Source organism: Glandiceps talaboti, chromosome 13, assembly GCF_964340395.1.
Source record: "Glandiceps talaboti chromosome 13, keGlaTala1.1, whole genome shotgun sequence".
NCBI lineage: Eukaryota > Metazoa > Hemichordata > Enteropneusta > Spengelidae > Glandiceps > Glandiceps talaboti.
Window position 1 is genome coordinate 19,151,740 of NC_135561.1, and position 217,500 is coordinate 19,369,239.

The window sequence follows — 217,500 nt, forward strand, 5'->3', positions numbered from 1 at the left end:
AGTACTTAAGCAAATGTTTTGCAATTTACTATGTGGCATTGTCGGGCTGTAACTTAGCGCTGATTCGATTTTGGTGGGCGTGGCTTGCATAATTAATGATACTTTCTATAATTAATGACACATAGTGAAGCCCTTTTAATAGTAGGCACCCAGTCAGGCCTAATCAGTGATTTGTATCTCACTTGTAATTGATCTTGAGACAGACTTTGGACTTGAAGGAAATGACACCATGTGTGTGTAGATCCAGTGAGCAAGTCAACTACTTATTTTTTCCCTCCGTAAGGAATACTCGACACAAGTATACATGTCTCGAGTAGTGCTCAGTACAAACCTGTAATGGAGGGTTGTATGATGCCACCAGGTGACAGGGTGGGAGAGGACAATCACGTGTGGGGTCTTGCCACGTCAGAAGATTCCATTAAACTATTTCTTGAGTGAACGGAGAAAATTGCTTCTCTGTATGTTATTTGTATTTTCCTCAAGATTTGCCATCCATCCTACATTATATAACAACTCTCTACTTCTTTCACAGGTACGTTTAGACATTATCTATAGTACGTGTTTATTGTGTAGTATTTTGAACTAGAACTTGATCGTGTGAATTGCCTCCAAAAGCATGAAAAGTTAGCGACGTCATGCAGTTCTTACATGTGTTCTATTTATAGCCGTTACACGCGTCAACTGATGCATATTGTAGTTTGAGACACTTTGTACTTGTAACTTTAGCGATAGTTTCCAAATGATGATTACGAGTTTCTATTTCACTGCCATGAGTACTTTTGAAGAGTCTGTTGTATTTTTGCATAGATTTTCATGTCAGTTTTGCCAAAGTACATTGCCTAGTACCCAGACTGTTGTGAATCATTGTACTGTTATACCGCCACCGAGAGGCGAGTCGATTATATAAGTTTGGGACCATTACTTGTATCTTAATTTAGCATATCTGTACTTATAAGATGAATCAAGTTTATTTTGAGAGAGATTTATTATGTAAAGTCTATATATATATATATATGTCTATTGTATATTTTATTTTAAGCAGATTCCATTTCTTGAGTGAACGGAGAAACTTGCTATTCGGCGGCCATGTTGAATCGTTTGACAACTTTAAAATGTGTGTATTTTGCTTTTTGAAAAGAGAAATATAATCGAAGAGACAAATCCATCAGGTCAATTTGTAGAACAAAGCCAGGTAGGTTCAACTTGCATTCATTGACGTATATATATAGAGATCTCATGTAGCAAGCCACATTAGCCCCTAACTCGGGCAAATGCCAATGTTTTTGTTTTAACATGATTGTCCATTTTTGTAACGGCCAGCCTCATCCTATCAATTTATAGCAATTTTGAACCTAATATGCCAATTAGACCATGTGTAAATATTAATATTGATGCATTGGCATGTCAATCTATAGCGTTAATCATTTAACATATTCTCTCAGCAAATGCAAATATTCTTTAGTTAGCTAACCGACGCAAGCGTTGATACATCATCCCACTAATGTATTTTCTCTTCATAGATTGGTGAGTTGGCAGCATTTCTGTGTTCTCCTGCAGCTGATCAGATGACTGGTACAACTATTCCCATTGACGCAGGTTTCACTGCACAGTGATAGATTAAAACATCATTCAAAAATTGTATGCACACTTGAGATGTTGTCGTTCATCTATATTTGGATGATTTGATTTCACACACACACACACACACACACACACACACACACACACACACACACAACTTCGTTCATTATCTGTTCATGTTTTGATATTTCAATCAATGCTAATGGATAGATCTAGAATTAAGAGTTTTTCTTTAGTTTCTCCTCACAGTGATCGTTTAGTCATTATTCAGAAATATTAATAAATACTACCTTCCTGATAACTGATCTGTTGTTTTCCCTAATTTAGATTTTCATGATTTATTTGTTAATTACTTTCATACGTTTAACACACTTGCGAAAGGATATTGTTTAGCGAACTTTAACCCTTAAAATCTGGATACTTTACATTTAGGATGTAACCACAGTTTTGTGAATGACATAGCGCACCGGTAGAATACTCTTTGAAAGTGTTCAGATGCAATAATATGTGCAGTCTTCATGGTAGACATGTTATTTAGTAAGAATTCACTATTATTCAAATGTATGTGTAATATATTTTAAGTTTATAAAAAAAATAGATGACCGATTCGAAACACAGATATGAAGTCGTAATTGAGATTAGTGTATTGATATTTGACTACTGATAAATGTAACCTGCAAACTTTCGGTATCTGTACTCCTTATTGCGTTTTGTGACAAGTCCCTCTCTTCTCGCGGCTGCGCCGCTCGGCATACATAAACAGATTAGGGACGATAGTCACGAGTCTGGCAGCGAGACTCGTGTAGTGACAGCTTCACATAAAAGCTGCACTGAGCCGCAACACGGGACGGTTATTAAAACTATTTTGTTAGTTATAGTAGTTTACTCGCAATATCGAACACCTTGACTGTATTGAATCACGTGTGGGTAAATGTGTGTGTGTGTGTGTGTGTGTGTGTGTGTGTGTGTCGCAGTACACATACTATGGTGCACTATATCCCATCAAATTGATTTTGGGGTCCCCACCCAAGTATCCGCCACCCCGGTGAACAACGATTTCAACATAGTATAATTAAGCAATAAACCACCCCCTGGGGATGGTATACCAAGAGGTTTTGACCAGTGAACGAAATATATGCACGAGCGATAGCGAGTGCATATATTGAGTTCACTGGTCAAAACCGAGTGGTATACCTTCCCCAGGGAGTGGTTTATCGCTATTATATTATACCAGTATATTGAAAATATCGGAAACAAGATAAGAACTAACGTTTTCTCGTTTCATATGCGCCTCTGTGTCTAATTTGCATAACAATACACTACTTTTCAAGACAGCTGATCTTGGCCTCAATGTGAACGTCGTGCAGCGACTGGATTTATTTATCTGCTCGTCGTTTCTAGGGATAATCTGTTCATTGATCGGCTCATTAAAAGTGCACAGTGATGAATAAACAACCTGTTTGACTCAAGGTATAAACTTGAAGTGGTTTATTGAATACAGCGTGCTTCGATCGTTCCCGGCCGAATTGGCGACTCAGTGAAATGATAGACAGGTTGATATTTACAATGTATTTATATTACTGGAAGTTACATCAGTAGATTTTCGGGTTTGAGGATTTCCCTCTCGGATTGATGACTGATAATCTAGGACAGGATCCCAGACAAATTTCTATTTAGATTAATGGTAAGTCGGCCAGTGTAACCTCTTTCACTTGCTTCATTTTTATGACAGGACAGGACAGCTCACCAATGTTTCCACTCCAGCCGCGCCGAGGCTGGGACGTGCATGCCTAGCGCCTTGACCTTAGTACATGTAGTAGGCGATGATTTGAACAAATACGCGATGACTGGGTTGCTTTCGAAATTTCCTTCATAATTTCTCATAAAATATTGTCTCATTGAGAGAAAATCCTCCTCTGACAATTCGAAGAGTTCACTATCAGTATCACGGCGGACTACAACTCAACGCTCGTGCAGACGAACAAAATTTGGACGCGTGCCAGCAGTGCATTATCGTACCAGCAGTGCATTATCACTCGTTTTAGACGCGCTAGTTCGATGTCTAGACCAATCAGATCCCTCGATTTCCACCATCAATATACTGGTATAATATAATACTACTTATAGATGAAATAGACCTCTAATTGACATATACAATGTCTAACCATTGGCATTTTAACAACGTTATAGTTAATACGCGGTTGGTCATGATCGGTGAATGATACGCCAGTTATTAGCGGAGTTTAATACACGATACATATACTGTTTAAACAAATAGTCAATATACATATATATATATATATCGCTATATGATTTATTACCAAAGTTCGGATCACAAATGGGACATAAATGTTATATATTCGTGTATTCTGTTGATTATTCTATAAGAATTCTTGAAAAGTAGTGGCAATCTGAGAGTTCTTAACACAATTGTATGGACTGTTAACAATTTCCAACTAATGGAAATAGTAGAAATTAAGTTATTCTTCACACCTAGGGTTGAAATGTGTTCTTTAAAAAGTTAAACATCATTATGGTAAAGGTCAGCACATCTGATGGTTGTACCATTGAGAGTTGGAGAGTTTCTTTACTTTAAGAGTCTGTTTAAGGCAATTTCTAGACTATCCTTCTACTACACAGGAAAAATGTACGGCGTCTAGAAATGAAATGGCGAAATACACAGCTTGAGATAGATCGACAAATTTTCATCTCCATGCGATCTGATTACTTTCGTCGTTGTGATCACGTGAAATCTAGTTACCATCGACGTCGTATCCAAGAGGCTGACTCTAGGAAACTTTTTAACATCGTTGGTGAACTTTCCAATGCGAATGCAAGTAATGGCAAAGCCTTGCCAAATAATATCCCTCTCACGGACTTGCCATCAGAATTTCTCACCTACTTCGAGTCCAAGGTAGCCATGCTTCGAAACGGACTTGTCGTTCAACAGGATGACTCCCACGATACCCTACCACCCCATGTATTCACTGACTTCAATCCGGTTATAGCCGATCAGGTTAAAACAATCGTGAAACAATCCTCCGCGAAGTCTTGCGACCTCGATGTCTTACCATCGGACATTATCAAGAAGTCTGTCAACACCCTCACACCTTTCTTGGTTGACTTTTTTAATTGTTCGCTCATGACAGGCATTGTCCCATCTCACTTCAAATCCGCCATTATTCGGCCACTCCTGAAAAAACCGGACCTTGACAAGAATATGCTGAAGAGTTATAGACCAGTGTCAAATCTTCCATTTCTTTCAAAAGTTCTTGAAAGAATTGTTGCACAACAACTACATAGCCATCTTACCAGGTTTAATCTATTCGCAAAGCGCCAAAGTGCATATCGTCCTAATCACAGCACCGAAACAGCCCTATTACGGGTGCATAATGACATCATGCGTGCCCTAAACGATAAAATGGACGTCGTTCTCATCATGTTGGATTTGTCGGCTGCGTTCGATACGATCGATCATGACATTCTATTAAACAGACTGCAATCAAGATTCGGCATAACTGGCACCGTTCTGTCCTGGTTCCGATCATATCTGTCAGATCGCAATCAGTGTGTCAAAGTCGGCAATGTAACATCGGCCAGTTCGACAATGAAGTACGGTGTTCCACAGGGATCGGTACTTGGGCCAATCCTTTTCACACTATATACATCACCTTTGGAGGATATCATCGAAGGTCATGGTCTGGATTGTATGATGTATGCCGACGACTCCGAAGTCTATGTTGTTTGTAGGCAACCAGATGATGTACGTACCTCTCTCGAGGAATGTATCGACGATGTACGTGGCTGGATGAAGTCAAATCTACTCATTCTGAACGATGACAAAACGGAAGTTGTCCATTTCTCGTCAAGCTTGAAACCTGATGCAACAGAACTGTCTAGCCTAAGGATCGGTGACATTGATATCATCCCTTCGAACTCGGTCCGTAATCTTGGCATGATTTTAAATAGGAATGGTGCTATGTCCGATCACATAAACCAAGTTTGTAGAAAAGCCCACTACTCATTATACAGAATTGGCAAGATCCGTAAACTTCTCGATCAGGACACTACCGAGACATTGATCCACGCATTTGTAACAACTCAGTTAGATTATTGTAATAGTCTCTTGTATGGAATTAACAAAGATCAGCTTCACCGTTTGCAATCTCTTCAAAACGCTGCAGCACGTTTAGTTAGTCGTTCCCGTAAATTTGACCATATTACACATGTATTAGTTGATTTACATTGGCTGCCAGTAGAAGCACGTATTAAGTTCAAGGTTATGTTAATTACTTTTAAAGTAATCAGAGGCTTTGCACCAGTGTATTTGACAGAGCTGATAGAGCAGTATGTTCCTTCTAGAGATCTCCGCTCTGCAGACAAGTTACGTCTGATTCCACCCCGCGGTACATTCAGTAAGACATACGGCCAGAGAGCCTTTTCAGTTTGCGCGCCATCACTGTGGAATAAGTTACCTGTAGAGATTCGTACTGCAAGGAATGTTGAGTCTTTTAAACGCGGTTTGAAAACCTATCTTTTTAATATGTATTATCAGTGATTCGTTTTTTGGTTTGCTGTACATTTATTTCACCGCAGGACTGTGTGTTCTTTACCCTACCACTTGCAATGTGTATTTTTAAATTTTGCATATTCTTTTTAGAGTTTCTGTACATCGCACTGTGACGTATGTGTAGTGCGTTTTCTAAGAAATTAAAATAATAATAATAATAATAATATCCTGGCAATAATTTCACATTTCCAAACGACAGTACATCTAAAATTAGCCATTAGTTTTTAAGAAAAAATTAATACCATTATGACAGTAAACAAATGGTGCATCTGATTGTTGGGTGACTGCATGAGTGACCTCTAGAGAGAGGTAGTCCTAGCAGGTACCTAACAGATCTGAAGATGTTTTGGCTCTATTAGGGCAATTTTAGGTTATTCATAGCCTTTGCATGTAAGATAACGTTTCACACCTTCGAAAAGCTTAAGTTAATGTAAGTTGTAAATGAGTTTTGCATGACATATAAAATGGGCCAGATAGTGTCCATAACATTGGTATAGCGGCATTACTGTTGCAAATATAGTAAACTCACTGGTGCATGTATGTTAGGGAATGTAAGGTCCTCTTACCTACTACATGTATTATAATACAAACTGGAATCTGATGAGATGTGGTAATGTGTAGTGTCAATAACATATAGTGTCCGAAATAGAAAGCATATACTGAGTATTAATCCCTTCATACTGAAAAGTAGAACAATTTGGATTAACTTCTTTAAATTTATAAACTATCTATATACCATTACGGAACTTTCAACTTTTGCCCCAAAGTGCAATATGTTATGGATATTCGCCATTGATTGTAAAATACCCAAGTCCAAGTATTTACATGACATATGTTCTGTAACAAGTATGGTAGGTACTACATTGTATATGCATATGTACAGTTATGTTTGAGCGTCACTTCAGGTGAAGTAATATTTAAAAAAAGTCCACAGTTCAGACAAGGTCACGCCACTATAGATTCATTCAAAACAGGATGACCCCTATATCCCAAATTTTCAAAACAGGATGAACACCCCCCGCCAATTTCGAAAACAAGGTGACCCCCTACTAATCCCCCCCCCCCCAAAAAAAAAACAACAACAACAACAACAACAAAAAACAACAACAACAAATGTCCGGTCTCTAATATTACCTTTGCCTTACTGCATTTGTGCAAAAGTCACCTCAGCGAAACCCCATTCCAAAGTTCAACTTAGCGATACCTTATTGCAGAGATCACCTCGGTTAAACCAGACTGTGTTTATAACCCTTCATTCTCGCCTTATTTAAAACGTGTTTGAAATGTCTTTCTCAAGAATCAGCAGGGGTTCGAGAAACTTGCTGTCAGAGGCCTAACCAGTGAGACGGTAAGATATATAACAATTAACGGTACTTTATAAATGACAGACTCCCACCCCATTGTTCACGGTGCACTTTTACATTTTTTATGTTGTTCGGTAATAGCGATTGTAACCATGTTTTAAGAGATTCAGTGTTAGGGAGCCTTCAGTATTTACAGGGGTCATTTTACAAACCTGTTCTTGGGGAAGGGTCATATTTTGCATTACAATGTTTGGGGGAGGATCTCATTTTACAATCCGTAGTTTTGTGACTATTTACACCAATGTTATATGGTACAAAAAGAGAAAGCAAAATGAAGTATAAATTATCTGTTATCTCCCTTTTAAAACACAACCGTTTAGTACATTATTACAGGGATGAACTGCTCTTCTTGATTGGTGCATTGTATTGTCAATATTGATATACAAAAACAAACAAACAAACAAACAAACAAACAAAAATATAATTCGATCGATAGATCGATAAATAGTGATAGGTCGGTTGATCGATAGCGATAGATAGATAGATAGACAGACAGACAGACAGGTAGGTAGGTATAGATAGACAGATAGATAGTTAGACAGACAGACAGACAGACAGACAGACAGAAAGACAGACAGATAGACATACAGGGACAGAGACAAACAGACAGACAGACAGACAAATAGACAGACAGACAGACAGACAGACAGACAGACAGACAGACAGACAGACAGATAGATAGATAGATAGATAGATAGATAGATAGATAGATAGATAGATAGATAGATAGATAGATAGATAAATTGGTTGATTAAATAAAATACAAGGGAGTGTTATACTTTGTGAGTGAATCATGAATTTCGATGTAGTACACATGTATAACATTTTACTTGATTATTCAGTACATTTGTTTTACAACATTATTCTGTGACATTTCTTTTCAGACAATATGAAATATCATCTAGTTACATTCCAGCTGATCTTACTGATTTAACTTCGATCAAGAATCTCTATGAAGAAGTAAAAGACATTCATTGCGATGGTGTGGATATTCTTGTCAATAATGCAGGTACATAATTGGCTTCATACAAATATGATGTATATAAGGGACCGGTCAGTGTCTTTGGCCTGGGGGTCCCGGTAGATTGGTGGGGGGGGTGTTTTTTAAATTTGCAGGGGGGTCATGCTGTTTTGAAAATTGTGGATGGGGGTCATTGTGTTTTGGATCGTGACGGAAGAAAAAAAAACTTTTCTACAATGGCATATAGTTTGTTTTGTTCCGAGCGATCGTCGCCTTCATTCGGAACAAAACAAACGACACAAAACTATGGAGATACAGGTAAATAAAGCATTTATTTAGCCACTTTCACCACATCGGATTTTAATCAGATTGGCTCTTCCCCTACCTCTTACTGACAAGATGCTATCAAACTGTATTTCAAAAATATTTCAACCCTATGTAAATGCTTTTTACATGTTGGTGCTGTCTTGTAAAGCTTGGAAATTAAATTATTTTTACCTCCAGGGTTACATGGAGATATACATTTCTTTGTAAAGACGCATGTTTATTTTTTAATTTGGATAAATTCTCTGGAGGTTGAAGTAAATCTTCGATGGTGACGTATACCTTATCCAAGTATCTGGTTTTACCATTTTTAAGAAATGCTGGAATGGATGAGATGATGCCAAACCATCTGAACTTGTGTATCAATGATACAATATCGTTGGAAATTTTCTCCCATGGAACTAGTTTGTCTCCCGAAAACAAGACGGAAACACTATTTATACCATTATTGCTAAAATCATCGTAGTAAAATGAATATCCTCCGATCAAAATATACTTATTGTTCCAAATTATTTGATCCCTGTTGTTATGTTGTTCTTTTGTAAACTCAGACCATATATCAAAACATTCTGTCATAAAATCAGTGAACTTGACAGGTAGACATTTTGTATTAAAATTACATTTGAATAAGATACTGCCTTCAACTTTTTGTAACTTACTATCCACAAAATATTTCCACAACCTGAGGCAGCTGGATCCAATAGGTTTTTAACCAGAGAAATCCTGTTTGCTTCTTGATAACTCGGGCATTTTTATCCCTCCTTGGCACACACCTCCTATCATAGTTCTTCTTACCACTTTGTCTCTACCGTTCCAAAGAAAATTGTAAATAGTTCGGTGAACCCACTGAATAATAACTTTAGAGATTACAATATTTTGTAGAAGATATGAAAATTGTGATATAGCTAGAATTTTAATAATTTGAACTTTACCCAATAGGGTCAAGCTCCTACTCTTCCAAGAGTACAACATTTTTTTCATATTATCCATTGCTTTAGAGACGTTTTTCTTTATGGCATCCTGTCTGTTGTATGAAAAGCAAATTCCTACAATCTTAATAGAAGACGTGGACCATTTAACAGGTTATCCTGTTTCAACCTCCATTTTCCAATCCATGCAGCCTCTGCCTTATCAACATTGATTTTTAGCCAAATGAGCAGCTTAAAAAGAACTTCAACTGAATTAATACTGGTCAAAAAACAAGTCATGGCATCTGCAAATGAAGACTCTTTGGTTTCAATTCCTGAGATTTTGATTCCATTGATGTTTGTGTTTGCTCTTATAGACAAGAAGAGGGTTTCAAGCACTAAAATAAACAACAATTGCGACATGGGGTCACCTTGTCTAACACCCCTTTGTAATTTGAATGTCCTGTGCAGTAGCCATTATTCATAACACAGCTTTCTATGTTGTTATACAGACCCTTAATCCATTTTCGAAATGACTCGCCAATGACTGGTACAAGTATTCCCATTGATGCAGGTTTCACTACAAAGTGATTGGTTAAAAGTCATCGTTTATTTTGAAGAAGAAAACAATTGTTTAAAATACATTCAAAACTTGTTTACACACAACTGAGATTGTCTTTACAAAGCGGTCATAATAACGTTCATCTATACTATTGATTGCTTTAATTTCACACATTTTATACATATCATAACTATATAGTTTCATATTTTGTACTAATGGATAGAATTATCAATACTTTCTCCTATCAGTTGTCATAGTAATCTAACTTCATAAATAACACATTTAATAACACATTTTAAAATGACCGAGCGTACCTTTCACCAGTATAAATACACTTTTGAAAGTGTCCAGATGTACTTTCTGTACTCTGCTACTTTTGAAAGTACAACCAGGTGTACCATTGACGTGTACTTTACTATTTTTGAAAGTAAACAGGTGTATCAATGTCACGTAATTTAGTTCTTCTGAAATTGTCCCCGTGTACATTGTCCAGTAGTTCTAACATTTTTTAAAGTGGTGTACATTTGACTAGTATTTAAACGCTTTTCGAAAGCAAGTTGGTTTATCTATGGCATATACTTTAGTTCCTGTCAAAGAGTCCAGGTGTACCTTTGGCAAGTACTTTATTATGAAAGTGACGAGGTGTACCATTGCCTTGGATTTTAGTACCCAAAGGGGGAACACTACTCAGGGAAATAAAAACATTTTCATAAACAATGGGTTCAGGAGTATCATCATATGTTTTTACATCACCTGCAATTACTTGTGATTTCAGAGAAACATCAAGTTGATATTTTGCCTTTAAGGGTATCTTTACTGTGGGCCACATGGCCTCATGGGAGTCAGCAGAAATGATTATTAATGTAGAAAAAATGAATATTCATGACTCCTGAGGGCGTATTCCCTTCAGTACAGGACATCTCTCATGAGCAAAGCATGGCAGATCATGTCGTAAATCATAACTGTCACAAAAAGTGGGCCTTGTAGGAGTCCATAAACAAATAAATCAACAATTGTACAAAAATAAACTCAAATGTGGATAATTCTCTGCACTGTAGTACAGGACTGTTTATTTGATGCGTTCATTGACCTCACAGTAATAGCAATAAATTAACCCTTGCAACGTCACGCCCCTGTTTTAAACAGTGAACTTCATATAAATAATCACTAACGCATTGCATATATATATATATATATATATATATATATATATATATATATATATATATATATATATATTGTTATCTTATTAATACCTCAGGGTATACCATCTCAAGGGTAGTTTACTGAATAGCTTTAATTACCACTTATGAATACCACATTCTTATATGATATATATATACAGTAGGAACACACAGTCATTCTATTTCCTTGTTGCTGGGCATGTATTTGTGGGTATGCTGTCATTGCTATGGTCTAGGAGCAATCATCAGAACACTTGTTTTATCAGAAGTGGTGAACATATTGTCTAAACTCTTCTCCTTATATATCAAAATGTTTTGAAGTTATTGCAGTAAAAATTGGCAAATTCATAGGAAATATATATCCAAAGCGAAATGTGATGCTGATGTGGTCAAAAAGTCATGATTTATGTAGTTACCATCTCTGCAAACAGTGTCAATAGTTGTTGACTATTGTCAGTTCTGGCAACGTGTAATATTTTACTTTAAAATGTTAACATTTTCGTATTCAGCTATATTAACAAATGAATTATTACTTCATTAATATACACAATTTGGAGAGGGGCACTTCGAAAACTTTAAAAATTAAACTTTATTTCAAGGGTATGTGAAATATTTAACACAATATCTTCTTCAGATTGACATACACTTATGAATCCTACACATTATTTTAGACCATATTTGGCATTGATCAAGTCACGACATTCTACGATAATATATCATGAGGGGTACATAAAGTTTTACTATATTCTATCTGGGTTTTTTCTGTTTTTTCAGGCATTACAGTGAGTTCTCATTGGCATGTTGTCTCCTTCACTGTAATGCATATAATTCTCATTCAAATTCCACACCAGGAACGTTTCTGGGCGTTCAAATAGGCGTATCCACAGTAACAAGCCACAATGAACGTCAAAATCACCAAATGTATGCATTTTGGTTAACATTTCCATCTTAATCCTCATAGTACCAAAAGAACACTGAAGCCCAAGATATAAATAAATATGGCAACATTAGATAAAAATTCAAAGAGGAGTGTTCTCTAGAAATTGGTGCATTGGGAGTAAAAAAAATGATGGTTTATCATCTGACCGCGGTGTGTCATTTCTGAGCACATTTTGTATCACAAGCAGAGATGAACTGAAAATACCTCCGTATGAGGGGAAATGTTGTTAATATGCTTACTGAGACTTTGAAATGTATTTCTGTACTGTCGTACCTTTGTGTAATCAATATCTGTAGCAAGTTGACTTGAATTTAGTACAGTCCTAGCTATATATTTCCTATTGCAAAAGTTCATCAAATATGCAAATTAGCAATTGAATCGATACCATCATATCTTTGCTCAGTCAATATCTCTAGCAAGTTTCATCAAATTTGGTGCAGTCTTTCTTGGAATAGGCCCTAATTGCCAAAGTTCGTTAATTATGCAAATTAGCAATTGACACCACTAAATTTCATTGTATGCCTTTCCCATATCTTTGAAAATGATCAGATCAAATACATGCGAGATACAAAGACTGATTACAACCTGGCTGGGTGTCTACTATTGAAAGGGCTTCACTATGTGCCATTAATTATACAAATTATCATTAATTATACAAGACTCGCCCACCAAAAACTAATCAGTGCTAAGTTACAGCCTGACAATGCCACAGACACACAGACATTGCCACGACATTACCTCCCATATGGGAGCTAAAAAATTCGTACCTGTGTGATTTATGTATGTAAATGCCATGGGTCGACAGAAATTTCAATTTTGTATGTACAGATTGCACATGCTGTGCATAAGGAGAACAATGGGAGGCACAACTGAGCAATCCCACTGTATACGGCTGCTGCCAGGACTTTGTACTATCTCAAACTACTCAACAATTGACTGTGATGACATTAATTCTTTCACTATTACATAGTATAATTTAAAATTAAAGTGGTCATATGGATGAGCATTGGGTACTTATTTTGGATTATTATTGATAAAGCAATGTTATCATGGCATCCTACTTTAAAAATCAATGTGAAATAAAAATTTTATTAGACAAAGTCTTTGTTTGTAACTCAATAAATTGCAAAAGACTGATAATGTTTGTTATTGACCATGCAATAACAAAATGTTTACTCATTTTTGAGCATTTTGCAATGTATTGAGTTACAAAGACAGATTTGATATATGTTATTTTACATTCATTTTTCAAGAAGGAAGCCATGATAAAATTGCATTATAATTTAAAAATCCAAACTAAATATCCAATCGTCATTTATATGGCCACTTTAATGAATGTCAAATACGTAATGTATTTTAGTTCAAACTTATTAATAATCTGATAAATCATCATCAGCCTCTCTTAACCAGGTGAAGAAAGAATCAACTGATCTAAGGGCAACTTCTTTTCCTAGCTGTTCATTCGGATCATTACTTGACTTCCATGCCCACAAAGCTTCCTCTGATATCAAATCTTCGTCATACAGCTTATCAAAAAATATACGTAATAGACCTGTATGGAGAGGAAGGTTCTAATCATTAGACAAGCACTTTATAACAGAATCAAAATATTTCTTGAAAGCAAATCCCAAATTTTCGCTGATGTCTATTCAGCATCATCAGGGGTGTACTACACTTTGGAATTCACTTCCAAGAAATATTTTGACTCTGCGAGTAACATTTTATTACTAAGAATGACCCAGAGGTCATGAACATTCATTTTCGCAGTTTATGACATCCTTATCATGTTTAATAATAATAATAATAATAATCTTCATTCTTCTAAATAAATTTGGTAATTTGTTGAATGGCCACCATTTCAGAGCACCCTAGTGTCTCAGTGCTGAAAGTATTCATCACTTACTATTGAACACCAAGAAGTAAAGTTAATTCTAAATCATTATTAAACAAGGAATTTATTTATAATCACATGCAACAGATCATCAATTTATCTGACTAATTTTGTGCAATATAACTTGTTGTAAACTATGAATCCTTGAAGTCAATATGAAGCACAACATAAGATACATTACTCTTTGCATTGCCTGCCCCTCTGCAGACTAAACAAATTCAGTAAAGCCAGAGGATTGTGTGTGAGTCTAAAGTTCACAGATACAAATGCAAATTCCTACTCATCATCTGTGTACCTGTCTTGCCCTATACATATAACATCAGGTTATTGCAGTACAGCCTGCTTCCAAAAACTGTTTGGACTCTCTAGATATTGTCATTTGTAAGTATTTACTTACTTGGTGGACTACCCAGTTTATAATTCAATGCCTGTAATGCATACAAAGCTTGAAGTTCTAGCTCATCATCATTATGAAGGTATTTCTGTAGTAGTGATGCTCTGTTCTTGACTTCATTGATATTACAGCGGCTGTCACCTCCTTCACCTGTAAAAACAATTAATAATACATCTGTTTAACTATGATAGCTCAGCTTGATAAATGTGGCAATGCATGAGACTATTTACAGTGTATCATGAAATGTGTACGATACTGCAATTATACAATTTGTAGTTTAAACTTGTACTTGGATCCTACAATAAAAGTTTACATAGATTGTTGCATTGTTCTGAAGTTACTGGGTTTCACAAGATGGAGGGAGACAAACACTGTACCATCCAGGTCATGACTTTGTACTATATAGTCAAGGCTGAGGCTCAATTTCGAACACATAACAGCCCTTCTTCCTATATTTTACAAGGACAAAAAGAATTAAATTAAATTAAATTTCAAAATATGGAAGAAAAAACGCTTTTCATCACATTTCATTTGAGAAAGATTTTCAGTACAATTAGATATACACTAGCCTGTTTACATCACAGTTCGTGTTTTTGCTTCACCATCACAGACACCACACACAACGATCAATTTAGTTGCGTCCCTAATGGCAGTTATCAGCATTCCTATTTGTAGATATTTACATACTATTCGCTATATGTCAATTATGTCGCTTTGTGCTATCATCTCAATGACAGCACACTTACATATTGACTTCATTTTGATATGGTCAATTTAATGCTAGCAATACAGCTGTTTGTGAGACAGCGAAGCAAAAACAGATGGTGATAAAACCATGATAGATATACTGAGATAACCAACCTGACACTGCACCTTTACACACTGCTGTCATTAATGCACGGATGAAGTCACTCTCATTTCTCCTTTCCATGGAAACGTTTGTCTGAAAATAAGGACATTTTAAGTACTATCAATTCAGAGACTGTTAAATTATAAATATAGCATGGAAGTTTTGTAATATATATATACAAAGGTTCTCTTGAAAGTACAATTAATGGAATAGATAAAGCTGGGTATGATTTGAAGCACTCTTATACATTAGTCAACAGCTGTAGAAAAGGAGACCACGATATAAAGGTTGTTTTGAGAAGGATTTAATCCTAAGAACTTACAGAGGCTACATGGATTTTATGGTTCCCAGGAGTGGAGCAAGCACAGAGAGGGTTGTTATGTGGGGATATCTGTGCCATACATTATAATATCTGTGCCATGCAGTATAATTGTACTGTGCATGTTAATGCTGGGCTATCTGTGCAGTGCATTATAATTGTACAGTGCATGTTAATGCCAGGATATCTGTGCCATACATTATAATATCTGTGCCATGCATTATAATTCTACTGTGCCTGTTAATGCTATGATATATGATCTGTATCACATCTTATTATTGTACTATCTGTGCCTGTGTTTAAATGTAAGTAAGATAGTAGTAAGATAGCCATTACGGTATATAACACATACACACATTCCTATATTAACTTGTCATATATCTAGTAAGATAGCCATTACGGCATAAAACACATACACACATTCTTACATTAACTTATCATATGTCTAGTAAGATAGCCATTACGGTATATAACACATACACACATTCCTACATTAACTTATCATATGTCTAGACATTTTTGTTGAAAATATTAAATATTAATCTTGGTGAAAGTTTTAATGTAATCAATATTCCTGTTACACTATATTATAAATTTACTCAATCTCTCTCTACCTCTATCCAGTGGATTATCTGCACATTAGATGCTTTTTCTCTGAGAATTAATTGTTCTAGATGTTCTTGCCATGGATATAAAGGGTGCTGTTGATAATATTGTTGTTGTTGTACTTCTTGTGCTCTCTTACGAATTTGTTCATCAGACCCTATGCGCTTCGCAAGTCTTCTGGTGACCCAGATGCTCTGTTGAGAAGAGTTGATTCATGATTCATTACGTTCTTGCAAACAAACACAATTGCATTCAACAATCTGCTAACCAACTGAGTTAATGCTAGAAGTTCTCATACAATGGCCTTACAGTCTAAACATTACTACTCTAGGTCTATTTTTGTACAAGTTATTTCTATATGTTCTCATACAATAGCCTTACAGTCTAAACATTACTACTCTAGGTCTATTTTTGTACAAGTTATTTCTATATGTTCTCATACAATAGCCTTACAGTCTAAACATTACTACTCTAGGTCTATTTTTGTACAAGTTATTTCTATATGTTCTCATACAATGGCCTTACAGTCTAAACATTACTACTCTTGGTCTATTTTTGTACAAGTTATTTCTATATGTTCCATTACAATGACCTTACAGTCTAAACATTACTACTCTAGGTCTATTGTTGTACAAGTTATTTCTATATGTTTTCATACAATGACCTTACAGTCTAAACATTACTACCCTAGGTCTATTTTTGTACAAGTTATTTCTATATGTTTTCATACAATGACCTTACAGTCTAAACATTACTACTCTAGGTCTATTGTTGTACAAGTTATTTCTATATGTTCTATTTAATTACAATGACATTACAGTCTAAACATTACTAATCTAGGTCTATTTTTGTACAAGTTATTCTATATGTTCCATTACAATGACCTTACAGTCTAAACATTACTACTCTTGGTCTATTTTTGTACAAGTTATTTCTATATGTTCCATTACAATGACCTTACAGTCTAAACATTACTACTCTAGGTCTATTTTTGTACAAGTTATTTCTATATGTTCTATTACAATGACCTTACAGTCTAAACATTACTAATCTAGGTCTATTTTTGTACAAGTTATTTCTATATGTTCTATTACAATGACCTTACAGTCTAAACATTACTACTCTAGGTCTATTTTTGTACAAGTTATTTCTATATGTTCTATTACAATGACCTTACAGTCTAAACATTACTACTCTAGGTCTATTTTCGTACAAGTTATTTCTATATGTTCTCATACAATGACCTTACAGTCTAAACATTACTACTCTAGGTCTATTTTTGTACAAGTTATTTCTATATGTTCTATTACAATGACCTTACAGTCTAAACATTACTAATCTAGGTCTATTTTTGTACAAGTTATTTCTATATGTTCTCATACAATGGCCTTACAGTCTAAACATTACTACTCTAGGTCTATTTTTGTACAAGTTATTTCTATATGTTCTATTACAATGACCTTACAGTCTAAACATTACTACTCTAGGTCTATTTTTGTACAAGTTATTTCTATATGTTCTATTACAATGACCTTACAGTCTAAACATTACTACTCTAGGTCTATTTTTGTACAAGTTATTTCTATATGTTCCATTACAATGGCCTTACAGTCTAAACATTACTACTCTAGGTCTATTTTTGTACAAGTTATTTCTATATGTTCCATTACAATGACCTTACAGTCTAAACATTACTACTCTAGGTCTATTTTTGTACAAGTTATTTCTATATGTTCTATTACAATGACCTTACAGTCTAAACATTACTAATCTAGGTCTATTTCTGTACAAGTTATTTCTATATGTTATAAGTGCAGCATAAAATAATAACTATCTTTGCAGGTTATTGCACATCATAGTGGAAACTGGTGCTTTATAAATTCACTGATTGATTAATTAATGGTTAAATATCACTGATAAAGCATGTAATACATAGATACATGTAATTGAAAAAAACAAAATCACTGCTTACATGTGTCAACATTGCAAATGTAAGGTAGATGTTAAATATGTAAAACTCAACTCAATATCACACATATTTTGGGCAACAAAATAAATCTCATTTTTAAACCCAAAATATGTGCTACAGATATACACATAATAGGTTGTTTCAAAAACTTCATTTCAACATTACTTCCTGAGAAATACAATTGTCCTCCATAAAATTTCAAACTAATCTGTCATTTAAATTACTTTTTGAGTTTAAATTTCTTTATCAAAACATACATGATCAATGCTGTGTTTTCTTGTCTGAGTGAAATCTAAATTTAAACAAGTTGAAGTCCAATTCTCTGATCAATTTGTGAAGTATTTTCCAAATCTACAAACAAGATGCCATTAGTAATTAACATTCAATGATGATGAAGATCCAGTGTAATAAGCCACATTCCTATTATCAGAAAGACAAAAGGTTGTCAATGTTGGCCACTTGGGGTGTTGATTGACAGCAGCTATTGGACTGAAATTTGATTGGGTTTAAAAAATCAGCATTAGTGTTCAATACTATTAAAAGTTGAATACATTTTCAACCAGAAACAACATTCTACTAACTTTGTTTCCTGGGACATAATTTCTACTAGTAGGTATTCAAGAATTTTCAAGCAACATTTTGTTGACTACTTCATGTACTGTCATCTCTAGGCCCTCACTCTTCCTAATATGGAGATCCCTCTTGTGACACTTCTATCCAAAATGACCATAAGATGGGGGATCAGAATATGGTGTATTAATAAATGTGTTGTTTCACCTACCCTCAACTTTATTATCATTCCAATTTCATACTGTAGTCCCATGGACAATGCATTTGTCTTAAGCATTTCATTGAGAGAATGAAAATACTTGTCAACTTGTTTCTGTAGATAAAAATACATTGTAAATAGAACTTACAAATTATGGTACTGGGTTTGAAATAAAATTATGAAATTTTCAATCAAATTATAAAGCTACAGCAGGCTACATAGTGTTTTCATGAAGTGAATGCACATATTTTGGTTCTAACTTCATTTATCTAAACTTATTTCTGAAATTATTATTTACAAAATAATCAGCCTGAATATGAAGTCCCTTTCATTGATAAATTCCCACACGATATGAAGACGTTGCATGACATTGCATATTTATAGTCTGACACATATGCATGACATGATGTTATAGACATCTTGTAAATGTGCACACAACTAAATTGTCTTGCCATATTTAAGTATTTATTTACTTCATATTTATTTTTTTCTGTATACAAAATATTTACACATTAGGCGTTAAAAAAAACACAACTGTGTGGTTCCGATTACATTCAATTTTAAAATAGGTGGGGTAGGTAGATTTTTTATTATATTTTATTACATATTTTTTTTCATGTGTGAGTGTCTAGTTCAGGTTTTCCATTGTTTTCAAAATCGTCTCTGTGTTGTTTATGTATTTCTTCCTATCAGATGTACAGCCATTACAGATTGGAAGAATTGTTTTATATTGTCTTTTTAAGTTGATGTCAGTTTCCGCACCCACTATTTCTTGCAAGACTTCATGATTTTCGCGATTTTATTCTAATTATTTTTCTCAAATACATAAAAAAAGTTTAGGGTCGGCATGAAAAATTAGGTGGGGTCGGGTAACTGGAACCAAACAACTTTTTTTATTTAGCCTTTATATTGCAAAATATTCACTGATGGGAGACAAGAGAGAGCTCCCACTGGACTAGTTACTTTATGTATACTTTACCTTTGTATTTCCTTGATCCAAACTTTCACCTACCGCTGTTAGCAACTTAATGGCCCACTTGATAGCGGCCACACTTAGACTGCTAAATAATTTTGTCAGCAGTTCTGTTACAAATCTCACTTCTGATTTTGCATTGGAATTCATTGATTCTGTTCCCATGCTTTGCAATTCCTACAAATGAATAGTCCATTATGTTAAAGGTACAAATAATGGCTGACATCAAAGCACTGACAAGCAGAACCTGTTGAAAACAGGGAAAGTAAACAATTGAATTGGATAAATAACACTTAGCACAGAATGTTGGCAGTAAAGAGACTTAGTGTTACCTTCCATCATTTGATAAGACCAGTTGTATAGCATCTTTAAATAACAGTTCATGTTCACAAACAAATTTGAAGTTCCCCTGGCAATTCATTTATGTAAAGAGGCCATAAAACAGTTCTTATCAAACCATGGTGTGTAATACAAGTCTCTGCTGTTCCAACATGTGTTATTAATCCAATTCATTTGTTTACTTTCCCTCTTTATAACAGGTTCCGTTTGTCATTGCTTCAATGTCAGTTGTATGATAAAGTATGTGTGTTGGGGAGGGGGGGTAGTCATCATGGTGGGGCACAAAACACCAGTATACGTTCCAAATTAAAAATAGACAAAGTATGGGGGGTGCATTCATCTTATGGTCAGTCTGAAACCTTACATCCTTGATAGATTATCAATCAAAATGACCTTCATTTCAGCATAGTGATGTATGAGAAGATCGCCATATAATTACAGTCCCTCTATATCAGTCATTCACCACATGTCAAGCAGTAAATTCTTACCTCATCCCTATCGCCAGTTGGTTCTCTTCCCTCTCTAGGTTCTCTAAATTCACTTGTTACCTTATCTTCAAAGACATCACTGAACTTTACTGTCTTTCCAAAGTCATGTGAGGTTGGTACCTCAACCTAGGTAAGAAAAGACCACACTAAATTTTAATCTAAATTTGTTTAAATTAAAAATTTCCATACTGTATATTATATCAGTCAAATTACACCTAAAATATAGCTTTTAAGTCATTAACTCAAACCTTTGAAAGTAACAGTTTAAACATAAAATATTTACAATCTGCTGTAATTTCCCAGAGGCTGTTTAGGTAATAAAATATATAATGACATTTTTCTTTGCCCTGTTCTGATGCCTGATCTTCACTTGTATTGCTCAGCAACTAGTTTGATATACATTTAGAGATGCATGCAAGTTCAGAAGTTTTAGGATGCACAACAAGCCAACAGTTCCAATTTGATAGCACCCAAATAACAGATGTTGATAGAATATTTACATAATGATGATCTCATCTAAATCAACCTATACTAAGACATTGATGGCACAAAGTCTTTATCTCCAAATATGCTTTCACATGTAATACTCATGTACAATGATTTTATGGTATATACCACAATCACTTTACTTGCGGAAAATTCCAGGCAGGACCATATTCTCTGTGAGGTTGTTAATTCTGCTGCAGTTACATACTATTTTCATGTGCTATTTTCATACTTTACATCCTTTTCAACCAAATGTACTTGTATATGGACCCCAGCACTAACAGCAAAGGATGAATATATGTCATCAATGACTGACTTAGCCATCACCATTGATACTTACTGAAGACATAACTATACAAATTTCTGCATAAACAGATATCTCTTTGGTATCTTCAACACAGACAGCTTTATCATAGACCATGTTCACCACTTCTTTGAGTCCTTCTTCAGTGTGCAGTGGCAGATTCAATAGTTCCTTAACCTTTACAGCTGTAATTGTGGTCCTGCTGTCCAATATCATTTCTGCCTTCTCAAGCAATGTCTGAAGATAGAATACAGAATGAGAATATGAAAAAATGGAAAACCATAGAAATCATTGTGCCAGCTTCAAACATGTCAAGGATCTGTGAAGTGAAATGAAAATAATGGTAAAATTTCATCCCAATGATGAATTCTATACACTTGATTTTCGTCCCATCAATATTACAATGCTGACAAACTATTGGAAATATCTCATTGCAGATAACTGCAGAGAGTAGGTATGACAGACCACGGATAATTAAATAAGGCTATAAGTATGAGGGGCTGTAAAGAATACCAAAGTAACCTTGGCCACAACAATAATAAAAAGTATGACTGCTCACAGATAGTAAGTATAACCGGCCACCAACAGGATGCATGGCTTACATGGACGCATAAATGATAAATATGACTAGCCATAAATAGCAAGTGTAACTATAGAAACAGATAGCAAGTATGACTAGCCACAGATGATCAAGTATGACTAGCCACAGATAGCAAATATGACTTGACACGGATAGCAATTATGACTAGCCACAGATAGCAAGTATGACTAGCCACATATGATAAAAGTATGACTAGCCACAGATGGCAAATATATAACTAGCCACAGATGGCAATATGACTAGCCACAGATGGCAAGCATGACTAGCCACAGATGGCAATATGACTAGCCACAGATGGCAAGTATGACTAGCCACAGATGGCAATATGACTAGCCACAGATGGCAAGCATGACTAGCCACAGATGGAAATATGACTAGCCACAGATGGCAAGTATGACTAGCCACAGATGGCAATATGACTAGCCACAGATGGCAAGTATGACTAGCCATAGATAGCAAGTATATGACTAGCCATAGATAGCAAGTATGTGACTAGCCACAGATGGCAAATATATAACTAGCCACAGATGCCAAATATATAACTAGCCACACATGGCAAGTATGACTAGCCATAGATAGCAAGTATGACTAGCCATAGATAGCAAATATATAACTAGCCACAGATGGCAAATATATAACTAGCCACAGATGGCAAGTATGACTAGCCACAGATAGCAAGTATGACTAGCCACAGATAGCAAGTAAATAACTAGCCACAGATGGCAAATATATAACTAGCCACAGATGGCAAGTATGACTAGCCATAAATAGCAAGTATGACTAGCCATAGATAGCAAATATATAACTAGCCACAGATGGCAATATGACTAGCCACAGATGGCAAGTATGACTAGCCACAGATGGCAAGTATGACTAGCCACAGATGGCAAGCATGACTAGCCACAGATGGCAATATGATTAGCCACAGATGGCAAGTATATGACTAGCCATTGATAGCAAGTACGTGACTAGCCACAGATGGCAAATATATAACTAGCCACACATGGCAAGTATGACTAGCCATAGATAGCAAGTATGACTAGCCATAGATAGCAAATATATAACTAGACACAGATGGCAAACATATAACTAGCCACAGATGGCAAGTATGACTAGCCACAGATAGCAAGTATGACTAGCCACAGATAACAAGTGAATAACTAGCCACAGATGGCAAGTAAATAACTAGCCACAGATGGCAAGTATGACTAGCCATAAATAGCAAGTATGACTAGCCATAGATAGCAAGTATGACTAGCCATATATAACAAGTATGACTAGCCACAGATAGCAAGTATGACTAGCCACAGATGGCAAATATATAACTAGTCACAGATGGCAAGTATGACTAGTCACAGATGGCAAATATATAACTAGTCACAGATGGCAAGTATGACTAGCCACAGATAGCAAGTATGACTAGCCACAGAGAGCAAGTATATAACTAGCCACAGATGGCAAGTGTGACTAGCCATAGATAGCAAGTATATGACTAGCCATAGATAGCAAGTATATAACTAGCCACAGATGCAGATAAAAAGTATATGACTAGCCACAGGTGGCAAGTTTGACAAGCCACAGATGGCAAGTATGACTAGCCACAGATAGCAAGTATGACTAGCCACAGATAGCAAGTATGACTAGCCACAGATAGCAAGTATGACTAGCCATAGATGGCAAGTATGACTAGCCACAGATGGCAATATGACTAGCCACAGATGGCAATATGACTAGCCACAGAGAGCAAGTATATAACTAGCCACAGATGGCAAATATATAACTAGCCACAGATGGCAAGTATATGACTAGCCACAGAGAGCAAGTATGACTAGCCACAGATAGCAAGTATGACTAGCCACAGATAGCAAGTATGACTAGCCACAGATGGCAAGTATGACTAGCCACAGAGAGCAAGTATATAACTAGCCACAGATGGCAAATATATAACTAGCCACAGATGGCAAGTATATGACTAGCCACAGAGAGCAAGTATGACTAGCCACAGATAGCAAGTATGACTAGCCACAGATAGCAAGTATGACTAGCCACAGATAGCAAATATGACTTGACACGGATAGCAATTATGACTAGCCACAGATAGCAAGTATGACTAGCCACATATGATAAAAGTATGACTAGCCACAGATGGCAAATATATAACTAGCCACAGATGGCAATATGACTAGCCACAGATGGCAAGCATGACTAGCCACAGATGGCAATATGACTAGCCACAGATGGCAAGTATGACTAGCCACAGATGGCAATATGACTAGCCACAGATGGCAAGCATGACTAGCCACAGATGGAAATATGACTAGCCACAGATGGCAAGTATGACTAGCCACAGATGGCAATATGACTAGCCACAGATGGCAAGTATGACTAGCCATAGATAGCAAGTATATGACTAGCCATAGATAGCAAGTACGTGACTAGCCACAGATGGCAAATATATAACTAGCCACAGATGCCAAATATATAACTAGCCACACATGGCAAGTATGACTAGCCATAGATAGCAAGTATGACTAGCCATAGATAGCAAATATATAACTAGCCACAGATGGCAAATATATAACTAGCCACAGATGGCAAGTATGACTAGCCACAGATAGCAAGTATGACTAGCCACAGATAGCAAGTAAATAACTAGCCACAGATGGCAAATATATAACTAGCCACAGATGGCAAGTATGACTAGCCATAGATAGCAAATATATAACTAGCCACAGATGGCAATATGACTAGCCACAGATGGCAAGTATGACTAGCCACAGATGGCAAGTATGACTAGCCACAGATGGCAAGCATGACTAGCCACAGATGGCAATATGATTAGCCACAGATGGCAAGTATATGACTAGCCATTGATAGCAAGTACGTGACTAGCCACAGATGGCAAATATATAACTAGCCACACATGGCAAGTATGACTAGCCATAGATAGCAAGTATGACTAGCCATAGATAGCAAATATATAACTAGACACAGATGGCAAACATATAACTAGCCACAGATGGCAAGTATGACTAGCCACAGATAGCAAGTATGACTAGCCACAGATAACAAGTGAATAACTAGCCACAGATGGCAAGTAAATAACTAGCCACAGATGGCAAGTATGACTAGCCATAAATAGCAAGTATGACTAGCCATAGATAGCAAGTATGACTAGCCATATATAACAAGTATGACTAGCCACAGATAGCAAGTATGACTAGCCACAGATGGCAAATATATAACTAGTCACAGATGGCAAGTATGACTAGTCACAGATGGCAAATATATAACTAGTCACAGATGGCAAGTATGACTAGCCACAGATAGCAAGTATGACTAGCCACAGAGAGCAAGTATATAACTAGCCACAGATGGCAAGTGTGACTAGCCATAGATAGCAAGTATATGACTAGCCATAGATAGCAAGTATATAACTAGCCACAGATGCAGATAAAAAGTATATGACTAGCCACAGGTGGCAAGTTTGACAAGCCACAGATGGCAAGTATGACTAGCCACAGATAGCAAGTATGACTAGCCACAGATAGCAAGTATGACTAGCCACAGATAGCAAGTATGACTAGCCACAGATGGCAAGTATGACTAGCCACAGATGGCAATATGACTAGCCACAGATGGCAATATGACTAGCCACAGAGAGCAAGTATATAACTAGCCACAGATGGCAAATATATAACTAGCCACAGATGGCAAGTATATGACTAGCCACAGAGAGCAAGTATGACTAGCCACAGATAGCAAGTATGACTAGCCACAGATAGCAAGTATGACTAGCCACAGATGGCAAGTATGACTAGCCACAGAGAGCAAGTATATAACTAGCCACAGATGGCAAATATATAACTAGCCACAGATGGCAAGTATATGACTAGCCACAGAGAGCAAGTATGACTAGCCACAGATAGCAAGTATGACTAGCCACAGATAGCAAGTATGACTAGCCACACATGGCAAGTATGACTAGCCACAGAGTATAAGCAATTGACTAGCCACAAACAGTAAATATGACTGGACACAGATAGTATAACAGTACTCGGGCATTAGCTTTCTTAGGCATATAGCGTCCTTCCTTGTATCAAGGAAGAAACATAGCAGAGATCACACAGGTGTAGATTAAAATGAATATAATTAAAGAAAACATGTGATAGGACTCCATTGGTGTGAAAAAATGGAACAAAGTTAGCATGTGTTAAAAAAAGTGGAAAGTTTGAAGAGAAATTTATCATACATACAAAATGTCGCCATCGATAGTATTAGTAAGAATCAAATCTTTTATAGACCAAGAAGTTTCTTTGTTTTTGAAAATGTGTTAAACAGGAATCGAGGCATGGGTTTGTAAATTTTAAAGTATCTAATACTTACATCAACTAATATTGCCTTAGCTGCAGCTGGTAGTCCCTCTGGTCTCTTTAAACTCAGTGGTTTAAATTGTAGTTTCAATAAAGACTCCCTGTCAAACTATCAGTGATTAATGAAATGAAAAAGAAAAAGAATTATAGCCAGAAGATATTAATGTTTTACTAGTAGTGATAACAACTGCAAAATGGATGTGGAATCTAAGAAATATTCCCTCTGCACTGTAACATTACTGAATATACAGTTAAATCCAAAACTCGGTTTTGCAGTATACTAATATATATGTTGCATGATATAATCACCTATTTTATCATATTTTTACTACATGCTTAAAATTCTTTACCTTTCTCTGGTGATGTGAACCATAACAGTTCATCATAAAAGGAGACCCTCTGACTGGTTGCCCACACACTTTGATATCTAATTTATAAACCCCTTTTTCTTCTGTTGTTAACTTAATGGTACTCGGACTCGCAGTTGTGACGATTTGGCTAACATCTCCACTTGGTGAAAATAGCATTGCTGTAATAGTACCAGTGTCTAGTGTTCCCGGCTTCCCATTCCTGTCTTTAGAGTGTACTTTCACTGTCAGCGTATCACCAACTTGAACATCGTCCTCAATACCACTAACACTAGTCTGGAAACCGACAGCTGCCGTTGTTGTAACTTTGCCAAATTTCTCAACTGTAGAACTACCAGTTACAACGAAGTCAAGATGACTATTTTCTTCAGGATATGTGTTAACATCAGCAGACAATACATCACTTATAGAACGTTGCATGTCATCCTCCAGAACCAAAAACTGAGCTGGGCTTGCCAAATTGACTTGTAACTCTGCAAATTCCTTGGTATTTATTAAAGACTGTTCGGTAGTAGTCAGGGCACTTAGTTGTTTCTGTAGAACTTTCTGTTTGACTGAAAATGCCTGCTGGTGACTTTCTCTAGCTTCCTTCTGCATTCTCTGAGCATTTTGCATTAGTTTGTTCGCATGTTTGTTTATGGCTGCTTCACCCAATTTGTATTGTTTCTCAAGTTCACACAATTCGGCCTGGACATCTTTTTGTGCACCTGCTACTTTCTTTCTTTTACTGTTTAACTTCTCGATCTGTTTCTGGAAACGTTCTTTCACTTCACACGCAGCGTCTTCCAGTGATATATATCGATGTTTAGGGTTTGGGTGTTGTGACAGAGCACATTTCAGACACATGATGATTTCACAAGTTTTACAGTACAGCTCAACCTGAGTGTCGGGATGTTTTTCGCAATACGCATGTGATTTTTCTATCATCGGATTTGTCCTCTTTTCTGACTCGAAGTCCTCAAGGGCCATTACGTTGTGCAGTTTTGTAAGTTTGCCTTTGCTGTGGACGTTGTTGCATCGTCCACACATATATTGTTCACATTCGACACATCTTTTCTTAGCAGCTCGGCTTGTACACGTGTCGCAGGGCACACTCCCCGCCTTCAAGTTTTCTTTGGGTCGCTCGAGGTGTTCCAAGAGCCCACGAAGTGTCGTATTCGACGCCAAACCCTTCACTCCCCCAACTGGCAATGCCACTTGTTTACGGCAACACGGGCAGACAAGACGTCCATAATTTGTGTCGACCCACCGTTGCAAACAACCCTCACAGAAGCTGTGTTGACAGCTCAACACTTTCGGCGACGTATACACTTCGAAACATAATTGGCACGTTAGTAAATCGTCCTTCAGAGATTTACGAACGCCGTCGTCATCAGATTCGTCAGAAGACGCCATTTCTGTATTTACCCTGCCGAACAACGCTGTACATTTCTGGGAATTCCGTGACTATTTGTCACGTGATTAGCTGACGACATTATGAGAGAACCATTTATATTAGGGTAGAGCAGCACAGGAACGCGTAATATTACGTTGCCTGGATCATGAGGATTTGTCCGGACAGATACGATTGAACTGTCCTATAATGTTGCTACGACTAAATAAGCGTATTCTCCATACACTATCCTCGCTTGATACAAAGAAAAATGAGCAAGTACCTCATAACTCCTATCGCGAATTTCTATACATCACATGATTGAACGTAACATACATTGACCCTATGTTTTTTTCTGTTTCTCCGAGCAGCTACCCAGTGGAACAGTGCCATCTCTGGTAAGAATAAGCAAGTGTCTGGACTACATGACGGCGGCGGTGGTGGCGCCAACACTTGTTCACGAACAGAGCATTTTTTTCATGGCGGAAGTTATTCAAGTAGGCGGCTGAGAACATATTATTTAATTTCTGTAGAAGCCGGGAAAAGGGGTTGTTACCAAGAATCCAATAAAAACAAGATATAGAGGAGGAAAGGAGAGGCAGAGAAACATGAAGATGATTTTTTATTTTGCTTTACTTTCTATTTAGATCGACCGACATACCCATAGTTGCTAAGAAAAAAGTAATGAAAGCATTTTTTTTACAAATAGTGTCACCTTACCCTTACCAACTTTTCATAGAAAGTGGAATCCATCCTAACATTAATGGCTTCCTAAGGAAAAAGCTAAAACACTGTAAAAACTTACGGAAAAAACGAATACATCCCTCCCGTCAGATCAACATTCACTTAATCAATTATCATGATTATATACAAAATATAACAGTAAGGGAGCAATCAGTGTTTACGATCGGGGGGGCACCGGCTTAATTTGGGACTCAAAGAAGGGGGTCATCATTTTTACAAAGTGAATAGGGGGGGGTCACCTTATTTTCAACAACTATACGAAATCATGAACCACCCTGCTGTACTTAAATTTCCATACAACAAATGTATGTGCATACAATAAACCATAAACACATAAGAAATGAAATACCTTGAAATTTACTGGATGGTCTGACTCTCAGGCTAACATCTGTGCCTCCATTGACCTGAACATGTTGATTTGCACACAAACATAGCCAATAGAGACACTCTTTCAAATAATTTAATGAATTTGTATCTCTAAATGGCAACTGACATCCACTGTGCATGTTTTCCCCAAATTTTCTCACTTTCTACTTGTTTTATTATCATTTGATATGACTTGAAATGATTTAAACTTTTGAAACCCTAACATTACTGACTCTTTTACGATATAACTAAGTTGTGTTTTACTTCTGAATGGTGCTCTAATGGCCTTCAAATGGTGTTCATTTTTCAAAAAGCTCTTACCGTGGGAGGGGGACACCCAACCTCCCCCCCCCCCGTGCTTGTATAGCAGGCGCACATGCGTAAAGCGTGCACTTCTCCCCATACTGTTTCCTGTTCTCTCCCTACTTTGAAACTTACTGAAACCCCTAGGTTTACAATTATATTAACTCCATTTCTAATATTGTACTTTACAATTAGCTGAATTAATTTATAATGGTAATAGCACTCTCTAAATCCATCTTTGAAGCAAAATTACGCATCCCTATGCTAGCTGGTGCTTGTGAAGTAGCTATATCTGAGATCTACGCGAGTGAGGTCGTCAAGCCCGAAAGAGTTCCCCCGGCACTCCGTCAGGACGTACGAACACAGTGCTTCATCCGGCCGAGGAGCGTGGTACAGAGGTACTCTGTATCATCTAATTCGCTATTCGACCTGACAGCCTCACTCGCGTACGTGTACGTACACCACTAGAACGAGCGCCTGTGGTCTATACTTCACCCTAGCTATACAAAAATGCGAAAAAAAAGAAACAAAATGCAGTATTATGTGTATAGATGGAGTAAGTTGGTATATAGATGAAGTAAGATGTTGAAATGGGTAAGGAAACGAAAAGAAAATAATCAATGGACGACCCTACGGGTTTGATGCTCATTTGTTCACCATGCAAGTAGTCAAAATAGCGTCCTGTAGTATTTGGAAGGTAAAAGTTGAAAATGGGGTAATCTTGGGTATATTTGGACAAAACTTCGTCCAAAGCGCCATGAGTCAGATAAAGTTTCGTCCATTGACTGATATATATGTGGCTTTATTGTCAACGATCGTTTATTTATTTACACAAATACACCGACAGTCACACTCAAACAAGGTCACATTGATCCGTTGTCAGTGGCAACGTGGTTTACTATTACGTGTATGTGGTAAAAATAACTTTTGATAATAGGGTTTTGAAAATAATGATAATTATCCATATTTATTATATAATCAGAGTCCCTATAGACATATGCAGAACTAACAATGACAACGAATTCGAAGTGGTAGGCACAATTTATCAGATGTACTTTGTGGGTCAAAAGTTAGGTCGACGGACGGTGGTGGGTTTAATTTTAATCACTCAAAAACAAGTTCGTGACATAGGTAGCGTAGCGCTCTCTACATCACATCACATGCTCTATCTTGAATCAAGTGAAGAAATACAAAGCAGCAGTCGAGACGAGGTACAAATATAGAGACTACGTTTACGTAGAACTGGTAAGTAAAGGAATCAGTCCGTAGATCTGTTGTTTTACTACATGTATTGTACCAAAGGTCAAAAAGCCTTACTTCTGCTATTAGTACAATGGTAACCATGGCAACACAGTGATTTATTTCGGTAAATACTTAACACTCATTTTTCTCTCGTTCACATTAACTTCATTTGAGATCATCAGCTTTATTTGTCATCATGATATGTTTTTTAGGACATTTCTTCACATTATGCTCGTCATATATTATACGGTGAATTGTGTACAAGCAACCTGATTTCACCTTTGTACCCATGTCAATATTATCGGTAACTGAAGTGTTGTATTTGAATACAATGCCTGTCATCAAATACGTCATAAGTGACGAATCGTTGACATTTCTGATGATAGAAATCAGAGTAAAAGGTCTCACACGTCAATTATCATAGTTTTATTCGCCTATAAACTATGTGTTCTTCTGGTTATTGTTTGCTATTAATATATTTTCTTTATAATATATTTGTTTCTTTGTTTGTTCATATAGGAGTGACCCTATTTTTCAGTGAAGTCATCACAACCGGAACCATGGAACACATTGCACCCGGTGTGTATTTAAGCAATAAACCACCCCTGGGGATGGTATACCAAGAGGTTTTGACCACGGTGAACGAAATATATGCACGAGCGATAGCGAGTGCATATATTGAGTTCACTGGTCAAAACCGAGTGGTATATCTTCCCCAGGGGGTGGTTTATCGCTATTATATTATACTAGTATATTGAAAATATCGAAAACAAAATAAGAACTAACGTTTTCTCGTTTCATATGCGCCTCTGTGACTAATTTGCATAACAATAACGCTGCTTTCAAGACAGCTGATCTTGGCCTCAACGTGAACGTCGTGCAGCGACTGGATTTATTTTATCTGCTCGTCGTTTGTAGGGATAATCTGTACATTGATCGGCTTATTAAAAGTGCACAGTGATGAATAAACAACCTGTTTGACTCAAGGTATAAACTTCAAGTGGTTTATTGAATACATCGTGCTTCGATCGTTCCCGGCCGAATTCGCGATTCGGTGAAGTGATAGACAGGTTGATATTTTACAATGTATTTATATTACTGGAAGTTACGTCAGTAGATCAAGTTTCGGGTTTGAGGATTTCCCTCTCGGATTGATGACTGATACTCTAGGACAGGATCCCAGACAAATTTCTATTTAGATTAATGGTAAGTCGGCCAGTGTAAGCTCTTTCACTTGCTTCATTTTTATGACATGACAGGACAGGACAGGACAGGACAGCTCGCCATCCAGCCGTGCAGAGCTAGAGCTAGCGAGGCTGGGACCGATCTCGTGCATGCCTTGACCTTAGTACATGTAGGACAGTAGGAGGCGATGATTTGGACAATACGCGATGACTTGGTTGCTTCGAAATTTCCTTCATAATTTCTCATAAAATGTTGTCTCATTGAGAGAAAATCCTCCTCTGACACATTCGAAGAGTTCACTATCAGTATCACGGCGGACTACAACTCAACGCTCGTAGACGAACAAAATTTGGACGCGTGCCAGCCGTGCATTATCGCTCGTTTTAGACGCGCTAGTACGATGTCTAGACCAATCAGATCTCTCGATTTGCGCCATCAATATACTGGTATAATATAATTAAGCAATAAACCACCCCTGGGGATGGTATACCAAGAGGTTTTGACCACGGTGAACGAAATATATGCACGAGCGATAGCGAGTGCATATATTGAGTTCACTGGTCAAAACCGAGTGGTATATCTTCCCCAGGGGGTGGTTTATCGCTATTATATTATACTAGTATATTGAAAATATCGAAAACAAAATAAGAACTAACGTTTTCTCGTTTCATATGCGCCTCTGTGACTAATTTGCATAACAATAACGCTGCTTTCAAGACAGCTGATCTTGGCCTCAACGTGAACGTCGTGCAGCGACTGGATTTATTTTATCTGCTCGTCGTTTGTAGGGATAATCTGTACATTGATCGGCTTATTAAAAGTGCACAGTGATGAATAAACAACCTGTTTGACTCAAGGTATAAACTTCAAGTGGTTTATTGAATACATCGTGCTTCGATCGTTCCCGGCCGAATTCGCGATTCGGTGAAGTGATAGACAGGTTGATATTTTACAATGTATTTATATTACTGGAAGTTACGTCAGTAGATCAAGTTTCGGGTTTGAGGATTTCCCTCTCGGATTGATGACTGATACTCTAGGACAGGATCCCAGACAAATTTCTATTTAGATTAATGGTAAGTCGGCCAGTGTAAGCTCTTTCACTTGCTTCATTTTTATGACATGACAGGACAGGACAGGACAGGACAGCTCGCCATCCAGCCGTGCAGAGCTAGAGCTAGCGAGGCTGGGACCGATCTCGTGCATGCCTTGACCTTAGTACATGTAGGACAGTAGGAGGCGATGATTTGGACAATACGCGATGACTTGGTTGCTTCGAAATTTCCTTCATAATTTCTCATAAAATGTTGTCTCATTGAGAGAAAATCCTCCTCTGACACATTCGAAGAGTTCACTATCAGTATCACGGCGGACTACAACTCAACGCTCGTAGACGAACAAAATTTGGACGCGTGCCAGCCGTGCATTATCGCTCGTTTTAGACGCGCTAGTACGATGTCTAGACCAATCAGATCTCTCGATTTGCGCCATCAATATACTGGTATAATATAATTAAGCAATAAACCACCCCTGGGGATGGTATACCAAGAGGTTTTGACCACGGTGAACGAAATATATGCACGAGCGACAGCGAGTGCATATATTGAGTTCACTGGTCAAAACCGAACATTTTACAATTTTACAATGTATTTATATTACTGGAAGTTACGTCAGTAGATCAAGTTTCGGGTTTGAGGATTTCCCTCTCGGATTGATGACTGATACTCTAGGACAGGATCCCAGACAAATTTCTATTTAGATTAATGGTAAGTCGGCCAGTGTAAGCTCTTTCACTTGCTTCATTTTTATGACATGACAGGACAGGACAGGACAGGACAGCTCGCCATCCAGCCGTGCAGAGCTAGAGCTAGCGAGGCTGGGACCGATCTCGTGCATGCCTTGACCTTAGTACATGTAGGACAGTAGGAGGCGATGATTTGGACAATACGCGATGACTTGGTTGCTTCGAAATTTCCTTCATAATTTCTCATAAAATGTTGTCTCATTGAGAGAAAATCCTCCTCTGACACATTCGAAGAGTTCACTATCAGTATCACGGCGGACTACAACTCAACGCTCGTAGACGAACAAAATTTGGACGCGTGCCAGCCGTGCATTATCGCTCGTTTTAGACGCGCTAGTACGATGTCTAGACCAATCAGATCTCTCGATTTGCGCCATCAATATACTGGTATAATATAATTAAGCAATAAACCACCCCTGGGGATGGTATACCAAGAGGTTTTGACCACGGTGAACGAAATATATGCTCGAGCGATAGCCAGCCGTGCATTATCGCTCGTTTTAGACGCGCTAGTACGATGTCTAGACCAATCAGATCTCTCGATTTGCGCCATCAATATACTGGTATAATATAATATTATTTTTATTATTATTATTATTTATGGTTTTAACACTGAGTATTTGTGACACAGACAGACGGACGGACATGGGACGGACGAAGAGAAGAGAAGAGAAGAGAAGAGAAGAGAAGAGAAGAGAAGAGAAGAGAAGAGAAGAGAAGAGAAGAGAAGAGAAGAGAAGAGAAGGGGAGGGGGAGGGGAGGGGAGGGGAGGAGAGGAGAGGAGAGGAGAGGAGAGGGGAGAGAAGAGATGAGATGAGATGAGATGAGATGAGATGAGATGAGGGGGGAGGGGAGGGGAGATGAGAGGAGAGAAGAGAGAGGATAGGACAGATAAATGTACCGAAACAGGCATTATCTAGAATCCCATACATACAAAGACGCATGGGCGAAACAGCCACTGTGACAACGTGATGGCGGCGGTAAACGGAGAGTTCGAAACTCCTCTATTAAACCAAAACTGAAAAAAAAATGAAACGTGACTCTTTATTGATTTACTAATTCTATACATTTTTTTATTTGATTCACCAGATGATGGAGTGAATATCGCTGGAAATATCACGTCAGTCCTGACGGATAGTGATAAAGTATCCGAAGACCACAACGTGACACCCGTACATAAACAGAGTGCCATTACCGGAGAGTCGTCACAAACAAGTGACTCCTTCCACAACATGCTATCTACAGTGTTAAACTGTTTGACTTTGCTGTTGGTATATTTAGTAGTATCTGTTTGCATAGCGAAGATAATTTTGGAAAAGATTATTGAGACATCTGCAACAATTGTTCAGCCCATACTGGATGTCCTTGACAGGGCTTGGCAAAAATCTCAACCTTACCACTCGACGGCGTATTACACAATAATGTTTTTAATAGAATTAGGAATCACCACATTACTTGGCATATTCATGGTTTTGCTGACGGCATGTCATACCATATATAAAGGGTTCGAGTTTGCTATCCGGGGTGAATTGGGAAAATCATAAATAACAACGAAATAAATTATTGATTAACTTCACTATTATATGTGATAAAACAATCAACATATTGCAAAAAGACACGTAATATATGTTGCCCGGATTGACGTAGATTTACACCAACGACGAATACGAACAGTCGAATAATGTTGCTACGAATAACTGTATTCCCCATGATACACTATATATGTTTGCTCGCTTGATGGATACAACGATCTTCTATCGAATGTAGCTCTAAGTCTGTCTCAAGCTGTGCTAAAACTACCTACTAACAGCAAGTTTCTCTACTGATCACAAGTGTAATCTTTCACTCCCTGCTGTTTAATTGTAAACAAATTGTTGATAAGGACAAGGCTGGCTTGTCCACTACACATATGACATGACACACATACACCCAGGCAGTACTTGAAGTGTCTAATGCATACATTAAATACTATTACAAGTGTGTCATGTAATCTGTGAGTCCACCACCCAGCCTTGTCCTTATCAACAATTTGTTTACAATTAAACACCAGTACGTACAGGGAGTGAAAGATTACACTTGTGATCAATAAGAAAAACTCACTGTTAGTAGATAGTTTTAGCACAGCTTGAGACGGGCTTAGAGCTACATTCGTTAATTTTGTTGTACTTGATACTGGAAGTATAATTGCTGATGTTCTTTTGTAACCATCCATACACACAAGATTACGAGTCCCTATGGAACATTGCATTAACGGAGAACTGGCTATGAGTATTCATATCATACCTTTAGTTGCTATTGAACAAACATACCATAATATGCTCTCAAAATTGTACCTATTCATAATAATATATATTGTGAAAATTTCAATGACATTAAAAATTTAATTAGTTGATTTTACATTTAATTTACCTACATGCATTTCAGATGTTTTCACTTTTGGGCGATTTAATCAATTTTGTATTCTGGATGAAAAAATTGTTTTTCTCTTTGCATTATAAATTAAAGATTACTAGTTACACATTTGAGAATACAAAGTCATCTTTTCAATAATAGCTGATAGCTCCTGAAATTAAGGTACAATATTGAATAAGTATGAAACTTCGAAAGTATAAAAAAAAATTTAAAGGAGTACACAGTCGTTGCCATCCGAAACATCAAACAATATCAAACAATTAAACAGCCATATATACTGTGACCATTGAGGTATTCGTGATTGATGTACACACGATAGATTCATGATGTGACGGTAAGTTAAGAGTAAAACTACTAATTTGAACACACACACGCACACACACACACACACACACACACATATATATATATGCATGTACACATACATACATACATACATACATACATACACACACACATACATACATACATACATACATACATACATACAGAGGCAGTCACAGAGACATAGACAGACAGACAGAGACAGAGCTAGAGACAGACAGACAGACTGACGTCTGACTTCAATATTTCCTTGCTGTCTTAAATATGAACATATTAGCTGTGTGTGTGTGTGTGTGTGTGTGTGTGTGTGTGTGTGTGTGTGTGTGTGTGTGTGTGTGAACGAGTTGCTCCTCATTACCAGAACAAATAAGCTTTTGATGGCTACACGAAACAACTTTCAGGCACGATGAACTTTAAGATTCTCAAAGAAGTAAACAACAAAATTGATTGTCGTTTTTTTTAAAAAAAATACTTTAAACATACGACCTATAAACAATAATAAAAATGTCATCTGATGATGAGAACCCAAACTACAAGATCAGAGAAAAAAATCAATCTATTAAATCTTACTTCCTCATTCACCTCAACGTTTTTGTTGTTGTACCAAATATGAAGTATGACCCACATGTAAGCTTATATATATTGAAAAGAGTGTAAGCAAAGACAGGGCATGCAAAGCATTTTCTGATAATAAACAGGTAAAAGGACATGACCCAAAGAACGCAAGACAATGACAAAGCAAAGTAGCTAGATCTTGGGTTTCATCCCTCCCCGTATATAAATGCCTAGGTCCTAGCTTTATGACGTAAGTAGGTCATGTCAACGAGCTGTTTACAAAATGGCGACTTCGACAACATCGGACAGCGTCGAACTCTCAGAGAGAGTGAAAATACAAACAGTGAAGCATAAAATTGTGTTGTTCTCAAAGCTACAGTCGTATAATGTGGCTGAGGAAAAGGTACAGCATTTGTTAGAGGAGGCAGTACTTGATGACAATTATATGCGGGAATGCGTCATCGAAAAATACAGCGAGAAACCCGTATATAGCGATACGTTGCTCTTTACGACAGTAACAGCAGTTGTGGTGATCGATGCGAGACAGAGTCGAACGCTGGTGACACCGCAGAGAAGAGATAAAAATGTCGATCACTGGGACGAATTAGATATGCTTAATTGTAGCATTACAAAGCCAAACGGTGAGATCATACAGTCTTACTTTTACTGCGTTGTGGTATTTCCGAATGTTGTCACACCCTGTTGCATGCATGCATACACATTACAGGCGGAAGTGTAAAAAAGGACATTTTGCTCGCCCTTCGTGTGATGTCACCGAGGTCACCCATATATCCAAAAACAACATGTAAATGAAAGAAACTAAAGTAGATTATGTGCACAGATGTACACAGCTATTGTTTGCTAAACAGATATTCATATAATATATCCATAATATTTCCATAAAATATCTCGCAAGAGTGATTTTCAGACAGCGAGATAAGTTTATTATAATTATATTAAATGTGTATGTGTATGAAGTCCCTTACTCCAATGGTTAGTTTTATATACGGACCATTTGAGGTAACTGCAATAATTAATATATATATATATATATATATATATATATATATATATATATATAACTCGGTGAGTATCAATCTGCTAAGACAGTGCTCTTCGCAGTGGCAGAGCGCAATACATGTAGTTTTGGTAGTACTGGAACTCTTTCTTGGTTGTAACTCAGAGGGTTTGCACTCCGAGTTACAACCAATAAAGAGTCCAGTACTACCAAAACTATATATATATATATATATATATATATATATATATATATATATATATATATATATATAACACATATTGCCTGGCCATGAGGGCTATACACCCGAGGGACTGTGAATTACCAGAATCACATGCTATTTCCCGAGGCCGAAGGCCAAGGGATATAGCATGTGATTCTGGTAACTCACAGTCACGAGGGGGTAATGAACGAGTGCTATAGCCGAATATTGGCCAGGCAATATGTGTTTTATAATATACCTCATGCTGTGAACTCGCGGTGGCAGACAACATCGTCAGAAGCTGCCATTTTGACCTGCTGTAAATTCGCGGTGGTCACGTGACCATGTAATTGTTGATGGAACTATTTCCCTAGGGAAATAGTCATTCTATTTTCCAATCACATGACTGTTTCTAGCGAATCAAGGCACAGCATTATCACTAGGTATATTATAAATATATATATATATATATATATTAGCTTTGTGTTGTCCATGGTTTGCACATTATTTTTTAGTGCAAACCCCAGAACAATAAATCTCAAAAGCAAAAGGTATTAATAGTATATTACAATTATTGCATTTAATTCATTTCTATTTTATGTTTTCTACTTTCATATTAGGATCCCTTTTCATTGTAATTTATGGAGACGAACAATCAAAAACCCTCGACAGAAATAAAACCTTTGCTGACTACTGGTCTAGAGAATGGAGATTTGAGGACGAAAATGCTTCACAATTAGCACAGACTGGGAGAGTATTTACTATTTGGGAAAAGTTTAACAAGTTGCAAAAAGACACAATTCTACATTTTCTTCGAGTTCAACCACTTCTTCCAAACCTTGATGGGCACGTCAGTACACTTGTATTTGGAGACACAAGCTCATTGAGTGTTCTGAATCCATACCTAAAATCCCACCCCTTACTAATGAACCAGAAATCCCGAAAACATGGAAGGCTCATCGAAGCTTTGTATGATTATCCACACTTCAAGAAGAATTTGGATGTCACGTTTACAAAGTTGTCATCATCATCATCATCATCAACAACAAAGTGCTCAATACGAGTGTGGTATTCAGATATAGGCTCAATTCAGGTTTGTGGAGAAGAATGCGAGAATGACTACAAATCAAATTTTCACATCTCAGCAAACAATCTAAGGTTACATGAAATCGAAGACAAGTTGGAGATTTGCTGCCTTTCCTTTAGGAATTTCTTTTCAAGGAAACTGCCAGAGTTTAACAATATCATACTGGTATGCCACTGTGAAAAGTGTTATGTGGAAGTTAACAAGAATCTGGAATGGACCACAGACCACCTAAAGACTGAATTAGGTAGGTGTTATTTTAACTCTTCATTAAAGTGGCTACATATATAGATGAGGTTTGGGTGTTTATTTTGGATTTTTAATTAGAAACAATTTCATAATGGCTTCCTACTTGGAAAATCAATGTGGAACAACATATGCAAAGCCGTTGTTTGTAACTCAATAAATTGCAGAAGATTAATAAATGTGTAAAAAGTTTTTAGCATTTTTGCAAAGTATTGAGTTACAAACACAGACTTCGCATGTGTAGTTTTTTTATTGATTGTTCAAGTAGAAAGCCATGATAAAAAAATTTAAACTTTAAATACACAGTAGATGCTCAATCTGATATGGCCACATTTATAGACAGTTGTGAACATATGCACAGCTCTCAAGACTTGTGCTAACGTTACTATCTCAAGAAGGTCTCCAAACGAAACCAATGCTTAAAATTACCATCGGAAGCACAAAAATCAGTTCTGAATTTGAAGTTAATACCAACAGCTTTGCAAAATTTAGGCAGATTTCAGATATGGTTATATTATATGTTTACATATCAGATCCACATAGATTAGCATAGCTGTTGGTAATTTCAAATTCAAACCTTTGCTTGGTGTGGAGAGCGTCTTGCAATAGTAATGCATTGAAAAGGTTCTGGGCTAGCATACACATAAATAATGAACATCATGTTATTTTCTGCGTATAAAAGTTTTCTGATTATTACATACTTACACTAGTGAATGCGCATAATAGTGGTATTTTCACTGAAAACATTATTGCATATGATAGTTGCATGCAAATGATACAAAAATGAGGATGCAATCATTCACTACACACAAAATCATGTGACCGCTCTGCTCATGAAAGTATTGGCACAGAAAACACAGCAAGTACTCATGCAAATACCCTGCATACACCACACTTGCACTCGTGCATCATGGGGTTCTGTTATATAACTCTCTATTAAAGAAAAGTCATTCATTTCACAAATTTTGGTTAAACAGTGATATCATTATTAGGTAATATTACATCCCCAATGTTTGACCCGAAAAGATTTCATAACATATTGGATTATTTTCATTTGTTCATTATGTGATTTATATAACAATGGACACACTATGTCAAAAGATCACTCATTTTTGTCAGTGATTGCCTAGTTTAGATTGTAAGTGTATACATGTACTAACATTTCCCTTATTTGGTCTTTCATAGAAACTGTTGGCGTGGTTGTAACAGGTGATATTGTACCCATTGTCCAGGAGGAACACTGGAGATGTATAGAAGTTATTGACAAGGCAAGGGAGACGATTACCAGTCTTGCAAAGAGAGAGGATGGTGCACTATCCGGATATAAAGAAGATAAATTGGAACGTGAAAAACCAGAATCAGTTCTTAAACTTCTAGCATGGTATGCCTGCCAGACTTCATCTCGTTTGCAAGTAAGAAGTTTCCTGCCATTCAGCCAAAGCCTTGCATTTAAATTGTTCATTCCAAAGTATCTTGAAAGTGCGTGGGACAGTACCAAGGAACTTTGGTATCGTTATGTGTGGCGAGAGGTTCGCAGACGTTCACGCGGGCCTCTCCACCAACCACTCCTTGATGACAGCTCAATCATAGAAATTTAAAGACATTTACACAGAGAGGACATTTACTATTGTCTACCTACTAAATCAAAATATACCTAAGAGTATGCAATATAGAGTTGTGTGAGTATATTCGTCTAGTGTTAATGAGAGTGACATTGATTTTAAACTTTTTGTTCTGTATTACTTACAATGTATGGTCCCCACAATAGAGGAATGAGGACTTTGCTAAGGGATGATCACACAATGTCACACAAGCTCAATAAATAAACTTTGTTCATTTTAGGGGGAGGGGCTCTGGCATCAATGTGATTGCTGAACTTTGTTTTGCACTTCTAACCAAACTTTCACACCTACAGTTATAATAGATTGTGTATTTACTACTGAGATTTTGAGCTTCAATTTACAGCTAATGTAATACTGTGCTGGGTTTCTGAGTAGAACTTTAATATGCTAACCATGTTTTTACATTGTATACATACCAATTGTAATGGTGTGTGACTGCTCCAATTTTCACTATGGTTTACGAAACATTATCTTCAATTTCACAGTTGTGAGATTAGGGGAATTGAGGGGGTTACCTAAACAAACAAAGTTCACTTTTTGAGATTGTGTGACATTGGGTGATCTTCCCTAAGGAAATGGTGAATTTTACCAAACAGTAAATGAATACAAAACAAAGTAAACCTTCCAAGAACATCACCAGGGATATTTTGCATCATTATGTGTGGCAAGAGGGGCAGAGACTAAAAATATAAGGTGCATGTAAATCTGCAACCACTACTGACGTTGATATTATGTCTCCTGTACTTGCAGTAACAGGCATTTTCAACTATCATACTTTTTAGCACAAGTGAACTGATAAGGTTCAGTAGCGTTATAGCCATGACAAAGTGTCTGTCTGTCTCTGTCTGTGTGTGTGTGTGTGTGTGTGTGTGTAAACAACTTGAAGTCAAAATCTGCTGGACCGATTGCTTCGATATTTGCTGGTCATGTTACTTCTGGTGTCGAGTTGGGAAATTGTTAAAATTAAAATGATTGCATCAGAGATGTTGGTTTTGGGTCAAAAAATGTTATTTTTGGTCAAAAAAATTAAACTTCAAAACTACTGGGCAGATTGGCATGAAATTTGGTGGGAACATTCTTAGGGATGAGTAAATTATGATTTGTTCATGACATGATGATTCCCTTAGTAATATGCAAAATAGGGCTAAAATGTGTCTTTTTGGTCAAAAACCTATAATTCCAAAACTACTCAGCAGATTGGGCTGAAATTTAATAGGGATGCATCTGTGGGTGTATAGATGAAGAAGTATTGAGCATACAATGTTTGCATCAGTAATATGCAAATTAGGTGTAAAAATGTTAATTTTGTCAATGAGACTGAAACTTGTGAGATGTTTCTCGAGGTGTTATTCTGCAGATTTTCTTCAAAATATTTTGACACAATTGGCCCTAGCAACCATGACCACGTCCTTAGCAACAGTCAAATGGCAGTATATTTTGGTCAAATAACAACATCATCTGGCAGGCAAGTTAGTAAACATTCAAAAAATGTATGCAAATGTCCCTCGCAACCATGACCATGCCCATAGCAACAGCCAAACAGTCATGTATTTCATAAAGATAACGATAGGGATTAATAGACAATTGAATAAACATTCAAAAAAATGTATGCAAATGTGCCTAGCAACAAGACCATACCCATAGCAACAGCCAAATGATCATATATATTGCGAAGATAACGGGGATTAATAGACAGTTGAATAAACATTCCAAAAATGTATGTAAATTTGCCTAGCAACAAGACCACGCCCATAGCAACAGCTAAATGATCATGTATGTTGCAAAGATAATATCAGGAATTCATACACAAGTGAATAAAAAAATTTTAAAATGTATGTAAATATATCTAGCAACATGACCACGCCCATAGCAACAGCCAAATGGTAGCATATATCGTAAAGATAGCAACATGGTTGGATAGGCAACTGGATAGTCATTCAGCAAATGAACACCAATTGTTAGCATGGACTAGCATATGGATAAACATTTTTTTAAACAGTATAGTTGTGCTACAACGCCATTGGCAGTATTTTTTGAGTTGGGAAATTCGTTGTTTGAATAGATTGCTGCCCCATAAGAGAGAAGAAAAAGGTTTTGTTAAATTCATTACTTTAAACAAACAAGCTAGATATGAGAATCTCATTTACATATTCATTGCATATTTTACATTGGCCTATCAATAATGAATAACTTTGAATATGAAAAAAATCAGTAAAGTACTTACATCATTTACACTATTCTTTTAAAATGCTTCAAGTTTACTTATTCCGTATAGAGATATGTATTGGACATTGTTCTTGTGTGAGTGTTTTAATTTTTTTACGTAAACAGCAAACTTGAAAAAGATATTTAAGTGGAATCTATCAAGGTAATATAAAATTATTTGTATTTAATGGTCACTTTTTGTAAATAAGGGTTTCTGTCATATTTACAAACTGACTTTTTAAACTGAGGGTTTATTTGCTATGCAGGTGTATGATATTGTCTTGAAATACTGAATTAAAAGTATATTATTATATTTTGTAGAATCACAGCACTGCATGGCGTCAGTTTCAAAATTTGAAAATATTTCACTTTTCGGAGGCTATAACTCTTTACATTTTTAATGTTATATGCAAAATGGTTTGATAGAAATAAATATTAATATGATTTATAGAGTACAATGGATGTGTATCATTGTGATTTCTTTGCCAATCTGTGCAGAAAACTGCCTCAAATAGTCCATCTTTCTACCTATGCTTTACAGAAGTAAGTTTTCAAGTCAGACACTAGTTCTTGATTTAATTTTGACCTTTATCGATAATTTTGGAGGTTTTAAACCTAGAGATGTCCATTGTTGTGTACCACCCCATCGTCGCAATCCATGGCCTGTTTTACAGCAACTTTCTTAATGAGCCTCCCACAGGAAATTCTTTCGAAATTTATTTCGAAATGTAGTTGTAGAAATAATAACTCTAGTTTGTGAGAATGGCACCACCCATATGTCAGAGATAAAAGCATAAAATTTTCTATTGTGATTGTGTTCTTGTTGCTAGGCATATTCTCATACATTTCTGAAGTTATTCACATGCCTCCCCATCCATGGTGTTATAGCTGCAATATACACCATCGTTTAACTGTTGCGATGGGTGTGGTCTTGTTGCTAGAATGCAAATGTCCTTAGCAACAAGAACACACCCATAGCAACTGGTAAACGATGACATATAATGGCAATATAACTCTAGTGAATTGAAGGCAAATGAATAAACATTCCAAAAATGTATGCAGATATGCCTAGCAACAAGACCACACCCATAGCCATCTTCGTCACTTCAATCACCACGGTCATTGTAACCATTGCAGATCTAATATTCTAACATACATCTACCATTAGCACATTTAGGAAATTCTTTCTATTAGTTATACTCCTTTCCGACTCTTCCCCATTGTTTCAACAGTGCTCGTAATTTCATTTAGCCACTGACAAGTAACACGTGTTACTTTTCTGTGATTTAGCAGACACTTTATCAGTTAACGGGACACTTTTACTCAAAGAAAGTGTCTGCATACTATTATTAATCCATGAAAGGGACTGTCCGCTAACACTTTAAACTCATGAACGAAAGTGTCTGCAGCTTGTTAATCATTTCCATGGCACTGTCCCCACCTTGTCACTGTTACAACACAATCAACATGTGCTACAGCACATAATTCTGCAACTGCATATGTAATTTTTTTCATTGATTCGCTAATGCGTATATGTGCACAGGGTTAATAACAGAACTAGGGATGGATAAAACGGAAATACTGCTCGATTTCGGGCAGTCATTTCGTTACAGAACGAGTCCTTGCCAGGTTCGTGGATTTCACACTAACACAAACTTTGGAGGAAAACATCAGATTATTTGGTGCGGGGTGGGATTTCTATAGCGAATTTTGTAATTAACATGACTATGGGTAAGAGATTATAACAGAGCTGTAGATAACAAGGTTGACTTTCTGGTAGAAAACCTGAAAAGTCGTCGAATTCGAAGTATAACTTCGTTATAATGCACGTCCTCGAAGATTTATTCTTTTTGTTAGGACTGTTTTGGTTAACCCATCAGTTATTTTGTCCGAGGACAAAATAACAGACGGTTAACCAAAACATTTCTAATAAAAACAGTAAATGTCCTCTGACATGTACAAAAACTATCAGTAACTCATGACCAATATAAACAAGTACTCCTTTTGTTGTTATCCATATGCCCACTTTTCTTGATACCATACAACAAATGTTCTCACTGAATGAATGTAAGTAAGTAAGTAAGTAAGTAAGTAAGTAAGTAAGTTAAGTAATTTTATTATAGTGACATGAGGTAATAAAATACCTCCCAGCCCATCGGGCTTATAAGTCACATTGAACAAAAAAGGATACATTGACAATATAGAGGGGTTATAGTGATAAAAAGGAAGTACATACAGTGTGAGAATTTTTTTTTAAACTAACATACAGTATTTCATTCCGTCTTAAAAAGGCAGCTTCAATGAATTTTGCTATATTCCTAACTTTAAAATGATCATTATTGTTATTTTAAGGTCCTACTACATGTAACTGCCTATGATATAGATTACTTTTATATAAAATATAAAATAAATTTACTGTGCAATAGATATGAAACTATGATTTATTTGGCAAAGTAAACACCTATTAAACCAATTATTTATATTTATATTTAGGTCGTGATATTTGCATATCACGACCTAGACAATAAAACCCTACCTTTGCAGATTGGTGGATCACTGTTTGCAGGAGTGAAGATTCTAGCAATTATGTTACCATATGGTGTAACACATGCACATATTCCATGTGAACACTGCATGCTACCAAAACGTCCGTCTTTATGACATTTAACATCCACGCCAGAATATATAGTCCACTTCTTCAGCGCGTACAGATTCTAACATTGCCCGACGTAACTCATGACAATGTCGTGGTACCTCGTCTTTGCCAATAGTATTGCCTATCAAAAGGAACAAAGTAAAGTTCACGTATTAATAGATAGCAGAATAGTTATTAGGTATTCCAGTAGACGCAGTGATTTTGTATCGTTCATTGCAGCTTCTCGGTTGACAGTGTCTGTCAGCTCTCTTAACTTGGACTGCATGACTCATTCTATCTGTCTTGCTATTGCTTTGTTACATAAAAGTATATAACCCTACCTACTGTTGGCATGGGGGAGACCACAGAGGGCATAAATTATAACCACACTAAACCACCACAACATAATGGTTTTCGTGGATTTAGTAGTTGTCAGAGCCTACTTTGGAATCTGTTTACAGCAGTATTTATCTGTTCATTCAATTTCCTTTTCGTTAATTTGCTTAATTGCTGAAGTATTCGAATTTAAGAATACTTCAGAGATTTCCCCAAATTAAAATTTTTTCCGTAATTTTATTTTTAAACAACAGTCATTTCCAGCCTGATTAAAAAGAAAATAACAGAGTTAAATAGATTCAATACGACTATTAGAGAGACGCAAGTTTGAGAGCAGTTCGATGTGACTGAGAGTGAGAACAGAGTCAGAGCCTCATCGAACTAGTGTGCCATAGTAATGCTAGTTTGGAAATAGGGAGCTCTTGCGCTAGGCCTAGCTACCCTGGAAGTCAGTGTACGATCAGTGCTCACAGCTAAATTCAGTGCCAATTATTTGAGCATTCCGGAACTTTTGTTTGTTGTAGAAACAACCACTTTCACACTATTTATTTACTTTCTTTACTAATATATGTTTACTTTATATCATAATAACTTCAAATTTCATGTAATTTAGTACATATATCAACCATAAAAATGTGCACATGTCCTGTGCATTTTTTAAACATAACTTCTACTTTAATGAGTAATTTGCATAATTCGGTAATTAAGCCTTATAATCAATAATTGATTTTATCTTTGTTATGTTTACTGTATTTACCAAATTAAATTGAATTTTAAACTTGCATCTTAATATATAGCCTAAATAAATAAATACAAATTAATCATTAAAACTAAAAACTATGCCAACATGTTTTATAGGATATGTGTGCTTAGTTATGGTTGATGTATGTTCAAAATTGAATTAAAATTTGAAGTTTGAAATCTTATGATATAGCCTAATTACTAAAAACTATAAATCATGAGGATGACTCATTAATCTTCTGTGGATGTTTCCCAAAATATATCAGTTCTTGTCTTCATCATACAGAAGATATATAGCAAGTGTGCCATAGTGTTTGAGATATCATGTTCACGGACAGACAGACAGACAGACAGACAGACAGACAGACACAGACACACACACACTACCACACATACATACACACACACATAACATTACCTCCCCTTACGGAAAGTAAAAATGGTATATTGGTTGTAAGATGTACCTTAACAACAGCTTCTGGCCCTGGTAAGATTAAACCTTGATGGGACGATCAGTTGCAGGAAAAGTTTCCTATTTATAAATTAATGGATAAGCCAGTCGATAAACAGCAAATTAGTAGACACATATATGCCTAGCATCAAGTCAACGTCCATGGCAGCAGCCTATAATAATGCAATCCAGCAACTAAGATCCTCCAATGGCAACATTGAAATTGTACTGCATATTACAGCTTAAGATGTATGTACATTAAAAAATTTAACACGTATATGCATAGCAAATAAACCCTCAGGAACAGCCTCCTGTTAAACCCACTGAAAATTACATATCAACCTTTGACCAAATGTTCCAGTTGTGCTGCAACACAATTGGCGAAATTTTTTAATTGTTGCAGTTATTGGGTTGCGAACATGGAGTTTGCCTGTGCTGTTTATAATTTTGAGAATGAATACAAGGTTAATAGTTATAAACTGTTCTATTTCTAGTAAAAAAGAATACACATTTTCGCTGATGTCTCGTCAGCATCGTAAGGGTGTACATGTACTTCTGACACACTTGATAATATCCCATTAATTTTGTAGCATACCATTGTGGATGCTTGCAAGACAGTGACATTGTGGGATTTATTTTCAAGAAATAATTTGAAAAATGTACTGTAGTTGTTTTATAAATTTATAATCTACAAAGAAATATTAATTTATCATCCTGTTTTGGGGATGAGAAGTGAATGAGCCACTATGGTATAGTCAAATAGTCACACTCAATGTATTTAACTATGTCATTTCCTTTTTAATCAAGCTGGAAATGAAGCTCGTTTAAAAAACAAATTTCGGATATTACTTTTTTTAATTTAGCTGAAGTATGATTAATTACTATTATGATTAATTTCGAAATTAAGCAAATTAAGCGACAAAAGGAAATTGAATGAACAGATAAAATACTGAGGTAAACAGATTCTAAAGTCATTTCAAATTTGGCTCTGACAACTACTAAATCCAGGAAAATGGTTATAGTGTGGTGGTTTAGTGTGGTTATTATTTATGCCTTCTGTGGTCTCTCCCATGCCAACAGTATAGGTGAGTTATATACTTTTATGTGACAAAGTAATAGCAAGACAGATAGAATGAGTCACGCAATCCAAATTAAGAAAGATGACAGACACTGTCAACTGAGAAGCTGCAATGAATGATACAAAATCACTATCTACTAGAATACCTAATAACTATTCTGCTATCTATTAACACATGAACCATTCTTTGTTCCTTTTGATAGGCAATACTATTGGCAAAGACGAAGTTCCACGACATTGCCATGAGTTACGGGCAATGATAGAATCTGTACGCAATGAAGAGAATGGATACATATTCGCTGGCGTGGATGTTAAATGTCATAAAGACGGACGTATTGAAAGCATGCAATGTTCACATGGAATATGTGCATGTGTTACACCATATGGTAACATAATTGCGAGAACCCTCACTCCTGTAAACAGAGATCCACCAATCTGCAAAGGTAGGGTTTTATTGTCTGGGTCGTGATATGCAAAGAGTTGGTTTAAGAGATGTTTACTTTGCCAAATAAATCACAGTTTCATATCTGTTACACAGTAAATTTATTTTTATAATATTTCCCCACAAGTAATCTCTATCATAGATAGTTACAGGTAGTAGTACCTTAAAATAATAATTATAATAAATGAATTGTGTCATTTATAAAGCCATTGGACAGACTGATAGCCAGCCAGACAGACAGACAGACAGACAGACAGACAGACAGACAGACAGACAGACAGACAGACAGACAGACAGACAGACAGACAGACATGTGGCCAGATAGCCTGCTAGCCAGCCAGCCAGCCAGCCAGCCAGACAGACAGACAGACAGACAGACAGACAGACAGACAGACAGACAGACAGACAGACAGACAGACAGACAGACAGAGAAGAAAACGGGAGTTATAACGTTATAGCTGAAACAAAATTTGTTACTGTTCCACTACATACTATGTGTTTTTACATCGATTAGGCAACCAACATCCCAATTTTATGGTAATGTATGTAATTTATCCCCATGTAGGTTTAAAGCCAGGGCAGTGTCCATGGAGCAGATCTGTTGATTCATGTAACATCAAGTGTATAAGTGATGCCGAGTGTCCTTCTGATCATAAATGCTGTGATACAGACTGTGGAAAGACATGTGTAGCACCCGTACAAGGTAGATACATGTTTATATTAGTAAGTGTTTCCATGACTTTCACATACTGAGAACGTAAGAGTATATTTAATTGACTCTTATTCAGCTGAAACAATATTTTCCAAAATAAATAAGTGAAAATGATAACTAGTAAACAAAGCAACTACATAAATGAATTATTTCAAAAGTATTGTGAATGTATGCACACTATCAAGTATTTTTTCTGCAAACATCTTGTTCGCCAAAGATGTCTTTACAGTATGTTGTCACATTTAACAACCATAATACGATTTTAAATACTGCGCTAAAATGAACACACAAGAAAATATAATTTGCGAATAACTAATTTCAAATGACAGAAGAAACACTAAAGTGTGACTGGTAAGATAACTGTTGTTGCTACAGGCAAGAATTTCGATAGTTGAAATGATGATAAAGAGAAGACATTATGCAAATGTAATATAAATGAGATGTAAATTTTATGTCCACTATAATTATGGCAAATAATTATCATCAATTACATTTTAAACATAACAAATGTTGCAATTATTTGTAATTATTTTCATCTATGCTAATAGACATTGGTAATTGCTAAATTATTTTCAGAATGTTATCCATCAGAATTTGCCTGTTCTGATGGATTGACTTGTGTTCCCGAGTTTCACATATGTGATGGATTTCCTGATTGCCCTAATGGTGAAGATGAACTTACTTGCAGTAAGTCTCACCCAATTTGTCGTTCATGTCAGAATATGTGAAACTAATAATGAACCTAGTTATGTAAGAATACGTCTAAGTAGCTAATTTACTTGAAAATCAAGGATATACATTTTTTGAAAAAAATGCCATACGGGAACTAGTTCTGAATTCATAATAATAAAAATAATAATAAGTTTGGTGCCTATCATTAAGTATAAGGCTGGGGATGTCACTGATAAGGGTAACTATAGACCTATTGCCCTTTCATCTGTCATTTCAAAAATGCTTGAACATGTTCTACTTAACTATATCGAGTCACATTTGTATATATTTCTGACAATCGATTTGGCTTCAAGGCTAAACACTCTACTGACCAATGTATATATCTCCTGAAGGAAGTTATCCAATCAAGTCTCATAAGAGTCCAATGTTTTTATGTTTTACGGATGCTTCTAAAGCATTCGATCGAGTTAATCACTTGTCATTTTTAAAAAGCTTTTACTGAGAGGAGTTCCTGTAATTTTTTGTTCGTTAGATAGTATTTTGGTATAGATCTCAGCTAGTGTGTGTTGTATGGGGAGCTGAATTCTCCTCTACCTATACTGTTCATAATGGCGTTCGCCAAGGGGGGGGGGTTATCTCCACGTTTTTCTAACGTTTATATTGATGAGCTGAGCCATCGTTTGTCTTCTCATAAGGTTTGATGTCTGATTAGTAGTAGACTTTTGAATTACGTTTGATATGCCGATGATTTAAGTTTCTTCAGCCCCTCTAGCAAGGGCTTACAAAGGCTTATTCATATTTGCGAGATTTACGGTATCGAACATGATATTATCTGTAATCAGAAAACAAACAGTTTGTATGGTTGTGATGCCCAAAAACGTTAAGCTTTTAAACACCCCTGTTATTTCTTTGAATGATAATAAGTTTTGTTTTGTTGACTTGTACAAATATCTGGGTGTATTCGTTCTCAGTAGCTTCATGGATGATGATGATATTACTAGACAAATGCGATACTTTACGTACGTGGTAACTTTCTATGCAGGAATGTTGTATTTTATTCTAATCAAGTAAAGGTTAGGTTGCTCAAGTCTTTTTGTTCAAATTTATACTGTTGTCATTTGTGGTCTACTTTTAAGTTGAAAACATACAACAAAGTTCGAGTTACGTATAATAATCACTTTAGAAAAAACTTTAATTTGTCCAGGCGGTGTAGTATAAGTTCTATGTTTGTTTGTTACTCAGTTTTGTCCTTTGGTGAACTTGTCCGGAAAAGTGTTGCTAAGAGAGTTTTAGATAGTAGTAATATTTATGTACAGTGTGTTTACTCATGTATGTACCATGACTCCCTCGAGTGCAGGCACTGGAAAGATATTCTTTATTGATTTATATCACTATTTGCTTTTTTTGTATTAGTTTGGTTTTTGAGGATTTTTATATGTATTTTCTTGACGATTCTTGGTGTATTTCTTTTATATGAGCCTTGAGCCTGTTTCATGTGTGTGTTGATATTTTTGCACGATACAGTACAGCAGCTGTGATTAAAAATTAATTTTAACCAAATCAATATATAATACATAAACGTTCTATTTCAGCTGAACCTCGCTTTGAATGTGAATTTGGACGAATGATACCAATGTCGAATAAATGTGATGGTTATCCCCAGTGTCTAAACAAGGCTGACGAGGGAAACTGTGAGGACCATGAAGAAAGTACATGTGAGTGATAGTAAAAGATGGTTATATAGAGTGTAATCATTGTGTCAGGATGATAGATAGATATGTAGTTGTGTAATCTATGTACCATAGCTTAGGCTGGAGTACTCTTAAGTCAAACTGTTTACTGTTGTCTTTCATTTCACTTTTTGTTGTAGCTTTTTTTGGTTCTATTTTTAACTTTCCCCTTATTCTTGTATTGTTTGTCGTCAGTTTTCATTATTTGACTGTACATCTTGCACAACAGGGATCATTGTAAGAACAATGCTTTTGCACTGCAATGCCCGGTCTGTATAGTAGCATAAAATGTGACCCTCCCCCAAGTCCGTTGTACTAAAAATTACCCGCCCTCAAAAGCCTTTCTCTAGAACAGGACCCTCCCCCTGTTCAAATATTTCAATAAAAAATCATATGTCAAAACCTCCTCCCATAGCCCTGTGGCGTATACATACAGGATGCCCTAGGTTCGAATCCCCCTACAAACAGGGAATTTTCCACACCACGTTGATACTTTTTAAAAGCGTTCATTGTTTCCCTGTATTACCACCACATTGACTTTGTGTTTGTATTAAATCAATGCGTGTGTTTGGATCGATGTCATTGGTTGAGTTGAATGTCAGAACTCCCAAAGACTAGATTAGATTATCGCACAACTGACAATCTCAGGACATACTAGGGTTCACATCTCCACTCCACCACATTATCCCCAATATCTCACCACACTGTTCTTTCTTTAGTACTGTGAGACGTGCTCCTCTCCTCACACCACAACTAACAGTTAATTCACTACATTTCACTAATATTATTATCATAATATCACCATAACAACCCCATCAATTCGACTGCTCTTTTTAATCGACCAGCCTCGGATCGGAGTCTTAAAGATAAAATTATAATTCTTGCATTTCGACCCCCCCCCCCTCACACCCTTGTAGTTAGTGAAGGCTTCCTCGATCCTAATCAGGATGTGAGAAGAACCAGACACATTTAGCATAATAGAACGTGTTTCTCATATGGTAGTTTATCATTCCGGAAAGCAATTATATTATGTGTAGCTTTAAGGAAGTTTAGTCTGCTCACTGTTCTGCGATTTACAGGACGAAGTTAGTGTCGTTTCCTTCCTATATCAGAAACATTGGTATCCCTTGAATAATTTCCAATGACAAATCAAGCTGCTTAAATAAACACATACCAGAAGACAATAATAATTAAAAGTAACTATTTCTTTTAGTTGAGTGTCCTGGACAAATAACAGTACCCAAATCTTACGTTTGTGATGGATATGCAGATTGTACAGATGGCAGTGATGAAATGGATTGTGGTAAGCGTTTTCATTTAGTTACTAATTACAAATTTTAACATTAATTATGTACTATACGACTTTTATCCCAAAACATTCAGTCATAACATTTGTTGAATGGCATCTAGAAACTTGGACACATGGATAAACAAAAGGTATTAGGTGTACGTTGTTAAACATTTTCAAAAAGTGTTCCAGCTGCAGCTTTGCGCAAAGATAAATACTAGACTCTATCATTATTATTATTATTATTATTATTAGACTTTATTTAAACTCGATAGACTGTTGAGCCAAAGGCTCTTCTCACACAGTGTCGAGATAAAAATATACAATATATACATTAAAAATACAAAACCATTAAAACAAATACAAGGGTGAGTAAAATGGCAAAAGCCAGAAGAACAGCCAGGCGACTACTAAACTAACTGTTTTCTAAAAGATGACATTTACATTTACGTTTAAAAGACTGAAGAGTGGAGCATGATTTGATATCAATACTTAAATCATTCCAGGTTTTAACACCATTATATAAAAAACTCTTCCTAAAAAACTGCGTTCTATGTTTTGGGATGTAAAGTTCATCTCTATCTGCTGCACGTGTGTTACGAGTGTGCACTTCTCGAATGCCTCTAAAATCATGCAGATAATTTGGAGCCAGGCTATTCTGGACTTTGTACATTAAAACAGCTTCATTGTAAATGATACGTTTTCTGAAAGGAAGCCATAGAAGAGATTCAAATAAAACAGCACTAGGTGTATTAAAATTAGTGTCTAAAAGCACTCTTGCAACAGCTTTCTGAAGTCCTTCAATGCGGAGTAAAAGCGCGTTTGAACAATGGCCCCATATGTTAGAACAGTAGTCAAAGTGGGGTAGTATAAAACATTTAATATTTAGCATAAATTATCCATAAGATAATTAAGATCAGCGTTTTCCCTTGTAATTCAAGTATAGCTTCTCAATAATAATTCATTTAATTCATTGTTTGCCCTCTTAAAGCCTGTGATAAACCAATGCAAAGTAAATGTGCTAATGGTAGATGTACGTGGGAACATAGTATCTGTGACGGTTACAACAACTGTGGTGACTGGAGTGATGAAGATGGCTGTGGTGAGTTTATGAGAAGAAGAAAAAAACTGTTTTAAAGAAAAGTGTCAAACTTATTTCTGTCCAATACAAGTTGTACTGACTACGACTATATTATCAACTTGCATAATTATGCTTTATCATTGTTGGTGATAAAATGGTACCTCAGTAATGTGTGTGTATGTGTGTGTGACAGTATATGTTTGTGTATTTCATAGCAATTATTTTCTAACAGCCATTCTGTTGTTAATCTGAACTCTTGATGCAAAGTCAAATGTGCAACTGTTAATTAAATTTAGTTTGATGTTACAGTATTAATACCCTGTGACAATGGAGTTTTGATAACAGAGAAAGATCTTTGTAATGGGGGTAATGATTGTGGAGATAACTCAGATGAAGTTGACTGTGACAGAGGTAAGTATGACATTACAGTACGTCCTTGCTCGTGATGACGTTGGTACTTTCAAAACACAACCATGGTGTGTATTATATAATTGATATAATTATGTACACATAGTGCTACAAGGAATGGCACATACGCCAAAATGTTCTAACCGTAAGATGCGATATCATTGTTTTGGGTCTTTTTGGCACCTTGATATCAATCAAATGCTTATTCTCTATTATAGACTTCCTATCACTCTTGTTCAATGAAAAGTCCTCGTCATTTGGCCGTTGTTATAGGCGAGGTCCTAGTTGGCAGACATTTATGTTTGTCCTTCGAATACATATATACTCGGCGATGGTTCACTGCTTTCATTATACATTCGGTTTGCTATGGGAGAGGGATCAGTATCGTAAGCGTTTGGAATACTCAGTCAGATGTATCCCGTTGCCATTGTTAGATGAATTACACTAACTCACAGTTGTTGCTAAGGTGGTGCTATTGGTTGCTATATTTGTTTGTTAACATTTAAGATGACTTCACTACATCAGTTGCTAAGGGTATGATGTTGTTATGCTGTCAGTTTTAGAAATTGACAGTTATCAATACTTGTATATTAAAAGATACACACAATACTGTTTGACGTGTAGCAAAAGGGATTGTTTTGAATGTCTTTAGTTTTGGAATAAATGCTACACTTGACTACTCCATCACTGCTGTTCATATTTCGAAAGTTCATGCACACAACTTGTTATATTTGTGAAATGCATTATAAATATTAATTACATCTGTTAAGGGCTTGGTCATAATTACTCGCGATAGTTGTGTTTATTTTATGGAAGTTATTTTCTTTACAGCTAATATATAATTCGTTTGTTCCTAAGGGCATGGTTATATATGCAATACCACGTGACCAATCGAAACTTGTTTGCAAATGTCAATTATTTACTCATAGTCTAAGAAGTGACGTGACTGGCATTTCAATTCCAAGTCAATCTGAGGGTTTATTATCAGTTAGGGGCAATCTTGTCTTTTAAACATCAAGATTAATATATACATACATATATATATATATATATATATATATATATATATATATATATATATATATATATATCGTATATCGTGGCAGATATCGTATGTTACTCCGATATTCGGCCGCACAAACTTGAATTTCTATCACTTTCCATCACTCCATGATCCATACGAGAACTTTAGTACGCTGTTCGTTGTTCACACTACATTCACAGTCTTTAGATATTTCTGACGGAGATCTTCCTTCCAGGATAGCAGTCTTGACCACTCAGTTCTTCAACAATCTCTGCCAATATCTCGAAGTGTATCCTTTTATATGGCAACTTGACACCTGACCAAAACATTAGTAATAATATTGACTTACAATCCACGAACGTTAATTTCCACCTGGGCTAACGAAGGCGCTCTCAAATGTGACCTGCATCGCGTGTAACAATGTCCGTATCGATTTAAGTATGTACGTCCGCTCGACCAAGTCCTCTCTCTCGACCAAGCGCATCAAACTAATTATAAATTATTAAATTTACAAAATATTGGAATCATAACTATATATATATATATATATATATATATATATATATATATATATATATATATATATATATATATATATATATATATATATGTATGTATGTATAATTATGTATATTAATTGTTATTACTGGGAAACATTTACTACATTATCGGGTTGATTCGTTATTGATTGGTTATTCTGTGATCGGTTGTAGCAGCTAGGACAACTGGTTTTAAAATTGCTTTTATTTAATAAACATTTTCATCTTTTGTCAAAGAGGGCGGTGTGCACAACATTCATACGATTTGTTACAGTCTTTTTATATAGAAAGTTTTCAATTTACATTTCTTTATATGTTTCTTTTAGAAAATGTACACTGTCAGGATACCGTCACAGCACGATGCGATAGTGGAGAATGCATTAGTTTGTTTGACTTCTGTAATAACCACAATGACTGTGCTGATGAAAGTGATGAAGAAAACTGCCGTGAGTGCATATATTGTGTTTACAATTTATTTTTCAAAGCTTCACTTTCTATTTTCCTGCTAAAGCCATGATGAAGCGCACGGTCGTCCAGGTCACCTGTGCATGCCAGGGAGTACCACTCCAAGAAATGTTTACAAGAAATAATGGACAGAAAGATGAGCAAATTGAATTTTAGTGTCCAACTCATATTTGTAAATACCCCAAACGCATGTGCAGCAGAATAGGCACAGTAAACAACGCCTGTGGTTTAACAGCTTGGTGGTTTGGCATTCATGATCATTTAATGACGTAACGTACTATTAGGTATATGCAAATAGCATCGGAATTCGCCAATATGGGCTAATATTCACCAATATTCAAAACATCAACTGTACAGAATACCATTGCCATGTATTTGTGGGTCTAATAAACACACTTAAGATGAGACAAAATTCATTTGCACTTCATAATATAGCCATAGCGAATAGCTTATAGAAAAGATAATTGCCTGTAGTTGTCCATAGATACCAGCATATTGCTGTGTTTTATATAAACTATACTACTTTATCAACGACATTAAATGTATTGTAATGATGTGTTAAACAAGTGTTTGTATAGGAAAGTGACAGGGCTTGGCTTAGATATGTTTTGATGATCGTCTTTATTTTTCAAATTTCTGATTAAAGCTTGTGAACTTGATTGTGGTGATGGATCATGTGTACCTGCTTGGTCACGTTGTGATGGCTACCCTCAATGTGAAAATGGAGCTGATGAATTGGACTGTCGTAAGTGATTATTCATCTAAACTGCTGTACACTGTAATTATAACTTTGGATATTTGCTTAATAGTAAACTTACATACCGTTAAAATATATTCTCACTCTAACTGTATTCAGTTTATTCAGCTGAAAATAAAATGATGGTACCAGCTACAAAATGAACTCTCTTTCACTAGCAAATTCAGAAGAACTACATGAATTGAAGCCAGATTTTCAAATATGTCAGAATACATTAGAAATTATCTTTCAGCTAAAACCTTTGAGTACCAAAATGTATTACGTTTGAAACCAGGCTTTACTATATTAAGCTGTTTAAAATATGTTTATATTGATGTATACTACTCTTCCTGTTGTCCCCTTTGTTCACACCATGCCTTTTATCGATAATAGGACACCGTGTGATGTATTTCAGTGAACAGGGCGGTTTTAACACAATCAAAATGTTGCTAGCCATCTCAATGGAATAGTACATCAATTAGTAAACCACTTCTGAATAGTACATCCACACGTGCTGCCATGCATGTCTAAGGCTTTGATTTTAGTTTAGCGTATCAGTATGACTATGTCTATTGCATTTCAAGGCCTCTGTCCCCTTTGCAAGGACTTACACTTCAAAATTTACAAATAAATAAGAACTTAAAGGTTAATATAAGTTACAGAGAATTTCTTTTCGTGTCTGAAAAGCTTTATAATGTAAATTACATAGTTTTCGTAAAGTACTTTCTTCTGTGGAACATAATAAACGCTGAAATTTACATAAGTTTGGATGTATAAAAATATCTTCAGAAATATACATAGATCTAATAATAATAAGCGGGACATTCTAAAAGAAAATGAAACAAGTAGCATCTCTACTTTCCTTTCCATTGATATCTTACTAGCTTGTGAGGAACCAAGGGTTGATTGTGGTGATGGCCATTGCGTTAATGAATATTCTCGTTGCGATGGTTACAAAGATTGTGAAAGTGGGACCGACGAAATGAACTGTCGTAAGTTAATGATCTTCTTTTCATTAATTCTTGCGAACTTTGTAAATAGTATTGAGCCAGAAAAAATCAAAAGTAATAGTTAACCAGAGGTCTTGGTATTGACTTTGTTTAGAGGAGATAATTCAATTGATTTCTTTGGGAATAACTATAGCAGTAAATTATTTGATAGGTAAATGACGCCATTATTACAAGTGAACAATTAATTTTGAATTCCTATAAGGTATACGATATGTTACACCTTTATTTTGACGATTTATTTGAATGTCTAGCTTGTAATGAAGAAGACGGGAAATTCATATGTGACAATGGAGTTTGTATCGGTGATTATTATAAGTGTGATATCGAAGATAATTGTGGTGATATGAGCGATGAAAACAATTGTGGTAAGTGACATTAGTAAATTTTCACATGTCAATTGATAAGCCCTCATTTTGAATTTCAAAACGCATTTCAATTAACATAGTGTACTTTGTTCAAGATTAATCAAACCATTACCCGTTAAAGTCAAGACAAATTACCTTCAATATTAACTCTACAAAATATTGATGTCAGGAGTCATAATAATTTCTCTAATAAGCCAATAATACTTGTTTATACTCTGTTGGAAACAAAACATTGGAAACAAGCCCCTGAATCCCCAAAGATCCTTTACCATTTTTAAACGACCAGAAGAGAACTTTTAAATGGCAAGTTTCGAGACATTTGTGTACTTTGATTTTCTAAGTGCATTCTGGAAAATAGAGCCGTATTACTGAAAAATGAATAGCTCTTCTATAATATTTGACTTAACAACATGCATACATTAAGAAATGAACTTAGGGAGTTTTTTGTTTTCATCACCATAGATCATTTTGTTTGTGACAATGGGCAGCTAACCTATGGTAGCTATCGCTGCGATGGTGGCAATGATTGCGATGATGGAAGCGATGAAAAGGACTGCCGTAAGTGTTGTTTTAAAATCAACCTCACAAGTATTTATCACAATGCAAAATTAGTTCTATTACGATTGATGCAAAACCACCCCTGGATCAACGAAAATCTTATCAACATTACTGCATTTTGCCATTTGACAAGACAGAATTTGGAGTACAATTGCTACATTTTAATGCATTGACATTTCTTTAGAGGTTCTACTTTCACAATGTACATAACGTAGAGACGATCCGTTAAGAAATATCAGCTTAAGATTAGAAAATGTAACAATGTTGCCAAGATTCTTTTCATTACTAGACAATAAAATAAAGTTGTGTTGATGAGACATTTTATCGAGTCAGGCAACTTTCGTGAAGTCAACCTGTTTCAATTGTATATTAGAAACCTATAAAGAAAGGGTCATAAATTGAGCAAATGTACAGCAATTCTCTTGTATGGGGTGGGGTTCTGAAGTGTGTTCTCTATATGTGTATGTATATATATGTGTGTGTGTGTGTGTGTGTGTGTGTGTGTGTGTGTGTGTGTGTCACATAAACTATAAAAAAAAAACAGCAGGCGCAGTGTGTTCAGATGTTGCAGAGGTCAAATCATGCACATTATTGAATATGAATTGGTTTGATTTTACTTGATTAGATATTTTTGCGGTTGAATAAAACTTATTCTTCTGTACTTCTTTCCTGGCTAGTCTTCAATCCCAATTAATATTCTTTCTTCGTTAATTGTCCCTTTTTCTATTCATACCTGTATCTACTTGAACACATGTCTCAACTTATAACTACCAATGTCTAAGTTACAGTTATCCTTTTGTTTTCGTCGGAACTTTTGGAAGATAATCACACCAAATAAGACACAATAGTATACTGGTTTAGAGATAAAGTCAGTTTTATTCAAATCAAAATCTTCTATAACATGTTTGCTCGCCCTGTGGGAATTAATATTGAACAAGACCAGATGAACTCATTAAATAATCAAGTGAATTATCAACATGTAATTTCGAATATAACTAAAATTGGACTATTTTCTCGAATAATGTGTGTGTGTGTGTGTGTGTGTGTGCGTGTGTGTGCGTGTGTGTGTGTGTGTGTGTGTGTGTGTGTGTGTGTGTGTGTGTGTGTGTGTGTGTGTGTGTGGTGCTTTCTTAGGGATTACTAAACGATTGTTATAAACAGCACAGTTTGCATACGTACCCTTGTCCTTGCACCCTTATTTCAAACTCTTGATTATGCACGACATGTGAAGTGTTTCAAAATTTGTCTCTATGGAATGGAACTGATTTTTTTGTAATTTGGTTCAATATTGCAGCATGCGATCGTTATGAATTTGAATGTGGTGATGGAACCTGTATTGGTAGTTACTATCGTTGTGATGGTAGTAATGACTGTGAAGATGGCTCGGATGAAGACACAAACTTATGTGGTGAGTTTGAGGAAACTAAAAATACCTTGTAATACATATTTCACAGGTGAATTTGGAGCAGTTCCCAGTTCTTTAAATTCATGAAGTTGTTTCTGAGTTAATATTTCGTTTTCTTTAAATATTCACTTTGCTATATTGACCACCATCACCACCACCACCACCACCATCATCATCACCACCACCACCAACAATAATATTTCTACACAATTAGCAATCATTTATCATGCTTTGAGGACAGAAAGGACGTTTACAACGATCCTACATTGCACGACCTCTCTTAAATAGAATTGTTTAGAAGAGGCCTGTTGTACATTGGGTCAATGCATTAGAATTAAGATATTTCTTCAAACAATTGTCTCAAGATAGTTAGTAATACCTAAACCTAAGAAATGCAGTCATGTCGAACATGTACAGTGATCTTCATTTCGTGTAGTTCTAGGCCATCGGCTCTTAATACAATATTTAGCAAAAATTAGATATTTGACAAGTAAAAAACATAGATATGTATAAGACTCAATACTATCACACATTTTCTTGCAGAGTTTAATTGCATGAAATATGTAAAAAGCTTACCTTTTTATAATATAAATACCATGAGATGTCACTGAATCAATGAATTTACGTTCAATAGGTAGCTCAAAATAAACTCTTTGAATAATCTTTGTTCTGAAGCGTTCAAGAAAAGATGAAACAACTAGAAAATATCCGTCTTCCACCTAAGCTAAGTCACACAGCAAGCAAAGCATACTCCCAACGTTGTTCTTTCTATACGAAAGGTAATGTGAAGAGCGACGAAAAGGTGAAAACCAGTAACAAATGAATCGGTATTTTCAAAACGTACAGCATTTCAGTTTATACAGTATGTCGATAGCTTATCCAGTGAGCAAACCTCACTATGCCAAGTTTAGCGATGTTGAATCAGCTTCAATCGTCTTCCCATTAACGAAATAATTGTGTTTACCCATTTCTTTTGTTACTAGATGGCTTTACATGTGATAATGGTGAAAGCGTCTACTGGGCTTCTGAATGTGATGGTTACTTCAATTGTGGCGATAATTCCGACGAAATACATTGCGGTTAGTGATTAAAGAGAGAAAATATCTTTGTATTCCTATGCCTTGTAGGAATCGATGGTTTTGTATTTATATATTCTTTGTTCCTATCAAAGCTATTGTAAATGTGGAAGATTACTTGTCCTTTTGGGTGAAGTGAGTAAGGATCAAGAAATTCCTGATTTGTATATTTTATGTACGTTGTATTCATTATCATGAATGTCTTTATTATTGCTTGACTTATCATATTTTGTCAGATTGTGATGAATATCAATTCAAATGTGATAGTGGTCTTTGTACTTCGACGTACAACAGGTGTGATAAGTGGGACGATTGTGGTGATAACAGTGATGAAAATGACTGTGGTAAGAAAGTGAACTTTACTGTTAGTGATAAAATATTTCAAAGTAGTAATATGGATAAAAAGTTGGTATCTATTGCAATAAAGACAGACATTCGCTATGTCATTTCCAGTGCATGTGTCCGTCTGTTCCCTACTTCGGTGTCCATGATTACTATATATACTTTCATTTATTTGAATATTCTTTCAATGTCTATCTCTGCCTCATTTTGGTGTTTGTGATTACTTTTGTTTACACAGTTTGTTTACAGACCATTTCCTGTTCGTACCATTGCAAACTTTTAAAAACAATTGTTTGAATGTTGTAATTAGACTTGGTCTATCAAGTACAAATATATCTTAAACAAATACATATTTCTCGTCAACAATGCCAATTTAACTTATTTTCCAGAGAACTTTTCAGTTCACTTTTCAGTAGACCATAAATTATAATAGAATATTGGACTATGCAGATTAGCACATATAGAAGACATGTGATATTTGTATATCCTAATGAGTGTAATAAACAAAAGAATAATGAAGAAATGAAAAGATTTCAGTTGAATTAATAGAGATTTAATTATTGTACTGATGTAGCAATTATAGATTACATTAACATTTCAACTGTAATGTGGGAAGTTTTAATTTCTATGCATTCAGTAGCTCTCTTAGTACACACCAAAACTATACAATCTTATCATTATCATATTCATAGAATGGTATGTATGTGATGATGGCGAGAAATTGAGTCCAGGGGATCATTCGTGTAATGGATATTTTAATTGTGGAGACCACAGTGATGAAGTCGGTTGTCGTAAGTATTCCTATCTCCTATGATTATAATATGATAATGTTGTACACGATGTAAAAAATAAATAATAATGCCATTAAGGATTTTAGACGTGTTTACAATTCACACCCAAAATCTTGCATTTTCATTCGTCAGAAGTTAGATGTTCTCCATTGAACCTTTCCAACATCATAGAGTCTGAAAAAATAACCTCCATCACATTTCAATTCACTTTATTGAAGATAGACATTCTTACAACTTGCTTTAACACGACTAAATCATATATAAACATTCTGCAGTTAATGCATTTGCCAGTGTTACACATTCACCTTCATTGATGTAATTAATGAATGATTTTACTCCCCTTCTTACACGTACCAGCATGTGAGGCAACTGATAGCAAATGGCGATGTGACAATGGACTATGTATATATGACTACCAAAAATGTAGCGGTTACGATGATTGCGGTGATAATTCAGATGAAAAGGACTGTGGTGAGAAAATATATGCAGTCGATTTAATTATTGATAACAATAATATCATCTATTTGAATAAATCACAATTAGACGACGTGTACCGCTTTTCCGTGGATTTCCCTGGGTAATATGTTTCTATACTTACACAATAAAATAACGTAGATGTTACTTTCCGCCATATTGTCGTAGATGTTACTATCCTATAGCATATATATATCTAGGAATGCAATTATGAAGGATATGCACTCCTTAAGTACCTACAACAATTTTTTGATGAAAATGATACTTTTTCATAAAATTATTTCACCATAAGTCAGAAATTATAAAGTAAAATTCTCCTTGTTCAGAGCATAAATAACAACAACTTTTTGTAACCTATATTTATTTGATGTTTTTTGTTCAGAGAAATACAGCTGCAAAGATGGGGAGGAAATCGTTATTTCTCCAGAAAACGTAAGGGGGATAGAATGTGACGGTAATGCAGATTGCATGGACATGAGTGATGAGCTGAACTGTGGTAGGATATTTTTAGATTCGCACTTTCAGTTACGCTTTTATATTTCACATGGTACACTCACAACATATGTCTGAATATCAAATAAATAATATATTCATAACACTTCTAAATTAATTACCTGAAAAAGATATTTTAATATTGCAATGACTATAGTAGTTGATTTATATAATCTCATTCTCGAATTTAACTTTAATTTAATTTAATTCACGACGCACGCACGAGTGACTTCAGACAATTGTCCCAAATTTTCGGAAGTTGATAACATCCTCCATCACGATTCATATACACGGTTGTAATGTCCGAATGTGAATAGTTTCCTTAATCCCTCTAGTTCTCCTAATCCAATCCTGAACATTTGCAAAGATGAGTTTTCATCATACAATATCTTTCTCATTATTTAAAATTATCACGTAATAAATACAAATATCTAACAACAAATAAATAAACAGACAGACAGACAGACAGACAGACAGACAGACAGACAGACAGACAGACAGACAGACAGACAGACAGACAGACAGACAGATAGATAGATAGATAGATAGATAGATAGATAGTTAGATAGATAGATAGATAGATAGATAGATATATAGATAGATAAAATAAAGAATGATTGAATGCCTACCTACCTAACTCTATACATACATACATACATACATACATACATACATACATACATACATACATACATACATACATACATACATACATACAGACATACATACATACATACATACATACATACATACATACATACATACATACATACATACAGACAGACATACAGACATACAGCATGACGCCATAGCAATTGTAAATTGATGTCAATCCTCAAGATATATTTGTTTCGCATACCTTTCTTATCATATCACTTTCACATACGTTAAGTTTCTTATTTTATAGTTTCTTTTAAAAACAATGAATAACAAACACGAACTTGGTCTGTTTTGTTGATAAACGTCAGCTAAGCAACAATAAAAAACTATTTCTCCTTTCATTTGAACAAAGGTTTGCCAAATAGGTATTTCTTTACATTTCCGCTTTCCTGTTCGTGTAATATAACGTCACTTTTTATTATAGAATGTCGAGCCTTCCAATTTCCATGTGCCAACACCAGATGTGTTGAACGTTATGAACGATGTAATGGTTATGATGGTTGTGGAGATATGTCTGATGAGGCTGATTGTGGTACGTTCATATTTGTTTTAAACTTCTCAGGGATTTGACATTTCCATTCTTGTACGTTTCAAACACATGGAAGGACTTGTTTTCATTAGGGACTGGTCAGTTTCCTCGGCCAACGGGGTTAATGGCTTGATAGGGACTCGCCTTACTTTTAAAAAATCAGAAGTGTGGTTATAGGTAGGTCAAATTGTTTTTATTTTTACAGGGAGTGGGGTTACTGTCATTTGATTTTTTACAGGGAGTGGGGTTACTGTCATTTTGATGAACAGATGGAACGATTCCATGTATCCCTGCTCTTCGCAATTTTTTTTACATATGTCAGTAATTATTACAAATGTCGGTTGAACACTGCTAAAACTCACCTAGAAAATAACCAGTCCCTATGAAGCATACCAATCTGCTTTATGGGAAATAATACTTCGTTTCCATACACATTCAATTGTGGTTCCGTCCACTGTACGTGTATGACCATCCGACTTCTCTAAATAACGCTTGTTATCACCGATATAAGTAATCAATCAATCACCAAGTTAATTTAAAATTATCAACCTATCCAATTTTGATAATATTTCATAAACTTAAATTGTGTTCATTGTGGCATTATTAACATATTTCTTCCATACGTTTCTCTGTAGTTTGTTCGGAGGCACAGTTCAAATGTGACAACGACAAGTGTACAATAGCCAGCTATGTTTGCGATGGTTATGATGACTGCGGTGATAATTCTGATGAACAGAATTGTCAAGATTAGACAGATGGCAATAAATCAATCGCAATGCATATTTTTGACTTGTCTTTAGAAGTAGATAATTTAGTAAAGAATCATATTTAATAATATCCTTATATCAATTCAATGTAAAGGATACGAAAGCATTGCAGAATATGTCTATGTAGTTCTCTGCATGTATTTGCATGTACATGTGTTATGCTAAAATTGTTTGATTTGATTATCAATGTTTCCCTATTAGAGGAATGCATCCTTTCAATATGGTAAAGCTAGGTGTGAATAAAACCACTCTCGGATTGTTCTGAAAGGTTTTGTTTCGAGTAATTTGTTTTATTTATTTATGTTAAATAATCCCTGCAAAGTGTCTCTCGATGTGAATCAATTTGACTCAAGGTCACGGCTTACCTACAGACGCAGCAAAAGACAGACAGGCAGGCAGACAGACAGACAGTTTCGTTAACTCGCTCACTCACTCACTCACTCACTCACTCACTCACTCACTGATTGCTTGATAGACGGATTTTGAGTGTTTCAGAATTTATTCAAAGTTTTCTTACCATTTAGCGCTAGCATGGTCCTACATTTTGGGAAAAGTTGTGCATAAAAATAGTTACCATAAGGAACTATTTTCCAATCCCGTCAGTGTCTCCAAATTTCCAACGTGCACGTGTATCAAGCCGATATTTTTACAAATACAGTCCCCAAAGTGCAATAATTTCACAAATTCTGGTGTCTGTCCTCAATATTCGTAATACTGTAGTCAACATAGAAGATAAAAAAATCAGTAATACTCTCTGAAATGGTAGTTTCATATGTGTACTTTTAGCTCTGTGAGCATGTTACATTGTCAAAGTCACCTAGCATAATGAACATCATCTTAATCCGACCCTGTTTATAAACAGAGTATTCCACTGAGGGAATTGGACGAGTTTGGTCAATATATAAGAATTTCACCATTTTTTGGAAGTTTTAATCCCTCAGGAACAAGCTACCTGTCAAAGCCCCTGAAGATTACATATCAACCTTTGACCAAAGTCTCGAGTTGTGGTGCAACGCCATTGCGCCATTTTTACCTCCCGTAAGGGTACGGGAGGTATTAAAAGGGGAATGTCTGTCTGTGTGTCTGTCTGTCTGTCTGTCTGTCTGTCTGTCTGTCTGTCTGTCTGTCCGTCTGTGTCTGAGAAATTTGCATATTAATGAAATCAACTAATTAAGCAATATCTTAAGACTGCAAACTTCAATTTCAATATAATTTAGTATATTCGTTAAACATAACAACATACATTTGATCTATAAAATTTGGTGATGTACCTTACAGCGTTAACGAATAATTTGCATAATTAATTATTTTTGGTAATTAGGCTATATCTTAAGAATGCATCCTTCATATTCAACATAATTTAGTACATACATTAACCATAACAAATTGTGTATGGCCTATAAAGTTAGCTGATGTACCTTATACTGTTAATGAATAATTTGCATAATTAATGAATTTTGGTAATTAGGCTATATCTTAAGACTGCATACTTCATTTCAATACACTTTAGTACATACGTTAAACATAACAGAGTGCATATCTCCTATAAAAGTTGTTGATTTTGTTTGAAGATTTAGTGAATAATTTGCATAAATAATTATTTTCGGTAATTAGGCTATATCTTAAGACTGCATACTTCATTTCAATACACTTTAGTACATACGTTAAACATAACGGAATGCTTATCTCCTATAAAAGTTGTTGATTTTGTTTGAAGATTTAGTGAATAAGTTGCATAATTAATTATTTTCGGTAATTAGGCTATATCTTAATACTGCATACTTGAATTTCAATATAATTTAGTACATAAGTTAACCATAACAAAGCAGATATATCCTATAAAATATTTGATATAGCTTAGTCAGTTTTAATGAAAAATTTGCATAATTAATTATTTTAGGTAACTAAGTGTTATCTTAAAAACACAAGCTTCAGATTTCGTATAATATGATACATATGTCAACCATAATAATACGCACCTGTCCTATGAAGTTTGTTCCAACAACTTTTACCTTTAATGAGTATTTTGAATAATGAACGATATTCAGTAATTAAACAGTATCATACACTCTTCAAATTCCATATAATTTGGCACATACATTAACCTAAGAAAGCACGCTTGTCCGAAAACAAAACCTGTTACCACAGTTTTTTTTAGTTTAATGAGTTATTTGCATAATTAGTGATTCCCTTACGGGGGGCATTCAGTTTAAATCTGGTGGAAAATTGATTTCATATTCGTTCTTGTATGGACTGGGTGCATTTAAGAGCAAACATGTTTTCCTCTTTCTTGGCGCCAGGGCGCATGCACATGACATCTGACCTGTACCTGCCATGCGTTTTGTATCGTTCTTATGTAAACAATCGACAACAGCGTGTTGTCATTGGAGGTACGTCATCTAAATGGCAAAAGGTTATATCAGGTATACCACAGGGTTCCATCTTGAGTCCGCTTCTTTTTACCCCCCGTAAGGGTACAGGAGGTATTAAAAGGGGAATGTCTGTCTGTCTGTCTGTCCGTCCTTCTGTCTGTCTGTCTATCTGTCTGTCCGTCTGTGTCTGAGAAATTTGCATATTAATGAAATCAACTAATTAAGCAATATCTTAAGACTGCAAACTTCAATTTCAATATAATTTAGTATATTCGTTAAACATAACAACATACATTTGATCTATAAAATTTGGTGATGTACCTTACAGCGTTAACGAATAATTTGCATAATTAATTATTTTTGGTAATTAGGCTATATCTTAAGAATGCATCCTTCATATTCAACATAATTTAGTACATACATTAACCATAACAAATTGTGTATGTCCTAGAAAGTTAGCTGATGTACCTTATACTGTTAATGAATAATTTGCATAATTAATGAATTTTGGTAATTAGGCTATATCTTAAGACTGCATACTTCATTTCAATACACTTTAGTACATACGTTAAACATAACAGAGTGCATATCTCCTATAAAAGTTGTTGATTTTGTTTGAAGATTTAGTGAATAATTTGCATAAATAATTATTTTCGGTAATTAGGCTATATCTTAAGACTGCATAGTTCAATTTCAATACAATTTAGTACATACGTTAAACATAACAGAATGCTTATCTCCTATAAAAGTTGTTGATTTTGTTTGAAGATTTAGTGAATAAGTTGCATAATTAATTATTTTCGGTAATTAGGCTATATCTTAATACTGCATACTTGAATTTCAATATAATTTAGTACATAAGTTAACCATAACAAAGCAGATATATCCTATAAAATATTTGATATAGCTTAGTCAGTTTTAATGAAAAATTTGCATAATTAATTATTTTAGGTAACTAAGTGTTATCTTAAAAACGCAAGCTTCAAATTTCGTATAATATGATACATATGTCAACCATAATAATACGCACCTGTCCTATGAAGTTTGTTCCAACAACTTTTACCTTTAATGAGTATTTTGAATAATGAACGATATTCAGTAATTAAACAGTATCATACACTCTTCAAATTCCATATAATTTGGCACATACATTAACCTAAGAAAGCACGCTTGTCCAAAAACAAAACCTGTTACCATAGTTTTTTTTAGTTTAATGAGTTATTTGCATAATTAGTGATTCCCTTACGGGGGGCATTCAGTTTAAATCTGGTGGAAAATTGATTTCATATTCGTTCTTGTATGGACTGGGTGCATTTAAGAGCAAACATGTTTTCCTCTTTCTTGGCGCCAGGGCGCATGCACATGACATCTGACCTGTACCTGCCATGCGTTTTGTATCGTTCTTATGTAAACAATCGACAACAGCGTGTTGTCATTGGAGGTACGTCATCTAAATGGCAAAAGGTTATATCAGGTGTACCTCAGGGTTCCATCTTGAGTCCGCTTCTTTTTACCCCCCGTAAGGGTACAGGAGGTATTAAAAGGGGAATGTCTGTCTGTCTGTCTGTCCGTCCTTCTGTCTGTCTGTCTGTCTGTCTGTCTGTCTGTCTGTCTGTATGTCTGTCTGTCTGTCTGTCTGTCTGTCCATGTGTGTGTCTGTGTTATCATTTTCTAAAAATCGACAAGCTCAATTGTAATGAAATTTGGAATATATAATCTTTAGGGTAATGGCGAGACCTGATTAGGTTTTGAGCCAGATCTGTTAATGTTTTAATAGAGAAATTTGCATATTAATGGAATCAACTAATTAAGCAATATCTTAAGACTGCATACTTCAATTTCAATATAATTTAGTATATTTGTTAAACATAACAACATACATTTGTCCTATAAAATTTGTTGATGTACCTTACAGTGTTAACATATAATTTGGCACATACATTAACCTAAGAATGCACGCTTGTCCAAAAACAAAGCCTGTTACCATAGTTTTTTTAGTTTAATGAGTTATTTGCATAATTAGTGATTCCATTACGGGAGGCATTCATTTTAAATCAGGTTGGAGTTTGTCATGGATGTTCATTATTGTGAGAATGAATACTAGGTCAATAGTTGTAAACTATTCTAGTCTAGTCAAAAAAAGGGAATTTAGAAACAAATCCCACATTGACGCCAATGTCGCGTCAGCATTGTAAGGGTGTACTTCCGACACACGTGACAATATTAATATCCCATTATTTTGTAGCTTACTGTTGTGGAGGCAGACATTAGTAAAAACGTGGGATTTCCTTTCAAGAAATATTTTGAGAAATATGTTGTAGTTTTATAAATTGACATTCTAAATGTAAATATTAATATTTTTTTCATCCTGTTAAGGGGATGAGAGATCAATTAGCCATTTTGCATAGTCAATTAGTCACACTGAATGTATTTAACTTTTAATCACGCTGGAAATGACTCGTTTGAAAATGAAATTTCGGAAATTGCTTTTGTAATTTGGAGAAATTGCTGAAATTTGTTTAATTTGGAATATTTAAGCAACTAAGCTAATTAAACTACAAAGGGAAATTGAAAGAACGTATAAATACTGCTGTGAACAGATTCAAAAGTCATTTCAAATTTGGCTCTGACAAACTACGTATTCACGAAAATGGTTATGGTGTGGTGGTTTAGTGTGGTTATCATTTATGCCTTCTGTGGTCTCTCCCATGCCAACAGTATAGGTGAGTTATATACTTTTATGTAACAAGGCAATAGCAAGACATATAGAATGAGTCAAGCAGACCAAGTTAAGAGAGCTGACAGACACAGTCAACCGAGAAGCTTCAATGAATGATACAAAATCACTGCGTCTACTGGAATACCTAATAACTATTCTGCTATCTATTAACACATTAACTTTTCTTTGTTTCTTCTGATAGGCAATAATATTGGCAAAGGCGAAGTTCCACGACATTGCCATGAGTTACGGGCAATGATAGAATCTGTACGCTATGAACATATTGACTATATATTCGCTGGCGTAGATGTTAAATGTCATAAAGACGGACGTTTTGAAAGCTTGCAATGTTCACATGGAATATGTGCATGCCTTACACCATATGGTAACATAATTGCGAGAACATTCACTCCTGCAAACAGAGATCCACCAATCTGCAAAGGTAGGGTTTTATTGCCTGGGTCGTGATATGCAAATAGTTGATTTAACAGGTGTTTACTTTACCAAACAATCATAGTTTCATACCTGTTGCGCTGTAAATTTATTTTATAATTTGTTTTCCAAAAGTAATCTAGCCGTTTTTTCGAAAGGCAACAGTTTCACGCCCTATCCTCTGCGCTTCTGGGTTCATACAATACAGTGATTAGGAAAAATCCTTGATGGTTTCCATCTCATCACATGACAATTCTACTCCGCCAGGTGACATCAAACATTTGTCGTTATGTCATCAGTCGGCCTGAAGTAGCGACGAGAATAGGACGTGAAACTGTTCGAATTCGAAACAACAGCTCGTCCAGTAGAATAGATTATAATCATATTACGTCTTTATCAACATCATACCTTGATGATTGAGAACATTCATAGACATACATCATAGGTACATGTAGTTACATGTATTGGTACCTTAAAACAACAATTATTATAATTTAAAAAGGCAAGATTTTGAAACGAAGTAATTGTCAAATAACATCATCACAGAATTATATGTCAATATAAAGCCATTGACATAATACAGTACATTTCATGTCTATCAAAAAATATTTCAGAATAATGTGAGCGAGACGGACAGACAGATAACCAACCAGACAGACAGACAGACAGACAGACAGACAGGCAGACAGACAGACAGACAGACAGACAGACAGACAGACAGACAGACAACCAAATATCCAGACAGACAGACAGACAGACAGACAGACAGACAGACAGACAGACAGACAGACAGACAGACAGACAGACAGACAGACAGACAGACAGACAGACAGACAGACAGACAGACAGACAGACAGACAGACAGACAGACAGACAGAAAGGGGGAAAGGGGGAAAGGGGGAAATGGGGAAAGGGAAATTATGACGTTATAGCTGAATCAAAATGTGTTGCAGTTCTACTACAATAGGCAATCAACATCTCAGTTTTTGGGTAGTAAAGACTTTACTGTATGTAATATGTCCCCATGTAGGTTTAAAGCCAGGGCAGTGTCCATGGAGCAGATCTGTTGATTCATGTAACATCAAGTGTATAAGCGATGCCGAGTGTCCTTCTGATCATAAATGCTGTGATACAGACTGTGGAAAGACATGTGTAGCACCCGTACAAGGTAGACCCATGTTTATATTAGCAATAGTTTTCATGACATTTACATACTGAGAACGTAAGTGTATATTTAATTGACTTTTATTCAGCTGAAACAATATTGTCCAAAATAAATACGTGAAAGTGATAACTAGTCACCATAGGTACTAAATAAATGATAGAATTATTTCAAAAGTATTGTGACTGTGTGTAAACTATCAAGTTTTCTTTTCTGCAAACATTTTGTCCACATTATGTTGTTACAATTAATAACTATAATACGAATTTAAATACTGTGATAAAATGAGTATTTTTATATAATTTGCAATTAACAAATGTAATATAAATGAGATGGAAAGATAATTTCCACTATAATTATGGCAAAGAATTATCATCAGCTATATTTTATACAGTTTACGTTTGTAATTATCCAATAAATATAAATATTTTATAATTGATAGTAATCATATCTGTTTAATGTACATTTCTTGTATTTTTTTTCATCTATGGTAATAAACATCGGTAATTATCATTTTCAGAATGTTATCCATCAGAATTTGCCTGTTCGGATGGCTTGACTTGTGTTCCTAAGTTTCACATTTGTGATGGATTGCGTGACTGCCCTAATGGTGAAGATGAACTTACTTGCAGTAAGTCTCACCCAATTTGTCGTTCATGACAGAATACTTGAAACTAGTAATGCAACTAGTTATGTAACAATATGTCTAAGTAGCTAATTTACTTGAAAATCAAGATTATACATTTTTTGAAAAAATTGCCATACAGGAACTAGTTGTGAATTGATAATAATAACAACAATAATATGTCTAAGTTTAGGTGCCTATCATTAAGGATAAGGCTGGGAAAGTCACTGATAAGGGTAACTATAGACATATTGCCCTTTCATCTGTCATTTCAAAAGTGCTTGAACATGTTCTACTTAACTATATCGAGTCACATTTGTATATTTCGCTTCAAGGCTAAACACTCTACTGACCAATGTATATATCTCCTGAAGGAAGTTATCCAATCAAGTCTCATAAGAGTCCAATGTTTTTATGTTTTACGGATGCTTCTAAAGCATTCGATCGAGTTAATCACTTGTCACTTTTAAAAAGCTTTTACTAAGAGGAGTTCCTGTAATTTTTGTGCGTTAGATAGTATTTTGGTATAGATCTCAGCTAGTGTATGTTAAATGGGGAGCTGACGTCTCCTCTACCTTTACTGTTCATAATGGCGTTCGCCAAGGGGGGGGGGGGGGGTTATCTCCACGTTTTTCTAACGTTTATATTGATGAGCTGAGCCATCGTTTGTCTTCTCATAAGGTTGGATGTCTGATTAGTAGTAGACTTTTGAATCACGTTTGATATGCCGATGATTTAATTGTCTTCAGCCCCTCTAGCAAGGGTTTACAAAAGCTTATTCATATTTGCGAGATTTACGGTATCGAACATGATATTATCTATAATCAGAAACCAAACAGTTTGTATGGTTGTGATGCCCAAAAACTTTAAGCTTTTAAACACCCCTGTTATTTCTTTGAATGATAATAAGTTTTGCTTTGTTGACTCGTACAAATATCTGGGTGTATTTGTTCTCAGTAGCTTCATGGATGATGATGATATTACTAGACAAATGTGATTACTTTACGTACGTGGTAACATTCTATGCAGGAATGTTGTATTTTGTTCTAATCAAGTAAAGGCTAGGTTGCTCAAGTCTTTTTGTTCAATTTTATACTGTTGTCATTTGTGGTCTAATTTTATGTTGAAAACATACAACAAAGTTCGAGTTACGTATAATAATCACTTTAGAAAAAACTTTAATTTGTCCAGGCGGTGTAGTATAAGTTCTATGTTTGTTTGTTACTCAGTTTTGTCCTTTGGTGAACTTGTCCAGAAAAGTGTTTATGATTTTGTTAAGAGAGTTTTAGATAATATTAGTAATATTTATGTACAGTGTATTTATTCATGTATGTACCATGACTCCCTCCAGTGCAGGCAATGGTGAGATATTCTTTATTGATTTATATCACTATTTGCTTTTTTGCATTAGTTTGGTTTTTGAGGATTTTTATATGTATTTTCTTGAACATTCTTGGTGTATTTCTTTTATATGAGCCTTGAGCCTGTTCCATGTGTTTGTTGATATTTTTGCAAGATACGGTACAACAGCTGTGATTAAAAATTAATTTTAACCAAATCAATATATAATACATAAACGTTCTATTTCAGCTGAACCTCGCTTTGAATGTGAATTTGGACGAATGATACCAATGTCGAATAAATGTGATGGTTATCCCCAGTGTCTAAACAAGGCTGACGAGGGAAACTGTGAGGACCATGAAGAAAGTACATGTGAGTGATAGTAAAAAATGGTTATATAGAGTGTAATCACTGTGTCAGGATGATAGATAGATAGTTGTGTAATCTAATACGTTTATTGATTAGATGTACCTCAGCTACTATCAACGCAGGCGTAACGCTGGCGGCGTCCTTTAGATCTTACCAATATTCAGCTCTGCATGATAAGAACGGTGATGTCAAATTCTTGTAATGTAACATTCGTTAATTACAGGGAGATTGTGAGGTTACATTTTACCAACTGGTCCTTGGGGGATGGTGGGGTGGGGAGGACCATATTCTAGAAAATGTAAATTAGGAGTCTCATTTTACATTCACTCATTATTTTTTATTTATCTTTGTATTATTTTGTGACTTGGCATGATGCCAGCTCTGCCTCTGGTTACAAATCCCACTGCCACTACATCCCACCACTACCACCATTGTAAAGTAATTTCATAATAGTTCATTGACATGCAGTGAATTAACTGTTAATTGTGGTGTGAGGAGAGGAGCAGATCTCACAATAGTTGAGGGGGAACAGCGTTGCACTTGCAAGATATTGGGGTAATGGTCTGCTCGCCAGAATTCTCCACTTTCTTCCCTTCAAACAAATGAGGGTGATGTTTAACACTCTTGTCCTCACCCATTTTGACTACGCAGTGAATATCTGGTGTAACACGGCCAAGACTTCTGAATACTGTTAATCTTTTATTGCTAGGGATATCACGTGGTACAAATACAGAATATAATGGGGAATACCATAGCTAAGGCTGGAGTACTCTTCAGTCAAACGTCAACTGATAATTTTAATGTACAAATATATCATCACATATAGTGCTCCATGCTATCTTACTACACCGTTCAAATCAAATTCTCTCCACTGTCACAATACTAGGATTGCCAGTAATTATAACATACTCATACATAAGGTTAAGACTGATTATGGCGAGCATACTCATTTTAAGGTGCAGATTTATTGAATAATTTATATCATTTAATCGATCCTAGTTCAGAGGCCTTTTAAAAGAGAACTTAAGAAAGAAATGTTTTACTTTGTTTTTACTGTTGTCTTTCATTTCACTTTTTGTTGTAGCTTTTTTTGGTTCTATTTTTAACTTTCCCCTTATTCTTGTATTGTTTGTCGTCAGTTTTCATTATTTGTCTGTACATCTTGCACAACAGGGATCATTGGAAGAACAGTGTTTTTGCACTGCAATGCACGGTCTGTATAGTAGCATAAAATGTGACTCTCCCCCAAGTCCGTTGTACTAAAAATTACCCGCCCTCAAAAGCCTTTCTCTAGAACAGGACCCTCCCACTGTTCAAATATTTCAATAAAAAATAATATCTCAAAACCACCTCCCAGAGCCCTGTGGCGTATACATACAGGACGCCCTAGGTTCGAATCCCCCTACAAACAGGGAATTTTCCACACCACGTTGATACTTTTTAAAAGCATTCATTGTTTCCCTGTATTACCACCACAGTGACTTTGTGTTTGCATTAAATCAATGCGTGTGTTTGGATCGATGTCATTGGTTGAGTTGAATGTCAGAACTCCCAAAGACTAGATTAGATTATCGCACAACTGACAATCTCAGGACATACTAAGGTTCACATCTCCACTCCACCACATTATCCCCAATATCTCACCACACTGTTCTTTCTTTAGTACTGTGAGACATGCTCCTCTCCTCACACCACAACTAACAGTTAATTCACTACATTTCACTAATATTATTATCATAATATTACCATAATAACCCCATCAATTCGACTGCTCTTTTTAATCGACCAGCCTCGGATCGGAGTCTTAGAGATAAAATTATAATTCTTGCATTTCGACCCCCAACCCCCCACCCTTGTAGTTAGTGAAGGCTTCCTCGATCCTAATCAGGATGTGGGAAGAACCAGACACATATACCATAATAGAACGTGTTTCCCATATGGTAGTTTATCATTCCGGAAAGCAATTATATTATGTGTAGCTTTAAGGAAGTTTAGTCTGCTCACTGTTCTGCGATTTGCAGGTCGAAGTTAGTGTAGTTTCCTTCCCATATCAGAAACATTGGTTTCCCTTGAACAATTTCCAAAGGCAAATCAAGCTACTTAAATAAACACATACCAGGAGACAATAATAATTAAAAGTAACTATTTCTTTTAGTTGAGTGTCAGGCAGTCTCTGGAGAATCAACAATACCCGAACGTTACGTTTGTGATGGATATGCAGATTGTACAGATGGCAGTGATGAAATGGATTGTGGTAAGCGTTTTCATTTAGATACTAACTACAAATTTTAACATTAATTATGTACTATACGACTTTTATCCCAATACATTCAGTCATAACATTTGTTGTATGGCATCTAGAAACATGGACACATGGATAACAAAAAGGGTACTTGTTTGTATTGTTTATGAGTAACACAAATTTACTGTGTTTTCCTACTTCTACCATGCTTTGATAGTTTCATTACTTGTTATAAGTTTAGAAATATTTTCTTTGATATGCAAAATTAACGAGGAGGAAAGCTTAAACCTACACCAGCTGACATCTTTTCATCAAATAACCAAAGATATAGTCACTTAAAATGTGCATTGGAGGATAAATATACATCGTATCTGTTAATAAGTGGTTAATATTTGTACATGGTGTACTCGCCAGTTTACACCTTGCGTCAAAGCTCGCTTTTGAATCTCTTACCATATGCTAAAACTGGACTATTTGTAACTAGGATATCATTTTTCAATTAGTCAACCACAATAAAATATTTTTATTATTTGTTATAACTATAGAAATATTTTCTTCGATATGCTAAATGAAAGGAACCCTGAAACCTGCACCAGCATCAAATAACCAAATATGTGTTCACTAACGGTTGGGCATTGGACTATAAATACCCAACGTATCTGTTAATTAGTGGTTAATATTTGTACGTGGTGTACTCGCAAGCTTACATCTTTTGAATCTCTTACCCTATGCTAAAACTAGACAAATTGTAACTGGGATATCATTTTTCAATCAGCCAACCACAATTTATTCGCTGAACTTACTGTTAAAATGCCAATAATTAGATAATTTACAGGATAATCAGTGATCGCCGTCATCAATAAAAAGTATAGAAATATGTTGAAATTGTGATCGTCGTTAAGGTCTCTGATTTTTGGGTGGGGACCCAAAAATCAATTTATTTTTATTATCGTGTGTACAGCTACAAAAATAAGGTTACCCATATGTGATGCAATACGGTATTAGGTGTATGTTAGTAAACATTTTCAAAAAGTGTGCCAGTTGCAGCTTTGCGAAAAGATAAAAACTAGAACACTATCATTAAATATTTAGCATAAATTATTCATAAGATAATTAAGATCAGCGTTTTCCCTTGTAATTCAAGTATATCTCCTCAACAGTAATTCATTTAATTGATTGTTTGTTTGCCCTCAAAAAGCCTGTGATAAACCAATGCAAAGTAATTGTGCTAATGGTAGATGTACGTGGGAATATAGTATCTGTGACGGTTACAACGACTGTGGTGACTGGAGTGACGAAGATGGCTGCGGTGAGTTTATGAGAAGAAGAAAAAACAGTTTTAAAAAAAGTGTCAAACTTATTTCTGTCCCATACAAGTTGTACTGACTACGCCTATAATATCAACTTGCATAATTATGCTTTATGATTGTTGGTGATAAAATGGAACCTCAGTAAGTTATTCAGTCAGTAGTGTGTGTGTGTGTGTGTGTGTGTGTGTGTGTGTGTGTGTGTGTGTGTGTGTGTGTGTGTGTGTGTGTGTGTGTGTGTGACAGTATATGTGTGTGTATTTCATAGCAATTATTTTCTAACAGCCATTCTGTTGTTAATCTGAACTCTTGATGCAAAGTTAGATGTACAACTGCTAACTAAATTCTGTTTGATGTTACAGTATTAATACCCTGTGACAATGGAGTTTTGATAACAGAGAAAGATCTTTGTAATGGGGACGATAATTGTGGAGATAACTCCGATGAAGTGGACTGTGACAGAGGTAAGTATGACATAACTGTACGTCCTTGCTCGTGATGACGTTGGTACTTTCAAAACACAACCATGGTGTGTATTATATAATTGATTAATCATGTACACATAGAGCCACAAGGAATGGCACATACGCCGAAATGTTCTAACCGTAAGATGCGATATCATTGTTTTGGGTCTTTTTGGCACCTTGATATCAATCAAATGCTCATTCTCTATTGTAGACTATCACTCTTGTTCAATGAAAAGTCCTCGTTGTTATAGGCGAGGTCCTAGTTGGCAGACATTTATGTTTGTCCTTCGAATACATATATACTCGACGATGGTTCACTGCTTTCATTATACTTTCAGTTTGCTATGGGAGAGGGATCAGTATCGTAAGCGTTTGGAATACTCAGTCAGATTTATCCCGTTGCCATTGTTATCATGAATTACACTAACTTACCGTTGTTGCTAAGGTTATGTTATTGGTTGCTATATGTGTTTTGATCATTTTTTGAAATCTCATCATTATATTGTTTGTTAACATTTAAGATGACTGCACTACATCAGTTGCTAAGGGAATGGTGTTGTTATGCTGTCAGTTTTAGAAATTGACAGTTATCAATACTTGTATATTAGAAAATACACACAATACTGTTTGACTTGTAGCAAAAGGGATTGTTTTGAATGTCTTTAGTTTTGGAATAAATGCTACACTTGACTACTCCATCACTGCTGTTCATATTTCGAAATTTCATGCACACAACTTGTTACATTTGCGAATTGCATTATAAATATTATTTACATCTGTTAAGGGCTTGGTCATAATTACTCGCGATAGTTGCGTTTATTTTATGGAAGTTATTTTCTTTACAGCTAATATATAATTCGCTTGTTCCTAAGGGCATGGTTATATATGCAAAACCACGTGACCGATCGAAACTTGTTGTTTGCAAACGTCAATTATTTACTCATAGTCTAAGTAACGTCACTGGCATTTCAATTCCAAGACAATCTTGAGGTTTATTATTATCAGTTAGGGGCAATCTTGTCTTTTAAACATCAAGATTAATATGTATATATATACATATACAGGATAGTCCAAAATATCGTAGATTTAAAGTTAGTGAAGAGATATGTAATACATTCAAGGACGATTTCTCAAATGGTGTATATGAACGTAGAATTCGAGCAATTGATATGAACTTGGAGCATTTTGGTGTAGATGAAGCTTTATTTAAATTTAATGATCTCTTCTATGGACTACTTCCCGATAGACGTACTAGATCAGATAAGAAACGTCCCAAACATCCTGTAAATGAGCGGTTTGATGGAGATTGTAGATGTACTAAGATAAATTTACATAAAGTTGTGAGGTTGTTCAGGCGCACAAGGTCTTTAAACGATTTAGAATGTTACAAGGCTTTGAGAAGCGAGTACAAAACATTGATCAAGAAGAAAAAACAACTATGTTGTGACAATAGAATTTCAGAGTTCAATAAAGCAGCACAAGATAAGGATAGTAGACGATTTTTGGGTTTTATCAGACAAACCAGGGTTTCTATTCCGTTCTCCATTAGTTCACTTGAATGGTTTGAGTTTTTCAAATCTTTATTTAATCCAGGTACGCATAATCTCAATTACGATTATTCCGATCATTGGAAAATCTTTGAATCTACCGTGGCAAGTTTTGGGAGTGGAGATTTTTCTTCTGCCCACAATAATCTGGTTTCTGATGACATATTGAATTATCCTATCACAGAGGAGGAAGTGGAAATAAGTATTAAACATTTGAAAGCAGGAAAATCACCTGGTCCTGACGGTATCCCTCCAGAATTTTATAAACATTGTTGTCAAAATTTAAGTGGCATACTCTGTCATTTATTCAACACAGTTTTCAGTTCGGGGATTTTTCCTACGGCCTGGTCGGAGGGCATTATTTTCCCGATTCACAAAAAAGGATCGAGACAGACAGCAAGTAATTATCGTGGAATATCGTTACCATCGATTACAAGTAAAATATTTACAAGAATATTGTATAATAGGCTTTGTAAATGGGATGAGATATTTGAATACAGAAGAGAAGAAAAAGCTGGTTTCAGAGCGGGGTATAGTACTATAGACAATATTTTCATTATACACACTCTCATTCAGAAATACCTGACTACCAAGCGGGGTAGATTCTACTGTGCATTTATTGACTTCGAGAAGGCATTTGATAGGGTCGATCGGGTAGCTATGTTTTTCAAACTAGGTAATGCGGGTGTCAAGGGAAATATGTATCGAATATTGTACTCTATGTACAGCAAGGTAAAAGCCTGTGTTTTAACACCCTCAGGACTAACAGAATTTTTCAACTGCCCAGTAGGGGTCAGGCAAGGTTGTATTCTGTCCCCTTTCTCTTCTCCTTTTTTATTAATGATTTGCATGAAGAGCTTAGCTCTGATCATATCCTTGGTAATGATGTTGGGTGTTCAATTGGTTTGCTCAAACTGTTTTATCTTCTTTTTGCCAACGACCTAGTTTTCATGTCATATAATGCAATTGGAATTCAAAGACTGCTTTCTAAACTTAAAAATTACTGTGATAAGTACAAATTGAAAGTAAATCTTAGTAAAACCAAGGTTATAGTGTTTAGAAATGGTGTTATGGAATTATGAAAAATGTTCTTATGGACAACAAACAATTGAAACGGTTTCATACTATGTGTATTTAGGCTTTAAACTGTCTTCCCGTGGAATCTGGACAAAAGCTCAAGAACAATTGGCTGAGCAAGCATCTAAAGCTATGCATGCTTTAATGATCAACCTCAGAAAATTGGGCCGAGTACCAATTCCACTGTGTTTTAAAATTTTTGACACTAATATTCTGCCGATTTTGCACTACGGAAGTGAGATATGGGGTTATCATGAAGGGCAAACCATTGAAAATGTTCATATAAAGTTTTGTAAATTTTTACTTTCATCACATAAATCGTATATGTAGCAGTATATGGAGAGTTAGGCCGTCCAACTTTAAGAGCATTACGGTTGGTTAAAATAGTTAAATATTGGCTCAGAATTCTAAACATGAGTCAAAGCCGTTATGTCTTACATTGCTATCGTTTACAGTGTACATTAGCAAATGCCAACAAAGAATGTTGGGTGAAAAATCTTAAATCAATTCTATTTATGTACGGTTTTGCTGAAACATGGTACAATCAAGGGGTTGGAGATGAAAACTTGTTTGAAATCAATTTCCGTCAACGCTGTCTGGATATTGATTTTCAGAACTGGTGTGATATTGTTGGTTCATTTGATAGGTTGCGTAGCTATAAAGTATTTAAAACAGATTTAACCCTAGAGTCGTATCTTACGATTGAGATGAAACCTATCTTTCGTTTAACTTTATTAAAGTTCAGAGTTTCTGCTCACAGTCTTATGATTGAAAAGGGCAGACATTTGGGGATCCAACACAAAGACAGGCTATGTCCAGTGTGCCTGGATAGCATTGAAGATGAGAAACACTTTATATTTATTTGTCCTCTTTATGAAGAACTCAGAGAAAAGTATATTCCCGCAATCTATATAGACAAACCATTATCTGATTATACATTTTTGAGGTTTATGAACAATCAAAATCCCACTGTTATAAGAAACGGTGCAAGATATTTATTTTATGCTTTTGAAAAAAGAACACTATATTTACAAGACGTTGAATAAGAACAAAAAATGTTCTCAATTTTCGTATTATATTCTTTGAATCTCCCATATTATGTTTTGTATTATATACTAGCTGTACCTTTGACCTTAGACGTTATCTTGATTTCTCTTTTTTCGAGACTGTACAGTTGGCCAGTGGCCAAAGTACTCATTGATTAATAAACATTATTATTATTATTATTATTATTATTATTATTATATATATATATATATATATATATATATATATATATATATATATATATATATATATATATATATATATATATATATATTAATATGTGTGTGTATGTGTTTAAAAGAATTGATTTACTAAATACGTCATAAAAATAATAAACAATGAAACAAAATTTGTAAAAATAACTACTAGTGTAAACATGCAATTACCTTGCTTGGTCGAGAGCCCACATAATTCATTTATTGAGAGTCATTATAGATTTGGAGTTTCGACGGAGAAGTACCTTGAAGTGTCAATGAAATAGTTCACAGTAATTATGCAACAGAAGAAGTCCAAGTGTTGCCTTCATTAGGGTTCGACGCAGTTCAACGCGAAATTCGTGGCGTGGCAATATGCAAACACAATGACGTGGCAGATACCGTATATTACTCCGATATTCGGCAGCACAAACCTGAATTTCTATCACTTTCCATCACTCCAAGATCCATACAAGTACTTTAGTCCGCTGATTATTGTTCACTCTACATTCATGGTCTTTAGATGTTTCTGACGGAGATCCTTCTTCCAGGATAGCAGTCTCGACCACTCAGTCCTTCAACAATCTCTGCCAATATCTCGAAGTGTATCCTTTTATATGGCAACTTGACACCTGACCAAAGCATTAATAATATTGACTTACATTCCAGGAACGTTAATTTCCACCTGGGCTAACGAAGGCGCTCTCCAATGTGACCTACATCGCATGTAACAATGTCCGTATCGATTTAAATATGTATACCCTCTCGGCCAAGTCCTTTCTCTCGACCAAGCGCATCAAACTAATTATAAATAATTAAATTTACAAAATATTGGAATCATAACTAAATATATATACATATATATATATATATATATATAAATTGATATTACTGGGAAACATTTACTACATTATCGAGTTGATTCGTTATCGATTGGTTATTCTGTGATCCGTTGTAACAGCTAGGACAACTGGTTTCAAAATTGCTTTTATTTAATAAACGTTTTCATCTTTTGTCAAAGAGGGCGGTGTCCACATCATTGATACGTTTTGTTATAGTCTTTTTATATAGTATTCAATTTTCATTTCTTAATATGTTTCTTTTAGAAACATGTCAGGATACCTTCACAGCACGATGCGATAGTGGAGAATGCATTGGTTTGTTTGACTTCTGTGATAATCACAATGACTGTCCTGATGAAAGTGATGAAGAAAACTGCCGTGAGTGCATATATTGTGTTTACAATTTATTTTTCAAAGTTTAACATTATATTTTCCTGCTAAAGCCATGACAAAGCACACGGTCGTCCAGGTCACCTGTGCATGCCAGGGGGTTCCGCTCCAAGAAATGTTTACAACGCAAAAATGGACAGAAAGATGAGAAAATTGGTATAAGAGAATACTAGTAGATACAACTAAGATATACCATGCAATTACGCATGGTGCTTCAAACTATTGAATTGTCTAACTCATGCTTCTAAGTACCCCAAACGCATGTGCAACAGAATAGGCACAGTACACAACACCTGTGGTTTAACAGCTTGGGCGTTTCATTTCGTTTCATGTTCATTTAATGACGTGACGTACTATTAGGTATATGCAAATTGTTTTAAATGTCGGCAAGTAGCATCGGAATTCGCCAATATGGGCTAATTTTCAGCAATATTCAAAACATCAACTGTACAGAATACCATTGCCATGTATTTGTTGGTCTAATAAACATACTTAAGATGAGACAAAATTCATTTGCACTTCATAATATAGCCATAGCGAATAGCATAGAGAAAATATAATTACCTGTAGTTGTTCATAGATACCAGCATATTGCTGCTTTTGGTGTGAACTTCAAGTATACTACTTTATCAGCGACATTTAATGTATTGTAATGATGTTTTAAACAAGTGTTTGTATAGGAAAGTGACAGGGCTTGGCTTATATATGTTTTGGTGGTCGTCTTTATTTTTCAAATTTCTGATTAAAGCTTGTGAACTTGATTGTGGTGATGGATCATGTGTACCTGCTAGGTCACGTTGTGATGGCTACCCTCAATGTGAAAATGGAGCTGATGAATTGGACTGTCGTAAGTGATTATTCATCTAAACTGCTGTACACTGTAATTATAACTTTTTGATATTTGCTTAATAGTAAAGTTACATACCGTTAAAATATATTCTCACTCTAACTGTATTCAGTTTATTCAGCTAAAAATAAAATGTTGGTATCAGCTCCAAAATGAACTCACTTTCACTAGCAAATTCAGAAGAACTACATGAATTGAAGCCGGATTTTCAAATATGTCAGAATACATTAGAAATTATCTTTCAGCTAAAACCTTTGAGTACCAAAATGTATTACGTTTGAAACCAGGCTTTACTATATTAAGCTGTTTAAAATATGTTTATATTGATGTATACTACTCTTCCTGTTGTCCCCTTTGTTCACACCATGCCTTTTATCGATAACAGGACACCGTGTGATGTATTTCAGTGAACAGGGCCGTTTTAACACAATCAAAATGTTGCTAGCCATCTCAATAGAACAGTACATCAATTAGTAAACCACTTCTGAATAGTACATCCACACGTGCTGCCATGCATGTCTAAGGCTTTGATTTTAGTTTAGCGTATCAGTATGACTATGGCTATTGCATTTCAAGGCCTCTGTCCCCTTTGCAAGGACTTACACTTCAAAATTTACAAATAAATAAGAACTTAAAGGTTAATATAAGTTACAGAGAATTTCTTTTCGTGTCTGAAAAGCTTTATAAAGTAAATTACATAGTTTTCGTAAAGTACTTTCTTCTGTGGAACATAATAAACGCTGGAATTTACATAAGTTTGGATGTATAAAAATATCTTCAGAAATATACATATATCTAAGCTCATAATAATAAGCGGGACATTCTAAAAGAAAATGAAACAAGTAGCATCTCTACATCCCTTTCCATTGATATCTTACTAGCTTGTGAGGAACCAAGAGTTGATTGTGGTGATGGCTATTGCGTTAATGAATATTCTCGTTGCGATGGTTACAAAGATTGTGAAAGTGGGACCGACGAAATGAACTGTCGTAAGTTAATGGTCTTCTTTTCATTAATTCTTACGAACTTTGTAAATATTATTGAACCTGAAAAATCAAAAGTAATAGTTAACCAGAGGTCTTGGTATTGATTTTGTTTAGAGGAGATAATTCAATTGATTTCTTTAGGAATAACTATAGCAGTAAATTATTTGATAGGTAAATAACGCCATTATTACAAGTGAACAATTAATTTTGAATTCCTATAAGGTATACGATATGTTACACCTTTATTTTGACGATTTATTTGAATGTCTAGCTTGTAATGAAGAAGACGGGAAATTCATATGTGACAATGGAGTTTGTATCGGTGATTATTATAAGTGTGATATCGAAGATAATTGTGGTGATATGAGCGATGAAAACAATTGTGGTAAGTGACATTAGTACATTTTCACATGTCAATTGATAAGCCCTCATTTTGAATTTTAAAACGCATTTCAATTAACATAGTGTAATTTGTTCAAGATTAATCAAACCATTACCCGTTAAAGTCAAGACAAATTACCTTCAATATTAACTCTACAAAATATTGATGTCAGGAGTCATAGTAATTTCTATAATAAGCCAATAATACTTGTTTATACTCTGTTGGAAACAAAACATTGGAAACAAGCCCCTGAATCCCCAAAGATCCTTTACCATTTTTAAACGACCAGAAGAGAACTTTTAAATGGCAAGTTTCGAGACATTTGTGAACTTTGATTTTCTAAGTGCATTCTGGAAAATAGAGCCGTATTACTGGAAAATGAATAGGTCTTCTATAATATTTGACTTAACAACATGCATACATTAAGAAATGAACTTAGGGAGTTTTTTGTTTTCATCACCATAGATCATTTTGTTTGTGACAATGGGCAGCTAACCTATGGTAGCTATCGCTGCGATGGTGGCAATGATTGCGATGATGGAAGCGATGAAAAGGACTGCCGTAAGTGTTGTTTTAAAATCAACCTCACAAGTATTTATCACAATGCAAAATTAGTTCTATTACGATTGATGAAAAACCACCCCTGGATCAACTAAAATCTTATCAACATTACTGCATTTTGCCGTCTGACAAGACAGAATTTGGAGTACAATTGCTACATTTTAATGCATTGACATTTCTTTAGAGGTTCTACTTTCACAATGTACATAACGTAGAGACGATCCGTTACAAAATATCAGCTTAAGATTAGAAAATGTAACAATGTTGCTAAGATTCTTTTCATTACTAAACAAGAAAATAAAGTTGTGTTGATGAGACATTTTATCGAGTCAGGCAAATTTCGTGAAGTCAACCTGTTTCAATTGTATATTAGAAACCTATAAAGAAAGGGTCATAAATTGAGCAAATGTACAGCAATTCCCTTGTATGGGGTGGGGTTCTGAAGTGTGTGTGTGTGTGTGTGTGTGTGTGTGTGTGTGTGTGTGTGTGTGTGTGTGTGTGTGTCACATAAACTAAAAAGACAGCAGGCGCAGTGTGTTCAGATGTTGCAGAGGGCAAATCATGCACATTATTGAATATGAATTGGTTTGATTTTACTTGATTAGATATTTTTGCGGTTGAATAAAACTTATTCTTCTGTACTTCTTTCCTGGCTAGTCTTCAATCCCAATTAATATTCTTTCTTCTTTAATTTTCCCTTTTTCTATTCATACATGTATCTACTTGAACACATGTCTCAACTTATAACTACCAATGTCTAAGTTACAGTTATCCTTTTGTTTTCGTCGGTACTTTTGGAAGATAATCACACCAAATAAGACACAATAGTATACCGGTTAGAGATAAAGTCAGTTTTATTCAAATCAAAATCTTCTATAACATGTTTGCTCGCCCTGTAGGAATTAATATTGAACAAGACCAGATGAACTCATTAAATAATCAAGTCAATTATCAACATGTAATTTCGAATATAACTAAAATTGGACTATTTTCTCGAATAATGTGTGTGTGTGTGTGTGTGTGTGTGTGTGTGTGTGTGTGTGTGTGTGTGTGTGTGTGTGTGTGGTGCTTTCTTAGGGATTACTAAACGATTGTTATAAACAGCACAGTTTGCATATGTACCCTTGTCCTTGCACCCTTATTTCAAACTCTTGATTATGCACGACATGTGAAGTGTTTCAAAATTTGTCTCTATGGAATGGAACTGATTTTTTGTAATTTGGTTCAATATTGCAGCATGCGATCGTTATGAATTTGAATGTGGTGATGGAACCTGTATTGATAGTTACGATCGCTGTGATGGTATTAATGACTGTGAAGATGGCTCGGATGAAGACACAAACTTATGTGGTGAGTTTGAGGAAACTAAAAATACCTTGTAATACATATTTCACAGGTGAATTTGGAGCAGTTCCCAGTTCTTTAAATTCATGAAGTTGTTTCTGAGTTAATATTTCGTTTTCATTAAATATTCACTTTGCTATATTGACCACCATCACCACCACCACCAACAATAATATTTCAACACAATTAGCAATCATTTATCATGCTTTGAGGAGAGAAAGGACGTTTACAACGATCCTACATTGCACGACCTCTCTTAAATAGAATTGATAAACATTGTTTAGAAGAGGCCTGTTGTACACTGGGTAAATGCATTAGAATTAAGATATTTCTTGAAACAATTGTCTCAAGATAGTTAGTAATACCTAAACCTAAGAAATGCAGTCATGTCGAACATGTACAGTGATCTTCATTTCGTGTAGTTCTAGGCCATCGGCTCTTAATACAATATTTAGCAAAAATTAGATATTTGACAAGTAAAAAACATAGATATGTATAAGACTCAATACTATCACACATTTTCTTGCAGAGTTTAATTGCATGAAATATGTAAAAAGCTTACCTTTTTATAATATAAATACCATGAGATGTCACTGAATCAATGAATTTACGTTCAATAGGTAGCTCAAAATAAACTCTTTGAATAATCTTTGTTCTGAAGCGTTCAAGAAAAGATGAAACAACTAGAAAATATCCGTCTTCCACCTAAGCTAAGTCACACAGCAAGCAAAGCATACTCCCAACGTTGTTCTTTCTATACGAAAGGTAATGTGAAGAGCGACGAAAAGGTGAAAACCAGTAACAAATGAATCGGTATTTTCAAAACGTACAGCATTTCAGTTTATACAGTATGTCGATAGCTTATCCAGTGAGCAAACCTCACTATGCCAAGTTTAGCGATGTTGAATCAGCTTCAATCGTCTTCCCATTAACGAAATAATTGTGTTTACCCATTTCTTTTGTTACTAGATGGCTTTACATGTGATAATGGTGAAAGCGTCTACTGGGCTTCTGAATGTGATGGTTACTTCAATTGTGGCGATAATTCCGACGAAATACATTGCGGTTAGTGATTAAAGAGAGAACATATCTTTGTATTCCTATGCCTTGTAGGAATCGATGGTTTTGTATTTATATATTCTTTGTTCCTATCAAAGCTATTGTAAATGTGGAAGATTACTTGTCCTTTTGGGTGAAGTGAGTAAGGATCAAGAAATTCCTGATTTGTATATTTTATGTACGTTGTATTCATTATCATGAATGTCTTTATTATTGCTTGACTTATCATATTTTGTCAGATTGCGATGAATATCAATTCAAATGTGATAGTGGTCTTTGTACTTCGACGTACAACAGGTGTGATAAGTGGGACGATTGTGGTGATAACAGTGATGAAAATGACTGTGGTAAGAAAGTGAACTTTACTGTTAGTGATAAAATATTTCAAAGTAGTAATATGGATAAAAAGTTGGTATCTATTGCAATAAAGACAGACATTCGCTATGTCACTTCCAGTGCATGTGTCCGTCTGTTCCCTACTTCGGTGTCCATGATTACTATATATACTTTCATTTATTTGAATATTCTTTCAATGTCTATCTCTGCCTCATTTTGGTGTTTGTGATTACTTTTGTTTACACAGTTTGTTTACAGACCATTTCCTGTTCGTACCATTGCAAACTTTTAAAAACAATTGTTTGAATGTTGTAATTAGACTTGGTCTATCAAGTACAAATATATCTTAAACAAATACATATTTCTCGTCAACAATGCCAATTTAACTTATTTTCCAGAGAACTTTTCTGTTCACTTTTCAGTAGACCATAAATTATGATAGAATATTGGACTATGCAGATTAGCACATATAGAAGACATGTGATATTTGTATATCCTAATGAGTGTAATAAACAAAAGAATAATGAAGAAATGAAAAGATTTCAGTTGAATTAATAGAGATTTAATTATTGTACTGATGTAGCAATTATAGATTACATTAACATTTCATCTGTAATGTGGGAAGTTTTAATTTCTATGCATTCAGTAGCTCTCTTAATACACACAAAAACTATACAATCGTATCATTATCATATTCATAGAATGGTATGTATGTGATGATGGCGAGAAATTGAGTTCAGGGGATCATTCGTGTAATGGATATTTTAATTGTGGAGACCACAGTGATGAAGTCGGTTGTCGTAAGTATTCCTATCTCCTATGATTATAATATGATAATGTTGTACACGATGTAAAAAATAAATAATAATGCCATTAAGGATTTTAGACGTGTTTACAATTCACACCCAAAATCTTGCATTTTCATTCGTCAGAAGTTAGATGTTCTCCATTGAACCTTTCCAACATCATAGAGTCTGAAAAAATAACCTCCATCACATTTCAATTCACTTTATTGAAGATAGACATTCTTACAACTTGCTTTAACACGACTAAATCATATATAAACATTCTGCAGTTAATGCATTTGCCAGTGTTACACATTCACCTTCATTGATGTAATTAATGAATGGTTTTACTCCCCTTCTTACACGTACCAGCATGTGAGGCAACTGATAGCAAATGGCGATGTGACAATGGACTATGTATATATGACTACCAAAAATGTAGCGGTTACGATGATTGCGGTGATAATTCAGATGAAAAGGACTGTGGTGAGAAAATATATGCAGTCGATTTAATTATTGATAACAATAATATAACCTATTTGAATAAATCACAATTACACGACGTGTACCGCTTTTCCGTGGATTTCCCTGGGTAATATGTTTCTATACTTACACAATGAATAACGTAGATGTTACTTTCCGCCATATTGTCGTAGATGTTACTATCCTATAGCATATATATATCTAGGAATGCAATAATGAAGGATATGCACTCCTTAAGTACCTACAACAATTTTTTGATGAAAATGATACTTTTTCATAAAATTATTTCACCATAAGTCAGAAATTATAAAGTATAATTCTCCTTGTTCAGAGCATGAATAACAACAACTTTTTGTAACCTATATTTATTTGATGTTTTTTGTTCAGAGAAATACAGCTGCAAAGATGGGGAGGAAATCGTTATTTCTCCAGAAAACGTAAGGGGGATAGAATGTGACGGTAATGCAGATTGCATGGACATGAGTGATGAGCTGAACTGTGGTAGGATATTTTTAGATTCGCACTTTCAGTTACGCTTTTATATTTCACATGGTACACTCACAACATATGTCTGAATATCAAATAAATAATATATTCATAACACTTCTTAATTAATTACCTGAAAAAGATATTTTAATATTGCAATGACTATAGTAGTTGATTTATATAATCTCATTCTCGAATTTAACTTTAATTTAATTTAATTCACGACGCACGCACGAGTGACTTCAGACAATTGTCCCAAATTTTCGGAAGTTGATAACATCCTCCATCACGATTCATATACACGGTTGTAATGTCCGAATGTGAATAGTTTCCTTAATCCCTCTAGTTCTCCTAATCCAATCCTGAACATTTGCAAAGATGAGTTTTCATCATACAATATCTTTCTCATTATTTAAAATTATCACGTAATAAATACAAATATCTAACAACAAATAAATAAACAGACAGACAGACAGACAGACAGACAGACAGACAGACAGACAGACAGACAGACAGATAGATAGATAGATAGATAGATAGATAGATAGATAGATAGATAGATAGATAGATAGATAGATAGATAGATAGATAAAATAAAGAATGATTGAATGCCTACCTACCTAACTCTATACATACATACATACATACATACATACATACATACATACATACATACATACATACATACATACATACATACATACATACATACAGACAGACATACAGACATACAGCATGACGCCATAGCAATTGTAAATTGATGATGTCAATCCTCAAGATATATTTGTTTCGCATACCTTTCTTATCATATCACTTTCACATACGTTAAGTTTCTTATTTTATAGTTTCTTTTAAAAACAATGAATAACAAACACGAACTTGGTCTGTTTTGTTGATAAACGTCAGCTAAGCAACAATAAAAAACTATTTCTCCTTTCATTTGAACAAAGGTTTGCCAAATAGGTATTTCTTTACATTTCCGCTTTCCTGTTCGTGTAATATAACGTCACTTTTTATTATAGAATGTCGAGCCTACCAATTTCCATGTGCCAACACCAGATGTGTTTATGGTTATGAACGTTGTAATGGTTATGATGGTTGCGGAGACATGTCTGATGAGGCTGATTGTGGTACGTTCATATTTGTTTTAAACTTCTCAGGGATTTGACATTTCCATTCTTGTACGTTTCAAACCCATGGAAGGACTTGTTTTCATTAGGGACTGCTCAGTTTCCTCGGCCAACGGGGGTTAATGGCTTGATAGGGACTCACCTTATTTTTAAAAATCAGAAGTGTGGTGATAGGTAGGTCAAATTGTTTTTATTTTTACAGGGAGTGGGGTTACTGTCATTTGATTTTTTTACAGGGAGTGGGGTTACTGTCATTTTGATGAACAGACGGAACGATTCTATGTATCCCTGCTCTTCGCAATTGTTTTACATATGTCAGTAATTATTACAAATGTCGGTTGAACACTGCTAAAACTCACCTAGAAAATAACCAGTCCCTATGAAGCATACCAATCTGCTTTATGGGAAATAATACTTCGTTTCCATACACATTCAATTGTGGTTCCGTCCACTGTACGTGTATGACCATCCGACTTCTCTACATAACGCTTGTTGTCACCGATATAAGTAATCAATCACCAAGTTAATTTAAAATTATCAACCTATCCAATTTTAATAATATTTCATAAACGTAAATTGTGTTCAATATGACATTATTGACATATTTCTTCTATACGTTTCTCTGTAGTTTGTTCGGAGGCACAGTTCAAATGTGACAACGGCAAGTGCACAACAGCCAGCTATGTTTGCGATGGTTATGATGACTGCGGTGATAATTCTGATGAACAGAATTGTCAAGATTAGACAGATGTCAATAAATCAATCACAATGCATATTTTTGACGTGTCTTTAGAAGTAGATAATTTAGTAAAGAATCATATTTAATAATATCCTTATATCAATTCAATGTACATGATACGAAAGCATTGCAGAATATGTCTATGTAGTTCTCTGCATGTATTTGCATGTACATGTGTTATGCTAAAATTGTTTGATTTGATTATCAATGTTTCCTTATTAGAGGAATGCATCCTTTCAATATGATAAAGCTAGGTGTGAATAAAACCACTCTCGAATTGTTCTGAAAGGTTTTGTTTCGAGTAATTTATTTATTTATTTATTTATTTATGTTAAATAATCCCAGCAAAGTGTCTCTCGATGTGTATCAATTTGACTCAAGGTCACGGCTTACCTACAGATACAGCGAAAGACAGACAGGCAGGCAGACAGACAGACAGACAGACAGTCTCGTTAACTCGCTCACTCACTCACTCACTCACTCACTCACTCACTCACTCACTGATTGCTTGATAGACGGATTTTGAGTGTTTCAGAATTTATTCAAAGTTTTCTTACCATTTAACGCAGGCATGGTCCTACATTTTGGGAAAAGTTGTGCATAAAAATAGTTACCATAAAGAACTATTTTCCAATCCCGTCAGTGTCTCCAAATTTCCAACGTACACGTGTATCAAGCCGATATTTTTACAAATACAGTCCCCAAAGTGCAATAATTTCACAAATTCTGGTGTCTGTCCTCAATATTCGTAATACTGTAGTCAACATAGAAGATAAAAAAAATCAGTAATACTCTCTGAAATGGTAGTTTCATATGTGTACTTTTAGCTCTGTGAGCATGTTACATTTTCAAAGTCCCCTAGCATAATGAACATCATCTTAATCCGATCCTGTTTATAAACAGAGTATTCCACTGAGGGAATTGGATGAGTTTGGTCAATATATAAGAATTTCACCATTTTTTGGACGTTTTAATCCCTCAGGAACAAGCTACCTGTCAAAGCCCCTGAAGATTACATATCAACCTTTGACCAAAGTCTCGAGTTGTGGTGCAACGCCATTGCGCCATTTTTACCTCCCGTAAGGGTACGGGAGGTATTAAAAGGGGAATGTCTGTCTGTGTGTCTGTCTGTCTGTCTGTCTGTCTGTCCGTCTGTGTGTCTGAGAAATTTGCATATTAATGAAATCAACTAATTAAGCAATATCTTAAGACTGCAAACTTCAATTTCAATATAATTTAGTATATTCGTTAAACATAACAACATACATTTGATCTATAAAATTTGGTGATGTACCTTACAGCGTTAACGAATAATTTTGGTAATTAGGCTATATCTTAAGAATGCATCCTTCATATTCAACATAATTTAGTACATACATTAACCATAACAAATTGTGTATGTCCTATAAAGTTAATTGATGTACCTTATAGAGTTAATGAATAATTTGCATAATTAATGAATTTTGGTAATTAGGCTATATCTTAAGACTGCATACTTCATTTCAATACACTTTAGTACATACGTTAAACATAACAGAGTGCATATCTCCTATAAAAGTTGTTGATTTTGTTTGAAGATTTAGTGAATAATTTGCATAATTAATTATTTTCGGTAATTAGGCTATATCTTAAGACTGCATACTTCAATTTCAGTACAATTTAATACATACGTTAAACATAACAGAATGCTTATCTCCTATAAAAGTTGTTGATTTTGTTTGAAGATTTAGTGAATAAGTTGCATAATTAATTATTTTCGGTAATTAGGCTATATCTTAATACTGCATACTTGAATTTAGTTCATAAGTTAACCATAACAAAGCAGATATATCCTATAAAATATTTGATATAGCTTAGTCAGTTTTAATGAAAAATTTGCATAATTAATTATTTTAGGTAACTAAGTGTTATCTTAAAAACGCAAGCTTCAAATTTCGTATAATATGATATATATGTCAACCATAATAATACGCACCTGTCCTATGAAGTTTGTTCCAGCAACTTTTACCTTTAATGAGTATTTTGAATAATGAACGATATTCAGTAATTAAACAGTATCATGCACTCTTCAAATTCCATATAATTTTGCACATACATTAACCTAAGAAAGCACGCTTGTCCAAAAACAAAACCTGTTACCATAGTTTTTTTTTTAGTTTAATGAGTTATTTGCATAATTAGTGATTCCCTTACGGGAGGCATTCAGTTTAAATCTGGTGGAAAATTGATTTCATATTCGTTCTTGTATGGACTGGGTGCATTTAAGAGCAAACATATTTTCCTCTTTCTTGGCGCCAGGGCGCATGCACATGACATCTGACCTGTACCTGCCATGCGTTTTGTATCGTTCTTATGTAAACAATCGACAACAGTGTGTTGTCATTGGAGGTACGTCATCTAAATGGCAAACGGTTATATCAGGTGTACCTCAGGGTTCCATCTCGAGTCCGCTTCTTTTTACCCCCCCGTAAGGGTACAGGAGGTATTAAAAGGGGAATGTCTGTCTGCCTGTCTGTCTGTCTGTCCGTCCTTCTGTCTGTCTGTCTGTCTGTCTGTCTGTCTGTCTGTATGTCTGTCTGTCTGTCTGTCCATGTGTGTGTCTGTGTTATCATTTTCTAAAAATCGGCAAGCTCAATTGTAATGAAATTTGGAATATATAATCTTTAGGGTAATGGCGAGACCTGATTAGGTTTTGAACCAGATCTGTTAATGTTTTAATAGAGAAATTTGCATATTAATGGAATCAACTAATTAAGCAATATCTTAAGACTGCATACTTCAATTTCAATATAATTTAGTATATTTGTTAAACATAACAACATACATTTGTCCTATAAAATTTGTTGATGTACCTTACAGTGTTAACATATAATTTGGCACATACATTAACCTAAGAAAGCACGCTTGTCCAAAAACAAAGCCTGTTACCATAGTTTTTTTAGTTTAATGAGTTATTTGCATAATTAGTGATTCCATTACGGGAGGCATTCATTTTAAATCAGGTTGGAGTTTGTCATTGATGTTCATTATTGTGAGAATGAATACTAGGTCAATAGTTGTAAACTATTCTAGTCTAGTCAAAAAAAGGGAATTTAGAAACAAATCCCACATTGACGCCAATGTCGCGTCAGCATTGTAAGGGTGTACTTCCGACACACGTGACAATATCATTATATAATTTTGTAGCCTACTGTTGTTGAAGCAGACATTGGTAAAAACGTGGGATTTGCTTTCAAGAAATATTTTGAAAAATATGTTGTAGTTTTATAAATTGACATTCTAAATGTAAATATTAATATTTTTTCATCCTGTTAAGGGGATGAGAGATCAATTAGCCATTTTGCATAGTCAATTAGTCACACTGAATGTATTTAACTTTTAATCACGCTGGAAATGACTCGTTTGAAAATGAAATTTCGGAAATTACTTTTGTAATTTGGAGAAATTGCTGAAATTTGATTAATTTGGAATATTTAAGCAACTAAGCTAATTAAACTACAAAGGGAAATTGAAAGAACGTATAAATACTGCTGTGAACAGATTCAAAAGTCATTTCAAATTTGGCTCTGACAAACTACGTATCAACGAAAATGGTTATGGTGTGGTGGTTTAGTGTGGTTATCATTTATGCCTTCTGTGGTCTCTCCCATGCCAACAGTATAGGTGAGTTATATACTTTTATGTAACAAGGCAATAGCAAGACATATAGAATGAGTCAAGCAGACCAAGTTAAGAAAGATGACAGACACAGTCAACCGAGAAGCTTCAATGAATGATACAAAATCACTGCGTCTACTGGAATACCTAATAACTATTCTGCTATCTATTAACACATTAATTTTTCTTTGTTTCTTCTGATAGGCAATAATATTGGCAAAGGCGAAGTTCCACGACATTGCCATGAGTTACGGGCAATGATAGAATCTGTACGCTATGAACATATTGACTATATATTCGCTGGCGTAGATGTTAAATGTCATAAAGACGGACGTTTTGAAAGCTTGCAATGTTCACATGGAATATGTGCATGCCTTACACCATATGGTAACATAATTGCGAGAACATTCACTCCTGCAAACAGAGATCCACCAGTCTGCAAAGGTAGGGTTTTATTGCCTGGGTCGTGATATGCAAATAGTTGATTTAACAGGTGTTTACTTTACCAAACAATCATAGTTTCATACCTGTTGCGCTGTAAATTTATTTTATAATTTGTTTTCTAAAAGTAATCTAGCCGTTTTTTCGAAAGGCAACAGTTTCACGCCCTATCCTCTGCGCTTCTGGGTGCATACAATACAGTGATTAGGAAAAATCCTTGATGGTTTCCATCTCATTACATGATAATTCTACTCCGCCAGGTGACATCAAACATTTGTCATTATGTCATCAGTCGGCCTGAAGAGGCGACGAGGATAGGACGTGAAACTGTTCGAATTCGAAACAACAGCTCGTCCAGTAGGATAGATTATAATCATATTACGTCGTTATCAACATCGTAACTTGATGATTGAGAACATGCATAGACATACATCATAGGTTTATGTAGTTACATGTATTGGTACCTTAAAACAACAATTACTATAATTTAAAAAGGCAACATTTTGAAACGAAGTAATTGTCAAATAACACCGTCACAGAATTATATGTCAATATAATGCCATTGACATAATACAGTACATTTCATGTCTATCAAAAAATATTTCAGAATAATGGGAGCGAGACGGACAGACAGATAACCAGCCAGCCAGACAGACAGACAGACAGACAGACAGACAGACAGACAGACAGACAGACAGACAGACAGACAGACAGACAGACAGACAGACAACCAAATATCCAGACAGACAGACAGACAGACAGACAGACAGACACAGACAGACAGACAGACAGACAGACAGACAGACAGACAGACAGACAGACAGAAAGGGGGAAAGGGAAATTATGACGTTATAGCTGAATCAAAATGTGTTGCAGTTCTACTACAATAGGCAATCAACATCTCAGTTTTTGGGTAGTAAAGACTTTACCGTATGTAATATGTCCCCATGTAGGTTTAAAGCCAGGGCAGTGTCCATGGAGCAGATCTGTTGATTCATGTAACATCAAGTGTATAAGTGATGCCGAGTGTCCTTCTGATCATAAATGCTGTGATACAGACTGTGGAAAGACATGTGTAGCACCCGTACAAGGTAGACACATGTTTATATTAGCAATAGTTTTCATGACATTTACATACTGAGAACGTAAGTGTATATTTAATTGACTCTTATTCAGCAGAAACAATATTGTCCAAAATAAATACGTGAAAGTGATAACTAGTAACCATAGGTACTAAATAAATGATAGAATTATTTCAAAAGTATTGTGACTGTGTGTAAACTATCAAGTTTTCATTTCTGCAAACATTTTGTTCACCACAAAAAATGTGTCCACATTATGTTGTTACAATTAATACCTATAATACGATTTTAAATACTGTGATAAAATGAATATTTTTATATAATTTGCAATTAACTAATGTAATATAAATGAGATGGAAAGATAATTTCCACTATAATTATGGTGAAGAATTATCATCAGCTATATTTTACACAGTTTACGTTTGTAATTATCCAGAAAATATAAATATTTTATAATTGATAGTAATCATATCTGTTTAATGTACATTTCTTGTAATTGTTTTTCATCTATGGTAATAAACATCGGTAATTATCATTTTCAGAATGTTATCCATCAGAATTTGCCTGTTCGGATGGCTTGACTTGTGTTCCTAAGTTTCACATTTGTGATGGATTGCGTGACTGCCCTAATGGTGAAGATGAACTTACTTGCAGTAAGTCTCACCCAATTTGTCGTTCATGACAGAATACTTGAAACTAGTAATGCAACTAGTTATGTAAGAATATGTCTAAGTAGCTAATTTACTTGAAAATCAAGATTATACATTTTTTGAAAAAATTGCCATACAGGAACTAGTTGTGAATTGATAATAATAACAACAATAATATGTCTAAGTTTTGGTGCCTATCATTAAGGATAAGGCTGGGAAAGTCACTGATAAGGGTAACTATAGACATATTGCCCTTTCATCTGTCATTTCAAAAGTGCTTGAACATGTTCTACTTAACTATATCGAGTCACATTTGTATATTTCGCTTCAAGGCTAAACACTCTACTGACCAATGTATATATCTCCTGAAGGAAGTTATCCAATCAAGTCTCATAAGAGTCCAATGTTTTTATGTTTTACGGATGCTTCTAAAGCATTCGATCGAGTTAATCACTTGTCACTTTTAAAAAGCTTTTACTAAGAGGAGTTCCTGTAATTTTTGTGCGTTAGATAGTATTTTGGTATAGATCTCAGCTAGTGTGTGTTGTATGGGGAGCTGAATTCTCCTCTACCTATACTGTTCATAATGGCGTTCGCCAAGGGGGGGGGGGGTTATCTCCACGTTTTTCTAACGTTTATATTGATGAGCTGAGCCATCGTTTGTCTTCTCATAAGGTTGGATGTCTGATTAGTAGTAGACTTTTGAATTACGTTTGATATGCCGATGATTTAAGTTTCTTCAGCCCCTCTAGCAAGGGCTTACAAAAGCTTATTCATATTTGCGAGATTTACGGTATCGAACATGATATTATCTGTAATCAGAAAACAAACAGTTTGTATGGTTGTGATGCCCAAAAACGTTAAGCTTTTAAACACCCCTGTTATTTCTTTGAATGATAATGAGTTTTGTTTTGTTGACTTGTACAAATATCTGGGTGTATTCGTTCTCAGTAGCTTCATGGATGATGATGATATTACTAGACAAATGCGATACTTTACGTACGTGGTAACTTTCTATGCAGGAATGTTGTATTTTATTCTAATCAAGTAAAGGTTAGGTTGCTCAAGTCTTTTTGTTCAAATTTATACTGTTGTCATTTGTGGTCTACTTTTAAGTTGAAAACATACAACAAAGTTCGAGTTACGTATAATAATCACTTTAGAAAAAACTTTAATTTGTCCAGGCGGTGTAGTATAAGTTCTATGTTTGTTTGTTACTCAGTTTTGTCCTTTGGTGAACTTGTCCGGAAAAGTGTTTATGATTTTGTTAAGAGAGTTTTAGATAGTAGTAATATTTATGTACAGTGTGTTTACTCATGTATGTACCATGACTCCCTCGAGTGCAGGCACTGGAAAGATATTCTTTATTGATTTATATCACTATTTGCTTTTTTTGTATTAGTTTGGTTTTTGAGGATTTTTATATGTATTTTCTTGACGATTCTTGGTGTATTTCTTTTATATGAGCCTTGAGCCTGTTTCATGTGTGTGTTGATATTTTTGCACGATACAGTACAGCAGCTGTGATTAAAAATTAATTTTAACCAAATCAATATATAATACATAAACGTTCTATTTCAGCTGAACCTCGCTTTGAATGTGAATTTGGACGAATGATACCAATGTCGAATAAATGTGATGGTTATCCCCAGTGTCTAAACAAGGCTGACGAGGGAAACTGTGAGGACCATGAAGAAAGTACATGTGAGTGATAGTAAAAGATGGTTATATAGAGTGTAATCATTGTGTCAGGATGATAGATAGATATGTAGTTGTGTAATCTTTGTACCATAGCTTAGGCTGGAGTACTCTTAAGTCAAACTGTTTACTGTTGTCTTTCATTTCACTTTTTGTTGTAGCTTTTTTTGGTTCTATTTTTAACTTTCCCCTTATTCTTGTATTGTTTGTCGTCAGTTTTCATTATTTGACTGTACATCTTGCACAACAGGGATCATTGTAAGAACAATGCTTTTGCACAGCAATGCCCGGTCTGTATAGTAGCATAAAATGTGACCCTCCCCCAAGTCCGTTGTACTAAAAATTACCCGCCCTCAAAAGCCTTTCTCTAGAACAGGACCCTCCCCCTGTTCAAATATTTCAATAAAAAATCATATGTCAAAACCTCCTCCCATAGCCCTGTGGCGTATACATACAGGATGCCCTAGGTTCGAATCCCCCTACAAACAGGGAATTTTCCACACCACGTTGATACTTTTTAAAAGCGTTCATTGTTTCCCTGTATTACCACCACATTGACTTTGTGTTTGTATTAAATCAATGCGTGTGTTTGGATCGATGTCATTGGTTGAGTTGAATGTCAGAACTCCCAAAGACTAGATTAGATTATCGCACAACTGACAATCTCAGGACATACTAGGGTTCACATCTCCACTCCACCACATTATCCCCAATATCTCACCACACTGTTCTTTCTTTAGTACTGTGAGACGTGCTCCTCTCCTCACACCACAACTAACAGTTAATTCACTACATTTCACTAATATTATTATCATAATATCACCATAACAACCCCATCAATTCGACTGCTCTTTTTAATCGACCAGCCTCGGATCGGAGTCTTAGAGATAAAATTATAATTCTTGCATTTCGACCCCCCCCCCTCACACCCTTGTAGTTAGTGAAGGCTTCCTCGATCCTAATCAGGATGTGAGAAGAACCAGACACATTTAGCATAATAGAACGTGTTTCTCATATGGTAGTTTATCATTCCGGAAAGCAATTATATTATGTGTAGCTTTAAGGAAGTTTAGTCTGCTCACTGTTCTGCGATTTACAGGACGAAGTTAGTGTCGTTTCCTTCCTATATCAGAAACATTGGTATCCCTTGAATAATTTCCAATGACAAATCAAGCTGCTTAAATAAACACATACCAGAAGACAATAATAATTAAAAGTAACTATTTCTTTTAGTTGAGTGTCCTGGACAAATAACAGTACCCAAATCTTACGTTTGTGATGGATATGCAGATTGTACAGATGGCAGTGATGAAATGGATTGTGGTAAGCGTTTTCATTTAGTTACTAATTACAAATTTTAACATTAATTATGTACTATACGACTTTTATCCCAAAACATTCAGTCATAACATTTGTTGAATGGCATCTAGAAACTTGGACACATGGATAAACAAAAGGTATTAGGTGTACGTTGTTAAACATTTTCAAAAAGTGTTCCAGCTGCAGCTTTGCGCAAAGATAAATACTAGACTCTATCATTATTATTATTATTAGACTTTATTTAAACTCGATAGACTGTTGAGCCAAAGGCTCTTCTCACACAGTGTCGAGATAAAAATATACAATATATACATTAAAAATACAAAACCATTAAAACAAATACAAGGGTGAGTAAAATGGCAAAAGCCAGAAGAACAGCCAGGCGACTACTAAACTAACTGTTTTCTAAAAGATGACATTTACATTTACGTTTAAAAGACTGAAGAGTGGAGCATGATTTGATATCAATACTTAAATCATTCCAGGTTTTAACACAATTATATAAAAAACTCTTCCTAAAAAACTGCGTTCTATGTTTTGGGATGTAAAGTTCATCTCTATCTGCTGCACGTGTGTTACGAGTGTGCACTTCTCGAATGCCTCTAAAATCATGCAGATAATTTGGAGCCAGGCTATTCTGGACTTTGTACATTAAAACAGCTTCATTGTAAATGATACGTTTTCTGAAAGGAAGCCATTGAAGAGATTCAAATAAAACAGTACTAGGTGTATTAAAATTAGTGTCTAAAAGCACTCTTGCAACAGCTTTCTGAAGTCCTTCAATGCGGAGTAAAAGCGCGTTTGAACAATGGCCCCATATGTTAGAACAGTAGTCAAAGTGGGGTAGTATAAAACATTTAATATTTAGCATAAATTATCCATAAGATAATTAAGATCAGCGTTTTCCCTTGTAATTCAAGTATAGCTTCTCAATAATAATTCATTTAATTCATTGTTTGCCCTCTTAAAGCCTGTGATAAACCAATGCAAAGTAAATGTGCTAATGGTAGATGTACGTGGGAACATAGTATCTGTGACGGTTACAACAACTGTGGTGACTGGAGTGATGAAGATGGCTGTGGTGAGTTTATGAGAAGAAGAAAAAAACTGTTTTAAAGAAAAGTGTCAAACTTATTTCTGTCCAATACAAGTTGTACTGACTACGACTATATTATCAACTTGCATAATTATGCTTTATCATTGTTGGTGATAAAATGGTACCTCAGTAATGTGTGTGTATGTGTGTGTGACAGTATATGTTTGTGTATTTCATAGCAATTATTTTCTAACAGCCATTCTGTTGTTAATCTGAACTCTTGATGCAAAGTCAAATGTGCAACTGTTAATTAAATTTAGTTTGATGTTACAGTATTAATACCCTGTGACAATGGAGTTTTGATAACAGAGAAAGATCTTTGTAATGGGGGTAATGATTGTGGAGATAACTCAGATGAAGTTGACTGTGACAGAGGTAAGTATGACATTACAGTACGTCCTTGGTCGTGATGACGTTGGTACTTTCAAAACACAACCATGGTGTGTATTATATAATTGATATAATTATGTACACATAGTGCTACAAGGAATGGCACATACGCCAAAATGTTCTAACCGTAAGATGCGATATCATTGTTTTGGGTCTTTTTGGCACCTTGATATCAATCAAATGCTTATTCTCTATTATAGACTTCCTATCACTCTTGTTCAATGAAAAGTCCTCGTCATTTGGCCGTTGTTATACGCGAGGTCCTAGTTGGCAGACATTTATGTTTGTCCTTCGAATACATATATACTCGGCGATGGTTCACTGCTTTCATTATACATTCGGTTTGCTATGGGAGAGGGATCAGTATCGTAAGCGTTTGGAATACTCAGTCAGATGTATCCCGTTGCCATTGTTAGATGAATTACACTAACTCACAGTTGTTGCTAAGGTGGTGCTATTGGTTGCTATATGTGTTTGTTAACATTTAAGATGACTGCACTACATCAGTTGCTAAGGGAATGATGTTGTTATGCTGTCAGTTTTAGAAATTGACAGTTATCAATACTTGTATATTAAAAGATACACACAATACTGTTTGACGTGTAGCAAAAGGGATTGTTTTGAATGTCTTTGAATGTCTTTCGAAAGTTCATGCACACAACTTGTTATATTTGTGAAATGCATTATAAATATTAATTACATCTGTTAAGGGCTTGGTCATAATTATTCGCGATAGTTGTGTTTATTTTATGGAAGTTATTTTCTTTACAGCTAATATATAATTCGTTTGTTCCTAAGGGCATGGTTATATATGCAATACCACGTGACCAATCGAAACTTGTTTGCAAATGTCAATTATTTACTCATAGTCTAAGAAGTGACGTGACTGGCATTTCAATTCCAAGTCAATCTGAGGGTTTATTATCAGTTAGGGGCAATCTTGTCTTTTAAACATCAAGATTAATATATACATACATATATATATATATATATATATATATATATATATATATATATATATATATATATATATATATATATATATATATATATATCGTATATCGTGGCAGATATCGTATGTTACTCCGATATTCGGCCGCACGAACTTGAATTTCTATCACTTTCCATCACTCCATGATCCATACGAGTACTTTAGTACGCTGTTCGTTGTTCACACTACATTCACAGTCTTTAGATATTTCTGACGGAGATCTTCCTTCCAGGATAGCAGTCTTGACCACTCAGTTCTTCAACAATCTCTGCCAATATCTCGAAGTGTATCCTTTTATATGGGAACTTGACACCTGACCAAAACATTAGTAATAATATTGACTTACAATCCACGAACGTTAATTTCCACCTGGGCTAACGAAGGCGCTCTCAAATGTGACCTGCATCGCGTGTAACAATGTCCGTATCGATTTAAGTATGTATGTCCGCTCGACCAAGTCCTCTCTCTCGACCAAGCGCATCAAACTAATTATAAATTATTAAATTTACAAAATATTGGAATCATAACTATATATGACATTACAGTAGTATAAATATATATATATATATATATATATATATATATATATATATATATATATATATATATATATATATTTATATATATATATGTATGTATGTATAATTATGTATATTAATTGTTATTACTGGGAAACATTTACTACATTATCGGGTTGATTCGTTATTGATTGGTTATTCTGTGATCGGTTGTAGCAGCTAGGACAACTGGTTTTAAAATTGCTTTTATATAATAAACATTTTCATCTTTTGTCAAAGAGGGCGGTGTGCACAACATTCATACGATTTGTTACAGTCTTTTATATAGAAAGTTTTCAATTTACATTTCTTTATATGTTTCTTTTAGAAAATGTACACTGTCAGGATACCTTCACAGCACGATGCGATAGTGGAGAATGCATTCATTTGTTTGACTTCTGTAATAATCACAATGACTGTCCTGATCAAAGTGATGAAGAAAATTGCCGTGAGTGCATATATTGTGTTTACAATTTATTTTTCAAAGTTTCACGTTCTATTTTCTTGCTAAAGCCATGATAAAGCGCTAAAGCCATGATAAACGGTCGTCCAGGTCACCTGTGCATGCCAGGGAGTACCACTCCAAGAAATGTTTACAAGAAATAATGGACAGAAAGATGAGCAAATTGAATTTTAGTGTCCAACTCATATTTGTAAATACCCCAAACGCATGTGCAACAGAATAGGCACAGTAAACAATTAACGCCTGCTGTGGTTTAACAGCTTGGTGGTTTGGCATTCATGATCATTTAATGACGTAACGTACTATTAGGTATATGCAAATAGCATCGGAATTCGCCAATATGGGCTAATATTCACCAATATTCAAAACATCAACTGTACAGAATACCATTGCCATGTATTTGTGGGTCTAATAAACACACTTAAGATGAGACAAAATTCATTTGCACTTCATAATATAGCCATAGCGAATAGCTTATAGAAAAGATAATTGCCTGTAGTTGTCCATAGATACCAGCATATTGCTGTGTTTTATATAAACTATACTACTTTATCAGCGACATTAAATGTATTGTAATGATGTGTTAAACAAGTGTTTGTGTAGGAAAGTGACTGGGCTTGGCTTAGATATGTTTTGATGATCGTCTTTATTTTTCAAATTTCTGATTAAAGCTTGTGAACTTGATTGTGGTGATGGATCATGTGTACCTGCTTGGTCACGTTGTGATGGCTACCCTCAATGTGAAAATGGAGCTGATGAATTGGACTGTCGTAAGTGATTATTCATCTAAACTGCTGTACACTGTAATTATAACTTTGGATATTTTCTTAATAGTAAACTTACATACCGTTAAAATATATTCTCACTCTAACTGTATTCAGTTTATTCAGCTAAAAATAAAATGATGGTACCAGCTCCAAAATGAACTCACTTTCACTAGCAAATTCAGAAGAACTACATGAATTGAAGCCGGATTTTCAAATATGTCAGAATACATTAGAAATTATCTTTCAGCTAAAACCTTTGAGTACCAAAATGTATTACGTTTGAAACCAGGCTTTACTATATTAAGCTGTTTAAAATATGTTTATATTGATGTATACTACTCTTCCTGTTGTCCCCTTTGTTCACACCATGTCTTTTATCGATAACAGGAGACAGACTTGATTAGCAAGTAGCTATTTTTCTGGTCTCCTTTTTACTTACCTCAAAAAATGTATTATTTATTTTGTCTACAAATGTAAATTTAATAAGTAGGTAATAAAGAAGATATATAAGACACCGTGTGATGTATTTCAGTGAACAGGGCCGTTTTAACACAATCAAAATGTTGCTAGCCATCTCAATGGAACAGTACATCAATTAGTAAACCACTTCTGAATAGTACATCCACACGTGCTGCCATGCATGTCTATGGCTTTGAATTTAGTTTAGTTTAGCGTATCAGTATGAGTATGTCTATTGCATTTCAGGGCCTCCGGTCCCTTTGCAAGGACTTACACTTCAAAATTTACAAATAAATAAGAACTTAAAGGTTAATATAAGTTACAGAGAATTTCTTTTCGTGTCTGAAAAGCTTTATAAAGTAAATTACATAGTTTTCGTAAAGTACTTTCTTCTGTGGAACATAATAAACGCTGAAATTTACATAAGTTTGGATGTATAAAAATATCTTCAGAAATATACATAGATCTAATAATAATAAGCGGGACATTCTAAAAGAAAATGAAACAAGTAGCATCTCTACTTTCCTTTCCATTGATATCTTACTAGCTTGTGAGGAACCAAGGGTTGATTGTGGTGATGGCCATTGCGTTAATGAATATTCTCGTTGCGATGGTTACAAAGATTGTGAAAGTGGGACCGACGAAATGAACTGTCGTAAGTTAATGATCTTCTTTTCATTAATTCTTGCGAACTTTGTAAATATTATTGAGCCAGAAAAAATCAAAAGTAATAGTTAACCAGAGGTCTTGGTATTGACTTTGTTTAGAGGAGATAATTCAATTGATTTATTTGGGAATAACTATAGCAGTAAATTATTTGATAGGTAAATGACGCCATTATTACAAGTGAACAATTAATTTTGAATTCCTATAAGGTATACGATATGTTACACCTTTATTTTGACGATTTATTTGAATGTCTAGCTTGTAATGAAGAAGACGGGAAATTCATATGTGACAATGGAGTTTGTATCGGTGATTATTATAAGTGTGATATCGAAGATAATTGTGGTGATATGAGCGATGAAAACAATTGTGGTAAGTGACATTAGTAAGTTTTCACATGTCAATTGATAAGCCCTCATTTTGAATTTCAAAACGCATTTCAATTAACATAGTGTACTTTGTTCAAGATTAATCAAACCATTACCCGTTAAAGTCAAGACAAATTACCTTCAATATTAACTCTACAAAATATTGATGTCAGGAGTCATAATAATTTCTATAATAAGCCAATAATACTTGTTTATACTCTGTTGGAAACAAAACATTGGAAACAAGCCCCTGAATCCCCAAAGATCCTTTACCATTTTTAAACGACCAGAAGAGAACTTTTAAATGGCAAGTTTCGAGACATTTGTGTACTTTGATTTTCTAAGTGCATTCTGGAAAATAGAGCCGTATTACTGAAAAATGAATAGCTCTTCTATAATATTTGACTTAACAACATGCATACATTAAGAAATGAACTTAGGGAGTTTTTTGTTTTCATCACCATAGATCATTTTGTTTGTGACAATGGGCAGCTAACCTATGGTAGCTATCGCTGCGATGGTGGCAATGATTGCGATGATGGAAGCGATGAAAAGGACTGCCGTAAGTGTTGTTTTAAAATCAACCTCACAAGTATTTATCACAATGCAAAATTAGTTCTATTACGATTGATGCAAAACCACCCCTGGATCAACGAAAATCTTATCAACATTACTGCATTTTGCCATTTGACAAGACAGAATTTGGAGTACAATTGCTACATTTTAATGCATTGACATTTCTTTAGAGGTTCTACTTTCACAATGTACATAACGTAGAGACGATCCGTTAAGAAATATCAGCTTAAGATTAGAAAATGTAACAATGTTGCCAAGATTCTTTTCATTACTAGACAATAAAATAAAGTTGTGTTGATGAGACATTTTATCGAGTCAGGCAACTTTCGTGAAGTCAACCTGTTTCAATTGTATATTAGAAACCTATAAAGAAAGGGTCATAAATTGAGCAAATGTACAGCAATTCTCTTGTATGGGGTGGGGTTCTGAAGTGTGTTCTCTATATGTGTATGTATATATATATGTGTGTGTGTGTGTGTGTGTGTGTGTGTGTGTGTGTGTGTGTGTCACATAAACTATAAAAAAAACAGCAGGCGCAGTGTGTTCAGATGTTGCAGAGGTCAAATCATGCACATTATTGAATATGAATTGGTTTGATTTTACTTGATTAGATATTTTTGCGGTTGAATAAAACTTATTCTTCTGTACTTCTTTCCTGGCTAGTCTTCAATCCCAATTAATATTCTTTCTTCGTTAATTGTCCCTTTTTCTATTCATACCTGTATCTACTTGAACACATGTCTCAACTTATAACTACCAATGTCTAAGTTACAGTTATCCTTTTGTTTTCGTCGGAACTTTTGGAAGATAATCACACCAAATAAGACACAATAGTATACTGGTTTAGAGATAAAGTCAGTTTTATTCAAATCAAAATCTTCTATAACATGTTTGCTCGCCCTGTGGGAATTAATATTGAACAAGACCAGATGAACTCATTAAATAATCAAGTGAATTATCAACATGTAATTTCGAATATAACTAAAATTGGACTATTTTCTCGAATAATGTGTGTGTGTGTGTGTGTGTGTGTGTGTGTGTGTGTGTGTGTGTGTGTGTGTGTGTGTGTGTGTGTGGTGCTTTCTTAGGGATTACTAAACGATTGTTATAAACAGCACAGTTTGCATACGTACCCTTGTCCTTGCACCCTTATTTCAAACTCTTGATTATGCACGACATGTGAAGTGTTTCAAAATTTGTCTCTATGGAATGGAACTGATTTTTTTGTAATTTGGTTCAATATTGCAGCATGCGATCGTTATGAATTTGAATGTGGTGATGGAACCTGTATTGGTAGTTACTATCGTTGTGATGGTAGTAATGACTGTGAAGATGGCTCGGATGAAGACACAAACTTATGTGGTGAGTTTGAGGAAACTAAAAATACCTTGTAATACATATTTCACAGGTGAATTTGGAGCAGTTCCCAGTTCTTTAAATTCATGAAGTTGTTTCTGAGTTAATATTTCGTTTTCTTTAAATATTCACTTTGCTATATTGACCACCACCACCACCATCATCATCACCACCACCACCAACAATAATATTTCTACACAATTAGCAATCATTTATCATGCTTTGAGGACAGAAAGGACGTTTACAACGATCCTACATTGCACGACCTCTCTTAAATAGAATTGTTTAGAAGAGGCCTGTTGTACATTGGGTCAATGCATTAGAATTAAGATATTTCTAACAATTGTCTCAAGATAGTTAGTAATACCCAAACCTAAGAAATGCAGTCATGTCGAACATGTACAGTGATCTTCATTTCGTGTAGTTCTAGGCCATCGGCTCTTAATACAATATTTAGCAAAAATTAGATATTTGACAAGTAAAAAACATAGATATGTATAAGACTCAATACTATCACACATTTTCTTGCAGAGTTTAATTGCATGAAATATGTAAAAAGCTTACCTTTTTATAATATAAATACCATGAGATGTCACTGAATCAATGAATTTACGTTCAATAGGTAGCTCAAAATAAACTCTTTGAATAATCTTTGTTCTGAAGCGTTCAAGAAAAGATGAAACAACTAGAAAATATCCGTCTTCCACCTAAGCTAAGTCACACAGCAAGCAAAGCATACTCCCAACGTTGTTCTTTCTATACGAAAGGTAATGTGAAGAGCGACGAAAAGGTGAAAACCAGTAACAAATGAATCGGTATTTTCAAAACGTACAGCATTTCAGTTTATACAGTATGTCGATAGCTTATCCAGTGAGCAAACCTCACTATGCCAAGTTTAGCGATGTTGAATCAGCTTCAATCGTCTTCCCATTAACGAAATAATTGTGTTTACCCATTTCTTTTGTTACTAGATGGCTTTACATGTGATAATGGTGAAAGCGTCTACTGGGCTTCTGAATGTGATGGTTACTTCAATTGTGGCGATAATTCCGACGAAATACATTGCGGTTAGTGATTAAAGAGAGAAAATATCTTTGTATTCCTATGCCTTGTAGGAATCGATGGTTTTGTATTTATATATTCTTTGTTCCTATCAAAGCTATTGTAAATGTGGAAGATTACTTGTCCTTTTGGGTGAAGTGAGTAAGGATCAAGAAATTCCTGATTTGTATATTTTATGTACGTTGTATTCATTATCATGAATGTCTTTATTATTGCTTGACTTATCATATTTTGTCAGATTGTGATGAATATCAATTCAAATGTGATAGTGGTCTTTGTACTTCGACGTACAACAGGTGTGATAAGTGGGACGATTGTGGTGATAACAGTGATGAAAATGACTGTGGTAAGAAAGTGAACTTTACTGTTAGTGATAAAATATTTCAAAGTAGTAATATGGATAAAAAGTTGGTATCTATTGCAATAAAGACAGACATTCGCTATGTCATTTCCAGTGCATGTGTCCGTCTGTTCCCTACTTCGGTGTCCATGATTACTATATATACTTTCATTTATTTGAATATTCTTTCAATGTCTATCTCTGCCTCATTTTGGTGTTTGTGATTACTTTTGTTTACACAGTTTGTTTACAGACCATTTCCTGTTCGTACCATTGCAAACTTTTAAAAACAATTGTTTGAATGTTGTAATTAGACTTGGTCTATCAAGTACAAATATATCTTAAACAAATACATATTTCTCGTCAACAATGCCAATTTAACTTATTTTCCAGAGAACTTTTCAGTTCACTTTTCAGTAGACCATAAATTATGATAGAATATTGGACTATGCAGATTAGCACATATAGAAGACATGTGATATTTGTATATCCTAATGAGTGTAATAAACAAAAGAATAATGAAGAAATGAAAAGATTTCAGTTGAATTAATAGAGATTTAATTATTGTACTGATGTAGCAATTATAGATTACATTAACATTTCAACTGTAATGTGGGAAGTTTTAATTTCTATGCATTCAGTAGCTCTCTTAATACACACAAAAACTATACAATCGTATCATTATCATATTCATAGAATGGTATGTATGTGATGATGGCGAGAAATTGAGTCCAGGGGATCATTCGTGTAATGGATATTTTAATTGTGGAGACCACAGTGATGAAGTCGGTTGTCGTAAGTATTCCTATCTCCTATGATTATAATATGATAATGTTGTACACGATGTAAAAAATAAATAATAATGCCATTAAGGATTTTAGACGTGTTTACAATTCACACCCAAAATCTTGCATTTTCATTCGTCAGAAGTTAGATGTTCTCCATTGAACCTTTCCAACATCATAGAGTCTGAAAAAATAACCTCCATCACATTTCAATTCACTTTATTGAAGATAGACATTCTTACAACTTGCTTTAACACGACTAAATCATATATAAACATTCTGCAGTTAATGCATTTGCCAGTGTTACACATTCACCTTCATTGATGTAATTAATGAATGGTTTTACTCCCCTTCTTACACGTACCAGCATGTGAGGCAACTGATAGCAAATGGCGATGTGACAATGGACTATGTATATATGACTACCAAAAATGTAGCGGTTACGATGATTGCGGTGATAATTCAGATGAAAAGGACTGTGGTGAGAAAATATATGCAGTCGATTTAATTATTGATAACAATAATATAACCTATTTGAATAAATCACAATTACACGACGTGTACCGCTTTTCCGTGGATTTCCCTGGGTAATATGTTTCTATACTTACACAATGAATAACGTAGATGTTACTTTCCGCCATATTGTCGTAGATGTTACTATCCTATAGCATATATATATCTAGGAATGCAATAATGAAGGATATGCACTCCTTAAGTACCTACAACAATTTTTTGATGAAAATGATACTTTTTCATAAAATTATTTCACCATAAGTCAGAAATTATAAAGTATAATTCTCCTTGTTCAGAGCATGAATAACAACAACTTTTTGTAACCTATATTTATTTGATGTTTTTTGTTCAGAGAAATACAGCTGCAAAGATGGGGAGGAAATCGTTATTTCTCCAGAAAACGTAAGGGGGATAGAATGTGACGGTAATGCAGATTGCACGGACATGAGTGATGAACTGAACTGTGGTAGGATATTTTTAGATTCGCACTTTCAGTTACGCTTTTATATTTTACATGGTACACTCACAACATATGTCTGAATATCAAATCAATAATATATTCATAACACTTCTAAATTACCTGAAAAAGATATTTTAATATTGCAATGACTATAGTAGTTGATTTATATAATCTCATTCTCGAATTTAACTTTAATTTAATTTAATTCACGACGCACGCACGAGTGACTTCAGACAATTGTCCCAAATTTTCGGAAGTTGATAACATCCTCCATCACGATTCATATACACGGTTGTAATGTCCGAATGTGAATAGTTTCCTTAATCCCTCTAGCTCTCCTAATCCAATCCTGAATATTTGCAAAGATGAGTTTTCATCATACAATATCTTTCTCATTATTTAAAATTATCACGTAATAAATACAAATATCTAACAACAAATAAATAAACAGACAGACAGACAGACAGACAGACAGACAGACATACAGACAGACAGACAGACAGACAGACAGACAGACAGACAGACAGACAGACAGACAGACAGACAGATAGATAGATAGATAGATAGATAGATAGATAGATAGATAGATAGATAGATAGATGGATAAAATAAAGAATGATTGAATGCCTACCTACCTAACTCTATACATACATACATACATACATACATACATACATACATACATACATACATACATACATACAGCATGACGCCATAGCAATTGTAAATTGATGATGTCAATCCTCAAGATATATTTGTTTCGCATACCTTTCTTATCATATCACTTTCACATACCTTAAGTTTCTTATTTTATAGTTTCTTTTGAAAACAATGAATAACAAACACGAACTTGGTGTGTTTTGTTGATAAACGTCAGCTAAGCAACAATAAAAAACTATTTCTCCTTTCATTTGAACGAATGTTTGCCAAATAGGTATCTCTTTACATTTCCGCTTTCCTGTTCGTGTAATATAACGTCACTTTTTATTGTAGAATGTCGAGCCTACCAATTTCCATGTGCCAACACCAGATGTGTTGATGGTTATGAACGTTGTAATGGTTATGATGGTTGTGGAGACATGTCTGATGAGGCTGATTGTGGTACGTTCATATTTGTTTTAAACTTCTCAGGGATTTGACATTTCCATTCTTGTACGTTTCAAACCCATGGAAGGACTTGTTTTCATTAGAAACTGGTCAGTTTCCTCGGCCAACGGGGGTTAATGGCTTGATAGGGACTCACCTTATTTTTAAAAATCAGAAGTGTGGTGATAGGTAGGTCAAATTGTTTTTATTTTTACAGGGAGTGGGGTTACTGTCATTTGATTTTTTTACAGGGAGTGGGGTTACTGTCATTTTGATGAACAGACGGAACGATTCTATGTATCCCTGCTCTTCGCAATTGTTTTACATATGTCAGTAATTATTACAAATGTCGGTTGAACACTGCTAAAACTCACCTAGAAAATAACCAGTCCCTATGAAGCATACCAATCTGCTTTATGGGAAATAATACTTCGTTTCCATACACATTCAATTGTGGTTCCGTCCACTGTACGTGTATGACCATCCGACTTCTCTAAATAACGCTTGTTGTCACCGATATAAGTAATCAATCAATCACCAAGTTAATTTAAAATTATAAACCTATCCAATTTTAATAATATTTCATAAACTTAAATTGTGTTCAATATGACATTATTGACATATTTCTTCCATACGTTTCTCTGTAGTTTGTTCGGAGGCACAGTTCAAATGTGACAACGGCAAGTGTACAACAGCCAGCTATGTTTGCGATGGTTATGATGACTGTGGTGATAATTCTGATGAACAGAATTGTCAAGATTAGACAGATGTCAATAAATCAATCACAATGCATATTTTTGACGTGTCTTTAGAAGTAGATAATTTAGTAAAGAATCATATTTAATAATATCCTTATATCAATTCAATGTACATGATACGAAAGCATTGCAGAATATGTCTATGTAGTTCTCTGCATGTATTTGCATGTACATGTGTTATGCTAAAATTGTTTGATTTGATTATCAATGTTTCCCTATTAGAGGAATGCATCCTTTCAATATGGTAAAGCTAGGTGTGAATAAAACCACTCTCGAATTGTTCTGAAAGGTTTTGTTTCGAGTAATTTATTTATTTATTTATTTATTTATTTATGTTAAATAATCCCTGCAAAGTGTCTCTCGATGTGTATCAATTTGACTCAAGGTCACGGCTTACCTACAGATACAGCGAAAGACAGACAGGCAGGCAGACAGACAGACAGACAGTCTCGTTAACTCGCTCACTCACTCACTCACTCACTCACTCACTCACTCACTCACTGATTGCTTGATAGACGGATTTTGAGTGTTTCAGAATTTGTTCAAAGTTTTCTTACCATTTAGCGCTAGCATGGTCCTACATTTTGGGAAAAGTTGTGCATAAAAATAGTTACCATAAAGAACTATTTTCCAATCCCGTCAGTGTCTCCAAATTTCCAACGTGCACGTGTATCAAGCCGATATTTTTACAAATACAGTCCCCAAAGTGCAATAAGTTCACAAATTCTGGTGTCTGTCCTCAATATTCGTAATACTGTAGTCAACATAGAAGATAAAAAAAATCAGTAATACTCTCTTAAATGGTAGTTTCATATGTGTACTTTTAGCTCTGTGAGCATGTTACATTGTCAAAGTCACCTAGCATAATGAACATCATCTTAATCCGACCCTGTTTATAAACAGAGTATTCCACTGAGGGAATTGGACGAGTTTGGTCAATATATAAGAATTTCACCATTTTTTGGACATTTTAATCCCTCAGGAACAAGCTACCTGTCAAAGCCCCTGAAGATTACATATCAACCTTTGACCAAAGTCTCGAGTTGTGGTGCAACGCCATTGCGCCATTTTTACCTCCCGTAAGGGTACGGGAGGTATTAAAAGGGGAATGTCTGTCTGTGTGTCTGTCTGTCTGTCTGTCTGTCTGTCCGTCTGTGTGTCTGAGAAATTTGCATATTAATGAAATCAACTAATTAAGCAATATCTTAAGACTGCAAACTTCAATTTCAATATAATTTAGTATATTCGTTAAACATAACAACATACATTTGATCTATAAAATTTGGTGATGTACCTTACAGCGTTAACGAATAATTTGCATAATTAATTATTTTTGGTAATTAGGCTATATCTTAAGAATGCATCCTTCATATTCAACATAATTTAGTACATACATTAACCATAACAAATTGTGTATGTCCTATAAAGTTAGTTGATGTACCTTATAGTGTTAATGAATAATTTGCATAATTAATGCATTTTGGTAATTAGGCTATATCTTAAGACTGCATACTTCATTTCAATACACTTTAGTACATACGTTAAACATAACAGAGTGCATATCTCCTATAAAAGTTGTTGATTTTGTTTGAAGATTTAGTGAATAATTTGCATAATTAATTATTTTCGGTAATTAGGCTATATCTTAAGACTGCATACTTCAATTTCAATACAATTTAGTACATACGTTAAACATAACAGAATGCTTATCTCCTATAAAAGTTGTTGATTTTGTTTGAAGATTTAGTGAATAAGTTGCATAATTAATTATTTTCGGTAATTAGGCTATATCTTAATACTGCATACTTGAATTTCAATATAATTTAGTACATAAGTTAACCATAACAAAGCAGATATATCCTATAAAATATTTGATATAGCTTAGTCAGTTTTAATGAAAAATATGCATAATTAATTATTTTAGGTAACTAAGTGTTATCTTAAAAACGCAAGCTTCAAATTTCGTATAATATGATATATATGTCAACCATAATAATACGCACCTGTCCTATGAAGTTTGTTCACGCAACTTTTACCTTTAATGAGTATTTTGAATAATGAACGATATTCAGTAATTAAACAGTATCATGCACTCTTCAAATTCCATATAATTTGGCACATACATTAACCTAAGAAAGCACGCTTGTCCAAAAACAAAACCTGTTACCATAGTTTTTTTTTAGTGTAATGAGTTATTTGCATAATTAGTGATTCCCTTACGGGAGGCATTCAGTTTAAATCTGGTGGAAAATTGATTTCATATTCGTTCTTGTATGGACTGGGTGCATTTAAGAGCAAACATGTTTTCCTCTTTCTTGGCGCCAGGGCGCATGCACATGACATCTGACCTGTACCTGCCATGCGTTTTGTATCGTTCTTATGTAAACAATCGACAACAGCGTGTTGTCATTGGAGGTACGTCATCTAAATGGCAAAAGGTTATATCAGGTGTACCTCAGGGTTCCATCTTGAGTCCGCTTCTTTTTACCCCCCCGTAAGGGTACAGGAGGTATTAAAAGGGGAATGTCTGTCTGCCTGTCTGTCTGTCTGTCCGTCCTTCTGTCTGTCTGTCTGTCTGTCTGTCTGTCTGTCTGTCTGTCTGTCTGTCTGTCTGTCTGTCTGTCTGTCTGTCTGTCTGTCTGTCCATGTGTGTGTCTGTGTTATCATTTTCTAAAAATCGGCAAGCTCAATTGTAATGAAATTTGGAATATATAATCTTTAGGGTAATGGCGAGACCTGATTAGGTTTTGAACCAGATCTGTTAATGTTTTAATAGAGAAATTTGCATATTAATGGAATCAACTAATTAAGCAATATCTTAAGACTGCATACTTCAATTTCAATATAATTTAGTATATTTGTTAAACATAACAACATACATTTGTCCTATAAAATTTGTTGATGTACCTTACAGTGTTAACATATAATTTGGCACATACATTAACCTAAGAAAGCACGCTTGTCCAAAAACAAAGCCTGTTACCATAGTTTTTTTTAGTTTAATGAGTTATTTGCATAATTAGTGATTCCATTACGGGAGGCATTCATTTTAAATCAGGTTGGAGTTTGTCATTGATGTTCATTATTGTGAGAATGAATACTAGGTCAATAGTTGTAAACTATTCTAGTCTAGTCAATAAAAAGGGAATTTAGAAACAAATCCCACATTGACGCCAATGTCGCGTCAGCATTGTAAGGGTGTACTTCCGACACACGTGACAATATCATTATATAATTTTGTAGCCTACTGTTGTGGAAGCAGACATTTGTAAAAACGTGGGATTTGCTTTCAAGAAATATTTTGAAAAATATGTTGTAGTTTTATAAATTGACATTCTAAATGTAAATATTAATATTTTTTTCATCCTGTTAAGGGGATGAGAGATTAGCCATTTTGCATAGTCAATTAGTCACACTGAATGTATTTAACTTTTAATCACGCTGGAAATGACTCGTTTGAAAATGAAATTTCGGAAATTACTTTTGTAATTTGGAGAAATTGCTGAAATTTGATTAATTTGGAATATTTAAGCAACTAAGCTAATTAAACTACAAAGGGAAATTGAAAGAACGTATAAATACTGCTGTGAACAGATTCAAAAGTCATTTCAAATTTGGCTCTGACAAACTACGTATCAACGAAAATGGTTATGGTGTGGTGGTTTAGTGTGGTTATCATTTATGCCTTCTGTGGTCTCTCCCATGCCAACAGTATAGGTGAGTTATATACTTTTATGTAACAAGGCAATAGCAAGACATATAGAATGAGTCAAGCAGACCAAGTTAAGAAAGATGACAGACACAGTCAACCGAGAAGCTTCAATGAATGATACAAAATCACTGCGTCTACTGGAATACCTAATAACTATTCTGCTATCTATTAACACATTAACTTTTCTTTGTTTCTTCTGATAGGCAATAATATTGGCAAAGGCGAAGTTCCACGACATTGCCATGAGTTACGGGCAATGATAGAATCTGTACGCTATGAACATATTGACTATATATTCGCTGGCGTAGATGTTAAATGTCATAAAGACGGACGTTTTGAAAGCTTGCAATGTTCACATGGAATATGTGCATGCCTTACACCATATGGTAACATAATTGCGAGAACATTCACTCCTGCAAACAGAGATCCACCAATCTGCAAAGGTAGGGTTTTATTGCCTGGGTCGTGATATGCAAATAGTTGATTTAACAGGTGTTTACTTTACCAAACAATCATAGTTTCATACCTGTTGCGCTGTAAATTTATTTTATAATTTGTTTTCCAAAAGTAATCTAGCCGTTTTTTCGAAAGGCAACAGTTTCACGCCCTATCCTCTGCGCTTCTGGGTGCATACAATACAGTGATTAGGAAAAATCCTTGATGGTTTCCATCTCATTACATGATAATTCTACTCCGCCAGGTGACAAACATTTGTCATTATGTCATCAGTCGGCCTGAAGAGGCGACGAGGATAGGACGTGAAACTGTTCGAATTCGAAACAACAGCTCGTCCAGTAGGATAGATTATAATCATATTACGTCGTAATCAACATCATAACTTGATGATTGAGAACATGCATAGACATACATCATAGGTACATGTAGTTACATGTATTGGTACCTTAAAACAACAATTACTATAATTTAAAAAGGCAACATTTTGAAACGAAGTAATTGTCAAATAACACCATCACAGAATTATATGTCAATATAAAGCCGTTGACATAATACAGTACATTTCATGTCTATCAAAAAATATTTCAGAATAATGGGAGCGAGACGGAAAGACAGATAACCAACCAGCCAGCCAGCCAGCCAGACAGACAGACAGCCAGCCAGCCAGCCAGCCAGACAGACAGACAGACAGACAGACAGACAGACAGACAGACAGACAGACAGACAGACAGACAGACAGACAGACAGACAGACAGACAGACAGACAGACAGACAGACAGACAACCAAATATCCAGACAGACAGACAGACAGACAGACAGACAGACAGACAGACAGACAGACAGACAGACAGACAGACAGACAGACAGACAGACAGACAGACAGACAGAAAGGGGGAAAGGGGGAAAGGGAAATTATGACGTAATAGCTGAATCAATATGTGTTGCAGTTCTACTACAATAGGCAATCAACATCTCAGTTTTTGGGTAGTAAAGACTTTACCGTATGTAATATGTCCCCATGTAGGTTTAAAGCCAGGGCAGTGTCCATGGAGCAGATCTGTTGATTCATGTAACATCAAGTGTATAAGCGATGCCGAGTGTCCTTCTGATCATAAATGCTGTGATACAGACTGTGGAAAGACATGTGTAGCACCCGTACAAGGTAGACACATGTTTATATTAGCAATAGTTTTCATGACATTTACATACTGAGAACGTAAGTGTATATTTAATTGACTCTTATTCAGCTGAAACAATATTGTCCAAACTAAATACCTGAAAGTGATAACTAGTAACCATAGGTACTAAATAAATGATAGAATTATTTCAAAAGTATTGTGACTGTGTGTAAACTATCAAGTTTTCATTTCTGCAAACATTTTGTTCACCACAAAAAATGTGTCCACATTATGTTGTTACAATTAATACCTATAATACGATTTTAAATACTGTGATAAAATGAATATTTTTATATAATTTGCAATTAACTAATGTAATATAAATGAGATGGAAAGATAATTTCCACTATAATTATGGTGAAGAATTATCATCAGCTATATTTTACACAGTTTACGTTTGTAATTATCCAGAAAATATAAATATTTTATAATTGATAGTAATCATATCTGTTTAATGTACATTTCTTGTAATTTTTTTTCATCTATGGTAATAAACATCGGTAATTATCATTTTCAGAATGTTATCCATCAGAATTTGCCTGTTCTGATGGCTTGACTTGTGTTCCTAAGTTTCACATCTGTGATGGATTGCGTGATTGCCCTAATGGTGAAGATGAACTTACTTGCAGTAAGTCTCAACCAATTTGTCGTTCATGACAGAATACTTGAAACTAGTAATGCAACTAGTTATGTAACAATGTCTAAGTAGCTAATTTAATTGAAAATCAAGAATATACATTTTTTGAATAAATTGCCATACAGGAACTAGTTGTGAATTTATAATAATAACAATAATAATATGTCTAAGTTTTGGTGCCTATCATTAAGTATAAGGCTGGGGATGTCACTGATAAGGGTAACTATAGACCTATTGCCCTTTCATCTGTCATTTCAAAAGTGCTTGAATATGTTCTACTTAACTATATCGAGTCACATTTGTATATTTCTGACAATCAATATGGCTTCAAGGCTAAACACTCTACTGACCAATGTATATATCTCGTGAAGGAAGTTATCCAGTCAAGTCTCATAAGAGTCCAATGTTTTTATGTTTTACGGATGCTTCTAAAGCATTCGATCGAGTTAATCACTTGTCACTTTTAAAAAGCTTTTACTGAGAGGAGTTCCTGTAATTTTTGTTCGTTAGATAGTATTTTGGTATAGATCTCAGCTAGTGTGTGTTAAATGGGGAGCTGACGCCTCCTCTACCTTCACTGTTCATAATGGCGTTCGCCAAGGGGGAATTGTATCTCCCCGTTTTTCTAACGTTTATATTGATGAGCTGAGCCATCGTTTGTCTTCTCGTAAGGTTGGATGTCTGATTAGTAGTAGACTTTTGAATTACGTTTGATATGCCGATGATTTAAGTTTCTTCAGCCCCTCTAGCAAGGGCTTACAAAAGCTTATTCATATTTGCGAGTATCACGGTATCGAATATGATATTATCTATAATCATAAAACAAACAGTTTGTATGGTTGTGATGCCCAAAAACTTTAAGCTTTTAAACACCCCTGTTATTTCTTTGAATGATAATAGGTTTTGTTTTGTTGACTTGTACAAATATCTGGGTGTATTTGTTCTCAGTAGCTTCATGGGTGATGATGATATTACTAGACAAATGCGATTACTTTACGTACGTGGTAACGTTCTATGCAGGAATGTTGTATTTTGTTCTAATCAAGTAAAGGTTAAGTTGCTCAAGTCTTGTTGTTCAAATTTATACTGTTGTCATTTGTGGTCTAATTTTAAGTTGAAAACATACAACAAAGTTCGAGTTACGTATAATAATCACTTTAGGAAAAACTTTAATTTGTCTAGGCGGTGTAGTATAAGTTCTATGTTTGTTTGTTACTCAGTTTTGTCCTTTGGTGAACTTGTCCAGAAAAGTGTTTATGATTTTGTTAAGAGAGTTTTAGATAGTAGTAATATTTATGTACAGTGTATTTACTCATGTATGTACCATGACTCCCTCCAGTGCAGGCACTGGAAAGATATTCTTTATTGATTTATATCACTATTTGCTTTTTTGTATTAGTTTGGATTTTGAGGATTTTTATATGTATTTTCTTGAACATTATTGGTGTATTTCTTTTATATGAGCCTTGAGCCTGTTCCATGTGTTTGTTGATATTTTTGCACGATACAGTACAACAGCTGTGATTAAAAATTAATTTTAACCAAATCAATATATAATACATAAACGTTCTATTTCAGCTGAACCTCGCTTTGAATGTGAATACATAAACGTTCTATTTCAGCTGAACCTCGCTTTGAATGTGAATTTGGACGAATGATACCAATGTCGAATAAATGTGATGGTTATCCCCAGTGTCTAAACAAGGCTGACGAGGGAAACTGTGAGGACCATGAAGAAAGTACATGTGAGTGATAGTAAAAAATGGTTATATAGAGTGTAATCATTGTGTCAGGATGATAGATAGATAGTTGTGTAATCTATGTACCTCGGCTACTATCAACGCAGGCGTAACGCTGGCGGCGTCCTTTAGATCTTACCAATATTCAGCTCGGCATGATCTATAAGGACGGTGATGTCAAATTCTTACAATGTAACATTCGTTAATTACAGGGAGATTGTGAGGTCACATTTTACCAACTGGTCCTTGGGGGATGGTGGGGTGGGGAGGACCATATGCCAGAAATTGTAAATTAGGGGGTCTCATTTTACATTCAGTCATTATTTTGTATTTATCTTTGCATTATTTTGTGACTTGGCATGATGACAGCGCTGCCTCTGGTTACAAATCCTACTGCCACTTCATCCCACCACTACCACCATTGTAAAGTAATTTCATAATAGTTCATTGACATGCAGTGAGGTAACTGTTAATTGTGGTGTGAGGAGAGGAGCAGGTCTCACAGTAGTAGGGGAGAAACAGTGTTGCACTTGCAAGATATTGGGATAATGGTCTGCTCGCCAGAATTCTCCACTTTCTTCCCTTCAAACAAAAGAGAGTGATGTTTAGCAATATTGTCCCCACCCATTTTGACTACGCAGTGAATATCTGGTGTAACACGGCCAAGACTTCTGAATACTGTTAATCTTTTATTGATAGGGATATCACGTGGTACAAATACAGAATATAATGGGGAATACCATAGCTAAGGCTGGAGTACTCTTCAGTCAAACTGTTTACTGTTGTCTTTCATTTCACTTTTTGATGTAGCTTTTTTTTGGTTCTATTTTTTAACTTTCCCCTTATTCTTGTATTGTTTGTCACCAGTTTTCATTATTTGACTGTACATCTTGCACAACAGGGATCATTGGAAGAACAATGCTTTTGCACTGCAATGCCCGGTCTGTATAGTAGCATAAAATGTGACCCTCCCCCAAGTCCGTTGTACTATAAATTATCCGCCCTCAAAAGCCTTTCTCTAGAACAGGACCCTCCCCCTGTTCAAATATTTCAATAAAAAATCCTATCTCAAAACCGCCTCCCAGAGCCCTGTGTGGCGTATACATACAGGACGCCCTAGGTTCGAATCCCCTATAAACAGGGAATTTTCCACACCACGTTGATACTTTTCAAAAGCATTCATTGTTTCCCTGTAGTACCACCACATTGACTTTGTGTTTGCATTAAATCAATGCGTGTGTTTGGATCGATGTCATTGGTTGAGTTGAATGTCAGAACTCCCAAAGACTAGATTAGATTATCGCACAACTGACAATCTCAGGACATACTAAGGTTCACATCTCCACTCCACCACATTATCCCCAATATCTCACCACACTGTTCTTTCTTTAGTACTGTGAGACATGCTCCTCTCCTCACACCACAACTAACAGTTAATTCACTACATTTCCTTAATATTATTATTATAATATTACCATAATAACCCCATCAATTCGACTGCTCTTTTTAATCGACCAGCCACGGAGTCTTAGAGATAACATAATAATTCTTGCATTTCGACCCCCCCCCCCCCCCCACCCCACCCTTGTAGTTAGTGAAGGCTTCCTCGATCCTAATCAGGATGTGGGAAGAACCAGACACATATACCATAATAGAACGTGTTTCTGATATAGTAGTTTATCATTCCGGAAAGCAATTACATTATCTGTAGCTTTAAGGAAGTTTAGTCTGCTCACTGTTCTGCGATTTGCAGGACGAAGTTGGTGTAGTTTCCTTCCCATATCAGAAACATTTGTTTCCCTTGAACAATTTCCAAAGACAAATCAAGCTACTTAAATAAACACATACCAGAAGGCAATAATAATTAAAAGTAACTATTTCTTTTAGTTGAGTGTCAGGCAGTCTCTGGAGAATCAACAATACCCGAACGTTACGTTTGTGATGGAGGTGAAGATTGTACAGATGGCAGCGATGAAATGGATTGCGGTAAGTGTTTTCATTTAGATATAATTATAACGTTTAACCTTAATTATGTACTATACGACTGTTATCCCAATACATTCAGTCATAACATTTGTTGAATGGCATCTAGAAACATGGACACATGGATAACAAAAGGATTACTTGTTTGTATCGTTGATGAGTAACACAATTTTACTGTGTTTTCCTACTTCTACCATGCTTTGATATTTTTATTATTTGTTATAACTATAGAAATATTTTCTTCGATATGCTAAATGAAAGGAAAGCTGAAACCTGCACCAGCGTCAAATAACCAAAGATGTGTTCACTAACGATTGGGCATTGGACTATAAATATCCATCGTATCTGTTAATTAGTGGTTAATATTTGTACGTGGTGTACTCGCAAGCTTACATCTTGCGTCAAAGCTCGCTTTTGAATCTCTTACCCTATGCTAAAACTGGACAAATTGTAACTGGGATATCATTTTTCAATCAGCCAACCACAATATATTCGCTGAACTTACTGTTAAAATGCCAATAATTAGATATTTTACAGGATAATCAGTGATCGCCGTCATCAATAAGAAGTATAGAAATATGTTGAAATTGTGATCGTTGTTAAGGTCTCTGATTTATGGGTGGGGACCCAAAAATGAATTTATTTTTATTATCGTGTGTACAGCTACAAAAATAAGGTTACCCACATGTGATGCAATACGGTATTAGGTGTATGTTATTAAACTTTTTCAAAAAAAATGTGCCAGTTGCAGCTTTGCGAAAAGATAAAAACTAGAACACTATCATTAAATATTTAGCATAAATTATCCATAAGATAATTAAGATCAGCGTTTTCCCTTGTAATTCAAGTATATCTCCTCAACAGTAATTCATTTAATTGATTTTTTGTTTGCCCTCAAAAAGCCTGTGATAAACCAATGCAAAGTAAGTGTGCTAATGGTAGATGTACGTGGGAATATAATATCTGTGACGGTTACAACGACTGTGGTGACTGGAGTGACGAAGATGGCTGTGGTGAGTTTATGAGAAGAAGAAAAAACAGTTTTAAAAAAAGTGTCAAACTTATTTCTGTCTTATACAAGTTGTACTGACTACGCCTATAATATCAACTTGCATAATTATGCTTTATGATTGTTGGTGATAAAATGGTACCTCAGTAAGTTACTCAGTAATGTGTGTGTGTGTGTGTGTGTGTGTGTGTGTGTGTGTGTGTGTGTGTGTGTGTGTGTGACAGTGTATGTGTGTGTATTTCATAGCAATTATTTTCTAACAGCCATTCTGTTGTTAATCTGAACTCTTGATACAAAGTTAAATGTACAACTGCTAACTAAATTCTGTTTGATGTTACAGTATTAATACCCTGTGACAATGGAATTTTGATAACAGAGAAAGATCTTTGTAATTGGGACGATGATTGTGGAGATAACTCCGATGAAGTGGACTGTGACAGAGGTAAGTATAACATAACAGTACGTCCTTGCTCGTGATGACGTTGGTACTTTCAAAACACAACCATGGTGTGTATTATATAATTGATTAATCATGTACACATAGAGCCACAAGGAATGGCACATACGCCAAAATGTTCTTATCGTAAGATGCGATATCATTGTTTTGGCACCTTGATATCAATCAAATGCTCATTCTCTATTGTAGACTTCCTATCACTCTTGTTCAATGAAAAGTCCTCGTCAATTGGCCGTTGTTATAGGCGAGGTCCTAGTTGGCAGACATTTATGTTTGTCCTTCTAATACATATATACTCGACGATGGTTCACTGCTTTCATTATACTTTCAGTTTGCTATGGGAGAGGGATCAGTTTCGTAAGCGTTTGGAATACTCAGTCAGATTTATCCCGTTGCCATTGTTATCATGAATTACACTAACTTACCGTTGTTGCTAAGGTTATGTTATTGGTTGCTATATGTGTTTTGATCATTTTTTGAAATCTCATCATTATATTGTTTGTTAACATTTAAGATGACTGCACTACATCAGTTGCTAAGGGAATGGTGTTGTTATGCTGTCAGTTTTAGAAATTGACAGTTATCAATACATGTATATTAGAAAATACACACAATACTGTTTGACTTGTAGCAAAAGGGATTGTTTTGAATGTCTTTAGTTTTGGAATAAATGCTACACTTGACTACTCCATCACTGCTGTTCATATTTCGAAATTTCATGCACACAACTTGTTACATTTGCGAATTGCATTATAAATATTATTTACATCTGTTAAGGGCTTGGTCATAATTACTCGCGATAGTTGCGTTTATTTTATGGAAGTTATTTTCTTTACAGCTAATATATAATTCGCTTGTTCCTAAGGGCATGGTTATATATGCAAAACCACGTGACCGATCGAAACTTGTTGTTTGCAAACGTCAATTATTTACTCATAGTCTAAGTAACGTGACTGGCATTTCAATTCCAAGACAATCTTGAGGTTTATTATCAGTTAGGGGCAATCTTGTCTTTTAAACATCAAGATTAATATATATATATATATATATATATATATATATATATATATATATATATATATATATATATATATATATATATATATATATATATATATATATATATATATATATATATATATATATAATATATATATATACATATACAGGACAGTCCAAGATATCGTAATTTTAAAGTTAGTGAAGAGATATGTAATAAATTCAAGGACGATTTATCAAATGGTGTATATGAACGTAGAATTCGAGCAATTGATATGAACTTGGAGCATTTTGGTGTAGATGAAGCTTTATTTAAATTTAATGATCTCTTCTATGGACTACTTCCCGATAGACGTACTAGGTCAGATAAGAAACGTCCCAAACATCCTGTAAATGAGTTGTTTGATGGAGATTGTAGATGTACTAAGATAAATTTACATAAAGTTTTGAGGTTGTTCAGGCGCACAAGGTCTTTAAACGATTTAGAATGTTACAAGGCTTTAAGAAGCGAGTACAAAACATTGATCAAGAAGAAAAAACAACTATGTTGTGACAATAGAATTTCAGAGTTCAATAAAGCAGCACAAGATAAGGATAGTAGACGATTTGGGGGTTTTATCAGACAAACCAGGGTTTCTATTCCGTCCTCCATTAGTTCACTTGAATGGTTTGAGTTTTTCAAATCTTTATTTAATCCAGGTACGCATAATCTCAATTACGATTATTCCGATCATTGGAAAATCTTTGAATCTACCGTGGCAAGTTTTGGGAGTGGAGATTTTTCTTCTGCCCACAATGATCTGGTTTCTGATGACATATTGAATTATCCTATCACAGAGGAGGAAGTGGAAATAAGTATTAAAAATTTGAAAACAGGAAAATCACCTGGTCCTGACGGTATCCCTCCAGAATTTTATAAACATTGTTGTCAAAATTTAAGTGGCATACTCTGTCATTTATTCAACACAGTTTTCAGTTCGGGGATTTTTCCTACGGCCTGGTCGGAGGGCATTATTTTCCCGATTCACAAAAAAAGGATCTAGACAGACAGCAAGTAATTATCGTGGAATATCGTTACTATCGATTACAAGTAAAATATTTACAAGAATATTGTATAATAGGCTTTGTAAATGGGATGAGATATTTGAATACAGAAGAGAAGAACAAGCTGGTTTCAGAGCGGGGTACAGTACTATAGACAATATTTTCATTATACACACTCTCATTCAGAAATACCTGACTACCAAGCGGGGTAGATTCTACTGTGCATTTATTGACTTCGAGAAGGCATTTGATAGGGTCGATCGGGTAGCTATGTTTTTCAAACTAGGTAATGCGGGTGTCAAGGGAAATATGTATCGAATATTGTACTCTATGTACAGCAAGGTAAAAGCCTGTGTTTTAACACCCTCAGGACTAACAGAATTTTTCAACTGCCCAGTAGGGGTCAGGCAAGGTTGTATTCTGTCCCCCTTTCTCTTCTCCTTTTTTATTAATGATTTGCATGAAGAACTTAGCTAGCTCTGATCATATCCTTGGTAATGATGTTGGGTGTTCAATTGGTTTGCTCAAACTGTTTTATCTTCGTTTTGCCGACGACCAAGTTTTCATGTCATATAATGCAATTGGAATTCAAAGACTGCTTTCTAAACTTAAAAATTACTGTGATAAGTACAAATTGAAAGTAAATCTTAATAAAACCAAGGTTATAGTGTTTAGAAATGGTGGGGTATTAAGGAATTATGAAAAATTGTCTTATGGACAACAAACAATTGAAACGGTTTCATACTATGTGTATATAGGCTTGAAACTGTCTTCCCGTGGAATCTGGACAAAAGCTCAAGAACAATTGGCTGAGCAAGCATCTAAAGCTATGCATGCTTTAATGATCAACCTCAGAAAATTGGGCCGAGTGCCAATTCCAATGTGTTTTAAAATTTTTGACGCTAAGATTCTGCCGATTTTGCACTACGGAAGTGAGATATGGGGTTATCATGAAGGGCAAGCCATTGAAAATGTTCATATAAAGTTTTGTAAATTTTTACTTTCATCACAGAAATCGTATATCCATGCAGGGGCATGAGGCAACAATTCTGGTGAAACTCGAAAATGATAATGATGTCATAAAGGTAATAAAGGCCCAAGTTAGCTATGAGTCACATTTACATACTTTCTTCTTTATTTATAGTATATTTTGATAAACTCATTATACACGTCTATACATATTTGTTATTTTGGGTATAAGGCCAGAAATGGAATGATTAAAAATACTATATGTATCTACTTGTACACTTTCTGGTCTTTTAAAAAAATGAAACATTTTTTTTTATAATAATCGCAGAAAAAGTTTATATAAATATGGAAGACTCCAAAAAAGAAAAAAGAAAGTATATGGATAGACATGGTGCAAAATCGACGCTTAGTGCGCTTGCGACAGCTGACGCGACGTTGACGCGCTCCGCTGCTTGGCGTGCGCGCTCGAGCTGAAACGTATTCCTTGCTTAAACTTGTAATACAGAGGGGTAGGACATGGCATCGAATAAACCAATCAGGACGCTTCAAATCGAACATGTGACCCATGAATTTTCTCTCGAAGCTTGATACCACCTGCTGCCCTCTTGTGGTGAGATATATATTTCGTATGTTGAAATACATTGTGGCGTTTGCGGGACAGTAAAACTGATTGCCGAAACAGCATATTATATGAACTGAAGCTCCGAAACGGTGCGTCTTTTGCGAGGGATATAAACAAAAATACAATTGATAATATCTTGGTTTTATCAATATTTGATGCCGTAGAGTTACGGTAGGCTCGAACACACAGTCGATTCCGGTCTATATAATTTTCATAAAATTATGTAAAAATAATCATTAAACATTAGTCGTCATATCTGTGTCTCTTCAAAATATACCTTCGAATGAAAGAGAAAACGTAACAACATCATTTGACTGAATAAACAAATACTCGTAAGTTTGCCCGAAACAGAAAGCGTCCGTGAACGAGGGCGATGTGGTTTCAAGCTTACGACGAAAAAGAACACCAAAGTGTCCTACCCCTCTTTTTTTAGCAAATGAGCAAATTGAGCAAATTGAGCAAATGCCGAGATCGTGGAGATTGAATTTTCAAAATCCAGTGGACGGTTGCAAAGATTCGAATCATTCGAGCTCGCGATCGCGCGACAAGACAGATCATTTATATGACCGTTGGGCGCCACTCAATGGGTACACCACAGCATACACCGTGACATGCAGCATACATAGTTAGACATGCATTACGCATGTTATTGTTACGTCCCAGTCCGCCGTATTCTATTTATATTTCAGCGCGTTTTGTGTATTTTAATTAAATATTAATTATTGAATCAAGATAATGAAGTAATTATAAACATAATTATAAACTTGACGGAACTTTTTGATATTGTCTTTATTCATGTTATTCAATTGTTGATAGACACTAGAATTGTTGCCTCATGCCCTTGATCCATGTAGCAGTACGTGGAGAGTTAGGCCGTCCAACTTTAAGAGCATTACGGTTGGTTAAAATAGTTAAATATTGGCTCAGAATTCTAAACATGAGTCAAAGCCGTTATGTTTTACATTGCTATTGTTTACAGTGTACATTAGCAAATGCCAACAAAGAATGTTGGGTGAAAAATCTTAAATCAATTCTATTTATGTACGGTTTTGCTGAAACATGGTACAATCAAGGGGTTGGAGATGAAAACTTGTTTGAAATCAATTCCCGTCAACGCTGTCTGGATATTGATTTTCAGAACTGGTGTGATATTGTTGGTTCATTTGATAGGTTGCGTAGCTATAAAGTATTTAAAACAGATTTAACCCTAGGGTCGTATCTTACGATTGAGATGAAACCTATCTTTCGTTTAACTTTATTAAAGTTCAGAGTTTCTGCTCACAGTCTTATGATTGAAAAGGGCAGACATTTGGGGATCCAACACAAAGACAGGCTATGTCCAGTGTGCCTGGATAGCATTGAACATGAGAAACACTTTATATTTATTTGTCCTCTTTATGAAGAACTCAGAGAAAAGTATATTCCCGCAATCTATACAGACAAACCATTATCTGATTATAAATTTTTGAGGTTTATGAACAATCAAAATCCCACTGTTATAAGAAACGGTGCAAGATATTTATTTTATGCTTTTGAAAAAAGAACACTATATTTACAAGACGTTGAATAAGAACAAAAAATGTTCTCAATTTTCGTATTATATTCTTTGAATCTCCCATATTATGTTTTGTATTATATACTAGCTGTACCTTTGACCTTAGACGTTATCTTGATTTCTCTTTTTCCGAGACTGTACAGTGGGCCAGTGGCCAAAGTACTCATTGATTAATAAACATTATTATTATTATTATTATTATTATTATTATTATATATATATATATATATATATATATATATATATATATATATATATATATATATATATATATATATATATGTATGTATATTAATATGTGTGTATGTGTTCAAAAGAATTGATTTACTAAATACGTCATAAAAATAATAAACAATGAAACAAAATTTGTAAAAATAACTACCACATAATTCATTTATTGAGAGTCATAGTAGATTTGGAGTTTCGACGGAGAAGTACCATGAAGTGTCAATGAAATAGTTCACATAATTATGCAACAGAAGAAGTCCAAGTGTTGCCTTCATTAGGGTTCGACGCAGTTCAACGCGAAATTCGTGGCGTGGCAATATGCAAACACAATGACGTGGCAGATACCGTGTATTACTCCGATATTCGGCAGCACAAACCTGAATTTCTATCACTTTCCATCACTCCAAGATCCATACAAGTACTTTAGTCCGCTGATTATTGTTCACTCTACATTCATGGTCTTTAGATGTTTCTGACGGAGATCCTTCTTCCAGGATAGCAGTCTCGACCACTCAGTCCTTCAACAATCTCTGCCAATATCTCGAAGTGTATCCTTTTATATGGCAACTTGACACCTGACCAAAGCATTAATAATATTGACTTACATTCCAGGAACGTTAATTTCCACCTGGGCTAACGAAGGCGCTCTCCAATGTGACCTACATCGCATGTAACAATGTCCGTATCGATTTAAATATGTATACCCTCTCGACCAAGTCCTTTCTCTCGACCAAGTGCATCAAACTAATTATAAATAATTAAATTTACAAAATATTGGAATCATAACTATATATATATATATATATATATATATATATATATATATATATATATATATATATATATATATATATATATATATATAGATAGATATATATATATATATATATATATATATATATATATATATATATACATATATATATATATATAAATTGATATTACTGGGAAACATTTACTACATTATCGAGTTGATTCGTTATCGATTGGTTATTCTGTGATCCGTTGTAACAGCTAGGACAACTGGTTTCAAAATTGCTTTTATTTAATAAACGTTTTCATCTTTTGTCAAAGAGGGCGGTGTCCACATCATTCATACGTTTTGTTATAGTCTTTTTATATAGTATTCAATTTTCATTTCTTAATATGTTTCTTCTAGAAACATGTCAGGATACCTTCGCAGCACCATGCGATAGTGGAGAATGCATTCATTTGTTTGCCTTCTGTGATAATCACAGTGACTGTCCTGATCAAAGTGATGAAGAAAACTGCCGTGAGTGCATATGTTGTGTTTTTAATTTATATTTCAAAATTTAACATTCTATTTTCCTGCTAAAGCCATGACAAAGCACACGGTCGTCCAGGTCACCTGTGCATGCCAGGGGGTTCCGCTCCAAGAAATGTTTACAAAGCAAAAATGGACAGAAAGATGAGAAAATTGGTATAAGAGAATACTAGTAGATACAACTAAGATATACCATGCAATTACGCATGGTGCTTCAAAAACACGAAACTATTGAATTGTCCAACTCATGCTTCTAAGTACCCCAAACGCATGTGCAACAGATTAGGCACAGTACACAACACCTTGGGCTTTTTATTTCGTTTCATGTTCATTTAATGACGTGACGTACTATTAGGTATATGCAAATTGTTTTAAATGTCGGCAAGTAGCATCGGAATTCGCCAATATGGGCTAATTTTCAGCAATATTCAAAACATCAACTGTACAGAATACCATTACCATGTATTTGTTGGTCTAATAAACATACTTAAGATGAGACAAAATTCATTTGCACTTCATGATCATAGAATAGCCATAGCGAATAGCATAGAGAAAATATAATTACCTGTAGTGGTCCATAGATACCAGCATATTGCTGTGTTTTATATAAACTATACTACTTTATCAGCGACATTTAATAATGTATTGTAATGATGTGTTAAACAAGTGTTTGTATAGGAAAGTGACAGGGCTTGGCTTATATATGTTTTGATGGTCGTCTTTATTTTTCAAATTTCTGATTAAAGCTTGTGAACTTGATTGTGGTGATGGATCATGTGTACCTGCTTGGTCACGTTGTAATGGCTACCCTCAATGTGAAAATGGAGCTGATGAATTGGACTGTCGTAAGTGATTATTCATCTAAACTGCTGTACACTGTAATTATAACTTTTTGATATTTGCTTAATAGTAAACTTACATACCATTAAAATATATTCTCACTCTAACTGTATTCAGTTTATTCAGCTGAAAATATAATGATGGCATCAGCTCCAAAATGAACTCACTTTCACTAGCAAATTCAGAAGAACTACATGAATTGAAGCCAGATTTTCAAATATGTCAGAATACATTAGAAATTATCTTTCAGCTAAAACCTTTGAGTACCAAAATGTATTACGTTTGAAACCAGGCTTTACTATATTAAGCTGTTTAAAATATGTTTATATTGATGTATACTACTCTTCCTGTTGTCCCCTTTGTTCACACCATGCCTTTTATCGATAACAGGACACCGTGTGATGTATTTCAGTGAACAGGGCCGTTTTAACACAATCAAAATGTTGCTAGCCATCTCAATGGAACAGTACATCAATTAGTAAACCACTTCTGAATAGGACATCCACACGTGCTGCCATGCATGTCTAAGGCTTTGATTTTAGTTTAGCGTATCAGTATGACTATGTCTATTGCATTTCAAGGCCTCTGTCCCCTTTGCAAGGACTTACACTTCAAAATTTACTAATAAATAAGAACTTAAAGGTTAATATAAGTTACAGAGAATTTCTTTTCGTGTCTGAAAAGCTTTATAATGTAAATTACATAGTTTTCGTAAAGTACTTTCTTCTGTGGAACATAATAAACGCTGAAATTTACATAAGTTTGGATGTATAAAAATATCTTCAGAAATATACATAGATCTAAACTCATAATAATAAGCGGGACATTCTAAAAGAAAATGAAACAAGTAGCATCTCTACATTCCTTTCCATTGATATCTTACTAGCTTGTGAGGAACCAAGGGTTGATTGTGGTGATGGCTATTGCATTAATGAATACTCTCGTTGCGATGGTTACAAAGATTGTGAAAGTGGGACCGACGAAATGAACTGTCGTAAGTTAATGGTCTTCTTTTCATTAATTCTTACGAACTTTGTAAATATTATTGAACCTGAAAAATCAAAAGTAATAGTTAACCAGAGGTCTTGGTATTGACTTTGTTTAGAGGAGATAATTCAATTGATTTCTTTAGGAATAACTATAGCAGTAAATTATTTGATAGGTAAATAACGCCATTATTACAAGTGAACAATTAATTTTGAATTCCTATAAGGTATACGATATGTTACACCTTTATTTTGACGATTTATTTGAATGTCTAGCTTGTAATGAAGAAGACGGGAAATTCATATGTGACAATGGAGTTTGTATCGGTGATTATTATAAGTGTGATATCGAAGATAATTGTGGTGATATGAGCGATGAAAACAATTGTGGTAAGTGACATTAGTAAATTTTCACATGTCAATTGATAAGCCCTCATTTTGAATTTCAAAACGCATTTCAATTAACATAGTGTACTTTGTTCAAGATTAATCAAACCATTACCCGTTAAAGTCAAGACAAAGTACCTTCAATATTAACTCTACAAAATATTGATGTCAGGAGTCATAATAATTTCTATAATAAGCCAATAATACATGTTTATACTCTGTTGGAAACAAAACATTGGAAACAAGCCCCGAATCCCCAAAATAAGATAAGATCTTTTAAATGGCAAGTTTCGAGACATTTGTGAACTTTGATTTTCTAAGTGCATTCTGGAAAATAGAGCCGTATTACTGGAAAATGAATAGCTGTTCTATAATATTTGACTTAACAACATGCATACATTAAAAAATGAACTTAGGGAGTTTTTTTGTTTTCATCACCATAGATCATTTTGTTTGTGACAATGGGCAGCTAACCTATGGTAGCTATCGCTGCGATGGTGGCAAAAATTGTGATGATGGAAGCGATGAAAAGGACTGCCGTAAGTGTTGTTTTAAAATCAACCTCACAAGTATTTATTACAATGCAAATTAGTTCTATTACGATTGATTCAAAATGACCCCTGGATCAACTAAAATCTTATCAACATTACTGCATTTTGCCGTCTGACAAGACAGAATTTGGAGTACAATTGCTACATTTTAATGCATTGACATTTCTTTAGAGGTTCTACTTTTACAATGTACATAACGTAGAGACGATCCGTTAAGAAATATCAGCTTAAGATTAGAAAATGTAACAATGTTGCCAAGATTCTTTTCATTACTAGACAATAAAATAAAGTTGTGTTGATGAGACATTTTATCGAGTCAGGCCACTTTCGTGAAGTCAACCTGTTTCAATTGTATATTAGAAACCTATAAAGAAAGGGTCATAAATTGAGCAAATGTACAGCAATTCTCTTGTATAGGGTGGGGTTCTGAAGTGTGGTCTCTATATGTGTATGTATGTGTGTGTGTGTGTGTCTGTGTGTGTGTGTGTGTGTGTGTGTGTGTGTGTGTGTGTGTGTGTGTGTGTGTGTGTGTGTGTGTGTGTGTGTCACATAAACTAAAAAAAAAACAGCAGGCGCAGTGTGTTCAGATGTCGCAGAGGGCAAATCAAGCACGTTATTGAATATGAATTGGTTTTATTTTAATTGATTAGATATTTTTGAGGTTGAATTAAACTTATTCTTCCGTACTTCTACTTTTCCTGGCTAGTCTTTAATCCCAATTAATATTCTCTCTTCGTTAACTGTCGTTAAACGTTTTCTATTCATACCTGTATCTACTTGAAAACATGTCTCAATTTATAACTACTAATGTCTCAGTTACAGTAATTCTTTTGTTTCCGTCGGAACTTTTGGAAGATAATCACATCAAATAACACCCACTAGTATACTGGTTAGAGGTGAAGTCAGTTTTATTCAAATCAAAATCTTATATAACATGTTTGCTCGCCCTGTGGGAATTAATATTGAACAAGACCAGATGAACTCATTAAATAATCAAGTTCTTAGGGATTATTAAACGATTGTTATAAACAGCACAGTCCGTCTCTTGCTATTGAATAGCATATGTATTGCATATGTACGGCAACCCTTGTCCTTGCAACCCTTGTCCTTGCACCCTTATTTCAAACTCTTGATTATTCACGACCTGCGAAGTGTTTCTATGTCTCTATGGAATGGAACTTATTTTTTGTAATTTGGTTCAATATTGCAGCATGCGATCGTTATGAATTTGAATGTGGTGATGGAACATGTATTGGTAGTTACTATCGTTGTGATGGTAGTAATGACTGTGAAGATGGCTCGGATGAAGACACAAACTTTTGTGGTGAGTTTGAGGAAAATAAAAGTACCTTGTTATACATATTTCGTAGGTGAATTTGAAGCAATTCTCAGTTCTTTAAATTCATGAAGTTGTTTCTGAGTTAATATTTCGTTTTCTTTAAATACTCGCTTTACTATATTGATTCAACACCACCACCACCACCACCACCACCACCACCACCATCACCACCAGCAGCAACAGCAACAATATTTCAACACAATTAGCAATTATTTATCATGCTTTGAGGACAGAAAGGACGTTTACACCGATCCTACATTGCACGACCTCTCTTAAATAGAATTGATAAACATTGTTTAGAAGAGGCCTGTTGTACATTGGGTCAAAGCATTAGCGTTAAGATATTTCTTAACAGTTGTCTCAAGATAGTTAGTATATCTAAACCTAAGAAATGCAGTCATGTCGAACATGTACAGTGATCTATATATATATATGGTCTTTTATTCTGTACATCCAAGGACATCGGCCCAAAATACAAATGTAGTTGCTTGATTTTTGATGACAGTAGATAACTAGGAAAAAAATAAGTAAGTGGGAAAGTTACAAATGAAATTATGATAAATTTACATAAATCTCTCTACGTTATTTCATTGCATGAAATGTAAATACAACAAGGCGTTGAAGAATATGTACATTATCTGATGAAAGTAAATTGATGAGTTTATCAGTAGTTGGAGGTTAAAAGTAAAAACGTGGTAGATACTTCGTTCTCACAACATTAAAAAAGGAACAAATTAACAGAAAATGATATTCATCCTCTACCACATTTGAATCACATAGCTGGCATAACCTCATACATCTTTCAATACACGTTTTCTATCTGTTTCTACTCGCAAATAGTGCTAGGAGCAACGAAGTCTTGCAAGCATTTGCATGTGAACGGTGGTTCTAACTGAAAATACATATCTTGCAGGATCAAGAGTAAACTTAAATCTGCGATACCAATTTGACTTTTCAAGAGTACAAACATCACCATACCATTCACAAAACCAGATTTAAACTGAATGCCTCCCGTAAGGGAATCACTAATTATGCAAATAACTCATTAAACTAAAAAACTATGGTAACAGGCTTTGTTTTTTTGGACAAGCGTGCTTTCTTAGGTTAATGTGTGTAAGAGTGTATGATACTGCTTACTGTAGTCTTAAGATATAGCCTAATTACCGAAAATCATTAATTATGCAAGTTATTCATTAAAACTGAAAGGTACATCAGCTAACTTTATAGGACATACACAATTTGTTATGGTTAATGTATGTACTGAATTGTATTGAAATTGAACCATGCAGTCGTAAGATATAGCCTAATTACCAAGAATCATTAATTATGCAAATTATTCATTAACACTGAAAGGTGCACCAACAAGCTTTACAGGACATATGTGATTGTTATGGTTAACGTGTGTATCAAATTTATTTGGAATTGAAGTATGTATTCTTAAGATATAGCCTAATTACCGAAAATCATTAATTATGCAAATTATTCATTAACACTGTACGGTGCATCAACAAACTTGGTAGGATATATGTGTTTTCTTATGGTTAACGTATGTACTAAATTATGTTGAATTTGAAGTATGTATTCTTAAGATATAGCCTAATTACCAAAAATAATTAATTATGCAAATTATTCATTAACGCTGTAAGATACATCAACGAATTTTATAGGACAAATGTATGTTATTATGTTTAACGAATATACTAAATTATATTGAAATTGAAGTATGCAGTCTTAAGATATTGCGTAATTAGTTGGTTACATTAATATGCAAATTTCTGTAATTAAACATTAACAGATCTGGCTCAAAACCTAATCAGGTCTAGCTATTACCCTAAAATTATATATCCAAAATTTCATCATAATCGAGCCAGCCGATTTTTAGAAAATGATGACACAGACAGACAGACAGACAGACGGACGGACGGACGGACGGACGGACGGACGGACGGACGGACGGACGGACGGACGGACGGACGGACGGACGGACGGACAGACAGACAGACAGACAGACAGACAGACAGACAGACAGACAGACAGACAGACAGACAGACAGACAGACAGACAGACAGACAGACAGACAGACAGACAGACAGACACACACACAGACACACACACACACACACACAGAGAGACAGACAGACAGACAGACACACAGACAGACATTCCCCTTTTAATACCCTTACGGGAGGTAACAAACATCTCTTGAATTCATCTTTTAATAAAGGTATCCACAAAATCATTTACATTGTTTACTGCTTAATAATTCCAAATATCCTGCAAATAATAATTGCACACAACCGAAAGATTTTTTACATCACGAACCCATGTTTTCCTAGATCTAACTCCAGATTCTTCTATTTGAAATAACATATTATGACATTTTCTGGGGTATCTATATGTTGGCATATTAATAATTTTTGCTCAGTACTTTAGACACCGTTTTGCAGTAAAAAGAAATATTGGGTAGCGGCCACACCGTCCAAGAACTGACACGTTTGTTGCGTTTTCGGAGACGCCTAAAAATGTACAGTGATCTTCATTTCGTGTAGTTCTAGGCCATCGGCTCTTAATACAATAAAGCAAATATTAGATACATGACGAGTAAAAAATATAGATATGTACAAGACTCATTATTGTCAAGCATTTTCTTGCAGAGTTTCATTGCATGAAATATGTAAAAAGCTAACCTTTATATGATATAAATACTAAGAGATGTCAATGAATCAATGAATTTACGTTCACTAGGTGGCTCAAAATAAATTTTTTGGAATATGTTTTACTTGCAGTGTTCAGAAAAGAGCAAATAACTAGAAAATGTCTATCTTCCACATAAGCTAAGTCACATGACAAGCCAGCATACTCTCATCGTTGTTCCTTCTATACGGAAGATAATGTGAACAGCGACGAAAAGGTGCCAAACAAAAACAAAAAATGAATATGTATTTTCAAAACGTACAGCATTTCAGTTACAGTTTCTAGATAGCTTATCCACTGAGCAATCCTCACTATGCCAAGTTTAGCGACGTACAATCATCTTCAGTCGTCTTCCCATTAACGAAATATTTGTGTTTACCCCTTTCCTTTGTTACTAGATGGCTTTATATGTGATAATGGTGAAAACATCTACTGGGCTTCTGAATGTAATGGTTACTTCGATTGTGGCGATAATTCCGACGAAATACATTGCGGTTAGTGATTAAATAGCGAAAATAACTTTGTATTATTACACCGTTATAGAAATCGATGGTTTTCTTTTTATATATTCCTTGTTCCTATCAAAGCTATTGTAAATGTTGAATATTACTTGTTTGTCCCTTTGGGTGAAGTGAGTAATGATCCAGAAAAAAACAACCCGTGTCATATGATATGTACATTGTATTCATCACCATGAATGTCTTCAGTTGTTTCAAATGCAATATATTATTGCTCGACTTATTATATTCTGTCAGATTGCGATCAATATGAATTCAAATGTGATAGTGGTCTTTGTACTTTGAAGTACAACAGGTGTAATAAGTGGGACGATTGTGGTGACAACAGTGATGAAAATGACTGTGGTAAGAAAATTAAGTTTACTGTGTTTAAATATTTCGAAGTGGTAATGTGGATAAGAAGTTGGTTATCTATTTTAGTAAAGACAGACATTTGCTTTATCAGGTCCAGTGCATGCGTCTATCTCTTCCCCATATTGGCGTTTGTGATTACTTGTGTCTACAAAGTTTGTTTACAGATCATTTCCTGTTCTTACCATAACAAATTTGTTAAACAATTGTTAGAATTTTGTAATTAGATTTAGTCTATCAAGTAGAAATACATACTAAACATTTTTATTAATCCAAAACCTAAAACAAATACGTATTTCTCATCAATAATGCATTTAACTTATTTTGCAGATAACTTTTCAATTTACTTTTGAGTAGCTCTCTTAATACACACTAAAACTATACAATCGTATCATTATCATATTCATAGAATGGTATGTCTGTGATGATGGCGAGGTATTGAGTCCAGGGGATCATTCTTGTGATGGACATTTTAATTGTGGAGACCACAGTGATGAAACTAATTGTCGTAAGTATTCCTGTCTCCTATGATTATAATATGATAATGTTGTACACGATGTAAAATAAATAACATTACCATTAAGGAATTTAGACGTGTTCACAATTCACACTGGTTACAAGTATGAGAAATTGAAAAACATTTAAATTCCTGCAAAGTATGACTTAGCTAGAACTGTTTTGTTTCATTTTTTGCAACGAGGCACAAACCTTACACTCACAATTTTGTATTTTCATTCGTCAGAAGTTCGATTTTTCTCCATTGAACCTTCCCAACATCATAGAGACTTAAAAAAAACCTGTGCCATCATTCCATCACATTTAAATTCACTTTATTGAAGATATACATTCTTACAACTTGCTTTAACACGACTAAAGTTTATATAAACATTCTGCAGTTAGTGCATTTGATTTCCTATGTTATCCATTAACCTTCCTTGATGTAATTCATTTGATGATTCTACTCCCTTTCTTACACGTACCAGCATGTGACGCAACTGATAGCAAATGGCGATGTGATAATGGACTATGTATATATGATTACCAAAAATGTAGCGGTTACGATGATTGCGGTGATAATTCAGATGAAAGGGACTGTGGTGAGAAAATCTATGCAGTCGATTTAATTATTGATAACAATAATATCATCTATTTGATTAAATCACAATTAGACGACGAGTCACTTTTCTGTGTATTTTTCTGAGTAATATAAGTTTCTATACTCTTGCACAACAAATAACGTCGATGTCACTTTCCGCCGTATTCTCGTGAATGTTACTGTCCTAAACAATGAAAAGATAGTCGTGTATATTTAGGAATGAAATAACGAAATAACAAAATAAATACCTATCAACATTTTTTATGAAAATGACACTTTTTAGATAATTATTTTACCATATATCAGCAAGTAACAAGTAAAATTATCCGTATTCAGAGTATGAGTGACCAAAACGTTTTGTAACCTATATTTATTTGATGTTTTTTTGTTCAGAGAAATACATCTGCAAAGATGGGGAGGAAATCGTTATTTCTCCAGAAAACGTAAGGGGGATAGAATGTGACGGTAATGCAGAATGCATGGACATGAGTGATGAACTGAACTGTGGTAGGATATTTTTAGATTCGCAATTTAATTCAGTTAGGCTTTTATATTTTACATGATACACTCACAACATATGTCTGAATATCAAATAATTGATATACGTTCCTATAATAATATTAATAATAATAATCTTTATTTATACTGGATAGTTCTTTAAGCATATAAACACTTGTCTCCCAAGAAGTCCAGTGAGGGTCATCCCTCATGGGTTCAGTGAAATGATCTGAAGCAGATATTTTAATATTGCAATTGTTTTATATAATCTCATTCTCGATCAGCTCATCATAATAGCTTCCACCAGGTATCCACCATGGCTTCGTCAGTGTTTTCTGAAGCCACGATGCATGCGTGACTTCAGTCCCAAATTCTCGGAAGTTGGTAACGTCCTCCATCACGATTTATCTAAATGGTTGTAATGTCCAAATATGAATAGTTTCCTTAATCCCTTTAAGTCTCCTAAACCAATCCTGAACGTTTGTACAGATCAGTTTTCATCATACAATCTCATTCTCATTATTTACAATTATCACATAATAAAGTACAAATATGTAACGACAATATAGATAAATAAAATAACTAATGAATGCTTACGTACCTACCTGTATACATACATACATACATACATACATACATACATACATACATACATACATATACACACACATACGCACGCACGCACGAATGCACACCTGCCTACCTACATATATACATACATACATACATACATACATACATACATACATACATACATACATACATACCCACACACACCTGCCTACCTACATACATACGCACGCACGCACGCACGCACGCACACACACACACATACATACATACATACATACATACATACATACATACATACATACATACATACATACACACATACATACATACATACATACATACATACATACATACATGCATACATGCATACATACATACATACATACATACATACATACATACATACATACATGCATACATACATGCATACATGCATACATACATACATACATACATACATACATACATACATACATACATACGTGTACATACATACATACATGCATACATACATACATACATGCATACATGCATACATACATACATACATACATACATACATACATACATACATGCATACATACATACACACACACACATACATACATACATGCATACATACATACATACATACATACATACATACATACATACATACATACATATCGAAAGCCTGCCACCAGAGCAATTGTAAATTGATGATATCAATTCTCAAGATAAATTTTTTTCACCTATCTTTCTTATTATATCACTTTCGCATACCTTTCTTATTTTATAGTTTCTTTTGCCAACAATGAATAACAAACATGAACTTGGTCTGTTTTGTTGATAAACGAAACCTAAGCAAAAATAAAAAAAAATAAAAACCTATTTCTCATTACATTTTAACAAAACGTTTGCAAGATATGTATTTGTTTAATTTTTCCGTTTTCCTGTACGTGTGATATAACATCATTCTTTATTGTAGAATGTCGAGCCTACCAATTTCCATGTGCCAACACCAGATGTGTTGAACGTTATGAACGATGTAATGGTTATGATGGTTGTGGAGATATGTCTGATGAGGCTGATTGTGGTACGTTCATATTTGTTTTAAACTTCTCAAGGATTTGATATTTCCATTCTTGTACGTTTCAAACACATGGAAGGACTTGTTTTCATTAGGGACTGGTCAGTTTCCTCGGCCAAAGGGGTTAATGGCTTGATAGGGACTCACTTTGTTTTTAAAAATTAGAAGTGTGGTGATAGGTAGGTCAAATTGTTTTTATTTTTCACAGGGAGTGGGGTCACTGTCATTTGATATTTTACAGGGAATGAGGTCACTGTCGTTTGATTTTTTACAGGAAGTGGGTCACGGTCAGTTGAGTTTTTACATGGAGTGGGGTCACTCTCATTTTGATGTTTTACAGGTTGTGGTCACTCTCATTTTGATGAAAGATAAAAAGTTCCCATCTATCCCAGCTCTCGGCAATTTTATTACAAATGACGGTTTATCACAAATTTCAGCAATTATTACAATGTCGGTTGTACACTGCTAACACCCACCTATAAAATAAACAGTCCCTATGAAGCATACCAATCTGCTTTATGGGAAATAATACTTCGTTTCCATACACATTCAATTGTGGTTCCGTCCACTGTACGTGTATGACCATACGACATATCTAAATGACGCTTATTGTCACCCATATAAGTCATCAATCAATCACCAAATTAATTTGAAATTATCCAATTTTAATAAAATGTCATAACTAAATTGTGTTCAATATGACATTAACAGTTATTTTTTCCATACGTTTCTCTGTAGTTTGTTCGGAGGCACAGTTCAAATGTGACAACGGCATGTGCACAACAGCCAGCTATGTTTGCGATGGTTATGATGACTGCGGTGATAATTCTGATGAAAAGAATTGTCAAGATTAGACCAATGTTAATAAATCAATCATAATGCATATTTTGACTTGTCTTTAGAAGTAGATAATTTAGTAAAGAATCATTTTTAATAATATCCTTATATCAATTCAATGTATAACATTTCGATCAGTACAACAACGATACGATAGCATTGCATAATATGTTTATGTAGTTCTCTTATGTATTTGCATGTGTTATGCTAAAAAAAAATTGATTTTGATTATGAATGTTTCCCTATTAAAGGATTGCATCCTTTCAATTACGTAAAGCTAGGTGTGAATAAAATCACTCTCGGATTGTTCTGAAAGGTTTTGTTTCGAGTAGTTTGTTTTATTTATTTATTTATGTTAAATAATCCCTGCAAAGTGTCTCTCGATGTGTATCAATTTGACTCATGGTCACGGCTTACCTACAGACACAGCGACAGACAGACAGTCTCGTTCACTCACTCGCTCGCTCGCTCACTCACTACCTCACTCACTCACCCACTCACTCACTCACTCACTCACTCACTCACTCACTACCTCACTCACTCACCCACTCACTCACTCACTCACTCACTGATTGCTTGATAGACAGATTTAGAGTGTTTCAGAATTTGTTCAAGGTGTTCTTACCATTTAGCGCTAGCATAGCATGAATGAGTCTACCTTTTGGAAAACGTTTTGCATAAAAATAGTTACTGTAAAGAACTTCTTTTCAATCCAGTCAGTGTCCCTAAATTTCCAACGTGCACGAGTATCAAGTCGATATTATTACAAATACAGTTCCCAAAATGCGATAATTTCATAAATGCTGGTGTCTGTCATGAATATTCATAATACTGTAGTCCACCATAGGAGATAATCTGTAATACTCTCTGAAATGGTAGTTTCAAAGGTGTTATATGAGCTCTGTGAGCATGTTACATGGTCAAAGTCAGCTAGCATAATGAGCATCATCTTAATCCGACCCTATTTATAAACAGAGTAGGCCTCTTAGGGAATTGGACGTTTAAATAGAGTTTGGTCAATATATAACAATATCCTACAATGGAAATGATTATTCTACAACAAATAACAAAACAGGTTTAAAATGATCCTGCAAATCATAACCCTTTTAAAATTAACATGTTTTTTTCATACCATATATTCCTTCTCATCTTAATACATTGCCTCAAATTTATTCTCTCTCTTGTGCTTTTGAAAAAGAAAATTGGGCTCCCTTTCTATGTGCTTTAGAGAGATAAAATGAGTCAGAAGGAGATCAAACTTTTATTGGAAATGGAGGTTATCGAAATTTGACTTATAGGAATAAAATGGATCGCGATGGATCTGATGATTGAATTGTTAACATGAATACTTGATATAAAGATTTAGTATATTGCCAAAGGGGTACGAACAATTTCATGAACCTTCAAAATGAGTGAATACAGAAACTTAACACGTCTTTTAAAAAAACGCCTTTGGTACTTAATTTCTGTGAATGGTCGAAATTACCGGATAACTGCACTTCGACTAAAACACCAATGGGCATCGCGTGGTATTATGTGATGTTACAACCGTTTAAATTGTTTGATCAGAGTTCATACCTCATCACTTCAGCACTGATACGACTATGAACAACACTACCACATCAAGTGATGCTGTGTATGCTAGATCTTCTATAAAGTTCCATTACCGTCTGTGACTCAAATCGCATCTTCAGCTGAAATTGTATTTGCGACATTTGACATGACATGAACACCTTGACTACATACAGATTTGTGTAAGATTTTTATAAATACGGCAAAGTCGGTCAGCATAACCAAAGATGCTGTGCGCAAGATGTTGTTTTTCAGGAAATTCTGACTGCCAATCATAGAACTGATACAACCCAAAGTGAAAGATAGGACAAGAAGAAATGTCTGCAGGAGAGTTGAACGACAATAAGTTGTCATCTTTGTGGGTGGGTGGACACAAATTCCAAGACCCAAATTTGCTAAAATACCAGATCTTCTGTCTCAACCGGATTCTGGGAAAAAATAATACATTCAAGTTTAGGTCAACGAAGGTCTCCAAAGATTGCTCGCATCTGATAATATGGTGTACACTTGAATGGAGTCTCTATGTAATACAGTTTTTGAGTTATGCAGTAAATAATGATTTTTACTACACATATGGCAGATATTCAGTAAAAGTGATATAACCACCAAGAACAATATTTTTTATTGTTCTTTTCTTCAATATTACTTGTAATAATGGTTTAAAAGATATTGGCCATATGTAAATATGACGGTGTGTCTGTGATAGGCAGTTATTGTTTTTATTTTGATAATTCACCCTGAAGGTGGAGGTCAAACGTCATTGTCTCAAAAGATGTATTGCATCTGATAACGTGGAAGTAGATACTTGAATGCAGAGTCTGTGTGTTACAGTATGAGGTATGTAATAAATATTGATTATAGCTACAAATATGGCCTCCATTCTGTGAAATATGTATATATCATAAAGTAAAGACGTACATATGTCCTATATGATATGTCAACTTTGTGTCAGGTAGATAAAAAAATCGTCACACCCAGTCACATCGCCTTCTGGCACAAAACAATAAAAACAACAACAATGCGACGCTACACATACATAGTTACATCAACATGGTTTGTATAAAGTTGTAGACATATTGTGGCTGTCATAAAAAGTGAAACACGTGTGAAAATATAGTTTCCTGTTCAATTCATGGATTGCCGAACATCTACCGTGATCATCATTGTAAACAGTGATCAAATACAGCTCGTTTGGACAAATCACTTTTTGTACAGCCACAAACATATCTTAACATGCTAAAACCTCATAGTTGCACACCACAGTGAAATCGTTGTCTGTTGTATAATTCAACTATTGATTGAATTTTTGAATGACATTCGACAATGTTATTTTGGAAATTTCACCATGCTTTGGACGTTTTAATCCCTCAGGAACAACTACCTGTCAAAGCCACTGAAGATTACATATCAACCTTTGACTAAAGTCTAGAATTGTGCTGCAACGCCATTTGCGCCATTTTTAATATTTGCAATTATCGAGTTGCGAACATAGAGTTTGTCATTAATGTTTATAATTGTGAGAATGAATACTAAGTTAACAGTTATAAACTAATATAGTCTAGTCAAAAAAAAAAAGAATTTGGAAACGAATCCCACATTGTCGCCGATGTCTCGTCAGCACCGTAAGGGTGTACTTCCGACACACGTGACAATATTCCTTTAATTTTGTTGTATACTGTTGTCGGTGCAGACATCGGTAAAAACGTGGGATTTGCTTTCAAAAAGGGATGAGAGGCCAAAGAGCCATTTTGGATAGTCAAATAGTCACACTGAATGTATTTAACTTTTAATCAAGCTGCAAATGAATCTCGTTTAAAAATGAAATTTCGGAAATTACTTTTTTAATTTGGAGAAATCGCTGGTTTGATTAATTTCGAATATTTAAGCAACGAAGCTAATTAAACGACAAAGAGGAATTGAACGAACGTATAAATACTGCTGTGAACAGATTCAAAAGTCATTTCAAATTTGGCTCTGACAACTACTAAATCCAGGAAAATGGTTATAGTGTGGTGGTTTAGTGTGGTTATCATTTATGCCTTCTGTGGTCTCTCCCATGCCAACAGTATAGGTGAATCATATACTTTTATGTAACAAGGCAATAGCAAGACATATAGAATGACTCAAGCAGACCAAGTTAAGAGAGCTGACAGACACAGTCAACCGAGAAGCTGCATTGAACGATACAAAATCACTGTATCTACTGGAATACCTAATAACTATTCTGCTATCTATTAACACATGAACTTTTCTTTGTTCCTTTTGATAGGCAATACTATTGGCAAAGACGAAGTACCACGACATTGCCATGAGTTACGGGCAATGTTAGAATCTGTACGCGCTGAAGAAGTGGACTATATATTCGCTGACGTGGATGTTAAATGTCATAAAGACGGAAGTTTTGAAAGCTTGCAATGTTCGCATGGAATATGTGCATGCATTACACCATATGGTAACGTAATTGCGAGAACCTTCACTCCAGCAAACAGAGATCCACCAATCTGCAAAGGTAGGGTTATAATGCCTGGGTCGTGATATACAAATAGTTAGTTTAATAGTTTTTTACTTACCAAATAAATCATATTTTCATACATACTGCGCAGTAAATTTATTTTATAATATGTGTTCCAAAAGTAATCTAGCTGGGTTTTTTTCGAATGACAACAGTTTTACGCCCTATCCTTGGCGCTTCTGGGTGCATACAACACTGAGATTAGGAAAATTCCTCGATGTTTTTCATCTCATCACATGACAATTCTACTCCGTCAGGTGACACCTAGTATCTGTCATCATATCATCAATCGGCCTGAAGAAGCGTCCAGGATAGGACGTGAAACTGTTCGAATTCGAAACAACAGCTCATCCAGTAGGATAGATTATAATCATATTACGTCGTTATCAACATCATACCTTGATGATTGAGAACATTCATAGACATACATCATAGGTACATGTAGTTACATGTATTGGTACCTTAAAATAACAATTATTATAATTTTAAAAAGCCAACATTTTGAAACGAAGAAATTATCAAATTAACAACATCATCATAGAATTATGTGTCAATATAAAGGCATTGACATAATACAGTACATTTCATGTCTATCAAAAATGTTTCAGTATAATGTGAGTGAGGCGGACAGACAGATAGCCAACAAGCCGACCACAAAGCCTGCCAGACAGCCTGCCAGACAGCCTGCCAGACAGACAGACAGACAGACAGACAGACAGACAGACAGACAGACAGACAGACAGACAGACAGACAGACAGACAGACAGACAGACAGACAGACAGATAGACAGACAAATATCCAGCCAGTCAGATAGATAGACAGACAGACTGGCAAACAAACATACATACATACATACATACATACATACATACATACATACATACATACATACATACATACATACATACATGCATGCATGCATGCATGCATGCATGCATACATACATACATACATACATACATACATACATACATACATACATACAGACAGATATCCAGCCAGTCAGATAGATAGACAGGCAGGCAAACAGACAGACAGACAGACAGACAGACAGACAGACAGACAGACAGACAGACAGACAGACAGACTGACTAACAGACAGACAGACAGACAGACAGACAGACAGACAGACAGACAGACAAATATCCAGCCAGTCAGAGACAGACAGACAGACAGACAGACAGACAGACAGACAGACAGACAGACAGATAGACAGACAGACAAACCGACAGACAGACAGACAGACAGACAGACAGACAGACAGACAGACAGACAGACAGACAGACAGACAGACAGACAGACAGACAAACAGACAATTACGGACGGACGGACGGACGGACGGACGGACGGACGGACGGACGGACGGACAGACAGACAGACAGACAGACAGACAGACAGACAGACAGACAGACAGACAGACAGACAGACAGACAGACAGACAAATATCCAGCCAGTCAGAGACAGACGGACGGGCGGACGGACGGACGGACGGACGGACGGACATACGGACAAACAGACAGACAGACAGACAGACAGACAGACAGACAGACAGACAGACAGACAGACAGACAGACAGACAGACAGACAGACAGACAGACACGAGAAAGGGAAATTATGACGTTATAGCTGAATCAAAATGTGTTGCAGTTCTACTATAATACACCATATGTGATTACATTGCTTAGGCAACCAACATCTAAGTTTTTTGGTCGTAAAGACTTCACTGTGTGTAATTTGTCCCCGTGTAGGTTTAAAGCCAGGGCAGTGTCCATGGAGCAGATCTGTTGATTCATGTAACATCAAGTGTATAAGTGATGCCGAGTGTCCTTCTGATCATAAATGTTGTGATACAGACTGTGGAAAGACATGTGTAGCACCCGTACAAGGTAGATACATGTTTATATTAGTAATTGTTTCCATGACATTTACATACTGAGAACGTAAGTGTATATTTAATTGACTCTTATTCAGCTGAAACAATATTGTCCAACATAAATAAGTGAAAGGGAAAACTCGTAACCATAGGTACTAAATAAATTATTTCAAAAGTATTGTGACTGTGTGTACACTATCAAGTTTTCTTTTCTGCAAACATTTTGTGTTCACATTTTGTTGTTACAATTAATAACTATAATACGATTTTAAATACTGTGATAAAATGAATATACAGGAAATTATAATTTGTAAATAACTAATTTCAAATGACAAAAGAAACACTAAACTGTGATGGGTAAGATAACTGTTTTTGATATAGGGAAGAATTTCGACAGTTGAAATGATGATAAAAGGAAGAAATTATACAAATCTAATATAAATAGCATGTAAAGATAATTTCCACTATAATTATGGCAAATAATTATCATCAGCTATTCTTTACACATTTTACGTTTGTAATTATCCAGAAAATATAAATATTTTTTAATTGATTGTAATCATATCTGTTTAATGTACATTTCTTGTAATTATTTTCATCGATGATAATAAACATCGGTAATTATCATTTTCAGAATGTTATCCATCAGAACAGGTAAATTCTGGCAAAGAATTATCATCAATTACATTTTATGTTGTAATTATTTGTAATTATTTTCATCTATGCTAATAGTCATTGGTAATTGCTAAATTATTTTCAGAATGTTATCCATCAGAATTTGCCTGTTCTGATGGATTGACTTGTGTTCCTGAGTTTCACATATGTGATGGATCTCCTGATTGCCCTAATGGTGAAGATGAACATACTTGCAGTAAGTCTCAACCAATTTGTCGTTCATGACAGAATACGTGAAAACTAGTAATTTGTTATGTAAGAATATGTCTCAGTAGCTAATTTGCTTGAAAATCAAGGTTATTAATTTTTGGAAAAAATTTGCCGTACGGGAACTAGTTCTGAATTGATAATAATATTAATTATAATGGTGTTCACATCTCATGGTATTCGAAAGCCATATTGGATTCTAAAATGTTACACTGTTTATATATATATATATATATATATATATATTGAACATTTTTTTCAAAAATATGTGCCGTGATCTCAGATATGTTTGTTTTTTGCCATAATTGTACAACTTTATTTATGTGTTTATTGATATTTTTGCAAGGTACAGTACAACAGCTGTGATTTCAAAAATAATTTTAACCAAATTAAAAATATAATACATAAACGTTCTATTTCAGCAGAACCTCGCTTTGAATGTGAATTTGGACGAATGATACCAATGTCATATAAATGTGATGGTTATCCCCAATGTCTAAATAAGGCTGATGAGGGAAACTGTGAGGACAATGAAGAAAGTACATGTGAGTGATAGTAAAAAATAGTTATATAGAGTGTAATCACTGTGTCAGGATGACAGCTAGATAGTTGTGTAATCTAATACTTTAATTGATTAGATGTACCTCAGCTACTATCAACACAGATGTAACACTGACGGCTTACTTTAGATCTTACCAATATTTAGCTCTGCGTGATCTGTGAGATTGATGATGTCAAATTCTTGTCATGGAACCTTGGTTAACTACAGGGGAATTGTGAGGTCACATTTTACCAACTGGTCCATGGGTGACGGTGGGGATGGGGCGGACCATATTTTAGAAAATGGAAATTGGGAGGTCACATTTTACATTCACTCCTTATTTTGTATTTATCTTTGCCTTATTTTTTTGTATTTGGCATGATGCCACCACTGGTTCCAAATCAAACCGTAATTACATCCCGCCACTACCACCATTGTAAAGTAATTTCAAAACATAGTGAAATGCAGTGAATAAACTGTTAGTTGTAGTGTGAGAAGAGGAGAGCAGGTCTCACAGTAGTAAAAGGGGAATAGCATTGCATGATACTGGGGATAATAGTCTGCTCTCCACAATTCTCCACTTTCTTCCCTTCAAACAAACAAAAATGATGCTTAACACTCCTTGTCCTCACCCATTTTGACGAGGCAGCGAATAACTGGTGTATGGTAAACCAAAGAAATTTGAATACTGTCAATCCTTTGCACACAATAGCTGGTCGTTTATTGTTATAGGAGTGTCACGTGATACAAATACATGGGAATACTATCGCTTAGGCTGGAGTACTCTTCAGGGAAGATGGAAACGTCAACTGATAATTTTAATGTATAAAGCTACCATCACGTGTACTGCTCTTTGCGATCTTACCCCATTCCTTAAATTATTGAATTCACGCACAAGACTAGTAACGATAATATACACATACCTAAGGTTAAGGCTGATTATGACAAGCGAGCATTCTCATTTTAAAAAGCAGTTTTATTGAATAATTTACATCATTTAATCAGGTTCTCTCCTACTTTAGAGGTTTTTAAAAGAGAACTTAGGAAAAAATGTTTTAATCTTTACTTACAGTTGCATTTTATAGCTATTGTTGTATGTTTGTTAACATTTTGTTGTAAGGTTTCTTGTTTGTTTTTTAATTTCCCCCTTTTTTCTTTTAATATTGTTGTCAGTTTTCTTTGTTTGTCTGTACATCTTGCACAACAGAGATCATTTGAAGAATGAAAGACAAATAAATAAATAAATAAATAAATAAATAAATAAATAAATAAATAAATAAATAAATAAATAAATAAATATGTGCTAAATAAATGTGGTACAGTGGTGACCTTAAAATGTGACCTTCCCTATAGTCTGTTGAGCTAAAAAATTACCCTCCCTCAATGTCCTTTCTCTAAAACATGACCCTGTTCAAATATTTCAAAACAAATTTTAAGACCGCCTGCCGGATCCCTTAGGCTTATTAGTTTGGGCTAAAGATTAGTAGTCAGAAAGTCTTAGGTTCGAAACCCACTACAGACAGGAAATTTTTCTGTCGTAAGATCCCACCACATTGATAGTTTTTAAAAGCATTCATTCTTTCTCGCTATCACCACCACAGTGAGTTTGTGTTTGTATTAATTAAATCAATGCCTGTGTTTAGATCGTTGTCATTGCCATTGGTTGAGTAGAATGCCAGAACTACCAAAGACTAGATGAGCACACTACTGGCAACCTCAGGACATCTCACTCCACCATATTATCCCCAATATCTTACAACGATGTTCTCCCTTTACTACTGCGAGACTCGCTCTTCTCCTCACACCATGACTAAAACTAACAGTTAATTCGCAACATTTCACTATTACCATAACAATCACATCAATTCAAATACTCTTTTAAATCGACCAGCCACAGAGTCTGAAAAATACAATTATAATTCTTGCATTTCGAACCCCCACCCCTTGTATTTAATTAAGGTTTCCTAATCAGGATGTGGGAAGAACCAGACACATACACCATAATAGAACGTGTTTCGAATTATGGTAGTTTATCATTTCGAAAAGCAGTCACATTATGTGTAGCTTTATACAGGAACTTTAGCCTGCCTCACTGTTCTGTGATTTGCAGGACGAGGTCAGTGTAGTTTCCTTTCCATATCAGAAACATTGGCTTCCCTTGTATAATTTACAATAACAAATCGACTGCTTCGTGTTCAATCTGTACGACTACATTTTGCACACTTTAATGAAAGGGTTCCATATACTACATGTAGTGCAATATCAGGTTTGATCGCAGCAGGGATATATATGGTGGCTTGTTTAATACGTGCAGTATGTTTCAACACGAGTGCAACAAACTAAAATAATCTATAACGCATGTGTGTGTGTGTGTGTGTGTGTGTGTGTGTGTGTGTGTGTGTGTGTGTGTGTGTGTGTGTGTGTGTGTGTGTGGAGACGGGTTTGTAACCTATACAAACGATATGTATTTTGTAAATAAACACATACAGAAGACAATAATAATTAAAAGTAACTATTTCTTGTAGTCGAGTGTCCTGGACAATTAACAGTACCCAAATCTTACGTTTGTGATGGATATGCAGATTGTACAGATGGCAGTGATGAAATGGATTGTGGTAAGCGTTTTCATTTAGATACTAACTACAAATTTTAACATTAATTATGTACTATACGACTTTTATCCCAATACATTCAGTCATAACATTTGTTGTATGGCATCTAGAAACATGGACACATGGATAACAAAAGGAGTACTTGTTTGTATTGTTGATGAGTAACACAATTTTACTGTGTTTTCCTACTTCTACCATGCTTTGATAGTTTCATTACTTGTTATAACTTTAGAAATATTTTCTTCGATATGCAAAATTAACGAGGAGGAAAGCTTAAACCTACACCAGCTGACATCTTTTCATCAAATAAGCAAAGATATAGTCACTTAAAATGTGCATTAGACTATAAATATACATCGTATCTGTTAATAAGTGGTTAATATTTGTACATGGTGTACTTGACAGTTTACACCTTGCGTCAAAGCTCGCTTTTGAATCTCTTACCATATGCTAAAACTGGACTAGTTGTAACTGGGATATCATTTTTCAATTAGTCAACCACAATAAAATTAGCGAATATACTGCTAAAATGCCAATAATTGAATAATCTACAGGACAATCAGTGATAGTCGTCATCAATAAGAAGTGTATAAAGATGTGGAAGTTTTGATTATCGTTGAAGTCGCTGATTTTTGGGTGAGGATCCAAAGATCAATTTATTTTTTATTATCGTGTATACAGCTACACACATACGGTTACCCATAGGTGATGCAATGTGGTATTAGATGTAAGTATTAAACATTTTCAAAAAAATGTTCCAGGTGTAGACTTACGAAATCATAAATAATAGAACACTATCATTAAATATTTAGCATAAATTATCCATAAAATTGTTTAGGATCAGCGTTTTCCCCTGTAATGCAAATATATTTTGTCAATAGTACTACATTTAATTCGTTATTTTGCTATCATAAAGCCTGTGACAAACCAATGCAAACTAAGTGTGCTAACGGTAGATGTATGTTTGCATATAATATCTGTAATGGTTACAACGACTGTGGTGATTGGAGTGACGAAGATGACTGTGGTGAGTTTATGGAAAATGTTTAAAGAAAAATGTCAAACTTTTTTCTGCCTTTAGAATCAATACAAGTTGTACTGATTACGGCTATAATATCAACTTGCATACTTATGTTTTGTGATTGGTTGGTTGTGATAAAATGGTACCTCAGCAATATGTGTATGTGTGTGTATGTATGTATGTGACAGTGTTTGTTTGTGTGTGTGTGTGTGTGTGTGTGTGTGTGTGTGTGTGTGTGTGTATGTGTGCGACAGTGTGTCTGTGACAGTGTACGGGTGTGTATTTCATAGAAGTTATTTCCTAACAGTCATTTTGTTGTTAATCTGAACTCTTGATGCAAAGTTAAATGTACAACTGTTAACTAAATTCTGTTTGATGTTACAGCATTGATACCGTGTGACAATGGGGTTTTGATACCAGAGAAAGATCTGTGTAATGGGGACGATGATTGTGGAAATAACTCAGATGAAGTGGACTGTGACAGAGGTAAGTGTGGCATTAGAGTACGTCCTTGCTCGTGATGACGTTGGTACTTTCAAAACACAACCATGGTGTGTATTTGCATGCCACAATACTATATGTAAAATGTACCGGTACAGTTATGTAAGCACTGGCACATACAGACGCCAAAGTGTTCTAACCGTAAGATGCAATATCACTTTTTGCGGTCTTTTTGGCACCTTGATATCAAACGCTTATTCTCTGTTATAGACTTCCTATCACTCTTGTTCTTATGAACAGTTTTCGCCATTTGGCCGTCTTTATGGGTGAGGCCCTCGTTGGCAGACATTTATGTTTGTCTTTGGAAGACATACATATAATACTCGACGAGAGGGATCAGTATCGTAAAGCGTACTTTTCTTATTGTTTGGAATACTCAGTCAGATTTATCCATTGTTATCATGAATTACACTAACCTTAAAACAGTTGTTGCTAAGGTCGTGGTTTTCAATGCTCTGTGAGTTTGGGTTCATTCTTTTGAAATCTCATCATCATATTATTTGTTGATAGTGCAGATGACTGCAAATTACATCAGTTGCTAAAGGAATGGTGTTGTTATGCTGTCAGTTTTAGACATTGGCAGTTATTTGAGAACTGATCAATACTTGTATATAAGAAAAAAGACACAATGGCGTTTGACTGTAGCAAAAGGGGTGGTTTTGACTGATCTGAGTATTTGTCTTTAGTATTGGAATAATGCTACACTTGACTTCTCCATCACTGCTGTTCATATTTCCAAAGTTCATACACACAACTTGTTACATGCATTATAAATATTAATTACTGTTGTTAAGGGCTAGGTCCTAATTACTTTTTTCAATCGTCTGATGTTCGCTGAGAAAGCGTGAAACTTCGAGTAACAACTTATAACAGCTGTATTCTTTTTTTATTAATATACATATTAACGTATTTCCAATATTACTGGTAAACACTTACTACATTATCGGGCTGATATATTATCAATTGGTTATTCTGTGATCGGTTATAACAGAACAGATGTTTTCAAAATTGCTTTTAAGTAAGAAACATTTTCATATGTCAAAAAGAGGACGGTGTCCACGACATTCATACGATTTGTTATTTTTCCACATAGAAAGTACTCAATTTACATTTTTGTATATGTTTCTTTTAGAAAATATACCATGTCAGGATACCTTCACAGCACGATGCAATAGTGGAGAATGCATTCATTTGTTTGACTTCTGTGATAATCACAATGACTGTCCTGATCAAAGTGATGAAGAAAACTGCCGTGAGTGCATATATTGTGTTTTTAATTTATATTTCAAAGTTTAACATTCTATTTTCCTGCTAAAGCCATGATAAAGCGCACAGTCGTCCTGGTCACCTGTGCATGCCAGGGGATCCCACTCCAAGGAATGTTTACAAAGCGGTAATGGACAGAAAGATGAGCAAATCGGTAGAAGAGAATGGATAAAACTAAGATATACCATGGAATTACGCATGGTGCTTGAAAAACGTGAAACTATTAAATTGTAGTGTCAAACTCTTGCTTTTAAGTACCCCAAACGTATGTGCAACAGAATAGGCACAGTAAACAACATATTTTAACAGCTTGGGCGTTTGGCATTCATTATATATGGTATATGAAAGTAGGTTTATATGTCGACAAATGGCATCGGTATTCGCCAAATATGGGCTAATTTTCACCAATATTGAGTTAATCCTCAAAACATCAACTGTCAAGAACACATTTACTATGTACTTGTGGGTCTAATGAACAGAGATGACTTATGAGAAAAAATTCATTTGTACTTAGTAATATAACCATAGTGAACAGCATATAGGACAGATAATTACCTGTTGTTGTCCATAGATGCCTCCAAATTGATGTTTTTGATATGAACTATGCCACTTTATCAGCGACATTTAGTGAATTGTAAAGACGTGTTAAACTAGTGCTTGTATAACAAAGTGACAGGACTGGCTTAGATATGTTTTGATGATCACATTTAGCTTTTTTTCTGATTAAAGCTTGTGAACTTGATTGTGGTGATGGATCATGTGTACGTTCTTGGTACCGTTGTGATGGCTACCGTCATTGTGAAAATGGAGCTGATGAATTGGACTGTCGTAAGTGATTATTCATCTAACCAGCTGTACACTGTAATTATAACTTTGAATATTTGCTTGATAGTAAAGTTAGATGCCATAGACATATATGCTTACTATAACTGTATTCAGTTTACTCAGCTGAAAATAAAATGATGGTACCAGCTCCAAAATGAACTCACTTTCACTAGCAAATTCAGAAGAACTACATGAATTGAAGCCAGATTAAATATGTCGATAACAGGCCACCGTGTGATGTATTTCAGTGAACAGGGCAGTTTCAAAACAATCAATATGTTTGTAACCTTGCTCAATGACACTGTACATCATCAACGACCATATCTTACAAGTAACATCTCTACATTCCTTTCCATTGATATCTTACTAGCTTGTGAGGAACCAAGGGTTGATTGTGGTGATGGCTATTGCGTTAATGAATATTCTCGTTGCAATGGTTACAAAGATTGTGAAAGTGGGACCGACGAAATGAACTGTCGTAAGTTAATGGTCTTCTTTTCATTAATTCTTACGAACTTTGTAAATATTATTGAGCATGAAAACTCAAAGGTAATAATTAACCAGATGTCTTGGTATTGACTTTGTTTAGAGGAGATAATCCAATTGATTTCTTTGGGAATAACTATAGCAGTAAATTATTTGATATGGAAATAACGCCATAATTACAAGTGAACTATTAATTTTGAATTCTTAAACGATATACGATATATATGTTACACATTTATTTGGACAATTTCTTTGAATGTCTAGCTTGTAATGAAGAAGACGGGAAATTCATATGTGACAATGGCATTTGTATCGATGATTATTATAAGTGTGATGTCGAAGATAATTGTGGTGATATGAGCGATGAAAACACATGTGGTAAGTAAATTTAGTACATTTTCGCATGTCAATTGATAAGCCCTACATTAGAATTTCAAAACGCATTTCAATTAACATAGAGTAAGTCGAATAAATACGAATCTTTGATGTTAGCTTTGTTCAAAATTAGTCAAACCTATTCTCCGTTAAAATCAAGAACAATTACCTTCAATATTAACTATAAAAAATATTGAGGTCAGAAGTCACAATAATTTAGCTATTAAGCCAGTGAGGCCGCAAAATTATTGATTACACACTGTTTGAAACAAGCCACTGAATCCCAAAACTCCCTTTCTCTTTTCTAAACGACCAGAAGAAACATTTCAAATGGCCAGTTTTGAAAGATTTGTGAACTTTGATTTTCTAGGTGCATTGTGGAATATAAAGCCGTATTTTTATACCTCTTCTGTAATATTTGCATGCATACATTAAGAAACGAACTTAGGGTGTTTTTGTTTTCACCACCATAGATCATTTTGTTTGTGACAATGGGCAGCTAACCTATGGTAGCAATCGCTGCGATGGTGGCAATGATTGCAATGACGGAAGCGATGAGAAGGACTGCCGTAAGTAATGTTTTAAAATTAACCTCACTAGTATTTATTACAATACAAATTAGTTCTGTCACGATTGATGCAAAACGACCCCTGGATCAAGTAAAATCTTATCAACATTACTGCATTTTGCCGTCTGACAAGACAGAATTTGGAGTAAAATTGCTACATTTTAATGCATTGACAGGTTCTACTTTCACAATGTACATAACGTAGAGACGATCCGTTAAGAAATGTCAGCTTAAGATTAGAAAATGTAACAATGTTGCTAAGATTCTTTTCATTACTAAACAGTAAAATAAAGTTGTGTTGATGAGACATTTTATCGAGTCAGGCAACTTTCGTGAAGTCAACCTGTTTTTTAGAAACCTATAAAGGGTCACACTTAACTCGGAGAGTGATTATATACTGCAAACGTGTGTGCACTATCATAGTTCCCAAAATTGAGCATATGTACAGCAAATTTTTTGTATGAGGTGGGGTTGTCAAGTGTGGTCTCTATAAGTGTATGTATATGTGTGTCATGTGAACTTAAAAACTACATAGCAGGCGAAGTGTGTTCTGATAACGCAGAAGGCAAAGCAAACACATTATTGAATATGGTTTCATTTGATTTTACTTGATTAGATATTTTTGAGGTTAAATTAAACTTATTCTTCCGTACTTCTACTTTTCCTGGCTAGTCCTTATTCCTAATTATTATTCTCTCTTCGTTAACTGTCGTTAAACGTTTTCTATTCATACCTGTATCTACTTGAAAACATGTCTCAACTTATAACTACTAATGTCTCAGTTACAGTAATCCTTTTCCTTCCGTCGGAACTTTTGGAAGATAATCACACCAAATAAGACACAATAGTATACTGGTTAGAGATGAAGTCAGTTTTATTCAAATCAAAATCTCCTGTAACATGCTTGAGGGCCCTGTCGATTTATATTGAACAGGACCAGATGAACCCATTAAATAATCAAGCTAATTTTCAACATACAATTTCGAATATAACTATTAAAAACGGGACTATTTTCTCGAATAATGTGTGATTGCGGTTAGGGATTACTAAACACTTGTTATAAACAGCCCTGTCCGCCTCTTGCTATTGAAATTAGGTAACCCCCCCCCCCTATACTTGCACACACCTTGTATTCTTGTACAAATATTATATAACATATGTACAGCAACCATTCTCCTTGCACCCTATTTCAAACTCTTAATTATTCACAACCTGTGAAGTGTTTCAAAATTTGTCTCTATGAAATGGAACTGGTTATTTGTAATTTGGTTCAATATTGCAGCATGCGATCGTTATGAATTTGAATGTGGTGATGGAACCTGTATTGGTAGTTACTATCGTTGTGACGGTAGTAATGACTGTGAAGATGGCTCGGATGAAGACACAAACTTATGTGGTGAGTTTGAGGAAAATAGAAGTACCTTGTAATACATATTTCACAGGTGAATTGAATTGGAAGCAATTCTCAGTTCTTTAAATTCATACAGTTGTTTCTGAGTTAATATTTCGTTTTCTTAAAATACTCGCTTTACTATATTGATTCACCATCACCACCACCATCATCATCACCACCACCACCACCAGCAACAGCAACAATAATATTTCAACACAATTAGCAATTATTTATCATGCTTTGAGGGCACAGAAAGGACGTTTACACGACCTCTCTTAAGTAGATTTATTACAATCGGTAAACATTGTTCACAAGAGGCCAGTTGTACATTGGGTCAAAGCATTAGAATTAAGATATTTCTTGAAACAGTTGTCTCAAGATAGTTAGTAATACCTAAACCTAAGAAATGCAGTCATGTCGAACATGTATAGTGATCTTTAAGCAAAAATTAGATACATGACAAGTAAAAAACTTAGATATGTACAAGACTCAATATTGTCACGCATTTTCTTGCAGAGTTTAATTGCATGAAAGCTGTAAAAAGCTAGCGTTTTATAAAATAAATACCATGAGATGTCACTGAACCAATGAATTTATGTTCACTAGGTGGCTCAAAATAAAATCTTGGAATATTGTTTGCTCTGAAGTGTTCAAGAAAAGAGCAACTAGAAAATGTCCGTTTTCCACCTAAGCTAAGTCACACAGCAAGCAAAGCATACTCTCAACGTTGTTCTTTCTATACGAAAGATAATGTGAAGCGCGACGAAAAGATGCTAAACAGTAACAAATGAATAGGTATTTTCAAAACGTACAGCATTTCGGTTTATACAGTATGTCGATAGCTTATCCACCGAGAAAACCTCACTATGCCAAGTTTAGCGACGTTCAATCAGCTTCAATCGTCTTTCCATTAACGATATGATTGTGTTTACCCGTTTCCTTTGTTACTAGCTGGCTTTACATGTGATAATGGTGAAAGCGTCTATTGGGCTTTTGAATGTGATGGTTACTTCAATTGTGATGATCATTCAGACGAAATATATTGCGGTTAGTGATTAAAGAGCGAAAATAACTTTGTATTCCTATGCCGTTATAGAAATCGATGGTTTTGTATTTATATATTCTTTGATCCTATCTAAGCTATTGGAAATATTAATGTGGAATAATACATGTCCCTTTGGGTGAAGTGAGTAATGATCCAGAAAACCCTTTTCATATGATTCTATATACGTTGTATTTATTATCATGAATATTATTGCTTGACTTATCATATTTTGTCAGATTGCGATGAATATCAATTCAAATGTGATAGTGGTCTTTGTACTTCGAAGTACAACAGGTGTGATCAGAGGGACGATTGTGGTGATAATAGTGATGAACAGGACTGTGGTAAGAAAATGAAGTTTACTGTTAGTGCAGTGATAAAATATTTCAAAGTGGTAATATGGATAAAAAAGTTGGTATCTATTGTAATACAGACAGACATTCGCTATGTCAGTTCCGTTGCATGTGTCCATCTGTTCTCTATTTCAGTGTTCATGATTACTTATATATACTTTCATTTATTTGAATATACTTTCAGTGTCTATCTCTTCCCCATATTGGCGTTTGTGATTCCTTGTGTCTACAAAGTTTGTTTACAGATCATTTCCTGTTCTTACCATAACAAACATTTAAAAACAATTGTTTGAATGTTGTAATTAGACTTGGTCTATCAAGTACAAATATATCTTAAACAAATACATATTTCTCGTCAACAATGCCAATTTAACTTATTTTCCAGAGAACTTTTCAGTTCACTTTTCAGTAGACCATAAATTATGATATAATATTACACTATGCAGATTACCACGTGTAGAAGACATGTGATATTAGTATATCCTAATGAGTGTAATAAACAAAAAAAATGAAGAAATGAAAAGATTTCATCTGAATTAATAGAGATTTAATTATTGTACTGATGTAGCAACTATAGATTACATTAACATTTCAACTGTAATGTGGGAAGTTTTAATTTCTATGCATTCAGTATCTCTCTTAGTACACACCAAATCTATACAATCTTAACATTATCATATTCATAGAATGGTATGTCTGTGATGATGGCGAGATATTGAGTCCAGGGGATCATTCTTGTAATGGATATTTTAATTGTGGAGACCACAGTGATGAAGTCGGTTGTCGTAAGTATTCCTATCTCCTACGGTATGATAATGCTGTACACGATGTAAAATAAATAACAATACCATTAAGGATTTTAGTCGTGCTTACAATTCACACTGGTTTCAAGTATGAAAAATTGAAAAACATTACATTCTTGCAAAAATAACATTCAGCTAGGGCCGTTTTGTTTCATTTTTGCAACAATGCACAAACCTTATACTCAAAATTTTGGTTTTTCACTCTGCTCAGAATTTATATCTTTCTCCATTGAACCCTCCCAATATCATACATGTTGACAAGTAACCTCTATGCCGCCATTCCATCACCATTTGAATTCACTTTACTGAAGATAGACATTCTTACAACTTGCTTTAACATGATATTCTGCAGTTAATGTATTTGATTTCCTGTGTTATCCATTAATCTTCCTTGTTGTAATTAATTGATGATTTTACTCCCTTTCTTACACGTACCAGCATGTGACGCAACTGATAGACAATGGCGATGTGACAATGGACTATGTATATATGATTACCAAAAATGTAGCGGTTACGATGATTGTGGTGATAATTCAGATGAAAGGGACTGTGGTGAGAAAATCTATGCAGTCAATTTAATTATTGATAACAAAAATGTAACACATTCGAATAAATCAGACGAACCCTTTCCCGTGTATTTCCCTGGGTAATATATAAGTTTCTATACTTGCATAACAAAAAACGTAGATGTTACTTTCCGCCGTTTTGTCGTGGATGTAACTATTCTAAACAATGACAAGATAGTCGTGTATATTTAGGAATGAAATAATGAAACAAATACCTGACAAAATGTTTGATGAAGATGACACTTTTTAGAAAATTATTTTACCATATATCAGCAAGTAACAAGTGAAATTCTCCTTGTTCAGAGCATGAATGACAACAACTTTTTGTAACCTGTATTTATTTTATTTTTTTTAGAGAAATACACCTGTAAAGATGGAGAGGAAGTCCTTATTTCTTCAGAAAAAGTAGGGGGGATAGAATGTGACGGTAATAGAGATTGCACGGACATGAGTGATGAACTGAACTGTGGTAGGATATTTTTAGATTCGTACTTTCAGCTACGCTTTTATATTTTACATGGTACACTCACAACATATGTCTGAATATCAAATAATTGATATACGTTCCTAACGTTTCTAAATGATCTGAAATAGATGTTTTAATATTGTTTTATATAATCTCATTCTCGAATTTAACTTCGTATAGCAGTGTTTTCTTAAGTCACGACGCATGAGTGACTTCAGTCCTAAATTCTCGGAAGTTGGTAACGCCCTCCATCACGATTCATCGAGATGGTTGTAATGTCCAAATATGAATAGTTTCCTTAATCTCTCTAAGTCTCCTAAACCAATCCTGAACGTTTGTACAGATCGGTTTTCATCATACAATCTCATTCTCATTATTTACAATTATCACATAATAAAGCACGAATTTACATATGTAACAAATACATACATACATACATACATACATACATACATACATACATACATACAGACTATCACCAGAGCAATTGTAATCAATTCTCAAGATATATTTGTTTCACACCTATCTTTCTTATCATATCACTTTGGCATACCTTCCTTATTTTATAGTTTGTTTTGCAAAAAATGAATAACAAACACGAACTTGGTCTGTTTTGTTGATAAACGTAAGCTAATCAAAAATAACCTATTTCTCATTACATTTTAACAAAGGTCTGCATGATATGTATTTGTTTAATTTTTCCGTTTTCCTGTACGTGTGATATTACGTCACTTTTTTATTATAGAATGTCGAGCCTACCAATTTCCATGTGCCAACACCAGATGTGTTGAACGTTATGAACGTTGTAATGGTTATGATGGTTGTGGAGACATGTCTGATGAGGCTGATTGTGGTACGTTCATATTTGTTTTAAACTTCTCAAGGATTTGACATTTCCATTCTTGTACGTTTCAAACACATGGAAGGACTTGTTTTCATTAGAAACTGCTCAGTTTCCTCGGCCAACGGGGGTTAATGGCTTGATAGGGACTCACCTTACTTTTCTCGGCAATTTTATCACAAATGTCGGTTTATTACAAATTTTGGCAATTATTAAAATGTCAGTTGTACACTGCTCCCACCCATCTAGAAAATTACCAGTAACTTATGAAGCATGCCAATCTACTTTATGTGAAATTATAGGGGTAAAAAGCTATGGTGTGCTTTTATCGATTTCACCAAACCATTTGATTATATAGTAAGGAATAATTTATGGTATAAGTTACTAAAGATCGGAGTTCGTGGAAGAATGTTAAATATAATCATGTCTATGTACAATGAAGCAAAATCACATGTTCAGTATTCAGTATTCAGACTGGAGTGAGACAAGGTGTCTCCATTTCTTTTTTCTATTTTTATAAATGATATTGAGGAAGAGTTTTTTATCAGGGGCGCTGAAGGCATTGTCATCAACCATTTCAGGATTTTTATGTTACTCTATGTAGACAACATTGTTATTTTTGCTGGGACACAATTAGGCATTCAGAAAGGGCTTGATATTTTGTATGATTACTGTCATCGTTGACGTTTGAAAGTTAACATATCCAAATAAAAAATTTTGATTTTTAGAAGAGGGGGATCCTTAAATAGAAATGTGTTTTTTTAAATAATGGATACGAAGAATTGACTATTGTAAACTAAACAAATTTACTTATTTAGGGTTAGTATTCACCCCAGGAGGTTCTTTTGAGATGGCACAAAGAACATTGGCGGGTCAAGCACAGAAAGCAGTTTTTTCAACTGAACACATATCTTTATAAGTTTGAAAATCTCGAGGAACGTTTTATATTTATTTGACACTTGACCACTAAATTATGGGGCTGAGATATGGGGCTTTGTTCATGCTGACGCTATTGAGAGAGTTCATCTGTCATTCTGTAAAAAGCTTCTTGGCGTTAAGCAGAGTACACAAAATGATTTCATCTATGGTGAACTTGGTAGAGTCCCATATCGAATAGTTCGCTTTTATATGATTGTAAAATTTTGGTTGAAAATAATATGCTGTAAGCCAAGCAAATATATAAGGAGAATTTATGATGTTTTATTGACTGATCAGCAACAACATCCCAGATGTAACAGTTGGGTGTCGTCAGTAAAAAATCTTTTAGCTGAGTTGGGAGTGACGTATGCATGGATGCAACAGGAGGTGGGGGATGAGTTTAAATTCTTGGCTTTAATTAAGCAGCGACTATCTGACAACTATATACAAACTTGGAACAGCAGATTGAATGATTCATCCAGAGCAAGACTATATAGACATTTTGATACTTTTAATTTCAAACCATATTTAGGCATTGTGTCTATTACAAAATTTAGACATGCTATCAATAGATTAAGAGTTTCGTCACACCCACTCCAAATCGAGGCTGGCCGTTGGACCAGGCCGAGAAACTCACCTGTGGATAGGGTGTGCAGCAACTGTGGGGTTATTGAAGATGAGTTTCATTTCGTTTTAGTGTGTACAAAATTTGGTCTGCTCAGGGATAGGTACATACCTCGATAATACTGGACTCGCCCAAATATGTTCAAATTTATCGATCTGGTGTCCCCCGACAAAACTTCCATTGTACGACGACTAAGCCTTTATATTTACAAGGCATTCATGATTAGGCGCATAATGGCCAATAATTGCCACTGGTGGCATGTTAACATGTTAACATATAATCACAAATTTGTATCTTCTCCACTAAGTTATGTAACCAATGTATAGTTATTGTCTATTTATTCTTGACTTGAAAGCTCATGGGTCAGTTGACCTGATGCAATAAACCTATGTATAATAATACTGTGTTTCCATACACATTCAATTGTACATGTATGACCATACGACTTCTCTAAATGACGCTTGTTGTCACCCATATAAGTCATCAATCAATCAAGTTAATTTAAAATTACCAACCTATCCAATTTTAATAAAATTTCATAATCTTAAATTGTGTTCAATATGACATTAATAATGGATGGTTTTTTCCATACGTTTCTCTGTAGTTTGTTCGGAGGCACAGTTCAAATGTGACAACGACAAGTGTACAACAGCCAGCTATGTTTGCGATGGTTATGATGACTGCGGTGATAATTCTGATGAACAGAATTGTCAAGATTAGACAGATGTCAATAAATCAATCACAATGCATATTTTTTGACGTGTCTTTAGAAGTAGATAATTTAGTAAAGAATCATATTTAATAATATCCTATCAATTCAATGTATAACATTTTTATCAGTACAACAACGATACGATAGCATTCCAGAATATGTCTCTGTAGTTATCTGCATGTATTTCCACATGGTAAAGCTAGGTGTGAATAAAACCACTCTCGGATTGTTCTGAAAGGTTTTGTTTCGAGTAATTTGTTTTATTTATTTATGTTAAATAATCCCTGTAAAGTGTCTCTCGATGTGAATCAATTTGACTCAAGGCCACTGCTTACCTACAGATACAGCGACAGGCAGGCAGGCAGGCAGACAGACAGACAGACAGACAGACAGACAGACAGACAGACAGACAGTCTCGTTAATCGCTCGCTCACTCACTCACTCTCTCACTCACTCACTGATTGCTTGATAGATTTTGAGTGTTTCAGAATTTGTTGAAAGTTTTCTTACCATTTAGCGCTAGCATAGCATGAGCCTACCTTTTGGAAAAAGTTTTGCATAAAAATACTCACTCTAAAGAACTAATTTTCAATCCTGTCAGTGTCTCCAAATTTCCAACGTGCACGTGTATCAAGCCGATATTTTTACAAATACAGTTCCCAAAATGCAATAATTTCACAAATTCTGGTGTCTGTCCTGAATATTCATAATACCATAGTCCACCATAGGAGATAAAAAAAAATTCTGTAATCGTCTCTAAAATGGCACCTTCATCGGTGGTATATGAGCTTTATGAGCATGTTACACAGTCAAAGTCATCTAGTATAATGAGCATCATCTTAATCTGACCCTAATTATAAACGGAATGGGCCTTTAAGGGAATCGAACGTTTAAACAGAGTTTGGTCAATATATAAGAATATCCTACAATGGAAATGATTATTCTACAAAAGATAATAAAACAGGTTTAAAATGATCTTGCAAACCATTACCATTTAACCTTAACATATTTGAGGGGAAATGAAGATTATCGAAATTTGACTTATAGGAATAAAATGGATCGCGATGGATCTGATGGTTGAATTGTTAACATGAATACTTGATATAAAGATTTAGTATATTGCCAAAGGGATACGAACAATTTCATGAACCTTCAAAATGAGTGAATAAAGAAAAATAACGTGCCTTTTTAAAAACGCCTTTGGTACTTATTTTCTGTGAATGGTCGAACTTACCAGACAGCTGCACTTCGACTAAAACAGCCACGGGTGTCACGTGGTATGGTGTGATGTGACAACTCTTTAAATTGTTTGATCAGAGTTCATACCGCATCACTTCAGCACTGATACGACTATGAACAACACTACCACATCAAGTGATGCTGTGTATGCTAGATCTTCTATAAAGTTTCCATTACCGTCTGTGACTCAAATCGCATCTTCAGCTGAAATTGTATTTGCGACATTTGCCATTTTCGGTAATCTTTTCTTTATCCTTGCTGTTATTCTGAAGAAACGTCTTAGGACATCACAGAATATATACCTGATCAATCTAAGTATCACCGATATCTTCTCAGCCGTATTTGTTTCCTCACCAACGATAGACTCCTTTATACATCGTGGTTGGCGATTTGGTTTGAAGGCCTGCGTAGCACACAACCTACTTCACCCGGTCTTGCTAAGTACATCTCTGTGGCTATCTGTCTGCATCGCAGCTAACCGATATCTTCATGTCGTTCACAGTGGCAAATATAAACTACTAACCAACAAATATAGCATAACTCTATCTCTTATTTTTGCATGGTGTTTTCCATGTGCAGTACGAGCACCAGGATATGCAGAACCTGGTTACTCAAAATACATCCCGGTTACATTTCTGTGCCGTGGATCTATGAATCAATCGATAACTGCAGTGTTGGTTTATATTCCATGCTGTGTCATTATCGTCTGTTACATACTAATCTTTCGATGGGTGAAAATAAGCCGTCAGCGGGTTCAAGCACATGCAGATAACCAGAGCAGCATAAAGGGAGCCAGTCGACAAGAGATACGAATGCTCTTTGTTTTCTTCGGTATCTTTTTTCTCATTCTGCTTGGCTATCTCCCATTCGTGATGCTTGTCAATGTCAGCGACATAATTGGGGTGGCTCCAAATCCAAATGCCTCAACGTTGCTCTACCCTTTAATTCACCTTGGCGGAGTTCTCAATCCGTTGCTGTACGGGATCTGCAACAAGAATTTCAAGCGTGCGTACAAGCAAATGATCACAGGTGACTTATTCTTTAAGAAAACTTCGAACAATGACACGACAGCCGCTAATCGAACAAACAGACAAACTGTTCGACCAGAATCCAGAGTAAACACCGTGTCTTCGGCTGTGCTGGTTCCCCGAGAAGCAGTCGTAATTACTGATTAAATAGGAATTGCTGATTACCATGACGACTACTGACCTTGTTACCAGACACTGAAACGGAAAGATAATTATGGGTATATTTCATTTTTTAAATATTTGAAGTTTTCTAGACAGGGCTGAGAGTTTAACTTATTGCTTTTAATTGTATTGATTGCATAAATGTAAGAGCAAATGTAGGAATTTTCCAGATATGTAAAGTTGTGTGTGTGTGTGTGTGTGTGTGTGTGTGTGTGTGTGTGTGTGTGTGTGTTAACATTTGTGTGTGTCTGTGTTTCTGCGTCTGTGTGCTAACGTTTCTGTGTGTTAACGTTTGTGACTGTGTGTATACAATGTTAAGCCTATAAATCTGGTAAACAAACTGGATATTGTATTCCTGTGTCCGTTTGCATGAACTTATATTATTACAAGATGTAAGACGTCTGTTTCATTATAAATGTGAACGATGTGTGAACGTTTTTTTCATTTCATTTATTTACTGCTTTTGTTAAGATTGCACATATCAGCCATCGAACATCTAATATTATATGCATGTATATGTATATATATATACTTGTGTGTATTCTGACGATATATCATTGCATTTCAAAATGTTTTATTGCCAGTTGTAAATACCTAAAGATGTAGAATGTAACCGTGATGAAAGTAAAAATCACGTTTTGAACATTAGCAGTGCATTTACAGATATTGGATATCTGCATCACCCAGTTAACACGACAAGTCAAAGTGATAATTTTACTTTACGTTCTGACCACCACCTACGTGATCCTTCAAGTTAGTAATTTGACTGCACTAATGGTGCTAATTGCGTGGGATGAGTGGTCACAGTATTTAGATCAACACTACCGGGTAAGCTTAGAAGTAGCGTGATAACTTCATAACAAAGGTTATTATGACAGAAACGAACGTACACAAAAGCTATTTCTACTAGTTCCTTTTACTTGTCAGAACAATATGTCTACAGGCAAGCCGCTTTGGCGTGCCATGGTTATAAGATATCTACCTTCCCTTGAGAAGGGCATTGATCTTTTTTTGCGAAAATACAAAAGGTTTTGTTTTTAAACCTTAGAAAGATACTGTGATAAAATGTAAGGTGAATTAAGGTTTTTTGAAAAATGATTAATAATCTGTATCGCATTACATAATTAATATTAATATAAATAAAGGCTGGAATATGTTTATGAGTACATCATTATTCAAATACAGTATATGACTCGTCTCTTATAAGTCAAGACATTTAAGATTCGCCAACTTTTGCTGAGATTCATTCGAAAGACATCAAGGTTTTCCCCATGGCCAGGTATATTATGTATCAAATGATAGTTTAAATGTGGGAACCTTTCTCAAACTGGAAGTCGTAAAGAGGTGGAGAATACCTGTGATTAGGCCAAACCAATTACTGAACATGCGCAATTACACCTGTGTCGTGTATATACATTTGAAAGCTGATACCGCTACTAGTCGTTTCCATAGCAATCATACACAATTTATTTTTTCATGTAGTTTAACCGGAAAAGGTGATATTTACATTTGAAAATCTAAAGAATACGAGAAAGCTGGTACCGCTACTAGTCGTTTCCATAGCAATCATACGCAATTTATTTTTTCATGTAGACTAACCGGAAAAGGTGACATTTACAGCTGACTCAAATTGGTATAAAAATTTGGTTACTTTTGGATCAAAGTAGAGGAACAATGTGCATGTTTTCCGTGATGCTTGAAATATTCAAGGATGGCACACTCAAAGACACATTTTAGAGAGAGAAAATGTAACATATTTCAAAGATTATTCAGCTATTGAAAATGTGTCTGAAGCATCGAAACGTCGCATTCGTTTCCAATTTATCGTTCGACAGTAACTATATTGTACTGTCATATTGATTCTTGAAACCATGAACAATATATTCATCAAATTGTCCTTGAATATTCTAACCAAACATGAAATGGAGGTGCTCCCGAAGAACAGTTTCTAAAGAAAGAAACTCAAAGTAACAAATTTACTTAATCATAAATATGCTAATTATATGCAAATATTTCGCTCCCAAATCTATCACTTTGAATATTTCAAACATTACCTACCAATAGGGGCATGATCCTTGTCGAGTCAAAATCAAATTTAAACAACAGTACAATATCGTTTGGCAACAGGAATTCTCTATTATCATATATGTTATATCATAAATGTTATATCACTTTATAATAAATTGATATGTCACATTTCAAGGCATTGACCTTTTTGTATATGTACACTGTATGTCATTGACTGTCCGACTGACTAATTGAATAACAGACAGACAGACAGACAGACAGACAGACAGACAGACAGACAGACAGACAGACAGACAGAGAATGAGAATGAGAGAAAGATAGCAAGATAGAAAGACTAGAGGAAATAAGTGAATATCAAGACCTCTGTACGTGCTGATAAAAATACACATAGAATTTCCTTTACATTCTTTTATTTATTCATGTTCTTTATCTTGTTTTTTCATCAATATTTTGTTTAAATTAATTGTCCAGTGAAAAGTAAGGTGTGTTTCATCATTGACAAGTTGGTCGTTCATCTTGAAGTTCATCATTTACAAGGGAGACTCTGGTGGCTGCTAGTGACAGTCTTCTATGTAGTTGTTCTATAATTTTCTCAAGTCGTGTTTCCTTTTCTCCGCATTCATCCTTTAAGAATTAATGCAAAAGTGTCTTTAATAATATAGAACGCAACAGATGAAGTGAAAACACGCACGCACGCACGCGCGCACGCAGGCACGTACGTACGCACACACATACCCCCACACACATACACATACATATACACATACACATACACATACATACATACATACATACATACATACATACATACATACATACATACATACATACATACATACATACATACATACCTGACAAATATGCACGCGCGCATACACACACACCCACCCACCCACCCACACACACACACACACACATAGACACACACACACACAGACACACACAGACACACACACACACACACACACCCACCCACCCACCCACACACACACACACACACACACACACACACACACACACACACACACACACACACACACACACACACTGCAGGCTTTCTTTTATCATACAGAAGATTGTTTAGACTCAAATTTCAAAAATAAATAATTCTTACCAGGTCCACGGTATTTAGGGTGGTCAATCCTTTGACATATTCAGTGACAGCTTTTTGCACTTTTTTTAGTCTTCGAGTACCTGTTAATCGATTGTCTTTTAAAGTGTCTGTGTCCATTAGTTCTACAACTGGATATGTTGTTATCCCGAATTTGTTGCGTATTTCGGAATCTGTCCTTTCTTCCCGAATTTGCTGGAATGATTGCATTGGCATGCGTTCGAAAGCGTATGAATCTTGTTGTTGTTGTTGTTGTTGTTGTTGTTGTTGTTGTTGTTGTTGTTGTTGTTGTTCAAGTACCATTTGACAGAAACGGCAAGCAGAAATTCTGTGGTATTCGTCATCGCAGTGACGATACGAAAGGGGGGCAATCCATTGAACACTTTGATGAGTCTTTCGGGAAAGAGTGGAATGCTTTGATGGACTTTGCCTTTGTGTTCTCAACTTCTGAACGTGCTTTCGTTTCGTTGATCTCCGCTTGCTTCTTTTTGATGAATTCAAAGTGCTATGACTTTTTGAAGCCTTCTTTCTTTCATCGTACACTTTTGTCTGTGATATTCTATCACGTGTATCAGAGATATCTGATGTGTAGGGAACTAAAACCGGTTTCTTGCTGTCAGGGGTGTTGTATTCATCGAGTTTCAATTCCGGATTATCATCAACAATTAACCCCTTAACAGAAGTCGCAGTGCCTTCAGATGTTGTACAACTTGCCTGTTTGTATTTGTCGTTCGTAAAGGTATATTCATCGGGTACCGATTCCAGACGTACATCGACAGTTAGCCCCGTATCAGTAGTTCCTTGGAATGTCGAGGAACTTACCGGTGTATGGTCACTATCGGCACTATCTTTTGGGCTTTGTGGTGGTGTAGCAAACATGTCCACAGGCACTACAATATTTTCCTGATGTTCCTTAACGACGACGTTGCTATGAAAGTTGCTTGTCAGTTGTGATGCTGCCGGGGGGTCTTGTTGTTGTAGCATTGCTTCGTCATTCGGTTGCTGAAGTTGAGGTCGAGCAGAGCTGTTCTGCTGTGTATCTGTTGTATTCACTTGCTTTAGTTCTGTCGTTGCCATTGACAATAACGAAAGACTATTTCCTGTATGATCACGATTTGCTGTGTTCGTGTTGTCTTTATTAAATGTCTCCATTTCAACCTTACCATCTCTTATCTTGGTAATACGTTTGATTGGATAGGTATGCTGGACCATGGTAATGTGTTTACCGTCATTGTATATGGTATACCTGATCGGAGCTTCAGATGATTCACCGGTTAGTTCCATACGAGGTGAAGATATGACTCTTAGTATTGGAGCTTGCTGATCATTGTTCACTTCATATGTATGCTGTATGTCATCTGGTCTGCTATTGGTGCATTCACCAATCTTGTCCGAATGTGTAGAATTCCTATTTTCAACCCTCTTATTTAGTGATACTTGTGGACTTATGAAAATTGATGGCATGGAATTGTTTGCTCTGTTGTTTAAGCAACTTCGTTGTAGCATAGCTGGTAATATCCGCCTTTGTTCTATAGGATCATTCACAAATATTGATGCTGTAGTAGTTTCAGGTTCAGTTACTACCTCATAAGACGATTTATTGTCAGAAAGCAGGCCGACATACGGCAGTGCGAACATCTGAAGTGCTAATGTACTTGGTTCGTTTCCAATGCCTGCCATGTACTTGTAAGAGAAGAATCAAAAGTCGTTAAAATCATAATCAAGATTAAGAAAATAGAAAATCATAAATAAATAAAAACAAACGGGTTTATATATATACAGCAAGATAGTCGCTGAGGGCGGAATTGGGCGAATACTGCACATCCTACGCAACATGAGATTACCGTGCGACCACAACAATAGCCGATACTAGACTTGACGCGAACAACATAAAATTATGAATGTATGCGAAATGTTTGATAATTCATTGACTCTTAAAGATCACGAATAATGCACACAAAATGTGTTTTTAAAACATACCTTTTTAGTTGGACAACATGAGCGAATTTTTTTCTACCGTAAAGTGTCTTTCAATACTGGCAAACCTCTTGCTTACCATGCATTCGAAACTGTGCATATTTGTTTGTTCATGCAAACTCCTTACGTTCGAACTGCAATAGCGCCATCACGTGATGCGTGACGTATGTCAAAGTTCAACAATCGAATGTCTTTCGACATTTCGAACACCAAGTCTACACTGAGATGTGCTATTGTTTGTGGCCGGCAACAACAAAATTTAAATCAAAATTGAAGTACATGGGCATCAAAAAATCATGAAAACCTGTGCTCTAAATTATAAATACATTTTTTTTCTGTTATTGTTCATACCTTTACATGATACTTCATTACCACTGCAAGCATGCATGCATGACATGAGCATCTATCAGAGTATTCACCAAAGGATGAAGTACACTTTATGTTTTTACTGTAATTTATACAGGGATCTCAGGAAAGCGTTACTAGATAAAATAATACAAATAACTTTAATGCCAAACTTTCGTCATATGGACATATACGATAAACTATACCATCATATAATGTTCAAATTTCCCATTCATGCCTCAAACCTTTCACACCAAGCATTTAACCGTAGGAAACCCATTATTTACAACTAAGACGTATGTGATATTTATTGTATTAAATTTGATACTTCTGTGTCCTATAAGCCAGAGGGCTGGATGTGGCACTTTTTATATAAATTTTATTTAAGTATTGTATAATTTGATAACTCCACATAGGACACTTTAATAAATAATAACATAACATATAATAATCTATAATAGTTTAATATTACAGGAGTACAATAATTATCCAGATTTAGTCATATTTGTAAGGAGCTTTGCTTCAAATTGTGCCCTCCAGTGGCTCTGTACAGTAGTTGAACACTGTAACATGCCCCCCCCCCCCCCCCACCATAGTGAGTTTTACTAAATAGCCACTACTCACATTAATATTTATTTTTTCAAAGCTCTGTGTGGCATACATGTAAAACACCGAATTTCACCTAAGAGTTCTAACTATAGATCAATCTATGCACTTTATGCTAATACATTGACCTCAGTCACCAACGTATATGCCTAAAACTAGATGAAACATTTCAACATATCACATTTAAGACTTCTGTGACGAATATCGTACAACAACGTAGAAATATGGTAAAATGTCCAAAGTAGATTAGATCCACGTACATCTATCTGTATAATCACCAAGAAAGTCATCATTTATATGTGTTGGGTTTTCCTCGGTGGTCATTCTCGCAAACCAGGTCATATAATTTACAACGAAGTGACGTTACCGTAAAAAGGAGAGTCGTTTATAACGATTAGGGAGGGGTGCAAGAAATCTTAACATTAGGCCAAATAGAAAAAATGTGTGGTTCCGATTACATTCAATTTTAGAATAGGCGGGGTAGGTATAGATTTTTTTTTGTGTGAGTGTCTAGTTAAGGTTTTCCATTGTTTTCCTTATGGTCTTTGTGTTATTTATTTCTCCCTTTTAGATGCACAGCTATTATAGATTGGAAGAACAGTTTTGTCAGATTCTGCATCCACTATTTCTCTATTCTGCAAGGTACGCCGTGACGGGGCGCCCTCACACATCGGACAACCCCCTCCCAAGGAGGCCGGTGAGGGCGAAACGTCACGAAGTATATCTTACAGTCTACTATTTCTCCTGAAACGTCACAATTTTTGCGATTTTTTTTTCTTGAATACGTAAAAAGAGGTTTAGGGTCGGCAATGGAAAACTAGGTGGGGTCGGTAACCGGAACCAAACAATTTTTTAGGCCTTATAGTGGGAGTCTCGAATTTTTAAATTACAACGCATGTGCACATACACGCATGCACGCACGTACGTACGAACACATACATACATACATACATACATACATACATACATACATGTTTTAAGTAGTAGGCCAAGCTTAACATTCTGTTCAAGTTCCGATGATTCGGAATCACTTCATACAAAGAATAAAGAAACTATCGCCTCCACATATTTGATAACGACTAAATAAGAATTTCACAATACAGTCCAACGTTTACAATGCAGTATCTGGTTTGTAATGCGAAGAAAGAGTTCGGTGTACTGGGTCTAGGGGCTATGGTGTTATCTTCATCATCCAATCTGATTAAAATCGGATGTAGATGTCAGCTAATCGTTCGTTGTTATTTCACTTCGGTATTTTGCTTGAATTGACCTTCGTGATACATGTTTACATTTTCGTATTGATGGCTGCCTCCTCATCAAGGCGAAAACGTAAAAGAGGAGGCAGCCATCAAGACGAAAACGTAAACATGTATCACGAAGGTCAATTCAAGCAAAATACCGAGGTAAAATAAAAATAAAAAGAACGATTAGCCGACATCCACTTCGGATTTTAATCAGATTGCTTCATCATCATGCCATTGCAATCACGATATCGCAGGTTAGAAATCTTCAAAATCCCAGAATGCATTTGAATGGATCAAGATCTACGAAGCCGGCCAGAGGTCGAATCATTACCATGACTACAGAGTTCGTAAATGGAAACTATACCCTATATACGCATCGCACTTCTGTGTCGTCAACACACAGTGATAACAGTTATACGTGGATGTAAATGCTGTCGTTAATGAAACAGTTTCTAAATGGACATCAACGGGACCTGTAACAGGGTACGTAATAGCATTTAAAACTATTGCATAGAACACGGCCAACATTAGCGAATGTTTGATATTTTCCGTTTGCTCGTTGAAACGTTCCAAATGTGTAACTGTGTCGTTATCATACGTAGCGTTCGGATGATGTCGTTCGCTGAAGAGGAGCGTGGTCTGTGGTTTACTCACAGGGCATGTACTTTTGCGTGTATGGATAGAGATATGAAATAACTCCTTTACGACTACGAATAGTGTTGATACTTTCACTTCAACTTGATGTTTTGGTGGATGAACACATAGTGCGCTCATATTCGTAGCAACTTATCAATAAGATTCGCTTATCATCCATCCAGGCAAGGTTACGTGTCCCTGTGGGTTTAACGGTATTACTTTTAGGACTGTACTTGTCCTATCTCATTTTCCCATATTTTTGTTCACTTTGTTTCACTTTGCTCTTCTAGGTTGCCTGTTTTTCTAAGATGAATGGGTGCGAATTTTTGCCATCTCAACCGCATAGTTTGTTACACATACCGCCAGGCAACGGATCAGTTCTTGTACGTGACGAAGAAATATTGCATCACGACACTGCCAAACATAAATGTGGATCACATCATGTGAATAGTTGCGAGTGGAAAGCGAATCCTTTTACACCATCAACATTTTCCAGTCCACAACATTTACTCAATACGTGTCATGACAGGTTTAGATACCAAAATTCTGTAAGTTTGGACAGCGAGTTCACCAATGATAGGCTATATGCGACCGATCATTTGTGTGAACAACTTCAAGCCAATGACAAAATTGTGCCTAAAACGAGACTGCTGCATGAACCTGGCGTACAACGAATCGGTGAACCTAAAGATATGACCACGTGCACCCTTAACAATGGTGGTAAAAACATCGCAATGATCCAACATGTTTATCTATTCCACCGTGTAATAACAGACGATAAGGCTGGAGATAAACTTAAAACGACCACTAAGGAAAACTCAACAGAATATTGTAGCAAAACATCGCTAGCGCTATCCGTTGAAGAACCGCGGTCAGAGAGCATTGAACTAGAGCAAGACAACTTTGGCCATTTTCAAGACGGTGCTGGTGGAGGTCAAGTCATACTCACCTCAAAATCTAGTCAAGATGATCACTCTGCAGATAACTTAGTAGAAGATGTGGATGAGCTTAAAACTAAAAGCGCACGTCCAATTGACAAGGTTGTCATGACGTCACAAAGTCCAACAAATAGTTGTGATATAGAAACTACAAAGTTTATGTCACTTTCTCTGTCACCAGCTGGTTCAAAAAATGAGAAACGACAGCGACAACTGACAAAGTCGTCGCATCACCCAGGTCGTCCTCGAAAGATGCCGCGTCAAAGTGTTCAATCGAAAGTTCCCTTCGAATACCAGCATTGTGATGATGAATACCATCGTGTATCTGCTTGTCGCGTTTGTCAAAGCCTTCTTAAACAGCAACGAAACCAACATTCACAACGAAGGGACATTTTTACAGAAACTAGTAACTCTGTCACAGTGAGAGAAATGCCCTGGAAATCAGACTCTGAAATTCGCGACTACTTTGGAATTACAAAATACCCCGTTGTGAAACTATATAAAGGGTGCATGAATATTACATAGATTTTAAACATATGTTTACGTAAACTGAGTGACACGAGAACACTTCCTTGACTCTCTCCAAATCAGAATATTTTACTAGAGACCATTATTTTTTCTCTGATTTACTTGACACCAAAATGACCGTTAAACAAACTAACAATATATAAATGGTGAATCACACGATAACGTACTTCTGTAATTTACGAATCACCTTTCTGAATATAACGAATTTCATACAGGGGAATTATTTAAGTGCTTTTCATACTAATTTAACAGTAAAAGTTACAAATACTTTCACCTGTTGTAATATACTGTAACAACATGATTTACTTGAAAATTTGTCAAGTCTTCGTAATTATTCAATGGTCGAAGTGTTTGTGATGTTTTATGCGTATGTGTGCAAATCACAGTCGCTTGTAAAGTGTTATTCCTTTCCTAAATGGTTTTATTCTTGTCTATGACGCCGGGTCCTAATACAGAACAATGACGTTATTATAGGGATTGGCGATATTCTTATAAAATCGGTAGGGGGGGGGGGGGGCTTCATACATACAACACAAGTTAGGAAACCAAGCCAAAACGGTGACATCATTTTTCATCGACGTTGCACCACCTCATTTAACTGTCTGTAATTGACTGGGAAACCACCGTCATAGTCATAGGTTGAAGTATTTCTGATGTAAAAAATGTACCGTTTATCAGTATTGTATAAAAGTACTCAATAAGTACGTTATTTTTAAACATGTAAATGAATGAATATATCATGCCAATTTAACGTAGTGACGTTGCACCACCTCATTAACACGACAAGTCGACCTGATTCCGCTGTATTTTCAAACTATGGGGGTATCGTTTCGTAAACGCGATCGTAAACGCATTTTAGATCGATGTTGTTGCAGGTAGGTCCAGTGATACGGCATGGGTGGTTATGTTTTGGTTATATTTGGTGTTTTGGCAATCCTTTTGGATCGATGAAAAATGATGTCACCATTTTGGTAATGGCTTGGTTTCCTAACTTGTGTTGTATGTATGTAGGGGGGTATGACATCGCTACCGATTTTATAAGAATATCGCCAATCCCTATAATAACGTCATCGTTCTGTATTAGGACCGTCATAGACAAGAATAAAACCATTTAGGAAAGGAATAACAGTTTACAAGCGACTGTGGTGCAAATGCATTTTAGTGTGTACGAGAAGTGGAAGACTGCCGAGTCATTTGTTAATACAGGGTTATCTATCTTGACTTGTCAATGTACACCTAGTTCGCCACTCCCCATCTAGCTACCTAGGTGCATCTGGATGTGGGAAGACACACAACAAAGACACACACATATTGCATTATTCTGCCCTCAACGGCCTTTACTTTAAATCTTCAAAGTTAGGTCGATGGGTGAGGGCGTCCTAATGTTGGATATACTACTAGTACTATGGTGATAGACTATGACGAAAGGTCACTTTTGGTGAATAGACCTTGACCATGTTATTCAAAGCCTTACATTCACTTCTAATTCATTGTTCCAAAATAACAACATTGTCATGTCCTACTGATTCTTGGAACCATGAACAATGTATTCTCCATTATATCATTCCAGTTTGAACATTACGACATACCATCACCATCATTTACTTCCAATCAAAATATACACATAACACATAACTGAATACAGATAAATGTAAAACATTTAATTTATTGCAGGACTGACAACAAAGATATATGTTACAGTATTTTCCTGCTTCAGTCTCACAAGTTAATAGTACATATACTTAATAAAATTTACTTTTTACAACACTTACAATGAGCAACACTTTAAAACCCTGACTTCCACAGCCAATACTGCTGATTTCATTTGACAATCTTGCACGCTTTAAAAGCATGGAAAATGGAAGCTACTTTAAAGTCTGGGAAGGTTTTCTCTCTTCTCTTCCGAACAGTTCATTCTACTTCTATCGACTGGTTTCTTGTACTGGGGAATGTATCCCACCGCACGCGAAACAATACCTTTTTTCATGCCGACATCTGTAAAGAAAGATGTACGGAATGGTCACTAGGACAGCTCACAAACACCTTCCAACATTGCAGGATGTCACTAGCATGCAAACATTTACAAGCGTGCTCGTTTACCCATAAAATACAAATATACTGGTTTTTTAATTCATTAATGCTATATAAATATGTCTACCTTCTAAGTTTTATTTCAGCACTTTCACAGTAAGGTAGAGTGTTTCAAAAGTCCCTTCTATAAAAACCAGACTTCAACTCCACATTTCATTGAATTTTAAAGTGTCACCTATCCTGGACTTGTCAGAATCTCAGTCATAAAATATACTATCTTTAACAGCGTGACACATTGCATTATATATCCACCCCATCATCGATGTTTTACATCAGGAGGTTCCATAGATTTTTTGTTCAATAATTCATCTTGTTCCCATATCTTTCCTGGATCACAACACTCTGAATTATCAGTCAGGACAATTATATCCTATATTATATCCTATATCAAACCACAATGTTGAAATACAATCAATATATTTCAATATCTCACCACTATCTCAGCACATAAAAATTCTATCCTTGCCATTTATCGCAAACCTTTTGATATTTCAGAACACAAGGCTGTCATATATGCCATCACCTGCCTTACTCTTATAACTAAATCAGTTCGTACAACCTTGCATCATAACCATTTATGGCAAATGTCAGATTTCACCACTCAAGTTTACAGTTTACACTGCCTTATTTCGCCTTACCCCTTACAGCAAAATTCTGATAGTTCACAACATAAGTTTGTAATATATGCCATCACCTGCCTTACCCCCTACAACTACTTCAGTTCATAAACCCTTGCATTTAGGATCTCCATGACTAACTGTTCACATTTCAGAACACAACTTTTTGGAATAGAATGAATCACCTGCTGCAACTACAACTGTTACTTATTGGCATATCTCTACATTCTTTATCATGCTGACTTCTCTGACTAGGGTATCTTGTTTTCATACTGGATGGTAATTTGTCAAAGAAAGGGTGTCGCAGTGCATCTTTCAGTGAAATACGATCTTCTGGCAGACACTGTAACATTTGTCCCATCAGGTCGACAAGTTTCTGATGTTCTTCATTTTGACTAAACATGCATTTCTGTGGGGGGAAAAAGTAAAGAAATTACTAAAAAATAAACTTTAAGCTGTCGCACATATTATCAGAGATATCCATTAAACAGGAGAACTCAAAATGAAGTCAAGCTCACACTAAATATTCATACACTAAAACAATGCAAATACAAAACACATACTACAATTTCTGATTTTCCTCTGCTGTTTGATGATAATCATCTGACAAATATGAAATTAATCTATGTCCCTTGACTTGTTGATACAAGTATATGTATTAATACTCGTGTTCAGACTTAGTCTGGTTAATACCAACTAAATAAGCCAATTTTAAACAGATACTGATTTAGCACTATTAAAAATAACACAAGAACTATATAATATATTTGCTATTCACAAATGTTAAGGCAAGCTTACATCTATATTAAAATTTGAAGTATGATCAGATCACAATTTTGTTTGTTACTTCGGTGATCTTTTTCAGGAATTATCTATGCAAAATAAAATGGTTTTGCACCAAATGACATTCCCTACACTGATTTAGAATCATGATTCCAACTCACCTTCAATGGTATACAATTCTCTCTTACATATCTTCCGGCTGAACTCTTACGGTCCCAGTCCAACACACCACCATTAAAGTACTTGCCTTTCCTGAAAGCACAAAATTAAAATGTCAGTTTGGCAATACTCTCTCAAGCCCTAACAATAAATGTCACTGCAAAACTCAACTTTCTCATTACTCTTGTTTGATACTGGAGAAATACCAGCTGTCATTTCTGAGTAAATCTACAATAATATGTAAACATGCCAGCAAACTGTACTAAGTGCCACAATCTCTCTTACATTGTTATTCACTTCCAAAAACATGCTAGGACATTCACATTTAACTATTAGCTTGCAGATTGAATTTTTTTTACATGCCTCCAGGGAAGTAAGGTGTGGGTGACTGGGTTATGAAAGTGATGAATTCAGTGTATTAGATTATATAATTCTAAACTAGCAGAAAGAACAACTTACTTTGTTTTTTCAATCATTTCAGAAGGTATTTGCCCAAGTACGGTCTCTATCATGGCAAGATGCTCCTTGTTGTCATGAGTCTGCAAAACAACAAAATCAAATTTACTTCAAGTTCAACATTTCATTTTCTACCAAGTAAAGACAAACTATAGATTCACTTTTCTGCTCAACCAGTATGTCCTCTAAGCTAATTTGACATAATTTGACATGTCACTTGGCCATAACTTTACTCATTCTCTATCAAAAGTAGTCAAGAACACTCAGACTTCATCACATTAATAGATGACAAAAAGAATTTATCAAAGGGCAGTTTCCCATCATAACTTTACAAATTGCTTGATATTGTGAATACTTTACTAGCACAACCCATTGACTGGAAAGTGTCTAGTAATTGTTGATTTTTTAAGTGAAGATTAAGTAAGCAGAGTGAGGTTATTGCTTCAAACATAACATAACAAATTGACTTGTTTTGAACACTCCACCCTGTATACTGTACAGTTGATCACATTGTCTTACCTGGAATAATGTAATTCCTGCATAAAGTTCAAATATTATGGTGCCTATACTCCAGATATCGCAACGGTGATTCCATCCCAACTCTAGAACAGAACGAATCAAATATCTTGTCAGTGTCAAACAAGTTACACATCTATCTTTCAGTAACTAGGTGAGAAGATACAGGCCCACGATAACAAGTAAGTGATTTCACTGTGTGCTACAATCTTGTACAGCATTTGTAATTCATGTCAGGTGTACAAGAACAGTGTCTATTGTTGTAAGTATTAGTCCAATACACTGTTAACTCCAAATGACATCAAATTATCAATAAGGCAGAAGTACACAGCAAGTAAATCACAAATGACAAGCATATAGCTATAGTCGATTTTCATACAGCACCACCTAGATATCTTAGAGAGTTACAGCTACCGACATAGTAACCATATGGCAACATCATTTGTTTGTAAGCTTTTAGCTACAGCTATTAATGCTTTGCATTAGATCAAACACAACGAAGGACCTACCTAGAATAACTTCTGGTGCTCTGTAATGCCTTGTTGAAACAATTGTACTGTGATGCTCCCATTCAAAAGTAGCTGAGCCAAAATCAATCAACCTTATTTCTGTATTCTTTATTTTCCTTTCATCCTGCTTCTGAAATGGTAAAAGGGGCAAAAACAACTGAGTACCCAACATACTCAAATCTAGTATATTCGATGACAGATCAGTCTATGCATGGACAATTATCATAACTCATTTACACTACAACCTTCAGTGGCAACACTGGATACTCTTAGAGATTCATGTTCTTGGCCTATCAGTTACATGTTCAATTATTGAACAGATCTGAACCACCATACAATTACCCATCACTACACGTGAGTGAGGGAAGTCCACAGGAACAAATATGACAATCCCCTGTCAAGGAAACTTGTTTCTCTTCATATCCTGGACTTCCAAATCACACAAGTATTTATTCAACTTCATTTTTCTAAGCTATTTATCTTCTTTCCAATATACTTAACAATGAAATGTTTCATTTCTGCTTACATCCGACAGAGTGATGAATAACTTCAAGGTCAATTTTCTTGGCTGGCAAGACGCTTTGTACCTAACTATGAAATGTTTCACATCTAAAAGTACTTACCTCTACAGCATTGTACTGAATGTCATAGTCTGAATTCTTAAAGAGGATATTTTCAGGTTTCAAGTCTGTATGTGCTAGCTTGTGTTTATGAAGAACTAAAGTAGAAATAAGAGAAATATGTTATTACACCACTTACAGTTAAAATGATGTTGGTTTGGTGTTTCACTCATGTAACATGCCATTTTCAACTCACTCAGATAACTTCTAATGCAAAATAAACAATTATATAGGTGCTGTGCACAGTGAGGATGTAGAAGTAATCAATTTGATAGGTTGATTATCAGTTAGAAAATAAACACTTGTAGCCATTACAAACAACAAGTCCATGTGTAATATTTTGTTTTCCAATTTATTGAGTTACAAACAAGGACATGGTATGTTATTTCACATTGTTTTTTTCAAGTAGAAAAACACAGTAAAGTTGTTTCATCAATTACAAATCCCCAAGTAGACACCCAATTTAATCTATATGGCCACTTAACACACTACTATAACTGCTTCTTTTAAGATCACATTTTGATAGCCCTACTACCTCCAGTACCCGAAACATGAACACGTCATACTTACATCTTACAGCTCGACAAAGTTGATACGCTATGTGCCTAACTTGATCAATAGAATATGGTAAAAAATTGTTCTCTTTCTGTAAAAGATAACATACATTTCTATTACATCAAGGCAAAATTACAGGTAAAAGGTACATCACTTTATCTTTCAATTGACTGACAATAGTTTCATACAATACAAAACCATGATTCCTTCACAGCTGTTTGGCTAACTATATAAGTCGCCTATAAATAAGATAAAAGACTTGACAAAATCAAAAGATGATTATCCAAACTTTGAGAGAGTCTCTATGTTATGTCATGTACTGGGATATGAGGGTAAATGATCACATTTCTTTTGTAAGAAAAATGTAAGGACTGTGTGGGTGAAAACAACAAGAAATAGCTTTATTCAGTATCAAAGTTTAACTAGAATGAAAGTATCAAAGTCAACAAACAAATTAAAGAATTAAATCTAGCACTCAATATAGACAGGAACTAGATATACTTACAAGAAAGTCAAAAATACTAAGTCCCAGCATTTCAAATACTATGCATACGTGTCCATGGTAGTCAAACCAGTCAAATATCTTGACGCATAAACTGTGAAAAAACAAGTTATGGGAAAAGATGATCAGACTGAACATGTCATGACAACAGTTGTAGTATGGATAAGTAAGTCATAAAGAAGCTATATACCAGTTACAGAATATCACTTAATTTTTACTAATTTCTAGGAACAGTATTATCTACAACTTTTTGAGCCTTCTTTCTTATACTGATAGTTCGTTCTACTTGTTACTTTTCTGGACAACACCGTGTTTATTACATGTACTATATTATTTATATTGATGAAAATGATCAAATATTTTTTTAAATAATCCAAAAGGCAGTATATGTAAGAATAAACACAATTTAAATGTTGTTCTCTTAAAACATTCAGTATGACTGTAGCCATAAAAATGTGGTACTCAGTATACCTTTGTCGCAAATTAGATGTGAGCCTAAATTTCAGTTGTAAGAAATTTAGAAAATACTTACTATTCACCATCTGGATCCCTTTCATTGATCTTTTCAAGCACATTTATTTCTAGTTTGGCAGCTTCTCTGTATTTTTCAATATTTTTTATAATTTTTATAGCTACTTTTTGACCACTGAAAAAGAAAGAGATATATACAATTAACACAGTACTTTGGGGTGTTATTTTGCTTGCTGGTTGAAGTCATTTCAATCACCATACATGCAATTATAGTATGAGAGTAGTGTTTTTGGTAAGGCTGGAGAACCCCGGTAACGGGAAGGGGGTAAAAGTTGCATAGTTTCCCCATACAATCTACCAAAATATTGTTTGGGGACCCCGGTAGATTTCACCTGCTTACCACCCTTAACAAAAACACTGACGAGATAGCTATCATCCCATTTAAATATAATTTCACCAGTGTTGATTAAACAACACTTTTGTCAGAAGCAGGAAAAATCAAACTTATCAAAATAACAAATTTAAAGATACCAGAAATGTTTGGATGGAGAGAAATGAAGTTGTTCATGTTTGCTTTTACTCCAGGAAAGGAAATTTCAGTGTAGAGAATAAACTCCATCAGACCCAGGATCTTTACATAAGACCCGCTCTGATTGAAATCCAATGTAGCGTAAACATTATGATTACTTTGTTGGCTGTTATGTTCACCATCGTTTGTTCTTTTGTGAGCACTTGTTACACACATCTGACACAATACCATAGGTTTTCCCAAGCCACACAAGAGCACAGAGTGAATTCACTCAACCTATGAAAATGCGCAATGTGCCAAAACATATGGATATAGTACTTCCGAGTGCTCTGTTCCAAAAGAGCATGAGCACAGGCAACAATGTTATCGTTATTTTTTGGTCATTCTCTTTCTTTCAATTTCGAATGTTGAGTGTTATATTGTAAGACAGATTCTGGTTGGTTACTTGGAAGTATGAGATTGGGTTCATTAAAACCTATAGTATTGTCAGGTGTATGTAAAGAGTGGTCACACAAGAACAAATGACAGTAAACGTAACTGCCAAGAAGAAATCGCGACATGTACACTACATCAGATTGCATAAGCCCTAACTAGACTTTCCAGTACATTGACTTACTTCTGATTATCTCTACATGCCACCACTTTTCCAAATGTTCCTTCTCCCAACGTGTGAAGAATTTCATCTGAAAGAGATATTTACATCTGAATTAGGACAATGAGCCAGTGTACATTGGAAAACAGCATGCTAATAGCTGAAAGACAAAATACACCTAATAAAGCAATGCTATTCTTGCAAACCTTAATTGACTCTATGTAATTTATAATATTCAAACAAACAAAAGGGATAGAAATTTGTAAAATACACCCTTTGATTAATTTCCACAATACATTTTCAACTTCTACAACATACCTTACTGATAGGCATTAACTGCCGACAAACATTTCAAAATTGTACCAACAACCCCCGCCCACCCTTGTCATGGAAGCACGAATTGGCATCACATTCTGGAAGGTCATGCCAGGGATTTGGATCATTTTTAAGCATGTAAGTTTGAATGCTTGTGTATATATGTTCCCAAATTAGTGTAGTGAACTTAACACTAAAGGTTACAAAATTTCTGTACATCTAGCTTGTAGCCAGTCGCCATGGTGGTAGATGAGGTGACCATCTTCATCGTCTTCGACGTTCGTTGGCCGAGGATCTCTGTGACTCTTCTGTTTTTTTCATGTTCACCATTACCAGTACCAGGCATTGTTTGCAGACAGCAACCAGTTGATACCAATGATAATGTTGATTGTGTTGATTGTTGGGGTGGATGGTTGAATTGATGAATTTGACCGACCCATTTCATATCGCAAAGTTGAATGCCAAGCAATTTGACGTATGTACAGCCGATTCAGATCAATTTGCACATCATTTTCAGTGCCACAGCATTATTCGGTTCATCAGGTACATACATATATAAGAGTAACAAGATACGGGAATGCAATTGCATGTCAAATCAAGCACAGAACGATCATCTCAACAAGATATGCAACAGCGAAAACAAAACACACCCAAGTTGATGATGCTACATTATGCTGTAGAAACCTTGCCACAAGTCTTGCCTTGCAACCCATCTAATGGGAGTTATTTTAGTAGACACGTTACTGAGCAGTTAATTTGATTTTTTCATTGTACATTTTTGTACACCAATCCCACCCATTCACAAACTGTAAGTGCACTCATCACTTGAATCTGTCACTATGAGTGTCGTCACTACTCAATACACAATTCACTTTTCAACACAATTTTCATGAACTTCAAAAATACATCTTGCATGACACCTGCTTTTTTTTTTTTTTTAAACAACTTTGAAGACAATATTGCCAAAAATTAAACAAATAAAGTTTTCAGAACTTCAGGTGGTCATTATATAAATTGTAAGAAAAATAAACTTAACAAAATTGAGAAATGTTACTTAGTTTGTTATGAAAAGCACATGCATTGTGGAGTTGTCCTCTTTTATATCAAGTGATGTAATTGTTGCTATCAATTACCATGAAAGTGAGACTTCAGAGTTAACATTATTGCCATATCACCATTTACTGTACAGCTCTTCTACGTGTCTGCTGAGTGTATAAAGAGTGGGCAAGGTTTTTTGTGCCTTTCACAAAATGAGAAACATTTCTCAAATTTTGTCTTTACCTAACAGCATCCTCCACTTACCCTCCATTCTTTTGAGGAACTGCTGGTTAGGAGTTATTCAATATACAAACTATAAAATGGGGAATAGTACACTTACCGTTCCACTGCGGCTATGGGAGTGGTGCTTACGTCGTTTGCGCCGATGTCTTCTATTATAACTATCTTCTCTTGATTTGTACCTACATTCATCATAATAACGGTCTCTACTGTAATACGCATAATAGCCATCGTTTCTGTCGTAATAATGGTCCCTGATAAGTTGTCTTTCTGGTGTAAATGAACGCTCCCTCCTTTCTGCTCTAAAAGAGAAAAATAACAACAAAGTGATAAATAAAATAATTTCTATTGACGTGTATACGACAACCTAACCAATGTACTGTATTGGCCTTTAGGAAAATGCTTACAGGACAGACAGATCAAGTTACTACTATATAATGCTTAATGACAGAAAACTACATCTTCAAATTCCCTATGGGGCAGACATGTCATTTTGTCAGGGGCAATGATTTTCACATTGTGTCTATAAGTCAACACCACCATTCATTTCTCGGACAAGAACAACTATTTGAGTTATATAATCTCGAGTAATGACATAAATTAACTTACAGCTATTCTAACAATATTAATAGACACTCTCACCAGATGTTACATGTCATAAATTTTACTAACTGGATTTCCCGTAATGCATTTGGTAATATACTTACTCAGAATAATTATAGTGCTTATGTCGTGCCGTTCTTGAATATTTCTCATTGCTGGAAGATCTTCTCCTCCTTTTGTGTCTGTGATAACTACAACGCCTTGAACGGCTTCTTGACTTTTCTCGACAAGCCCGTGGCATCTGGAATTTCAGAGGAAAAAAAATGGCGGTCTTTAGTTTGAAGGTCGGACAGTACTGTACTGTGACACATGCTTCGAATATATTTTACCCTGTTTCGACAGTAAAATGTGACCAGATCACCTTTCCAAATTGTTGCTATTACTAATATTGCACAAACATCTTCGTTGTAACGTAATAATATTACTAATTAGCAGTAATATGGCTATAAAGTGCACAATTTAAAAACTGACCTCTGTTGGCATTGAGATTACGTTCGAAGTACGTCAATAGTTGATTGTCGCTCAAGAAACCCGTTCAAATTCTGCTTCCCAACAGCAACCAAAAAATGGAGATAACTCTGCTGTCCTGATCAAAATGAAAACAGCAATAACAAAAGGGCAGCAAAGTTTTCCGAGGATTGGTTTCTACAATCGTTGACACAGCTGTTCAGAGATACAGCAGGAACGCAAGAGAACTAGTTTGGTACATTTCCGTTGTATAAAGCTAACCAACTATTCCAAATGCTGAACAACCCCCCTCCGGTATCAACATTGAATCGTCGTCGTTTCTTCCAGTTCAATGACAAATTTCAACACAAAGTAAAAAATAAATTAATGTTATCTTACCGTGCCGAAAAACCCCCGAAACGTGTCTCCGAAAAAATCCGTTTTGGCCACTTCTTTCGCCGTACGGCGAGGACAACAACCTGAAATACGGCCAAAGCCTTGTTGGGTGATTATAGCGCGAATGACGACATAATTCATTAGCATCTGAAAATGATAGCAATGCATTCGTTTTACTTTTTTGAAAATAATTAACTGATAGTTGATATTTTCAGCAATTATTATTTACTTTATATTTTAGATATAATAATACTAAACATTAATGTTATTGGATTTTTCTTTAAAATAAAAAATGAAGAACACGATTTATTTTTATTTGAATTTGGTCTAGAAATCCGTGGCTGCTTATTTATTCATGTGAATAGTGCATTCTCATTGGTGCTTATTGCTGACTCACTCTTGCCAGAGGAAATGACAATAAAGCTAAAACGGAGCGTCAGCTTGGATGAAATCTTCAAAATTTTGGACAAATTCCTTCCGATTTAGTATGTATAATCTAAATTTATGGCCAATAATTAACTTCGTACAATAATATTTGGAAATTACAGCACGAGCTGAACAGTTGTTGTTTCTTGTAAGAACCAATCAAAATACGTTTACTGAATGAAATAAAATAGTCGCACTTACAAGTACTTTACATTAACCCTCCGCAATTTAATATATCATGATATGGACGCGTGATATGGTACGTTGTGTAAAGTTATTGTAAATCGTAACACAAGTAAAGCACATGAATATCATGGTTTGTCTCGATATGAACATTGTTTTTGATTTATAAGTAGGCACTGCAACAATCAATATATTATACCATCTTGTTTTTTCTGTTTTCAGACATTACAATTACAAAAGCAGGACTACTTTACGTTCTCATTCTGGCATGCAACAGCGACGCCGATAGCACTCAGCTGATCCATCCAGATACACGTGTGCTTAGGATTAATTTTCACTTGAAGAGGAAAATCGACACATTTACATTGTAGAGGGTGTACCGATTGTTGTAAAATGTCTCGAGCATTTGTTCGTGGTGTTACACTGAAAGCAGTGAAAAGTGTGCAAGTACAGTTTTGCCCCTTTGAACAACGCGTTAGATCAGCAAGGTATGTCAGCGTACAAGGGGGGGGGGGGGGGGGTTCTAAAAGTAAAACGATGAAGGGTGTTGTTTTGTTGGGGGGGGGTTATTTTGAAAAAGACAACTTGGAGGGGGGGGGTTAGGTTGGAAAACGAGAATAAGTGTCATTTTGGTGCCATGAAATGACTCCTGAACAACTATAATTTGTAAAAAAAAAAAAAAAAATTTAAAAATAATATACACTACAGTCTACAGAGTTGTATTTGATTCTGCACATTTGTATTGCATGTTTTACTGCAGTGAATAATACCACAACAAATGTATATGTACCATATGTAGCATTATCAGAAATTAGTTTATGATGCCTTCTGTCAACATTTGTAAAGACTGATTTTTATAGAAAGAGTTGTATTATCTGCAAGTAGTCCCCTATGGATTTTACACTGTGTACTTAGATACCCAGATGAATTACATGGGTTCATTTTGGAAAATGTGGTCTTTACTGAAAGGGTCACTTGTTAGACATCTTCCTTAGATGGTAACAGCAAGATCTGATTAGATTTTGGTTAACATCATATGAATAATAATGGAGAATTAGCCTAATTAACGATTTCCAGTAATTAGACTATGTCTACAGATTCCAGGCTTCAAATACTATATAATTTGATACATACATTTGTGATACCAAAGTGCATCTGTCCTGAAAATATTTTTGTATCATCCAGTAGAAATATTCCTAGCTCACTGTAGCACACTCTCACTATATAGTCACCTGCTTGCAAATGGTGTTCTAGACTTAATTCATTCTGACTGTATATGTCCCTAAATACAAGGGCCATTGTCAGAATCGACTCCTGACTTACTCCATCTGCAAGCAGGACTAACTTTAATACAACAATCATAAACACTTGAAAGCTGGTCCAATGTCTGCAATATTCTATTTCAAAGTTCTGAAGAAAACGTGTGAGAGCAAATAAACAATATGGCTGTCACCCACCTCCCAATCATTTCGACACACTAAACAATATGCCTGAATCCATGTTTGCAACACTGTTGTACAGCCTTGTGGAGTCATGATGGGCAAATGGTTAGAGTGGCTGATTTGGAATCTGCAGGTTGCAGGTTCAAGCTCCATCGCTGCCATTTGTTTCTGAGTGGCTAAAGTCCTTGGGCAAGATTTGAACCACAACTGTGCCTCAGTTAACCCAGCTGTGTAATTGGGGACCTGGTAGGATAGAGGTTGCAATGTGAATGATTTAATTATATGCGCTTATAATGGCTGCAGTGGATTGTATGCTCCCCAGGGAGTTGAAGTATAAAGGGCCATTGTGCTGCTATAGATCCAAGTCAGGGGTCATAATTGTAAAGTGCTTTGAACACAGAGTGGGAGAGTGCTATATATCAGACATTGCATTGGCCCCTGAGTAACTGTTTTAGCACTCAATAATCAAACCATCCACTTGTTGTCTTGCAAGTCAGTTAGATTTTGATGAGAGATCTTCATGGTTAAGTTTAGGTTATGTGTCACTCAAACTTAGCCATTAAGATTTCCAATACTTTGCTGACATCATAACTTATTGTGTGCACTGTAATATTTATTGTCTACGATACTGTTTAGAAGTTGACCTCTGTTGACCCTAATCTGCTCAAAAACAGTGTTTTATTTCAGCATCCCGAAGTTTTGGGACCCCTAGGTGTGCATGCGTGAGTAGGAACTGCTTGAGAATGTGAGAATGATAGTTATAGTAATCTTGGGAGTTGTCTAAAGACCATTTTGGCATGAATCTCAGCATTACAACAAAGTCCCATTCTCTTTTTATTTGTCGTATACCCGTCTAAAACATTAATTTTTGTTTATTGTTTTCATGTTATGTGTGTTTCTGTCATTTCCTAGACAATTCCTGAGCTATATTGGTAATGAAAACATGAGATCTTCCAATGAGAAGTGTCGAATTGAAACCAAGATAATGAACAACAAATCGGAACCAATAGTCAATATTACATTTGGTAAGTAGTACAGTGAAAAGACAGAGAACTGCAGTGACATGGTCCTATCACTGGAACTGTAACAAGGTGTACATGTAGATAGCAAAAAATATTGCATAGATACGTTATCACTGTGACAAAGTGTAGATGGGAGGAAAGATCACATGGTCCCAGTCACTGTGTCACAAATTGACTGACAAGTCAGTGTACATGTATGGTCACATGGTCCCAGTCACAGTGTCACAAATTGGCTATGAGAAGTCAATGTATGGTCACATGGTCCCAGTCACTGTGTCACAAATTGACTGTGACAAGTCAATGTTTGATCACATGGTCCCAGTCACAGTCGTGTCACAAATTGGCTATGACAAGTCAATGTATGGTCACATGGTCCCATTCACTATGTCACAAATTGACTGTATGGTCACATGGTCCCAGTCACTGTCACAAATTGACTGTGACAAGTCAATGTATGGTCACATGGTCCCAGTCACTATGTCACAAATTGACTATGGTCACATGGTCCCAGTCACTGTCACAAATTGACTGTGACAAGTCAATGTATGGTCACATGGTCCCAGTCACTGTGTCACAAATTGACTGTGACAAGTCAATGTATGGTCACATGGTCCGAGTCACTATGTCACAAATTGACTGTATGGTCACGTGGTCCCAGTCACTGTGTCACAAATTGACTGTGACAAGTCAATGTTTGGTCACATGGTCACAGTCGTGTCACAAATTGGCTATGACAAGTCAATGTATGGTCACATGGTCCCATTCACTATGTCACAAATTGACTGTAACAGTATGGTCTCATGGTCCCAGTCACTGTGTCACAAATTGACTGTGATAAGTCAATGTTTGGTCACATGGTCACAGTCGTGTCACAAATTGGCTATGACAAGTCAATGTATGGTCACATGGTCCCAGTCACTGTGTCACAAATTGACTGTGACAAGTCAATGTATGGTCACATGGTCCCAGTCACTCTGTCACTTTATTTGGTCATTTACAGTGGAAGTCCATGATGTATGGTTATATAATGTACATAATTACTTTGTCAAAGTTCATGGAATGTTCCGTTATCCTGTAGACATGTTTTCATGTGTGAAGTTTGTTTCTCTCACTGCATGTGGATGTCAGACATTGGATTTCAGTTGTGCATATTGCCATTTGTCAGTATTTTCAAAATAGGAAGCCATGATAAAATTGTTTTATAAATTGAAAATCCAAAGTAAGGCAAAAAAAGAAAAATTGTTGCTTGTCAGCGCACGTATCACTGAAATACCCCGCATCGTCTCCTTTTTTTTCCGGGTTTGTCCACTGGACCATCCCATGCATACTTTGTATATTGTACCATACGCAAACCAAGTAGTATGCATTCAAACAGATAATATGGCCATTATATGTCTTGACAACATGAGTCTATGTCATTTGCCATACAGTACTCAAAATATGAATCAAAATGTTGAAAGTCGCCTTTACTCTTCCCAAATTTTCATAAACTGGTCAGGCAACAATATTCTCAATATTTTTTCTTTCAGCTAGAAATTAAACATAACCTAAGGGGTGTCACTTTTTTGTTCAATGATACCCCTTAGGTCATTTATATTTTCCTTGGCTGAATAAAGAAAACCTATTTGGGAATGATACATGTAGCTAATTGTGTATGTTGTGTGCATTCACAACTAATTAGTTGTAGATCATTATGCACATGTTGATATGTCCCGTTGAGGGCAGCACCAGCAAAAGTCCTTAGTTGAGGTAACTTTAATGTGAACTTTGACCCAGTTCCTCGGCACGTGTTTTTGTCGACAGTTCATCCTGTCAAAATCTTATTCATGTATTTTTATATCTCAACAGAGGATGGAAATCAACTATTGTTTAAATCCAGAAATCTTACAACGACTGAAATTTTGAAGAGATTTGTAGCAGAACTGAAAACAAATTATCCAGAAGTCTATCAAGAGGCACTCTGATCAGATGTATCCACTCATATTTGTATAGTAGACTGTATGATAAAGATACTGAGACTTGGAAGTTACGGTACTTCCAATGATATACCAAAACAAAGCTTGGTGTGGTAAAACCGAAGTACCATGTTTATTTTGTGGCCATTCTACATGACAACAATCTGTGTGAGTGTCATCAGTTCTGTAATACTACATCACAACATTTGTGAGAGTGTCATCAGTTCTGTAATACTACATCACAACATTTGTGAGAGTGTCATCAGTTCTGTAATACTACATCACAACATTTGTGTCAGTGTCATCAGTTCTGTAATACTACATCACAACATTTGTGAGAGTGTCATCAGTTCTGTAATACTACATCACAACATTTGTGAGAGTGTCATCAGTTCTGTAATGCTACATCACAACAATCTGTGTCAGTGTCATCAGTTCTGTAATACTACATAACAACAATCTGTGTCAGTGTCATTAGTTCTGTAATACTACAGTGTACCACACAATGTCTTCTGGATGTCATAAGGAAAGTGTAAACACATCGATGAGAAATCTCTGTTGACCACTGCGTACATTGTAACAACCCAAACCAGACCCCCTAAAAATAACAAAATTAAAAAAATTTCCTACCTACCAACCCTGTTTTGAAATTGGGCCTTAGCGGAACCTCATAATTTTTTCTTTGGCCATAATTGATACAACAAGGGGTATAAAGTATATCCTCAGATGTGTGTGTGTGTGTGTGTGTGTTTATACTGTTGCCATAGTATGTGTGTGTGTGTGTGTGTGTACTGTTACCATAGTATATGTGTGTTTAAGAGAAAACTAATTTTTGAAACCTGGAAATTGCGTCTTTTTAGGTAGACTTGCTGACGTTGTGAACTTGGGATTTTCAAATGTTGTTTTGAATAAAACTAAGGTAGTGTAATGTATGTGGTTTTGTTTGTCTTTTATTGGATAGAAATGTCTGGATGACTGAAATCCCAGTCCTTAAAGGGCCATGTTTCAATCCCAGGTCATTGCATTAATGTTATCTTTATGATTACTAGTATTTTGTTGTGGACCAACTTTTGTTGATGGAGTTTGATGATGGTCACGAACCTGAAGAGCCATTCTAGCTTGTGGCAGATTATGCTCTTGCAAGAATGCATTGAAGTGACGGTTGTACACACTTCCATAGCCTAACGATAAATCTATGCGCACACACACACACACACACACACAAATATATATATTACCAAATAACTAAATACAAATGAAAACTCACCCAGGTAATATATAAATTAAATTAAATTGAGGAATAGAAAGGTACACACACCAGGACGACCCACATAATCTACCAGTTGATACATTGGCTAAGCTGGCTAGAGCACTCTGACTAGTATTCAGGGGACTATTACAGTAGGCTAGCTCCATCCATGTGCCCGTAATATGTCTTTCATCAGACTTGCAAGATCTGATTTCTTTCCTGGCACAAAGGTGACATCATATGGGACATATGCATGTAGTTACTGCATAACTTATAAGCTGATACATAAAGTCTCCATTCAAGTGTCTACTGCATATTATCAGATATAAGCTATCTTTGAGACTTTGACCTTCAGGGTTAATTTATCAAAATCAAACCAACTCCTGCATATCACAAACACATTGTATTTACATATTGCCAATTTCTTATGAATCACGTTTACAAGGCATTATTATTGGTGCTATCACTTTGACTGAATAGCAGCCATGTTTGTAGTAAAAAACTCGCTATGTTGCTGTATAACTCAAAAACTGTAATACATAGAGACTCCATTCAAGTATCTAACTCCCACATGATCACATGCAAGTTTTCTTGTATGACAGTAACCTTTGACCTGTACCTTGGCCTACGGGGTAGACCATTACTTGCATATTGCAGACACTTTGTCGCAATTGTGTTTGGTTAATTTCTTTTACATCATATCTATACATAATACAGAACCAGATAAACATACACATTAGGGAGCCTTCAGTATTTACAAGGGGGGAGGGCCAGAGGAGTTGGGGGTGGGTCACATTTTACAAACCTGTTCTTGAGGGAGGGTCATATTTTGCATTACAATATTTAGGGGAGGGTCTCATTTTACAATCCGTAGTTTTGTGACCAAATTGAAGATTAAATTATTGTAAATTGGTTTTGTGCGTTTTGAGATGAAAAAGTGAGATGAGCACTCAACATTTATTTTTACAAGTACTTTACATGCAAAAATACAATAATAAAACTACTTATATTGTAAGAAAATTGTTTTATAAAAACATTTTGAGTGTACCATCTCACCTTATCACTCACACTTTCCGTGAATGTTGTTGTTAAAATATGATGATGATGATGATGATGATGATGATGATGATGATTTAGTTTTGAATGTCATAGAGAACACGGACAGTGATACATGTACTGACTCAAGTAGTACCAGTGAGTCAGATTAGAGTGGAGTCATGATGGGTGAATGGTTAGCGTGACCGGCTTGGAATCTACAGGTTGCAGGTTCGAGCCCCGTCGCTGCCTGCTGTTTGTTTCTGAGTGGCTAAAGTCCTTGGGCAAGATTTGAACCACGACTATGCCTCAGTCAACCCAGCTGTATAACTGGGGACCTGGTAGGATGTAGGTTGCAATGTGAAGGCTTTAATCCTATGCGCTTAAATGGCTGCAATGGATTGTATGCTCCCCGGGGAGTTGAGGAAGACTAAAGGGCCGTTGTGCCGTTCTGGTCCGAGCCAGGGGTAATAATTGTAAAGCGCTTTGAGCACGGAGTGGGAAAGCGCTATATAAGAAACCAACATTATTATTATTATTAGAGTGACACTGATAATGGCAATACTGAAGGTGAAAGTGATGATGATGATGATGATGATGATGATGATGATGATGATGATGATGATGATGATGATGATGATGATGATGATGATGATGATGATGATGATGATGATGATGATGATAATGATATCAGAGAACTTTTACAAGTGACCAGATCAGACAGGTATGCACAACATGGAAAGCACGTTTTAGATACAAACTAGATTGTGTATGATTATACGAGAAAGGTAACTAGCCAGTCTTTTACTGTTTGTCACTTTATATGTACAAATATTGCTTTCTAAAACAGAGTTAAAATCATTTAATTTGTATGTATACATATAATGGGAATATTGATTAACGTTCAGTATATACAATTGTCATGGGGAGGGTCATGTTTTACAAAATGGGGCAAAGGGGAGGGTCACTTTTTACAAATGGAGAATTGGGGGAGGGTCATGTTTTATTTAACAGCCCATGTGTGTTTTCCTCCGACCCTCCCCCCTTGTAAATACTGAAGGCCCCCTTAGATCTTCTATGCATACTTTTCATACCGTTTAATTTTGAGCTTTATATTGTATATCATTCTATTTTTCAGTACACAGGTATTCGTCGGACAGATTGCCTAAGATTATCTTGCCTATGCCTTTTGTCAAACAATTGTTAATCGAAACATCAAGGACTGTATTATTACTTTTGCTCTCCTAGTGTGTGTGTGTGTGTGTGTGTGTGTGTGTGTGTGTGGATGGGTGTATGTGTTTGTATGTGTTTTGTATGTATGTGTGTATGTATGTATATATGTATGTGTGTGTGTTTGTATGTATGTACATGCGTGTGTGTGTGTCTGTGTGTGTATGTGTGTGTGTATGTGTATGTGTGTATGTGTTTGTATGTGTGTATGTGTATGTGTATGTGTGTGTGTGTGTGTGTGTGTGTGTGTGTGTGTGTGTGTGAATCATAACTTATTAGATTCTTACTGATATATCCACAATATTTACACACAAAATATCAATGTTATGATTATAATTATGAAGTAAAATTGCCTTGTGGTAGTATTGGTGTATTGTCGAGTAAATGCGTTCATCATGGGTATGCCACCAAAGCTTTGAGTCGTGTTTGCATTGCCATTTGCATGTATGCATTGTGATATTACTGACAATAGATATATCAACAGACTAACTGGTTACCCTGGGCAACGTGACAAAATACAAATAAAATGACACAAATAAACAAAGCATACATGGTACTTTTTATCTTAGAATCTGATACATGTGTGATACTGTCATGCATGAAATATATATATAACGAGACTCGTTATATTTACATTTGGAGATTTATTGATGTTACAAAACATGAGAACTTTTTAATACATGACAACATGCTCATAGATCTTGAAGAAGTGGGGGGATATGACCTAAATCAGATTATTTCAATCCTCAAGTGGTATCCGCCCCCTTTTTTATTAAAAAGTTATACAGTTTAGATACACCTACAACGTATAACAGACAAACTAAACTAGTCTAGCAAGTCAGTGAGTGCAGGAAAGATGGAGTCCTATAAACTGACTGAATTATCGGCTAGCGAAATTGGCAAATCTTCGTATAGTTCATCAACTGGACGGAAACTACAGAAAGGAAGTATTATCCTAGGAATTGCCATTTTTGCCGGCGTTGTTGCTATTGCTGTTGCCTTACCAATTGCACTAACAAACAACTCCACCGCTCCGAGGCCAACTCCCGAGTCATCTCCTGACACCGACCCTACCACTAAAGCAGTAAAAGATTCCTTGGAGCATGCAAAAGAGATCTTGAGAAAAGTTCCGCTGATTGATGGGTAAGTTGCTTATACGTTTCAAAAAGTACGATGTTGTACAGCAGAAGGTGCAACCAAAGGGGCAGCAAGCTTCTGATTAATAATTATTTCTTTTTCTTTTTCTTTTATTTTGTGGTATAAAACTTGGTTTTGATATTTATTTTCTATCCCTGACTATTTTGAATATTCACTATCGTATTGACTTAATAAAGACACCAAGTCAGTGTCCTTTCCTACATTAAACCCCTTATCCAAATGAAAACATTTCTCACCTTATAATTAGGGAGCCTTCAGTAATTATAGGGAGAGGGCCTGGGGAAATTCAGCCCTCCAGTCTGTTGCGTAAAATGTGGTCATTCCCCGATTCCATTTACGAAAATGTGGCCCTATCTCCATTTTCTTTCTCTAAAACATGGCCCCTCTGTTCAAATATTCCAATGGGTTAAAATGCTGTCAGACGTGAAAAGGGACACGCGTCTCTCGAAATCATTGGTTAGGATTTTCCTAACGCTGCTACCACATTGACAATTTTAAAGGAATTAGTTATTTTACAGTACTGCCGCCATAGTGAATTTGTGTAAGGCATTGAATTAATTCCAGTTTTTGGATCTAATCGGCAGTGTTTGAGGCCAGAAATCCCAAACACTAAATGGATGCACTGCCGACTGAAGGACCGAGGTCAACATTCCCACTCCACCATATTATCCCCAATATCTTTGCACACCGTTCCCCTTTACTCCTAGATGTGAGACTCACTCCTCTCCTCACACCACAGCTAACAATTGATTCACTTCATGGCTGTCAGCATCGATTTATCATGGCGGCCCTCCCCGAAAACGGATTTCCAAAATAAGACCTCGAATTAATTCCCAAGCCCCTGTGTAATTCCTGAAGGCTCCCTTACTAAGGTATAATTTGCAACTTAAAAGTTACACTGGCACTTTACCTCCCGCGTCTTAAATTCTGAGAGATCACCGAATAAACATACAATAGTATTCTGATGAGGAGTAATGTGTCCAATCTCACACTGGACCTGTTCATGTCTCTGGGCTCTTTATCTCTCTTTACGACTTTATTTGAATTTTTAGCACAATTGTGTAATGTTGTTTGAAATAGTGACCTAGGTGAGTGATTGCGAACAGTCAGGTGAACACTAAGCCCTTGGGTGACTACTAGTAACTGAGAAACAAATATAAAAGGAAGTTGACTACGTTTTCCTTCTCAAAATTTGAAATGAATAACAAACCATTTGAGGATTATGAGACGAAAACAATCTTCCAAGGGACTGATGCAAGTCTAACCTCACTCCTAATCTGCATACAATTGAATGTTCATTTGGTTAAATTAAAGAGAGGAGTCAACCCAAAAATAGGTATGCCTTTCAATCATTCAACTAGGTATTCAATATGTTCTTGAACTTTTCAAATAAAATCGAACATATTAAAGTTTTAAGGACTTTGAAGATGGGCTAAGTACTATATGGTATATAGGTACGTTGAGCTGCCATTTCACCACAAAGGATCTGGAGGGATGACGTCATACCCTCCTAGTTTCAAGGCGTTCAAAACCCGAGTTCTCCGCTGTTTAGAGTTATCAGTTTTATTTCAAACAAGAAAATCATTGCTCTCTCTCTCCTATGGTGCAACCAACGAATTTGGTCGTGTAATTTAAAACATTTTATAAGACGGGGGAAATGCTTCTTTTCAAGCAGGAGGGGAACAACCCCGTCGATGTCTTTGCAAATGGAAGGATGTTTTTCATTGAATCGGATCTATTTCCCATTCCCAAAGAGTAAAAGTTTTATTTCGCCATCATCAATATCTCCAATATTTAATTGGCAATTATTGTTACGTTCACCAAATACTTACGTGATTCATTATTCAAAATCGATCTTTAGTGTACATTTATCAATTTCAATATGACAATTATGTATACTAGACTGTTTACAAGTGTATTAATCATGTTGACAGGTTAGTTTCAAGGTGACCTCGCCTTTCTTGTCATATCGATCGGGCTAGTAACTCCTGTGTCTTACACCCTTAAGATCGCAAATCCTGTTTGCCTTCATATTTTCATCTTATCTGTATCGGTCGATTGGGTGAACATTTTTGTGGTGAAATAAAACTTATTTTGTGTGTGATATTGATCAATTGACTAATTGATTATTGTGGTGATATAAAACTGTTTTCTTCTTTCCCTGGCTACTTTTCTCTCTTTCAGCTGTATATAAATAATTCTCTCTTTATTGACTAAATAAAGACATATTGTCCATTCTTCTCCGCTTATCTAAATCGAAAAATCAAATAATTGATCAATATCAAACACAAAATAAGTTTTATTTCACCACAAAATTGATCATTCAATCCATCAATCATTCAACCAAATAATAAATCAATCAATTACATGCTCGCTGCGTCCTGTGGAGCAGTGGCGTTGAAGGCATTTGTTGTGGAAAATATGGCGAGTACATTCAAATTACCATACCGTGGTGTACGGATGTGATTAGCAATGTTGACTCTTCGACAACAACGTTTACTGTTTAGGCAATTCAACCCACCGTAAAAATGGTATAATATTCTGAACATTACAATTTTGCTCTCTATTTGTTTGTAAACATTAAAGACACAACGACCTGCCTGGTGCAGTACGTGGACGATGGCGCAGCCAACTATCCGATTTCAATTTGTGGGACAATTTAAAGTTGGTAGGGTTGCATACCGATATTCCACGACTAAAAGAGGGTCTTCTTGGGGGACAGGTAAGTTTTTATCAATAATCCCCAAATATATCCGTGTTTGTTTGTTGGTGGTGGTATTGGTCATGTTGTTTCATTCAGTAGTGTCTGTCTGCCTCTCTGTCTGTCTAAGAATTTAAGGGAGCATTCACTAATTATGAGGGGGACAAGTCAAGACCGGTCCGTTACAGAAAACGTGACTCTATCCCGATCACGTTTACTAAAAAGTGGCGCCCCTCCCTCAAAACCTTTCTCTAAATTGTGACCTTTCCCCTGTTCAAATTTTTTTTAATGAATCAAAATGCGGCCAGACTTGAAATAGGCATCGTCGCAAACCACGACCGTTTTACGGTACCGTTCTTAACGAGCCGGTTCCTACTTGTGTAGTGGTAGAAATAATAACTCTGGTTTGCGAGAATGGAAATAGGACACGAGTCTGAGATTCAATGGTAAGAACACTACCCCACTGCAGCCACCATATTGATGATTTTAAACGCATTGATTATTTCAGACTGTGCCACAGTGAATTTGTGTTAAAGTAGTGCACTAAATAATTCCTGTTTTTGGATCTACTTTGCACAGCTGAAGGCCAGAAGTCCCAAAGATGTGTCTGGCCCAACGTTGACATCCGTCATCCACCACATCATCCATGTTATATTACATTACAGTGATCATTACAGTATCCAGTACTTCATTACAGTATCCAGTACTTCATTACAGTATTCAGTACTTCATTACAGTATTCAGTACTTCATTACACTATTCAGTACTTCATTACAGTATTCAGTACTTCATTACAGTATCCAGTACTTCGTTACAGTATTCAGTACTTCTTTACAGTATTCAGTACTTCGTTACAGTATTCAGTACTTCGTTACAGTATTCAGTACTTCGTTACAGTATTCAGTACTTCGTTACAGTATTCAGTACTTCATTACAGTATTCAGTACTTCATTACAGTATTCAGTACTTCATTACAGTATTCAGTACTTCGTTACAGTATTCAGTACTTCGTTACAGTATCCAGTACTTCATTACAGTATCCAGTACTTCATTACAGTATCCAGTACTTCATTACAGTATTCAGTACTTGATTACAGTATTCAGTACTTGATTACAGTATTCAGTACTTGATTACAGTATCCAGTACTTCATTACAGTATCCAGTGCTTCATTACATTATTCAGTACTTGATTACAGTATACAGTACTTGATTACAGTATTCAGTACTTCATTACAGTATTCAGTACTTCATTACAGTATTCAGTACTTAATTACAGTATCCAGTACTTGATTACAGTATTCAGTACTTCGATACAGTATCCAGTACTTCATTCCAGTATTCAGTATTTCATTACAGTATTCAGTATTTCATTACAGTATCCAGTACTTCATTACAGTATCCACTACTTCATTACAGTATTCAGTACTTTATTACAGTATTCAGTACTTTATTACAGTATTCAGTACTTCATTATAGTATCCAGTACTTCATTACAGTATTCAGTACTTCATTACAGTATTCAGTACTTCATTACAGTATTCAGTACTTCATTACAGTATTCAGTATTTCATTACAGTATTCAGTATTTCATTACAGTATCCAGTACTTCATCACAGTATTCAGTACTTGATTACAGTATTCAGTACTTTATTACAGTATTCAGTACTTCATTACAGTATCCACTACTTCATTACAGTATTCAGTACTTTATTACAGTATTCAGTATTTCATTACAGTATCCACTACTTCATTACAGTATTCAGTACTTTATTACAGTATTCAGTACTTTATTACAGTATTCAGTACTTCATTATAGTATCCAGTACTTCATTACAGTATCCAGTACTTCATTACAGTATTCAGTATTTCATTACAGTATCCAGTACTTCATCACAGTATTCAGTACTTGATTACAGTATTCAGTACTTGATTACAGTATTCAGTACTTGATTACAGTATCCAGTACTTCATTACAGTATCCAGTACTTGATTACAGTATTCAGTACTTCATTACATTATTCAGTATTTTATTACAGTATCCAGTACTTCATCACAGTATTCAGTACTTGATTACAGTATCCAGTACTTCATTACATTATTCAGTACTTGATTACAGTATCCAGTACTTGATTACAGTATTCAGTACTTGATTACAGTATTCAGTACTTAATTACAGTATTCAGTACTTGATTACAGTATCCAGTACTTCATTACAGTATTCAGTACTTGATTACAGTATCCAGTACTTGATTACAATATCCAGTACTTGATCACAGTATTCAGTACTTGATTACAGTATCCAGTACTTCATTACATTATTCAGTACGTCATTCCAGTATTCAGTATTCCATTACAGTATTCAGTATTTCATTACAGTATCCAGTACTTGATTACAATATCCAGTACTTCATCACAGTATTCAGTACTTGATTACAGTATCCAGTACTTCATTACATTATTCAGTACGTCATTCCAGTATTCAGTATTTCATTACATTATTCAGTACCTGATTACAGTATCCAGTACATGTACTTGATTACAGCATCCAGTACTTCATCACAGTATTCAGTACTTGATTACAGTATCCAGTACTTCATTACAGTATCCAGTACTTCATCACAGTATTCAGTACTTGATTACAGTATCCAGTACTTCATTACATTATCCAGTACTTGATTACAGTATTCAGTACTTGATTACAGTATCCAGTACTTCATTACATTATTCAGTACGTGATTACAGTATCCAGTACTTGATTACAGTATCCAGTACTTGATTACAGTATCCAGTACTTCATTACAGTATTCAGTACTTCATTACAGTATTCAGTACTTCATTACAGTATTCAGTACTTCATTACAGTATCCAGTACTTCATTACATTATTCAGTACTTGATTACAGTATCCAGTACTTCATTACATTATTCAGTACTTCATTACAGTATTCAGTACTTCATTACAGTATTCAGTACTTCATTACAGTATTCAGTACTCTCTCTCTCTCTCTCTCTCTCTCTCTCTCTCTCTCTCTCTCTCTCTCTCTCTCTCTCTCTCTCTCTCTCTCTCTCTCTCTCTCTCTCTCTTCCAGTTTTGGTCAGTATATATCCCTTGTAGCACTCAATACAAAGATGCCGTTCGTCAGACACTTGATCAAATTGACGTCGCCAGAAGATTCATCGAACAGTATAGTGGTGTCTTTCAGCTTGTCACTACATCACAAGGTACAATACAAATAATTGAAACGAGACATGTCTGTTTGTCTGTCTGTCTGTGTGTCTGTGTGTCTGTGTGTCTGTCTGTCTGTCTGTCTGTCTGTCTGTCTGTCTGTCTGTCTGTCTGTTTGTCTGTCCGGACGTATGTATGTATGTATGTATGTATGTATGTATGTATGTATGTATGTATGTATGTATGTATTAGTTCCGTATGCATTTTTATGTATGTATGTATGTATGTATGTATGTATGTATGTATGTATGTATGTATGTAGGGTGAATGGATTGGTGGATCGATGAATAGTTCTGTGCATGCTGTGTGCACTGTGCGTTTCTTATCTTTCTATTTTCTGATGATAAAGGGATCCTCGATGCCTTCAATGATGGTAAAATTGCAAGTCTTATTGGTATGGAAGGGGGGCATCACATTGACAGTAGTCTTGCCGCTCTCAGAATGACGTACTTACTTGGAGCTAGATATATGACTATTACGCATAGTTGTAACACCCCCTGGTAAGAACATTATATTTAATGATTATTCTTTAGGCCTACAAAAATAATTGTTTGGTTCCGGTTACCCGACCCCACCTAGCTTTTCACTACCAACCCTAAACTTTTTTTTTCATGTATTCAAGAAAAAAAATAATAAAATCGTAAACAATTGTGAAGTCTAGCGTAAACTGACACCAACTTAAAAAGGCACTCTAAAATTGTTCTTTAAATCTGCAATGGCTGTACATCTGATAGGAAGAAATAAACAATACAGAGGCCATTTCGACAACAATGGAAAAACCGAACTAGACACTCACGCAGAAAAAAATAACATAAAATAAAATAAAAAATCTACCTACCCCACCTATTCTAAAATTGAGCGTAACCGGAACCACACATTTTTTTTTATTCGGCCTTACGTACCTTTCAAAGGTATCAACATTATATTTTCATTACAAAAGTGTAAATTTGATGACAGGTTACGCACTTAAAGATCGGTTGTCACAGATCGTTTGCCTCACCTATTACGTTTTAGTTGTATCGATAGATCTTGTCCTATGAGCAAAATACGTGTATATGTGTATACTCACCGATAGATAGTCTAGCTGCTAGACCATCAGGCAGTGCCTTTGACGCTATGCAACCTGTAGTAGAATTATCGAAGGCGCTGTCCGAGATTCTACCAAGAATCAAACAGTCCATTCAGCTGACATGTATGTTGTGGAGTGGCCCACTGTCATCCTTCGGCTTTCGTTTAATAACTTTTCGAGTGTAGATCCGAGGCCTTTCTTACTACAAGGCTATCCGATAAAGTATTACTTTTAAATCACAATGTAAAATCAAACTGGAAAACCTAACGATAGGTCTCATAATAGTGTATCCGATAAAGGGGCATAAGCAGAGTTTTATGATTGTTGTGGGTAATTTTTACTAACTGAAGCACCACCAGAACTAATCAACTTACCTTCATAGCAAATAACAAAACCCCACTCCTACCCCTATCCCCTAAAACTTGTCACTATTTCCATCAATTACAAGCTCTTTGGATGGTACTACAACATGTACTTTTTGGACCAAATTTTAATGTGTCAAGGCAGTGAAACCGTTTTAAGACAGATATATATGCACGAAAACAGTTCACAGTCCACAATCCAATCTATCCGTATTGATTCACTAATATATAGCCAAAGTACAACAGGTCGGTTGAATTCGCAATACCGTCATACACGTGACGTCATGTAGTATAATTTATAGCATTTCATACAATACTGAATTTGATTGATGTTCTTTTCTTTTTCAGGGCTGACCAAAGTGGGGCTGTAACCCCAGAACATGGCGGCCTAACGGAATGGGGTAAGGTAAGATTCGGCACACTCACTCATGTCAAAGGGAAACGCCACTCCAGGAAATAATGGCATCTTTGTAAATAGACAACTGGGAGACGGTTCATGATTTTACGTTTCATGCTATTTCAGAAAAGCATCAGTGGTTGAACATGTGCCTCATTCGGTGCCTCTATGCTATGGCTACATTGCCTCAAGGGATTTGGTATTAATGCATATGCAGGGGGTGAACAATTAATATTCATGACTTCTAATTCAATTCCTTATTACCTTAGCATCATGAATATTACTGTTCACCTATTGTATATGCATTTCTACTGCCTCTCGTCAGGCTTTCAGGTCCTTCCTTTTTCCTCACCAAATAAGGATATAACAATGCAGTGTCAGCAAAAATCCCTGAATGTGACATCAGTTCAAATCTGATAACTCTCTGAAATCGTATGTAATGTAAGCTATGTAAAATCATGAAAGGACTCTTCACTCCCCGAGTTCATGAAAATGATCAACCTTCCTGGTTAACAAAGCAACCCGTTGTAACTCAGAATGTCAGTGATGTATTGAAACTTGAGTCAATAACCCATCAATTTATATTTTATAGGATGTCATACGAGAAATGAACCGTATTGGCATGTTAGTGGACATTTCTCATGTATCTGTCGACACAATGAATGATGTATTGGACGTAGCACAAGCTCCGGTCATTTTCAGCCATTCTGGCGCCAGGGCACTTTGTGACCACACCAGAAATGTCCCGGATGAAGTCTTGACTAGATTGGTAAGTTCACAAAACATGATTATTATAAAATACAGTAAGGGAAGACAATTATAATGGTATCTGTGATATTAAACTCAGACAACACTTTTTAGATTGTCAGTGCGCCATCTACGACAGTACTTTGCAGTCTACGAGGATTACATAATTTTCACTCATTTTAAGTATATGAATGATATTTTACCTATATATACATACATACACACACACACACACACACACACACATACATACATACATACATACATACATACACACACACACATACATACATACATACATACATACATACATACATACATACACACACACTCACACACATACATACATACATACATACATACATACATACATACATACATACATACATACATACATACACACATACATACATACATACATACATACATACATACATACATACATACATACATACATACATACATACATACATACATACATACATACATACATACCTTCAAATACACACTGGCGTATTTCACATATGCGCATGTTTGTATTGTTTTTAGACATTGAATTATCTTTTGTTGTTTACTTCATTCTTTCTTTGATAACACAGAAAGACAATGGGGGTATCGTAATGGTCGTATTTTACCCCTCCTATATCTGCTGTGCTACTATGACGGACCATACTTGTAAAATAACAGACGTTGCTGGTAGGTAAAGCTCTGAATAATAACATTGATAAATCCCAACCGAGTTACTTATAGACTGTAAGATACGCCGTGACGTTCCGCCCTCACCGACCTCCTCTCACAGGGGTTGGCTTGTGTGTGAGGGCGCCCGTCACGGCGTACTTTGCAGGCTAAATTACTTGTAAAATGTTGTAAAGTTGAAAGATAAATTTTACTTACAATAAATTAGAAAGTTCAAGTTCGACATTTCGTGTAAAATTTCAACAAAAGCCCATTTTATCATGTGTTTCTCCTACTAACGAATATATAACTAGATAATTAATCGAATGGATATGTCATTATAAGGGTGATTAACAAAATGGTTCACATGAATTTTTGTCTATTTCTTTTATTTTCAGATCACATCGAACATATTGTTAGTAAATGTGGCCATGGTTGTGTTGGGATAGGTAGTGACTATGATGGTATTCCCGAGTAAGTATTAAAATCAATGTGTATACATATTTTTTATTTTCGTTCTTTTCTCTACTAATATCTTATGTTATTTTTGGATACTCACACTTATTACACGTATTTAGTTGCTTTTTATCTTGTCTGTGTGTCTTCAGTCTACTTGAGAGAGAGAGAGAGAGAGAGAGAGAGAGAGAGAGAGAGAGAGAGAGAGAGAGAGAGGGGGGGGGTATGTGTTGTTGTTGAGGGTCAAACCGCGCGCGCAATCGTGAGTGAGTTTGTTGGATGTGGGTTTGACTATGATTAACGGGTAGATATATTGAATCAGTGGTTCAGGAGTTGTACAAGGACAAGTGAATCGAAAATCGAATGATTTGTATGAAAATTAATAATGTGATCAATTGATTGATGAACTGGGTGTGCTGACAGATCACACGATTGTTTTGCGCTTTGTGCATAGAGAAAAGATATTTCATAAACTAATTTATAAATTGTATTTGAATCAACTTAAAGCATTCAATTTTGTAGTTGAATTATTTTGATTGAATGATTGATTGGTTGGTTGGTTGGTTGGTTGGTTGGCTGGCTGGTTTGCTGGCCTGGCAGACCGACCGACCGATTGATTGATTTGCCTTATTTCACGAATGGCGGTCTGTCAGTCAATTGATTGTATATTTGAATTACATTTTGTCAGTTACATTGTAATTTAATTGTTGTTTCATGGAGATGTGTCTTGATCTGTTTATAAGACTACCAGAGGGACTCGAAGATGTATCCACATATCCTGCTTTGGTCAAGGAAATGATTGATCGTGGCTGGAGTGATGAAAACATTGAGAAGTTGATTGGTTTGAATTTGATAAGAGTCTTAGCAGAAGCCGAGCAGGTGAGTGGATGGGTGGGTGGGTGGGTGGGTGGGTGGGTTGATTGATTGATTGATTGGTTGGTTGGTTGGTTGGTTGGTTGGTTGGTTGGTTGGTTGGTTGGTTGGTTGGTTGGTTGGTTGGTTGGTTGGTTGATTGATTGATTGATTGATTGATTGATTGATTGATTGATTGATTGATTGATTGATTGATTGATTGATTGAATAATTCAGTAATTGATTGATGTATTTTCTGAATCATCTTTCAGTTTTTGATAACTCGATTTACTCAACGGTTTATTCATTGAGTTAGTGAAACAGTTCGTCAGTCAGTCAGTCTGTGAAGGGTTCTATAATACTAGTAGTTTATGATTGATAGTGGATAGACTGTGCACAGGGTACGACGTACGTACTAAACGTATTGACAGACTTACACTTACTGAGTAGCTACCCGCTATGTGATAGATTTGTTGATTGTTAATTACAGGTACGAGATAACATGGAAGGTGTCCTTCCCTATGAAGACTGGATTCCTCGTGGCGACAGCGTTGAAGAATACAACAACACCTGCAGAACACATTATTCTGGATGGGCGTCGTATTATTGAGAGTTCACCGACTGTGTGACGTCATTGTCCATTGAAAGTTAAAGAGGAATTTGGGTTTTAGAGAGTCCTTACATACCATAAATCTCGTACAATACAAAACATCAAATTAAAGCTAGTCTCGCATTGATTATTTGTGACTGTATTAGCAATGGTCTAGCATTGCTTCATGGATGTCAGTAGGCATGAATATGTATTAGATGAACACTGCAGATTCATGACTCCTAAGTGCTTGATACTTTCAGATCAGTCATGAATAGTTATTAACCACCTAGTATGTATGTCTGACTCCCTTGAGGCAACGCTGGACCACTGATGGGACAATGAATGTGAAGCAAGTTCCAATTGCAATTTGGTGTATCTTGGCAATCGCGTGAAATTTATTATGTAATGTGAACTTATGAAATGACTTTCCAGAAGTCAAAGTTTACGAAAAAGTCTTCATTTCCTTAGGTGTTTTCCCCTGTACACTACGTCTGCAGTCTGTGTGTAGAATTACCCATTGCAGCTTAGTTTCAGTCATTTGTGTCATACAGATAGACATATTAAATTAGAACTGTTGCGAATCATAATGTATTTTTTATTTTTGTCATGTATTTCACATCAGTTTTACGTCATTTGTCGATGGTTTTTATATGATATATATATATATCCAAATGGAAAATATATTTCAAAAGTGGAAGGATTATTTCATTTGGATATCTACTGAATAATGAATGAGGAACAAGTTCAACCCGAATTTTCTCACGAGATGTAAATTTATATGAAATGACTCATTAACAACATTAAAACCAAAAATAGGAAAATAATACATGATGAATAAGTTAAATCAGTGTACTTATATATTAATAGTAATATGAATGATAATTGTAATAAGTATGGATAGAAAGGGTGCATTGAATTGCTAAGTTTCAAAATAACACTGCGATCAATAAGAATGGACAAGAATATGATTGCGTGAAACCTGTTGATGTCGACTTACGAAGACTTATTATCCAGGAACTTGAAGATATTGTTCAAAAATAGAAAGAAGACTAGTACCAAATAATATACATTATTGCTATAAGAGCAAGAAAATTCAGACTATCAACCACTTCTATAATATGTGATAAGATTCTGTAAAAGTGGCATTATTATCAAGAAAATAAGTTCATGGTAGGATGGTAGGTGACTATGGGGTGGCTGGATGGCTTGCTGACTGGGTGGGTGGGTGGGTGGGTGGGTGGGTGGGTAGGTTGCTAGTTAAGTTGCTAGGCAGTTAGGTAGGCTGGTGGGTAGGTAGGTTGCTAGTGTAAGACAGGCAGGTAGGTAGGCAGGCAGGCAGGCAGGCATGAAGGAAGGATGGAAGCAAGGATCACGGTTTGCTGGCAGATGTGGACTGAACTCTATCCTGACTGTTATCGCTGACAACAATCTTGCAATTAATTACATCGATAATTTCAGCATTGATGATTTCCTACCAGTGACTGACCTCTGTCCAAAGTTCATGTGTGACACTAATCAGGGTACTGTTCAGTGCTATTACGAAGAAGCCATGGAGTATAACATGTCAGATATTGGCAACACCTCAGACACCTTTGAAACTTCGCCAACATACACGTCCAAGCGAAAACGCAATGCTGCAATTGCTTTAGGCATAGCAGTTTTCGCTGTCGTGGTTGCAGTAGCCATTGCTGTTCCGATTGCCTTGAGTAACAGCACCGAAGAAATACCTACCGAAGTGCCCGAGGATAACCTTGAACATGCTAAGCAGATAATGAAACGGGTTCCGCTTGTCGATGGGTAAGTTTTACGATGAAAGGAAACATACATATACATTTATCGCTGGTAAATCTACTTTCCAAAATTTGCGATTTACATTCCGAGTTATTATGATATCCTTAAATCGTGACTAATTTGGTCTTCATTGACAATAAAGTGTTGAAATTCTCCGTAATAAATAGTGTTTGTTGTTTTAAAATGTAGACTGACGTCATTCACGTATCCAAATGATTTATACACAGAACTGTTATGAAATTGAGAGACATTCAGTCAAAAGTCATTCATGTATTTATAGAACTTACATTCGATTTTGAATCAAAATAGCCTAGAGGTTAGCTGTAATTAGAGACGGACGGACGGACGGACGGACGGACGGACGGACGGACGGACGGACGGACGGACAGACAGACAGACAGACAGACAGACAGACAGACGGACGGGTGGACAAACGGAGGACTGCCAGACAGACAAGCGAGGAGGAGAAGGGAAAGAGCAGAACAGCAATCAGAGGAGTGACTGACCTGTATGTATAGGTCAACAAGGAGGAGATCCTTGACATTAAGTCAAAGAGGGGACAATTTATTTTCCATTGTTATCGACTTCGTCAGGTAAGCTCATACACTTGTGATTAATATCACTAAATCGCACTAAAATGACCCTGGAATAGATAATAGATATTGATAAATCTATGATAAACCTCCTTCCATCTCATTAACCTTAACCTTTCCAAATTGTCTTAGATACCCGTGGCCTAAACGAGACCTGGTCACACATTCTAAATACCAACGACTTGATAAACAAAGTGGCTAAGTGAAGCTCCTTTAGAACTAAATAAAATACGTCATCATTTATTATAAACAACAGGGTCACAATTAGTAATTTGACTACCATCGAGCTGTAGATATCGTAAACGTTTGAACGAGTTAGTGATAAAACGTCAACTTTGACCAAAGTTTTCTGTCCATATCGTATCTGAATAACGATGGTTAAAAAAATTTTAACTTCAAATCGTCAGAATGAAAAAAAAGAAGATCATCTTGACTGGCTGTTGAAAACGTCTTCCAAATCCAGTTGTCGTCTGATATCCATTTCTTGATGAAGTGGGTTTTTTATTTGTTGACAAACATGATGAGTCACGTCGTGATCACTATGTATACCCAAAGTTTACCGACCACCATATTGAATTTGGTTTATTGACATGACGTCACGTAATTTCTACTCTAGTGTTTGCTACATATTTAAAAGCTACTCACAGTATTGTACTTACTGAAGCACACTTTACCATCTCTTACAATTGACTGAACTCAATCCGGATATCAAAATATAATACATAAACCATCCGATGACGTAATTTATCATACGTATCAAAAAATACTCAGGAAACTCCTACTATGCAATCAACTGTTCTAACCAAGCCAGAAAACAATTGTAATGTTAAAGGAGACATGCATCAACATTAACAATACACTGGAATGTGGTTTGTTTACGTATTTTTATTTGAGCAATATACTTTCAAATTCAGTCTGTACCCCTTTAACCGCAATATTACCCAACCAAGTTTCAAGCACAAATTTGTACTTACCGTAAATTTTTCGGTATTTCAACTTCTTTTTAAATTGAAGTAGGCCTAATTAAAATAATCTTTGCTTTTTTGTCTTTAGCAAAAACATAATGCTATAGGCCTAAAGGAATTGTTTGGTTCCGGTTACCCGACCCCACATAGTTTTCCACTGCCGACCCTAAACTTTTTTTTACGTATTCGAGAAAAAATAAAATAAATTCGCGAAGTCTCGCGAGAAATAGTGGATGCTGATAATAACATCAACTTAAAAAGACAATATAAAATTGTTCTTCCAATCTATGATGGCTGTACATCTGATGGAATGAAACCAATAACACAGAGACCATGTGGTAAAGAACGGAAAACATAACTACCTAAACTAGATATTCGCACATGAAAAAGAAAATTTAAATAAAAATCACCTATTCTAAAATTGAGAGTAATCGGAACCACTCAATTTGTTTAGGTCTTACCAAGAAGTGGTATTTGATATGGATAGGTGACATCACAATGTTAGTTTACCATCTGAATTTTCGACCCCGACAAAGAGCATGTTGTTTCTCTCCAGGCGGTCTCGAAGTTTATGATGTTTGGGACACCAGCTTAAAGTATAAAGCAACAAAACACTGCTGTCAATAAATCACTAATCCACCATGTCAGACGTCGACTTAGAGAGACTTCTTAGATGCTGCACTAGGCTCATATGAAACTAAATACTTGTTCGTTTTTTCCCTCAAAGCCACAATGACCTACCCATCCAGTTACGAACAAGATGGCACAACCAACTGTCTGATGTTAACCTATGGGATGATTTACCAACGCACACAGATATCCCACGCCTCAGAGAAGGCCATGTTGGCGGCCAGGTAAGGTTACATGTAAAAACAAGACCCTGGTGAGTTAATATGAATATGTAAAGTTTACATTGAAAGCAAGATCCTGGTGAGTTAATATGAATATGTGTAAAGTTTACATTGAAAGCGAGATCCTGGTGAGTTAATTCTGATACACAAAATGAAAATGACTGATAGCATAGCCACACAGATGTAAGTCAAGGTTGTATAATTATGAGCGTCGTGGAAATGAAACAAAGGACACTAAACTTCAATTTAAATGACATCTCCAGCCATACGATATTTAGTGTACCCATTGTCTTGACATCCATGTGAGATATTGCAATACAAGATATTCATTTCTCTAACTAGGTGTTTGGCGACATGTATAAACGACGTCATGTCTGCTCCCAAACACAGTAATTACAAATTCATGACAATATTTTGCTGTAATTTATTGAAGATAACTTATATAACCACCTGTTGATGAAGTTACTATTTGATATACTAATTATACTTATACTTGTACCATAACGCAGGAACCTAACAAGTTAACTAAGTATCAACGTCTGTATGCTTCTTTCTATTCCTCGGAAAACCAATTCCTGTCTGACTTTGACTGCTGTTTTGTCTGTGTTTGTCTATGTATGTATGTATGTATGTATGTATGTATGTATGTATGTATGTATGTATGTATGTATGTATGTATGTATGTATGTATGTATGTATATATGTATGTATGTGTGTATGTGTGTGTGTGCATGTATGTATGTATGTATGTATGTAACCTCTCTCTCTCTCTCTCTCTCTCTCTCTCTCTCTCTCTCTCTCTCTCTCTCTCTCTCTCTCTCTCTCTCTCTCTCTCTCTCTCTCTCTCTCTCATTCATATAGTTTTGGTCAGTATACATCCCTTGTAACTCTCAATACAAAGATTCCGTTCGCCAGACCCTTGATCAAATAGATATTACTAGAAGATACATCGAACAATACAATAATGTGTTTGAGCTCGTCACAACAGCTCAAGGTAAATAAAAGACTCAATCTGAAATAGATTAAAGGGTCATAGTCTGTAACTACATAATTCAAAACACTTTTATTACACTGAATTTTCACTAAATGGTTTGGTGCATGTTTTAACGAACAAAAATCTAAGATTAAGAAATTTACAACAGGTTTAAAAACATGATAAAAATTTATATTAGTAACTTTTGAATAGCAAATTTGGAAAAATTGCTACCTTTCGACAAGTCTAGACCTACTATTGGCCTTGATGACGAATGGTGGTAGTGAAAGTCTAAAAAGTTCATATGTCCATATTTATTTAAGGTATACTTGATGCCCATGCTGATGGCAAAATTGCCAGTCTCATTGGTATGGAAGGGGGACACCACATCGATAGCAGTTTTGCTAACCTGCGCATGACATACGTACTAGGGGCAAGATACATGACAATAACACATAGTTGTAACACCCCCT

The 217,500-nt window shown here is 35.3% G+C and overlaps 11 protein-coding genes across 15 annotated transcripts in view; 9 read left to right on the forward strand and 2 right to left on the reverse strand.

Annotated features, from left to right (window-relative positions):
- Positions 1 to 11,516: 11,516 nt before the first annotated feature.
- LOC144444469 (uncharacterized) lies at positions 11,517 to 28,542 on the reverse strand. The gene is made up of 10 exons (XM_078133892.1): positions 27,107 to 28,542; positions 26,770 to 26,865; positions 21,819 to 22,019; positions 20,993 to 21,118; positions 20,172 to 20,342; positions 19,205 to 19,306; positions 16,463 to 16,648; positions 15,541 to 15,622; positions 14,683 to 14,829; positions 11,517 to 13,946 (listed from the first exon to the last, which is right to left on the reverse strand). The coding sequence occupies exons 1-10, from the start codon at positions 28,517 to 28,519 to the stop codon at positions 13,765 to 13,767; spliced, it is 2,706 nt and encodes a 901-aa protein (XP_077990018.1). The 5' UTR covers positions 28,520 to 28,542; the 3' UTR covers positions 11,517 to 13,764.
- Positions 28,543 to 37,714: 9,172 nt separating this feature from the next.
- On the forward strand, positions 37,715 to 44,180 carry LOC144444589 (uncharacterized). The gene is made up of 3 exons (XM_078134069.1): positions 37,715 to 38,072; positions 39,272 to 39,982; positions 41,167 to 44,180. Exons 1-3 carry the CDS (start codon positions 37,715 to 37,717, stop codon positions 41,577 to 41,579), a joined length of 1,482 nt encoding a protein of 493 aa, XP_077990195.1. The 3' UTR covers positions 41,580 to 44,180.
- Positions 44,181 to 48,960: 4,780 nt separating this feature from the next.
- Positions 48,961 to 66,887, forward strand: LOC144444643 (uncharacterized). The gene is made up of 21 exons (XM_078134138.1): positions 48,961 to 49,056; positions 49,253 to 49,492; positions 50,057 to 50,194; positions 50,780 to 50,890; positions 52,468 to 52,590; positions 53,819 to 53,908; positions 54,885 to 54,995; positions 55,284 to 55,385; positions 57,272 to 57,391; positions 58,057 to 58,155; positions 59,031 to 59,138; positions 59,408 to 59,521; positions 59,984 to 60,079; positions 61,374 to 61,487; positions 62,468 to 62,563; positions 62,797 to 62,904; positions 63,595 to 63,693; positions 64,051 to 64,164; positions 64,550 to 64,663; positions 65,744 to 65,851; positions 66,484 to 66,887. The coding sequence occupies exons 1-21, from the start codon at positions 48,984 to 48,986 to the stop codon at positions 66,597 to 66,599; spliced, it is 2,394 nt and encodes a 797-aa protein (XP_077990264.1). The 5' UTR covers positions 48,961 to 48,983; the 3' UTR covers positions 66,600 to 66,887.
- Positions 66,888 to 71,617: 4,730 nt separating this feature from the next.
- Positions 71,618 to 94,147, forward strand: LOC144444702 (uncharacterized). The gene is made up of 21 exons (XM_078134222.1): positions 71,618 to 71,710; positions 71,909 to 72,148; positions 73,169 to 73,306; positions 73,821 to 73,931; positions 75,516 to 75,638; positions 77,791 to 77,889; positions 79,076 to 79,186; positions 79,547 to 79,648; positions 84,623 to 84,736; positions 85,497 to 85,595; positions 86,477 to 86,584; positions 86,853 to 86,966; positions 87,429 to 87,524; positions 88,761 to 88,874; positions 89,838 to 89,933; positions 90,167 to 90,274; positions 90,965 to 91,063; positions 91,421 to 91,534; positions 91,919 to 92,032; positions 93,040 to 93,147; positions 93,776 to 94,147. The coding sequence occupies exons 1-21, from the start codon at positions 71,638 to 71,640 to the stop codon at positions 93,889 to 93,891; spliced, it is 2,397 nt and encodes a 798-aa protein (XP_077990348.1). The 5' UTR covers positions 71,618 to 71,637; the 3' UTR covers positions 93,892 to 94,147.
- Positions 94,148 to 97,429: 3,282 nt separating this feature from the next.
- Positions 97,430 to 115,688, forward strand: LOC144444739 (uncharacterized). The gene is made up of 21 exons (XM_078134263.1): positions 97,430 to 97,549; positions 97,748 to 97,987; positions 98,938 to 99,075; positions 99,609 to 99,719; positions 101,298 to 101,420; positions 102,648 to 102,737; positions 103,705 to 103,815; positions 104,104 to 104,205; positions 106,097 to 106,216; positions 106,903 to 107,001; positions 108,005 to 108,112; positions 108,382 to 108,495; positions 108,958 to 109,053; positions 110,316 to 110,429; positions 111,395 to 111,490; positions 111,724 to 111,831; positions 112,522 to 112,620; positions 112,978 to 113,091; positions 113,476 to 113,589; positions 114,577 to 114,684; positions 115,317 to 115,688. Exons 1-21 carry the CDS (start codon positions 97,477 to 97,479, stop codon positions 115,430 to 115,432), a joined length of 2,394 nt encoding a protein of 797 aa, XP_077990389.1. The 5' UTR covers positions 97,430 to 97,476; the 3' UTR covers positions 115,433 to 115,688.
- Positions 115,689 to 119,024: 3,336 nt separating this feature from the next.
- LOC144444791 (uncharacterized) lies at positions 119,025 to 145,315 on the forward strand. The gene is made up of 21 exons (XM_078134329.1): positions 119,025 to 119,144; positions 119,343 to 119,582; positions 120,620 to 120,757; positions 121,291 to 121,401; positions 123,033 to 123,155; positions 125,037 to 125,135; positions 126,035 to 126,145; positions 126,482 to 126,583; positions 133,175 to 133,288; positions 134,047 to 134,145; positions 135,027 to 135,134; positions 135,403 to 135,516; positions 135,957 to 136,052; positions 137,275 to 137,388; positions 140,496 to 140,591; positions 140,853 to 140,960; positions 141,376 to 141,474; positions 141,950 to 142,063; positions 142,456 to 142,569; positions 144,101 to 144,208; positions 144,941 to 145,315. The coding sequence occupies exons 1-21, from the start codon at positions 119,072 to 119,074 to the stop codon at positions 145,054 to 145,056; spliced, it is 2,397 nt and encodes a 798-aa protein (XP_077990455.1). The 5' UTR covers positions 119,025 to 119,071; the 3' UTR covers positions 145,057 to 145,315.
- A 3,263-nt stretch (positions 145,316 to 148,578) lies between these two features.
- Positions 148,579 to 167,976, forward strand: LOC144444749 (uncharacterized). The gene is made up of 21 exons (XM_078134273.1): positions 148,579 to 148,682; positions 148,881 to 149,120; positions 150,873 to 151,010; positions 151,758 to 151,868; positions 152,305 to 152,424; positions 154,946 to 155,035; positions 155,949 to 156,059; positions 156,438 to 156,539; positions 157,687 to 157,806; positions 158,550 to 158,648; positions 159,016 to 159,123; positions 159,396 to 159,509; positions 159,980 to 160,075; positions 161,357 to 161,470; positions 162,419 to 162,514; positions 162,749 to 162,856; positions 163,552 to 163,650; positions 164,107 to 164,220; positions 164,590 to 164,703; positions 165,446 to 165,553; positions 167,689 to 167,976. Exons 1-21 carry the CDS (start codon positions 148,610 to 148,612, stop codon positions 167,802 to 167,804), a joined length of 2,391 nt encoding a protein of 796 aa, XP_077990399.1. The 5' UTR covers positions 148,579 to 148,609; the 3' UTR covers positions 167,805 to 167,976.
- Positions 167,977 to 181,312: 13,336 nt separating this feature from the next.
- On the reverse strand, positions 181,313 to 191,224 carry LOC144444834 (dual specificity protein kinase CLK2-like). 4 transcript variants are annotated; one of them, XM_078134380.1, is made up of 16 exons: positions 191,081 to 191,208; positions 190,706 to 190,820; positions 190,339 to 190,475; positions 189,732 to 189,933; positions 188,571 to 188,661; positions 188,063 to 188,129; positions 186,979 to 187,092; positions 186,450 to 186,540; positions 185,960 to 186,035; positions 185,393 to 185,487; positions 184,770 to 184,899; positions 184,264 to 184,346; positions 183,748 to 183,827; positions 183,291 to 183,381; positions 182,532 to 182,755; positions 181,313 to 181,633 (listed from the first exon to the last, which is right to left on the reverse strand). In XM_078134380.1, the coding sequence occupies exons 2-16, from the start codon at positions 190,715 to 190,717 to the stop codon at positions 181,561 to 181,563; spliced, it is 1,566 nt and encodes a 521-aa protein (XP_077990506.1). In that variant the 5' UTR covers positions 190,718 to 190,820; positions 191,081 to 191,208; the 3' UTR covers positions 181,313 to 181,560. The 4 variants fall into 4 exon arrangements, with proteins under 4 accessions (XP_077990506.1, XP_077990508.1, XP_077990507.1 ...); XM_078134382.1 differs by having other exon boundaries at positions 190,706 to 190,815; positions 191,081 to 191,203; XM_078134381.1 differs by having other exon boundaries at positions 190,706 to 190,897; positions 191,081 to 191,197.
- A 215-nt stretch (positions 191,225 to 191,439) lies between these two features.
- Positions 191,440 to 197,023, forward strand: LOC144444835 (large ribosomal subunit protein mL53-like). Of its 2 annotated transcripts, none has more exons than XM_078134383.1 (4): positions 191,440 to 191,562; positions 191,909 to 192,174; positions 194,041 to 194,153; positions 195,999 to 197,023. In XM_078134383.1, exons 2-4 carry the CDS (start codon positions 192,080 to 192,082, stop codon positions 196,112 to 196,114), a joined length of 324 nt encoding a protein of 107 aa, XP_077990509.1. In that variant the 5' UTR covers positions 191,440 to 191,562; positions 191,909 to 192,079; the 3' UTR covers positions 196,115 to 197,023. The 2 variants fall into 2 exon arrangements, with proteins under 2 accessions (XP_077990509.1, XP_077990510.1); XM_078134384.1 differs by lacking the exon at positions 191,440 to 191,562 and adding an exon at positions 191,633 to 191,762.
- Positions 197,024 to 200,475: 3,452 nt separating this feature from the next.
- On the forward strand, positions 200,476 to 211,872 carry LOC144444381 (dipeptidase 1-like). The gene is made up of 10 exons (XM_078133795.1): positions 200,476 to 200,762; positions 203,364 to 203,499; positions 206,568 to 206,700; positions 207,054 to 207,204; positions 208,484 to 208,541; positions 209,125 to 209,301; positions 209,879 to 209,975; positions 210,353 to 210,428; positions 211,154 to 211,289; positions 211,753 to 211,872. The coding sequence occupies exons 1-10, from the start codon at positions 200,476 to 200,478 to the stop codon at positions 211,870 to 211,872; spliced, it is 1,371 nt and encodes a 456-aa protein (XP_077989921.1).
- A 1,327-nt stretch (positions 211,873 to 213,199) lies between these two features.
- The window catches only part of LOC144444382 (dipeptidase 1-like), a 7,949-nt gene continuing 3,648 nt past the window's right edge, over positions 213,200 to 217,500 (forward strand). The window contains exons 1-4 of the mRNA XM_078133796.1: positions 213,200 to 213,651; positions 215,931 to 216,057; positions 216,916 to 217,048; positions 217,351 to 217,500. The exon at positions 217,351 to 217,500 is cut by the window's right edge and continues 1 nt beyond it. Of these exons, the coding sequence (XP_077989922.1) occupies positions 213,200 to 213,651; positions 215,931 to 216,057; positions 216,916 to 217,048; positions 217,351 to 217,500 (862 nt within the window). The remainder of the gene's footprint in view (positions 213,652 to 215,930; positions 216,058 to 216,915; positions 217,049 to 217,350) is intronic.

What these genes read in the sequence shown, in the direction of transcription:
- LOC144444469 (XM_078133892.1), bottom strand. Translation starts at nt 28,519, where the DNA reads ATGGCGTCTTCTGACGAATCTGATGACGACGGCGTTCGTAAATCTCTG. An exon ending in CTAAGGCAATATTAGTTGAT is followed by an intron (nt 22,020 to 26,769) that starts GTAAGTATTAGA and finishes TTCTATCTTCAG; the next exon opens with ACATTGCTTGAGAAGGCAGA. An exon ending in TGGATCAAGGAAATACAAAG is followed by an intron (nt 19,307 to 20,171) that starts GTAAAGTATACA and finishes TTTTATCTACAG; the next exon opens with AAACAAGTTGACAAGTATTT.
- LOC144444589 (XM_078134069.1), top strand. Translation starts at nt 37,715, where the DNA reads ATGGCGACTTCGACAACATCGGACAGCGTCGAACTCTCAGAGAGAGTG. An exon ending in TAGCATTACAAAGCCAAACG is followed by an intron (nt 38,073 to 39,271) that starts GTGAGATCATAC and finishes CTTTCATATTAG; the next exon opens with GATCCCTTTTCATTGTAATT. An exon ending in CCACCTAAAGACTGAATTAG is followed by an intron (nt 39,983 to 41,166) that starts GTAGGTGTTATT and finishes GGTCTTTCATAG; the next exon opens with AAACTGTTGGCGTGGTTGTA.
- LOC144444643 (XM_078134138.1), top strand. Translation starts at nt 48,984, where the DNA reads ATGGTTATAGTGTGGTGGTTTAGTGTGGTTATTATTTATGCCTTCTGT. An exon ending in GGACCATGAAGAAAGTACAT is followed by an intron (nt 52,591 to 53,818) that starts GTGAGTGATAGT and finishes TATTTCTTTTAG; the next exon opens with TTGAGTGTCCTGGACAAATA. An exon ending in AAGCGATGAAAAGGACTGCC is followed by an intron (nt 60,080 to 61,373) that starts GTAAGTGTTGTT and finishes TCAATATTGCAG; the next exon opens with CATGCGATCGTTATGAATTT.
- LOC144444702 (XM_078134222.1), top strand. Translation starts at nt 71,638, where the DNA reads ATGGTTATGGTGTGGTGGTTTAGTGTGGTTATCATTTATGCCTTCTGT. An exon ending in GGACCATGAAGAAAGTACAT is followed by an intron (nt 75,639 to 77,790) that starts GTGAGTGATAGT and finishes TATTTCTTTTAG; the next exon opens with TTGAGTGTCAGGCAGTCTCT. An exon ending in GAGCGATGAAAACAATTGTG is followed by an intron (nt 86,967 to 87,428) that starts GTAAGTGACATT and finishes TCATCACCATAG; the next exon opens with ATCATTTTGTTTGTGACAAT.
- LOC144444739 (XM_078134263.1), top strand. Translation starts at nt 97,477, where the DNA reads ATGGTTATGGTGTGGTGGTTTAGTGTGGTTATCATTTATGCCTTCTGT. An exon ending in CTCCCATGCCAACAGTATAG is followed by an intron (nt 97,550 to 97,747) that starts GTGAGTTATATA and finishes TTCTTCTGATAG; the next exon opens with GCAATAATATTGGCAAAGGC. An exon ending in AAGCGATGAAAAGGACTGCC is followed by an intron (nt 109,054 to 110,315) that starts GTAAGTGTTGTT and finishes TCAATATTGCAG; the next exon opens with CATGCGATCGTTATGAATTT.
- LOC144444791 (XM_078134329.1), top strand. Translation starts at nt 119,072, where the DNA reads ATGGTTATGGTGTGGTGGTTTAGTGTGGTTATCATTTATGCCTTCTGT. An exon ending in GAGTGACGAAGATGGCTGTG is followed by an intron (nt 126,146 to 126,481) that starts GTGAGTTTATGA and finishes TTGATGTTACAG; the next exon opens with TATTAATACCCTGTGACAAT. An exon ending in AAGCGATGAAAAGGACTGCC is followed by an intron (nt 136,053 to 137,274) that starts GTAAGTGTTGTT and finishes TCAATATTGCAG; the next exon opens with CATGCGATCGTTATGAATTT.
- LOC144444749 (XM_078134273.1), top strand. Translation starts at nt 148,610, where the DNA reads ATGGTTATAGTGTGGTGGTTTAGTGTGGTTATCATTTATGCCTTCTGT. An exon ending in CTCCCATGCCAACAGTATAG is followed by an intron (nt 148,683 to 148,880) that starts GTGAATCATATA and finishes TCCTTTTGATAG; the next exon opens with GCAATACTATTGGCAAAGAC. An exon ending in TGAAGATGAACATACTTGCA is followed by an intron (nt 151,869 to 152,304) that starts GTAAGTCTCAAC and finishes CTATTTCAGCAG; the next exon opens with AACCTCGCTTTGAATGTGAA.
- LOC144444834 (XM_078134378.1), bottom strand. Translation starts at nt 191,224, where the DNA reads ATGCTAATGAATTATGTCGTCATTCGCGCTATAATCACCCAACAAGGC. An exon ending in CAGGAATTACATTATTCCAG is followed by an intron (nt 183,828 to 184,263) that starts GTAAGACAATGT and finishes GTTGTTTTGCAG; the next exon opens with ACTCATGACAACAAGGAGCA. An exon ending in GAAATGATTGAAAAAACAAA is followed by an intron (nt 183,382 to 183,747) that starts GTAAGTTGTTCT and finishes TTGTGCTTTCAG; the next exon opens with GAAAGGCAAGTACTTTAATG.
- LOC144444835 (XM_078134383.1), top strand. Translation starts at nt 192,080, where the DNA reads ATGTCTCGAGCATTTGTTCGTGGTGTTACACTGAAAGCAGTGAAAAGT. An exon ending in CAACGCGTTAGATCAGCAAG is followed by an intron (nt 192,175 to 194,040) that starts GTATGTCAGCGT and finishes GTCATTTCCTAG; the next exon opens with ACAATTCCTGAGCTATATTG. An exon ending in AATAGTCAATATTACATTTG is followed by an intron (nt 194,154 to 195,998) that starts GTAAGTAGTACA and finishes ATATCTCAACAG; the next exon opens with AGGATGGAAATCAACTATTG.
- LOC144444381 (XM_078133795.1), top strand. Translation starts at nt 200,476, where the DNA reads ATGGAGTCCTATAAACTGACTGAATTATCGGCTAGCGAAATTGGCAAA. An exon ending in AGGGTCTTCTTGGGGGACAG is followed by an intron (nt 203,500 to 206,567) that starts GTAAGTTTTTAT and finishes TCTCTCTTCCAG; the next exon opens with TTTTGGTCAGTATATATCCC. An exon ending in TAAAATAACAGACGTTGCTG is followed by an intron (nt 209,976 to 210,352) that starts GTAGGTAAAGCT and finishes TTTTATTTTCAG; the next exon opens with ATCACATCGAACATATTGTT.